Source organism: Monodon monoceros, unplaced genomic scaffold (assembly GCF_005190385.1).
Source record: "Monodon monoceros isolate NGI ecotype Baffin Bay Population unplaced genomic scaffold, NGI_Narwhal_1 Super_Scaffold_3, whole genome shotgun sequence".
Classification (NCBI taxonomy): Eukaryota; Metazoa; Chordata; class Mammalia; order Artiodactyla; family Monodontidae; genus Monodon; species Monodon monoceros.
This window is the reverse complement of record NW_021703780.1, coordinates 32,461,259-32,707,503: the sequence shown is the minus strand read 5'-3', so window position 1 is coordinate 32,707,503 and position 246,245 is coordinate 32,461,259. Positions and strand designations below refer to the sequence as shown.

Sequence of the window (246,245 nt, the reverse complement as noted above, 5' to 3'; positions counted from 1 at the left end):
CTTAGCAGAAAGCTGCTAAAGGTCAATGATCATGAGCTATTACCTTTCTTCATGTATAATTGTTTACCTAATGAAAGTAATATAAGCACATTACAGATCTTTGGAAAATTTAGGAAAGAAAAATATATATCCATAATTCTACCATCCACCATGTTATTGTTATTATTTTGCATATTTCCTTTCTGTCTTTTTCCTAGAAGTGTTTTACATAGTTTTAAGTGGTCTTGCTCTTATTTCCGTAGCATACTTACAACACTGAATCCTGCTTTCCCCTCTGGTATTAGATCATAAATATTTTTCTTGTAATACATTGTCTTCATGAGCATCATGTTTAATGGCTGCAAAACATTCTACCTCATGAGAACCCCATAAAGTGTCTTTTACCTTTTGCAAGGTCCATTAACGTTATTCCAGGGAATTCCGGGGAATGTGGAACATTATTCCACATTCAAAGTTGGCAATAGCATTTGTTTGAATTTCAAAAAGTAAAAAGTAGCTCAAGGGCCTCCCTAGTGGCGCAGTGGTTGAGAGTCCGCCTGCTGATGCAGGGGACACGGGTTCGTGCGCTGGTCCAGGAAGATCCCACATGCTGCGGAGTGGCTGGGCCCGTGAGCCATGGCCGCTGAGCCTGCGCGTCCGGAGCCTGTGCTCGGCAACAGGAGAGGCCACAACAGTGAGAGGCCCTCGTACCACAAAAAAAAAAAAAAAAAAAATTCAAGGAAGAGCAACTTCCCTGATAGCACAGTGGTTAAGAATCTGCCTGCCAATGCAGGAGACATGGGTTCAATCCCTAATCCAGGAAGATCCCACATGCCGTGGAGCAACTAAGCCTGTGAGCCACAACTACTGAGCTTGTGCTCTAGAGCCTGTGAGCTACAACTACTGAAGCCCGCGCACCTACAGCCCACAAGAGAAGCAGAGAAGCCATGGCAATGAGAAGCCTGCACACCATAATGAAGCGTAGCCCCCACTCACCACAATTAGAGAAAGCCTGTGCAAAGCAATGAAGACCCAACACGGCCAAAAATAAATAAAATAAATAAATTTTTTAAAAATTCAATGAAGAGCTGGAAAATGGATCCACCCAGTAGTAGTGAGCACCGCTGATACCCAAATAGTGGTCTCTAAACATCATTTACCACTAAAAGGAATTAGGGCTCACTTGAGAAAAGGCTGATTCCAGGTCTGGAGCAGGAAAGGTACAAGATGAGTCGGGAACAAATTGTCATATTAGGGATAAGAAAGCCAAAGGCCACAGAGAGTGTCAAAACCACTTAGGAGTCCTCCTATGGCTCAATAACAAAAAACAAACAACCTAGTTGAAAAACGGGCAGAAGACCTAAATAGACTTTTCTCCGAAGAAGACATACAGATGGTCAACAGACACATGAAAAGATGCTCAGTATCACTTATTTAGAGAAATGAAAATCAAAACTACAATGAGGTACCACCTCATGCCAGTCAGAATGGCCATCATTAAAGAGTCTGCAGGGCTTCCCTGGTGGCACAGTGGTTGAGAGTCCGCCTGCCGATGCAGGGGACATGGGTTCGTGCCCCAGTCCGGGAAGATCCCACGTGCCGCGGAGCAGCTGGGCCCGTGAGCCATGGCCGCTGAGCCTGCACGTCCAGAGCCTGTGCTCCGCAACGGGAGAGGCCACAGCAGTGAGAGGCCCGTGTACCGCAAAAAAAAAAAGAAAAAAGAAAAAGAGTCTGCAAATAACGAATGCTGGGGAGGGTGTGTAAGAAAAGGAACCCTCTTACACTGTTGGTGGGAATATAAATTGGTGCAGCCACTGTGGAAAACAGTATGGAGGGTCCTAAAAAAGCAAAAAGTAGAGTTGCCATATGATCCAGCAATCCCACTCCTGGGCATATATCCAGACAAAACTAGGATTCAAAAAGATACATGCATCCCTATGCTCATAGCAGCACTATCCACAATAGCCAGGACATGGAAATAACCTAAATGTCCATTGACAGATGAATGGATAAAGAAGCTGTGGTACATATATACAATGGAATACTACTCAGCCATAGAAAAGAATGAAATAATGCCATTTGCAGCAACATGGATGGACCTAGAGATTATCATACTAAGTGAAGGAAGTCAGAAAGAGAAAGACAAATACCATATGATAGCCCTTCTATGTGGAATCTAAAATATGACACAAATGAACTTGTCTATGAAACAGACTCACAGACATAGAGAACAGATTTGTGGTTGCCAAGGGGGAAAGGGGATGGGGGAGGGATGGACCAACCCTGGTCCACCAGAGAATTCCCTTAGTGTCTTTTTCTAACTTTTAAAAAATTTGTGAGGGAATTCCGTGGCGGTCCAGTAGTTAGGACTCTGTGCTTTCACTGCAGAGGGCCCAGGTTCAATCCCTGGTCGGGGAACTAAGATCTCACAGGCCGCACAGCACGGCCAGGAAAAAAAGACACTAAGCCTAAGAAGTTTAATAGACAACAAGTACTAGTGAACTTTCCAAAAAGAGATAATTTCTATGTTATATACATTATTCTAGTGTTGGAAAGGTATCTAACTTGTTTTGTGCATCTAGCAAAGCACTGACGCCCAAAACTCAGCAAGATTAACCTCACTTGGAACATAGATGCAAAAATTCTATTTAAATTTCAGCAAGGCAAATACAATGGTGTATCAAGGGAATCTATTATGACAAAGGGAGGTTAATTACAGAAGTCCAAGAGTCTAATTTTAACTTAGGAAGTTTATATAATTCACTACATTTACACGTTAAGGCATCTGACTATACCAACAAATGCTGAGAAGTAACTGGTAACATTTAAATCTATTATTGATTAAAAAAAACCCACAAACCTCTAAGCAACTAGCTCTAGAAGGGAAATTTCTTATCTTAATAAAACAACTTATGAAAACCTACAGTTATTATAATACTTAGGGGTAATTTTAGAGGTAATCCTATTAAATCAGGAATAAAACAAGGATGCCTGCTTTCATGCTACTATACAGCATTAAACTGGGAGATCTAGTCAGTAAAATGAAATAAGAAAAATGAATGAGAAACCTATAAGTGAGGATGTTTTCATCTACAAATTAGAGAAAATCGAATTTGAAATAGCTTATACAATAAATAAATTCTATTATCTCACATAATAAGAAATCCTGAGGTAGGAAGTCTCCAGAGCTGGTTAATTCAGTGGTTTGCCGACCTCATTAAGGACCCAGGTTCTTTCTATTTTTTAAGTCTACCATCCCCTGGAGGTCAGATTTGTAAATCTTCCAAGCTTGCCTCTCCCAAGGCAACAAGATGGCTCCCATATTACCAAGCATCCTATATAAATCTGGGATGCAGAAGGGATATCTATTCCTGTTTGTTTCTTTTCAAGAATGGGGAAATGTTTCCCTGAAGCACTGCAGGGTATTTTGTCACCTCGCATTGGACAGAACTAGGTTATATGCCCATCCCAGAACTATGTAATAGAACTCCCAGTCTGCCAGGATGGACATGTAGTCAGAGAAAGAAAGAAAATCTTGGGGGTGTAGACCACTGAGACTTTGGTGTGTTTGTAACTACAGTATAACCAAGCCCATCCTGACTTGATCAACAAAACCTAAAGTTAACCAACATCTTTATCCTCCTCTTTGAACAGTAAATCCAGTCACTCTCTTTCTTGATATGCTACCCTTACTCCCCCCTTCTCTCTGTAATTCAGCACTTTTATTAATTTCTTTTAAATACTTCCAAAATGTGTCTATGCAGGTACAAATTCTTGCATAAAAGACAGAAAATTATATATTCTACAACTTCCTTTTGTTACTTAAAATAGATCCTGAAGTTCTCTCCATATCAGTACATAAAAAGCTTCCTAATTTTTTCACAGCTATATAGTAAATCCCTGTGAAGCAGCTACTATTATTTTCTTCATTTTACAGATGAGATGTTACGACATCTGCCCATGGTCACACAGCTGTTAGAGTAGCAGAGCTGGGATTTGAACCCAAGCAGTCCAGCTCTAGAGCACTCGCTATTCATCACTATAAATCAAAAGCAAAAGGACACTATTTAATAAGAACAGGCAGATTTTTTAAGTCAAATTTCTAGAAATGAAAAAGAGTCACTCTTTCATTCATTCACCAAATATTTATTGAGCCCATAGTATGTGCCAGACACAGTTCAAGGCTCTGGGGACATTGCAGTGAACAAAACAGACAAAAAAGCCTAGTCTAATAGAGTTTACATTTTACTAATGAAGATAGATAATAAATATAATATATAGCTTATGAGGTAGGGGATAAGTGCTAGAGTAAAAATAAAGAAGGGAAAAGGGGTATGAAATGTTAAGACGGAGGGGTTGAAGTTTTAGATAAGGTACCTGGGAAAGCTTCACTGAGCAAGTGGTGTTTATTCAAGACCTGAAGAAGTAAGAGAGCAAACCATATGGATGTGTGGGGAAGAACTTTTCAGGCAGAGGAAACAGCCAGAGCAAAGGCCCTGATGGGGAACCATGCCTGGTATTTTTAAATAACAGCAAGAAACTCGGTGTGCGGGGGTGTGGAGAGAGAGAGAGAGAGCAGTGGGAGATGAGTCCAGGAGGTAACAACAGGCCGGATCATGCAAGGACTTGCAATCACAGTAAGAACTTTTTTGCTCTGAGTGACAAGGGAGTCACTGGTGGGTTCTGAGCAGAGGGAGGCAAGCATTTGACTAACATTTTAACAAGGTCGCTCTGCCATGTTGAGAATCGGCTGAAAGCAGACCAGTCAGGACGCTGTTGCAATAATCCAGACAGGAAGTATTGGTGACTTGGACCCGGGGGGGCGGGGGGCAGCAGTGAGGATTATAAGAAGTGGTCCAATTCTGGATCCATTTTTAAGGAAAATCCATAGGATTTGCAGGATTTGCAGTGTGAGACAAAGCGAGGAAATAAAGATGACTCCAAGATATTACCCTGAATGCCTGTAATAACAGTTACCAATAACTGAGATAGGGAAACCTTCGGGGTTTGGGAATGAAGAACAGGAGCTCAGTTTTTAACTTTCCGAGTGGAGCTGTCTCATAGGCAGCTGGATATGTGGGTCAGGAGTTTAGGGGAGATGTGTGAGCTGGAGATAGAAATTTGGAAGTTATCAGCATATCTATGGTATTTGAAGTCACAAGACTGATGACTTCATCTGGAAAGTGATTTAAACTGTGAAAAAGAGAAGAGTCTCAAGAACTGAGCCCTAGGACTTCATCATTTAGAAGTAGGGACGATGGGGCTTCCCTGGTGGTGCAGTGGTTGGGAGTCCGCCTGCCTTTGCAGGGGACACGGGTTCGTGCCCCGGTCCGGGAAGATCCCACATGCTGCGGAGCGGCTGGGCCCGTGAGCCATGGCCGCTGAGCCTGTGCGTCTGGAGCCTGTGCTCCACAACGGGAGAGGCCACAACAGTGAGAGGCCCGCATACCGCAAAAAAAAAAGAGAAATTGAGGATAGAATGAAGAGATTCAAGGTGCATTTAGTGGATGTCCCTGAAGAAAAGAACAGAGAATGTGAAAGGCACTATTTAAAGAGAAATTTTCTATAATTAAATTTGGAAAGGCATGAATGTTGTAGGTTCGGTTCCCCGGGAAGTAGACTGAAACAGAGATTAGTGTGCAGGAGGCTTATTATGGAGAGCTCTTGAGATCAATATTAGTGGAAGGGATGGAAGCAGGACTGGGCAGAGTGAGAAGGTGAGGTGTGATGCAGCCTCAACAAAGACTTCGGCCAACTTCATGGGAAGGATGACCAATTGTCCCTGTTTGCCCAGGATCCAGGGGTTTCCCAGGATGCAAGACTGAGGGGTTTTAGAGACATGAGTCCTTGGCAAAGGACTGGTTGATTATCCTACCAAAGGGAGCTCTGACGCTAAGAAGGACCTTTAGAATTGTCCCACATTGAGACAAGAGGGCTGGCTCTTTGTACCCCTGTATTGACGAATCATTGGATGCCGGCTGCCCTTAGGAAGGGGTGTAACCTCTTGAGCAAAACAGCACTATTCAGCTGAGGGCAATTCCTGGAGAAGGCTGACATCTGAGTGTTGTCTTCTGGAAGCACCCCCAGCTCCTAGCATCTGGGGGATTAGGTCCTTCAGTCCTGAAGAGGGATCCAGGTGGTGCAGGACAGTGTTGAACATAATGAGTCTTTCTAATTAAAGTAGTAAATTGTCTTGAACGGAATAAATAATACAAATCCACACCTAAACACATCATCACACCTGCAGAACAATATAGACAAGAGATAAATCCAGCCAAACTGGAAAGACAGACTGTCTACAAAAGAACAATAATTACTGAGAACAGACTTCTTATCAGATAACAAATGCCAGCAGAAAATGAAACAATATCTTCAATGTATTAAGGAAAGTAATTGTCAACCTGGAATTCTATATTCAGCAAAATCATGTTTTAACACTGAGCACAGAATAAAATAAAGACATTTTCAGATAAACAAAAGACTCAGAGTTCATGTCTCACTAACTCTCAGGGAAAGAATTCCTGAAGGACATTCTTCAGTAAGACGGTATTATAGTAGAAGGAGTGTGATGCATGAGGCAGTGTGAGCAAATGGGTAATCTAAACCCTAATAAACATTGCCTATTAAAAATTACTAATTTGTTGGGGATGTTTAAAAACAAGACGGAAATACATTTTAGGCCACAGTAATGTGGAATGTGGGAGACAGACAAAGGGATTAAATCTTTATAAGACCTTGTATTTTTTTAGGGGGGGATGGCAATACCAATTAGCTTTGTACTTTATTATGTCAAGAATGCATACTAAATTCAGAGTGTAAGCGGCTAGGCCGTGAGCCATGGCCGCGGGGCCTGTCTCCGCAACGGGAGAGGCAACAGCAGTGAGAGGACCGTGTACCACACACACACACACACAAAATTCAGAGTGTAACTCCTAAAAGAACAAAAATAGAATACATAACTTCCAAACCTGTAGAAATAAAAAGGGGGAGCATAAGAAAAACTATATTAATACAATAGAAAGCAATAAAAGAAAAAACAAAAAGCATAATAAAGGAAAAGCACAAAAAAGGAAAGAGAAATAAATCCAAATAGATTACTAACCCCTATAAATTTAAACGATTAAACCCAGTGTTTAAAGGACAAAAATTCTCAGACTAGGAGATAAAGAGTCCAACTGCTAAGTTCTTTTTAAAGAGACAAACCTGAGACATAATGATATAAGAAGGCTCAAAGTAAAGAGATGGACGTATAAACACCAGGCAAATACTTGTGGAAAGAAAGCTGGTGTGGCAATACCAGACAAAAATAGATATTAAGGCAAAAAGCGTTACTAGAAATTAAGTAGACCTCAGCTTCCAGCCAAGATGGAGTAACGAGAACTGGGTTTACCCTCTTTGCCTGGAACAACTGAAAAACTGGACAGAATATTTGAAACAAAGGTCTTTCAGACTTTGGACATCACACAGCACAGTGATCCCTGATAGGGGAAACACATTAGTGAGCCCTACGATTGCTCCAGTTTAGTGCTGGAGAGTTTCTAGCCATAGCCAGGCAGGGGGAACCCAGGCAGATGCAGGGTCTCTGAGTTGAAGGGATAAATCCCAGGAGTCTAAGGAAGCCAAAGCTGTTGGAGTTTGCAGGCACAGTAGTGGAGAGGAGAAATTGCACGGAGAGAAAGTCAGTCCCAGAGATCTGCACAGGATCCCCCTTGAGTCCTCAACTGAATGCTCATCAGCCCATGAGTGTGAGAAACCTACCCACAGCCAGAGAATGAATGACCCAAAAAGAGCAGAGGTAGCAATCCAGGAAGATGACACAGGGCTAGGAAGAATTGGGCTCCCATCAGACAGAGTGGAAGACTCTGTAATTCATAGGGCATTGAGTAACCAGAAGGGTACTGCCTCAGTAGTGGGGAAAAATCAGCCCTAGACTAAAGTCTACTTGGATCCCGCCTAACAAAGCTTGAAAATAAAAAAGCCTTAAAAGGATCAAACTGTTTCCAAGTAATTTAACTGTGTCTCAGAACAAAGCTCAAGAATATTTACAGGCATACAAAGCATCCAGCATTTAACAAGGTAAAATACACAATGTCTGGCAACCAATCAAAGCTTACCAGGGATGCAAAGAAGCAGGAAACTCTGACCCACAATGAGGAGAAAAATCTATCAATAGAAACACATCCAGAAACAGTGCAGATGACAGAATTAGTAGATAAGAACATTAAAAGTTATTGTAACTATATTCTATAAATTCAAGAAGGTAGAGGAAAGATTGAGCATGGTAAGATATAAAAAGACCCAAATTGAACCTCTAGAGATGGAAATGAAAGTTTTACTGGATGGTGTGAAGATTAGACACTGCAGGAGATAAAAGAGAGAATTCATCAGGAAGTTATAAAAATCCTGAACTGGTGCATCTAACAAAGGAGACTCAAAGTATATTAAGCAAAAATTAACAGATCTAATGGAGAATTTGATAACTTCACGACCATAAATTTTAACATTACTTTATTAAAAAAAATAGATAAAAAGGCAAAACTTTAAATTAAATATACCTATAAATTAAAAATATACATTCAAAGTAAATACAAACTGGCATTGCAGGTCTTATATCCTCATTCACTGAGACATTTGTCATCTACTGTGAGCTCTGCAAGGACAGGAACTGTGTACTGATCAGGACTGAATCCTCAGAGCCTGGCATGGGACCTGACACATTTTAGGGTATCAGTGAGTAAATATTATATTTATAATATTTATAGTTCTAAATGAAGTAGCTAAAATATTATAAGGCTATAGAGGACATAAGTGCACAATTAAGCTTAAATTAATGGATACGTATAAAATTGCACATCACAGCAAATACAGCATACATATTTTTTTCAAAAACACCTACAACGGGGCTTCCCTGGTGGCGCAGGGGTTAAGAATCCGCCTGCCAACGGGGCGGGGGGAGACTCGTGTTCGAGCCCTGGTCCCGGAAGATCCCTCATTCAGCGGAGCAACTAAGCCCGGGTGCCACAACTACTGAGCCTGCGCTCTAGAGCCTGCGTGCCTAGAGCCTGCGCTCCGCACCAAAGAGAAGCCGCCTCAATGAGAAGCCCGCGCATGGCAACTAAGAGTAACCCCCCCCACCCCGCTCACTGCAACTAGAGAAAGCCCGTGTGCAGCAACGAAGACCCGACGCAGCCAAAAATAAATAAAATAAAAAATAAAAAACCACCTAAAACATCTACAAAAGTCAACCATTAAGTAGCCATTAGACAATGAAAAATGTGCTATTACACTGCTGCAGGATAGTCTAACTGGAACTTATGTTTTCTATGTAGGTAATGAACTCAGATACTTTTGACAGTTTCTGCAAATATAGTTATGAACATTGTTTTGCTTTCTGGGAAACTGAGGAGGGGGCAATACTGCCCTCATACTGACAAGCTAATATCACGTCATAATTAGAACGCAGCAGGTCCCAAAGAGGTGACTTAACAAACCTCACAATCAGAGAATTTAAGGATTCAGACCAAATCTCTGTATTGATCTTCACCTTATTGATAAGAAGGAGCTAAGAATATTAACTGTAAGTTTACACTATATTAACTGTATAATAAATTGTCATTCAGCTCTCGCTTCATGTGTTGTTTCTATAAACTCCCCCATCAAAAAGCCCATTCAACTGCTGTTAGCTCTCGGGGTTGATTTAGCCTTATCTGATCACAGGCAAGAGTCTGGTGCCCAAAGCAGTCAAAACAAAATGAACATCAGTCTTACAGGAGATTGACTTTCTTTTCTTGGTAACACCTTTACTGAGATACAATTCACATACCATACAAGTCACCCATTTAAAATGTGCAATTAAATGTTTTTAGTATATTCACGGAGGTTGAAATCATCAACACATTCAATTTTAGAATATTTTCATTATACCAAAAAGTAGTTCTGTACCCATTAACGGTCACTCTCCATTACTTTCCAGCCCTAGGCAACCACTAATCTACACTCTGTCTCTACAGATTTGCCTGGACATTTCATATAAACAGAATCATACAGTATCTGGTCTTTGTGATTGGCTTCTTTCACTTAACATTTTCAAGGTTCATTCATGCTGTAGCATGTATCCATACTTCATCCCTTTTTATTCCTTTTTATCCGTACAATTCCCTGGTATAGATAATACCACATGTTATTTATCCATTCATCAGTTGATGGACATTTGAGTTATTTCCAATTTTCAGCAATTATGAATAATGTTGCTATGCACATTCCTGTACAAGTTTTTATGGGAACATATGTTTTCATTTCTCTTGGGTATATACTTAGTAGTGGAGCTGCTGGGTCTCATGCCAGCTCTATAAGTAACATTTTGAGGAACTGCCAGGCTGCTTTCTGAGGCAGCTGCACAATTTTACATTCCCATCAGCAGTGTATGAGGGCTCCAACTTCTCCACATCCCTGTCAGCACTTGTTATTATCTGTCTTTTTTTTTTTTTTTTTTTTTTTGCGGTACGCGGGCCTCTCACTGTTGTGGCCTCTCCCGTTGCGGAGCACAGGCTCTGGACGCGCAGGCCCAGTGGCCACGGCTCACGGGCCCAGCCGCTCCGCAGCATGTGGGATCCCCCCGGACCGGGGCACGAACCCGTGTCCCCTGCATCGGCAGGCGGGCTCTCAACCACTGCGCCACCAGGAAAGCCCCTATCTGTCTTTTTGATTGTAGTCATCCTAGTGGTTATAAAGCACTATGTCACTGTGGTTAGAATACTGCTTTAATGAGGCTTATTTCTGATTGGGTGTTTTGCAAGATAAATGAGTGTTTTTAATCACTTTGCTATAATATGCATTTTTATCAACTTTGTTTACCCATAAAAATAATCAGTTTTGCTATATGAATATGAGGTGTTTGGTTATCTATTACTATGTAACAAACCATCCCACAACTTAGGGGCTTAAAATGACAACCAGTTTATTATCTCTCATGATTCTGTAGGTTGGCTAGGCTCAGCTGGGTGGTTCTTCTGTTCTGTGTGATATCGGCTGGGGCTGCATTCACCTGGAAGTTCGACTACACAGAACATCCAAGATAGCTCAGATACACATCTGGTGACTTCACAGGGATGGCTGGAAGGCTGAACTCAGATGGAATACTTGAGCAGTTGGGATCTCCACGTCATCCTGGGGCATCTCTCTCTCTCTACATGGCCCCTCCAGGATGAGAGTAGTTGGATTGATACATGGCAGCACAGAGCTCCCAAAAGTGCAAAAGTGGAAGCTTTGAGACCTTTCTAAGGCTGACGCTCGGAACTGGCACAGCATCACTCCCATCACACTCCATTGGGCCAGTCTAGATTCTGAGGCATGAGTCCTGGGAGGCGTGGACCCTTAGTGACCATCTATGAAGACTAAATGCCCCAAAAAGAATAGTTTACTCAGGCGATAATAGTAATTTTTCTAATTTACTAACATTACTGATAAATGCTTTCCATTTTTTAAGGCATTTAAGTCATCTATCACTGAGGACCTTTTGAGAGGCAGGAAAGAACTTGAGCTCACAAGAAACCACCAATACTCTCAGAAAGCATCCTCCACCACCTTCCAGATTTCTTATTCACTAAAGCATAAAGGAGATACAAAAAGGGTCATTTTTACCAAAGAAGCTAGAGAAAAAAAGACCTCCAATGTCAGCTAATAAAGATTTTGCTGTATATGGAAACTGTCAGGTCATTCTTATTTTCAAAGCACACCTTTTGATGTCTTTGAATGATTGCCTTGTCCATCATTCCACAAGTTAGATTCTTTCTTGACGTGCATGCTTAGATTTTCCAACACAGGCCACCTTCCCCCATGTGCCCCACTTTGAAGAGGGAGAGAAGCAGAGGTCTTCATGCTTCAGAATTTGACTCCAGTCCTGAATAGCACACCTGAAGACATTCTGTATTTCACTACATTTGAAAGCACCTTGCCAGCATCCAATCGTAAGGTAAATTGGGGTTTTATATTTGAAAAGCACTCATTAAGTTCAACAACAGAACTGATCCCTGGTGAGGTAGGAAGCTCCCATCCCCAGAAGGGTTCGGACAGAGCTGGGTCGCCTGTCAGGGATGCTACCGTAAAGATTCGGGAAAGCTGGAAGAGCCCTAACAAATTCCAGATCTTATTCTTTTAAACCTGTTAAATGTAGACAAAGCATTGCCCACTAATGAGAGGCTCAGTTTCTGAAGTCAGACAGATCTGGGTTTATTACCTGGCTTTGCCATTTACCAGCTGTGGGAGGTTCGACGGGTTTTTTAAACTCTGTCAGCCTGTTTCCTCATCTGTAAGGTGAGTACAATAACATTACCTATATTTCAGGTGTGGAGCTACTGCTGAACCAGAAAGCATGCAGATGCTCCAGCCTTGGAAAAGCCTTGGAACCCTCTTCCATATGAGGTCATGGACTTTTCTGAGAATCTAATGAGAGCTTTGGATCCTCCACATTGCCCCCAACCAATACACATATCGTGAAAATTGCTACAAGTTCATGGGGTTCAAAAACCCCTAGTTGTCCATCCATGGTCCTCGTAGAGAGTTATATAAACCTTTGCTCTAGACTAAACACAGCAGCCACAAGCCTACAAAGAGAAGGCAGTGAGTCCTCATGAAAATCACAGCAGCTCTGATGGCAAACACACATTTTGTCTTTTGAGAGTCTCAGTCTGCCTCTGAAGTCAGGAAGTGTAATCTGAGACTGAGCGGACCCTACAGAAATTTCCCTTATTTTGTGGTTTAAGAAATATCTTCGGGGACTTCCCTGGTGATCCAGTGGTTAAGACTCTGCACTCCCAATGCAGGGGGCCCCGGGTTCGATCCCTGGTCAGGGAACTAGATCCCACATGCCACAACTAAGACCCCGCGCAGCCAAGTAAATACATACATACATACATACATACATACATACGTACATAAATAATAAAATTATTTTAAAAAGAAATGTCTTCAGAAGAATAAAGCTGAATGTGCAAACCATGACCATCTTATCTTAAAGGTTTTATACATCTTTCTATAATCTAAAATTTTCATTTTTTGAGAGGTTCTCTGAGAAAAACCTAATTTTAATTTTTTCAGAATTTTCCCTGGTTCTCCCACATAAAGACTTGAAGGCCTGAAGAGATTGAGGAGCTGACCTCAGAGGCTACGGCTGCGATTCAAAAGGATGAAGGGGAAGTTTGTTCATTTTCAGTATCTCACTCAAGCCCTGCCCTAGAGTACTACTTAGGGACTTATAAATCCTACAAGCGTTTGATGGCGTATCGGTTGGAAATGCTGAGTACCCACTGGGTAAGGAGACCTGGTCCTATAGCAGATGAAGAAAAATATCAGGTTAACCCATCTCAGGACTAGAGCTATTTTTCTCTAAGTCTTTACCCTCCCAGAGGCGGGTTGGTAGGGTCTCTTCGTGAATGAAGAGACATTATGATATCTTTTGAGTGTATTACTGTTAACCATTGATTTTTATCAAGAACAAATGGATACCATCTCTTGTGTTTGAATAAGGAGTTTTTGTGGAGTTTTTCTGTCCCTTACATTATTGTATGCACCTCCTCTTAGGCTGTTTTAAGCCACAGCTTAATTTTTAATAATTCAGTAATGAATCTGGTTTAATCTCTCTTAATCCTCTTGCCTAATTCTCTTTTCCATTAAGGGATTAAACACAGAAAAGAAGACGTGGCCAAATGATGACTCACTCCTCTTTCAGTGTTGATCCCCAAAGGCAGAAAGTCGAGAAGAAACGTCCCAGAAGTGAATGAAACACACAAGTCTAAACTGAGAAATAAATCATCCGAGTCTCAGGCTATTTACTCTAACTTCCCCTTTCTTCCGTGACACAAAAATTAGTCTTAAAAGGTTTGCAAATGCTATTCACTGCTGCACCTTCCACAAGATATTCTCTAATGAAGCTGACGTTACTAACTCACCGTCACAAACCATTTGCTTGGAGCTGTTTCTCTAATAACGGGGATGGGCCACACTGAGTCATCCACACTCTTGCCCAGTCCCCTAAGAACCCCGGAGACTCATTAACTTGACAATTGGCCAGGATTAGCAGCACAGGGACTGTGGCTGTGTCATGGAGCCTGGGGCTGGTGAACTGTGGACTTTTGGGGCCCAAGGCAGTATTAGACTGAGGAGGCTGACAGGAGAGGCTGAGTCTCAAACTGGTTGGAGAGAGCCTGGTCCGGTCAACTTACTCTACAGAACCCAGAAATGGTGCCCTGGTCACATTCTCAGGGCTCTGTGTTGCTCTCACCTACTTGCTGTTTCTGCCGAAGCTGGTGAAGTGTATCATGATGGCGTGGGGCTGGAAGGGTCCCTATTCTGGGGCCATCTGTGCTTTGCTCCTTCTGAATTAAACCTGGAAGATTCCCCCTTTTCCACTGCATTCTTACAATCTTACATGGCCTTGTGCGGGGGAGAATAAAGTAGGAGCTTCCTATATGCCGTGATTTAGGGGTGCCAGATAAAGCCACCTCCCTGAAGAGACCTGCCACATGGCTTACCATTCCTACGGGACACCCTCCTTTCAGGCAAGACATTGAAAGTGACTGCTGAAAAGCAAATGAGGTTCCACATATAAGCGATACCATATGATATTTGTCTTTCTCTGACTTACTACTGGGGGGAAAGCAGAGGGAGGGATAAATTGGGAGATTGGGATTGACATATACACACTACTATATATAAAATAGATAACTAATAAGGACCTACTGTATAGCACAGGGAACTCTACTCAGTACTCTGTAATGACCTATAAGGGAAAATAATCTAAAAAAGAGCAGATATATGCATATGTATAACTGATTCACTTTGCTGTACAGTAGAAACTAATATAACATTGTAAATCAACTATACTCCAATAAAAATCAAATAAAAAAAGCAAATGAGGTTTGGGTGGTCTAACACATAAACCTATTCTTTCCCATTAACACTTTTCAAATTAGTTTAGCAGATTTGCCCATTAGGATATTTGAACTCTGAAAATAGCATCCTGGACTGGTTACTTTTACTGCAACCTGTGGCCCAAACTTTCAAATTCAGAATCCTGTGTATTTCTGCCAATGATCATTCCAGCCGTCACACTGAGACTTTGTGGAGAAAGTATCAAAATATGATGCTATCAAACACGAAACAGTCCACACTCTGCCACCCACATTCCTCAGCTGGTTTGGAGGCTACTTTCTTCATATTGTAAGAAAGAAAAAGCCAAACCAAGGTTGGGGGAAATGTTTAAATACTGTGACCTCTCAATGATCCAACCCAGGAGAGGAAAGTGAAAAAGATTACAAAAAATGTGCAGCACCAGTTCTCCAGTGTAGAAGTTCATGTCTTTGTATATACTCCCCTGGCAGGCCTGGCTTTCTGACTTCACTTTTGCTCGGGAACCTGCTCTGTGGAGTGCAGGTGTTTTCTGGTCTGTACCCCCAGCCATGTGGTAAGGCAAACAGGACAGCTTCTTTCCCAGCAGGGGTGGAGGATGGCATTTTGGAGGGTTAAGTTCGAAACAGGAGAGTATTAGCAAACCCATTTGACTTCACAACCAAGCCACACCCTCCAATCTAACTTTGCAATGAAACCGACATTTTAATCTCCAAAAATATTTTTATAAAAAAATAAAAATAATACCTAAAAAGGATCCTAAGAATCAAATGGGAAAAGAGACATACTCCTCTGAATTGCCCCACCCCGCATCTAGGATGGCTTTTGGTTCTGTCTCCCAGTTTTCAGGAGTGCGCTGTTGGGGGCTCAGGGCTGGAGGTTCTCTAGGGTATTTGTGACTCAGCCTTTCCCAACAGGCTCACCCAAGTATGTACATGGGCTGTCCACCGTTGTCCCACACTCTCAAGAGACAGTGCCCTCCGCCCCTCCCAGAACAGTGAACATAGGAAGTCTTGACACCTACTCAACAAATGCTTCTGCATTGGGTACCAAGAAGGATACTGAGGTTACAAAAATGAAAGGAAAATCCATGAATTCTTTGGATGATCTCATAAACAAGTCATGTCAATGACTATTACACTATATGTTAAATTCTAGAATAGAGGTACATACACAGGGGTTGTGGACACACAGAGGAAGGGATGTTTAACTCTATCTTGGGAAGGGAGGGCTTTGAAGAGAATACATATAATTTTTGGCTTCAAGTAATAGAATACAGTGGCCTAAGTAGTAAAGATACTTATCATCTCATATAATAAGAAATACAGAGACAGGAAGTACAGGGTTGGCCTGAATGCCTTTAAGAGCTAGGCTCATTTCATCCCGGGCGTGGGGAGAGAAGCTTTCATTTTACTTTAAATCTTCTCCATTGTGGATTTAGTAGAAATATCCCATTCTTATATTCATCATTTCTGATCCAGCAGTTCTGAATTTCTCCGCTAAAGAAGATATATTACAGGATTTTAAAAATTGTAGTAACTCACTCAGGCCAAACATGTTTTCTCTACTTATACGACACGCGTGAAGAAATACCTTTCAGTTCTGCAACAGTGACTGTATAACCTCGATTGCCTCAAGCATTGGTGAGTGTGCCTTATAACAATCATCTTAGAGCACAATCGGCCCTCCTTATCTGTGGATTCCACATCTGCAGATTCAACCAAACAACAGATCAAAAATATTCAGGGGAAAAAATTCCAGAAAGTTCCCCAAAGCAAAATTTGAACTTGCTGCACACTATTTACATAACATTTACATTGGATTAGGTATTATAAGTAATCTAGAGATGATTTAAAGTGCACAGGAGGACTGTGTAGGTTATATGCAACTACTACACCATTGTATAAAAGAGACTTGCGCATCCATGAATTTTAGTATCCATGGGGGTCCTGGTACCATTCCCCCAGGATCCTGAAGGACAACTATACTGGAATAATTTCTTTGCCACTCTAGTGAAAATGCCAAACTAGGTCAACTTCTGTTGTCTTTGAAGAGTTTTAGGGAGAAAAAGCAAGGTTGCAATTTTTATTGCATTTATTTGGTTACACAAGAGTAATACGTGTGTGTTTTAGAAGCTGTGGCCAATGAAGGAGGTTGTATAAGCTGAAGGTGTGCAGAGGGACAAATGGGGCTCCTGGAGTTGTGCAGTGCGCAACCAATGAGATCGTATGTGGCAACCTATTTCTGAACACAGAGCACAGAAAGGAAAAAATTCCCCATGATTCTACCTCCCAGCAACAACATTATTATTTTGCTACGTTTCCTCCCAGTCTTTCTTCTAGGTATATTGTATTTTTAAATGATATTATAATGTACGCCTGCTCTATAACCTCTTTCATTTAACAGTTAATTATAAACATTTAAAATGTTTAATTAAATATTCTTGAAAACATCATTTCCAATGGCACCCTATTTTATTACTTAACACTTAATATAGTATTTTTTTACATGCCAGTCACTATGCTAAACTCATTAAAAATATTAACTCATGTAATCCTGCATAGATATTTTTGTTTGCCTCTCCAGACCCCTCTACCCTCTTCCACCTTGCTCTGTGCCCCCGGAGGCCGACCTGTACAGACTGCATCACCCGGCTTCTGTGCCCTCTCACTTCCTTGGATTTGGCCAATGACAAGTTGTCATTGGATTATCATTCCCAACTCCACTCTCTTCCTCTCTCCCTGTGTTAGGATTCGCCATGGGAGTTTGCCTTCTACTAGAGTATGTGGAATATAAATAGCTCTATTCTATTTACTTTAGTCTCAGTCATGGGACATGCTTTGGCCAATGGAATGTTTGCACACTTGTTGTGAGCAGAGGCCTGAAAGGGACTTGCCTGTTTGGTTTGGCCTCTTGGTGGCCGTTCCCAAAATAAGAGGCCCAGGAAGCTGACCTGAACCCAAACAACCCAAAGCCTGAAGCAGAGCTGCTTCAGTCAACCCGGGAGTGAGAAAAACAAATGTCTGCAGTCTGTAGCCAGTGAGATTTGGGGTTGTTTATATGCACCATTATTGCAGCAGTGACAGACTTATCACAGATGTCTCAGAAGAAGCCTGGAGGGTGAGGTTAAGGTATGAAGGGTCACTGGGCTTTTCACAAAGAGCACAGCTCCTCCTAGGAACTCTCTCTCTCTCCAGGTTCCAATACCTGCCCAATTGCTCCCTATGACTTCCTACTACTACTTGCCCAGAGTACTGCACTATCCTTGGTGGTTTCACTACACCCTGTCCACACCTCTGTAAAGAGTCCTTTTATTAAACTCTACTCAAATTATCTAATTTGAGTGTGTCATCTGTTTCCTGCATGGGCTCTGACTTCAAAATCCTCATAACCATCCAATGATGTAGGTACTATTGTTATCCTCATTTTACTAGAGGAAATTGAAACAGAGAGGTTAAGTAACTTGTGCAAAGTCACACAGCAAGTAAGTGGTGGAGCTGAGATTTGAATCCAGGCAGGCTGGATTCATGCTGACTTCACTATGCTGCTGTAGGTTCATCTAATGGGCCTGTCATAATTTATCTAGCTCTGTATTGTTTAAATGGTGCTTATATGTTTTTTATCAGGTTTTTGTTTGTTTTTTCTGTTGTAAATACTGCTATGATGAGCAATCTCTGTATAAATATTTACTCATATTCAGGGTTAAGAACGTTTCTAAAAGTTAAATTGTTGGATTAAAGAGTATGAACTTCTTTGTTCCCCAGCCCTTTTTTTATTTTTTAAAATTGTTTCCTTTTGACTATAAAAATGATCAAATTCAGTAAACAAAATTCAAGCATTACAGAAATATATATCATAGCACACAAACAATTCCATACCCTCAAAAAAAAACACTAACCCAGGATCTAAGTTCTCTTTAACAATAATTAATAGTAACTATTAATTTTTCTTATTAAAAAGTCATTAATGTGTACAGTAGAAATGCAAAAACGTAAAAAGAGAACAAATCATTTGTAATGCACAAGTCATGTTCTGTGTATATGTTTACATATGTGTGTAAACAAACACAGGATCAGGCTATGAATACAGCCTAGTAACATGCTTTTTTTCACTTAGCAATATACATCATCGTGAATATTTTTCATGTCCTTAAATATTCTTCTACAACATTAACTGCAAAGTATATTTGTATAATTGCCTCTCATTCTACTGGAGCAATATTCTGTCATTTATGCAACCAATTCCCTAGAACTAGACATTAAGTTGTTTCTTTCTCTTAACTACAATAAATAAAATTCCCACACACATAGTTATAAAGAGGTATCTGCACATATTTTTTATTATTACTTAAAAATATATATAGTTGTGGAATTGCTGGATCAAAATGAACACAGGTTAATAAGGCTCTAACTCCTATTACAACTGGCCTTACAGGAAGGCTGCTGATTTATTCTCCCATCAGCAAAGGATATTATGGTTTTAATTTTTTTTTCCAATATCATTAGGTAAGATAAAAAATGGAGGGGGAGAACTTTTTGGTTTTTATTTACTTTCATTTGCTTACTAAGGAAATAGAACTTTTAATAATTTGTACTTCCGTGGCAAATTGTGTACTTTACCATTTTTCTATTAGTATGTTTATCTTTTTCTTAATGATTTGTAAGAATTCTTTCAAATTGTCATATACACAGCAAAGGTTTTTCCCACATTGTCATTTCTATTAAACCTTTTAAAAATTTATTTTTCATGTAGTCAAATTTAATCTGTTTTCACCCTTATGACATCTGCCTTTCATGTTTTATTTAGAAAGGTTTTCTTCTCCCAAAGATCACATAAACATTCACTGGTTCTTCTTCTGATTCTTTTGCAGCATTATTTTTTTTTACATTAAAAGTTAATTTATTTGGGCACTTTGGGAGAGATAGAGCCCTAAATTTTTTTTTTTTTTTTTTTTTTTTTGCGGTACGCGGGCCTCTCACTGTTGTGGCCTTTCCCGTTGCGGAGCAGAGGCTCCGGACACACAGGCTCAGCGGCCATGGTTCATGGGCCCAGCTGCTCCGCGGCATGTGGGATCTTCCTGGACCGGGGCACGAACCCGTGTCCCCTGCATCGGCAGGCGGACTCTCAACCACTGCGCCACCAGGGAAGCCCCAGAGCCCTAAATTTTTTTTTTTTTTTGCCCTAAATTTTTTGCATTTATTTTAAAAAAATATTTATTTATTTGGTTGCATCGGGTCTTAGTTGCAGCAGGCGGGCTCCTTAGTTGCGGCTCCAGGGCTCCTTAGTTGTGGCATGCAAACTCTTAGGTGCAGCATGCATGTGGCATCTAGTTCCCTGACCAGGGATCGAACCAGGACCCCCCGCATTGGGAGCACAGAGTCCTATCCACTGCGCCACCAGGGAAGTCCCTATTTGCATTTAAATGATCGGTCTATTTGCCCAACATCATTTACAAAATAATCATTCCCCATTGACCTGAACCAGCTTTATCATATACCAAATTTCTAAGATGCTTTGGGTTCTCTTTCTGGACTTTTTATTTCATTCCATTGATCAATCAATTCTGTGCTAACACCTCACTGCTTAAAGCACTGTGGTTTAATAACTTTTGAAACCTAGAAGTACAATTACCCCCTTCACAACTGTTCCTTTTCAAAATTTTCTTGAACTCTTCGTCAGTGGGTCTTGTAAGCAGACGAACTTAAGAATAATTTTGTCACGTTCTAAGAAAAATCTTGTTGGAATTTTTGTTAAAACTGCATTCAACTTATTAACTAATTTTGGGGAAATAATCTTTATAATATTGAACTGTTCCATTTAGAAAGATGACGATATTCCACGTTCCATTTATGCAAGCCTTTTGGATCTCAAACTACAATTTGTGTTTTTCTTCACAAAAGCCTTGCATAATTATTTAAAACAATGGAAGCTCCATGGTGGGTATTTTCAAATTCCAGGGAGCCCTGAATAGGAATCAAAAGACCCAATTCATAATTTTGACTACTCACTTAATACCTGGAAAAATTTACAAAACTCTTCTCTGCCTTACTTTTCTCAGCTGGACTAATAACCCCTGCCTTTTCCTGCTTTCAGAGTTTGCCTGAAGATTATACTAACACAGCAGTAGAGAGAGCCATGTTAATACAGGGGTTATTATTTTGTGAATATATAGCTAAAAATGGGTATGCACCCAGTAGGCATTTTACCATATAAAATAATCCAACTAATCAAATAATAATTAGTGAGTACCCAGGAAGTACCCAGCTGTCTTGCCAGGATTAAGTAGGTTTTCCGGATATGGGACCTTCAGTGCTAAAACCAGGAAAGTCCCAGACAAACCAGGGTGCATTGGTCATCCCAGCTGTCAGGCATCCCCTTCAAACTCTAAAATGCTAGAATACCAGAGTTCTATACATAAGAGAAAATAGGCCCATGTTCCCAGGTTGTTTCCATTCTAATAGGGGAGACATAGTGAATGCTTATGAAAAGATGAGGGAATGTGTACGTACTGAATTGTCCCATGAGGACTGGTGGTACAATAGGCATCTCAAAAGGGGATGACTGGCTTGCCCTGGAGGCTCTAGTAGTGGTGCTTGAACTAGACTTTAGAACCAGAAGCATTTGCATGGGATGGGACTCCAGGTGGGGGATGAGCGGAAGGTATGAATCAGAGTTTTGTTGCAAGGAAGAGAAGATTTAACACTCGACCCCCAGCCTGGTACATGGCAGGTACTCAGTGAACACAAGTTCAATCAAGTTCAGGGCACTTGGAATCAGAGAATTGGGATATGCGTGTAGCATCTATTCAGGGTCGCACGCTCTGAAGTTCACAAGAGTAAACAGTTAGAAATGCAGAAAACCACCTAAGAGACTCTCTCATAAAACACTAGATGAGATACTATGAAATTTATACAACCAACATGTTTCTCTTTTTCCTTTGGCTGCCAGAGTTCTAGTGCTAAATTTAGTGCCCAGGGCCACCTCAATGATGTTCCCACTAACTCCTTTCACTTCCTTTAAGCAGGCATTGTTCTTTCATATGCTGAAATATCTTCGTTTGCATTGCTCTAAAAAAATTACTGCCTGAAAAGACATTATGAAAAAATTAGAATATAAGGAAAAATGTAAAGAGGAAAGTTAAAATTCCTGATATTCCCTGTAAAAATAGCCACTGTTAATGTTTTAGTGTTCCCGCCTACACACATACCTGCTGGCTTTTTCTTTCTGGATGTTGTACTGTATATGTTTTCTAAATTGCTTTTTTAACTTAATAATACTTCATGAAGATTTTTTCCATTTCAGTACATCACTTCTATATCAGTACTCTTAGCTGTTACATATTTTTTCATTTTATGGCGATACACTAATCTGTTTAGTCTCCTACGAGAATAGGGACATTGAGATTTTTCTAGATCTAGTTGTGTTCTGAATTATGCTGTTGTCTGATCATTTCCTTGAGTAAAGTCCTAGGACTAAAATCACGGGGCAAAGTCTATGTATATTTTATACGATATCATTTAGAGGTTAAGAGGCAGGTTCTAGGGACAGACTGCTTGGGTTCAAATCTTTTATTTTCCAGCTCTGTGGCCATGGGGTTTGTTCTCTAATCCCTCCAGCCCTTGTGTTTTTTTAATCTGAAATTAAGATAATAATTGTACCTGCTGTATCTGACTGTTGTGAGGATTTCAGTGAGATAATGTGTGTGAAGGACTGAGCACAGTGTCTGACACAGAATGAGCCCTCCATAAATATTTTCTATAATTATATTGCTAAAGTGATCTTCAGAAAGATTATATCACTTTTCACTGACACAAAGGTCAAGCCCTTTCAATTTGTAGAGATGTGGATGGACCTAGAGACTGTCATACAGAGTGAAGTAAGTCAGAAAGAGAAAAACAAATATTGTATATTAATGCATATATGTGGAATCTAGAAAAATGGTACAGATGAACCGGTTTGCAAGGCAGAACTAGAGACACAGATGTAGAGAACAAACGTATGGACACCAAGAGGAGAAAGGGGAGGTGGGAAGAATTGGGAGATTGGGATTGACATATATATACACTAATATGTATAACATAGATAACTAATGAGAACCTGTTGTATAGCACAGGGAACTCCACTTCGCTGTACAGTAGAAACTAACACAACATTGTAAAACAACTGTACCCCAATTAAAAAAAAACCAAAACAAAGGTCAAGCCCTTTCAGCTATAGGATTTAAGTCAAATAAAAGTTAAAAAGTAGCAATACAAGCTGCTCCTTTGCCTACCAGGATGACAGTGCCAATTTACCTCCACTCTAAGGAGTTTCTCCAAGGGACAAAGGCTTATCCTTCTGCAAGTGTTTTAATCCAGTCCCCCTAGTGGCCAAGAGACTGAATTTTCAAGATAACTAAACCAACCCCGTTCTTTCAAGATTAATTCACAAAACAGAAATAAAGCAACCTCATTTTTTTTAATCTTAAAGAAAATATATAACGACCCAAATAACACCCCTCAACATCATCTAAGGTCTCTGCTTTCTAAAAGTTGCTAGCTTACTTTCCTAGACAGCTGTAGTTTGTTCCCAGGGAGGATGGATTAAAAAACCTGGCTAAAGCCATTGTTCTCAATCTTGGCTGAACCTCGGTATCCTGGAAAATAGAAATTCTCTAGAGATTTTGATTTGATCCGACAGTAGTGTGGCTGAACATCAGGATTTTAAAAAGCTCTTAGTTGCCTCTGCCTGGCTAGAAATAAAGTATGAACCACAAAAGGCAAGCCACGTAAATAATTTTTAAATTTCTAGTAGCCACATTTAAAAAGGGGAAAAGAAATAGCTGAAATAAAGTTTAATAATATATCTTATTTATCCCCAATACATCCAAAACAATATCACTTCCATGTGTAATGAATATGAGACATTATTAATGAGCTATTTTACAGTTTTTTTTGATACGAAGTCTTTGGAATCTGGTGCCTATTTTATGCTCACAGCACATATCAATTCGGGCCAGTCTTGTTTTAAGTGCTCAGTGTGTGGCCAGTGGCTGCCATATTGGCAAGGCTAGGGGTTACATGCAAATTAAGTAACCTCTGTAGGGCTCAGTCTCCCTTAAAATGGGGACATGGTAATGCTGCTCCTCGGCATTATTGCAATGATAATGAAATGCCTATTATGATGCTGGCAGTTAGCGAGCTCTCAGCAACGTTTAGTTTCTTTTATTAAGGGGAAGAGATACACCAGGTCAGGTGGCAAATGGAATGACTCCTCTTTTTCCTCTAAAACAGGGTTTTTCAACATTTAACCCATGTTCCCTTTTGCTAAACATTAAAAGCTCATGCTTTCTTTGATCGTTTTTATTTCAAAACAGAATTTTAAAAGTTCAATATCATGACTAAAACTAAAAGAAATAGCACAACATATTGCTTTGTTATCACTCTCCCTCCCCCAACCTGGGAGCATGTGCCCTCTACTCCCCTTTCTATGCTGAATCCTGCTCTGAAACATCTTCCTCACTTCAAGGTTGCTGTCTAAACTTCAGATGAGCCTTGCATTCATTTAGGGTTTTTTAATTTAAAATAACTTTTTTTATCACTATAAAAATAATGCACGCTTCCTAAACAGAAATCAGAAAATATAGAAAAGCAGAAAGAACAAAATCAGAAGCATGAGGTTGGCACCATCCACAGAATAAGCACTCTAACATCTGGGGTGTAGTCTCACAGCTGGTGTTTCCGACCCAGGCTGCTCCTCGGCATCACCTGAGTTCCAAGATATACAATGCCCAGTCCCACCCACAGAGACTGCGATTTAATTGGCCTGGGTGCTACCTGGGCATCAGGATTTCTTTTAATGCTCCCCAGGTGAATTCTGATGAGCACCCAATACAAGAGCCAGTGCCCTAGAGCAACGAGTCTCAGACTTGACTCTGCACACCAACCAGGTGTTGATCTTGTCAAAAATGCATACTTAGATTGAGTAGGTCTGGAGTGAGGTCCCGGATTCCACATTTCTATGAAGCTCCCAGGTAATGCTAATGCAGCAGGTCTGCCAAACATACTTTTAATATTCCATATGCTTCATTATTCATAAATACCTATATGTACCTTTTCTCTAAAAATTCCTACCCCTATAATCTGCCCTTTTTATTCAATAATCCATCATGACCTCCTTTGCATGTTAAAAAAAAATACACGCCTGCAAGATCGTTTTGACTGGCTACGTGAGATTCCATTTTAAGGATATATTACTGTAGGTCACTTAGTGCAGTGCTTTGGGGGCTGGGGGTTGCAGCTAGTATATAATCTGGGAAGTTCAATCCCTGCCTCCATTCTGGTGACATAGATCAGGGGTGGCGCTCCCCAAGCATTTCTGATATACTGTTCCTTTCTCTCTTCCCAGACCTTGAAAACCACTGACTTAACAAGTTCCTATTTGGGGGGCATTAGATTTCCAACTGTTTTTCATAACAAACATAGCACACAAAAAATTCTGGAAAAAAAAAAAAAGAATAGATCACATCAATTTAGTAAGTGTTATTACTGTCTCCATTTTACAGATGAGTGGCTTCTAGAAATTTGAATTTGTAAAAATTTGCCCATGAGAGTCTGCTATTCACTCGGTTTGGGAATCATTGAAATTCCAATTTAACCCTTCTGTGCTCCTGGGAAGGATAACAGCGTTTCCCGAATAAAGCCAAGTTCAGAGTGCTGGGCACAGTCATGGCCCTGCCACATCCCTGTGCAGAGGAGCAAAGCCCCAGACAGAACCACAGATCTTCCACGGCCACAGATGGATGGACCAGAGGTGGGAAACCAACACAGTGAGTGTGGCCCAGGCAGCACGGAGCTATGCTATGAAAACTCCTGCTCATCAGACAGGAGGCAGTATCACGAGGTAGTAGACACCATAGAGGCCCAGAACTCTCGATAAGCAGAAGCTTGGAGAGAACAGAAGCCATGAGGCAGAGAAAAGAAGAGTGAGAGGTAGGTTGGTAGTGACAGAAGTGTGAGAAGCAGAGGCAGAAGGGGGCTGTGTCACTGTCATGCTGGGGAGTGGGCAGTCTCCTGCCCAGGTGGGGACACATCACTGTCCTTAGAGCTCTGGGTCCTGAACCCCCTTCCGGTCTCTGAGCTGTGTTCTAATTCCAATGAAGCCCAGCTGGGAAACTACTGTAGGTGCCTGTAGAGCCCTGATTAATTACCATGTGGACTCCTTGCAATAATTGTGTACCCCACCCTCCCACTGGGGGTAAGGGAATTATTTGTGGTAAACAGAGGAAGACTCCTTATTACCAGCAAAAGAGCCCAACACGCACTCCCAGTAATTTGATTCACTTATTAAATTTTGTGAATAGAAGATATAAAATCTGATTTTAATGGGAAGAAGAATGTAAACACAGGGTAACGGAAGGAGGTGGGGACTGGGGGATCCCTGGGGGAGCAAGAGGGGACATTGCAGAGAAGGTAGAGTGGGGGGAGAAGGGAACAAACTTCTTCATCTGTAGCCAGTCTAGGCTATCCCTGGGAACCTAGCTGACCAGTTAGAAAAAGGACTCAACAGGTGGCTGGAGTCAAAGGGAAGGGAAGCTGAGCTGCACAGTGTTATCCAGAAGGTGCGAGGGGACACTGTGATGACCAGAGAAAGCTCAGATGGCGCAGGGAGCAGCGACTCCCCTGAGGTGACCTTTGTTCTTTTGATGACCAATCAGAAGTAGCAACCAGATTTGCAGACCTAGAGTCCAGTCTCTAGCTGGAAACAAAAGAGTCTGGTCTACATTCAGAGGACAGAACTTAGGCATCCAAAAAGTCTCTGCCATTTTCCCTAAGACAAAAGACTCAGGAGCAAGAAGTGGAGAGTCAGGGATCAGGGTCTTCTGATGGACCACAGGACTGACTGACAGGTCCTCAGCTCCCATCTACTCCCAGATAGGCCTGGATTTTACCAGTATCTCTCCAAAACCTCCTATTTCGTGATATAAGTATCAGTCTCAGAAGGCTTACAGAATAATATTAACAGCATTAACAATAGCTTCTATATAATAAGTCCTGTAATAAGACACCAATATTCATTCCATTTTCACATCAGCCTTATGAAGTAGGTACTAGGACGTCCCCTCTTTATAGATAAGCTGATGCTCTGAGAGGCTCATTAATTTGACCAAGGTCATATAGCTAATCAGAGCAGAAATGGGATTCACACTGTGTCTGTCTGAATCCAGAGTCTATGTTCTTGGTCACTTGAACTCTACTGACTCTCTCATCAATTATGACAGTTAAAGGTAGAGACGATCTAAGTGCAAAGCCCTAATTAAAATACGAAGACATCTTCAAAACATCCCCATGTCATAGAGTTGTGGACATTAGAGAATTACAAGAGTCACCCAGACACCCTGTTCAGCCTCTAGAGGCAGCAACTTCCATTTGCAAACATAGCCAGAAGTTTCTCACTTATAACATACTGAACTCTTTCGAGAACCTTCCACCTCAGCATTTTTCCTGGTGGTAGACAAACTTTGAAAAGCCATTAGGTCTTGAATTAGACAGCCAAGTCAATCTGGTAGAATGTATCAAACACCATCTTTCAGCAGAGAAAGGGCTGGTCGAGTCCCTAAACCAACACAGAGCTTTTCTGTTTGTCAGCACGTGGCAACCCCAGACCTTGTTCCAGTGGTACAAAGACAGCCTCACATGTTTCCTCTGGGAAAGTTTCTACAAAGGTGACTGGGGAGACCACAGAATAGTGGGCCAAGTCTGAGGACAGTGGAGAAAGGAGTAGTATTATTCCTTTTCCTTTGTCCTATGTTATCAGGCCTGCTGAAGAGAAGCATGGTTCTGCTGAACTAAATTCTTGTCCAAACAATACAATCAACTTCCTCCTCCTCCTTTTCCTTTTCCTTCTCCTCCTTTTCCGGCTCCCTGAAGCTTCCAGAAAGTAAATTTTACATATTTCATTCAATATTACCTCTGTTGTGCCTGCTGATACTACAGCTTATAATATGCATCTGCTTAGAGGTAGGCATCACCCTACAAACTATAATTTGATTTGAAGGATGGTGTAGCGCCAATCTGTTCAAGTACTGGACACTATTATTTCTAAAATTTACCCATCAGATAGTTCCAATGTTGTTCAACTGTTCAAAAGCATAAGAGAGAAAGCAAGCTTTCAGACTGTTTTACAAAACCAGTATTACACTGATACCAAACCCTGAAAAACACAGCAGCCGAAAGAAAACTACAGACAGATTTCACTCATGAATCTGAAAGATTCAACAGTGATTTCTGATAAAAATATCTTAATAGAAATGTGGAATATTTCCTCAACATAATAAATGTATGCAGTCATATCAAAACCAGCGTCAGGCTTAATGGTGAAATTCTAAAAGGACACCCAGGAAACCTAGAAAAAGACAAAGATGCCCACATCGCCCCTGCTCTTTCACGTCGTACTGAAGGTATAAGGCAATGCAACTATAGAAGGGAAAGAAATAGAAGTGTAAAAACTGTTAAGGGAAAGAAAATTTTCATTATTTGCAGATGTCGAGATTGTATACTTTGAAGACCTAAGAGTAAGAAAATGCACTACAGTGTCTAACTGTAAAATAAATGTACAAACATGAACAGCTGTTCCATAAGTAAAGGACTCACACCTGAGAGAACAAGATTCTAAGGTGGCATTGGGAAAAATGATCAAACCAATTATAGCACAGAATCCCCCAAAGGCTCAGGAATTGGTGGAACTAGTTACATTCGGTGGTTGAAGGAGGGATAAAACAAAGAAAACTGATTGAAATACTGTTTAAGAGGCAGTTAGAGACCTAAATACTCTCCCAACTGTCCCACCACAGCAAAAGACTGCAGGTTTATTCTCTGTAAAGGGAAAACCTGGGGGGCAGGGGGCGGCTCTTCTGGTCTGGAGGACACTAGGCACACTTGAGGGCAGGGGTACCAGAAAACAGGGTTAGGTGTAAGTACTGGATGCTGAAACCTCTGCCCTCCTCTGTCTCTGCTCCTAGAAGATGTCAGCGTGCCTTTCACCTTTCCACGAGGAGATTGGAGAAGACTTACTTGGGGAATCTGACCAGCTCACAAGGAAAGACATGAAGATATATCAAGGACAGCACCCAACAAATCCTTCTCAGCACCATCAAAGCTTCCAATCAGCTTAAATAGGAGCAGATGACCAAAGATCACCAGGCATCTGAAGAAAACTTCTAACATGAAGCATAGAAACCAAAATGTGAAAACAGAAAAAGGAACTTGGAGGAAATGGATTACGGCCATTATGCAAGGAGAGGAAAACAAAAACAAACAAAACAAAAACTATCATTAATATCCTTCGAAAGATGAAAAGCTATTGTGATATTGCATCCATAAAATAAGAATACGCTGCTATAAAGAAAATATATTCAGAGAAAAAGAGTGAGAGAGAGCTCTTGAAATTTAAAGACATGATATCAGAGATTTGTTTTTAATCTACAGAAGGTTTGGAAGATGATATTGAGAAAATCTCCCAGAGTGTACAGCACAGAAACAAAGAGATGGGAAATAAGAGAGAAAAGACAAGAAAAATTAGAAGCCTGGTCCAGGAGGCCCAATACAAAAACAATACGAGTTCCAGAAAGAATAAACAGTGAACATAAAAGGGAGGAGACCATTATAGAAGTAATTCAAGAAAATTTCCCAGAACTGGAGAGCATGAGTTTCCAAACTGAAAGCGTTCAGAACAAAGAATTAAAATAGACCTATACTAAGGCATATCATTGCAAAATCTCAGAGCAAAGGGGACAAAGAAAAAAAATCCTCCAAATTTCTAGAGAGGAAAACAAAAGGCCTATATAAAAGATGAAGGATAAAAATGGCTCTGACTTCTATAAGAGAAAGCTAGAAAGCAACGGAACAATGTCTTCAAAATTCTGGAGTAAAGTGGTTTTCAACCTGGAGTACCATGCCTAGCAATTCAAGTATGAGAGTAAGGTAAAGACATTTTTAGTTGTGAAAAAATTTACCTCCAAAGCATCCTTCCTTACGAAGCTATTGAAGGATATGCTTTACTAAAACATGATAGTAAACCAAGAAAAAGGAAGGTCTAATGTCCAAAAATTGGAGCTCTATCACAGGACAAAGGCCAAGGGAATCCCCAGGACAAATGACAAAGGCAGACAAATATGCACCAGGCATACAGACCAACAAGTCCAGATTTTTTTTCAGGAAGCTAAAACTGATAAAATAGTCAATCTTGAGAAGAGCTTTATACACTGGCAAAGACTTTGAAGTGAATTAATGATAAAGACATTAAGAAAAACAACTAAACAAATGCAGGGGTGGTGGTGGCAATAATTAACTCCAGGGAAAACAAATATTGAATACTAAAACACATTACAAATCTTCCTTATTTGAAACAATTTGGTGCTGGTTCAGGAATACACAATTATAACAGATTAAAGAATTCAGGACAAGTCCCATATACAAATGAGAATGTTAAATGTGATATGGGTGGCATTTCAAATCAGTGGGGGAAAAAATAGTTTCTCAATAAATCATATTGGCTAGTCATTTAGGAGAAAAGAGGTAGATGTCTTTCTTACTTTATTCCCAAGTAAATCCTAGATGGATGTAAATAGATGAAATAAAGCCATAAAAGGTACTAGAAGAAAACCTAGGTAGACAGTATATAAACATTGTGAGAAACAACTTTTAAATAAAATACAAATTCCAGTACAACAAAGAAAAATATTAATAACTTTGACTACATAAAAATGTAAAGCATTCCTTCAGGTGAAAAAAATCATTAAAAAGTCAAAAGACCAACAAAAAAAATCAGGGATAATAGTTGCAATATATATAACAGCCAGAGTCATTTTCCTTAATATACAAAGAGTATTAACAAATCAATAAGGAAAAGACCAATAATCTACTTGAAAAATGGGACCAGGGAACTTACTCACAGAAGAACATATTAATGTTTCATAAATTTTTTTATAAATAAAAATATTTATTTATAAAAAAATATTTATTTTTTTGTAAATAAAAATATTTATTTATAAAAAAATATATTTTTTTGTAAATAAAAAGACTTAAAGTGCTTGGTTTTGCTCATAAATAAGAACTATAAATTAAAACAAAAATGAAATATTATTTTATCTGTAAAATTAGCAAAGATTAAGAAGTGCCACAATCCTCAATGTTGTCAAGAATATGGGGAAACAAACAAACAAACAAAAGAATATGGGGATACAGTTATTCCCACATACTTTTAGTGGGAATGTAAATCAATACATTATCATAGGAGAGGAAATTGGTTGTATTTATCAAAACTTGTGGTGTACACACCATTTGGACTGGCAGTTCTTTATACTGTAGATATATTCTTATATGTTTACGAAACCATGTAAACAAGATTTGTTGTCTTAGATCCCTTCAGGAGTGACTCCTGTTGTGTAACAGGACTCAGGATAAAGAATAGACATTTAAAGAATGCATATTTTTGCATTCAACTGAGTACACCTAGCATTCCCCCGAATCAATCTGTAATAAGCAACATTTTTAAAACTTGAGCTTGTAAAAATACATTTCTACTAAAAAAAAAAAAAAGAAGAAAAGAAAGAAAGAAAGAAAAAGAAAAGTCAAGGCCAGCAAGAGAAGGCCTGTGATCCTCATCAACCCATTTGCCCCTGGAGAGGTGTGCTAGGACCAAGCAGTCTACTGTATATGCAATGTGGGTTTGTGTTCCATAGGAGGGACCCCCTTGCCATGAGGGGCTCCCTTCTTTTAGGGCAAGCATGAGAACCACCTTATCAATGAAGCGCAAGCTTGGACATTGTGCCACCTGGATATGGTGCCAGCCAGAGTCTAGACATTAGAGTGAGGCGAGTAAGGCTCTCATCTCTGGTGCAAAATTTAAGAGGGCACCAAAAAACACAGTAATCAAGAGGAATTATATTTTAATAAAATATTTTAAAGTAAAAATTAATGTATAATCCAAAAGGACTTGGCATAGCACTACTACTGATCCTGTCTTCATTTAAAATTTTGATATTTTGCTCATCGTGGATTTTTTTTTTTGCAATTAACATTAATTTTTAAAAGTATTGCATTAGGGGCTTCCCTGGTGGCGCAGTGGTTGGGAGTCTGCCTGCTAATGCAGAGGACACGGGTTAGAGCCCTGGTCTGGGAGGATCCCACATGCCGCGGAGCGACTGGGCCCGTGAGCCACAACTACTGAGCCTGCGCGTCTGGAGCCCATGCTCTGCAACAGGAGAGGCCACAATAGTGAGAGGCCCGCGCACTGCGATGAAGAGTGGCCCCCGCTTCCACAACTAGAGAAAGCCCTCGCACAGAAACTAAGACCCAACACAGCAAAAATTAATTAATTAATAAACTCCTACCCCCAACATCTTCTTTAAAAAAAAAAAAGTATTGCATTAAATGTTATTTTCCTTGATTACTGAGATTTGAGTACCCTCTTAATTTTGCATCCAAGCATCCTAGTCTCAGCCTTTTTGCCATTGTTTACTGTGTTCTCTGGGAAAGCCAACTGCCAGCACCTAGATGAGGGAGCCCGGTTTCCGGTTCCACCGGCAAGGAGTTCAGTTGTAGCCCCGCCCACTAGGAGAAGTAGAGTGGAGGTCAGCTCCAAGTGTGACTGGCTCACTGCCTAGACTACCCAGAAGAAGTGCCTTTGGACAATCCTTGCAGCACAAAGATGTTCACTGAAGCAGTAATCAAATAGAAAAGGGTTGAAAATAAATGACCATCAATAGCAACTAATTAATTTTTAAAAAGGAATTCTATGCATCTGTGATAAAGAATAAGTAAGATATAAAAGGTGAACAAAAGCAAGGTATAGAACAATTCATATAACATGTCTCCATTTGAATTTTTAAGAATGATATATGATATTAATGATTAATAATTATCATAATTGATAACAGATAATTCAGTGCCTTCTATGTGCCAGACTCATTTAACCCCCATTAACACTCTATAAGGCTGATAATATTATTATTCCTACCTTACAGTTAAGGAAACTAAGATCCAGAGAAACTTAATGCTGGTTATCTCTGCCCAGTGAGATTGAGAATCTAAGTTTTGTTTTGCTGTGTTTTGTTTTGGCTGTGCTGCGCTGCTTGCAGGATCTTAGTTTTCAGATTGTTTGAACTTTCTTTTTACAGTTAGGGTTGCCAGATAAAATACAGGACACCCACTTAGCACTTGAATTTTAGAAAAAAAATTGATTTTCAGTGTGAGTACATCCTATGCAACATTTGGGAGATACTTACACACACACACAAAAAATCATTTTTGTTTCTCTGAAATTCAAATGTAACTGGGTGTACCATAGTTTTATTTGCTAAATCTGACAACCTACTTATAATGACCCTTCCTTTGGCAAGGGCAGCAATTCCCTTGGTCCTGCCACAGTGAAATATTAGTTCTCCAGGAGCCACATCTGATAAAGCAGGATTTCAACAGGTGGCCTAGTTCAGATATTGAAGTTACTTGATTAACTTATGACTTATTAATTAGGGATGATTCAGAAACAACTGTGCCTGAAGCTCTGTCTTCCCTTGTTTTTTTGACTGAAAAGGGATGCATTATCCACCAGGAGAAAATGCAGGGGCCCTTAAAGATACAGCTTGGCTCTATCTCTGGAGCGTAGAGGCATTCACCAGGGACAAGGCAGAGGCTTTTGTTCTTCAAGCACCTTGCCACTAAAAAGCAGGCATAGATTTTAATGGTCATGTTGGACCCTGGAGACAGACGCCCCACATTTCGGTGTTGTATCAGAATTTGTATAGGGTCTGAACCACACACTGCCTCGGAAGCCTTATAGACAGCTGTACCTGCTGCTCTTCCTCTGGGTCCATATCATCCATCAGTATAGGAGGTGTGCCTCCTTGGCTAATGGAGGCTAGAGCCTCTTTGGGATTCCTGAGGGAGAGGAAGGAATTGGCCTCAGGCTTCCGGTCCTGAGGATGCCTGACCCCTTTCTCCCTTTGAATGTCAGTTACCAGCTGCTTATTGAATCTAAAACAACAAATGGACATCAAGTATTTCTGCGTCCCAAGCTGTGCAGTGGGAATAGGTCACGTTCAAATAAATGCAAGCTCCATTGTTAAAGAAGAGGAACCCCAGGGATAGGAAAGCCCAGCCCCACCAACGTTCGTCGCTCTTCCCGGTGCTGCAAGGCCAGCCCTGGGCAAGAGCGCCCCCTGCAGACACCGGCATCATTGCCGAGGAAGCGCTGTCTTCTTAGACCTGCTGCCGGATGTACGGGTGGCTCTGCCACCTCACTTTAAAATCTACACCTAGCCTGGGGGGGGAGGGGGCTGTTTCGAGAGGAGAATGAGGGGGTCTCATCCCACTGCAAGATTAAAGGCAGTCCCATGACATGAAACTGGGCTCTAGAGACAAAAACAGGAAATTCTCTCAGGTATTCAAGTTCCTGGGCAGTGATTAATGTTTAGACCATTGGCTTGGCTGCTTGATTCAACTGACTGGCAATCCCGACAAAATTAAGCTCCTGGTTCTTCTTGTGGATGCCACCAAATCCTTGTTAAGGAATCCTGTTGGAACAAAGCCGGAGACATTCTGACAAGATGAGGGAGGCAGGCAAGTGGACACAAGAGTGATCACACAGTGATCACAGGGAAACAGATGCTGCCTTGGCAAGGGCAAGGGTCTGAAGTATTTAACAACTAATGTGCTACATTCAACAGCCCTGTGAGATTGGCCTTCCCCTACCTACATCTGAGCCTGGAGGTGACGTCCTGAGCATTGCTGAAAGGTAGATCATTTTCCCTGCTGCCCAGCCTATCAAGGCCAAAAGTATGTCCTCAGAAAAATTTATGCTTAACTAGGTAAAAACAGTCATTATGGAATCAACTCTTAGGGAGCTTACTTAGAAAGTTGTGCAGAAATATGACATTCCTGATACCTTATATCTGATGATGCTACCTGTGAAGGAGCCTGATAAATACAAATGAGGAGTTTTAAACTTAGCTTTGATAAAGCACAAGTGAAGGGTTGAGGCACAGTGGGAAAATAATTATGAATTGGGAAAAATAACAACTAAACATAGGAGTCTAAAATGAAAGTTCCCTCTCCCTTTTGGGTTTTACACAATATGGGCGACCATTCTGATGATAATTCACTCAGTAATCTGGGACAGGAACTTATGATTTCACAATTCACCAGAAATATTAAAGTAAAATTAAAACTCCTTATAACCAAATGGTAGGTAAATTATAAACTTACTATCCGGGAATCAAATCAGGAAGGTGAGAAGTAGGGAGGCCCAGGAAGCACTGAATATGATCATAATCACACATTTAGTATCCCCCAAATCATCTGAAAAGTCTTTGATTGAATTTTCCTTTTCTAGTATAGCTCCTCTGATCTTGTATCTTTTCATGATGGCTCCTGCTGGTCAAAGACCAATCCTTGGTATGTGGCATTATTCCCTCCATTGGGAAGCAGCATAACCTTACAGCATGAGGTCGCTCCTTATGCATCAGCTGTGGACAAACTGAACACATAAGAATCTCCCAGACCAGGGTGGGATGTATAATAGAGAACAGCCACTTACTCTAATTAATAATATTCAATTTCACAGTCTTTGCAGACAGAAAGTTATATGGGTGTAAGCTCAGCTATGGAAGAATTCAACTATTGTAACCATTGGCAACAATAAGTAATGGACTGAAACAAATGCCTATAGTAACTGAGGTTTACAGACCATAGATGACTGGGTGTGATTTTTAAAAATATACATACACTAGTGCCCTTTTAGCAATAAAAAGTGAACACATCCATCCCTTCTAGTCTACAATGAGTTTAACTGACTCAACTTGGGAGGCTGGGAATTCTGTTCCTGCAAGTTCTGATATTGGATGCCATATTGAACTACTCCCTTGACAGTGGGAAAAGATAGCGCCATTTACCATCCAGGCAAGAGAATAAGTGTCTCCTATGAGAAATCTGGCAAGACTAAGAGGAAAGACCTAAAGATATTGACAGCAGAGGTTTCCCAGCAAAACGTCCCAGGCAGATCATCCTACAGCAAGTTTCACAATTGACACACCCTACTCATGCTTTCAGAGCATCTCATCAGATTTTTAGTCTCCCCCTCTTAAAAATGAGCCAACAACCACAGATTACAGCCTCTACTATGAGAAATAGAGACCAAAAGTAACAGAAAAGAAGAAACCTGGATAAAACCGAAGCTATACAGGAGGGAAGAAAGCTCCAACAACAAAACAAAACCAAGCCAAAACCATACCTATAATTGATACCCTCAGAGACACACTATTGAAACCATAAAATAAGAACAAGATGTTCTTGTAGAGATGTGGATGGACCTAGAGACTGTCATACAGAGTTGAGTAAGTCAGAAAAACAAATATCGTATATTAATGCATACATGTGGAATCTACAAAAATAGTACAGACAAACTGGTTTGCAAGGCAGAAATAGAGACACAGATGTAGAGAACAAACATATGGACCCAAGGGAGGAAAGCGGGGGGGGGGGGCGCAGGGGCGGAGGGCAAGTGGTGGGATGAATTGGGAGATTGGGATTGACATATATACACTAATATGTATAAAATAGATAACTAATAAGAACCTGCTGTATAAAAAAATAAAATAAAATTCAAAAGAAAAAAAAAGAACAAGATGTTCTTTAAAGGAGTCAATGAATAAAACTGAATTCCTGGAAGTGAAAAATGGGAAGAAGAAGTGAAAAATTCACTAAAAAGACTGAAGATGGGGCTTCCCTGGTGGCGCAGTGGTTGAGAGGGTTCGTGTCCCGGTCCGGGAAGATCCCACATGCCGCGGAGCGGCTGGGCCTGTGAGCCATGGTCGCTGAGCCTGCGCATCCGGAGCCTGCACATCCGGAGCCTGTGCTCCGCAACGGGAGAGCCCACGACGGTGAGAGGCCCACGTACGGCAAAAAAAAAAAAAAGACTGAAGAGGAAATCTCCCAGAAGGAAAAGCAAAGAGGCAAAGAGATGGAAATAAGAGACAAACGATAAGAGAAATAGAAGACTAGCCCAGGAATTACAGGAGGAAAGAAAAACAGGAGAGAACACTATTTTTAAAAATGAATTCTTTAAAATTTCCCAGACAGTAAGGACTTGAGTTTTCATACTGAAAGGGCCTTCTTAGTGCTCAGCATTAATGAATGGAAATTGACCCACACTGAGTCACATCGTTGCGAAATTTCAGAACTCTAGGAATAAAAAGAAGCTCCTTTGTACTTCCAGAGATAGAAAAACTGATCATAAATAAAGAATCAGAAATCAGAATGGGGACTTCCCTAGTGGCACAATTGTTAAGAATCCGCCTGCCAATGCAGGCGACACAGGTTCGATCCTGGCCCAGGAAGATCCCACATGCCACGGAGCAACTAAGCCCGTGTGCCACAACTACTGAGCCTGAACTCTAGAGCCCGCGAGCCACAACTACTGAGCCCATGTGCCACAACTACTGAAGCCTGCTCACTGCAATGAAGAGTGCAGCCCCAGCTTGCTGCAACTAGAGAAAGCCCGTGCGCAGCAACGAAGACCCAACACAGCCAAAAAAAAAAAAAAGAAAAGAAAAGAAATCAGAATACTTTAGATTGCTCAGTAAACATATTGAAAGATAGAAGACAACTGGGAACTGGCTTCAAAATTCTGGAGGAAAATTATTTCCAACCTAGAATTCAATACTCAGACAAACTATCAGTCAAGTTGGAGAATAAAATAAAGATAATTTCGTAATTGCAAGGTCCCAAAAATGAATTTCTCATGCAACCCTTCTTTGGAAACTACTGGAATACATGGTCCAAAAGGGGGGTGGATTCAAGAATGAAGAAGATAAGAAGACATAGGATCCAGTAAACAGGAGCTTCAACACAGGAAGGATGAAGGGAACCTGGATAATGGAGGACGAGATAATGGATAATGGAGACGAGATTCCAAAGAGAATGTGAAAAGAGATTTCAGAATGTTGGCTGTGTACCAGACGGGGTGGATCCAGGCTTTGTGGAGCTTGAAGCTTATACAATTTGGGGATCCTCTTTAAGAAAATAAAATACAAAATTACAAATACAAAGTTAGGTTTGAAAATGAATATGTAGAATGAGAAAATAAATCATAACAAACTATAAATTTTAAAGAGCTGACAAATACCACAAACATCACACAAATCCAGAAAAATAGAATATTATTTTTATGAGTTACCTACTTGATTCATGTCCCTAATACTTTTTACTCTATATTTTTCAGCTGCATAATTTTTCTCCCAATAATTTATTATGAAAAATTTTAAACCTATAGAAAAACCTACAAGAGGGCTTCCCTGGTGGCGCAGTGGTTGAGAGTCCACCTGCCGATGCAGGGGACACGGGTTCGTGCCCCGGTCGGGGAAGATCCCACATGCCGCAGAGCGGCTAGGCCCGTGAGACACGGCCGCTGAGCCTGCGCGTCCGGAGCCTGTGCTCTGCAACAGGAGAGGCCACAACAGTGAGAGGCCCACGTACTGCAAAAAAAAAACCAAAAAAAAAAACCTTACAAGAACTTTACAATACCATATACCTACCACCTAAGTTCTACATTTAACATTTTACTATACTTTATCACAAATCTGTCCATCTATCCAGTTCTCTGTCCATCAATTCATCTTATTTTTTTGATGCATATCAGACCGAACAATTTGCAGATGTCAGTACATTTCCCACCAACTACCTCAGGATGCCTATCCTTAATAGGAGATCAATATTTTTTTTTACAATCCTTGCCTTTTTTCCATTTGAGGTAAAATTTACATACAATGAAATGTAAAAATCTTAAGTGTACGCTGTATACTTTTTGGTCATCTCTACATATGACAAGGATTTTGTGATATTTTTCTCTAGAGAGAATATGGAGATAATTCAGTCTTTTCTCCACTGTGGTTAATCAAAGTTTGTTTTTATTATCAATAGTAGAGATGTATGAAATAAGCAACTTTTACATATACATAGTACTGTTTGTAATAGTGCTACAGGCTCAAGCAGAATTCTGATAAATTCTATTTTTGTGTTTCCCACCAAAGAAGAAAAACTGTACAGTGCAATTATAACTGTATGTGTTGCACCCATCAGTATCTTCCTGATAGGAGAAAACTAAATGGCTGGAAGCTGAATCCATCACTTATAATCTCCTACATCTGGTGAATGGAAAAAACTGTTCTACTGACTAGCTTCTGGCTCCTTACATTCAGATCTTGTTTCTCTGCCCCTACACACCTATTTCTGCTGTCTGGCACCATAGGACATGTTCATATCTTGCTATAACCTCTGACCCTGCACTTTCACGTTACAACCCAGGGTGAGTTAGCACAGTAGAAGGTAGGAATATTCCTATAGCAATTCCTACTGGGATGACTGACAATAACTTAACTTTATACAGATGTGACTTCAAATTACATAAATAAATCCAACTCAATCCAAGTTAAATGGATTTCCAACTTACTTCCCCTTGGTTGGATTCCAAAACCGCAACGTGAGAGAAACTGTGACAGAGGGAAAGCTGGATAGGAAAGAGACAATGTATTTAACCAAAGTTAACATATCTTACTTTGCAAATTATACGGAACTCATCATGTGGATACACTGCTAAGGCAAATGAAAGACCTTGAAGCTTAAGCTTCATGGTGTCATGGGAAATCCACTGCTGGCTCTAGGCTGACAGGGCAGCCAGTCCATTTTGGAGGAGGTCAGAAAACTCCAGCAGAGATTTCTACAAGATAAAATTTATAGACAACTGGAGGTGACTCAGTATAATGAGAGACTTAGACAATTGGTGGAGAATTAGGGCTTGAACATTCTGGTGTGCTCAGAGAAAATGATGAAAATGAAAAATAAGATAATTATTAACTCCATGGAAACTAAAAAGTTGTTCAGGAAAAGAAAAGTCATCAAACTTTACTGGATGGCTCAGCTATAAATAATTTTTATCAGCATAATAATGTAAGCTCTGAAAGTTTGCCTATCTAAATTACAATATAACTGCATTAGGAGGGTGGAGGAATATGAAGGGTATAGGTACATGGTGCAGGCAGGGGATGAAAGAGAGTGAAATCCTCATCTTTCCTAACAGGAAGTGCATAAATGATGCTTAAAATGGAAAAAAAAAATCAAGAAGCAGTACAAGGGGGACTTCCCTGGCGGTCCAGTGGTTAAGACTTTGCCTTCCAACGCAGGGGGTGCGCGTTCGATACCTGGCCGGGGAGCTAAGATCCCACATGCCTCGTGGCCAAAAAACCAAAACATAAAATAGAAACAATATTGCAACAAATAAAGACTTTAAAAATGGTTCACATTAAAAAAAAATCTTTAAAACAAACAAAACAACAAAAAAGAAGCAATACAAGGAAGCTATTTTGAGATGTGGAAGCAGTTAAAATAATTCAGTGTTTGCCTCTGAGAAGGCAGAAGTTGGGGGAAAGGGACTAGGGACTGCTCTGCTTTCTTTTCCTTTATCTTTTCTTTCGTTTTTTGTTTTTTTTTAACAAACTTTGTAGAACTATATAACTGTTGAAATTTGCACATAAATAATTTTGACAAAAATTAAAAATTAAAGTACACTCTTATCCTGTAATCTAGGGATTCTAGCTCTAAGATTTTATCTAACCCACAGACATACTCACACATGTGCATAATTACATTTGTACCAGGTCGTTTATTGCCTATGGTCTATGAGAACAAAAGATTGGAAATGACTTAAACATCATCAATAAGGGATTGTTAAATAAATGAAACATCTCCATTGGAATACTAGGTAGTCTATTTAAAAATGAGGCAACTCTATGTATCCTGATATGGAGGAATCTCCTAAATGAAAAGGCGAATGCAGAAAATTTCCATACATGCTACCACTGGTATAAAAACAAAAACAAACACACTTGTAATGTACAGAAACTCTCTAGAAGGACAGACAAGGAATGGAAACAGTAGTTGTCTCCAGGAGAGGGAACTTAATGGCTAATGGAAGGGATAGGATAGTGACTTACTTTTCCTAACTATACCCTTCTGTACTTTTAAAACTGCAGACCATGTGACATTATCTATTAAAAAAGTAAAATTTAAATTAAAAAACTTTAATACAAAATGGAACAACACAGAATTAATTAAATGAACCCAAAGACAAGGCAAATGGATATTTGCTAATTAGTAACTGTATCAGTCAGGGTTCTCCCGAGAAACAGAACCAATAGGTACATATCTCCACCACCAAGCTTGATGTCAGTAACGGCCACAGGAAGAGATAGCCTCCAATTCACTTCCAACTTCTAAATCTCACCAGAGCACATATAATTGATGAAATTTAATTTGTTTCCTGGACTCTAGTTGCAAAGGAGGGTGGGCAGTATGTTTAGCTTACCACACTCTATAGTGAATGAAAGCATATCAGGAGATGACATTGTCTGGGGAAGCCAATCCACAGCATTTGCCGCAGTAACTAAACTTGTGAAGGTGGTTTCTGAGACTCTGATATAATAGTACCATACCTGGCAGCCTTCAGCCCTTGTCCTTTTTGGGCTCGGTGTCATTAGTTTTCTAATGCCTTTGCAAAGCCAGAAAGGCACCAGAACTTTTCTTTCATTTTGCCTCCCATAATGACCAAGTACAATAATTTACATGCCTTAAAGAATATATTGCACCTGTCAACGAAAAAATAATTATTCCTGACACTTGTTAAAGATGGTAAGGAAGACTTCATTCAAAAGGGGCTACTACAATGGGGTTTTGCAGTTGAGGATAGAAAACGAGCTCAACTCTGAAAACAAGGACAAACAGATATTTATAGCCAAGGAGCAGAGTGGGGTCAATGAGTGGAAAATTACTAAGAGGACATCAGGGCTAGGGAGATTCTTGCTAGACCAGCTCAACAGGATTCTTGCTGAAGGCAGGCCAGGGCGATAAGACAGCAAGGATGGGGGATGAGGAATTTGATCGAATATCAACGTGATCAGACCAAGGGTAGGAGTTTCTTGCTAAACTGACTCAGCAGGATTCTTGCTAAAACTGGAAGAAGCAGGCTAAGGACAGAGCCCAATTCGGAGCCAAAAAGTGGACTCAGAGGAACCTGACGAGAGATTGGTCAGGGAGAAAGTCTTTGTCACACTGCTCAGTACCCAATGGACAGAAATAATTGGAGAGGGGATAGAATGTGCTAGTTGGACGACTCTGCCTCAGAACATGCCATGTGACAATCCTTCCCACATCTAGAAGAAAGATGGCCTTGACAAGCTGACTTTAAGAAGCAGAAAACCACACTTGGAGGAGATCATTTATATCAGTGACAACAGATACAGAAAATATGAAATATTCTTCAAAATCTTTGCCTATATAATGTATTCATTTGTTTACTTTTTTTCATTGCCTGAGGGCTTTTTAGAGACCAGCTGCTTTATAACTTTCCTATTAAAGATTAGAGGAAAGCTACTCTTAACCCCCAAAGAGAAAAAAAAAAATTGCAATTTACTGTCATCACGGTCAATTATCTCAGTATGAAAGAGGGAGGTGGATAACCTTGTCCCCAAGAAAAGCAGAGCAGGTATCCACAGACTTAACCATAGATGGACCTACCTTGGTGTGACTCTCCTGAGATGGGAAGATCTCAGCTCAGTGTTTTGAAACAATTCAAGAACAAAAGTTCTCAAACTTTTACCCATGGCCTTTAAGAAGGGTCAATTAATTATTTTAGGATCTGTCAAGGAAAAGGGAGACTGGATTTTGACATACTATACTTGAGCTTGGTTATTTTAAATATTAAAAAAAATAATAAATTAATTTCCCTAGAAGTAGGTCCATGGGGGAGCAAAATAGCATGGAAAAATTATGAGCCTTGGAGACCCTGGAACTCAGGAGAGACCTGAGTTCAAACGCCAGCTCTGCTACTAATCAAACTATGTATCCTGAAATGATTAGATATTTCTGTGTATAAAACCACCTCAAAATTCAGTGGCTTAAAACCACAATCATTTAGTTCACAATTCTGCAGGTCAGTAATTTAGGCCAGTTCTACTGGTCTCCCGGGAGTCCCTCAGGTGCCTGCAGGTACCCACAGGTCAGCTAGGTGGCTCTGCTTCCAGGAGTTGGCTGGCTGTTAACCTGTGTACTGCCGCTTTCCTTCCTGTGCTCTTATTCTCCAGCAGGTCAGTCCAAATATGTTATCACAGAGAAAGCAGAGGTCCAAGAGAGAGGGTGGAAGTGTGCAAGACCACATCTAGGGACCTAGGCTTGGAATTGGTATACTGTCACTTTCACCACATTCTGTTCTCTAAAGCAAGTCACAAAGCCAGCCCGGGTTCAAAGGTTGGGAAAATACGCCACTTAAAGACTGGCAGAGTCACACAGCCAAGGGAGTAAGTACAGAAAGGCCATTAATTAGGGCTGTGAAACTGAATCCATACCACAGTGACTTTGGGCAAGTTATCTTATCTTCATGAGCCTCAGTTTCATCACATCTTAACTGAAAATAATAACATGTATCTGAAAGGTTGTTTTTTTAATTTTATGTTATTTTTGGCTGCATTGGGTCTTCGTTGCAGTGAGCAGGGGCTGTTCTTCATTGCAGTGCATGGGCTTCTCATTTTGGTGGTTTCTCTTGTTGCAAAACACAGGCTCTAGGAGCCTGGGTTTCAGTAGTTGCAGCACAGGGGCTCAGTAGTTGCGGTGCATGGGCCCAGTAGTTGCGGCACACGGGCTCTAGGGCATGTGGGCTTCAGTAGTTGTGGTGCACGGGCTTGGTATTTGTGGCTCGTGGGCTCTAGAGCGCAGGCTCAGTAGTTGTGGTACACGGGCTTAGTTGCTCAGCGGCATTGGGGACCTTCCTAGACCAGGGATCGAATCCACGTCCCCTGCATTGGCAGGCGGATCCTTAACCACCGCGCCACCAGGGAAGTCCCTGAAACGGTTTTAGTAAAGAATAGGAATAGGGCTTCCCTGGTGGCGCAGTGGTTGAGAATCCACCTGCCAGTGCAGGGGACACGGTTTCGAGCCCTGGTCTGGGAAAATCCCACATGCCACGGAGCAACTAAGCCCGTGCACCACAACTGCTGAGCCTGTGCTCTAGAGCCCACGAGCCACAACTACTGAGGCCTGCACACCTAGAGCCTGTGCTCTGCAACAAGAGAAGCCACCGTAATGAGAAGCCCACGCACCACAACAAAGAGTAGCCCCTGCTCACTGCAACTAGAGAAAAGCCCGTGCGCAGCAACTAAGACCCAACGCAGCCAAAAATAAATAAATAAATAAATTTATTTAAAAAAAAAAAGAATAGAAATAATATAACAGTTACTATTACTAGTGAGCATAGCATTTATCAGTTTATCCGAAAACTTTTTGCCGTAAAGCCATAGCTTTCTTATTGTTCTTGATTTATTCCAAGTCTGTTTCAGCTTCAGGGCCTTTGCACTTGCTCTTTCCTTTGTTTTCAATGCTCTTGTCCCAGATTTTCACATGACTACCTCTTTCTTTTCACTCAGGGCTCAACACAATTTTCCCTTCCTCAGATATGCCTCCCTGACCAACCTATCTAATAAAATAAATTAAAAAAAATAATTTTTTTTTAAAGTTCTATTTATTGATTGATTTTTGGCTGCATTGGGTCTTTGTTGCTGTGCGTGGGCTTTCTCTAGTTAAGGTGAGTGGGGGCTACTCCTCGTTGCAGTGTGAGGGCTTCTCACTGCAGTGGCTTCTCTTGTTGTGGAGCATGGGCTCTAGGCACCTGGGCTTCAGTAGCTGCAGCACGCGGGCCCAGCAGCTGTGGCTTGCGGGCTCTAGAGTACAGGCTCAGTAGTTGTAGCGCACAGGCTTAGTTGCTCTGCAGCATGTGGGATCGTCCCAGACCATGGATCAAACGCGTGTCCCCTGCATTGGCAGACAGATCCTTAAACACTGAGCCACCAGGGAAGTCCCCAACTTCTTGTATACAGACTTTCAAACCATATTCTTCTTCTTAGCATCATCCTCACCCACTTTCAGAGTAACATGGTGCTTCATTTTTCTAAGTTTTTCAGAGTTCTGGATATGAATTAGCTTGAGTCTGTGTTGCTCTACTGCTGTCTTAGGTTTCAGCATTCACTGGTTGCTAAGTCAGTTACTTCTCATCCATGGGCTTTCTATCTTCCAAAAGTTTGGTGCTGTCATCTCCATACCTAGTCTACCTTTCTTTTTTTTCACCTTTTACTGTCATGAGGTATTCAATGTGCCATGTCTAACTGAATGCTCGAGATTAGGGTTTAATGCCCACATGGGAACAGAAGATAAGACTCTGGACCCAAGAAACATGAATTGAAACTGAGATCCCCACATAAAGCCAGAGTTTTCAAAGGAATGGAATATCAGTGAAAGGACAGACTAGGAAAAAACTCATTGACTGGCAGAGGAAAATGACAAAGAAGCTTTTAAACTGGACTCTGAGTAGGAAAAATAACTCTCCCTTAGGAATTTATAAACAGGAACAATGCCACACAATTGAATTAATACTATTAGGGAATCACCAAGCCAAGAAACTGATGTAAAAATTGGTCCTGGGTATATGATACTCCTAGTGTGCCTGGTCCTGAGTATAGGATATTCCTAGAATACCTGGCCTTGTAGAAGCAAAGGGAAAACTTTTTTGAAGATACATGCTCTTAACACAGGCCTCTTAAGATTCCCACAGTTAACGTTAAGTGAAAAGGATCTCAAATTTGATAATCACAAAGCACAAAGGAACAATCATTTAAATGAGGATCCACACAGACACAGAAAGTAAGATTCAATTCGCAAGGTCTTTATAAATACAACAATCTACTGAACACTGCTGAATAAGCATTTTCTTAAGTATTAAAGATATAAAAGAAAGATTCAGAGCCATAAATAAATAATAAGACATTATAAAAGAACAGGAATCTTTGAAAATGAATTAAATATAATTTCTAGAAATGAGAAATGAAGTCACTGAAAATAAAAATTCAGTAGATAGTTAATATCAGATTAGACACAGTTGAAGAGAGAATTTGTATGCTAGAAGATAAAACTAGAATGCAAAACAGTTAAAAGTATGGGAAAATGAAAAAGAGATTGAAAGTCATGGAAAATATAAAAGGAAGTCAAACAGAATTCACAAAGAGGGCTTCCCTGGTGGCTCAGTGGTTAAGAATCTGCCTGCCAATGCAAGGGACACAGGTGCAAGCCCTGGCCTGGGAAGACCCCACATGCCACAGAGAAACTAAGCCCGTGCGCCACAACTACTGAGTCTGAGCTCTAGAGCCCGTGAGCCACAACTACTGAGCCCACATGCCACAACTACTGAAGCCCGTGTGCCTAGAGCCTGTGCTCCGCAACAAGAGAAGCCACTGCAATGAGAAACCCACGCACTGCAACGAAGAGTAGCCCTCGATCACCGCAAGTAGAGAAACCTGTGCACAGCAATGAAGGCCCAACAGAGCAAAAAATAAAAAATAAAATAAAATAAATAAATTTAAAAAAAAGAAAAGAATTCCACAAAGAGGAAATAGAGAGAATGCAAGGAAGGTAATATTTGAAGAAATAATGGCTTTGGAGAGTTACCTGACCATATACCTTAGTCCACAAAGTTAATGTCATCAAATACCAAAGATCTATATCATATAGACCGTGTTCTCTGCCCACAGTACAATACAATGAGAAATCAATAACAAAAGATAACAATGCCAGAAGTGGCCAATATTGCAAAGAAGGAAAACCCTAAGCTCACCTCCTCCCACAGGCACACCAAAATTACAAACTCCAGAACTATGATAAAATTAAGCAAATATTGATGAAAAAGTCTGGAAGACTAACAGAAAAGATCTTCTTCAACTAAAGATATAAAGAAGGAACCACAACAAGACAGGTAGGAGGGGTGGAGACGTGATATAGTCAACACCCATACCCCTGGGTGGGTGACCTACAAACAGGAAGATAACTACACTTGCAGAGGTTCTCCTCAAGGAGCAAGAGGTCGAAGCCCCACATCGCTCCCCAGCTCAGGGGTCCTGCGTCAGCAAGACGAGCTCCTAGAATGTTTGGCTTTGAAGGCTAGCAGCACTTACTTTTGGGAGAACCAGAGGTCTGTGGGAAATAGAGACTCCAATCCTAAAGGGTGTGTACAAAATCTCACATGCTCTGGAACCCAGGGAAAAAGCAATAATTTGAAAGAAGCCTGGGTCAGACCCACCTGCTGATCTTGGAGAGTCTCCTGGAGAGGCAGGAGGCAACCGGAGCTCACCCTGGAGACACAGACACTGGTGGTAGCCATTTTGGGGAGCTCATTCTACAAGGACACTGGTGCTGGCAAGGGCCATTTTGGAATCCTCCCTCTAGCTTATTAGAGCTGGGACCTGGCCCCTCCCACCAGCCTGCTGGCACCAGTACTGGGACACCTCAGGGTGAGAAACTAGCTGGGGGATGGGGAACACAGCCCCACCAACTAGCAGGCTGATACTAGACCCAGAACCCTCTTCCCTGCAACCAACCAGCCTGGAACCCAGCTCCACCCATTAGTGTGCCAGCACTAGCCCTGGGACCCATGGGGCTCCACAGTCAGCTGCCTCATGACCCAGCCCCACCCACCAGCAGCTGGCAGCCTCCACACAATGCAGGGCCTCGCAAACAACCAGATAGGGGGACAGCCACACCTATCAGACCACCCACAGTAATCAGCCTGCCACAACAGGAGGACCCATGCAGCCCACATAGGGGGTACTCCTAAGGCATATAGCTCTAGTGACCAAAGGGGAGTGCACTGCTGGGATACATAGGATGCCTCCTAAAAAAGGCCACCTGTCCAAGGTCAGGAAACACAAGCACTTACCAAATATACTGAAATAAAAACAGCAAATTACGCAAAAATGAGACAACAGAGGAATATGTCTCAAACAAAGTACAAGATAAAACCCCAGAAGAAGAACTAAGTAAAGTGGAAATAGGCAATCTACTCAATAAAGAATTCAATGTAATCATAAAGATGTTCAAAGAACTCAGGGGAAAACTGGATGAAGAGAATGAGAAGTTGGAAGTTTTTCACGAAGAATTAGAAAATGTAAAGAAGAACCAGAGATGAAGAATATCGTAACTGAAATGAAAAAGACACTAGAAGGAATCAACAGTAGATTAGATGATACAGAGGAACAGATTAGTGAGCTGGATGACGGAGTAGTGGAAATCACTGAAGATGAACAACAACAATAAAAAGAATAAAAAGAAATGAGGACAGTTTAAGAGACCTCTGGGACAACATCAAGCATACTAACATTTGCACTACAGTGGTCCCAGAATGAAAAGAAAGAGAGAAAGGGGCAGAGAACATATCTGAAGACATAATAGCTGAAAACTTTCCTAACCTGGGAATGGAAACAGATATCCAGGTTCAGGATTCACAGACAGTCTCAAAGGCTATTATCACCTGATGTTTCAGCAGAAACTCTGGAGGCCAAAAGGGAGTGACATGATATACTTTAAACGATTAAAGAGGAAAACCTAAAACCAATAACATTCTACCCAATAAGACTTTCATTCAGATTTGATGGAGAGATCAAAAGTTTTACAGACAAGCAAAAGCTACAAGTTCAGCACCACCAAACCGTTTTTCTGAGAAATGTTAAACGTACTTCTTAAAGTGAAAAAGAAAAGGCTACAACCAGAAATATGAAAATTAAAAAAGGAAAAATCTCATTAGTAAAGGCAAATATACAGTAAAGGTATTAAATCAACTATGTATGAAGCTAGTAGGAACGTTAAAAGACAAAAGTAGTAAAATCAGCCATATCCATACTAAATAGTTAAGGGATACACAAAACAAAAAGATGTAAAATATGATGTCAAAAACAGTAAACGTGGGTGGGGGACAGTAAAAATGCAGGGTTCTTAAAATGCTTTTGAACTTTAGAGATCAACAACTTAAAATAATCACATATATATAGATTTCTGTATATAAAACTCATGGTAACTGCCAATGAAACATAACACTAAAGATAGTCATCAAATCACAGGGGAAGAGAGCAAAAGAAGAGGAAAGGAACAACAACAAACAAGAACTACAAAACAACCCCAAAACAAGTACATACCTATAAGTAATTAAATGTAAATGGACTATGTTCCAACCAAAAGACACAAAGTGGCTGAATGGATACGAAAACAAGACCCATCTACACGCTGCTGACAAGACACTACTTCAGATCTAAAGATGCACAGATTGAAAGTGTGAAAATAGAAAAAGTTATTCCATGCAAATGGAAATCAAAAGAAAGCTGGGGTAGCAATGCTTATATCAGACAAAATAGACTTTAAAACAAAGATTGTTACAAGAGACCAAGAAGGACATTATTGGGGCTTCCCTGGTGGTGCAGTGGTTGAGAGTCTGCCTGCCGATGCAGGGGACATGGGTTCGTGCCCCGGTCCGGGAGGATCCCACATGCCGCAGAGTGGCTGGGCCCGTGACCCATGGCCACTGAGCCTGTGCATCCGGAGCCTGTGCTCCGCAATGGGAGAGGCCACAACAGTGAGAGGCCCGCGTACCGCAAAAAAAAAAAAAAAAAAAGAAGGACATTATTATACATACATAATGATCAAGGGATCAATCCAAGAAAAAGATATAACAATTATAAATACATATGCACCCAACATAGGAGCACATAAATACATAAAGCAAATATTAATAGACATAAAGGAAATTGATAATAACACAATAATACTAGGGGACTTTAACACCGCACTTACATCAATGGACAGATCATCCAGAAAGAAAATCCATAAGGAAACACTGACCTTAAATGACACATTAAACCAAACAGACTTCACTGATATATATACAGAGCACTCCATCTGAAAGCAGCAGAATACACGTTCTTTTCAAGAGCACATGGAATATTCTCCAGGATAGATCACGTGGTAGTCCACAAAACGAACCTCTGTAGATTTAAGAAAACTGAAATCATATCAAGCATCTTTTCTCACCACAACGTTATGAGGCTAGAAATCAACTGCCAGAAAAAAAATGCAAAAAACACAAACACATGGAGGCTAAAAATTATGTTACTAAACAACTAATGGATCACTGAAGAAATCAAAGAGGAAATTAAAAAATACCTAAGAGACAAATAAAAATGAAAACATAACAATCAAAAACCTATGTGACATAGCACAAGCAGTTCTAAGAAGGAAGTGTATAGCGATACAAGCTTATCTCAGGAAACAAGACAAATCTCAAATAAGCAACCTAACCTTACACCTAAAGGAACTATAGAAAGAAGAACAAACAAAACCCAAAGTTAGCAGAAGGAAGGAAATCATAAAGATCAGAGCAGAAATAAACGAAATAGAGACTAGAAAAGCCCAATAGAAAAGATCAACGAAACTAAATGCTGGTTCTTCAAAAAGGTAACCAAAATTGATAAATCTTTAGCCAGACTCATCAAAAGAAAAAGCAAGAGGGACCAAATCAATAAAATCTGAAATGAAAAAGGAGAAATTAAATGACCACCACAAAGAGATATGGGAACATATGTATAACTGATTCACTTTGTTATAAAGCAGAAACTAACACACCATTGTAAAGCAATTATACTCCAATAAGGATGTAAAATATATTAAAAAAAATGAACACCACAGAAATATAAAGTATCATGAGAGACTACCATGAAAAACTATATGCCAATAAGATGGACAACCTAGAAGAAATGGACAAATTCCTAGAAATGTACAATCTCCCAAGACTGAACCAGGAAGAAATAGAAAATATGAACAGTAATGAAATTGAATGTAATAAAAAAAAACTCCCAACAAAAAGAATTTGAAAAAGACTAGATACACATATATGTGTAAATGAATCACTCTGTTGTACACCTGAAACTAAAACAACATTGTTAATCAACTATACTCCAATATAAAATAAAAACTAAAAAAAAAATCTCCCAACAAACAAAGGTCCAGGACTAGACGGCTTTACAGGTGAATTATGCCAAACATTTAGAGAAGAGTTAGCACCTATCTTTCTCAAACTATTCCACAAAACTGCAGAGGAAGGAGGGCTTCCAAACTCATTCTATGAGGCCAGCATCACCCTGATACCAAAACCAGACAAAGATAACACAACAAAAAGAAAATTACATGGACTTCCCTGGTGGCATAGTGGTTAGGAATCCACCTGCCAATGCAGGGGACATGGGTTCAATCCTTGGTCCAGGAAGATCCCATGTATCACGGAGCAACTAAGGCCATGCGCCACAGCTACTAAGCCTGCGCTCTGAAGCCCACGCACCTAGAGCCCATGCTCCACAACAAGGGAAGTCACTGCAATGAGAAGCCCACGCACTGCAGCGAGGAGTAGCCCCTACTCGCCGCAACTAGAGCAGCAACGAAGACCCAATGCAGCCAAAAATAAATAAATTTTAAAAAATACTCAACAAAATTTTAGCAAACCAAATTCAACAATACATTAAAAGGACCATGATCAAGTGGGATTTATCCCAGGGATGCAAGGGTGGTTCAATACCTGCAAATCAGTGTGATACATCACATTAACAAATTGAAGACTAAAAACCATATGATCATGTCAATAGATGCAGAGGAACCTTTGTCAAAATTCAACATCCATTTATGATTAAAATTATCCAGAAAATGGGTATATAGGGAACATACCTCAACGTAACAAAGGCCATATATGATAAGCCCATAACTAACATCATACTCAATGGTGAAAAGCTGAAGGAATTTCCTCTAAGATCAGGAACAAGACAAGGATGTCAACTATCACCACTTCTATTCAACATAGTATTGGAAGTCCTAGCCACAGCAATCAGACAAGAAAAAGAAACAAAAGGAATCCAAACTGGAAAGGAAGAAGTAAAACTGTCACTGTTTGCAGATGACATGATACTATATGTAGAAAATCCCAAAGATGCCACAAAAAACTACCAGAACTTATCAATGAATTCAGTAAAGTTGCAGGATACAAAATTAATATACAGAAATCTGTTGCATATCTATACACTAGCAGTGAACTATCAGAAAGAGAAATTAAGAAAACAATCCCAGTTATAATCCTGTCAAAAAGAATAAAATATCTAGGAATAAATCTAACTAAGGAGGTAAAAGACCTGTCCTTGGGAAACTATAAGACACTGACGAGAGAAATTGAAGATGACACAGATGGAAAGGTACACTGTGTTCATGGATTGAAAGAATTAATTTTGTTAAAATGACCATACTACCCAAGGCAATCAACAGATTCAATACAATCCCTATCAAAATACCAATGACATTGTTCACAGAACTAGAATACATAATTCTAAAATTTGTATGTAAACACAGAAGACTCCACATAGACAAAACAATCTTGAGAAAGAAGAACAAAGCTGGAGTTATCATGCTCCCTGATTTCAAACTAAACTATCAAACCATTGTGGTACTGGCACAAAAACAGACACACAGATCAATGGAACAGAAAAGACAGCCCAGAAATGAACCCACATTATATGGGCAATTAATCTATGACAAGGAAGGCAAGAATACACAATAGGGAAAAGACAACCTCTTCAGTAAATGGTGTTGGGAAAACTGGACAGCTACATGCAAAAGAACCAAACTGGACTACCCTCTCACATCATGCACAAAAATAAACTGAGAATGGATTAAAGACTTAAATGTAAGACCTGAAACCATAAAACTTCTAGAAGAAAGCATAGGCAGTAAGTTTCTTGACATTGATCTTAGTAATATTTTTTTGGATATGTCTCCTCAGGCAAGAGAAACAAAAGCAAAAATAAACAAATCGGACTACCTCAAACTAAAAATCTTTTGCTCAGCAGAGGAAACTATCAACGAAGTGAAAAGGCCACTTACTGAATGGGAGAAGACATTTGCAAACAGTATATCTGACAAGGGGTTAAAATCTAAAATATAATATACAAAGAACTTATGCAGCTCAACATCTGAAAAACAAACAACCTGATTAAAAAATGGGCAGAGAATCTCAACAGACATTTATCCAAAGAAGACAAATAGATGGCCAACAGGCACATGAAAAGATGTTCAGCATCACTAATCATCAGGGAAATGCAAATCAAAACCACAATGAGTGGGGCTTCCCTGGTGGCGCAGTGGTTGAGAATCCGCCTGCCAGTGCGGGGACATGGGTTTGAGCCCTGGTCCGGGAAGATTCCACATGTCGTGGAGCAACTAAGCTCGTGCACCACAACTACTGAGCCTCTAGAACCCGTGAGCCACAACTAATGAAGCCTGCACGCCACAACTACTGAAGCCTGTGCACCTAGAGCCCATGCTCTGCAACAAGAGAAGCCACCACAATGAGAAGTCTGCTCACCATGACGAAGAGGAGCCCTTGCTTGCCGCAACTAGAGGAAGCCCGTGTGCAGCAAAGAAGACCCAGTGCAGCCAAAAATAAAATGAAAAACAAAAACACAATGAGATAACACCTCTCACCTGTCAGAATGGCTATTATCAAAAAGACAGTAAATAACAGGAGGTGGAGAAAAGGGAACTCTCATGCACTGTTGGTGGGAAGGTAAATTGGTGCAGTCACTATGGAAAACAGTATGGAGATTCCTTAAAAAATTAAAAACAGAACTACCATATGATCCAGAAATTCCACTCCTCTGTATTTATCTGAAGAAAATGAAAACACTAATTAGAAAATATATATGCCCTTCTATGTTCATTGCAGCATTATTTACAATAGCCAAGATATGGAAGCAACCTAAGCACCTATCAATAACGGATCAAGAAGATGTGGTACACATATACAATGGAATATTACTCAGCCACAAAAAAGAATGGAATCTTGCCATTTGTGACAACATGGGTGGTCCTAGAGGGTTTTATGCTATGAAAAATATGTCAGACAGAATAAATACTGCATGATTTCACTTATATGTGCATCTAAAAAGCAAAACAAATGAAGAAATATAACAAAACAGAAACAGTGCTATAGGTACAGAGAAAAAACAGGTGGTTGCCATAGGGGAGTGGGTGGGAGGAGGAAAGAAAAAAGTGAGGGAGATTAAGAGGTATAACCTTGCAGTTGCAAAATAAATGAGTCATGTATATGAAAAAGAAAAGAAAAGAAAAGATCACAATGCCATACACATATGAAAATTTAAAAACATACTAAAGAATGATAATGAAAACACTATATACCCAAATTTGTGTAATGTAATTAAAGCATTATATAATGGAAATGTACTGCGTTAATAAATCTGTGATTCTTGAAGTTGGTCCCCAGGCCCACAGAATGACCAGGAACTGGACAGAAACGCAATTTCCAGTCTCCAGCCAAAATCTATTGAATCAGAAATTCTGAGAGTGGGGTCCAGAAACCTGTATTTTATCAAGACCTCGAGGTAATTCTGATACATGCTCAAGTTTGAAAACCACTGCCTTAGATGTACATACTGAAAAAAAAGAGAATGGTTAATAGCAAACATCCAACTCAAGAATTTCGAAAAAAGGACATTAAAATCAATCCAAAAAGAATAAAAAATAATAAAAATTTCTTTACAATGTATTTTAATGGCTTTAATTCTATATTAGGACTCTTAAAGAGGCATTATCTTTGCTTCTGGGTTGTAACAACCCCAGTTTTCCTCCAGGTTGACTCTGACTAGGGAGTGCATCAGTGCAAGGAAGTTGGGCAAAGAAGAAAGTAACATATAGTAGAACATTTCAAGATCTCTCATTCTAGATATCTATGCAGATAGATGCATACCTTTTTTTCTGGATAGAATCATAAGAAAGTATTAAAAAGGCTTTTCTTTGGGGAGAGGGACTTGGGGTAAGAGGCATAGTTTTAATTTTTTTCCTTTAAAAATATTGAATATTTCCATTGAGCTTGAAGTTCTAATCTTATACATATATTAGTTTTTTTTTTAAATGATAACAAGGCTTATTTGGACTGTGGGATGATGGGTAATTTTTATTTCCTTAAAAAAAAAAAAACTTGGTTAATATTATACTTTTGTTAACAACAACAATAACAACAAAAACATGTCCCAAACCTGGATTGGTTCAGAATTTTTTTTGCCTAATGTAATTCACAATTTCTTTGTGGGAATAAATCAGCATACCTAATAAAATGTTAAGCAATTTTCTGATAACTCTAAAGGAATTGGAGACTTGTTCTAAGAAACCCACTCACCCACCTATCAGTCAAGAGCCTAATTACCTCTACCGAAACGTAATTTTCTTTTGTATCTAATCTAACAATGATTATTTATTTCTATAAAATGTCCCTATCAAGAGTGAACCTTTGAATTGGCTTGGTAGACTCCTTCTCCTCTGCAGCAAGATTTGTTATAAATTTTAATAAACGGTCATATCTAAATCACTTGGAAACGTTTCCTTTAACACCATTTTAACATGTTTTAAAACCTTTAAAAACCTGAGAAATGTACACCTCGGTTACCAGTCTAAAGAATGAGGGGTTGATGGATGACAGGGCCTTAGAACAATAGGGATAGAACGTAATTCGCTCATTCGACAAGTATTTGAGTTCGTACATATGCCAGGCTTTGAAAAGTACTCGAGTTCTGCCACGTGCCAGGCACTGTTCTAAGCTCTGGGGATACAAAAATGAACAAAGGGTGTTAAGGGAATAAAACTCAGTACCACACACGACCTCGCGCTTCTTGCCTCTTCCCTGGCGGGCGCCTCTCGCCGCTTAGTCTATGATTCTTGCTGGGCACAAAAGCCCCGCCCGCCCGCTTATCTGCCGTTTGCCCAAGGCTCTTAGGAGGAGCTGGACTACAACTCCCACAATGCCATCCTGGGGCCTCCTTGTAAGGGCTCCACCTTTTCCCTGGCCGTGCGGAGGACGACTACAGTTCCCAGAGTGCGCCGCTTCGCCTTTTGGGTGTTGTTGCCCCTTTCCCGGAGCGGGACGCGGTAGAAGCGGGCAAGAGTGCCAGGTCTGGGTTCTCTGTGTCCTTCCCCGGGGCAGGGACGAGGCAGTGACTTGACTCTGGGCGCAGAGCCCGCGAGGGAGCGCAGGACGCGCCGTCCCTTCTGCCCGGCTCACCTCACGCTACTCTCCGTCTTTTCCACCCGCGGCCGCCTGGGCGGCTCGGGACCGACCGCCCGGGGCAGCGGTGGCGGTCTCGGCCGCCGGGGCTGTGGCGAGGCCGCGGCCCTCGGGGCGGCGGTAGCGGCGCCAGCGCTGGGGAGGCGAAGGAGGGAAGATGGCGTCGGAGCTGGAGCCCGAGGTGCAGGGCCTAGACCGGAGTTTGCTGGAATGTTCGGCTGAGGAGACCGCGGGGGTGAGTGCCGGGACCCAGGCGGGGACGTCCGGCCGTCGCAGGCCGCGCCCCGGGGGAGGAACAGATTACTGGAAATCCCGGAGCGGCCGGGCCCTGACTTGGGGTGACGACCGCGCTGGCCCCGCCGGCCTCGCCTTGTGGGTAACGGCCTGGGGAGGTCCCAGATCTTGCCCCTCTCCTTCCTTCTTTATCCACGAGTAGCCCGCAGGGCTGCTGGGTGCACCAGCCACCCTCACGTACCCTTTCGCTCTTCCGTTATTTCTGCTTTCCCCCACACTCCCAGTAAGTCCCCAGCACAGGGCCTTTGCCCTTTATGTCAACTCTTAGAAGAGGGGAGGGAAAGACGCTTCCTGGTTTTTTGGGTACTTTGTCTTCCTGATTCATTTGCCTCCTCCTCTGAAACCTGCTACCTTATTTTGTTTCTGGGACCGCCCTAGGCACCAAAGGATGCCAGCGACACTGTTCACCCTCTTTACCTCTTCAGTGCGTTTTCGCACCGGTTTGGTCAGTCTACAACGTTGATGAATGTGCGGAAAGTAGTGTCTTGACACGTTAACTGAGTGTGAGAAAGTGGTAGTGGAGACTGGGAGATTAAAACAATAATTTGTCTAGGAGTTGGGGGAAGTTGGATGGAGAACAAACGTTATATAACTTTGAGAGAGCACCTCTCAGTAAATGGAAGCTAATAATGTGAGGTTTGGTCACAGCATAGTGGGAGCAGTTATGCCCCAAACTTAAAGCATTCAGACCTAGTCTTGTACTTAAACTGTAATACGAATATGCTGTATAAGTAGCAGAGTTGTAAAATAATTAATAAAACTCGATGGTATCTTTCCTCAAGGACAGGGAACACCCCCTAGAACAAATTGTCCATAATGATTCTGAATGGGCCAAAACAGCTGAGGCCCCACCTCTAGGGCCTCCAATTTAAAAAGCTGATAGGAAGGGAGTGACCTTTGAGCACAAGTCAACAATCTGAATGTTAGGAGCAAAATTGTAGTGGGGCGCTGTGGGGCTGTTGGTTAGTGAGGAGTTATTTTGGGTGAATTGATGAGGACACTAAAGTCATAGTGGAAATAAATGTCAGGAGTAGAGGTGAAAAGTTTAAAGAAATACATTGTTGGATGATGCATCTTTGTTTGTTTGTTTTTAAACCAACTTGTTTAGTCTAGTTCTGTTTTCATTTACTTTCCGCTTAGTATTGCAACAACCCAAGGATTTTCCCCATCTGCCTTTTCATTTATCAAGAGGTTTGAAAAAGAAAACGAAAGCAGTGTTCAAAGTAAACAGTAAAATGGTAATGACAGCTATTCCCTATCCATGTGATCTTATCAATATCTAGATTGATAGCTAATCTGTTATTTACCTCAAAAATTTTTTTTTACTCCCACCAAATTTTGTCTGTTGACCCCAGTGATACAGGCTATGTGCTCTGTTTTTCCAATTCTAAAAGTGCAAGCTGCCGTACACCTGAAACTAACACAACATTGTTAATGGACTATACTCCAATATAGAATAAAAATTAAACAAAAGTGCAAGCTATCAAGTGATTAGAGCTTCTCCAGTTTGTTGAGGTTCCTGGGGAAACTAGTTATAAAACTGGTGCTAGAGAGCAATGCTCCTAGTCCTTGTGTAGTGAAATTCTCAGATGTAGTGGGGGAAATTAAGGAAAATGCAGTCAAAACTTATAAATTTGGACTTAATTCGAGTTTGTGAAGTTCACAGTCTGAGCTACATTTTAGTTTTACTCTGTTTACTCTTCTTTTTAAAATTATTTATTTATTTATTAGGCTGCGCCAGGTCTTTAGTTGCGGCATGCTTGATCTAGTTCGCTGACCAAGGATCAAACCCAGGCCCCCTGCATTGGGAGCATGGAGTCTTAAAGCGCTGGACCACCAGGGAAGCCCCTTTGCTCTGTTTACTTTTAAATGACTTTCTGAAAAATAAGATTAAAAAAAAATTTAGTCTGAAGGCCAACAAGATTTCTTAAAGAAGAGTTCATCTAATATTAAAATACAAGATTCTTGCAGCAGTATAATTTGCCCTTACTTTGTGAGGAGTTTATTGTTTGTATTTGATTAAAACAGCATAACACTTTACTGTTTTTTCAGCTTAGGCCCCAGCCCAGCCATTTATCACAAATTAAAATTAATTGGGGGGCTTACCTGGTGGTCCAGTGATTAAGACTCAGCGCTCCCAATGCAGGTGGCCCAGTTTCAATCCCTAGTCAGGGAAGTAGATCCCACATGCTGCAACTAAGAGTTCTCATGCTGCAACTAAATATCCTGCATGCTGCAACAAAGATCCCGTCTACCGCAACTAAGACCCAATACAGCCAAAAAAATAAATATTTTTTTAAAAATTAAAATGAATTAATAAAGTTTTCTCCGGTAAAAATAAATTTTAGAGAGGGTAAACAAGCAAAGCAGTTATTAACAGCCTTTAGACCTCTGTTGCTGATAATTTGTTGGGATCACATCCATCTAAAGTTACTTAATAATGACTAGTGGCATTTTTCACACAATTTATTTACACACTTGCTTTTCTTATTTATATTATGAGGAGGAAGGACTTTTTGTGATCCCATCTATTATTACTAGAATGCCTCACAAATAAAAGTATTTAAGTACTCACTTCAATAATTTTAAGTTTAGGATATTAAAGTGGCCCTCTGTTGTAGTTTTTTCTTTTCCTTGATAGAGTTGATTCTACAAGTATGACTTCCCCAACACTTCTTGACTCTATCTACATTTCATGCTCCACAGATTTGATTATATGTTCCAGTGGATGATTATGATTTAAGAGGTACATATATTGTTTTTCCCCAAATCTGAAAGAAATACATATTCATTATAGAAGTCTTATGTAGAGTATTATACCTATATTGGTTACTTTTTGCCTTAAAATTTTCAACAGTTTTATATAAAATTCACGTATCTTACAATTCAAGTCAGTGGTTTTTAGTATATGCAGAGTTGTGCAGCCCTCACCACAATCAATTTTAGTACATTTTCATCACTGCAAAAAAGAAATCCTATATCCATTAGCTATACACTCCCCATTTTCTCCTAACCTCCCAAACTCTAGGCCCACTGCTGACCTATTTCTTTGTCTCCATAGATTTGTCTATTCTGGAAATTTCATGTAAACAGAATCATGTAATATGTTGTCTTTTGTGACTGGCTTCTTTCACTTAGCATAAGTTTTTAAGGTTCGTCCATGTTGCAGCATGTATCATCAATACTTCATTCCTTTTTACTGCCAGATGATAGTCCATTACGTGGATATACCATATTTTATTTGTCCATTCATCCGTTGATGGATGTTTGGATTATTTCTACTTTGTGGATATTATGAATTGTGCTATGGTGAACATTTCTGTACAATTTTTTATGGGGACATATGTTTTCATTTCTCTTGGGCATATACCCAGGAGTGGAATTGCTGGGTCAGGAATTGCTAGACTAAAATGGCTGCATCATTTTACCTTCCCACTAGCAGATGTGAAGTTTTCAGTGGGTTTTTTCACATCCTCGCCAGCACTAGTTAATTGTCTGTCTTTTTGATTATAGCCATTCTGTTAGGTGTAAAGTGGCATCTCCTTGTAGTTTTGATTTGTATCAGTATTTCCCTCATGACTCATGATGTTGAACATCTTTTCATAAGCTTATTGGCTATTTGTATATCTTCTTTGGAAGTGTCAATTCGGATCTTTTGCCTATTTTTTCATTTTGTCTTCTGATTTTTTGTTTTTTGCCTATTTTTAAATTAGATTCTCTTGTTTTTTATTACTGAGTTTCTGTATTATTTTGATTTGTGAATGTTTTTACTTCATTTCTAGAACTCTTAATATGATTTGTTTTAAATTTTTCTTAGTTCTAATTTTTTCTTAGTATAGTCCCGAAAGCTCCATTTTGGCCCTAGCAATTGTTGTTTTAGATTGTTGTTTTGTAGTTAACTTACATGTTGGTTATCCTTGTTCGAAAGCAAAATCAAATGTGCTTAAATAGAGTACAATTTTAATTTGGCATAGAATAATTAGATACTGTGATAAAAGGCTAACCCCTAGGGATTCTTTGATTTTTGTGTTTATTGTACTTGCTCTCTATCCCAAGGCTGAAATTAGCTTTCAAAAAAAGGCGAGCTCCTGCAAACATTGTCATAACATGTTTACTTTAGTGGAATGAGTTGACAGTTTCTCTACTTCCGTTATTGAGGACTTCTAATAAGATAGTGCTTATTACTCTGGTGTGCATGTTAGTGTGACAGCCACAAGTGTCTGAAATAAGGACAGATTAACATGCAACCAAATTAGAAATATCAATAATTCTTCATGTTGAAGAAACAGTTACAGTTAGCTTATGTTACTGAGATCTGATATGAAAAGCTATAGGTTTTCTTTCTTTTGAGAAATATGTGAACCATTATTCTTAAAGGCAGCCAGAAATTTTCTGGCAGCCAGAAATTTTCTCTTCACAACTTTTTTTTTTTAATCTATAGTGTCGCTAACCACTAATTCTATATTTCTGGTATAGATTTTTTTCATGTAAAGGTGTCTTGCTTTATATATTAAGTGTTTAAATTTAATGAAGTTAAAATCCCAAATCAGGTGGTTTTTTGTTTGATTTTGTTTGTTTTGCTTTGCAAGTGGGCTTTCTCTAGTTGGTGGTGAGCGGGGTCTACTCTTCGTTGTGGTGTGTGGGCTTCTCATTGCAGTGGCTTCTCTTGTTGCGGAGCATGGGCTCTAGACGTGTGGGCTTCAGTAGTTGTGGCACACGGGCTCAGTAGTTGTGGTTCACGGGCTCTAGAGCGCAGGCTCATTAGCTGTGGTGCACTCTTATGTGCTCTGTGGCACGTGGGATCTTCCCAGACCAGGGCTTGAACCCGTGTCCCCTGCATTGGCAGGCGGATTCTTAACCACTGTGCCACCAGGGAAGTCCTGTTAGGTGGTTTTAAATGGAGCGTATGCCTGCCTTTCTTGAAACAGCCTTTTGTGTCTTGTTAATAATTTATAATAATATATAATAAAAGATATTTAGAGTAAAATGCTTGTTTTACTAATGATATATTTTGTATAAGGCAGCTGATTTTTTTTTCTTAAACAGAAGCTGATATTAGTTTCTGAATTTTTTGTTTAAGAAATCTATGAACAGATTTGACCCATCAGTGTTGTTAGAGCCACAAGACAACATAATTTCTTTTAGAAAGCATCACCCTTTATCCTCCCTGGATTAAAATTCTGCAAAAGTGAAATTTTAAGAGAAATGGGAACATAAAATATAAAACAAAAAATTGCTGTTAAAATAAAACCTTTAAATGTGTTGTAAATTAAAATTGAAGCATAGTTTTCTAGGATTGTGGAGGTGAATTCTTGAATCTGAATGCTTAATTTTTCATCCATAAACAATAAATTGCTTAGGATAATTTGACTGCATTCATATTTTGAATTAGGGTTTGCTGACAATGGGTGAAAACCCCTTTGATGTGGCCAAAAACATGTTTTTTAGCTCAAAGAATTAGATTTTTGTTTGCTTTTTGGTTGACTCTGTCTTTTACTATTGACTACTTTTTTTTTTTCTCGTTTGTTTTATAATTACTGAACTTTGTGTGTGTGTGTGTATAATTTTGATTTGGAGCCACTTCTCCACTTCTCCTTGTAAGACCTTATACTCTTGTCTTACAGTGTTAGACATCACTTGAACAATCTTTAAACCTATGGGATTGTCTTACCAGAATTACTGTTTTAAGAGTAATTTAGTCTCTTTCCTACTTGCATAAAGCAAACACAGCAAAATTAGTAACATTTAGAAAGGATTGTTTCACTTTCGGGGTGAAAAGTTTTTCACTGTTATAAGTGTCCATCCAGCCCCTTAACTTATGAAGAGATTTTTACATTTTTAGGAAAGGTTCTCTAAAATGTGAAATTGACTAGAAAGGTAGTATATATCACCTCATGAATATGTAAAATCTCTCTATATGTTATTTTTTCAAAGGAAGGAAGTGAGCTGAAGATTGTGCAAGTAATAGTTAAAAAGAAGACCTTATACTCTTGTCTTAACAGTGTTAGACATCACATAAACGTAAACTTTTTTTTTTTAATTAATTTTTTTTGGAGTATAGCTGCTTTACAATGTTGTGTTAGTTTCTCCTGTACAGCAAAATGAATCAGCTATATATATACATATATCCCCTCTTTTTTGGATTTCCTTCCCATTTAGGTCAACACAGTGCATTAAGTAGAGTTCCCTGTGCTATACAGTATGTTCTCATTAGTTGTCTGTTTTATACATACTATCAATAGTGTATATGTGTCAATCCCAATCTTCATAAACTCTTTTTTAACAAGGATGTAATTTGAAATTTAGATTGTAATCTATAGGTAAACATTGGACTTATGAGTTAACAGTTAACTGCATTTTTGTAGAAGTGAGTTGTTTCATATTTTCTGATTTCAAATTTTCACTTGGTTTAGAGCCAAAATGAGCAGGTCTTAATTACATAATTTGTAACTAAATAAATTATGTTTATTTGGAGGACAAATAAACACAGATGGAATTGGCATGGGAAGCAGGAATAAATAAATGACAGAATATAGGGGAAAGCCTTAGGACTTAAGGAAATAGAAAGGGAAAAGAAAGGAGGTGGTTTGAAGGATGCCTATATAGGGCTTATTTGGTTTGGTTTTTAAGAACTTGCAGGCCTGGATCTGCTTTATTTCTGTGTCCATTGAAGCCACGTTCCATTAAAGCCAAACATCTTTCTGTAATGTCAATGTTAAGTGACAGTCAGTAGTGTATACATACTTATAGTCATTCAGTTAACGGATTTTACTAACTGCCCACTGGGGCTTGGTTCTGTTTTAGACATGGGGGGTAGGGGAACAGGAGATGAGGGTGAGAAAGAGGCTAAGAAGACGTCTTAGAGAAAGTGAAACATAAACTGAGATCTGAAGAATGAGTAGATAACAGTGCTGTAAAGCAGAGAGAGAGGAGCAATACTGATCAGGAGGAGGAAACTGGAAAGTATGATACAAGGCAAAGGACCTTGTAAACCAGGGGTCCTCAACCCCCGGCCTGAGGACCGGTAGTGGTCCGCAGCTTGTCAGGAGCTGGGCTGCACAGCAGGAGGTGAGCAGCAGGCGAGCCAGCGAAGCTTCATCTGCCGCTCCCCATCACTAGCATTACCGTCTGAACCACCCCCCCACCCGCCGTCTGTGGAAAAATTGTCTTCCATTAAACCAGTCCATGGTGCCAAAACGTTTGGGGACCGCTGTTGTAAACCATGTCAGTGGACTTGATTTGATCCTAAATAGAAGGGGAAGCTGAATGACATGATCAGACTGGCATTTTGCAAGAAACACTCTGGTAGTGAGGTTGGAAAAATGGACTGTAGAGGGACCAGACTAGTGGGGATTACTAGTTAGGACACAGTTGCATTAATCCTTGCAAAAGACAGGAGTGGGGAGTTTGGACTAGGGTAGTGGAAGTAGTGCCACCGGAGATGGAGAGAAATGGATGGATTCAACAGATACTTAGGAGGCCTAATAGACAAGACATGATGACTAATTGGATGTTGGGGTGAGGAAAAAAGATTTCTCAGTTTTTCTGGTTTGGATACCTGGGTAGATGCTGGTGTCTGAAATAGAGAAATGGAGAAAATAGCAGGGTGTTTTTTGTGGTGTGGGAGATCATGAGTTCAATTTTGGACATATTGAGTTGGTGTCTGAAAGGAAAAACTGTTTCTTCCTTTTCTTTTTATTCTCACATCAATACTTCCGGCCGCCAAACGTGTGTGTGTGTGGCGGGGTGGTTTCCTGCACCAGGCAATTCTCTCGTTCTCAGCAGACACCAGTTGGGTGTCCTACAACTCAGTCAGTTCTGACACTGTACACCTGCAGTCAGCATCAGATCCCACAGATTAAGGGCTCAGTCCCACAAGGCTGCCCCGCTTCACTACTGCAGATGCCAACCACAAGCAGTGGGTCCTCAGGTTACCCACAACTTATGTTGCAAATTAAGGGGTTCCCATGACCCCCTCTTTGGGTTCGATAATTTTCTAGAATGGCTCACAAAACTCAGGGAAACAGTTTATTTACTAGATTACTTGTTTATTATAAAATGATACAACTCAGGAACAGCCAGATGGAATAGAGCAAGGTATGTGGGAAGGGGTGTGGAGCTTCCATGCCCTCTCTGGGCGTGCCAGCACCTCTGTTTGTTCATCAACCAAGGAGATCTCTGAACCCTGACATTTTTGGATTTTTATGGAGGCTTTGTGCCTCCATAGGCATGATGATCAAATGATTGGTCATTAGTGCTTAACTCCACCTCCAGCACCTCTCCCTTCCCTGAAGTTGGTTGGGGTGGAGACTGTAAGTTCCACCCTACTAATAATGTGGCTAGTTCCCCTGGCAACTAGCTTCCCATCTTTAGGGGCTTTCCAAAAGTCACCTTAGTAATATCAACTCAGGTCTGAATGAAGGGGGCTTGTTATGAATAACAAAAGACATTCCTTTCACTTTTATCTCACTTATCACTTAGGAAATTGGAAGATTTTTAAGAGCTCTGTGCTAGGAATGAGAAGACCAAATATGTTTTTCTTATCATAATATCACAGTATCTATTAGATATCTAAGTATAATTATCACAGGTAGTAGGACATGAAAGTTTGGGGACAGGGGAAAGTGACTTTTTAAAATGTTTTTAACAGGGAGAGCAAAGGAGAAAGGGCTTATAGAGATGTTGGTCAGGGCATAAAGATATCGATAGAACGAACTCTCTTATGGACTGACATTCATAAGAGACTGGCGTGTCCTTTATAATCATTGAGAAATAGAATTAGTGTATTGGCTGTTCATGTTCACTGTATGCTCTTCCTGTCAGCCAACCGACAGGAGAATCCAGATCACAATCAGAATATCATTTGAGCAAAGCATTAGAAATTAGAAAGAAAGTCAGATGGGCTCAATGGCTAGTGTCTTATAAGATGATATGTTGTGGTCATTTTCCTGTATTGCCTACAGAAGGTTGCTTCAAGAGTCATTTTGAGGAGATGGGCTCGTTCCACTTTACTTCCACTTTAAGTTGAATTTTAAAATACTGGGCATTTTAGTAAAATTCTAAATTGAGTTTTATCCTTTTTTGGAAAGAAGACATGCAGTGATGAATGTCAATAAAATAATTTATAAGACTCATTATTTTTGCACCTAAAAGAAAATAGAGTATGTTTATTCAAATTAGCAGTTTATTGACCTTGTTTAAAACTATTTTTTCTTTTTTCTTTTTTAAAGAAATGGCTGCAAGCAACTGACCTCACTAGAGAAGTGAACCAGCATTTGGCTCACTATGTACCCAAAATCTACTGCAGGGGTCCCAACCCTTTTCCACAGAAAGAAGACATGTTGGCACACCAAGTTTTGTTGGGACCAATGGAGTGGTACCTTTGTGGTGAAGATCCTGAGTTGGGATTTTCAAAACTTGAACAAACAAACAAACCTTCTCATCTTTGTGGTCGTGTTTTTAAAGTGGGAGAACCTACATACTCTTGCAGGTAAGATATTGTCATTTTCTTTCTTTCCTTGTTTTTACTTGACTTTTTTATTCCTGAAACCTTACATTTTTGTTTTCAAATTATGAAATATCAGTATTATATATGTATATATGTGTGTTAGTTTCCACAACAAATATATGTGTCTTAATAAATTATTATAAACATTATATAATTATTTTCCAGGTCAAGATATAGAACATCACCAGCATTCCAGAAACCCATTGTGTACTTTATGCCTCCCCCATAATTAGCTCCTACCTTGACTCTTGTAATAATCACTTCCTTGCTTTTTTTTTTTTTTTTTTAACACGGGCCTCTCACTGTTGTGGTCTCTCCCATTGCGGAGCACAGGCTCCAGACGCGCAGGCTCAGCCGCTCCGCGGCATGTGGGATCCTCCCGGACCGGGACATGAACCCGCGTCCCCTGCATCGACAGGTGGACTCTCAACCACTGCGCCACCAGAGAAGCCCACTTCCTTGCTTTTCTTGATGGTTACAGTGATTCTTTTTGATGTTCGAATTATCCTACATTTGACCTTTGAGAACCCCGTTACACTAGCTTCTTTGCCCTTTTCACATGCCTTTATTAGTTTTTGAGTGCCTCTGCTTTCTGGCATAAGATGTCCACACCTCACTTTGTACTTACTCTGACCCATGTGTAGAATCAGCCATTTATGCAGGGAATTTCCTTTTAGTTGGGAATGTTAGTTAGAAATCATGATGTGGGTGCTATATGTACTTACTGCTACTAGGTTGAGTTTTTTTTGTTTTTGTTTTTTTTTGATTTCTTGTTGAGAATTAAGTATACAAGGGTAGAAGATGGAGAGGAAAGTGCTCTGTCTCCCTTTATGACTATCTACTCCTGTTTCTCAGAACTAATCATTGTTAACATACTTTTATATGTCCTTCCAGAAATTTTCTATGCATGTACATGCCCACATATGGGGCTATCTTAAACATACACATACGCAGACATACATAGAAAAGGGAATACGTTAGCTATACTGGGCTAAATTTTCCTTTCTCTATTTAACAAAATCTTGACATTGACATCTGTCCATATCAGCTGATATAGCTAGGTAATATTCCACTGTTTGGATATACTATTGATAGAGTCATTTTTTTTCTTAAGACTTTTTCCCATACAACTTAAATTTAATAAGCTTAATTTTGGTAAGACCTCTGGGTGTCTATGGTAATCTTTCTTTATCAGCATGGTTAGAATACTGATAGAGATCTTTTTATATATTGAAAGGCTGTTAGATCTAGTTTTTTGTCTATACAGAAACCTCTTTGAGTCCTTTATTGGTGTTTGGAGCAATAGATCTAGTTCAGCCTCATGATTTACAGATGAGAAAACTGAGATCCAATTGTTGTAGTACCATCCTTTGTAGCAAAAAGATCCAGTTCCAAAGAAGGCATTTGTATGTCATGTCTTTTAATCTTCAATCTGGAATGTTGCCTCGGTTTTTCTTTGACTTTCATGATCTTGACATTTTGAAGATTACAGGCCATTTATTTTGTAAATGTACATCAATTTGGGTTTGTCTGATACTCTTCATGATTAGAGTCAGGTTGCCTCTTTCACAGAAATATTGCAGAAATCACGTGTTCTCATTGTATCCTATCTAGTAGCATATGGTTTTGATTTGGTTCAATAACTCTTTAAATTTGATCACTTGATTAAGGGGATTTCTGCAAGGCTTCTCCACTGTAAAGTTACTCTTTTTCCCTCTTTAATCAGTAAGTATTTGGTGGGGAGATACTTTGAGACTATTAAATACCCTGTTTCTTATCAATGTTCAGTTTTTTAATTTATTTATATCAGTATATGTTCATGGAGCTCCATTATTCTTATGGTCAAAATTGTTCTAGATTTGACCAGTGGGAGACCCTTCAAGATGTCTTTGTTGTTCTTCATGTCCCCATCATTCTTTGAGCACTTCCTTTTTCTTTCTGACACAAGATATTTTGGACACATCTTGGGCTTTTCCCTACCCCAGCCCTGAAATGAACCATTTCTCTAAGGAGCCTAGTTCTTTTTTAGTAGAGATTAATGTTCAGAAATAAGATACTAAGTGTGCCTGTTGCCATTGGTATGTCACTAATCCCAGGCCCTGTCAGTGGATCTATGTATCTGTAGGTCTCTCTAGTTCCAGTCCAACACCACAGGATTCTTTCTTGTTTTCTTCCTTTGCATATTTTAACTCCCTTCTCTGCTGATGTCATATGTGTCTATGTGTGGGGTCCATCCCAGGGGAGAACAGGTTGCGTGCAGGTTTGAATGCTTTGTAGGAAGGCCTTGATTAAATTGACAGAGTTCTGAGAGCTTCCATTACTAGAAGAAGAAGTAGGAAGAACTGTGTTTTCAACAGTGATCATGGAATAGGCTTTTGGGAGTTTGGAGGAGTGGAGGTGGGATGACGGGAGGAGGAGTATATCTATTCTCTCAGTGAAAGTGGTGCACTGAAAAGCTGTTTGCCTGTACTTGAAGATTAAGTGTGCCTAAAGGATTTGTGGATGAAACCAAGTCAGGGATGATCTCAGCAGAGTTTTCCTGTATGTGCATGATGGAGTTTGGACTTGGATGTGTCAGTCTGGAGTTTCTTTGAGATATAAAATCATTTCACTAGAGCATGGAGGTATAGGTTAATCCATTCATACCTGTCCTGGGACTCTAACTGTATATTTAGAGGATGTATAGAATTAATGAAAAGGAAGGCACCTTGAGTAAGGGGATTGCCTCATGGTTTGAGGAGAGGATTTTCATTTTCATGACATCATCTAAAGGGTCACAAGGATACATTTATTAAGGATAGACAACACCAAGAACAGCATTGGCCACTGCTTTTTAAAAATTGACTTGAAAAACTAATATAATAGGCAAAACATGTATTTTGTTATGTCTCTCAAGAGGTACAAAAGTATATGCCATGAAAGGTACCCTCTCCCACTCATCCCTTAATTTCCCTGTTCCCTTATCCAGAGGTGACCACTGTTACTAGTTTCTTGGTATTCATCTAGATATCATATGAATATCTAGATCCAAACATTTATACTTTTTTCAGTAAATGCTAGCATACCACATAAACTGTTTTCATCTTGCTTATTTCATTTAAAATTTGTCCATCACATTGTTAAATAACATATATAGAGAGAGCTGACTTTGTCTTTTTAATGGCTGGTTATTATTCTCTTGTATGGATGTTCTGTTCTTTACCTACTTGTCTTCTATTAGTAGACATTTAGGTTGTTTCTGGGACTATAAATAATACTGCATTATTATACTTTGTGTCTTTGTGCACGTGTAGAAGTATATACACAGGATACATTCCTAGAAGTAGAATTTCGGGGCGGAAGGATGCATGCATTTATTTCCTTTTAACAGCCAGTAGCAAAAACTTACAAATGAAAAGGAGATATAATACGCTAGTTGGAGGAGGAAAGGCAGAGTGGAAAACAAACAACAGAAACTGCTATAGTTATGATGGAAGAGATTGGAAAATGCCTTTCAGCCAGCCTTATGAGGGGAAGAAACCAGGGAGCAGAGGATAGGCTGTGGCAGCCAGAAAGAAGAGGCAGATTGGCCAATTCCCTGAACTACTGAAGAAAGAAAGCAGTATCTGGGGTCCTGCACTTGGACAGACAAGTAGCCTGGAATGGGGGAGAGGGATATAATATATGATGGCCCCACTAGGACTCAAGTTTGAACCAGACTCTTAGAGGATATTTCTAAACTTTGTTGTGGCTTGAAGTTGGCCGACTCCAGGTTAAGGGCCCAGACTTCCACAAGACTGTCTAAAATACAGCTGCAAGTTTGGGGAACCCCAGAGCCATCCTCAGTTCTCATCAGCTGGCTACAAATTTCAGGCATCTCCATAGACTACTTGAGGTTGCATAATTCACTAGAACAACTCACAACTCAGGAAAATGCTGCACTTATGATTAAAGTTTTATCATAGCAAAAAGACACAAATCAAAACCAGCCAAAGGGCAAGATTTGCAAGTGCTAAGTTTTTGTTGTTCTCAGTGACATGTTATTATCCTCCTGGCACATTAATGCTTGACAACACACAGAGTATTGCCAACCAGGGAAGCTCACCCAAGCTTAGGTGTCCAGAGTTTTTATTGGGTTTCATTATATAGGCATGATTAATTGAATCATTGCCCACATGACTCAATATCCAGCTCCACTTCCCTTCCCAGAGGTGGGGCTAATATTATGTGCCTGAAAACCCCAGCCCTTTAATTACGTGCTTGATTTTTCTGATATGGCCAACCTTCACTCTAAGTTATCTCATTAGTATAAACTTTCAGATATGTGGGGGACGGGTGGGAGCATGACTAGCAAAGACACTGCTATCACATGGGAAAGTTCAAGGATTTACAGGTTACCTCCTAGGAACCCTAGACAAAGGTCAGCCAAATTCTTTATCACACAGTTGTTGAGAAGGTAAATGAGGTCCTTTGTGTAGGGCTTTCCACAGTACTTGGTACATAGTAAACTCTTAGTAAATGGCTATGCTGGGGTCCTGAGGATGAATGTTTTTTTTTGTTTGTTTGTTTGTTTTTTTGTGGTAGGCGGGCCTCTCACTGTTGTGGCCTCTCCCGTTGCGGAGCACAGGCTCCAGACGCGCAGGCTCAGCGGCCATGGCTCACCAGCCCAGCCGCTCCGCGGCATGTGGGATCCTCCCAGACCGGGGCACGAACCCGTGTCCCCTGCATCGGCAGGCAGACTCTCAACCACTGCGCCACCAGGGAAGCCCCAGGATGAATGTCTTATGTTAAAAGTAGGTGTTCCCATGAAACCCAGGACCCTGATAAAATGACAATGGAGTCTATTACTTGGAAAGATGAAATATGGTTGTTGGAATTCTGGGAGAGTTTGTAAACTAGACCCTTCAGGATAAAGGTGACTTATGTCTATAGGGTGGAGGTTTTCTTTAGCCAGAAAAAATGATACTCAGGAGTCTTATATGTTTAGTACTTAGAAAAGGAGTCTGTGAAGGGAATTAGGTTAATTTTCCTGTTATTTGTTCATTGTTTCTAAAATTGTGTAGGCCCCAAATTATCTCTCTGAAGCCTCTGTGATGTCAGAAAAAGCTGTGTTTTCAGGCAGTGGGCTAATGTTTATATTTGTCTGTACTTAGTTCTCTATTAGGAAAAATGTAATCAAACCTGTCACTTGTTATTTCTTTCTAAATAGAGGTGGTTGTTTTTTTGTGTTTTTTTTAACATCTTTATTGGAGTATAATTGCTTTACAATGGTGTTAGTTTCTGCTTTATAAAAAAGTGAATCAGCTATACATATACATATATCCCCATATCTCCTCCGTCTTGCCTCTCCCTCCCACCCTCCCTATCCCACCCCTCTAGGTGGTCACAAAGCACTGAGCTGATCTCCCTGTGCTATGCGGCTGCTTCCCACTTGCTATCTGTTTTACATTTGGTAGTGTATATGTCCATGCCACTCTCTCACTTCGTCCCAGCTTACCCTTGCCTCTCCCCACGTCCTCAAGTCCATTCTCTACGTCTGCATCTTTATCACCCTGTGAGGTGATTGTTATTAGGGGCAATCATCTTAGTGTTGATGTTGATCATAGCTATGTATATTTTGACATCTCATAACCATTAAGAAAAATAAAATACTAGTAAAATATGAAATCATACTTTGGTGTATGGTTTACATTTTAACTTAAACTAAGCTAGATTTAGTTCCATTGTTTTTGTTGTATAGTTAAATTAAAAACATTCTTTTTTAACATTTAAAAACTTACTGCGTGAATGTTATAGATTACCAGAATTTGGGGTTGGGAGTTATGCTGCCACCAGTTAGGAATATTCTTAGCATATGTTTCCAGATAGTACTTTATGATGCTTTATTATAAACTTTATTAAACAGTTTTGCTTGTTTAATTTTTTTTAACTCCAGTTCTGTCAATAATGATGGATAAGGTTATGCTAAAAATAACAAACAACCCTACAATCTCAGAGACTTTAAATATCCAAAATACATTTATTATTCAGACTGTGTGACCAATTCAGATCAGTGGGGGTGATGAGTGGAGGGTTCTACTCTAGGTAGTTACTTCATACCGTGTAACATCTCCATAAACTTAATGTTTTTAGGGTTCACCACAGCAAGGGAAGAGGAGGGTCTTGCACAGCAGATAAATTGCTCTGGCTCAGAAATGATGACCATGCCTACATCCCTTTAGCTAGAACTAGTTAGAAGGCCTCTGTCCAACTGCAAAACAGGGCAGGGAAGTGTAATTCTCCTATGTCTGGAAGAGATGCAAACTTGGAAGTGGATGAACATTAGAAGTGTTTTCAGTGATCTTCAGGGTTTGGGGGTTATTTTTCCTCCCTCACAGAGTTGTTAGGATAAAATGAGATAATGTGTATAAAAGCACTTGGGGAGCTATAAGGATTTTTTTTTTTTTTTTTTTTTTTTTTTTTTTTTTCTTCAGTACGCGGGCCTCTCACTGTTGTGGCCTCTCCCATTACGGAGCACAGGCTCCGGACGCCCATGGCTCACGGGCCCAGCCGCTCCACGGCATGTGGGATCTTCCCGGACCGGGACACGAACCCGTGTCCCCTGCGTCGGCAGGCGAACTCTCAACCACTGCGCCACCAGGGAAGCCCTATAAGGAATTTTTGTATGTAAGATTTTTTAAGCGGAATACTCAGTCTTAAAATACATTACTGAGCCATGAGTAATAAATATCTTAAGCAGAGGGATAGAGATGGTTTCATTCCTTTTCTGTTTGGAAATATAAAGCTCTAATATGGAAGAACCACTTATTTCTAGTAAGAAGAGTTGTTTGTTAGTTTCTTGCTTTTTAAAAAACTTGAACACTTGATCTCTTTTTAGGAGAGTTCTATTTTAAGACTGGTTTTTTTTTTTTTTTTTTTTTTGGCTGCATTGGGTCTTCATTGCTGCATGCGGGCTTTCTCTAGTTGCGGCGAGCAGGGGCTACTCTTCGTTGTGGTGCACGGGCTTCTCATTGAGGTGGCTTCTCGTTGCAGAGCACAGGCTCTAGGTGCGCGGGCTTCAGTAGTTGCAGCATGCGGTCTCAGTAGTTGTGGCTCGCGGGCTCTAGAGCGCAGGCTCAGTTGTGGCACACAGGCTTAGCTGCTCTGTGGCATGTGGGATCTTCCCGGACCAGGGCTCGAACCCATGTCCCCTGCATTGGCAGGTGGATTCTTAACCACTGCACCACCAGGGAAGTTCCTAAGACTGTTTCTTTTTAACATGAATGGTCCAGAGATTGTAATGAATGCTGTGTTAGTTTAAAAAATATTGGTTACCTCTAATTATGGATGTGACACATGAATGAAATTATACTGTATGTATTGTAAATGTGTCTTTTTTTCATGAAACAATTTGTCTTAGAGATCTTTCCCAGTCAGTATATATAAATCTACATCATTCTTTTAACTGATGTGTTTCCATAGTAAGGACAGGCCATGATTTATTTGATTGCCCTGTTTATTAATGAAATTAGAAATCAGTATATTTTAGGATTTTTTTTTTCTGTAGCAAACTGCACCACAAAGAACACTGTGTACCTATTTGTATACTTCTCTTTTTATACCCATTTCAGTATTTTCCAAGGGAGATACCTAGAAATAAAATTTCAATGCTGTATATTATCACTGGGGCCTTCAATATATTGGAATTTCCCTTGTCTACCTTGCTCTCTCCAACCTAGGAAAATAACAGGGAGTGGGAAGTTGATATCTTCTAGATAGGTTGGATTCCTGTGGTTGTCTAAAATGAATCTTGTATTCTTGGTTTGGATATTTGTGATCATTTTTATTTATTTATTTTTTATGCACCAGTTTGGTGCAAGATCGAACATAGGAGTATGTGGGGTATAATATCAACTTTACACGTATGCCTTTGTCCAGATGTTAGGAAATAATAGAGGTATGAATAGATTACTGGTAATCCTTTTGGGTAAGGAGACTTGGATTTATATCAACAAAATTTTCCTATTGATACCCTATTTGAGTTCTTTATTTTTTAGGGGAAAATTTATATATTTCAAAAGGCACAAATCTTAATTGTGCATTTTTGACAATAGTTAACCTCATGTAACTCACATCCTCCCAAGATAGAGAACATTTTCATCTAACTAGAGATTTCCTTGTTAACAGCTCCAGCCCTTAGGTAACCACTATTCTGATATTTTCACCTTAGATTAGTTTTGTCCATTCTAGAACTTCATCAAAATGAAATTATACTGTTTGGTGCCTGGCTTCTTTTACTCAGCATAATATATATCTGATTCATTCATGATCCTATGATTATTAGAGATTGTTTCCATTTTTATTGCTGAGTAGTTGTCCATTGTATGAGTGTATTGCAATTGCCCATAATCCATTGTACTACTGATGAACATTTGAGTTGTTTCAGTTTGAGGGTATCATAAATAAGGCTTCTATGACTTCTTTTTTATCAGCTCATTCTACTTTTTGGTAGATACTTTAAATATTTAGAGCTAAGGAAAATGGTTTATTTCATGAATCATATCAGCTTATGCCAACATTATATTAAATGCAACATATTAAAGTATTAGGCATTATTATTTTGTACTCGGCTATAAATCTGTGTGTTTAAAATACCAAATAAGGGAATTCCCTGGCGGTCCAGTGGTTGGGACTCCTCACTTCCACCTCAGGGGTCATAGGTTTGGTCCCTGGTTGGGGAACTAGATCCCACATGTTCCACGGCGCAGCCAAACAAAAATAAGATAAGATAAAATAAAATAAAATAACAGATAATAAATCTTGCACTATTAAAAATTTTCAGCTTTTTATGAAACATTTTAGGAATATTAAGACACCATTAAAATAGGCTTTTCTAAACTGTTATCTAAGAGAAGGCACCCTTAGCTGGCTACAACCATTTGCAAAACAAGTCTTTTTGTGGACATATGTTTAAATATTCATGGATAAATCTCCAGGAGTAGAATTGCTGTGTCAAAGGGCAGGTCTATTTGAACTTGACAAGAAACTGCCAAAACTTCTTCTAAAATTTTTTTTTGTTCCCACCAGTAATGTTCCACTTGCTCCATATTCTCACCAACATTTGATGTTATCAGTCTTTTAAATTTTAGCTGTTCTATATAGTGATATCTCAATATGGGTTTAATTTTCTCTAATGACTAATGATGTTGGTGCAATTTTGCATGTGTTCATTGCCCATTTAACTAATGAAGTTTTTGTTCAAGTCTTTTGTCTGTTTTTTATTGGCTTCTGTATATTTTTTATTACTGAGTTTTGGAGTTTTTTATCTGTTCTGTTTCTTTGTGTTTGTGGTGTTTTTTTTCAGCTGTGCTGTGCAGCTTATGGGATTTAGTTCCCGAACCAGGGATTGAACCCGGGGCTTCGGCAGTGAGAGAGCAGAGCCCTCACCACTGGACTGCTGGGAATTCTCTGGAGTTCTTTATGTGTTCTGGATACGAGTCCTTTGTCAGACATGTTTTGTGAATATTTTCTCCCAGTCTGTGACTTGCCTATATGGTGTCTTTTTTTTGGCTGCACTGTGTCTTCGTTGCTGTTCGCAGGCTTTCTCTAGTTGCGGCAAGTGGGGGTACTCTTTGTTGTGGCGTGGTGGCTTCTCTTGTTGCAGAGCACGGGCTCTAGGTGCGCGGGCTTCAGTAGTTGTGGCACGCGGGCTCAGTAGTTGTGGTGCACGGGCTTAGTTGTTCCATGATAATGTGGGATCTTCCCGAACCAGGGATCGAACCCATGTTCCCTGCATTGGCAGGCGGATTCTTAACTACTGGGCCACCAGGGAAGTCCCTGTACGGTGTCTTCTGATGGCAGGGGTTTTAAATTTTGATGGAGTTTAACTTACCAACTTAAATTTTATGATGATTGTTTCCTGGGTTAAAGAAATGTCTGCCTTCTCCCAGGTGGGAAGGACATTCTCTCAGTTTTCTTCTATAAACTTTGAAATTTTAGATTTTATTTGTGGGTCTGTGATCTGTCTCAAAACTAAATTTTTTTTGTATGGCTTGAGGTGTAGGGGTTGAGTTTCATTTACTTACTACATGTGGGGATCCAGTTGTTCTAGCACTGTTTATTCTTTTGCCCATTGAATTGCTTTGGTACCTTATCAAAAACCATTTGCCCATATGAGTGTGGGTGTATTTCAGAACACTAATCAATTCCATTCATTGATATGGCTATTCGTATGCCAATAACCACATTAACTTGATTACTGTAACTTTGTAGTAAACTTTGAGTTGATTCCATTTTTGTTCCTTTAAAGTTTCATTTGTCTGTTTCAGATCCTTTGCATTTTATAAATTTTAGAATTAGCTTGTCAATGTTTATTTTTAAGAAAGACTGCTGAGATTATGATCAGGATTGCATTGAATCTATAGATCAATTTGGGAAGAATTGACGTTTTAACAATATTGAGTTTTCCAATCCATTAACATCTTGTGTCTCTCCATTTATTGAGATCTTCTTTAATCTCTTTTAACCGTGTCTTTTGTTTTTATGTGGAATTTATACATACCTCTAAGTATTTTATGATGGTATTCTTTTTTCTTAGTTTTAGTTTCTTAGTTGTTTTTTTTTTTTTTTTGGTGGTACGCGGGCCTCTCACTGCTGTGGCCTCTCCCGTTGCGGAGCACAGGCTCCAGACGCGCAGGCCCAGCCGCTCCGCGGCATGTGGGATCTTCCCGGACCGGGGCACGAACCCGTGTCCCCTGCATCAGCAGGCGGACCCTCAACCACTGCGCCACCAGGGAAGCCCCTAGTTTCTTAGTTTTAATTTCAGTTTTCTTCTGTGAATATAAAGAAATACAGTTGGGTTCTAATATTGATCCTGTGTCCTGTGACGTTGCTAAATGTGCTTAGTAGTTCTAGTAGTTTTTGTTATCTTCTGGGTTTTGTTCCTTAGGATTTTTGCATAATTGTGTCCTCTCTGAATGGACAGTTTTATTTGTTCCTTTACAGTCTTTCTGTCTTTTATTTTTTTGTGCCTTATTGCACTGGTGAAAGTAGGACATCCTTGCCTTGGATGGGAGGTATTCAGTCTTTTACTGTTACATATGATGTTAGGTATAGTTTTCTGATATACACCCTTTATCTCACTGAGGACTTTCCCTTCTATTCCTAGTTTGCTGAGTTTGCTGAGTGGTGTTTTTTGTTTGGTTGTTTTTTGTTTTTTTATAAATGACTGAATGCTGTCAGGTGCTTTTATTACATCTATTGAGATTGTCATAATTTTCCGTTTTTATTCCATTAATGATTGCATTGACTGATATTTTTCCAAATGGTTTTCATTACTGAGATAAACTCTACTTGATTATCATGTATTGTAACTTTTATATATTGCTGGATTCAGTTTGCTAGTGTTATATTAAGGTGTTTTTGTGTCTGTACATTTCATGGATTACAGACACAAAAAAACCTTAATATAACACTGTCACTTATAACATAAACCTGTCAGAACAGCAAGTGCAGAGATGGGGCAAGCTCTCAGGTTGCTTGATTCAGTGGCTCAATCATATCATTCAGGGCTCAGCTTCCTTTTCCCTGTCCTCTGCCATTCTTTTTTTTAAAAAAATATTTTAGGGGCTTCCCTGGTGGCGCAGTGGTTGAGAGTCCGCCTGCCGATGCAGGGGACACTGGTTCATGCCTTGGTCTGGGAGGATCCCACATGCCGCGGAGCGGCTGGGCCCGTGAGCCATGGCTGCTGAGCCTGCGTGTCCAGAGCTTGTGTTCCTCAACGGGAGAGGCCACAGCAGTGAGAGGCCCACGTACCACAAAAAAATATATATATATTTTAATTTCATTGGAGTATAGTTGATTTACAATGATGTGTTAGTTTCAGGTGTACAGCAAAGTGATTCAGTTATACATACACATATATTTTTTAGATTCTTTTTTCATATAGGTTATCACAGAATATTGAGTAGAGTTCCCTGTGCTATATAATAGGTCCTTGGTGGTTATCTGTCTTTTATATAGTAGTGTGTCTATGTTCATTCCAAGCTCCTGATTTATCACCACCACCCCCACACACGTTTCCCCTTTGGTAACCGTAAGTTTGTTTTGGATATCTGTAAGTCTGTTTCTGTATTGTAAATAAGTTCATTTATATGTTTTTTAAAAATTAAAAAAGAAAATAATAATATAAACCTGCACTTTCTTGTAATGTCTTCATCTGGTTTTGGTAGAGCAGAGTTATGCTGGCCTTATAAAATGAATTGAGAAGTATTCCTTTTTCCTATATTTTTGAAGAATTTGTATAAAATTGGTATGAGTTCTTCCTTCAGCATTTGAAGAATTTTCCAGTAAAACAAACCACTAAGGCCTGGTATTTTCTTCAGAGGAAGTTTTTGATAAATTAAATTTCTTTAATGCTTACTAGAGTTATTTAGAGCTTCATTTCATCTTGTGCAATTTTGGTACACTGTACTTTTCAAGAAATATGTTTCATTGTATAATGTCAAATTTATTGACATAGAGCTGTGCATATTTCCTTATGCTGCTGATATCTGTGGTATCTGTAGTGAGGTCCCCTCTTCCATTCTGATATTAGTAATTTGTGTTTTCTGTCTTTGAAAAGATTAATAAAACTGATTAAAGAATCAGTTTTTGGCTTTGTTAGTTTTCTTTTTTATCTGTTTTGTTTTTTTGATTTCTACTTTTATTCTTCTTTCTACTTAACTTTTGATTTAATGTGCTCATATTTTATTCTTTAATCCATGGGTTATTTAGAAGCGCATTGTTTAATTTTCATGTATTTGAGACTTTCCTAGATATATTGTAACTGGTTTCTAACACAATTAAAGTTTTGTAAGGTTGCAGTCTTTAAATTTATTGAGACTTGTTTTATGACTTAGCAACATGGTCAGTCTTGTACATTCCATATGCACTTGAAAAGAAGGTGTATTTTGCAGTTGCTGGATGAGTAATCTATAAATGTCAATTAGGACAAGGTGGTTGATTGTGCCATTCAGGTCTTCTATACTTACTGATTTTTATGACTAGTTCTTTCAATTACTGAGAAAGGGGTATGAAAATCTCCAAATGTGATTGTGGATTTGTTTACTTCTTTTAGTTCTATCAGTTTATGTTTCATGTATCTAAAAGCTCTTTTATTAACCACATACATAGATATTTATAATTGCTATATACTGATATATTTTATCATTATGAAATGTCAGTGACCTTTATTAATTCTTGTACTTAGTCCTTGTCTTAAGGTCTATTTTATCAGATGTTGATATAGCCACTCCTTTCATAACATATCAGTGTTATATATACTTTTTACCTTTTTCAGTGGTTGCCCTAGAATTTGTGATATATTACAACTAACCCAAGTCCACTTTGGCTGCCTGAGAAAGTTTTCCTTTCACCTTCACTTTTGAAGAATAATTTTGTAGGTACAGAATTCTAGGTTGGTAGGCATTTTTTCTTTCAACACTTGAAATATTTCACTCTGCTTTCCTGTTGCTTGCATGGTTTCTGAGGAAAAGTCAGATGTAATTCTTATCTTTGCTCTTCTGTAGGTAAGTTGTTTTTCTCTTCCGGCTTCTTTCAGGATTTTTTCTTTATCTTTGATTTTCTGTAGTTTGAAAATGATATGCCTAGGTACAAGGTTTTTTGGTGTTTATCCCACTTGATGTTCTTTGAACTTCCTGGATTTATGGTTTGGTGCCTGCTATTCATTTAGGGAAATTCTCAATAAATATTGTTTTCAATATTCTGTTCCTTTCTCTCGTTCCTCTCTTTTTTGTATTCCTATTACACATGTTAAACCTTTTGTAGGTGTCCCATAGTTCATGGATATTCTGTTGTGTTTTCCTTCCAGTCTTTTTTCTCTTTGCTTTTCAGCCTTAGAGCTTTCTTTTTTTCCCCCAAGACGTATATTTAAAGGTTTGGTTTTTTTTAACTTTTTATTTTATACTGGAGTATAGCAGATTAACAATGTTGTGATTGTTTCAGGTGCACAGCAAAGGGAATCAGCCATACATATACATGTATCCATTCTCCCCCAAACTCCCCTCCCATACATGAGCCTTAGAGCTTTCTGTTGAGACATCCCTAAGCTCAGAGGTTCTTTCCTCGGCTATATCCAATCTACCAATAAGTCCATCAAAGTCTGTCTTCATTTCTGTTTCAGTGTTTTTGATCTCTGGCATTTCTTTTTGGTTCTTTCTTAGGATTTCAATCTCTGTTTATATTGCCCATCTGTTCTTGCAGGCTGTCTACTGTATCCATTAGGGCCGTTAGCATATTAATCATAATTGTTTTTAATTCCAGGTCTGGTAATTCCAATATCTGAGTCTGATTTTGATGCTTGCTCTGTCTCTTCAAACTGTATTTTTTGGTCTTTTAGTGTGTCTTATAAATTTTTCTTGATCGCTAGACATGTGATATACTGGGTAAAAGGGATCTTGTAAATAGTCCTTTAATAATGTGGTGGTACAAACATAGAGAACAGACTTGTGGTTGCCAAGGGAGGAGGGGGGTGTGAGGGGGGGAAGTGTTGGGAGTTTGGGCTTAGCAGATGCAATCCTATTGTATATAGGATGGATAAACAACAGGGTACTACATTATAGCACAGGGAACTATATTCAATATCCTGTGATAAACCATAATGGAAAAGAATATGAAAAAGAATATATATATATGTATAACTGAGTCACTTTGCTGTACAGCAGAAATTAACACAACACTGTAAATCAGCTATACTTCAATAAAATTTAAAAAAAACAAAAAGCATCTGCTAGAAAATGTGTAACAGGAAAAAAAATAACGTGGTGGTAATGGGTCAGGGAGTAGAAGCATTCCATAGTTGTGTGATTAAGTCTCAGTCTTTTAGTGTGCCTGTACCTCTGAGCTGTGAACTTCACATGTGTTTCTCAATGCCCCTGCATTCCCCCTTTAGTTGGGACAGGATGGCTAGAGTGGGCTGGAATTGGGTATTTCCCTTTTTTCAGGTCAGTTTGACTGATAATACCCCAGCAGGTTAGGCTCTGATTAAATAGTTTCTTCTGCAGGCAGACTTTGTTAAGAATAGAATGCTCTGGAATATTACAAAGTGGTTCATTTTACCCATCTTCTGCTGGAAGCACGAGAGAATTTTTCTCTGATATTCACTGTGAGAACCTAGTAGAACTCCAGGAAATTAAAGTCACTAAAGTATGAGACCCCCATGACCAGGTCGCTGGAAATTTTTTTTTTTTTTTATGGCTGTGTTGAGTCTTCATTGCGTTGCACAGGCTTCTCATTGCGGTGGCTTCTCGTTGCGGAGCGCGGGCTCTAGGCATGCGGGCTTCAGTAGTTGTGGCACGCGGACTTCAGTAGTTGTGGCTCACAGGCTTCAGTAGTTGTGGCTCACGGGCTCTAGAGCTCAGGCTCAGTAGTTGTGGTGCACAGGCTTAGTTGCTCCACGACATGTGGGATCTTCCCAGACCAGGATCGAACCCGTATCCCCTGCATTGGCAGGCGGATTCTTAACCACTGAGCCACCAGGGAAGTCCTCCTGGAATTTTTAATTTTTCAGACTTGATCACACTGAGCCTTCAACAGTTGGTTAATTACAGTTCATGTTTCCCTACCTCAGCACTGGTTCCTGTGGAGGTTTGTGCTAGTGGCTTTCTGCTCTCATAAGTTGTTATTCTCTGTGTTCTCTCCTGTTCTCTCCTGTTGGTCTCTCCAATTTTGGGGTTAGCAGTTTGCCCTATGACTTCACTTGTCTTACTTGTCTAAGAAGAGTTGTTGATATTTCAGTTTGTTCAGCTTTTTACTGTTGTTAGGACAGAGTGGCGACCTCCAAACTTCTTACATGCTGGGCTGGAAACTGCAAGTCTGTGCTCATTTTTTTAAAGCATATTTTCCTGAATATAGAATTTTGGGTTGATACTTTCTTTTCCTTTTCAGTGTTTTAAAGATCCTGACCTCTATGGTTTCTGATGATAAGTCAGCTTTTATTAGCATATCTATATTCCCTTATGTGAAATGTGTTGGCTTTCTGTAGCTGCCTTCAAGTTTTTTACTTTATCTTTGAATTTTAACAGTTTGATTATGATACGCCTAGCTATATGTTCTTTGTATTTATCTTCTTGGGGCTCCTTGAGTTTCTTGGATCTGTAAGTTGATGTCTTTAACCAAATTTGGGAAATTTAGGTTACTATATCTTCAAATATATTTTCTGCCTTGTTTTTGCCACTCTTGGGACTCCAGTTACAGTATAATTGAGGGACTGTAATTAGTACAGCAGTGCATATGTATAACCTATCAATATAAATTTATTAATATAAATATATATGTAATATGAGTATATTTACATATAGATAGATGGTGCGTGCTCTAAACATTCTAATAAAAGGGATCCATGATCAAGAGAGTTTGGAGATGGGTGCTTTCACCAACCCCCAACTTACCTTTAATATAATGCCATTTAACGACTGGTACAGTAACTATGCACATTTGTCTTTTCTGTTAAATGATGGGCTCCTAGAGGACAAGCCACTGGCTTTACTTTTCTTAATAATTATATAAAAATATAAAGACAATGGTTCTCAGATTTTTAAAAATCCCAAAATATTATCTGTGAGAGGCAAAGTAAAATAGAAAGTCGCTAAAAATAGGAATAGAAACAGTGGAGAAAAATATACCAGGCCAAAAGTATGATACAAAAGAAAGCTAAAGGGCTTCCCTGGTGGCGCAGTGATTGAGAGTCCGCCTGCCGATGCAGGGGACGTGGGTTCGTGCCCCGGTCCGGGAAGATCCCACGTGCCGCGGAGCGGCTGGGCCCGTGAGCCATGGCCGCTGGGCCTGCGCGTCTGGAGCCTGTGCTCCACAACGGGAGAGGCCACAGCAGTGAGAGGGCTGCATACCGCAAAAAAAAAAAAAAGAAAGAAAGCTAAAGTAGCAGTTTTCATATTTGACAAATTTAATATTTATGGTAGAAAACGTAAGGGACACAGAAAGACAGCCCAATTAAAAAATGGGCAAAGGATTTGAATAGACATTTCTCTAAATGCTCCGGTTGGTTATAGTTGCACAACCTTGTAAATATATTAAGAACCACTAAGTTGTATACTTTAAGAAGGCGAATTTTATAATATGTGAATTATATCTCAATTTTAAAAAAGTGATCTGGGGCTTCCCTGGTGGCGCAGTGGTTGAGAGTCCGCCTACCGATGCAGGGGACACGGGTTCGTGCCCCAGTCCGGGAAGATCCCACATGCTGCGGAGCGGCTGGGCCCGTGAGCCATGGCCGCTGAGCCTGCGTGTCCGGAGCCTGTGCTCCGCAACGGGAGAGGCCACAACAGTGAGAGGCCCACGTACCGCAAAAATAAATAAATAAATAAAATAAAATAAAATTAAAAAGTGATCTGTATATTTTGTCTTAAAGACCAAACCTCACTTAATTCTCAAGGCTTAGAGCCATGCAGATTGTTCTCCCACTATATTTATTGCAAAAAGAATTAGAAACAAATAACAAAAGAGTAGGTTAAACAAAGTTTGAGAACTAACATTGCTAACATTAAGTAAAAGAAAATCACTGAAATTACTGAGGAAATTTAGAAACAGAACTGAATATAAGATTACATGTTGAAATTTGGGGGGCATAGCTAAAGTAGTATTTAGAAGGAAATGTATAACTTTAAAATGTTTGCCCAAAAAAATAAAGGTTAAAAATAAACTATACAAACATACATTTCCTGGCTGTGTCTGCTGAAAGGGCCTAGAAACAATGAAACTACCATAGCAGTGAGCATGCCTGGTACCCAAATACTGGTTTCTAAATACCGTTGACCAATAAAAAGAATCAGAGTTCTATGGAGGAATGATTGATTCCAGGGCTGGGACAAGGAAGATAAAAAATTAGCCTGGAACATGTTATGTTGCCAGAGGTAAGAAAGTCCTCAAAAAGGAACAGGGCCTGTTGAAAGGGCATGGGGACCAAACTGAAAGAGTTCCCAATGGCCATAGCTAAAACAATTTGGGTAATGAAATAAGTAATGATAGTATTAAATTATAACCCATAGAATAAAATAAATATCCATGAGTCCGTACTCTTTGAGTAAATAAGTGGGAGAGAAGGGATGTTTTCAGTAGTTTTCCTGTATTGAAGAGTTACAGTTAATAAATAAAACAGAAAATCATCATTAGGCAAGTAACACAGTAATAATTGTAGTCTAGATCCATTGGTAGATGCTAAAGCTAGTGGATGAAATTTTGAGGAGAAATAGGAGGATGTTTGCATAGTCGCAAAGTATCTCCCCAAATATATTTAATTACAAAAGGAACAATAACAACTTTACAGTGAAGAAATCCGGCAGACACCATCTTAATGAAGTGAGCAAAGGTAACATCACCAGTAATAAAGCATATCAGATCAACACGTGCCCCATGTTATGATGCACTGAGAAAGACACAGCATCATTCCTCTGGTGTTTTCGCCAAAAATGCATAACTCAGTCTAATCATGAAAACATCACAAACGCAAATTGTGGAACATCTGCAAAATAACTAACCAGTACTCTTCAAAAGGGTTATGGTCTCAAAGCCAAGAAAAGACTGGGGAACTGTCAATCTTTTGGAGATTAAGGAGAAATTACATTTAATGTAATGTGGGAGCCTGTGTTGGATCCAGAAAAGAAAAAAAGGACCTTAGTGGGAAAACCAATGATATTTGAATAAGGTCTGTAGTTAATAATATTGTACCAATGTTTTTGGTACAATTTCCTTGTCCAATTTCCTTGTACTATGGTTAACATTAAGGAAAGCTTGGTAAGGGTGTAAAGGAACTCTACTATTTTTGCAATTTTTCTATAAATAAAATTATTTCAAAGATAAAAAAGAAAAATAAGGTAAACATCGAGTTCAGGAAGTTTGTAGAAATAGAACAGTTGAGCACACTCAAAGGTAAAAGAAGAAAGGAAATAAAAAGATCAGAAAATGAAGCAAAAGTAAAAAGTTGAGATACTTACTCTCTGGAATTATTAAGGTAGTTTTCTGAGAAGACTGAGTAAGAAAAGAGAAGATACACATATATAAAATTCAGAATGAAGATTGAGACGTACACTCACTGCATTCCTTTTAGTGATGTCATTTCTTGCCGAACCTGGGCCCTCTCCGTTGTTGTGATTAAAAAGCAAATACCTGTGGAATAAGAAATGAGGGTGGTGGTATCCAGTCTGATTCTGAGATTTGAGAAATTGTGCAGTGCCTAACAGGTACTAAGTTCTTTGAGTCTAACTGTTTGATAAATAGAATGATTAGGTGTTTCATTTGGTCTAGTGATACCCTGAAAGAAACTGTTGAGACACTAAAGATGCCATGAACTAAGAAAGTTTGACAGCCTCCGAAATATGAGAATTATGAATAAGTAAATGCTAAAAAGAACTTGAAAATGTAGATGAAATGGATAAATTTGTACGAAAATGATAGGCAACTTGAATATAGTATGAAGACATTGGAATGGTAATCAAAGATCTTCCCTCCCAAAAATCGCATACCTGGATGACTGTGTATGGGTGAGTTCTATCAAATTTTGAAGGAACAGTTAATTCCTTTCTTAAACAAGTTACTGCAGAAAAGAGGGAAAGAGTGAATACTGCCTAACTCTTTATGCAGCTACTTAATAAGCTTGATTTGAAACCCTGATAAATTCAAAAGGAGATATTATAAAGCCATTTCCCTTATTAATGTAGATGAAAGGGATCCTAAATAAAATATTAGCTATCTGAATCCAAGAATATACTAAAAGAGTGATGCATCATGATCAAATGGAATTTAGTTTAACAATCCAAAGGTAGTTCATCTTTAAAACAATTATTGATGTAATTCACCATTTTAATAGTTGAGAAAAGAAAAATGTTTTTCTGATTTGATTCAGAAAAGCATTTTATGTATTTCAATTATTGTTTGTGATTTAATTCTTAGCAAACAAAGAATATATAAGGGAACTTTATTGAGTATTTGTATATTAGATTTTTTAAAGTTTTTTATTATAGACAGTTTCAAACATAATAAAGGTAGGGTGAGTGGTACAATAGACGTGACAGGGAATCATTGCTCAGCTTCAGCAATTATCAATATATGGCAACTCTTTTTAATCTATATACACACACATACACTCTCATACACTTTTTTCCTGCCCTGCTAGATTATTTTGAAGCATATTCCAGACAACATGCTCTTTTTAATCAATACTGAGTATGTACCTTTTTTCTCTATAACCATTAATATCCTAAAATAATTAACACTAATTCCTTAATATTATCTGCTGTCTAGCAGAGTTGAAATTGTCCTGATTGACTCATAACTGTGAATTTAGAGTTCACACATTGCATTTGGCTGTTATTCTTCATTTTTTCTTTTAAACTATAACAGCTCTTTTACCTCTTTCCTTCCTTCTTTTTTCCATTATGTTACTAAGAAACCAGGTCATTTGTTCTATGGAATTTTCCACATTCTAGATTTGGCTGATTGTGGCCCCATGGTGTTGCTTAAATGTTTCTTTTTTCCCTGTCTTTCCTCGAAACAGGTAGTTAGGCTTGATTAACTTCTATTATTGGGGGGGGAGTGGATAATAATTTCATAATTATTGATGCATAACTTTTTTTTTAACGAACTTTATTCTTTTTTTTTGCGGTACGCGGGCCTCTCACTGTTGTGGCCTCTCCCGTTGCGGAGCACAGGCTCCAGATGCGCAGGCTCAGCGGCCATGGCTCACGGGCCTAGCTGCTTCACGGCATGTGGGATCTTCCCGGACCGGGGCACGAACCCGTGTCCCCTGCATCAGCAGGCAGACTCTCAACCACTGCGCCACCAGGGAAGCCCAACTTTATTATTTTTATTTATTTATTTTTGGCTGCATTGGGTCTTCGTTGCTGCGCGGGCTTTTTCTAGTTGCAGGGAACAGGGGCCACTCTTCGTTGTGGTGCGCGGGCTTCTCATTACGGTGGCTTCTGTTGTTGTGGAGCACAGGCTCTAGGCACGTGGGCTTCAGTAGTTGTGGCATGTGGGCTCAGTAGTTGTGGCTCAAGGTCTCTAGAGCACAGGCTCAGTAGTTGTGGTGCACGGGCTTAGTTGCTCCACGGCATGTGGGATCTTCCCGGACCAGGGCTCGAACCTGTGTCCCCTGCATTGGCAGGTAGATTCTTAACCACGACGCCACCAAGGAAGCCTGATGCATAACTTCTTAATTCTTAATATCAGGAAGTATATGATGCTTGGCTGCTTTTGTTAAAATTGATCAGTGGGTTTAGGCACCTGGCACAAGTAACCATCGTGAAGGTCTCCAGCAGCCTCTTATTTATTGATGTTTTTTGCCGCGCCCTGTGGCATGTGGGATCTTAGTTCCCCAACCAGGGATTTAACCTGTGCCCCCTGTGTTGGAAGCACGGAGTCTTAACCACTGCCAGGGAAGTCCCTCCATCAGCCTTTTTACCTAATGGTTTAGCAGTCACTGATGCTTGCTGCCTGGATCGTTATTCATTAGGGGGTAGCAAAATGTTGCTACTCTAATTTATCATCTCTTCTTTGTTTATAAGCTAGTCTTTTATGAAAGAAACAGTCCTCATCGATCCTTCGATAACCCTGAGGCAGTTTATATAGGAAAGACAAGATAAATGCTTGATTCTTTCTAGAAGAGCACTTTCTTAGTAAACCTACAGTGAACATAATACTTAGATGTGTTTACTTTAATATCTAAAGTAAGAAAAGGGTGCCTACTACTACTGCTCTTGTTTAACATATTACTAGAAGTTCTTGTCAACAGTATAAGGGAATCAGAATAACTATTGTAAGGAAAAAGATAAAATTGTCATTATGTACAGACTATACACATTTACTTCAGGGGAATAAAACAGAATCAGCAAACTATTAAAACTGCCTTGAGTTCATCAAGGGTCTTAAAAATCAATACTATTTCTTTTCATCATCCTTAACCAGCTAGAAAATGAAATTTTTAAAAAATGTGTATCATTAAAACAACAAAACCTAGAAAGTACCTAGATATTAGTCTAATCAAGAATACACAGGCCTCATTAAGAAAAATTTTAAACTTCAATAAAAGATATAGGAAATAATCATGGACATGATAATTTACTCTTATAAGGATATTATTACTCCTGAAGTTTATCAATAAATTCCAAATAATCTCTGTCAAAATTTTAGCTGGGTATTTTCGAGGAACTCTGTAAACTTACTGTGTAGAAGAATAAATAATAATTCATGAATAGTTAAATCAACCTTTAAAAAAGGAGAATAACGGGGAATTTACCCTATCAGATATTAAGATATATCAATACTACAAAAAGCCATAGTAATACCGTGTGGAATAGTATAAGAACAAACAAATAGATCACTCTTAGAGAGCTTAGATAATAGACCCAAGGATATATGGGAACTTAATATGTTATATAGGTGACAGCACAATCAATAGGTAAAAGTTAGGTTGTTTAGTAAATGGTTTTAGAAAAAGCAGCTCATTATATATGGAGAAGTAAAACAGTATCTCTATCCTATGTCATATGCAAAGGTAGATTCCAGATGGATTAAACACCTAAATGGGGAAGATAAAACCAAAAGGTTTAATAGAAGAAAATTATTTTCTTTAAAAACATATATATTTTTGTGACCTAGGGTTGGGGAAGGAACTTCTAAAACCTCAAAGCACAAACGAATTTTTGTGTAAATTTAATTGCATCAAAATAGGGAGCTCTATTTAACAAAGGACCCCATGGGCAAAACTAATATACATGTGACAAATGGGAGGCAATATTTGCAATGTTTAAATTGCCAAGTGATTAATGTCCTCTATACTAGACTCTATAGGAAACTCCTGCAAATAAACAAGATAAAGGAAGCAATCCCAGCAGAAAAATGGGCAAAGGATATAAACAGGCAGTTTATAGAAAAGGAAATCCTCAAAGCAGTAAGCATATGAAGAGTTGCTCAAATGTATTAGCAGTCAGAGAAATACAAACTAAAACAGTAAGATAGGGGCTTCCCTGGTGGCTCAGTGGTTAAGAATCCTCCTGCCAGTGCAGGGGACACGGGTTCGAGCCCTGGCCCAGGAAGATCCCACATGCTGCGGAGCAACTAAGCCCATGTGCCACAACTGCTGAGCCTGTGCTCTAGAGCCCGCAAGCCACAACTACTGAGCCTGTGTGCCACAACTACTGAAGCCCGCGCACCTAGAGCCTGTGCTCTGCAACAAGAGAAGCCACTGCAATGAGAAGCACATGCACTGCAATGAAGAGTAGCCCCCACTCGCTGCAACTAGGGAAAGCCCACGTGCAGCAATGAGGACCCAATGCAGCCAAAAAAAAAAAAAAACAAGACAGTAAGATATTTCATATATGTTAAGCTGGCACATATTAGCAAACGAGATAAAAACCAAATGCTAATGAAGATGCAGGTTATAAAAACTCTTACCAAAAAAAAACTCTTACACACTGCTGGGGCACATGTAGCCACTCTGGACAGTAGCATGGCACTCAGAATTAAAACTCTATATGTATATGACCCAGCAATTCTGCTCTTGCGTTTATATGCCGAAGAAAGTCTCAGTCAGATCCATAAGAAAACATTTACAGGGATATTCATTGCAGCATTATTTGTGGTAGAAAGGCATTAGAGGTAATCCAGGTGTCCGGTGCAGGGATAGTAGAGAGAAAAAATGTTTTGGATACATGCCATGGCATATTATATACCAATCAGAAACAGCAAATCAAATGTGCACATACAAAATGAATGAATTATGTTACAGAATTGAAAAAGAACAGAATGAGATATAACACAGTAAGATTTACACACATCAAAAATACATGCACTCGGGGCTTCCCTGGTGGCACAGTGGTTGAGAGTCTGCCTGCCGATGCAGGGGACACGGGTTCATGCCCGGGTCCGGGAAGATCCCACATGCTGTGGAGCGGCTGGGCCCGTGAGCCATGGCCGCTGAGCCTGCGCGTCCAGAGCCTGTGCTCTGCAGTGGGAGAGGCCACAGCAGTAGGAGGCCCGCGTACCACAAAAAAAAAAAAAAAAAATACATGCATTCAGTAAACAATAAGGATTTACTGTATAGCACAGGAAACTATATTCAGCATCTTGTAATAACCTATAATGGAAAAGAATCTGAAATATATGTATGTACACACACACATATATATATCCAAATCACTCTGCTGTACACGTGAAACTAATAAAATATTGTAAATCAACTACAATTTTAAAAATAAATTTTTTTTTAAATACATGCATTCAAAACATTTTGCAAGAACACATACAAATTAAAGGGCACACAATAGGCATAGTAGGATGGTTGCTTATGAGGATACAGAAACAAGGATAAGGGGAAATTTAAAGATTTTCATGACACCTCATCTCATTTCATAGAATCATAGAAATTATTTAAGATATGATCTGTAAATGTATCTAAATGGCAGTATGATAAAAGCAAATGAAATGATCGAAGGCACCACTGTCAACCCATTCACTTTGTGGAACTCCTACTCCCCCATCAGGATGTCTTATGGACCATAGGTTTGTGTGACCATCAGATATACAGACCGAGTGTGGAGACCCATGTCAGCTTGTATATTGAACACTTAATACGTTATTGCCATTTAAATTAGTTAAAATATCTTAAGAATTTATAATATTTAAAATCTATTCCATATACATCTGTGTGTTTTAATATAAAATAGGATTTCCCCAAATCTTTAGGGAAAATTGCCATTCTAGTAATATGTGCCTTCTAAGACCCCCTAGTGCACATCCAGTATGAGAAGCAGGTTCTTAAGCTGACTGCATTTGGGAAAAATAATTTCTTTTCTTCTAACACTTAAGGCATTTCACTATTCTGGCTCTTCCAAGATGGATTCCAATTTGAAATATTATGTGGTAAAATATACAGTTATTTTATGACACTCTGATTTTTTTTTTTTCTTTAACTTTACAGAGACTGTGCAGTTGATCCAACTTGTGTTTTATGCATGGAGTGCTTTTTGGGAAGTATTCACAGAGACCATCGATATAGGGTTAGTAATATCCAGATAATAACCACACCTAGTATTGAATTTTATACTCAATACCTTTTCTTTTCAAAATTCCAAGATTTAACACTGAAACAGGGGAAAGTGGTTTAAGAAATGTGTTACTCAAATACCATTAAACATGCGATGGCAGTGTAGAGATGAATTATGAATCCAGATTTCATGGAACACATGGTTTAAGATTAAAAGACTATAGATAACAGCTCTTTCAGTATTGGTTTTCAACTAGTTTGTTTTGTTATTTTTTTTAATGTTTACTATCTTTATAATTCTAGGTTTATAAAGCAAGTTATCAAAAATTAGAGGATAAAGGTGAGAGTTAAAATGCAAGAGGGAGGTTCTGAAGGGAGATGAGTGAGCAATGAAGTAAAAGTGACAGGATTATACCATTAAGAAATGGTTCTATCTGTTGGTCAGCTTCTACAGAATTGTCATTTCTTAATATTAAAGAGGCATCTACTACAATGTAGAAAAGGGCCAACTTCAGAACATAAGACTAATCAATTTTTTTTTTTAACTGCTGTAATGCAATCAGTACTTTTCCAAAAATCAAGTATGTTTGCTTTTAAGTCAGGGATACAAAATACATAGGCAGATTATTGCTAAGCCTGTCCTGGTTCCTCTACTGGAAGCTGAAGACAGAGCTATGAACATTCAAAAATTTAGGGAACTGTTAGTAGCTGGAACTTTTCACCCTAATCTCAAATAAAACTAGAGAAGAAATACTACAATCTTACTAATTCAAGACTTTTGATTCAGGACTTTTCCTCCTGTTTGTTTTTATTTCCTCTACCCGAGTATTGTTAACAGTGAACTAAAACAGCTGCAAAATTGAATTCATATTTTTATATGTTCTTTTTTTTTTTTTTTTTGCGGTACACGGGCCTTTCACTGTTGTGGCCTCTCCCACTGCGGAGCGCAGGCTCAGTGGCCATGGCTCATGGGCCCAGCCGCTCCATGACATGTGGGATCTTCCTGGACCGGGGCACGAACCCGTGTCCCCTGCATTGGCAGGCGGACTCTCAACCACTGTGCCACCAGTGAAGCCCTATATGTTCTTTTTATTTTCATAAATCAGTAAGAGAATCCTAGTTTGCTTTAAACTGTTCTACCTATCTTTGGTTACCAGAACACGCATAAAAGCTATAGGGTGATGTTATTTTCCATATGGCTGCCTGCCCACGTTTCTTGGCATATATCTTTGCAGCCCCTAAGAATAACTGTCATTTGTGAGTTTACATTAATTACCTTGTGATATGTAACACACAAATACTTTGGGCAAAATATGAAAGGCTCTTTCTAAAATTTCCTTCTCATACCCATCCATAAACTCTCACAGTATTTTTTAAAAAAGCAAAATTTCCAGTCTACTAATTATTAAATAATAGGTTTTATCTTGCTAGATTCCTTGAATCATTGCTACATCTTAAGGAAGCATGAATAATTTTGAAGCCCACAGGTGGTAAAAGGTTTTATGACTAGGCACTCAGTGTTTCCTTTTCAAAGAACGCTATTTAGAGAGTGTTAGAAAAGAAAAATAAACTATTTCTGTAGTTTTTTTGGTCACTTTCTCTAATGCAGATGCACTCTTATTAGACTTTCGTAGAAGATAGCAGCTATAGGAATCTTTGTCACTCTTGAATCTGTTACGTTATAACCTGGTAGCATCCAATTTAGCCAAAACCTATTAAGAAAGCCCTTGTTATTTTCCTAATTAGGAAGTCATGCAAGTGGACATATTTTACCTCTTTAAAATAGCTGTAGCTTGCTAGACACTACAGAATAGCTTATTTTATTTTGAAATCACTTAAATTAGCCTATAGGCTTATTTAAAATCAGCTTTAAAACATTGAGAGGTTTGGTATTTTATTTAATTTTATCCCTCCAAAGAAATTAACACTTCAGCAACGTTATTTCCTTAGCACTTGATATTCCTATTTATAATCCAATAGCCCTCAGTAAATACTTATTGACAAGATACTTTACAATTTTTTTTCAAGATGACAACATCAGGAGGTGGAGGTTTCTGTGACTGTGGTGATACTGAAGCTTGGAAAGAGGGTCCTTACTGTCAGAAACATGACCTTAACACCTCTGAAATTGAGGAAGAAGAGGTAAAAACATTTTCACAAAATTGTTCCTAAGGAAATACTGTCTTAACCATGTGTTTGAAATATTTTCAGACATAAGAATTAGGTTATAATATAGCAATGGATAAATAAAATATCAATAGTCCTCTCACTATTAACAGTGACCAAGTATATACTTCGAAAGTTTTTTGCATTTTATGGATGGCATACCAGTACTAGTAGAACACACTTGAAATTCTAGAAATTTAATTTAATTTGGACTTTTGCATTTGTTTGTTTTATTTTAAGCATATATGAGTTTTTTTAAGTCCTCATTTATTATTAAAGGGATTATTTTTCCTATATATGTAGATCAGTTAACTTAGTTGGTTTTTGTTTGTGTTGTGACTAAGACTTTGTAGATCAGATACCTTTCTTTTCTGTAGTCCTACATGGCAGCCAATCCTACTCATCATCTCCTGGTAAATCAGTGTCATTGGATATGTGATGAGACCAAACACTGGGATGATAGCTCAGTACAAGTTTTACTCATTCCAGCTGTAAATATGTGCTTTCTAAAATTGTTGTTGATCCTTTATTATTTTTCTCTAAATGATATTTGTAATGATATAATGGGCTCTCACTAAACAAATACTTGAAACTCTGCTGTTTGTGACAATTTGATGTTTAAGATCCTTATTTCAGATTTTAATTTTAAATGGCAGAGAGGTGGGTACATTAAAAGAACTTATGCATTGTTAGTAAGTAGGTCTGATACCGATTTGGGGCAAGTGGACCTTAATAGTCCTTCCTAGTGCACATGTCTTCCCGGTCTCAGATATTTTAACAGAACGACCAGAGAACTTACGGTGTAGGACAGTATCTTTTAGACTGTGTTTCACTGTGTTTTAGACAGATGAAAATTTGTGCAGAATGATTCAGTGCTATAGAAAACATATATTTGTTTGTGTTTCATTTGCTTTGTGCATGTGCTCTAGGATTTGCTACAGAGAGATGCCAAGTGATTAGGGTTTCAGATTTCTCCACTGCAATTGGAGCAGCTCTGTTTTTATCTCTTACATACTGGGTTGGCATTCTGTATATAAAAATATAAGCAAGGCAAACAAAGACATATTTGGAAAAAATGGTTTTGCTTTTGAAAAAAAATTGAAAGCTAGTGTAAAACTTTAGGACTCTGGGAGAAAATATTTGCAAGTCATATCTGATAAATGTCTGGTATCCAGAATATATATCTTACAACTCAACAACAAAAAACACAATTAAAAGTGGCCAGAGGACCTGAATAGACATTTCTCCAAAGAAGATATAATACAAGTGACCAACAAACACATGAAAACATGCTCAAGAGTATTAGTCATTAGGGAAATGTAAATCAAAACCACAGTGAGATACCACTTCACACCCACTAGGATGGCTGTAATCAAAAAAGTGGCAAATAGGTGTTGGCAAGGCTATAGAGAAACTGGAACTCTGTACAGTGCTAGTGGGAATGCAAAATGATTTAGCACTGTGGAAAACAGTTTGGCTATTCCTCAAATGTTAAACATTGCCATGTAAGCCTGTAATTTCACTTCTGGGTATATACCCAAAAGAATTAAAAACAAGTATTCAAATAAGTACATGCACACACATTAGTAGCAGCATTATTCATAATAGCCAAAAGGTGGAAACAGTCAAAATGTCTATCAGTATGTGAATGGATAAACATACAGTGTAATATTACTTAACTGTAAAAAGGAATGAAGTACTGATACGTGTTGCAACGTGGATGAACTTTCAAAACATCAGGATAAGTGAAAGAAGCCAGACACAAAGGGTCACATACTGTATTATTCCATTTATGTGAAATATCCAGAATAAATAAATCTGTAGAGAACACAGACTGGTGGTTGCCAGGGAATAGGGAAGGGAAAAATAGAGAAAAACTGCTTAATGGGTAAGGGGTTTTACTTTGTTGAAGTGATAGAAATGTCTTAGAACTAGATAGAGGTGATTGTGGCTCAGCATTATGAATGTACTAGATACCACCAGATTGTTCGCTTTAAATTTTCTAAGAAAAATTATGAATCTGCCTGCAGTTACTCTCTCGGCTTTATCCTCATATATTAGCGGGGTAGCTATCAAATAATGAAGACTTTGGTTAGTTTCCTGAATTTTTAAAAGATGCCAGCAAAATAACCTGCCTGGCTGAAATTGTATGGTCCTGCCTGGAGAATATATATTCCAGCAACTTGACAGAAAATCGAACCTCCAGACTTTGTCATTTAATTCCTATTTAAGAATTCAGTTAAGAGAAATGAAGTCTTCGAGAAGACTATAAGATATTAAAAAGATAACAGATAACATTATATTTAGCATACCTGGTCCCCACTCACTAAATCCATACATTATCTAGGGTTTTTCTATTTTATGCTTGAAATGGAAGAAAGCTATATAATATTTGAAATGAACCTTTTTAGCCTATCATAGAACTGTTTTTATTGAATGTAATTTTTTTGTTATACATTCAGCCTACATCTTAAGAAAAAGTTGTAAAAACTTTTATTATGTAGTTCTGTTGGGGTAGTGTTAAGTTCCACAGGTCTTCTCAACTTTTGGCATTTGGGGTGGGACATTCTTCATTGTACAGGCCAGGGATCAGCAAACCCTGGCCCCACAGGCCGGATCTTGTTTGCAACCTGTTACTGGCACCACCATAATCCAAGAATGGTTTTTATATTTTTAAATAGTTGAAGAAAAATCAATAAGGGTAGTATTTTGTGGCATGTGAAGATTATGTGAAATTCAAATTTCATTATCCATAAATAAAATTTTATGGCAACATAGCCACGCTTAATTGTTCATGTATTGTCTATAGCTGCTTTTCCACTACAACAGCAAAACTGAGTAGCTATGACAGAGACCCTGTAGCCTACAAAAACTGAAATACTTAGTGACTTTTTATAGAAAACCTTTACTGACCCCAGGTATACACTGTCAGAAGCACTGTGTTTATTGTACCTAATTCCCACTCATTAAATGGTAATAGCATCTTCCATCACCATGACAATAAATGCCCAACTAGTTTTCCAAATGGGCCCTTGAGCATGGGGGGTGAGTACAGAGGCTGGTGGGATGGTACCTTTCCTAGTGTCTCCTTTGTTGATCTTTATAAAAACCGTAAGAAATTTGTCTTAGGTCTCTGCATTAGGAAATGTTACGTTTCTCTTCGTGTGAGTCTCATAACTGACTGTGTTTCCTTTTGTTGGGGCATCTTGAAAACAGCTTGCCTGTAGTAGCTGTATGGAAATTTATATGATTGGCATTTATAAATAGATGTTACCTTGACTTCAGTTTATTTTCCTTCCTTTATTTTCATTTTACCTGCTTTGTATATCTATTTTTTAATACTGTTTTATTACACTGGATGTATTCTAGTTGCTGAAGGGGAATTCCCTGGAGGTCCAGTGGTTAGGACTCCATGTTTTCACTGCCAGTAGCGCTGGTTCAATCCCTGGTCGGGCAACTACGATCCCGCAAGCTGCACTTGGCCAAAAAAAGTTGCTGTAAATCCTTTTTGGAATGAAATTTAATTCAATAACATATATTAACTGAATGAACAACCTCAGTGAAAAATTTTTTATCTGAAATTTTCACTTATCAATGCTGCTTTCATCCCATTTGAATACAGATCAGTGGTAACTAGTAGCTGAATATCATACTAAATACGATTCTTGGTTTATATCATTTAATTCTCAGAACAACCCTGTAAGATAAATACTACTGTTACCCATATTTTATAGCTGCGGAAGCTTGAGTCTTAGATTAAGAAACTTGCCTACAGTGTCCCACACAGTAAGTGCTAGAGCTGGGCTTTAAACCTAGGTAGTATAGACAACTCTGACAGTACAGTATACTGGTTTTTGAAAACATTTTTTGGCAGTGGAATTTTTTTTAAATAAAATTTTAATTAAGAAATCCCAATAATAAACAGATAAAAGCAGTATTACTAATGAGTTTATTTTTTGTAATTTGGAATGTATATTATTTCTTGTTAGAAAGTCGATTTATAACTTTGGTTTCTAGTTTATTTCTAGTTTTAGTTGGGCAGTGTGGAGAAAACCCTCATTCATACCTTATTTGCGTATGACAACAGTTAAACTCTATTATAATATGTACTTACTTTTTTTTCCTTTTTTTTTAAGATTGATTGATTTTTTTGGCTGCATTGGGTCTAGTTGCTGCACACGGGACCTTTCGTTGCAGCGCGCAGGCTCTTCATTGTAGTGTGTGGGCTTCTCTCTAGTTGTGGTGGCAGGTTTTCTCTTCTCTAGTTGTGGCATGCAGGCTCCAGGGCACGTGGGCTCTGTAATCATGGCGCGCAGGTTCCAGAGCGCATGGGCTCCGTGTTTTGCGGCACGCGGGCTCAGTATTGTGGCGCATGGGCTTAGTTGCCCTGCAGCATGTAGATCTTAGTTCCCTGACCAGGTATCGAACCCGCATCCCCTGCATCATAAGGCGGATTCTTTACCACTGGACCACCAGGGAAGTCCCAACCACAGGTAACCTTTTTAACGGCATGCTATTCTTCTAGTTTGGAAGAAGAATAAATCAAAGTTGACTCACAAAGGCTTGCATTCTCTAACATAAATGTCATGAAAAACAATTATTAGTCTTAGATAATACAACATAGGATAAGATGGTTATTTATTTTCTCATTCCAACTGACTTATGCTGTGATACGAGCACTTGGAACAGAAGTCTATTCAAATAACGTTTAATTTACCGTTGTACATGAGTAGGCTTGCACAGCCTAGCATCTCTTCACTTCAGAAATAATGTTTTTTAATCAGTAACCCATTTTCAAGAAGTTAACATGTGCATACAAAGATGGCAGAAGAGTCTATATCCATAGGCCGTTTAAAAATTTGGGTAATCATGGGTTCCCTGGTGGCGCAGTGGTTGAGGGTCTGCCTACTGATGCAGGGGACACAGGTTCGTGCCCCGGTCCGGGAAGATCCCACATGCCGCGGAGCTGCTGGGCCCGTGAGCCAAGGCCGCTGAGCCTGCACGTCTGGAGCCTGTGCTCCACAACGGGAGAGGCCACAACAGTGAGAGGCCCGCGTACCGCAAAAAAATAATTAAAATATGGATAATCATATGTTTTTAAACTGTTGTGTATTTCAAATAGGAAACATCTCTACCAGGCCCTGGGATTTTTAGAACAGAGTTTGGACACTGCTGACTTGGATTCTCAAGAATTGGCGGTTGTTTCTGTCCCAACACCATTTAATTCTTATATATCCTGTTTATCATAATTCTTCAATCCTCTAAATGTCTTGTATTATGGGACGTAATTGTAAGAAATGGAATGACTGTATAGTGAGATAGTATCACGAAGAAAACTGAGTTTTGGTTCTACTTTCTATTTTAGTACAGTGTGAGGTTTGTATTATGATTAATAGCCACTCTAATCGCCAAAAGGTACCAGTTCCAGTACCTTCTTTGTAGCAGGTGGTTTTGCCATGTTAACTTCTAAAGTCTCCATAAGAAATAGTAGCAAACCTTGGTAGCAGTATAAAAAAAAATTTTTTGATGGGACATATAAAGCAGTTAATTGAGAAGAGTTGTAGGTAAAAAGTGCTATAAGACTTTGGAAAATCTTTTTCTTACTTCTTCTTACATTCTTTAAGCCCTAGACCCATCTCCTTTAGGAATCTTTGTCTTTTTTCCTTCATCCTTGACATTATTCTCCTTCTCCATTTGTTTTATATCAGTTCCACTAAGCTGATCCTTGGTGAAGATGCACAGAAATGTTCTGTATCGTTATGTATATTTTCAAGAATGTGCTGGTTCCCATTCAATGATGTTGGAATATATTGATTTTCTTATTGAGAGATGAATATAACACTATTTAGCCATTAAGCTAAATAACATGTTTAGATTTGATAAAGCATTAAGATTAGATTGTGTAAAACATTTTGCCAACCTTGACTGAAAGATAACCTTAGAGTATGTTTATAGTAATACTTTTTTACATTAACCTTGAAATTTAGTGACTTACTCACTGTTAAGTCTAATATACGAAGTTCTCTGTTAAATACATACACAACTTGACTCGCTGAGAGAAAGTGAGTGATTCTTAACAACATCGAGGAGCAGTTTTCTGACCTTGTTGACTTCTCCCCTTTAGAATCCTCAAAATCAGGTTCTCCTTTATACCTATAAAACTAAATATTACTTGTCCATCCTTAGATAACATTCCTTTGTTTATTCTGGAAATTGGGGATTAGAGGGATGTGAAGCTGTAACCATGGTTTGATGTTAGGTTTAAAGATCCTAGAATGCCATTCTAAAATTTTTAGATTTATTTATTAGGCATTGGAGTGCCGTGGAATATTGTGGTTCATATGATTCAGTAATGTGGATTATTATGAAGAGAATGTTTTAGGAAGTTTGATTTGCTGAGATGTAACGTATAGGATCAAATTGAAGAGAAGCTGAAGCTGGAAGATGTCAGCTTTTTACAGTAGTGTTTTGAGGAGGGAGGCAGAATGGGAAAAAGGAGAATTAATGTACATTTAACATGGTTGCATTTTTTTTTTTTTCTGTTCTTTCAGGATCCTCTTGTGCATTTATCAGAAGATGTGATTGCGAGAACTTATAACATTTTTGCTATTATGTTTCGGTATGCAGTAGAGATATTAACCTGGGAAAAGGAAAGTGAATTGCCACCAGATTTAGAGATGGTGTAAGTACAGCCCATTTATTCCTTGTATTTGTATTTGCTCACACTCAATTTTAACCATTTTGATTCTGATTCCTCAAATTAACTTTAATACAGCTAGGATAGAACATAATCGTTTTTAATAATTAGTTTTCAGCATAATAATAACCTTGGTTTTATAGTTTTTAAATATGTGTGAGCCATTTAATTGGTAGAGGTTTTTCCCTGTTGTTGATTTCACCAATTTATAGCCATATTTTAGCCACATCAAGGCTCTACCACGGTTTCAAGCACAGACATTTTTCTCTTCTTTGTGTGATAAAGCTGTTAAGTTAACTCTACAATTCTTTTTGTTTGTGTATGAGATTTGATTAGGGAATGAGCACTTTGATCTAAGTGAGTTTTCTGGTTTGACTAAATACACAAATTCAGTTTTAACCACTTTTGATTCTAAATTTGTATAAAATTTATTCTACACTTTGTGCTTCTTTTAGAGTACATCTAACATTTTTACCATTTGTTCTTAGATTATTGAGGAGATTGCAAATATGTGACCAGAGAGCTGGATTCTGCTATAGCTGTATTTAAGGTTAAGGGCTTACTTTTCTGCATGAATGTGCTTGCCTCAAGCAGCCTTCTCTTCTACTTTTAATTCTAGCCAAGCTTGTTGGAATTGTATTCACAGTTAAGGTTGAATACAAGTGAGAGTCTAAAGGACGTTGGTGGTGTTTCTTTTTTGCTTTCTCAACAGTGTTCCAAATAATTAGGTTGTGGGTTGTTTTTTAGTAAAATGAGGAGTTAGTATTCCTTTTTTGGAAATGTTGAAAATGGCTTAGTTACCTCATGACTTTATCTTCATGTATTTTGAGTTGGGGACCAACTAAGATCTAAATCTGAGATCCAAATTTAGACCGTAGAGAATAGAAGAGTTGTGTTTTTATTTTTCTGTTCCATTGTAAGTTTGGGACCACCAGCATAGAAGGGAAAAGAATCTAACTTGCGTCTCTTGTAATGTTTTCCCATCTTAGTAAATGGCATTTCATCTATCCAAAAACCTGAGTCACGCATATCCACTTAGATTTCGGGTCCAGCTGGTTCTCCCTCTGTCAAGTTGTTTACTTCTGTTCATCTCCATTACTACTATCCTAGTCCAAATTGCATTAATTTCATCCTTGGACAACATGACGTCCCTAACTAGACTGCCATATCCACTCGTGTCTCTCATGGTCCATTCTCCACATATAGCCAAAGTGAACTTTAAGACAAATCGGACCATAGCTCCTATTTCACTCTTTCAAATCTTCGATTGCCCTTAGGATGGCAAAATCGAAATCCATTACAAGGTCTTTAAGATTTCTGCCTATCTCCAGACTAATCTCCTCCTTCCTCCCTGTGCTCCAGCTCCCAGTATTTACTTTTGCCACCTCAGGGCCTTTGCTTTCACTTTCTTTTGGCCCATGGTTTCTCAACCTTCGCACTGTTGGCTTTGGGGGCCAGATATTATGGGCTCTAACTGGTGGACTGTAGAATTTTTAGCAGCATCCTTGGCCTTTACCCACTGGATGCCAGTGGCACTCCCACCCCAGTCATGACAACCAAAATTTTCCAGACATTGTCCAGTGGTCATCTATGGAGGGTAGAGGAGAATTGCCCCCAGTTGAGCACCACTGATAGCCAATTCTGACTTCAGCTCTCAAATTACTTCTTTGGCAGCTCTCTGAACTCCCATACTGGTTTTATCCCACTCTAGCATCCTATTCTTTATGTATAGTATCTATCTTTCCCACCATCTGGTAGTGTCATAGAGTTTGGGGGCTACAGATGGCTTCATTACAGGTATGTGCCTAGTACCTAGCACGTTCCCTAGAACAAACTGTGCTCTTAATAAATCATCCTGGAGCAAGGTGATAATGCAAATAGATAATAAATAGTTAATGTTTTATCCCACAGAGAGAAGAGTGACACCTACTATTGCATGCTGTTTAATGATGAGGTTCATACCTATGAACAAGTTATTTATACTCTTCAGAAAGCTGTTAACTGTACACAAAAAGAAGCCATTGGCTTTGCAACTACAGTAGATCGAGATGTAAGTAATTTCATTATATTGATGTCACATAATAAACTTTTAATACAGATAAGTTATCCTAGAAAATTGAGTTAGAGGTATATATATCTAGGCTATTTTTCTTTAATTTCATATGAATATTGACCCAAATATATATTGGGTATAACTGTAAGCTATTGTCAGAAAGTTTAGGAGGAAACATAGATACAGTTGCTCTCATCCTACACAGTGGTTAGAAATATTCAGTTATGAAAATAGAAATTATAGCAGCCTAGAAGAATAAATGTTGTGTTGTTCAAGGATAACAACTTGAACTTATTAATGGCTTGAAAAATGTTAGGATAGTTTTGAAGGAAAATATTTTAATTTACTTTTTAATTAATGAATAGAATAAACATTGTAGATATTAAAAATTGACCAGGGCTTCCCTGGTGGTGCAGTGGTTGAGAGTCCGCCTGCCGATGCAGGGGACACAGGTCCGTGCCCCGGTCCGGGAAGATCCCACATGCCGCGGAGCAGCTAGGCCCGTGAGACATGGCCGCTGAGCCTACGTGTCCGGAGCCTGTGCTCTGCAACCAGAGAGGCCACAACAGTGAGAGGCCCGCGTACCGCAAAAAAAAAAAAAAAAAAAAATTGACCAGAGTTGTTATGTGCTCAGATGACACTGTGTTTATTTGTTTACTGTTTCAAAAGTTATTAATACTGAATATAAATATTTTTACAAGTTAATTTCAAATATCTTTATTTACAGGGACGTAGGTCTGTTCGATATGGAGACTTCCAGTATTGTGAACAAGCAAAATTAGTAATTGTGGTAAGTAATTTAAAAATAGTCTACACTCTTATTTTTTATTAGTATAAAACTAGTCCCACATTTTGGTGTGTATGAACACATTTTTCTGTCTTCCTGAATGTAAAGCCACATCAATCAAAAATCATGTTTAGGGGCTTCCCTGGTGGCGCAGTGATTGAGAGCCCACCTGCCGATGTAGGGGACACGGGTCTGTGCCCCGGTCCGGGAAGATCCCACATGCCGCGAAGCGGCTAGGCCCGTGAGCCATGGCTGCTGAGCCTGTGCGTCCGGAGCCTGTGCTCCGCAACGGGAGAGGCCACAGCAGTGAGAGGCCCGCGTACCGCAAAAAAAAAAAAAAATCATGTTTAAATATATGTTACCTGAGCATTGCTTATTGCTTTATCTAGTTTTTTTTTAAGCTACGTAAGATTGATACAGAAAATGAATGTTTAGATGAGATATATATGTATATATTTCTGTCTTCTTATTTTTTTATCAGAGATGTCTTAGAAAGTTTTTTGCTTTCTGTTTTGTTTTTGATAGGGTTTCAGATTACTTTTTAGGAATTAAACTGGCCTTTAGCACCAAGATTAGAATTCAAGGGAAGTTGTTTCTTGGTACCTAATAGCAAGGTATGCTGCATATCCTGATAGCATTTAGTGTATAATTTATCTGAAAGAAAACTATTCCCCACATTTAGATTTATTTTTAAAAGTTGTAATTTATTGTTTTTAACTATTCCATGTAACTGCATTTTATGTAAATGTCCTTTTAAAATATAATTTTATATATTGTGAAATATTTTAAATATACAGATGAAAATAGACATAACAGTAAATGCCTGTGTGCTACATTATACCTTATTTTCTTCATATGTATTTTAAATAAATAAAATAGTATAGAGGCCCTTGTATTATCCCCTCTAAATCCCATTCCCCTTCCTCCTTCCCTAGAGATAACTACTTTCATTAATTTATCTTTCGTTTTCATACATGCCTTTATATTTCATCTGTTAAATATCTGTCCATATTATATGTATTGATTTGGAAGTCTTTAAACATTATATAGCAAGATTCATACTGAATATATTATATTGCAATTTGCCTTTTCATTTCAGTGTTGTTTATAGATTGATCTGTGTTGATACATGTATCTGTAAGTATTCCATTGATGACTGTACCATAATTTTTCCATTCTCTAGTTGATGGACAATTAGGATATCTCCAATTTTTTCCTATAACTATCAGTCCTGCTGTGGTCATATTTTTGTCCTCTTGTTGCGTAGAAGCAAAAGTTTCTCTAGGGTATATACCAAGAAATGGAATTTCTGAGTTGTTAGCTTTTGAGCATTTTCAGCTATGCTAGATTTTGCCAAGTTAATCTCCAAAATGGTGGTACCAATATACATTCCAGCCAGCATCGAAGTAGAGTTCCCATATCTCTACCGCTTTGTCAAAACTATATATTGTCAGATTTTTAAAATTTTGCCAACCTGATGTGTATGAATGGCATCTCATCAGTTAAATTTGCACTGCCTTGATTACTGAGTATCTTATTTCATATTTATTGTATTGGTCATTTAAGTTTTCTGTGAATTTCTTGTTCATACCCTTTACCCATTTTTTTGTTGTTAGGTTACTTGTCTTTTTCTTACTCATTTGTAGGGGCTCTTTACATAATCTGAATCCTGATCTTTTGTTGCAGTATCTTTTCCTAATATGTGACTTATTTTAAGCTTATTTGTGATGCTTCTCCTTGAGCAAAAGCTTTAATTTTAATGTAGCAAAATATATTTTTCTCTTCATGAGTTTGTGTCTTATTTAAGAAATTCTTTATTGATAACTGGACATACCCAATTTAATAATACATCAGAAACTATACTGTGGTTGTATAAAAAGAACATGTGCATTCTTAGGAAATGTATACTGAAGTTTTTAGGGATAAAGGGACATTATGCATAAAACTTAACCTTCAGTGGTTTGTTTGGTTTTTTTTAATGCTTGTGTGTGTGTGGAGAAAGAAAGATAATGTGCAAATGATAAAGCAGTTGGAATAGAATGTTTACAGTAGATGAATCCAGGTAAAGGAGGTGTTTTTTTTCCCTTTACATTTGTTGCTTCACAGTGTTATTACGGTTTTTCCCTTAAAAATCAGTACTTGTAATCTCTGGTAGTGTCTGCATAGATATACTATATGCATAATATAGAATAGAAAGTCCAGAAATAGATACTAGTATGAGGAAAATCTAGGAAACAAGTACATTCTAAGGGAGGAGGAGAGCTTCTTAACCAAGACTAGAACCCCAGGAGTTAGAAAAGAACTTATTTTTGGCTACATAAAAAATTTGCATAGCAAAATATTATAAAAAATGTCAGTAGATTTAGAAAAATTATTTCTAACACAAAGGATAGACATTTAATGTTTATGATAAACAGAGCACTCATAGATTATCAGGTAAGGAGCAAACAACAAAATAGAAAAATGGACATAGGGTATGAAAAGACAATCACAACAGAGAAGATCTAGGTGGTAAATATATGTAAACTACCTAGTTTAGTAAAGTGATGGAGATTTCATACCCAACAAGATGGAGAAATTAGAGTGATAAAGTACCTTGCTGGCAGAGATGCAGAGAACAGAAGTACTTGTGTAAAAATAAATTGCTACCACATAATTGGAAAACAATCTAGTAGCATCTGTAATCTCTCTTAGGAATTTATCCTGTAAAAATATAAACACCAGTTAGTGTGTGTACAGAGATGTTCAGTACTACGTTTTTTTTATAGTCATAGAAGACTGTAAACAAAGAGACTATGAATGCCCTTCTCTAAAGAATGTCTAAATAAATCCACACCACAGAATATTATTGAGTCATTAACAACAACAAAAAAAACTGTTAACACAAAGATGCGACAGAATATGTGTAGTATCCCATTTTCTGTAAATCAAATAAAAACCTTTATAAATGTGTACATATATAGTACATATAGATGGATAAAATATGCAAAGTTGTACTGTGTTAATGTGGGTTATGGAGATGGGATGAACTGGTGGGTAGAAAGATGATCCAAGCAAAAAAGGAAAAGGGGGGAAAACATATTAAATTAAAAGCTTTGATAGACTTAAATAGACATTTATCCAAAGATGATATGCAGATTGCCAAAGCACAGGAAAATATGCTCAGTATTACTAATCACTAGGGGAATGCAAGTAAAAACCACAATAAGATACCACCTCATATCCATTTGGATGGCTATTAAAAACAAACGACAACAAAACAATAACAGAAAATCACAGGTATCGGCAAGGATATGGAAAAATTGGAACCCTCGTTCACTATTGGTAGGAATGTAAAATGGTGCGACCACTACGGAAAACAGTATGGTGGTTCCTCTAAAAATTAAAAATAGAATTGCCATATGATCCAGCAGTCTTGCTTCTGGATATATATACAAAAGAATTGAAAGCAGGGTCTCATGTTCTTAACAACATTATTCACAGTAGACAAAAGGTAGAAGCAACTTTAGTGTCTATCAATGGATGAATGGATAAACAAAGTCTATATACATACAATAGAATATTATTCAGCCTTAAAAAGGAAGAAAATTCTGATACATGCTACAGTGTGGATGAACCTTGAGGACATTATGCTAAGTGAAATAAGCTAGTCACAAAAAGATATTATAAATAATGTATGATTCTGCTTGTATGAGGTACCTGGAGTGTTTGATGGGTACAGAGTTTTGGTTTTGCAAGACAGAGAGTTCTGGAGACTGGTTATACAACAATGTGTGCTTTACAGAACTGCACACTTAAAAATGGTTAAGTTGGAAAGTTTTGTGTGTATTTACTACAATTTTTTTAAAGTATTGATAACATCACATTTGTGCAATGAAGTAAATTATTTAAATTAGTGTGTAATTACATTAAAAATTAGTTTAAAGACATAAAGCCAATTTAAGCATTTAAATAATTTATAATTGGTGGGGCAGATTTTCAAATATAAGACCAAAAATTCAGGTTACTTAAAGCTGTAACTTCTTACTTTTTTGTAAGAATCCTAGGATTCCTTCTAGAAAATTAGAATCTGAGTAAAGCAAGCCACATGGTATTTTTCTTACATACATGAAAAACTTCCCTATAATGATGAGAGTGTAGCTATATTAAATAAAAATATTAACTTCTTTCTCTAAAATAGCCTTTTTAAGTTTGTTTTTTCATCCTGCCATTTCTTTTTAAGAGAAATACCAGTAGACAGACAAAGCCACTCAAAGTTCAAGTTATGCATTCGTCTATTGTCGCACATCAGAATTTTGGTTTGAAACTTTTGTCTTGGCTGGGAAGTATTATTGGATATTCAGGTAGGTTCATACTTGTGCTAATTGACTTAAAAATGAGCTCATATGCCTTTGCAAAACTGTTTTGGAAAAAATAGCAAGTGGAATCATTTTTTTGCTATTAGTTTCATGTTTTAAAATACCATCTCATAATATCTTTATACATAGAAAAAAATCCGTTTCCCAATTTTGATCCATGGGATCTTTTTATATGCATACAGAGGAGTCTGTGTTCAAATAAATGCAGGAAACAGTGGGTTAAACAATTGTAAATGACTATAATACACTAATGAAACCTAAATCTTAGCAACTTGATAAAAGAACCTATTTCTTAATGGCGTATCCTGTGGAATTCTCTTCCACAAAGCAAGCTGCATAATGCTGCTGTATATAAAACCTAAATGATTAACTGTTTAAAGGCTGTCTTTGTTTTGACTTCTACGACTTGTGGTTACTAATAATTTGCAACCCTGAAAATTTGCAAATTTGAAGTTACTGTGTATTTGAGTTTTTCTTTTTCCACAGTCTACAAATTAGATAATCTTTTAAAAGTAGTGATAAACAGAATTAAGAACCTTCACGCCCAATGCCAAAAATACAAGTTTGTTGTGTAACACTGAAGAGTAAACTAGGAATAGATTTAAGCTGTCATACTGTTCTTCAGGCAAGAGAGGTGGTTTGAATAAATGACATTCCAATGTTTGCTATAAAGAAAATTTCTAAAACGTTTGTATTAAAAGGCTACTAGAAAGAGTATTGCCACACTGAATTGACAGGTGAAAATATGGGGGTGTGGAAATTTAGGAGAATGTGTTTGTTTAATCTAAATGTCTTTCCAATTATTTCACTCATCCTCTTTTTTTTTTTTTGGCTTTGGTGTTTTCCATTGGATATCTGTATGCCAAGTACTGTGCTACAGCATTAATGAATAGTATCATGGAATCAGTTTTCTGCTGAAAATTTTCTTTGAGAAAATTTATTTACCATCAACAATTTAAAGACCTTATCATCTATTATTTAATTCATATATAAAGTTTTCTCTTTAGCCTTGTAAATAATTTATAGTTGGTGACTCTTAAATTTTAAAGTTACTCTATTTTGGGGGGTTTTTTTCGGATTATTTTGCATGCTTGTAGAAGACTTAAAAACAGTGATTTTAAATATAAAATATGAAACTAGAAGGTATTGAAGTTCTGGTTTTGTTAATGCTTATATATAGTTTTTAAGTTTAGCATTTAGAATATAAAGGAATTTGCCTTCCAAAACCCCTCATATAGTAGGTATACATAAGTACATAGTGTATTTTTGTTTAATGAAGAACATTTTGCATAACATTAATAAAATGGACTGGTATATATTAAAGCACAGAGGTAATGTATTCTTTCTTTTAAATGGTAGTACAATTTTATATTATACCTGTCTTCAGTTATCATGGGATATGTAACAATTTTACTGTAACCTGGTTTAATTAGCATAGATGCTTTAAAGAACCATGTTTATTTCAGTGGCTTTTGGGTTCTTTGTTGTTTATTTAAATTCTTTACAGCATAAGAGGTCATTGCCGTTCCGATACACATGTATTTTGGTATTCTGGAATAAGAGTTGGTGTATAATGCAAGATTTGGAATTTTTCTCCATTTTGTGAACATGTTAATAAAATAGTTAATATGTTTACTTTTTCTGAATAAATTTGACCTTTAGTTAAAAAAAAAAAGTAAGACTCTATAGTAGATCCATTTGAAAATTTCTACTAATATGTCATTTTATTTTAATATTTGAAGTTACTGTATCTTGACTACTTTTCTTCTTGTTTTAAGATGGTCTTCGCCGAATTTTATGTCAAGTTGGTTTACAAGAAGGGCCAAATGGTGAAAACTCTTCTCTAGTGGATAGGTTGATGCTTAGTGATTCCAAATTGTGGAAAGGTACGTATCTTAACTACTTTTAAGGTATAGGGGAACTTACACAAGTAATTGGGATGTTAGTTTCTTTTTCATTTGGGGAGGTATTTAATAAATATATTTATGGTTTTTAGAATTAACACATGCAGTCTTATTCTTTGGGGAAAAAACAGATTTGGGGATCCATGATCCAAATTAAATCACCTTTATGTTTTGTTTGAAAAATATATTTAGAAAAACTGATTAAGGAACACATGTAGAGTGTTGCTCTTGACACTTAAAATACAGTTGATCATATGAAAACTTTGGAAGTGTAATTTTTGGCTTGTTTGATATATCCTTATCTTACGTCTGCTCTTTTTGTGAAAGGTGCTAGGAGTGTGTATCATCAGTTGTTCATGAGCAGTCTACTTATGGATTTGAAATACAAGAAACTGTTTGCTGTTCGATTTGCAAAGGTAAGTAGTTTCTCACTTTTAAAGATTAACAAAATAGGTTATATACAGAGTAACTGTAGTCCATGATTATAACCAGTGTTTGTAAAATTAACAGCTGATAGTAATATGTCAATGCGTTGATTTTAAATTCTAAGAAACTTCATAAATGATCATTTTATCTTTCATCAATAGAATAAAATTCTAGCAGTGAGGGTTTTCTTGTTTATCATCTGCCATGATAATGTGACTATCCATCTCTGCAGTGTGTATGATGTGAAATGATAAATGAAGACTTTAAACCTATGTCATTGAATTATGTTATTCCTGTTAAATTTTGTGTAAGAAAAGATAATTTTAGTTGAAATGACCGGTATATTTGGATGTGATTTAAGAAGCATAACTCTAGGTTGTTGATATTATTGAATTATGTTCTTCTCCCTTTCAGCAGCATGCGATTAAGCTAACTGCTTGGTTTTTTATTCACCTGAATTAGGGGTTATTAACAAAGGAAACATACAAGAATCATTTGGGCAGCTCTTTCAAAATGCATGTGTTTGCGTTCCATTCTCAAACCTACTGAAGCAGATTCACCAAGAATGGGGCCCAAGCATGTATACTTTGAAAGAGCCATCAGGTGACTCTGATAGGCATCCAGAAGTAATGAAAGTGTGGTTTCATCAGAGACAGTGTAAAGCTACTGTGATTTGGCTCCACCCATGTACAGTGACGTCCCAGGATTTTAGTAGCTGTTACTCCTATTTGAGTTCACAAATTGCCATTGTGCTAAAGAAGATTGTATAGTGAATTGATATTTACACAGAGTTTAGTTGGTACATTCCACTTATCATTCTCATAGAATATCTTATTGACTCCTCCAGCACTGATATTTCATTATAATCCTTAAACATTGGTCATTGTGGATTAGAGGTGAATCTCCCCCTTGTTGTTTAGAATTACCAGCAGTTGCAGAGAGATTTTATGGAGGATGATCACGAGCGAGCAGTGTCCGTGACTGCTCTGTCTGTCCAGTTCTTCACCGCACCTACTCTGGTGAGTAGTGCTTGCCTTTTCTTTGTAACTGATAGTTGGCACTCCTTGCCTTTTTTTGCCTTCTTAATAGAACTATGAGCGTTTGCAGAGTGATTATGTGACAGATGACCACGACAGAGAGTTTTCAATCGCAGACCTCTCGGTTCAGATTTTCACAGTCCCTTCACTTGTAAGTACTAAAAGACTAAGAAGAATTTTCTTGTTTTCCATTAGAAGAAGTAAAGCCTTAAAATAATAGAGAACTGAGATCTGTATATTCCTGAATAGAAAAATATTTTATTAATGGGTGATCAGACTTCAGATGCCTTCAGTCATACTAGAACATGTATCTTTGAATGTGTAATCTGGAGGAGGAAAGTCATTTGAACTTAATCTGTACTTTCTCATAGTACTTCCCCGAGGTTTTGAACTGATGAGTTAAAATTAAACTCATTAGTTTAACAAATCTATCCATTAGAAACAGCATATTGTGGGAATTCCCTGGCCATCCAATGGTTAGGACTCAGTGCTTTCACTGCCTGCAAGTTCAGTCCCTGGTCGGGGAACTAAAATCCTCCAAGCTGCATGGCACGGCCAAAAAAAGAAGAAACAGCATATTGTGTATAATCTCACATTCTAAGAAGCCTCCTTTTCCCTGCTAAGGGAAGGGGTAACTAAGGCAGTTGAATCATGATGATTGGGTGATCTTGTACTAAGTTTCACTAGTTGTTCCAGGAGGCATCACTATGTTTTAGTTCTATTGAATAATTTATTAATATTTAATTCATTAAAAAAAATTACTGAGCACCTATTATTTATTGGGCACAATTCTAGGTTTTGGGAATGAACGGTGAACAGATATGGGCCTTGCCGTCATGGAACTTAACAGTAGGGAGGGAAAGACTCACATAAATGGTAATTAAAATTATAATAAAAACTGAAGAATTCTGTTGTTTTGATAGAGTAGGAGAGATCTGACCTTTTCCCACAGTTCAGAAGAGGATTCTGTAGAGAAGGTAACTTTATGTTGGAGTGTGAAGAGAAATCATGCATAGGAATCAACACTTGAGAAAATCCTGAAGTAGGGAAGGGAAGACAAGGGAAGAAGTACGGTCGAAGATCCTTGAACACGGAGTTAAATGAGACCAGAAACATAGGCAAGGGCCTAATTGTATGGAGTTAAGAGTATTCTACAGTTATTTTATTAACAAGGTATTATGTTCCAGCTTCTTTTTTTTAATGACTGTTTTTTCCCCAGATTATTTTTATGTTCAGGGGTATATTCTAGGACAGTTGAAGCTGTCTGGAGTCTATTTAGCCACTAATGAGATATCTGGGGCCAAATTAAGGGTTTTGGTTTTTCTCTTAAGAACATTGGAAGGCACTGAAGAGTTTTAGGTGACACTTACATCATCACATTTGTGATTTTTAAAAGATGATGCTTCTTGTAATTTGGAGAACAAATTTGCAGGAGCAGTAGTGGATGTGGGAAACCTGTGGGGATTGTGGCAGCCGGTATAGAAGTTGTGAGAGATATGTAAGTAGTGAAATCTACTGACGGGCCACACGTTGGGTTTGAGGAATATTAGGTTTGGTGAGTGATCGGTTGTTGGGTTTGAGGGGAAAATATAAAGGTGATTTCTGGGTTTCTGACTTTTGTAACCAAGTGGAGAATGAGAACTTATAAAAAGGGAAAGTGTTGCTTTCATTTGAGTCAGGGATGAGTTTGAGAAGCCTTTGAAACAATCCCATGTGTATTCAAATCTGTTTCTCTCCTCCATTGATCCTTTTGTCCATTTCCATGCCAGTACCGAGTTTTAATAAATTAGCTTACTATTCCATTTTGATATTTTATAGAGCTAAATCTTCTTTCATTATTCTTTTCAAAAAAATTCTTAATTATTTTAGGCTTTTTTTTAGAGAAGAACTAAAATCAGTTTGTCAATTTCAGAAACCACATTAGGGTTTTTGACTGAAAAGATGTTGTATTTATAGATAGTATGGGAAGAACTGATAACTTTGCAATATTGAGTATCCCCATCTAGGAACATAACTTGTCCTAAAAGTGTTTATGTTTTATATTTTTGACACTATTGTAAATTATTCACATTTTTAATCTCACTATGGCTAATATGTAAGAAAACTACTGATTTTTGGGCTTCCCTGTTGGCATGGTGGTTGAGAGTCCGCCTGCCGATGCAGGGGACACGGGTTTGTGCCCCGGTCCAGGAAGATCCCACATGCCGCGGAGCAGCTGGGCCCGTGAGCCATGGCCGTTGAGCCTGCGCGTCCGGAGCCTGTGCTCCGCAACGGGAGAGGCCACAACAGTGAGAGGCCCGCGTACCGCAAAAAAAAGAGAAAACTACTGATTTTTATATATCCATCTTTTATCAGGCTGGTTTTCTTATTAACATTTTCTCTAATATTTTGTGTTGATTCCTTGGAATTTCTAGTAATCTACAAATAATAATTTTTGTTTTTTTCTGATATTTCAACCTTTTATGTTTCTTGTCTGACTCCTTTAGTTAGAAGCACTAGAAAAATAACATATGTATTCATTTATTCAGAGCATATTTATTTAGCACCTTTATTAACTAGGCACTGTTTGGGGCTCTGGAGATAAATATAGCAGTAAACAAAAAAGACAAAAGACCCTGTTCCCATGGGATTTATAGTGCAACTGGGGAGAGACAGATGTATATAATATTTACATATTTATAATAAATCAAATGTTGAGAAGTGCTGTAAAGTAGGAAAGCGGGTTAAGGGGTTAGAGAGTGACAATGGAAGGGTCATATTTTATACAAGGTTATCAAAAAAGGCCTCTCAGAGAAGTAGTGTTTGGACAGAGACGTGAGGGACTAAGTGATGTGACTAACCGGTGAAAGAGCTTCCTAGGCAGAGGGAACAGCAAGTGCAAAGTTCTGAGATGAATGTGCACTTGGCATTTTGGAAGAAAGAACCCAGAACAGGCCTGTGTTGCTAGAGTGAGTGAGGAGGAGAATGATCCATGAGGTCATTGAGTCTGGGGATAAGGGGAACATGGGAGTGGATTAGTGCCAGACCTTGAAGGCCATTGTAATACAAGTACTTATATTTTTTGTCTAAAGAAAGTAGAAAAAGGGAAATAGTAAAGAACAGAAATTAATAAAACCATGTAAATGTAGAAAAAAGATTTTTCTTTGAAAAAAAAGGGATGGGGGTAGATCTCTAGAAAGTCTAATAAGAAAAACAGAAAAAATTTTATTTAAAAAGGACTACAAAAAACTACAAATCTTACAGATTTTAAATAGAAAATAGGCAATATTAGGATCAAATTAATCAATATAATTGGAAATTTGGATGAAATGAACAAATCCCTACCAAAAAAACACAGGTCGTTAGAAGAGAAACAAGAAATAGAAAATTTTAATTAATATAAAAATCTTCTCACAAAGAAGTCCCCAGGCCCAAAGGCTATACTGGAGAATTCTTCCAAATATTTAAGAAAAAAATAATACCTGTCTTATATAACTTTTTCTAGAAAATAGAGAAAGAGAATATACTTGCCAATTAAGTCCTCTGTAACCTTGACACCAGAACCCAACAATTACAAGAAAAGAAAATTACCATTTAATTTCTCTCACAAACAAGGTTGCACAGATTGAATCAAGCAATATAGAAAAAGGATAATACACCACAACCAAGTTTGGTTTTATTTCCCTAACGCGAGTAGTATACCATTTGAAAAAAAAATCAACTGGCGTAATTCAACTTATTAACAGACAAAAGGGAGAGAAAAGATCATATTAGATGCTTTTCCTGAATTCATGATTTAAAATGAACGAAAAATACCTCATAGCAAATGAAATAGGAATGAAAGACTTTATTTAATCTGATAAAATACCTAAGACAAAGCAAAAAGTAAAAACCCAAAGCAAACATTATGCTTGACTGCGAAATAGTAAAAGGTTTTCCCCGAGACCAGAGTTTTTTCTTAGGTCAGTGAAATCACATATAGTCATTTAATTGTCTCAAAATTGACTAATATAGCAAACAAGAAGGAAAATCCTTTTACTTGTCAATACCTCTCCTCCTTCGAACTTGAACTTAGTCTTCACTGTCTAGGAAAATTAACAGAAATTAATCCTATTGACTTTTGAGCTTTTTGGGGCCTAAGTCCTGGCAATGGGATGATGATTTCAGAGTTTTTCAAAGGTATGTTTAACTATATCGATTTTCTCCTTATCTGATGACTTTACAACTTAACCTCTACATTAGAATACAGTTTTACTATATTCTTAGACATCTAACTTCTGCATTCTTTTGTCTTCTTTGAGGGGTTTGGTGATAGCAGTCAAAATTCATAATGTATATACATCTTAACCCAGTAATTCCACTTCTAGGAAATTATCCTATAAATATCCTTGCAACTGTACATAGTAGATATTTGTTGCAGTATCTTTTGTGATAAATAGCGTAAGACTGGGAAAAACCCAAATATCTCACCAGTAAGGGCCTGGCTAATAAAGTATGATAGAAAAGAGTACTGGGGATAATTAAAAAGAATGAGGGAATTTATGTGAACTGGTATGGGACAATCTCCAAAATATATCAAGTGAAAAAACCAAGTGCAGAACCGTATTTATAATATGCTATCCTTTGGGCGGGGGGGAGATCATTATACATACCCATACTTATATCTACTTAATAACAGTTATCCATGTACTATAAATATATATATGTGTGTATATATGCATACACGTATATATTATATACACACCATCTCTGGAAGTATATGCAAGAAAACTGCTAACAGAGATTGCCTTTGCAAGGGGGACTTTGGGAGCTAGGAGACTTAACTTTTTACCTGTTTTTTGCATCATTTAAGTGTATTTGCTTATTCAAAAATATATTAATATGTATATCTATATATAGAAAGAAAAACAAAAAAGTAAATCTCAACTAAGATTAAGAGGAAATATGGTTTCGTACTGAGTTCTACAGAATCTGTGATATAAACCTGTGGATCCTAGAATAATTATACCATACCATTATAGGTGTCTAAATGTCTCAGTTAAGGAAAATTTGCAGCCTGGTTCAGATCCCCCACCCTGAATTGTCTTTGAATAATGAGCCTTGGATCTGTCTCCTTACATTCTGGCATCTTTCTCCGTGATATAATTGTTGCTTCATACACGTGGCAATTGGAGTAAGTAATTGTTATTTAGAAATACACAAAAATGCATTTATGATATTACATAGCTGTGTTGAAAAAGGTCTAAACTGAAAGAGCTAACCAACATTGGTGACTTTTTTTTTAGCTTTATGGTAAATAGTTTTTTATTACCATGTACTCTGATACACTTTGTCCTAGGCTCGGATGCTCATCACAGAAGAAAACCTAATGACCATTATCATTAAGACTTTTATGGATCATTTGAGACATCGAGATGCGCAGGGCAGGTTTCAGTTTGAACGATATACTGCTTTACAAGCCTTCAAGTTTAGGAGAGTTCAGAGCCTTATTTTAGATCTTAAGTAAGTTTTCGCTTAATTATTGAACCAGTTGCAACTTATAAAAGGTCATTGTTTGTCCATATATTCATTGCTGTTTTTGTGTTGTTCAGGTATGTGTTAATTAGCAAACCAACTGAATGGTCAGATGATCTGAGGCAGAAGTTCCTAGAAGGATTTGATGCCTTTTTGGAATTACTCAAATGTATGCAGGTATGTATAAGCTGACACATTTCAAAAGTGAAGCATTTACTTTCTCCCTTTTTCAGTTCACTGAACTAAATACCTTTCTGTCTGTGCATTTTTTTCATACTGGGCACATTTTTTTTTTGTGGTACACGATAAAAAAGGTACCTGTGTGCCTCTCACTGCCGTGGCCTCTCCCATTGCGGAGCACAGGCTCTGGACACGCAGGCTCAGCGGTCATGGCCCACAGGCCCAGCTGCTCCACGGCATGTGGGATCCTCCCGGACTGGGGCACGAACCTGCGCCCCCTGCATCGGCAGGCGGACTCCCAACCACTGCGCCACCAGGGAAGCCCGATACTGGGCACATTTTTAAAAGAATAATTTGGATCAAGAAGCTCCTCTTAAAAAAAAAAAAAAAAAAAAAAAGAAGCTCCTCTTAATTGGAAACTCTTAGAAAGGTATAGAATGCATGAGATCCCAGCAGAGGTTCTGACATCTGCTGTACTTTTGTATTTGGTTATTTTTTTGGTCACCGTTAATGTTCTTTCCTTGGGGGTTGCAGATGGTTTTGTTTTGAATATGCTTACATGGAAGTATTGTCAAATTAGTTATTTAGGAAACTATGTCTTCTTAATGTTTCCATATTTTTCTTTCATTGATACCATATTTATATGATATAGTATAGAACTCCCCCCCCATTTAATTTTCTTTTTGGAAACACTTCTGTATACAAAATAGAATCTAGAAGCAGAAACTGGTATAGTTAACCAGTTTTTTGTTGTTTGGGTTTTGTTTGTTTGTTTGTTTGGGACCATGCCTCGAGGCTTGTGGGATTTTAGTTCCCCAACCAGGAATTAAATCTGGCAGTGAGAGCACAGAGTTCTAACCACTGGACTGCCAGGGAATTCTCCTAACTGTAAAAAGATAGATGACATTTCAGAAAATCTGAGGACTATCATTATGATTCCTTTAGTAGCTGTCTGGCTTTCTTAAGAAAGGAATAAGCAAAGTTAACCTATCATTTTTAGGATATATTCTAGTTCCCATGTTGGTGGTGGTTTCTGGGTGTTTTATTATAGTACTTCTATTTTTTTCCTTGTACCTATAGAAAGAGTATCTACCTTGGTCATTTTGAATACTCGAAGTGTCCTGTATTTTCTATTATTTTTAATCAGTTCCAGTGCACCAGGGTAGTTAGGCTAGTTTCTAAAAAAGTTATATTCTTTTATATTAAAAGCTGTTTATGTTTTTCTTGTTTTGCTTTCTTTCGGTCTCTATGAAAACTTTATTGATTGATTGATTGATTGATTGCTGCATTGGGTCTTCGTTGCTGCGCCCGGGCTTTCTCTAGTTGTGGCGAGCGGGGCTACTCTTCGTTGCAGTGCGCGGGCTTCTCATTGTGGTGGCTTCTCTTGTTGCAGAGCACGGACTCTAGTCACGCAGGCTTCAGTAGTTGTGGCTCGCGGGCTCTGGAGCTCAGGCTCTGGAAGACAGGCTCAGTAGTTGTGGCGCACAGGCTTTGTTGCTCCACGGCACGTGGGATCTTCCCAGGTCAGGGCTCGAACCCGTGTCCCCTGCCTTGGCAGGTGGATTCTTAACCACTGCACCACCAGGGAAGCCCTATGAAAACTTTTAGTTACAGATTACAAATAAATATAAAAATTTTATTTTAGTATATTATAAAACATATTTATAAATTCAGTAGCGTTTTAAAAGTCTGCCAGGTTTCTTCTGACAGTTTTTTCTATGGATGATAGAGTTAAAAAGGGATTTGAAGGATTGTTGCAGTGAAGTATATACATTTTATTGTCTAAAACATATAGAAGATTGCCTCTAAAATAAGTTGTTCTATATTTTATTGGGATTTTTTATTTATAAAATTTTAGAGAATGTTATATAAACGTGTTATATAAGAAGTTGGACTTCTCATACTACTTGAAACTTCCTGTTAGAACTTTTACTTTATATGTTTTTGTAATCAGTATTTCTTCTGCATTATTTCTTAAGTTTTGATGTAAAAGAACGGATGTAATTTTAGTTTATTTAAAAATCTTTTCATTCCTTTTAAGGGAATGGATCCAGTTACACGTCAAGTAGGACAGCATATTGAAATGGAACCAGAGTGGGAAGCAGCCTTCACACTGCAAATGAAATTAACACATGTCATTTCAATGATGCAGGACTGGTGTGCTTTAGATGTGAGTCTCTTCTGGGGTCAGGGGTAGGAGATAAATGGAGGAGAGACAGAGATAAACAATTTCCTAAGTAAAATCTGAGGCAGTTTGGAGAGGATAGTGGTGATATGTTCATAAAACAGCATATTTTCTGCTTTTACTTGTATATTCAGTAAAAGTTCAAATTCTGAAACCTTAGAAAACTCTTGGAAGATAGATAAAGGAGGATATAATCCACACTCTTCTTTTATGTTACTATCTTTTATATATATATATAATCCCATCAAGATTTTGAGCATATAAAAAGAAGTTTATAAATTTAACCAAAAATGAAATTTTACTATTGGTACATTTGTCCTATGTCTTAAAATTATTTTGGCCTTCCTTTGGCTATAAAATCTAGATGAGAGCTTGTGTAAGTTGGGAGGTCAGAGAAGGCTTCTGTGAGATCTGAACTATGTGTCAGAGTTAACTGATCAAAGAGTAAAGAATATTCCTGACTGAGGGACAGCTGCATCATGCTCTCTGATGAGAACGAGTACGGATCCAGGAGCTGTGAGAAGGCTCTGGTCGGAACAGAGGTTGAAAATAGAGAAGTAAACAGGTGCCTGGCTTTGCAGGACCTTGGAAGCCATGGAAAGAAGTTTGAATTTTATTCTAATTAAAGTGGGATGCCATTCGAGACTCCCAAGCAGAAAAGTGACATGATCCAATTTACGTGTTTTTAAAAGTTACTCTGTGTGGAGAATAGATGGAGGAGGGTAAGAGTAGAAGCAGGGAGTTCAGTGGAGACATGCTGGCTTTCCTTTGAGTTACTGGAAATAATCAGTGGTCAGGTTTGAGAGAAATTTAGATGAAATTGCCAGCTTGGTAATAGACTGGACAACCGGGAATGAGGAAAACAGAGAGCCCAGAAATAAACCCACACATTATGGTCAATTAATCCACGACAAAGGAGACAAGAATATGCAATGGAAAAAAGATGGTCTCTTCAGTAAGTGGTGCTGGGAATACTGGACAGCTACATGTAAAAGAATGAAATTAGAACATTTCCTCACACCGTATACAAAAATGAACTCAAATTAGATTAAAGACCTAAATGTAAGACTGAAGCCATAAAGTTTCTAGAAGAAAATATAGGCAGAACACTCTTTGACATAAATCATAGCAACATTTTTTTTTTTTGGATCTGTCCCCTAAGGCAAAGGAAGCAAAAGCAAAAAAGAAACAAATGGGACCTAATTAAACTTAAAATCTTTTGTACGACAAAGGAAAGAGACAGCCTACTGAGTGGGAGAAAATATTTGCAAATGATATGCCCAATAAGGGGTTATTATCCAAAATATATAAATAGCTTAATATCAAAAAAACAAACAGCCCAATTAAAAAATGGGCAGAAGACCTGAATGGACATTTTTCCAAAGGAGACATACAGATGGGCAATAGGCACATGAAAAGATGCTCAACACCACTAATCATTGGAGAAATGCAAGTCAAAACCACAGTGAGTTATCACTTCACACCTGTCACAATGGCGGTCATCAAAAACACCACAAATAATAAATGTTGGCGAGGATGTAGAGAAAAGGAACCCTTGTACACTGTTAGTATGGATGTAAACTGGTGCACTGTGGAAAACAGTATGGAGTTTCTTCAAAAAACTAAAAATAGGACCACCATATAATCCAGTAATTCCACTTCTGGGTATTTCTCTGAAGAAAACGGAAACACTAATTCAAAAAGATACATGTACCCCAGTGTTCATAGCAGCATTATTTTCTTTCTGACTCACTTCACTGTGTATGATAGTCTCTAGGTCCATCCATGTCTCTACAAGTGACCCAATTGCCTTTTTATGGCTGAGTAATATTCCATTGTATATATGTACCACATCTTCTTTATCCATTCCTCTGTGTGAAGTAAGTTAGAAAGAGAAAAACAAATTTCGTATATTAAAGCATTGTTTACAATTGCCAAGATATGGAAGCAGCCTAAGTGTCCATCAGTAGATGAGTGGATGAAGATGTGGGAGGGTGTGAGTGTGTAGGTGTGTGTGATGGAATATTACTCAGCCATAAAAAGGAATGAAATTTTGCCATTCACAACAACATGGTGGACCCTGGAGGGTATTATGCTTAGTGAAATAAGTCAGAGAAAGACAAATCCTGTATGTTATCACTCATATGTGGACTCTTAAAAAAAAAAAAAACAACTAGTGAATATAACAAAACAGAAACAGAATCATAGATATAGAGAACAAACTAGTGGTTACCAGCGGGGAGAAGGAAGGTGGGGAGAGGCAAGATAGGGGGGATTAAGAGGTACAAACCACTGTGTATAAAATAAATAAGCTATAAGGATTATGCTATAGCACAAGGAATATAGCTGATATTTTAAAATAGCTGTAAATGGAATATAATGTATAAAAATTTTGAATCACTATCTGTACACCTCTAACTAATGTAATATTGTAAATCAGCTATCCCTCAATTAAAAAAAAAAATAGGGAATGAGGGAAAGGAGGACTTTGGAACGACTTCTAGATTTCTACAGCTCTATAAAGATGTCATTTACTGAGACAGGGCCCTGGAAGAGGGAGCAAGTTGGGAAGAAAAGACTAAGTTTAATTTTGCCCATATTGGTATTTGAAGTACTTTATACATCGTTGAATTGGAGGTGCTTGGTTAATGTTGTAGAAACCTTTGAGTAACTTACAGAAAACCATCTTTTTTAGGAAAAGGTATTAATTGAAGCTTACAAGAAATGCCTTGCTGTATTGACTCAGTGTCATGGTGGTTTTACTGATGGTGAACAGCCAGTCACATTAAGCATTTGTGGACATTCAGTGGAAACTATCAGATACTGTGTTTCCAAAGAAAAAGTTAGCATTCACCTCCCAGTTTCTCGCTTACTTGCAGGTAAAGCATTTCTCCCTAAAAGAGAACCCTGAAATTGTCTTTTAAATTGTTGTTTGTGGTTAATATTTATTGAATACCTACAGTGCATTTTTCTGAGAGTTTCACATGCATTAACTTATTTAATCATCACAGCCTATGAGGTGGGTATTGTTGTTAGGTTTATCACAAATGGGAAGACTGAGACATGGAGGTGGCTCGCTTAGCATCACACCGCAACAAGTCAGAGTAGGGATTTTGAGGTAGTTTGGCACCAGAAACCATGTTTGTAATGACCATACCATAATGCCTCTTCAGACTTCTTAACTACATATACCACATGTTTTATTGTTTATCTCAGCCCAGCTTCAAAGTCTGTGTTGTTAGGGTTCAAATTGGTCTATCACTTAAGTGATTGCTAATAAATTGAAACCACCCTATACTTCCTCTCTCTCTAAGCTGCTTCTTATTCGTTGATAACCTTTTAATCAGCAGGTTGGAGTGAGTCCCAAATTGGGGTAATAAGATTGTAAAAAGCATTCTCTGTTTAGACTACAACATAAACAGCACAATTAATTCTTAGTTAACAGTTAACTAAGGTTGAGCTATAAAAGAGCCCTTTGCAGTTAGGGACTAAAGAGGCTTTGATCCTAAACTGGAAGTTCTGGGGAACTGAATTCTGAGGTCAGGATCGGTGCAGACCATGAATTCCATGGCCAGTTTCTCTGTTCAGTTGCCAGGAGGATCTCTCACTACTATACTTTAAATGGAACAAACTCCATGATCCAGTGGAATACGACTTAAAATTGGAATACAGATTGCTTTGATAGTTATGTAGCTGCTTTTGCTATGTTTGTATGTCTAACATTTACTTCTGTAAAATGTCGTCAGTGTATGTTGGTACCTGTAATTAAGACTCCAGTTCAAGTGTGCCTTTAATTCTGAGGTTCATGAGGATAACAATTGAAAAGCTTCATTTATGGGTGCAATTCATTTTATATCTTAATGTGTAACATGATAGGTTCCCAAAGAGAAACAGAAAAGAAGTTAGCTATAAAGTTGAGTGAATATTTATGTTTTTTTTAATCTGAATTATTTTCACTTATAGAAATACTTTTTTATTTGTTCTCCACGCAGGTTTGCATGTATTGGTAAGCAAAAGTGAAGTGGCATATAAATTTCCAGAGCTCCTACCTCTAGTAAGTAGTGCTGACATTTAAAAGTAGGTATCTATTACAAACCTCCAGTTAGATAATAAGTCATGGGAATATAATATCCAGCATAAGGAATACGGTCAATAATATCATAACAACTTTGTATGGAGACGGATGGTTACTAGACTTATCACAGTGATCATTTCATAATGTATGCAAATATCAAATCATTATGTAGTACACCTGAAACTAACATAATACTATACATCAACTATATTTCAGCAATCAACAAACAAATAAATAAAAGTAAATATTTACTATGTTCTACATACTTGAAATCACTTTGAAACAAACTACTAGGGTTCTCCAGAGAAACAGAGCCAATAAAGAGTGAGTGAATGAGTGAGTGTGTGTGTGTGTTTGTGTGTGTGTAGAAGGAGAGAGAGATTGATTTATTGTAGGGAATTGACTCACACAGTCATGGGGCTTGGCAAGTTTGAAATAAGCCCGGCAACCTGGCAGGCTAAGAGTTTAAGAGTTGATGTCACAGTCTGAAGTCCAAAGGCAATCTGGAAGCAGAATTTCTTCATCCTTGGGGAAGCCTCAGTCTTTTCTCTTAAGGCCTTCAACTAATTGGATGAGGCCCACCCATATCATGGAGAGTCATCTGCTTTACTCAGAGTCTACTGATATAAATACTAATCACATCTACAAAATGCTTTCACAGCAACATCTACATTGGTGTTAATCAAAAATTGGGTACCATGGCCCAGCCAAGTTGACACATAAAATTAACTATCACACGAACATACCTTAAAGTAATTTTGACTTGTGTTTTATATAAAGCTTCCATCCCTATAAACCAATCTTCTTTATAGAGTTGAGATTTTTGTGGTTTTTTTGTATACACAGAGTGAACTTAGCCCACCCATGTTGATAGAACACCCTCTTAGATGCCTTGTTTTATGTGCCCAAGTACATGCAGGAATGTGGAGAAGAAATGGTTTCTCTCTTGTAAATCAAGTAAGTGTTTTTTAATTCTACGAAGAGTTTTCAGTCCATTCTTTACCTTCTATGAAGGTTATAATTTTCAGTGTACTTAGTCACTGAAAGTCCTCTATATTAAAACTGTTTGTGGCCCCTGGAAACGAACCTTAAAAGAATTTTTTTTAAAAAACTGTTTGACAAAAGAAATGTAACGTTAAACCAAAAGGTTTTTTTAGAGCTTTTATTCATATTTTGTTAAGAAACAATATCAAAAGTAGAAATGAGCTTTATTTTCACTTGCAGTCATTTTTAGAACAAAGTTGGATATCTTTAAAACATAAAAAATCTGGATTTCAATTACTTAAATTAAACTGGGTTAAAAGATAAAAGTTCTGTTAGTATAGCTCAGAAATTGAGGTTTTAATTTTTAAACCTCACCAAGGCTTGGTATAGGACTTTTCAGTTTTTGATAGGTATAATAAATCTCACTGAAAGAACTTTATTAGGAGACCCAGAAAGTTGGCTGCAAAATGTGAACCATAGAGTGACTACTATAATCTGGAGATTTCTAATTAAATAATCTCTACTAAGATAGCATTAACTGCTGGGGAAACCACATTACGTGTGCACATTTGCGTGTTCATGCTCACATGCACAAGAGTCATGTGCTCTTTTTTTTTTAAAATAAATTTATTTATTTTTGGCTGCGTTGGGTCTTCGTTGCTGCACGTGACCTTTCTCTATTCATGGCGAGCAGAGACTGCTTTTTGTTGCTGTGCGTGGGCTTCTCACTGCAGTGGCTTCTCTTGTTGCGGAGCACAGGCTCTAGGTGCTTGGGCTTCAGTAGTTGCGGCACGTGGGCTCAGTAGTTGTGGCGCACGGGCTTAGTTGCTCTGCGCCATGTGGGATCTTCCCGGACCAGGGCTCGAGCCCATGTCCCCTGCATTGGCAGGCGGATTCTTAACCACTGTGCCACCAGGGAAGCCCCCATGTGCTCTTTTGGTGAGTGGGGAGAGGAGGGAACTGCACAAATAAAAACCTGTTTACGCAATATAATTACTTTTTTTTTTTTTTAGATTTATTACTACCACAATGTGAAATGCAGACGTGAAATGTTTGACAAGGATATAGTAATGCTTCAGGTAAAAAGCATTAAATTTATAGGTTGTGGGGAGTTTTTCTTCTTGTTATTTCCACAGGACCCAATCATTTATGATCACTCTCAAATCTATAACTGCAGCCTAGCTCTTATCTACTAAGCTCCAAACTCATATGGCTAACAGCTGATGGAACATTTACATCTAGTTTCCTGGACACATCTCACAGTTAAGACATTCAAAATAACTCCTCTTGTGTCCTCCATACCTTCTTCCTATCTTTGAGGTTTCCCTACCTTAGTGAATTATTCAACAATCTGTAGTTATTAGAGTCAGAAACCTGAAAGCCATCCTTTCTTCACTGTCGTCTGATTGAAGATCCAAATCCCTCAAACTGATTTTCAAGGCCTTCAGTACTTAGCTATGTTTAAAATTCCATGAATTTGTCGTACTCTCCCTTAAGTCTTAAAATCTGCACATTTATTTCTTTTGCTCCCTAGATTGCCCACCCCACCCGCTTCCTTTTCTGTTTACCATGTATAATATTTTCCTGCGTGTCTTTGTGTTTAGAGTCACTTTCTCCAGGAAGCCTTCCCTGACACACTAAAATGTGGCTTTGTGTCCCTTTTGGGAGGGCCCATAGCATGATGCTTATCCCCACCATAGCATTCATAAGTCTGGATTGTAGTTGCCTATTTACTTTTCGTCCCCTACACTAAACTGTGGCAACTCTATCTTGTTCCTTTTTATGTCCATTTTACATAGCACAGTGCTTGTCACAAAGTAGTGTTTCCATATTATTGCTGAATGGATTTAGAAATTATAGAAAAAGTTACAAAATGTAAATTTCAAAAAAATTATTGGTTCAAGATAAATTAAAATTCAAGTTGATTGAGAAGCTATACAAGATAATATTTAAAAGCTGTCATTTATTACTAAAAATTAGTTTGAGTTCTTGATAAGAGTTTAATATGATACATATTTTTTTAAATGCTAGAAGTTTTATTACCATACCACATTTCTGTCCGTACACCTGGCAGTGGTAAGATAGCCCTGACACAAATCTTTGAACTGAATTTATAGGGATTATGACATGTGGGTTTAGCGAGTGTTTTGTTTTGATTTGTTTTACCAGCGTAGATCCCTGTCCACACTTGTAGCTACCACAAGTAGAGATTGGGGCTAAATGGGTTTTCATCTTTTATTGGAATTGATGAACGAGTTAGCTGCTTCCTCTTGTGCAAGCCAAAATATCTCTCACTAGTTGTTTAGTAGCCCTTTTGACCTTCCTCTTTTCCTTTATCTCAAACATTTTAAAAAAAGACAGGTGTCTCCATGATGGATCCAAATCATTTCCTGATGATAATGCTTAGCCGCTTTGAACTTCATCAGATTTTCAGTACTCCAGACTATGGAAAAAAAATTAGTTCTGAGACTACTCATAAGGTAAGAGCATGCTTTATGAGACCACAACACACTGTTAGAGAAGCATCTTTCATTCTTTTTGGTTACTTTGATCATCTGAGGTAATACAGTATTCTTATTATCTATGAACTTTCTCCCGCTATCCCCAATTGTTACAGGATTTAGTTCAGCAGAACAACACTCTAATAGAAGAAATGCTATACCTCATTATAATGCTTGTTGGTAAGTTTGAATCTTTTGGAACATTTATGTATTATATTGACTTTTGTGGTATCAAATAGTTTAGAATCTGAGCTGTTTCCTCTATTTGAGCAGTTACTCAGTTTTAGGGGAAGGAGATGAGGGTGTCTGTTTTTATCTCCCCTCTGGTTACTGTAATGATGAGAGAAACAGCACTGTGGTCCTTTGGAAGGAGAGAGGACAACTGTTAAAGCAGGATAAACTAGAAGACTGTGTTGGGAATAAAATGGGGGACAGGAGAATTTAGCAAACAAGAATAGGATATTTAGGAGCCATTTACAGTTACTTTATATCTTAGCTATGTTTTTCTCCATGGTTTTGTGGTACAAAAGTGTCCTCTTGACTTCAGATATGAAAATTCCAAGTTAATAGAGACCTATGGCTAATAGACACAGATTTTTTTTTCTTATTACCTAAATTTTCAGTCCTGTTGCCTCCATCTTTCCTATTCTTTTATCCTTTACTTTCTCCCACCTCCCGTACTATTTCAGTCTCTCTACAGTCCATAGAGCAGAGAATCCTGGCTACTGTCAGGAGGTAATACCAATGAAGAAGGTCTCAGAAGGTGATATCTTATTTGCCACTAGATAAAAGGACAAAGGAAGGCTCTCCCTCCTACCTAGGCTGCTAGTACAGCTACTGCTGTACCAATTCTTGACTACTTCAAATCCTTTCCCACCTTCTGATCCCATTCTTTCAAAACAGCAACCAGAGTTCTCTCTCCGTTGCTGAAGACTGCACTCACCTGTTGTGTCAGAGACTCACAAAGATGGTTAAGTGCTGCTCTCACCCTACCTTGTTGCCAGACCAGTCATTGCTTTCCCATTGCACAGAAAGAAAAATACATTGTGTTGCATGAATTATAAATATATATCACTTATAAGTATTATGATTGTTAAATGTGTGTATATGTACTTATTCACTGTTGACAGGAGAGAGATTTAGTCCTGGAGTTGGACAGGTAAATGCTACAGATGAGATTAAACGAGAGATTATCCATCAGTTGAGCATCAAACCTATGGCTCATAGTGAATTGGTAAAGTCTTTACCTGAAGATGTAAGTACCTGCATTTTAAGAAAAGAAAATTATGGAAATCCTTCCCTACCTACCAGTCTAGTATGTATAGATTTACTTCTCTGTACCTTTTCCATAATTGTAAAAACTACAGTTCTAGAATATGTATAACTCTAGTCACTCTCATTAGAAATAATTAGAAAAAGAGAATACTAGGGACTGGGAGTGGAAAGCAGCCTAGGAATAGAATCATTTACGATGAAGCCTTGAAAGAGATAAGGATGCTGAATAAAAGAAAACCTGTTCCAGGACTTCCCTGGTTTCACAGTGGTTAAGAATCCACCTGCCAATGCAGGGAACATGGGTTTGAGCCCTGGTCCAGGAAGATCCCACATGCCGTGGAGCAACTAAGCCCCTGCACCACAACTACTGAGCCTGTGCTCTAGAGCCCGTGAGCCACACTTACTGAGCCCACGCACCGCAACTACTGAAGCCTGCACGCCTAGAGCCTGTGCTCCGCAACAAGAGAAGCCACAGCAATGAGAAGCTTGCGCACCACAACGAAGAGTAACCCCCACTCGCCGCAACTGGAGAAAGCCCACGCACAGCAACGAAGACCCAACGCAGCCAAAAATAAAATTAATTAATTTTTTTTAAAAAAGAGAAAAAAACCTGTTCCTCAGAATGGAATTTATATATCCATTAAAGAGGGGTTTTTATAGGGTGTTTAAGTACAAAGTTGCCATGGGTAGAGATAACGCTTTATAACCTAGAAATATCTACTCAGCTGTGTTGACTAAAGTTTGCTAGAGTTTTTTCCTTCTAAAGCATCCAAAGACTATGCTAAGCCATTTCTCTCATTTTGGTGAATGTAAGCTAATATTCATATGGGCATTCATAGATTCAGTTGTAACTATTTTTCCTGCCAGGACCTTAAGTTCCTCTGCCACCTACTTTTCAGCCCTGGGGCTTTTCAGAAACCCAGATTACAGTTGTGAAAGGACTTTATTTTCATCGAGGCTTTTCAAAATGTTTTCCCGAATTTGAAACATAGATCAAAACTCTTAACCTTAATGTTCATTCTTCTGGGATTTAAACCTTTATTTGTTGCATTGTAATACTTCTCTTAAACTTCGTATTATTTCAAACTTGAAAAACTTGAAACATCTATAGAAATAGAAAACATAGTATAGTGAACCATCTCCAGCTTCAACATATGACCAATCTTATTTTATTTATACCCCAGCCACTGATCTCTACACCCTCACTGGGTTATTTTGTAGAGAATACCAGGTTTACCATTTCATCTATAAATAGAATTGTATATATCTAAAACAGTGGTTCTCAACCAGGGATGGTTCCCCCTCCCCCGGCGGGGGGGTGGCATTTGGCAATGTCACTACTCAGGGCAGGGTTTGTGATGCTACTGGCATCTATTCAGCAGAGGCCAGTATACTACTAAACATCCTACAATGCACAGGACAGATTCCCACAACAAAGAACTATCTTGTCCAAATGTCAGTAGTGCCAAGGTTGATCCAAAAGCTATGAGCTTTTAGAGAAACCTATGCATATGCCAATTATCACACCTAAAAAAAAATAATGATTTTTTAATATCACTGAATATCTAGTCAGAATAAAAATTACATGTACTTTTTTTAATAGGTCTTTGTTAATGGACTACTTTTGCCATTTCTAGTTGTGTATGCATGTACTTTTTAATGCAGGAAATGAGGAAACAATTACAGTTTCATTTAGACCATTGGAATAAGGAAGAAATAAAATTTAAAACAGTATTTTAAAAGTGTAACTGCCTTGTGCAAAGTGATGGCATCTATATTTACCAAACATTTTTGGCCAGAGAATATTTCACGGAATTCCTATGAACAGCTTGTCGTGAATGGGATATGATTTGGGAAATGATGTTTTAACAAAAATAGATAAGAAATTAGTGTAGCTATTTCACAAAATACTGCAAATACACAAATTTTAAATATAAAATTTAAATGTTATGTGTACTTTGTGTTTTTATTTTATTCCTTTTGAAAGCTGTCACCTTGATTCCATATGGTAGTATCTTGTTTTTAATTATGGCAATCTGAATGAATGTTAGCTTGCCAACTGAATTTCCCCAACTGCCTATTAATCATTATGTTTACTATGGAATCCTCATTTGTAAAAATCGGGAGAATAGTATATCTGCTTTATACGATTGCTGCATGAAGCTTAATGAGATAAAAGCACAATGCTCAGGAGTGCTAGCAGATATTATTATTAACATGAAACACACTTAATTTGTTTCCTGTACCTTTAGGAGAACAAGGAAACTGGCATGGAGAGTGTAATTGAAGCAGTTGCCCATTTCAAGTGAGTTTATTTTCTGCTTTTTCTGCTTTTTTTATTTTCTGCTTTTTACTGAAAAAAAGGGCTAAATTTTATACATTAATTTTTCTTAGAGTGTTTCCCTTGATGGAACTAGGAATAAAATTGTTTTCAGAGAGTGACAACCACTTTCAAACATATAATTCTGAACTAGATTTCTCACTGACATTTCACTTTTATGATCTAGCCCTGCACTTAGCAACTTGAAGTAGCTTTATGAGAGTTTTCAGTTTTCAGGTGTTCCCTAGCTGATAGTTTCAGATAATTGAAACTAACCTGAGCAGGTGATCTGAGTAAATGCATTGTGCTTTCTTTGTTTCCATTTGAATGTGCCACCTAAGTTGTGGGATAGCCTCTGAATAATGCTTTCTTCGGTGTCCATTGTGTTGCCCAATCAGTAAACTATCAATAGTCTATCCCCTTAAGGTTGTTGAGGCAGTTTCTTAATCCTGCTTTTTCTGTGTTCCTCATTCCAATGGCATTGTCTTTATTTTTGCTGATTTTAAAAACAGTACATATTTTTAGGGAAAATATAGAAAAAATTAGAGAAAAGATTCTCTAAACCCTAAAATTGCATCTGCTTTTTTTCACTTGGTAGAACTTATCACAGACATCTTTACATGTCAAAGTATACAAGTTAACATCAATTTTAATAGTGTCCAGTTGTTTGGAGATGTCATAATGTGTGTAACCTGTCCCCTGTTGTTAGACTTTAAATTGTTGTCACTGCAGTGACCGTCACATTCACTTGTGCAGTTAGAATAAATTCAAGGTGGACATGCTAGATAAAAACGCACATAAAGCTTTGGATGTAGATGATTAAATGAACCCACAGAAAGTAGTTCCAGCTTACATTCACCAACAGTATATGAGATTGAAGAATTTTTTTTTTCCCCCAAAGGAAACCTGGATTAACAGGACGAGGCATGTATGAACTGAAACCAGAATGTGCCAAAGAGTTCAATTTGTATTTCTATCACTTTTCGAGGGCAGAGCAGTCCAAGGTAATTGAGAAAATTAAAAGGGTACTGAGAAAGGGTTGCTTGGAGTTTTTTTGTTTTTTCCTAAACAACTTTTACTACTTTTCACAGATTGAAAAAGGACACATTTTTATTGTAGGAAATTTGGAAAATATGAAAAGGTATAAAGAAGAAAGTACAGATTACCTATACCACCACGTAGCATTTGGGGTTTTCCCTTATTTTGTGCGTACATAAAAAAGATCTATATAATTATATGCATACCCACACATATCTAATTGTATGTATTTTATTGGCTTTTGAAGACATCATCAACGTGTATTCTAATCAGTTAACCTATTTTACACTCATTTCAGAATTGCTAGTACTTAACATGCTTTTCCATGGTGACTTAAGGAATTTTCCTGATCATTCTTAGTGGGTTAAATTTTGCCTTTTAGCAGTCTACTCTTAAAAATAAGTTTTCAATAAATGGCAGTAAATGAAACTTAAACATGAAGCTTTTGTTTATTAGTTTTCTGGGGGTTTGTTTTTGTTTTTGCTTTTTTGAAGTATAGTTGATTTACAATGTTGTGTTAGTTTCTGGTGTACAGCACAGTGAATCAGTCATATGTATATATTCTTTTTCAGATTCTTTTCCCTTATAGGTTATTATAGGATATTGAGTATAGTTCCCTGTGCTATACAGTAGGTCCTGGTTGGTTATTTTATATATAGCAGTGTGTATTAGTGTTTGATGCATGAAATAAAGCTCAAATCTGAATAAGTTTTTGGTTTTGGTTGGTGCATGTTTCCCCTGCATTTTTTTCTTTTTTTTTTTTTTTTTGCGGTACGCAGGCCTCTCACTGTTTTGGCCTCTCCCGTTGCGGAGCACAGGCTCCGGACACGCAGGCTCAGCGGCCATGGCTCACGGGCCCAGCCGCTTTGCGGCATGTGGGATATTCCCAGACCAGGGCACGAACCTGTGTGCCCTGCATCGGCAGGCGGACTCTCAACCACTGCACCACCAGGGAAGCCCTTCCCCTGCATTTTAAATCAAGAAAGAATCCACTTGGGGGGATTCTCTTAGCGGCAGGGGGAAATTAACCTTGATACTAATTTCGGGGGAGTTGCAAAACTAAGGATAGAAATCTTCTAAAATCAGAAGTTAGTATGGCAAAGATTAACATATATCAGTAGTTTTGGATATTAAATTGTTTCATGTTACTAATTCCCTGTCCAAATTACATTCACTTTTATTAGGCAGAGGAAGCCCAACGGAAATTGAAAAGGCAAAATAAGGAAGATACAGGTATTTTTAATCTTTCCCGAAATCTCGTTTCAGTCTCTTTTACGTGTTAAACATTGTTTTCTATTGACTATGATGATGATTCTTAATGAAGTGGTAGATTTAAATACAAGCTTTCTGAGTGAGCTTTTTTTTTTTTTTTTTTTAGCTGATTTGGGTCTTAGTTGCGTCACATGGGATCTTCCTTGCAGCACACGGGATCTTTCATTGTAGCACGTGGGCTCTTCGTTGTGGCACACGGGCTTCTCTCTAGTTGTGGCGCACAGGCTCCAGAGCGTGTGGGCTCAGTAGTTGTGGCACGCAGGCCCTCTAGTTGTGGTGCCTGGGCTCTAGAGCATGTGGGCTCAGTAGTTGTGGCGCACAGGCTTAGTTGCCCTGCAACATGTGGGATCTTAGTTCCCCACCCAGGGATCGAACCCACGTCCTCTGCATTGGAAGGCGGATTCTTGACCACTGGACGCCAGGGAAGCCCCATGAGTGAACTTTCAAGGGCTAATAAATATGCTAATGTAGACATAGTCTGTACTGAGTCACCTTTGGGTTAATGGTTTTATCTCGGATCGTAAGACATTTCTAGGGAAAAGAAAGGCCTTCTTTTGTACTACTGCTACTTACACAGCTGTTTTTATGCATTTGACTGACCTGAGAAGGTAAAATATAGCTTTAAGATGTGTGTAAATGAATATTCTTTGAAGACTATCAAAAGTATGTAACAAAGGGATAGTTTTTTGCTGTTTTTTTTGTTTGTTCATTTGTTTTTTAAAGGATGTTCTACAAAAGAATCCAATTATAACTTTATTTTCAGCACTTCCACCTCCAGCTTTGCCCCCATTCTGCCCTCTGTTTGCAAGTCTGGTTAACATTTTGCAGTCAGATGTCATGTTGTTAATCATGAGAACAGTATTGCAATGGACTGTAGAACATAACGGACATGTCTGGTCTGAGTCCATGCTGCAAAGGGTAAGTTTGAAGACATTTATCATTTATATTTTAGTGGTCTTGCAGTAAAAACCAAAATACAAAATACTCCTGTCAATATCTGTACACAGGAAACTTAGGATAAAATGTAGTGTTAATTCGAAATATAGTATTTTGTTACTGTTTGTGTCTGACCATAAAAATGAGAGCCTGGCAGATTTTTTTACACCACATGGTTGTGGTTACCTTGGTCTTGTTGGCAGATCTGCTGTCATTGACTGGTCCTGATATGTCTTTGTTTATACAGTACTCTGATATTTGTATTATGTGTTATCTTCGCATTTGTTTTTACTTAATTCTCTTTAAAAACCTCTGAGTTCATTAATACTTACGTTTTGCAGTTGAAGAAATTGAAAGTCAGAGACTTACGTTCCGATAACTAATTAGTGACAAGTCTAGAACCTTGTTTGTATTTTACTTTATAGATTTAATGTAAGTCATTCATAAATTATTATCTCATTAAATTCACGTAATACCCCTATGAGTATCAGTAGATAGTTTTTCCACTGTATAGATGAGGAAGGCAAGTTTCAGTGAGATAGACTTGTCCATGTTACCCAACTAGTAAGTAACATAATAATAATACTCAGTTATTAGGCTACTCTGTGCCTTATTCTATGCTAGGCACTTTTATGTACCATATTTGTAACCCTCAAAACTCTAGAGGAAAGCTTTTTTTTTATTTTGATTTTGAAGATGATGAAGTTAGGCTTATTGGGACTTGAAAGCAGTGAAGCCAGAATTCGATGAAGGTGAGCCTTCCTCCAGAGCCTTCCTTCAAATTACTGTTCCTTCCATTGTCTCAGCAGGCTCAAGTATCTCATTGGCTAAGATATTTGTATATGTATACCCTCCTCCAGTTTACAAACATACACTTAAAATGTAAAAGCATGGAGTTGCAGTATACTGGAGACCATCAGTATTAAATGAGCAAAAGATGTATGGGAAATGATGGAGAAAAGAGGAATGAACATCATTTATCTTATATATACATTTGCTTTATGTCATTCAGGCTAACTTAGTTCTTCCAAGTCTAACAACCACAGTAGCCCTATGTGTAGGGAACGATACAGAGACACCACATGCCTTATCTCCTTCAAAAATTGGGGAGCAGGATAAAGAACAATAAAAGTGCAAATAGATTAGTGTAGTTATATTCTTAGAAGTCTAGTAAGGAACTTTTCATGAGGTATGCTGAACATCTTTATAAATGATATGGCATTAGAGATAAAAGTGTGTCTCTTAGATGATTAAAATTTTTAGTCCTTAGAGAAATTGAACTAGGAGTATTACAGATTAGATCATTGCATGATAGATGATTTCAGGTCTAATTATTTGGCCACTGATTCTTAGAATCAGTGATTTTTAAGACTGTAGTGTAGGGATGGAATAAAACTGAAAATTATATGGATTGCTGGTCACAGCTGTTAGTAATTTTAACTTAGCCTAAGAATTTGCAATTGAATTTTATTCCTAGCTGAAATAGAAATTTTTGTTTCCTTGCTGAGAATTCTTTATTAGGAAATGAACTTTAGAGTTTGGATTTCATGAAAATTGGTACTTCGAATTATTTTTTACTGCACTTAGTGTTTAATAGTTTATCTTTTTTCAATAGTGAATTTTTTTTCTTATAAAAATATGTACTTGATTTTTGTTTCACTAAAAGTTACAAAACATACTGTATTTTAGGTGTTACATTTAATTGGAATGGCACTACAAGAAGAAAAACAGCATTTAGAGAACGTCATGGAGGAGCATGTAGTAACGTTTACCTTCACTCAGAAGATATCGAGTATGTATACAGTTTTTACTAAACTAACTCAACATGTCCATGATTTTTAAATGTAGTATAATCTCTTTTATTTGATCATATAAGTTTTAAGTAGGTTATATTGAATCCAAATTTCTGAGACTGTCTGTATTCACCTGTGTATTATATCAGATCCTGATACATATTTATAAAAATACTTAGGGCCTACCCATACTTTAAAAACATAAATTTTAATTCATAAACAGGAAAAAGTAATGAGGATTCCTTAGTTTGAAATCAGTATAGCACATAAATTTAAACTCTAGTATATACTTTTAAAAACACAGAGTTTGCTATTAGGATTTCACTTTTAAATTGTTGCTATTATCTTATAAAAAGTAATGAAAATAAGAAAATTAGCTATAGAGGATTACATTTTATATAAAGTAATGTGACTTTTTTTGAGAAGACCAAAGAAATATTTTTTCTTGCTTTTTAATATTAAAATTTCAAACATACAGACAAGTTGGAAGAGTTGTACAGTAAACATCTATATACCTGCCACCTAGATTCAGTAGTTAGTGTTTTGCTCTATTTGCTTTATGTTTGAACACTTTTTTGAACCATTTGGTTTTTTGTTTATTTATCTTTTGGCTGTGCTGCACAGCATGCAGGATCTTAGTTCCTCAACCAGGGATCGAACCCGGGCCCCCTGCAGTGGAAGCACAGAGTCCTAATCACTGGACTGCCAGGGAATTCCCTGAATCATTTGTTTCAGATGTAATAATACTTCATCTCTAAATAAAAACGTTTCCTTTATTAATTTTCAGAATAAGCAGTTCTAATAGGTACCTGAAGCAGTGGCAACTGTGAATCTTTTTGGTTAGCTTACGTTTTTTTGTGGTTCTTTTGTTTTTTAATATTACTCATGGGGTTTTTTTCAGTGTTTTATAGTCAGTTATAATCAATACTCCTTTTGATGCTCAAACTGTGCCACTTCTGGGTAGTGGGAGTCTGTTCAATTGGCTCTGTGTCCTTTTGACCCAACCCCATTAGTATTTGAGCACCACCTTGCTTTCTGGCACAGAAGGTGTCTGAGGCTCATCTTGTACTTTACCTGCTCCAGACCTGCAATCAGTGATTTGCTGAGATGCTTAAATGAATTTGTGGTGGTATAATAGGAGTTTCTGAATTCCTTGATTGCAAGGGAGTATTTCTGTAACTTTGTTTAGTATTGTGCTCTCTGCCATTTCTTCCTAAAAGATAATGACTGTGAGAATACTAGGTTCCACTGGGGGATGAGGAGGAATAGTCCTGGTTGCTGCTAAATCTCTATTTTTCCCATTTTGCCCACATCCAGGTAAGTGGGAGGAAGAAGGGGAGCTGTCTTTCCCCACTGAAGACTATGTTCTTGGGTGCCAGCCTTTCCCAGCTCTTTTCTCTGCCAGTGTTTCTTTCTATCGATTAACATTAACATTGTATCTGTTGTACATTCTTTATCTGCAGTTTTTTTACTTTGGGATAACCACACAGAAAACTCCCTAATTTCATTTGATCTCAGGTTCTCTTTTGCTTCTTTCTTTTTCTTTCAACAATCATCATTTTCTCTAGACAGTCCTCCTATTTCTCTTTAAACATTTTATATAATTAAAACAAACTATTGGAACTTCTGTGGTGGCACAGTGGTTAAGAATCCGCCTGCCAGTGCAGGGGACACGGGTTCAAGCCCTGGGCCAGGAAGATCCCACGTGCCATGGAGCAGCTAAGCCCGCGAGCCACAACTACTGAACCCACGTGCCACAACTACTGAAGCCTGAACGTCTAGAGCCTGTGCTCCGCAACAAGAGAAGCCACCGCAATGAGAAGCCAGCACAGTGCAACGAAAAGTAGCCCCCGCTCGCCGCAACTAGAGAAAGCCTGCACACAGCAGCAAAGACCCAGTGCAACCATAAATAAATAAATAAATACATGCGTAGATACATACAAACAAAAGACAAACCATTTAGAGACAGATCCCTAATCCACAGCTACCGAATTTCAGATCTGGAAGAATATTAAAGATCACATAGTTCAGGGAATTCCCTGGCGGTCCAGTTGTTAGGACTCGGAGCTTTCACTGCTGAGGAACTAAGTTCAGTCCCTGGTCGGGGAACTAAGATCCCACAAGCCATGTGGCACAGCCAAAAAAATAACAATTAAATTAAATTACATTTTTTTAAAAATATCACATAGTTTGGTCTCTTACCCTCTTAGGAAAGAGTAATATTTTGCCAGAAATGTTTCTTAAATCAATAAAATTAATAATTGGATATTTCCAACTATAAAACTAAATTAGCTAATATTGTATTAAATGTACTCCTGAGAGTAATAGACTTTTGTGTCTTTTTCTCAAAATAAAAAGTAATCCATAGAGGAAGAAATTTGTTTTGAATCTAGGTTTTCATTAAAGAAAAGGTCAAAACAAATAGATACATGTTATATACACATGGACTCCTATAATCCTGATTCATTTTCTTAGACTTGTAAAATCTCAGGTAGACCTTTCAGCTGGGTTTTTATTTAATTTTGCTAGAGGCTATATTAAAATAATCATTTGGTGTAAGATGTCGGTTTTGAATGATTAAAGCATTCTAGTTGTTAACAACTTGTTTGTAAAATACAAATATGTCACATTTCGAGAGGTATTGAAAATTTCTAAGTTGAGCTGTAATCAAATGATGGGCAAATGTTATAAGCAACTTCATTTATCTTCTTGTGCATAGTAATAAGCACTATGAAGTCTTAGCTGTTGTTCGTGTGCCCTTTTTTTCTTCTGCCTCAGAACCTGGTGAAGCACCAAACAACTCTCCTAGCATACTAGCTATGCTGGAAACGCTACAAAATGCTCCCTACCTAGAAGTCCACAAAGATATGATTAGGTGGATATTAAAGGTAAAATTTCCTGCATCACTCTGCTTTTTGTGAGAAATACTAAATGTTTAAATTTTTATAATGTTTCATAGCTTCAGAATAACGATATTTTTTTCATAGACTTTTAATGCTATTAAGAAGATAAGGGAGAGTTCATCCACCAGTCCTGTGGCAGAGACAGAAGGAACCATAATGGAAGAGGTATAAGATGTAAAGTGTGGTAATGCTGAAAAATTGTGGCAAGCTCACTATAAACAATTAAATTTATCTGCATTAAGTTGGTAGTTGATGTTATTCACAAACATGTAAATCCCAAGAAGTGTGCCACCATTTGTTTGTAGCTGTCTTTTTGGACTGCCTTTTTTTTTTTTTCTTTTAACATGTTAGGTTGATTAAGAAATCTTTGCTCTTCGTTTATAAAAGTGAGATTATAGAATAGTTTTTAATTAGTATTTACAATAAAGATGTTTCTGCTTTGGGGGAAAAAAATATGCATTTAGCCTCTAATGGTCTAATTAAATGAAGCGTAATTTCAGAGTTCGAGAGACAAAGACAAAGCTGAGAGGAAGAGAAAAGCCGAGATTGCCAGACTGCGCAGAGAAAAGATCATGGCCCAGATGTCTGAGATGCAACGGCACTTTATTGATGAGAACAAAGAACTCTTTCAGCAGACATTAGAACTGGATGCCTCTATCTCTGCTGTTCTTGATAATAGGTAAAAAATAATCACAATTTTTGAAACTCTTGACCATGGTTCTCAACTGAGAAAGATGTTTGGTTTTTTTTCTTTATAAGTACACTTAATCGTAGAATAACTTAGAAGAGTTGATAAATTTTGTGGCCTCGTAGTTAGAGGACTTAATCTTAGAAATCTGAGTTTATTAGCATATGATTATGAGCATGTCTCTTGACTATAGATAAGAGAATTCATATGTATGCTTAAAATGTAAGTTATACAGAAGACCCTTGAGATTCATAAAAGAATGAATACACTGGGCTCAGTTAACTTCGTGTCTGGCTTATGTGTTGCATATTGGATTGCTATGAGGATTGAAGGAGATGGTTTTGATACATATGAAAGACTTGGGTCTCTCAAATCAAGTCATCAAAACTGTGTGTTTTAGGGACTTCCCTGGTGGTCCAGTGGCTAAGACTCTGCGCTCCCAATGCAGGGGGCTTGGGTTCGATCCCTGGTCAGGGAACTATATCCCACATGCCGCAACCAAGACTTTACATGCCGCAACTAAAGATCCGCACGCCTCAACAAAGATCAAAGATCCCACGTGCTGCAACTAAGACCCGGCACAGCCAAATAAATAAATATTTTTTTTAAAAAAACAAAAAACTGCGTGTTTTAAATACGTTTCTACTTACCTAGAATCTACTGTTTTATGATTCTATAGAAACTTCTTAGGCTCATTAATTATACTCCTAACCTTTTTATTCCAGCCCTATGGTTTCAGATATGACTCGTACAGCATTGGGCCCAGCACAGACTCCGGTCCCTGAACAAAGACAATTTGTTACCTGTATATTGTGTCAAGAAGAGCAAGAGGTCAAGGTGGAAAGCAGGGCAATGGTCCTGGCAGCATTTGTTCAGAGATCAACTGTATTATCTAAAAACAGAAGTAAATTCATTCAGGATCCAGGTAAGTCATAGCTATATCCTCATCCTCCCTATTAATAATGACTGCCACATAGTATGGTAGGTGATATACAGAGATTTTATTAACCTAATAATAACTGTAGGTTTGGTGGTATCTTGAGCAGGTAACTTAGATAGGAATTCCTCACTTGACAGATGTGGAAACACTCCAGAAGGTTAAGTATTATGCCTGAATTACGCAGCTGATAAATAGCAGGGATTCAAAAGAAAGCTGTTCTTTGCTTCATTAACTACTTTGGTACTTAACAGTCTTTCCCATTCTTCACATTTGTAAAGTCCAATAATTAGTTGACACTTAAATAACAATAACTATTTTATCTCCATAATTATTTTATCTCATAGATAGACCCAGGGTGGAATCCCTTGAGAACAGTGGTGTGAGTCACCCCTGTGAGAAGCTGTCCTTGAGCCAGATTCTCATTTAGATTATTGAGATAGAGATTACCATGCAGTGCAGGATGTTATTCAAGAGAGTCTTGGGATCAACATGGAATGGAGGGGAAGGAAGCAGGTTTGGGCAAAGGGAGAAGTTGAGCTATGATGCAGTCCCCAAAAGACCTTAACCAACCCCATGGGATCTCTGGAGCTGAATGGCCCTTCAGAGGTGTCCCAAGTTGGGGCAAGGGGGCTAGGTCTTTATACCCTGACACTGATCAGTGACTGGTTGTGGCCTACCTCTGGAAAGAGGTGTGACTGGTTGTGGCCTACCTCTGGAAAGAGGTGTGACTGGTTGTGGCCTGCCTCTGGAAAGATCAAAGTAGTGTGACCCTGAGCAAAGCCCCTTAAAGAGGGATAACAGTTGAGTGCTCTCTTCTAACAGCTGAGGGAGTAAGTCATTCATTCCTGCAGGGGCTTCTGGGCTGCACCTTATTGTGTCCACCGCAGATACTTTTATGTTTCTACTCTTACATTTGTTTATGTGTGCATATGCCTCAATGATACCAGTAAACTTCTTGAGAGTAGGAACTGTGTTTTAATTTCCAAAGCACTTATTTAGCCAGTGCTTTTCACATTGTATGATTGGAAGGAGGTTTGAGAGACCACTGGTAAGTTTGCCTTTTCTCTATAATGAAAGTCTTCACAGTGTGGCTCTCAAGCACCCTAGTTAAGATACATTGGTCAGCTTCACCTTAAGAAATGATCATTTGTACTAGGCGATTTACAAATTTTATTCCAGGCTGAAGATAAAGTCACCAATTGTATTTAGTACTTGGCTATAAGTGGACTTTTTTAATGCTTTCACAATTTATGTCATAAAAGATTTTCTTTATGCTGTGAAATTTGTACTGTTCTATTATATAAAGCAAATTAAAACTTGAGTAATTTAATGTTAGGGAATTTCTAAGATTATACTAATTTATGTAGAGAATTCAAGAATTCCCAAAGAAGCCAGCTACCCACTTTATGTTTGTCTTCATTTTTCATCTCCTTTAAATATAAATAATTAGTACCAGAGCAGAAGACTGTCTGAATTGCCTGTTTTTCCCTACTCTGGTCTGGGCTGCTGTCCCAGATATTTTGCTGCAGCTTTGACTCTGGTATAGTAATTATGGCTAGTCTCTGCATGATTGTCTTTAGGCAGATTCTCCTCTACTGCCAGGACATCTTTTTTTGTTAGAGATCATTGTGACCCAGCTGCCCTGAAGGTATTAAAGACCTCTCCCTGAAGAATATCCCTTTTACCTCAGGCTCAGAGCATTTTCGGGGAATAGGAGTCTCTCAGTGCCCTGAAAATGTGAAATGTTCAAAAGATTAGATGTACTTAAATACAGGATCCCAGTTGCAGTTAACAATTCAGGGATGTTTCATTAACTTGCTCAGGGTAATGAAAATTACAGAGTCCTGTATTCTGAATAACCCGGGGTCTTACATAAATTATTGGTATCTCAAATCAAGGGAATAAACTAGCATATCATTTGAAGTTTACAGACCCTTAGTAAGGATTTCACAGTTTAAAGTTGTACATTTGTTATAGGAATATTAAATGCTTGGTTTTTCGCTTTGTTTTTTGTTTGTTTTATAATGCAGAAAAATATGATCCATTATTCATGCACCCTGATCTGTCTTGTGGAACACACACTGGTAGCTGTGGGCACATTATGCATGCCCATTGTTGGCAAAGGTAATTTATATTCTTAATATTAGTCAAGAGAAGCTTATCCAAAGGCTCAAAATTAAATTTTTTAATAAAGGAAATTCCATTCTAGAAAAAGGGAGAAAGAACTAAAGATGTTTGAAGAAGAAAACTCCGTATTACTGCCTAATAAATAACAAAATTAATTTGCTTTGTCATTACATTTAAAGGAGTGACTTAGAAACTTCATAGTATATCAAATGTATTTTTTAATGTGGGGATCTAACAGACTAGATGAAGTAAAGGATTTTTACAGTGGTATAAGCCCTAGAAATATGTCTTTCTTTGGGTCCAGGGTGAACAACTCTTGATTCTGAAGATGCTAGTGCTTGTCTGGTTAGTTCCTAAGATTGTCGTGGCTCCCTGAGCTAAGATGGGATAACTTCAAACTTATTCTACTTTGGTGCTTTCTATGCTTCCGCAAAACCAACAAATCAGTGCTGTTATTCTAGTGCTCTGCTCATTGAGTTGTTATGAACTGCCCCTAGTAAGTAGTCACCAGCACTGGGGGAGTAACCGCAGAGCACTGGGACCAAGAAATATGCTACATTGTGAATGATTGTTTGCAAGGCAGTCTTTTTTTGATTCTCCTGTTTTAGAACTCTTAACCCGTTTTGGTAATTACATCAACTCAAAATTAGAGTATCACTGTTAAAAATAATTCAGGTCATTTCAAGATTTTAATTTTTAGATTTTTTTTGTGGAAACAAATTATTTAAAATGTTGAAGCTTGTGGCTCTCATTTTTAAAAATTACCATTGTTTTTGATACCTCATGTTTTCTAATTGTAAAGGTATTTTGATTCCGTTCAAGCTAAAGAACAGCGAAGGCAACAGAGATTACGCTTACATACAAGCTATGATGTAGAAAATGGAGAATTCCTTTGTCCCCTTTGTGAATGCTTGAGTAATACTGTTATTCCTCTGCTGCTTCCTCCAAGAAATATTTTTAATAGGTAAGTTTTGGCTCATAAAACCTTTATATCAAAGAACTAGTTTCCTTTGAAGGTAATGAAATAATAAACAACAGCTGGGTGAGGAGATCACTCTAGGTAAATGCATAATGTTTTCCAGGTACTTTCCAAACTTTTTATTTAGTTATTTCTTCTAGCTGACCTATGAAATACGATTTTGGTTTTTAGAAAGGAACAGGCTAAAATTTAACAGTTTCTTGGTCACCTGTAAGCACTATAAAGGATATAAAGTTCTCATGTGTTCATGAAAACTGTCTCCTTTATTTCTAAGACCCCGCTTTAAATATCTCCCTCATACGTTTTAAGAGATGCTCAGTAAATTGATAGGGGGAGAAGGGGCAGCTCAAACTGACATTTTTGAACATACTAACAATTAAATATAATTTTTTGCAATTTACTGGCCAATTCAAAAATTGGGCCAAAAGGTAAAAATCTGTTAGTGTATTTAAAATGCAAAGTTTTTGTCATTTCATAATTTTTAGTGCACTTTTAGTTAATAGGAGTATTAGACATACTCATTTCAGATATGAATTTGATAGTGTCTCCTCTTCAAACCTGACCTTTGTTACTCAGTTTATGGTGTCTGTCTTACATTCACAAATACTAATTTGAGTTTTGTGAATATGAATCATCTGTTTATTTCTGTGCTACTATTTGGGTTTAAATAAAGCAGGGTGAGTTTTTTTCTCTTCGATTTTAGGAGTTAAAACCATGGTGTCTTAGTCTATGCTACTACACAGTGTTCTTAAAATACCATTAGATGTGCATGTAAGCTCATGCATTTTAATCAGAAAAGCATATCACGGTGCTGACTTATACCTGCATTTGAACTGGTAAAGAAATTAGTCATTGTTAGATTAAGAATTCTCTGCGTGTAAGGAGAAAACAATCACTTTGTGGTTCAGGTTTTGCTTTTTTTCCCAGGAGAGTCAGTTATGGCACATTTGTTAAAAGAACACAGGCTGTGGAGTCTGATATAGCTGGGTTTGAATGCCACATCTGTCCCATATATGGCCTTAGTCAAGTAACATAGCTCTAAACCTCAGTTTCCTCATCTGTAAAATGGGGACAATAATATAACCTATTTCATTAAAGATTCTGAGGATTAAATATAATACTGTAAAATGCTCACAACATAACTAAGGGCTTGCAATATAATAAGCACTCAATAAATAGTGTCCGTGGTGTGGTGATTATGATATTTAAGAAATACTAATAAATTCCAGGACCAAAAAAGTGAAATATTTGACAGATAATTCAATATGGTGCTAATAATTATCAGCATCATATTGACGAATAATGTATTATTTCCATTGGTAAATACCTATTCTGACTTTTTAAAAAGCAACAAATTTTCCCCTAGGTTTTTTTATTTTTTTTTGTTTTAATATTTGAAGTATGTCTAAAATATACCTGTGATCATTTAAGGAGTCTTTTTTGTATCTTAAACTAAGCAGCAATAGAATACTAAACACTCTCTATAATCTTTTCTAGCAGGTTACATTTTTCAGACCAACCAAATCTGACTCAGTGGATTAGAACAATATCTCAGCAAATAAAAGCATTACAGGTTCTTAGGAAAGAAGAAAATACTCCTAGTAAGTTCTGATAACCTGCTTTCATTTTTCCCTAACGTCTGAAACGATTGGGAAATACAGTTTCAGAATAAATTGTTTTAAAATATTTTAAAAGTGAAACCTCTCACTTTAAAATTTGACTTTCTCTAATTTTCTTTGTCTTAATGAACTAAATTTGAATCTGCTACATTACTCCTTATTCCTTGAAAACACACAAGCTCATGTGAAGTTTATGATAAATACTTCTTACTTACTCACCCATTTTATTGAAGAGCTTCTGGGGGTGGGGGAGATGTAACTGAGTATGGAAGAGCTGGCTTTATTCTCTGTGGGCTGACTCACTATATTGTTGGCATTACCAAAGGCTTCCCAAGTTTGATAGACATGCACTGCACTTCCGACCTTGAGGGAAGACAGTCTGAGCAGAATTTATACCATTGGTTTATAAGGAAACAAAACGGCATACTCTTCCTTTTCTTACCTTCCCTAGCTACATTCCAGTGGCTTTACTTTGAGGAGAAGCACAGGTGACTGAAGAAGGTACCTAGGTCATCCAGAGCAATAGTGTTTCTCATGCTTTGAATGTATATTATACTGGTTTTCATTAATGGGAATTTTTCCCATTTTTTAAAATTTCTTTGACCTAAATTTAGAATGAAATTTATGACTGAAATTTATAGAAATATTGTGGACTAAAGAATAATAGTATAAAATGCTTGTTTCTGTAGATACTGCCTTATCAAAGAATTTAGAAAATGTGGATGAATTGCAGCTCCCTGAAGGATTTAGGCCTGATTTTCATCCTAAGTGAGTATATTATTCCTTTTAAATTTGGCCCACTTGAAATGAAAAATTAAGTCAGCAGTTAGTAAGAATATCGTTTGACAAGTTAGGGAGCAAAATGTTACAGGACACTGATCTTGAATTCTGAGACTTAAGAATATTTACTGCAGGTGTATTGATAAAAACCTATTAACTACATGGCATGTTTAATTCTCACAAACCTCTCCTAGTCTATGTTCCTGACTCCCTCCTACACCCCTTGATCTGGCTCTCCTTGACAACACCTCATCAGTACATCTAAACCTAAGGTGCTCAGCTCCCCCACCAAAGCCCATGCTTCCTTCTGACTTCTGTTTTCTATTTATGGCCCCATCAACCTCTTAGTAACTCAGGACCAAAACCAGAGTGCTTGCAGCCTAATTTTACCCATAGCCAGTAAGTTACAAGGTATAACCCAGATTCTAGAGCTAGACTGCTTTTGTTCAGTTCCAGCACCACTGCTTATAAGCTCTGCAACTTTGTGCAAATTGCTTGACCTCTCTGTACCTCACTCAGTTTCCTCATTTGTAAAGGGAAGATAATAATATCGACCTCATAAGTGTTATAAAGATAAAGTGACAATACATTTAACGTTACCTGGAAGCTGTGCCTGGCAAATACTAAATTACTCAGTAAAAATACTACTGGAGGGCTTAACCAGAAAGAACATCAGTCCTGTGCCTCTCACATTCCTCCTCCCTATCCCCAGTCCTGTCATTTTGTTTATTCTGCTACGTACTTCCATATTTCTAATTAAAATGCTTAATCAGCTGTGTCTTGATTTATCATTTTTTTAAACAGTGTCTTTCTGTTGACTAGTAATTTAGGATTCAACTTTGACCTCTACCCTATTCACTGTTCCTCGCCAGTCTACCTATAGAGTTATTTCACAATTTTTGGTTAAATCATTTGTCAGTTTTTATATTATAATTGTTTCTACTGATAAGTTGTGTGGTAAATTTTCCTTTCTTATACATTTTGTTTTCCTGTGGTTAATAATTACCTTATTTTTTTCATATACTTGGTTTTCTTTGTATATAATACTTTTTTTCCCCCTAAACATTTCAGTAGACCTGTCAGATGCCTAGCAGTAGCTATCAGTGCTCAGATTCATCAGATGATCTTCCTTCCTGGAGCCCTCTTCCCACAGCCTTGGCCCTCCCATGCCAATCAGGACAGGGCACAGCTGTCACCCTAAGACTTCCCCTAGCCCTGCTCCTCTTGTTTGCTGGATCTTGTATCCTTCTCTCTCTCTTTTTTTTTTTGGCCGCACCTGTGGCATGTAGGATTTTAGTTCCCTGACCAGTGATTGAACCCACACCCCCTGCTTTGGGAGTGCGGAATCTTAACCACTGGGGAAGTCCTCTCCTTCCTTTCTTAATTTACTCCCTCATGTTGCATCTCTCAGCAGATTCCTAAGAAAAGGTGCCTGGGTGTTAAATTTTCCATGTCTGAAAATACATTTATTATATCCATATGCTTGATAGATGGTTTGGGTATAGAATTATAGGTTAGAAGTAACTTTACATCTAGATTTTGAAGGCAGTGTTTACTAACTTCTAGCACCCACTGAGAAATTAACACCATTCTGATTCCTGTTCCGTTGTAACTTTATTACTTCTGGAAACTATTGTGATTGTCTCATTAATTCCCAATGTTCTGAAATTTCTCTGTGATATTCCTTGGTATGTGAGTCTTCATTCATTTCGCCACGTTTTCAACAGGCTCTTTGAAGATTCATATCCTTCAGTTTGGGGAATGTTTTATTTTGTTCCTTAGATAATTTTCTCTTGGTTTTTCCATTCTTTGAGGTAGTCCTACTGTTAGTTCATTCTTGGCCCTCTTGGACTGATCTCCTTATTTATTTATGTAGGTGTGTATGTAGGCATGTATGTATGGCTGCATTGGGTCTTCACTGCTGCACACGGGCTTTCTCTAGTTGCGGCAAGCAGGGGCTATTCTTCGTTGCAGTGTGTGGGCCTCTCATTGTGGTGGTTTCTCTTGTTCCGGAGCACAGGCTTTAGGCCCATGGGCTTCAGTAGTTGTGGCACGCAGGCTTAGTAGTTGTGGCTCGTGGGCTCTAGAGCGCAGGCTCAGTATTTGTGGCACACGGGCTTAGTTGCTCCATGGCATGTGGGATCTTCCCGGACCAGGGATCGAACCCATGTCCCCTGCGTTGGTAGGCAGATTCTTAACCACTGCGCCACCAGGGAAGTACCCTAATTTTTTTATAAATTGGTTGTTTTCTACCCTGTCTCCGTTTTCCCTGAGTTCCTTTTTTCTGCTTGTTTGTTTTGGTGTTTATGTCTTTGATGTTTGATTCTTTTCTTAAATGTTTATTGGTCCTTGGGTGACTTCAGGAACAAGGCACTAAAAAGCTCACTGGATACCTGGTGGGCAGGTTGGAGCTTGCTGACCTATGAGCCTCACAACGAGGTGATCAGGCCCCAGCCAGTCTTTCACTTGGGACCCCCAAATGTCAATGTGTAAAAACGGCTTTTCCTGAGAATTCTTCACTGGAGAAACTAAAATCTATGGCAGTAGGTACACATTGCTGATGTTCTTGAGATGGGGAAGAGGTCCAGGATCCAATAGTTCAGTGTGTAGACCTTCACCCTAATATCTTGTTTTCAGGCCTTTGCGTCACTGCTGCCAACCCAAGTAGAGCATAACCCCTCTCAGGCAGGGACCGTTTGCATGTCTTTCATTCCCCCTTTTCATACAACTATCTTTAGGTAGTTTCAGTGGTTCAATTCCAACATAGAAAATAGCTGCTAAGAAACTGAGCCCTTTGATTGATGTGAGCACATTGTTTTGAGCTAATCCTGTACATGTTCACTTCAGGAATCCTTATTCTGAAAGCATAAAAGAAATGCTAACAACATTTGGAACTGCTACTTATAAGGTGGGACTAAAGGTTCATCCCAATGAAGAGGATCCCCGTGTCCCCATAATGTGCTGGGGTAGTTGTGCGTACACCATCCAAAGCATAGGTAAGAGATTCAGAGTTGTGTCTTTAAATCTCAAGCATACATTGACATGAGTTGTGTTTAGAATCCTGTATTTAAACAGAGATGTTTAATGTGGGCAACAATATCAAATAATATAAAGACTTTGAAGCAGAAAATGTAGTGTGCTGACAGAATATTAGATTGACAGTTTATAAATTAACCACAGCAACAGAGAACTCATTTTAATGGTGGTTATAGCTTCTTGTCAGTTAAGGGAATATTTCCTCATTTTTTTTTTTTTTTTTTTTTTTTTTTTTTTTTGCGGTACACGGGCCTCTCACTCTTGTGGCCTCTCCCGTCGCGGAGCGCAGGCTCCGGACGCGCAGGCTCAGCGGCCATGGCTCACAGGCCCAGCCGCTCCGCAGCATGTGGGATCTTCCCGGACCGGGGCACGAACCCGCGTCCCCTGCATCGGCAGGCGGACTCTCAACCACTGCGCCACCAGGGAAGCCCTATTTCCTCATTTTTACTTCTTATCCAAAGTTAATTCTTGTGAAATGACTTAAAGATTTCAAAACCTGACAATATTGTGCTTTCGGGAGAAAGAATTTTTTTTTACTTTTTTTTTAAACTTGTAATAAAATGTATAAAACATAAAATTTACCATCTTTACCATTTTTAATCCTCAGAAAGAATTTTAAATGATGAAGATAAACCGTTGTTCAGTTCTTTGCCTTGCAGACTGGTAAGTTATCAGTTTACTCAATTCGTGGAATGGTGGAGTAGAAAATAGGTTGTTCTGCTTTTTTTAATCCAAAAAACCTGAAGTGGTTATTTAAGCATAGGTTCACTCCTTTTGAGGTAAAACCCATTTTCTGTAACAACACTGAAGACGTAATGTTTCTTATTTAATTTTTCATTATTTTTCTTTTAAATAGACTTCATCTCTTTTGGTTAAACATGTGAAAAAATGGGGGATGGGGAACTAAAAACAAAGTGCTTGTTCTTGAATGTTTAGTGCCGTAGTTGGAAATAGAGATCAGAACATACCCTCTACCACATTTGACTACCCATTATAAGCAACATGTAAATAAGTACAAATTCATTTCAAAACAGTACATTTAATGCCTAGAAAAGTGAAGGAATATACAATTAAAGCTTGCTAATTTTTACAATGTAGCTAGTGTCAGCTGCTTCTACTACTTACCATTCAAACTTATAAAAGTGCATGTAATTTTATTCACGTAGAATCACCTGGGGAGCTTTTAAAAGTGCCTAGGCCCTACTATGGGTCAGTTAAATCAGAGTCTCTGGAGATAGGCCCCAGGCATTAATATTTTTTAAAAAGCTTCCCCCACCCCCGAGGCCAGGATTGAGAACCACTGATGTAAGAGCCCTAACTCTTTGGAGTTTTAAAAAAATACAGATACCTGGTCACTTTGACTTATTAAATTGGAATATCTAGGAGTAGACCTGGTATTAAAACTGCCCTGAATTGTATCTTTGTGGTAAATCAGCAGAATAGCAGTACCCTGTATTCTTAACTGTGATATATGATGGATGGACTGTGACATTCTTTTGCTGCAGTAAATAAGAGTTGATAAGTATGCTGATATTGAAAAGGCAACCACAAATGTATAGGATAGAGTTTACTTTGGTTTTTAAGGCAGTTCTTACACATTTTCTTGATTCTGTGTACTTCACTCTATCTCTTTGGCACATTGTCGGCTCTTCATCTGTTTTTCTGCTAATATGATTTTGTGTAATCTGTTTATATTGATTGTTAAAGCAACCTTGCATTCCTGAAATAATCCCAACTTGGTCATGTAGAGTATCCTTTTTATATATGATTATATTTGATTTACTAATATTTTATCTACGTTTTTTTTCTACGTTCATAAGAGAAATTTAATTTTTTAAAGTATATAGCCATTAGGGACGAACTCATTCTATTTTTTTGACTTCTGCTTTTCAAATTTACGTACCTCTCCACTGACCTTTCCCTCCTATATCAGAGGATAAGGGACCTCCGGGTAAAGTAGCTTATCTTTCCATCTGTTGTTTGGAATCCATCCCCTCTCCATCAGTTATCCCTTCTTCTACCTCTTTCACTCCTGGCACTTGCCCTGTTCACAAGTGTGCTCCATTATTCCTCTTACTCTTGCCCTCAATATTATCTTCTATCACCCTAGCTTTTTCATTCCTTTTTATGACCAAGCAAGCGATTTTAAAGCATATTTCACTTATTTCACCATGCAATGAAAAATGTTTAAATACAGATAAATAGCACCTACAGTTTTTAATTTCACTTCACATCCTAAGAGAAATTTTATACACAGCGAAACGTCTTTAAACAATAATGTATACTCTGGCTCCAATTTCTTGCTAACTCTTCACTTTTCAACTCCCTGCAGTTTGGCTTCACCACCACCACCCCTCGCCAACACTTTCTCACTTTTCGGAAACACCTCTTGCCAAGTTCACCAAATGATCTCATTATCATTGTGAGTGGGCATTTTTCAGCCCTTATTGGACATTCTATTTACTTAATTCTGATAACTACATCTTTGTGAAACTCATTTTCTCTCTTGATTTCTGTGACATTCCTGGTTTTCTCCCTGCCTTTCTGGCGGCTCCTTCTCAGTCTGCTTTCCCTCCTTTGTGCTGTAAATGTTATTTTAAACCCCCAGAGTTTGGCCCATGACTCAATCATCTGATACTCTTCCCTGGTCAGCCCCATCTATGTCTCTGATTCCAGTTATATCCAAATGATTCCCACCTGTTTATCTCTAAACCAGATCTATTATCTCAGTGCCATTTTTTCACCTGGATCTCCTAAAGATACCTCAAACTGAACAATCCAAATTAATTTTTCTTCCTATATTTAGAGTCTTAGTTAATGTCACCACTGTCCATCCAGGTGACCAAGACTGCCAGAAACTTGCAAGTCCTTTTGGATGCATCTTTTGGTCTGGATGTTCATATCCAATTGATCAGCAGAGTTTGTTGAATTTCTCTCCTGCATATTTGTCCTAGTTCTTCCATTCCTACTTCTACTGATTTGGTTCAGCCCCTATATCTTTTCTTGCCTAGATTATTGTAACTGTCTCTACCCTGAATCTCACTCTCTCCTAATATATTATCAGAGAGGTTCTCTAAAGAGTAACCCTGATCATATCTCTTAAATGTTACTTCTCCATTGTCACTCACCTCCTGCCAATCCCCACATCCATGGGCCAGGACTGCAGAATCATTACTGGTCCCCAAATGCTAGTCCCAGACTTTTGCCTCTGCCCAAGTGCCCTAAGCAAATGACTCTTCTTTAAGAAGTTCTTCAAGCTTTGCCCTCCCTGGGAAATTTCTGAGCCATGAAGTGGGGTATACCTCCTCTGTGATACTGCCTCCTTTAGCTGTCCCCTCCCCCCTTTTCTTTTCCTTCCCACCCTCAAGGCTGTGAGCTCCTTGAGAGCAGGGGGTGGGAGGGGTGAGTTTTCATTTTGAGATCTTCAAAACCAAGACTAATGTATGGTAGGTCCTCAATGTCTATTGAACCAAACATTACAAAAAATTTAGCAAATAGAGAATTAAGCAGGAAGAAAAAACTTACATCAATCACCCATCTGTCTTTTTTATTAGCATGTTTATACTTTATTATAATAGATACTGACATGTAGTTTTGTTTCTACTCTATTCTTCACTTTACATTAAGAGTTTTCTCATTGTTCCTACATAGTCTCCATAACAGTTTTTGATGTTTACAGACACCCTGATTTGTATAACCATCTTCTTGCACGTAGTTTCCCCAGTATTTGAAGTGTTTCCCACATTTTAGAATATTTATAGACTAAATATAAAGAAATACTGCATCACATTCCTGGTAGTCTCTTTTGTTTGCTATCTGTCTTGACACATGTGTCCTTCTTAACTTTTCCACAGAGAACTAACAGCATGGTAACAGGAGATAGCCTTGTTTAATTCATCATACAATTAGATGTTCTCCATTCCATGCATTCCATGTTAGAGACATGCCATTAAAGATGTCATAGATTCAGTTCCATACCATCTAGAGATTTCATTGTGCCTCCAGCTTTACTTCAACTAGCTGTGCTTTGAAGTAACATTCCTGAAAGAGGAGAACTACTTCATATGCTGGCTTCTTTGTTAATTTTGTCGTCTCTTTATTTCAGGATGACTGTCTTAGGTCACTAACAAGATTTGCTGCAGCACATTGGACAGTGGCATCACTTTCAGTGGTACAAGGACACTTTTGTAAACTTTTTGCATGTGAGTATTAATACATGTACCATATATGTTATGATAATTTCTCATCTTCTGTAATTTTGTTTTTAGTGGTGAAACTTCCCTCCATTTTGAAAGAAATATTTTGGTAATACTGTTTGTCTTATATACAAGTTCTAGCTCGTGAATTCATATATAGCTTGCAAAAAATAAATTTAAAGTAGATTATATGCATTTTAAAAATAATTTAATACTTACGTTGACATATAATATGTGCTCATGTATTTTTCTTTAAACATTAGCATTGGTGCCTGGTGACAACCACGGAGACCTTCCATGCATATTAGATATCGACATGTTTCATTTATTGGTGGGTATCTTGTAATTTGTGTTTGAAATTTTTATCATATTATATAGCTTTATCTTAGACTTGATGAGTAATGCAGAGGCAGACAAGAGGAATTATCACCTATTATTCTTACTACTTCTGAGTATAATTCTTTCCTGGAGATCCTCAAAAATAAAATGTTAAGGAATCCAGTTGAGAGACTTGACCTGGGTGTCTAATCCGGTCTCTTATTTTTGCCTTGTGGCTGAGGTCAGTAATGTAACCTCTCTATGCTTTTCACTATAGAGAAGTAAAAAACACTAGTAATGTAAGGGCTGCTGCCAACCCATACGGTGCTTTGGGGCAGATACAGCCCTCTGGTAACACTACTTAGCAACAGTCTATTTGTGTGATTTAGGGAAAGTCATGTCTTCTGAACAGGTGCAGGTGGTGCCAGGTCAGCACTGGCCAGGCAGTGGGTGGCTGAAGTTCAGCCCCACCTCAACCAGGTCCCCTTACTCAGGACACTGAGTGTACTGCCACGCACAGCAGCCCCAAGTGCTGCCCCCTTAATCTCTTTGGGCATCATATTCTGTGCCCGTAAGTTGGTTAATACCTACCTGATATAATTGTGTCAAAACTCAATGGGATAATCAATGTAAAGAGCTTAGAGCAATGTGTCCCTAGTAAATGTCAGCCATTGTTATTGTTCCCATTACCCCTCTGAAAACCACCACCACTGACACCACCATACAGGCAGCAGGAGGTTAACAGAGGAGCTAGCATTTATTGTGTACCTGACTGCTTTCACATTCATCTTCATTTAGTCCTTACATCCTTATTACTGAGGTATTAACAACACGTATATTATCGCCAGCTTACCAACAGGGAAACTGAGACTCAAAGGAATTGTCTAAAAGGTTCATAAGAGGATCTCGGATTCTTACCTAGATCTTTGTGGGTCCAAACCTCATGCTTTTTCCATTGCTCACTACCTAGAAAGATTTCAAGTTTTATTTTTGTTGTTATTAACAATAAACTAGATATAGGGGAATCAGTGGATAAATGAAATAATAATGCCCATCAAATGAAATAATAACGCTCTAAATAATTTTCTTTAGTCAATCCTAGTGGAATTTCTAACATGTGTACCCTTTAAGAACAAAGATTTCTTAAGGGGAGGGACTGAGCTCACAAAGAGATCACATTAAGAAAATGGAAACGTGTTCAGCTGTGAAAGGAAAGGTGCTCTGTCTGACCTTCTGTATTTGGTATCCAGGTGGGCTTGGTGCTCGCCTTCCCGGCATTGCAGTGTCAAGATTTTTCAGGGATCAGCCTTGGCACTGGGGACCTTCACATTTTCCATCTGGTTACTATGGCACACATCATACAGATCTTACTTACCTCATGTACAGGTAACTCCTTTTTGTCAGATTCTTGAAGGAAGTACTGGAGTTTTTTCAGTTGAAAAAAAAAGTATTAAAGGAAAAGGTGCTTGGATGAGAGTAATATATAAGCTATAATTAAGCTACTTGTAGTAGTAATTAGTAAAATAAACAGTAAAATCCTGTTTATCCTCATGTGAAAATTTTTGAAACAATTTCCCTTCTGTTAAAAACCTTAGTGATGTGAATGTTTTTACTTGTTTTTTTACTTCATAAGTTTAGTAATATTTAAGTACCACAGGCTGTATATTTAGCAGATTTTACTCACCGCTTGCTGCCTGGCACCCTGAGGCACTTTGGCTTCCTCTCCCTAAGAGGCTCCTTGTTAGGATGGAGATCAATACTGTGTTCCGACCTGAGGGATTAAAGCTCTGTGTGTTTTGTGAGAGTATTTTCATATTACATGTGAGTGTATGAATATATTTGAGTGCTTAAATGGTGTGGTCATCAATCCACTTAGTAGGCAAATACAGAGTACTAATATTGCCTTATCTTTCAGAAGAGAATGGCATGGATCAAGAAAATGCTTCTGGGGAAGAAGAATTAGCAGTTCTTGCTTTGTATAAAACACTTCACCAGTATACAGGAAGGTGAGGTCGTAATCTTTACACGATAGGCAGTTCCCCAAATACTAGGAGGTGGTAGTATGAAAAACGAATTCATTTGTTAAATAAGGGAAGTTGCTGTCTGTTGACATGTTTAAAATAAGAGATGGGGGAGTGACCTGCAGGACTTCTCAACTTTTAATATACTAACATGATTGGAAATCTCTGAGAGAGGAGTAATATACAGCACTTCCCACACATTTTTAAGGTATATCCAGGGCCGGCAGGAGTGACATTCTTAGAACCTCATGTTATTGGAGTCATTGTGATTTGGTTACGACAGTTTCACTTGGCTTTCTTTTTGTTTTTTTGTTTAATTTTTGGCTGTGCTGAGTCTTCGTTGCTGCGTGCAGACTTTCTTTAGTTGCGACGAGCAGGGGCTGGTCTTCCTTGTGGTGCACGGGCTTCTCATTGCAGTGGCTTCTTTAGTTGTGGTGCACTGGTTCTAGTCACACGGGCTTCAGTAGTTGCAGCACATAGGCTTCAGTAGTTGCGGCACGTGGGCTCAGTAGTTGCAGTGCACGGGCTCTAGGGCATGTGAGCTTCAAAAGTTGTGGCGTGCCAGCTCAGTAGTTGTGGCTCACAGGCTCTAGAGCGCTGGCTCAGTAGCTGTGGCACATGGGCTTAGTTGCTCTGCGGCATGTGGGATCTTCCCAGACCAGGGCTTGAACCCGTGTCCCCTGCATTGGCAGGCAGATTCTTAACCACTGTGCCACCAGATAAGTCCCTTCACTTGGCTTTCTAACAGTATATGTCAAGAACCATACTGTTTGTTCTTTGACTAAGTTATCCCATTTCTGAGAATCCACACTAGCAAAATAATCCAACATATAGAAAAACCTACAGACATAAAGATGTACACTGATATTATTTATATTAGCAAAGAATTTGAAGCGATCTAAGAATTTGCTTACAGGGAAGTAATTTAGTGTAGGTTATGATTTATGTTATCCAGAATCTTAAAATTCCAATAAAATTATGGTTTATGATCTGAAAATCATGTTAATTTTAAATTTTATATGTTACAAGTACAACTGTGTAAGACACATTAGTACGAAAATAGTTTTCCAAAGTAATACTTGCTGATATAAGATTATAGAATAGTGGATAGTTTTTTTTATTTTCCAAATTTTCTCTTTATATAGCTGTATAACTTTTACAAATTTTAATAACAGCATTAGAGGGTATATCACCAATTATACCTGACGTCCTGTAATAGTTAGGGCTACCCGTACCTTTTAAGCCAATGTGCTATCAATTCCAAATAGTAGTTGTCTGTTTTCACACTGTGCTATAACTAGAATGACCGTTTTTTAATTACATTTCCCAGTTATCGTTTTTCTCTTTCACAGTGCCTTGAAAGAAATGCACTCTGGTTGGCATCTGTTGAGGAATGTCAGAGCTGGAATCATGCCTTTCCTGAGGTGTTCTGCTTTGTTTTTCCATTACTTAAATGGAGTTCCTTCCCCACCTGAAATTCAAGGTAATTTCTAATTTCTTTCAAAATGTAGGAAATGTATGTAGTCTTTCACTCTAGCAAGTTAAGAATTAAAGTGCATTGCAAAAATGAAAACTTACTAACAGTTTAGGTCACAGCTAATTGACTATGGTGATGTACTGATTATATAATTAAATGCATATTTATGTAAATATCTGATTTTATTTGGATGTCAGTAAATGTACTGATTTTGTACATGTACAAAAATGTACTTGTTTTGCTTTAAGATGTTAAAATTGTTCAATTGTATATTATTCATAGACTGGGTTCTTCAGACTTTAAAAAGTGAAAAGTGACAAATTCAGGTGTGGTTTTTTGTTGCTTTTTTTTTTTTAACTTTTGATTTTATATTGGAATATAGCCGATTAACAATGTTGTGATAGTTTCAGGTGCACAACAAAGCAACTCAGCCATACATATACATGTATCCAAACTCCCCTCCCATCTAGGCTGCCACATAACATAGAGCAGGGTTCCCTGTGCTATACAGTAGGTCCTTGTTGGTTATCCATTTTAATTATGGCAGTGTGTACATGTCGGTCCCAGACTCCCTGACTATCCCTTCCCTCCACCCTTCCCCCCGGTAACGGTAAGTTTGTTCTCTAAGTCTATGAGCCTGTTTCTGTTTTGTAAATAAGTTCCTTTGTATCATTTCTTTTTAGATTCCACATATAAGAGATATCATATGATATTTCTCTTTCTCTGACTGACTTCACTCAGTATGGCAATCTCTAGGTCCATCCATATTGCTACAAATGTCATTATTTCATTCTTTTTAATGGCTGAGCGATATTCCATTGTATATATGTACCACATTCGCTTTATCCATTCCTCTGTCGATGGACATTTAGGTTGCTTCCATGTCTTGGCTATTGTAAACAGTGCTGCAGTGAACATTGGGGTGCGTGTATCCTTTCGGACCATGTTTTTCTCTGGATATATGCCCAGGAGTGGGATTGCAGGGTCAAATGGTATGGTAGCTCTATTTTTAGTTTTTTAAGGAGCCTCCATACTGTTCTCCGTAGTGGCTGTACCAATTTACATTCCCACCGACAGTGTAGGAGGGTTCCCTTTTCTCCACACTCTCTCCAGCATTTATTGTTTGTGGATTTTTTGATGATAGCCATTTTGACTGGTGTGAGGTGATACCTCATTGTACTTTTGATTTGCATTTCTCTAATAATTAGCTATGTTGAACATCTTCTCATCTGTCTTCTTTGGAGAAATGTCTATATAGGTCTTCTGCCCATTTTTTGATTGGGTTGTTCGTTTTGATGATATTAAGCCTCATGAGGTGTTTGTAAATTTTGGAGACTAATACCTTGTCGGTCACATCATTTGCAAATATTTTCTCCCAATCTGTGGGTTGTCTTTTCGTTTTGTTTATGGTTTCCTTTGCTGTGCAAAAGCTTTTGAGTTTAATTAGGTCCCATTTGTTTATTTTTGTTTTTATTTCCATTATTATGGAAGACAGATTGAAAAGGATATTGCTGCAATTTATGTCAGAGAGTGTTCAGCCTATGTTTTCCTCTCAGGGTTTTATAGTATCTGTTCTCACATTTAGGTCTTTAATTCATTTTGAGCTTGTTTTTGTGTATGGTGTTAAAGAACCGTCTAATTTCATTTTTTTACATGTAGCTGACCAGTTTTTCCAGCACCATTTGTTGAAGAGACTAGACTGTCTTTCCACCGTTGTGTAGTCTTGCCTCCTTTGTCGTAGATTAATTGACCATAGGTGTGTGGGTTTATTTCTGGGCTTTCTATCCTGTTACATTGATCTATATATCTATTTTTGTGCCAGTACCATACTGTTTTGATGACTATAGGTAGTATAGTCTGAAGTCAGGGAGACTGATTCCTCCAGCTCCATTTTTCTTTCTCAAGATTGCTTTGGCTATTCGGGGACTTTTGTGTCTCCATACAAATTTTAAGATTTTTTGTTCTAATTCTGTGAAAAATGCCATTGGTAATTTTATAGGAATTCCATTGAATCCGTAGATTGCCTTGGGTAGTATAGTCATTTTGACAATATTGATTCTTCCAATCCACTAACATGGTATATCTTTCCATCTGTTTGTGTCTTCTCTGATTTCTTTCATCAGTGTCTTATAGTTTTTGAATACAGATCTTTTGTCTCCTTAGGTAGGTTTATTCCTAGGTATTTCATTCTTTTTGATGCAGTGGTAAATGGGATTGTTTCTTGAATTTTCTTTCTGATCTTTCATAGTTTATAGAAATGCAACAGATTTCTGTGTATTAATTTTGTAATCTGCAACTTTACCAGATTCATTGATGAACTCTAGTAGTTTTCTGGTAGCATCTTTAGGATTTTCTATGTGTATAGCATCATGTCATCTGCAGACAGTTACAGTTTTACTTCTTCTTTTCCAATTTGGATTCCTTTTATTTCTTTTTCTTCTCTAATTGCCATAGGTAGGAATTCCAAAATTATGTTGAATAAAAGTGGTGAGAGTGGACATCCTTGTCTTGTTCCTAATCTTAGAGGAAATGCTTTCAGCTTTTCACCATTGAGTATGATGTTAGCTATAGGTTTGTTGTATATGGCCTTTATCATGTTGAGGTATGTTTCCTCTGTGCCCACTTTCTGGAGAGCTTTTATCATAAATGGGTGCTGAATGTTGTCAAAAGCTTTTTCTGCATCTTTTGAGATGATCATATGGTTTTTATTCTTCAATTTGTTGATGTAGTATATCACACTGATTGATTTGCAGATACTGAAAAATCCTTGTATCCCTGGGATAAATCCCACTTGATTATGGTGTATGATCCTTTTAATGTATTGTTGGATTCGGATTGCTAGTATTTTGTTGAGACTTTTTGTGTCTATGTTCATCAGTGATATTGGCCTCTTTCTTTTTTTTTTTTTTAATATTTATTTGGTTGTGCCAGGTCTTAGTTGCAGCAGGTGGGCTCCTTAGTTGCAGCTCATCAGCTCCTTAGTTGCAGCACACGGGCTTTTTAGTTGTGGCATGCAAACTCTCAGTTGCAACATGCACGTGGGATCTAGTTCCCTGACCAGGGATCAAACCCGGGCCCTCTGCGTTGGGAGCACGGAGTCTTAACCACTGCGCCACCAGGGAAGTTCCAGCGTGTAATTTTCTTTTTTTTTTGTGGTATCTTTGTCTGGTTTTGGTATCAGGGTGATGGTGGCCTCATAGAATGAGTTTGGGAGTTTTCCTTCCTCTGCAATTTTTTGGAACAGTTTCAGAAGGATAGGTGTTAGCTCTTCTCTAAATGTTTGATAAAATTCACCTGTGAAGCCATCTGGTCCTGGACTTTTGTTTGTCGGAAGATTTTTAATCACAGCTTCAATTTCAGTGCTTATGATTGGTCTGTTCATATTTTCTACTTCTTCCTGGTTCAGTCTTGGGAGACTGTACCTTTCTAAGAGTTTGTCCATTTCTTCCAGGTTGTCCATTTTATTGGCATATAGCCACGTGTAGTGTCTTATGATCCTCTGTATTTCTGTGGTGTCTGTTATAACTTCTACTTTTTCATTTCAAATTTTATTGATTTGAGTCCTCTCCCTTTTTTTCTTGATGAGTCTGGCTAAAGGTTTATCAGTTTTGTTTATCTTTTCAGAGAACCAGCTTTTAGTTTCATTGATCTTTGCTCTTACTTCCTCTGTCTCTATTTCATTTATTTCTGCTCTGATCTTTATGACTTCTTTCCTTCTACTAACTTTGGGTTTTGTTTGTTCTTCTTTCTCTAGTTGCTTTAGGTGTAAGGTTGGGTTGTTTATGTGAGATTTTTCTTGTTTCCTGAGATAAGATTGTATTGCTATCAACTTCCCTCTTAAAACTGCTTTTGCTGCATCCCATAGATTTTGGATTGTTGTGCTTTCATTTGTCTCTAGGTATTTTTTGATTTCCCCGTTTATTTCTTCAGTGATCCATTGGTTATTCAGTAGCATATTGTTTAGCCTCCATGTGTGTGTTTTTTGTAGTTTTTTTCTTATAGTTTATTTTTAATCTCATAACATTGTTATCGGAAGATGCTTGATATGATTTCAGTTTTCTTAAATTTGCCGAGGCTCGCCTTGTGGCCTAGCATGTGGTCAATCCTGGAGAATGTTCTGTGTGCACTTGAGAAGAAAGTGTATTCTGCTGCTTTTGGATGAAATGCTCTATAAATATCAGTTAAGTCCATCTGGTCTAATGTGTCATTTAAGGCCTGTGCTGCTTTATTGATTTTCTGTCTGGATGTTCTGTCCATTGATGACAATGATGTGTTAAAGTCTCCCAGTATTATTGTGTTACTGTCGATCTCTACCTTTATGGCTGTTAGTATTTGCCTTATATATTGAGGTGCTCCTATGTTGGGTGCATATATATTTACAGTTGTTATATCTTCTTTGATTGATCCCTTGATCATTGTGTAGTGTCCTTCTTTGTCTCTTATAACAGTCTTTATTTTAAAGTTTATTTTATCTGATATGAGTATTGCTACTCCAGCTTTCTTGTGATTTCTGTTTGCGTGGAATACCTTCTTCCATCTCACTTTCAGTCTGTATAGGTCCCTAGGTCTGAGGTGGGTCTCCTGTAGACAGCATGTATATGGGCCTTGATTTTGTATCCACTCAGCCAGTCTGTGTCTTTTGATTGGTGCATTTAATACATTTACATGTAAGGTAATTATCAATATGTGTATTCCTGTTGCCATTTTCTTAATTGTTTTGGGTTTGTTTTTGTAGGTCTTTTTTCTTCCCTTCTTCTTTTGCTCTCTTCTCTTGTGTTTTGATGACCATTTTTAGTGTTGTGTTTGGGTTGCTTTTTCTTTTTTGTATGTGTATCTTTCGTAGGTTTTGGTTTTGCTGTTCCCATGCAGTCTTTTTGTTGTTGTTGTTGTTGTTGTTGTTGTTGTTTTACTTATTTATTTTCAGCTGCATTGGGTCTTCGTTGCTGCGTGTAGTCTTTCTCTAGTTGCAGCAAGTGGGGGCTACTCTTCATTGCAGTGTGCAGGCTTCTCATTGTGGTGGCTTCTCTTGTTGCAGAGCATGGGCTCTAGGCGTGCAGGCTTTGGTAGTTGTGGCACATGGGCTCAGTAGTTGTGGCTCGTGGGCTGTAGAACACAGGCTCAGTAGTTGTGGCATACAGGCTTAGTTGCTCCACAGCATGTGGGATCTTCCTGGATCAGGGTTCGAACCCATGTCCTCTGCATTGGCAAGCAGATTCTTAACCACTGCACCACCAGGGAAGCCCTCCCATGCAGTTTTGATACAGCAGTCTATGTATGTACAAGGTTTTTTATTTTTTAAGTTGCTAGTCCCTTTCCCACTTAGAGGAGGAGTTCCTTTAGCATTTGTTGCAAAGCTGGACTGGTAGTGCTGAATTCTCTTAGCTTTTGCTTGTCTGTAAAGCTTTTGATTTCTTTGTCAAATCTGAATGAGATCCTTGCTGGGTAAAGTATTCATGGTTGTAGTTTCTTCCCTTACATCACTTTAAATATATTGTGCCACTCCCTCTGGCTTGCAGAGTTTCTGTTGAGAAATCAGCTGATAACCTTATGGGAGTTCCCTTGTATGTTATTTGTCATATTTCCCTTGATTTTTTTCTTTGTCTTTAAGTTTTGTCGATTTGATTACTGTGTGTCTCGGTGTGCTCCTCCTTGGGTTTATCCTGCCTGGGACTCTGTGCGCTTCCTGGACTTCGTTGACTGTTTTCTTTCCTATGTTAGGGAAGTTTTCAGCTATTATCTCTTCAAATATTTTCTTGGATCCTTTCTCTTCTCCTTCTGGGAACCCTATAATGCAAATGTTGGTGCATTTAATGTTGTCCCAGAGGTCTCTTAGGCTGTCTTCATTTCTTTTCATTATTTTTTCTTTATTCTGTTCTGCGGTAGTGATTTCCACCGTTCTGTCTTCCAGGTCACTTATCCAGTCTTCTGCCTCAGTTATTCTGCTATTGATTCCTTCTAGTGTACTTTTCATTTTAATTATTGTATTGTTCATCTCTGTTTGTTTGTTCTTTAGTTCTTCTAGGTCTTTGTTAAACATTTCTTACATCTTCTCAATCTTTGCCTCCATTCTTTTTCCGAGATCTTGGGTCACTTCACTATCATTATTCTGAATTCTTTTTCTGGAAGGTTGCCTGTCTCCACTTCATTTAGTTGTTCTTCTGGGGTTTTTATCTTGTTCCTTCATCTGCGACTTAATCCTCTGCCTTTTCATTTTGTCTAACTTTGTGATTGTGGTTTTCATTCTGCAGGCTATAGGATTGTAGTTCTTCTTGCTTCTGCTGTCTGCCCCCCTCAAGTATTTTTTAATCTGAAACATGAGGCCTTGAAGTTCAAAATAGCCATAATTACACATAAATCTGATTTTAATGTAGGAATTAAAGGTAGACTTAAAGTTTACTGTACCTCATAGTGCCTGGCACAAGTCATGGGGTGCCTGCATGTTATGCTGCTCTCTAAAAGTTTGTTGAATAGCATCTCCATTCAGCTAGTTGTCCAGGCACCATTGAGAGAATAATTTACCCTTCCTAATCATTTTCAGTGATGATTAAGTTAGTGTTTAAATCCATCTCTCGGTGATAAAATCATCTTATGTCTCTGTACTGCCTTATACTTTTCCAGAGCTACCCATGTTATTTTTGTCAATTAATGTTCACAGCCCCATGAAGTATATCACACAGGTACCCCATTTTGCAGATGGTAAAACTGAAACATCAAGAAATTGTGACCAGTTTGGTAAAGGAGTAGCCTGACTCCACTTTCAGTTATGTCATTTTCTGTGGGTCCCTTCCATGTGCCATCTTATTTACTTCCTACAGGTTATGTACCTAGCAAAATTGAACTATTTCATCTCATGCCTTTTTTGTTTTAAGCTCTGCTGTTGCTTACTCTCCTATAGGATCTACTCTTAGTTGTTATATGCAAAACTGTTTTCTTCTCTATTTGCAGCTTCCGGAACAAGCCATTTTGAACATTTATGTAACTATCTTTCCCTGCCAAACAACTTCATTTGCCTTTTTCAAGAAAATAAGGAGATAATGAAGTTACTGATTGAAAGGTAACGATTATACACTTTTCTTCTTTATATTGGAATATATATATATGGAAACAAACTTCAGTTGATCACATATTTTACAAAATTCTCAGATAGCCTGGCAGAATTCAATCCATGCGATTCAAAGTATAATTATTAGGCCTTCTTAGTTAAGGATTTACCTTTATGGTAAGATTTTTGCCAGGCCTACTGAATAGCATAAGCATATTTGCCTGGAAGGAGAGTAGTGGTGGAAATGTTTATTTCCTCATATTAACTTACTTGTTAAATACTATGTAGATTTTTGAAACTGAAAGAAACCTTAAGGGTTATCTAGTCTAATATCCTCACTTTATTTTTTTATTTTATTTTATTGATTGATTGATTGCTGCTTTGGGTCTTCATTGCTGCGTGCGGGCTGTCTCTAGATGCAGTGAGCGGTGGCTACTCTTCATTGCAGTGCACGGGCTTCTCATTGTGATGGCTCCTCTCGTTGCAGAGCACAGGCTCTAGGCATGCGGGCTTCAGTAGTTGTGTCTTCAGTAGTTGTGGCTCATGGGCTCTAGAGTGCAGGCTCAGTAGTTGTGGTACACGGGCTTAGTTGCTCCATGGCATGTGGGATCTTCCCGGACCAGGGCTCGAACCTGTGTCACCTGCATTGTCAGGCGGATTCTTAACCACTGCACCACCAGGGACACCCTATCCTCAGTTTATATTTGAGAAAACTGAAGTCTAGAGAAATTGACCCGTTAATCATGTCAAGTTAGTGACTAAGTTAAGAATAAAATTTGGCTGATTTACCCACAGAATGGGAGAAAATGTTTGCAAATCATATATCTGATAAGGGAGTAATAGCCAGAATATATATATCTAGATTTCCTACATCTCAGCAACAGAAAAGCAAGCAACCCATTATAAAATGAGCAAAGGACTTCTCCAAAGAAGATATACAAATGGTCAATAAGCAAAGCACATGAAAAAATACTAAACATCACTAGTCATCAGGGAAATGCAAATAAAAATCACAGTGAGATACCACTTCATACCCATTAGAACTGCTGTAATGAAAAAGGCAGACATTAATAACACATGTTGGTGAGGATGTCAAGAAACTGGAATCCATGTACACTGTCAGTAGGAATAGAAAATGGTACAGCTGCTCTGGAAAACAGTATGGTGATTCTTCAAAAAGTTAAACAGAATTACTCTATGATCCAGTAGTTTCACTTCTAGGTGTATATTGCAAAAGAATTGAAAGGAGGAACTCATAGAATTTTGTACACGCATGTTCATAGCAGCGTTATTCACAATAGCCAAGAGGTGGAAACAACCCAAATGTCCATAAACCAATGAATGGATAAACAAAATGTGTTATATACATTCAGTGGAGTATAATTCAGCCTTAAAAAGGTAGGAAATTCTGACACATGCTACAATGTGGATGAAACTTGAAGGCAGCCTAAGTGAAATAAGCCAGTCACAAAAGAACAAACATTACGTTTCTATTTATATGAGGTACCTAGAATAGTGAAATTCATAGAGACAGAAAATAGAATGGTGGTTGCCAGGGGCTGGGGGTAGGGGGAGGAATGGGTTAGTGTTTAACAAGCACAGAATTTCATTTGAGAAAGCTGAAAAAGTTCTGGAGACAGAGGTGGTGATGATTGCCCAACAGCGTCAATATACTTAATGCCACAGAACTGTACACTTAAAAATGGTTAAAATAGTAAATTTTATGTTCTGTGTATTTTACCACAATTAAAAAATTTTTATTTTATATGAGTGTTCTAGCTCTAGATTATAAGAGCTTCTCATTGATTCAGACTGTTTTGGTTTGGGTTTTGGTTTGGTTTTTTTGGCCACACTGCGTGGCTTGCGGGATCTTAGTTCCCTGACCAGGGATTGAACCTGTGCCCTTGGCAATGAGAGCACAGAGTCCTAACCATTGGACCACCAGGGAATTCCCCAGACTGGTTTTTCAGAGTGTCCAATTAGTGGGGGTAATAGCAAATTTTAATATGTTAAGCATTGTTGCTTTCAGAAAATCAAAGGTCATATTCTTCTGATTTTAAAATATGGTAGGCAAAGTATGTGGTATTCCTCTAAGCTTCTTATGAAGAGATAAATATAATAAGCCAAGAAAACTGTTTCTCTCTTACTGGATTTAGAGAAGAAAATTTTTCAGTTCTAGCCCTTCAAAAGTAAAAAATTTTTTTTTCTCCATTTACATTAAAGTTGGTGTCATAACATTGAAGTTAAGAGATACCTGGAAGGTGAAAGAGACGCTATAAGGTAAGCTGAAGATTGTCAAAGACTTGGTTGGAGGCAAGAAGTAGGAAGGAAGCAGGATATAAGTGTACAGGACAGCCCATTGTCCTGATAATTCATCCTGAGTTCTTCAAGTAAAAATGTGAGCCCTAAGGCCCTACGTTATTTAAGCGTGCATTTTAAAGTTCTTACTGTGGCTTTTTGCTGCTGTGGGTAGTGCCCAGTCACTCAGATTCAGGCTTCCTTTATTTATTTTGACTAAGTTAAGAGTTTCCCTGTCATTGTTACAATATGTCCTCATATTAACTGGGTTTTTTATGTGGTTTTTGTTTTGTTTTGTTTTAGCTATCCAAGAGAATCTAACAAATTAATAGACCTTCCAGAGGATTACAGCAGCCTCATTAATCAAGCATCTAATTTCTCGTAAGTTTTTATATTAGCTTATTGAGCACTTCCTACCACTGGAAACACTCACTTCTCTACACAGAACTTGAAGGATTTTGTCATTGTTTTCTTTTGTTTGGGTAGGGAGATCATAACATCAGTAGTACCACCAAACTTGTACTACCAAACTTGTAAAAAGCGTGATTCCATGTTTCAGAATAAGGTATGAGAAAGGGGGTGATGAGGGACAAGTTTGATTCATTAGATGTTATCTAAACAATCTGCACTTTAAATAACACATTAACTACAAATGGTTATATTCCTAAGCAGTTATTATTATTTTGCATATATTATTATTTTAAGCTTTAGAATAGCATTGTACATTATCCTATAGCTTTTTTCACTCAGCATTGTTTGTAAGATTTATTTATACATTTGACATATAATTTTTAATTCATCAGTTTTCACTATTGTGTAGTACTTCATTATATGACAGTAGAAGTAATTTTTTTTAATTTTTTAATTTACATATTTTTTTCCTCCTACTGATAATTTTATTTCTCTTTTCTCCGCCTGTTGATTGTTTCAGTACATGGTATGTGAGATGTTACCTATTCTAGAAATAAATTTGCCTGGTCCATAGTCTGTATGCATCTTCAGGTCTACCTGATATTGCAGAATTTTTTTCCAGGGCAGTTTTACCACCCTCAGCTCTTTAGCCAGCCTTTTAGAGCCTTGACTTGTGCTTTTTTATTTCATGGAGGTGCCCCAAATCCGGTGGTGACAAGAGCAGAGCCCCAACTCTGTGCCTTGTATGTGGAACTCTGCTGTGCTCCCAGAGCTACTGCTGTCAGACGGAGTTGGAAGGGGAGGACGTGGGAGCTTGCACCGCCCACACCTACTCCTGTGGTTCTGGGGTGGGCATCTTCCTGAGGTAAGGCCCTGGAAGGAGCTTTCTAGCTTTGGATCTGCCACAGTAGACATCTGTTGAGGGGTGGAACAAGAAACTACTACATTGCAGAGATTTGAGGCCACTCTTTTATTCATTTGAGGAAAATGGGGAGCCTTGTCTCCACACATCTCATATTTGGCTCATGCTAACTCTGTGCTGTTCTTTCATTATCATTTCCATCCCCATGACAATTCTGTTCTTTCTTTGTGCCTCATTGTAATGTGAAACTTCTAGCTGTGTTTGGTTTTCTACCCAGGCACAGTCAGAATTACTCCTTTTGTTGTATCCTCATGGTTGTATTCATACATATCACAGGCTGATGTAGGTAGTTGTGTACATTCGACAACGTGCAGCAAATACTTATCAGTGACTGTGTAATGGATATTGAGAATGCAGTAGTCAACAAAGCATACGAAAATCTCTGCCTTCATGGAGCTCAGTTTCTAGTGAGGGAGATAGAAAATAAAATAAGAATTTAGAAAGCAATCCATGCAGAAGAGAAAAAATAAACTAGGGAGGGGAATATGAAATGGCAGCTGGAGAGTTGAATTTTAGATAGGGAACCAGGGAAGGTTCCCTGGGAAGGTGACTTGAATAAAGACCTAAAGAAGTGGGGAGAACATTCTAGGCAGGGAGCAGCAAGTGCAGAATTGCTGGGGAGTGTGCCTGTCGTGTTCAAGAAAGAGCAAGGACAAAATTCATCTAACTGTCCTGTAAAAATGCATAGGTTTTAAAAAAAAAATTATCCCTCAATAAAATTTATTTTTAAAAAAAAAGGAATTCCCTGGCAGTCCAGTGGTTAGGACTCCGTGCTTTCACTGCTGAGGGTGCAGGTTCAATCCCTGGTCAGGGAACTAAGATCCCACAAGCCGCATGGCATGGCCAAAAAATAAAGAAAGAAAAATAAAAAAAGAAAAGAAACAACAAGGAGGCTGCTGCTACTGCAGTAGTGAGCACAAGGGGGAGAGTCATGGGCCTGGTGTGTCCTAGCGAGGTCTCTGAGTGAGATGGAAGCTATCACAGGGTCTGAAGGCGAGAAGTGACATGAGTTTGAGCTCCTCTGGGGCATAGATTATATCCACATCTTAGTCACCTTAGTACCCCCCAGTGCCTGACAATTTCTTGTATATGATAGGTTCTCAATAGATATTGAGATGAGCTGAATTGTTAACACCAGAAAAAGTTAAGCAAACCTCTCAAAGGGATCAGGAGACACATTTTTTTAAAAACCCTTAGGAGAAATGTAAAAGTAGCATTTTACCTTGTGTGGCACATTTCAGAATTCTTTTAGTCGTGTAGAGTGTTGCTTTGTGTTCCAGGTCAACCTAGTTTGTAATATTTGTGTACCTTTTTTTTTTTTTTAATTTTTGGCTGCATTGGGTCTTCATTGCTGCACAGTCTTTCTCTAGTTGCGGCATGTGAGCTTCCTCTATTTGCAGCGAGTGGAGGCTACTCTTCATTGCAGTGCACGGGCTTCTCATTGCAGTGGCTTCTCTTGTTGTGGAGCACGGGCTCAGTAGTTGTGGCTCGCGGGCTCTAGAGCGCAGGCTCAGTAGTAGTTGTGGTGCACGGCCTTAGTTGCTCCACAGCACGTGGGACCTTCCTAGACCAGGGATCGAACCGTGTCCCCTGCATTGGCAGGCAGATTCTTAACCGCTGTGCCACCAGGAAAGCCCTGTGTACAATTTTTTAAATGAATGATTTCCTCATAATAGTGGTTGATACATAAATAACTACCTTATGTTTAGAAGTAGTTAACTTTCTCACACTTAATTTTTTAAATGCCACTATTATATGAGCTGTCGAATCCTAATCCTAAATGTCCCTCTCCCTCCTTACGTTGGTTACAATACAATCCTTTTAGTTATTTTTAAACTTAGGCAGGGGTGTTGATACTTTTTCAAGTGTCTCTGCTATAAACGCCATTTATTCTCTTCCAACAGTGGTTTTGTTTGTTTATATTTATTTATTGATATATAGTTGATTTATAATATTGCACTAATTTCAGGTGTACATCATAATGATCCAGTGTTTTTTTGTTTTGTTTTTTGCAGGTTATATTCCATTATAGGTTATTACAAGTTATTAGGTATAATTCCCTGTGCTATACAGTAAATCCTTGTTGCTTATCTGTTTTATGTATGATAGTTTGTGTCTGTTAACCCCATATTCCCAATGGTTTTGTTTACTTTTATAAGACTTCAGTCCATTTGGAACTGAATCCAAACCTTGGTTACTAACATATAAATGGTCTCTCTACAGAGTACGGGAATGTCAAGTGCTATTTTTAGCTGGCAAAACCAAAGGCTGTTTTTATTCTCCTCCTTACCTTGATGACTATGGGGAGACTGACCAGGGACTCAGGTAAGGCCCATCCTGGGGAACTAGGTTGACTGGCTCTGGGCCACCAGAGCCTTCAGCATGGGGTGAACACAATGAACCTTGTGGTCCTGAAGCCTGCCTGCTAACTGCCTGGAGGGTTAGCACAAGTGGCTGTTGTCTGTGGACACTTCCAAGGAGGCTACCCTGGCTGTCTGGTTTGACATTCCCATTCCCAGCCCTCAGAGTGTCATGAAGGCCATCAAGATACATAAGGGGAAAAAATGGGACAGAGTGCAACTTTTTTCCATTTCTTACTCCAGAGAGCTGTTTGAATTGTCCTGTGGCATCCACAGCATCAGAGCACTGCAGGGATAGCTCTTTGTAAATTGTGCGGCTTTGTATGGGAGACCCGGTCCTCTTCGAGTGATATAAAAGAGCAAATCTTGATTGATAAGAGATGTGCTTATCTTACTACATAAGAATCTGAGAGAACAAAGATTTAGAACATATAGAGCAATACAACAGTATTTGAGGCTTAATCATTTCTACTTTGGTAGCTTCTGTTACATCACAAGCAAAATGCTAACAGCAGTTCCTTCAAGCACTGTTAAAGAACTTTCAGACCATTTCTTTTTGCCCAAATGGGATAAAAGTCTTAAACCTAGATGTAACTTCCCAGCCTTGGGGAGGAGAAGTTGAAGGCCTGGAAACCAAGGCAAGATAAGTAGATGGGTTCCTCAGGCACTTGACTGCAAGGATACGGGCTTGTGCTACCTGTTGATGGTTCTTAACCGTTGCTCTGAGAAATGTGGGCTCTTAGGAGGAAGAGCTCTGGACGGAGAGCGAGAGGACTGGCACTCTGAGTCAGGAGCCAAGGCCCCGGGCGTGAGCTCACCAGTGCCTGTGCTTTGGTTAAATTAGACCCCAAAGTTATTCACATTTGACTGCTTTGCTTAGACTTTGTAGCTGAAAAACAGTACTTAGAAGAACATTTTCACCCCTGCAATTTTTCCATCCTCTTCCCTGTCCCTCCCTGTTTTACGTTTTACCAACAAAATGGATAATAAATGCATAGTTTTAGCCTCTCAGCGTAAACCCTCCTGCTCAACCGCACCCCCAATTCCTCACCCCAGTCTGAGTAGGTGTAGCTTGTGTTCATTTTCCTCTTCTTTTCAGCACTTACTCCCCTTCAGCTGCTCCTAGCAAACCGTCAGAGCTAGCACATTAATAGCCACAGGCGCCTGCCAAAGAGAAATTCTGCAGAGGATCTAAAACCAATAACTTGTAACTTTTCCTAAATCAGGAAAGATTGGAGTGTAATAGATGAATAAACCGAATGCATCCTGAGTGACATGTGTCTTCTTTCTAGACGGGGAAATCCTTTACATTTGTGCAGAGAGCGATTTAAGAAGATTCAGAAGCTCTGGCACCAGCACAGTATCACAGAGGAAATTGGACATGCACAGGAAGCAAATCAGACACTGGTTGGCATTGACTGGCAACATTTATAATTACTTCACTACCAAATACATAAATTTGGATTTTTGTAACCCAGTTCGCTTTTCAAGAAAGAGAATAGGAAATAGGTTCTACTGAATTTGGAAATAAATTCTTTATTTAAGCTTTTCTTCCCAGTTTTATTTTTATAGTTTCTGGCTCCAGAGACTGATGAAAATCATCTTCTGTCAGCAGATTTTCTTGCATCGTTTGCTGTGTACTTCAAACGTAACTTCTTGAATTTTAGAATCCAGGAAGGAGCTTCTCTTCCTGGGCTGGACTCAACCCCTTTGTGGGCATCTGACTGCATTTGACTGTTCCCAGTAGTCTGAGCCGTGTCACATTACTGAACACAGGGAACTCCAGGCCTGAAGCTGATGCAATAGCAGCAGGAAACAAAGTCTCTGGTCTTTTGGGGTCACACTTCCTGATCCCTCTCAGTGACTCTCAACGTTGGGCCTGGGTCAGTGTCCCCACAGCTGATGGGACCCTACCTCTAAGCAAAACAGTGGATTTCAAAAGTGGCATTCCCTTGTCTCTACCGGCTGTGAGGGGGTTGGGGGACTCTCATGCTGGAGGAACCTGTGGGAAGAAGGAGAGAAGGTGGTGTCTTTGTGTGCTGGGTGATTTTCAGGGCTATACAAGGTGGGATTCCCCCGCCCCCCCCCCTTTTTTTTTGCAAGACTTTTGGCTTTGAGGAATAAACTCATGTTAAAGGGCTTATTGAAAACTTAAGAGTATCTTAATTTTTCAGATGATATAGTCTCTTATTTCTAAGACTAAGTTGAAAGAGTGTATACATCTAGAATCAAACACTAGCAAAAAAATGAGAATTCAGTGTTGTAAAATTCCCTCACCCCCACCCCTTCCAGCATTTCCTGGAATAGATGAATTGCTGTTTACCTGCTGGCTCACTTAGTACATTTCTGGGACACCTGTGCGCCCAGGCTTTTCATTATTTTTAAACATTATTGTTCTTACTAAGAGGTGCCTTCCTAGAATGATAGCCGCTTAGTAAAATAGTTTATAACCATGACATGCCATGTACCACTCTTGTGTGATAACACATGTGCTGAGAGCTTGGGTACATGGAGAGTGATGGCAGATTTGGTGGAAGAATAAATACAGAGCCTCTCTGAGGTGAGGCTAAGGGATAAATGAATAATTAGAGGCTCTTGGATTTTTTTTAGCCAATGAAAATAACCCTTTCACTCAGTTTTCTTTGAACTCTGCATCTAAAAGTTCCATCCTGCTCAGCTTTGCACACTCCACGGTACACCCAGGAGGAAGGTTGGAGATCCAGACTTTCAGCTAAAGTAAGTGGAGATGTAGAAGCCACACTCAGTGCTTCTCCAGGGTGGTGTGTGAAGAACCCCTTCCTCTGAAAGGATGACCTTGACCCTTCTTGCCTGGGACTGAGTCACCCATCTGAGAGGAGGCCCTTCTCACCCAGGAGGAAGAAAATCTGCTTTAGAACACAGTGCTCACCCCCCTTTTCTGGCCTTCCTTCCATTCATAAGATCTGGTGGTATGGGCTGTGGATCGCATCGTGATTTTATTTTATTTTGGCCTTTGTCACATCCTCATTCCTTTAGCTTTTAAGTTTAGCTTCTTTTGGCTTTTCTCCAGTTGTTAACCAAGCTTAAATTTAGAATGATAAGACCAGGTTTCTCCCTCTGTAGTTGAATTTATAAACATGTTCACCAAATCGTAACAACACTTCAGCTTTCAGAGCTGATTTCATGTAAGCCTGTTGTTAGCAGAGGGTGTCCCTGGGTTCCATTCTCTGAGAATGTCAGGGAGTCTGAGAGAAGATGAATTTACATGAGATAGCAGCAACACATGTGCCCCTTTATCTTCTGGTGTGTGTATCATTAATCTAATTGTCTTCCCTAACTAACGAATCATCTTAGTTTTATGATTTGTTCCGCATGTATTATGTTTATTGTAGAAATGTTTATATAACATGCTTTCCATATCAGGGAAAATCATATCTGTTTAAAAAATTGGCTATAACTTTATTATCTGTGGACAACTTGTAAAATTTGGAATGTAGCATATGTAAAAAGTTTAAAGATATCCAAATAAATGCTTTAGGTGTTGACATTACTTTGCATCTGCCTACATTTTCTTCCTGTTTTGTTTCACACAGTTAAATGCAGTGGAGGTGTTCCACATGTCACCTTGCTATAGATAAAGTGGGACACCTGTATTAGCTTGAAATTTAAGATGCTTATATTATTAGTGTCAGTTATGGCTGTTGGCCAAACGATCTTGACCTTCTGAAGAAAGCTTGATCATCATTTCAGCTGATTAAGTTTCGTATTCACTGACTGTGACAGCTTGTGACCTTTCTGAACCACTGTGGACCTCAAATCACTGGGAAAACAGGGCACTCGAAGTCTCTCCCAGCTCCAAGTCATTTCCTCCAAGAAGGGTTAAACTCTTGCTTATCCTTACGTAGTGATCTCCAGGCCCCTGTTCTAACACACTCCCCAGACACTTCCTGCTTAGGAAAGACACATGTACGAAGGAAGCTACATCCTATATTTGCAAGGGAGTCATTGCCTATGAAAGTTCTGCTGTGCTCTTGAAAATCCTCTTAAAAGGAAAGCATCAAACTAAAAACACTAGGTTTCTCTGTCTCCTGGTCATTAATGCTGCTCCTAGCTAGCTTACTACCTCCCCTGGTCCTAATGTCATCAGCTCCAGGACACATTAATTCCCTCTGACATGCTCCTTCCTTGCTTTCTCCCTGCTTTTGTTTTTTGAGTCAGGTTTATTGATGTTTATTTTCCAAATAGTAAAATTCACCCTTTCTAGTGGATGGTTTTATGCATTTTGACAAATGCATACAGTTGTTTTAACAAGCCACACTCAAGAATAGAATAATTCCATCACCCAGGAAGTTCTTTCATGCCCTTTTGTGGGCACCTTCTCCCCGCATCCTGACCCTTGACAACCACTAATTTTTTTCTGTCCCTTTGTCTTGCCTCTTCCAGAATGTTATATAAATGTGTCATATATGTAGAGTTTTGAGTCCGGCTTCTCTCTAAGAAGACATGCATTTGAGAGCCGTCCCCGTTCCTTTTGGTTGCTGAATCGGTTGCTGAATCGTGTTCATTGTGCAGATGTATACCCACTCACCAGGTAAAAGACATTTGGGCAGTTTTGGGTGGTTATGAATAGAACCATGACAAACAATCCTGTTACAGGTTTTTGTATGGACCTGAGTTTTCATTCCCGTCAGGCAAATAGCTAGGAGTTGACTCATATCTTAATCCACTCTACACCATCCTCACACTTTGACTTTGCTGCTTACTTATACGCATCCTCTGATTTGAAGGACAAGATATAATGCCATCAGGAGTTAAGGGCTGATATTTCCTCCCTTCCAGCCAGTCTCATGTCCTCTGAACACCAAGAGGGCATCCGCTCTCCCCCTGAACCTCCGTGTTATTCCCCCACATTCCTAGCCCTTAACACACGGTGCTGCTGGCTTGCCACACTGACAACAGGAGCCTTTTTTTTTTTTATGTAGTAGCAGGTCAGAGACCATAATTGTCATAGTGCCCCCCGGCCCCTGGCTAAGCTGCAAACCTGCTGACCTAGCATTATAGGTGCCCGGACGAGGGGAGGCGGGGGAGTGTGCGGAGCAAGCCCCTAATCTTATTAACCTGAATTGAGGTTACTAAGGGTTTATTGGCTGGTGGCTCAGTCCTGGGCTTGAAAATGTTGCAGGAGGCTGTGGGCTCTGGGGCTGAGGCTGCAGTCACTCGGGCACTTATCTTCCTAAATGTTGGGAACAAGTAGCTATTACTACTTCACTACGGAGTAATTGTTTCAGAAATAAAAGTTCTAAGGCATCGTCTTTACCTCTCACCCTTCCCCAGGGCTAGGCTGACAGGACTTGAAAGCTGGCGGAGTCCCTTGGGAGAAATGAACCTACATTGGCCCAAAGAAAGACTGAGGTTAGACATAAGGAAAAACCTGGTCCCAGTCTTGCTAGGCACTGGTAGATGACCAAATGAGTTGGGCAGCTTCCTCTAGCAGCTACCTGGCTACCTGAGAAGACCGTGAGAATGCAGCCCACCCTAAGTCTGTGTGATGAGAAAAGAGCAATTGTGAGTTGCTGCCTGAGCATTTACAGTGTGACAGCCCTGCTCAGGTCATTTAGATAAGGACCTGAGCTTAGGTTTCCCGTCCCTGGAATTCCTGCTTTGCTTTTCCCGAAGCACGTTTCAAAATAACCACTTAGAGTGGAGCCCGTCCCAACCACTTCTTAAGTGATAGGTGCTTGCTACCCTGCTCTCTGCCTCCTGCTCTCGAGAGCTGGAATGGAGGACCCCCCTTCCACCGGCTCATTGCACACACACCCCTCGCTTCTGTTCTGGGACCTGCGAGTAATAGACCTTGTGAATTTACTCCCTTTGTATGAGTGCCTTGAAACTGCCTTCGATCAAAACAACCCTGGGGTTTTCACTTCCCCAAAGTGGGAGCTGGGATGCTGAGGGAGCTACCTGCCAACCCTGTGTGGGTGGCTTAGTGCCCCCTCATTCAGCGGGTCATAATCTGCATGTTCTTAATTCAGTACGCCAGCTCCAGGCCCCCTGCACAGTCTGCTCTGAACCAACTGGTGGTGTTTATTGTGGGATCATTTTCCCCTTGATCCTCCCGACAGCTCTCAGATTCTGACCAGAGCAGGGGGGATAGAAAATGGAATTTTTGCTTAAATCACTAAATTAAGATTCCACATACTAAAATATTGAACTCAGCTCGGGTCCAGATTCTAGCAAATGTTGAGATTATTTGGATAACCTAATAGTCCCTGTTCTTGCAGATAAGAGATAGCAAGAGGGAGAGAGGCGACACCCACGCTGTTGAAACAGCTGCCGTGATCATTAGCAGTGCTACCTTTCAGTGTCAGGTTTGGTTTGGTTTTGTTAACAAATGTTAGCAAGAATCAGGGATCCTGTGCTACATACATGTAGCACATACATTTAAGACAGGCACTTAACGAAAGTGATTTTCGTACAATATAATTTTTAATGTCTATTGTACAGCTGTCAACAGCATCGTTATACGTGTGGACCTAGAGCAGCATTTTCTTGATGGTTCTCAGTGCTCCTGGGAGGGGAGAGCTCCGGGACCCTCATCAGAGGGGCTGACTCCCTCAGTGTTGTCCATGTGGGTCATTCCTGGGTCTCCACACTCAGAAGTCGAATTGAATTAAACCTGGGACCAAAATCTGACAGAATGTCCAAACATCTTTGATCTGGTCTTAAGCCTGAGAGAATTAGAGCCCCAGAACATACCCCAGGCAGCACCAGAAGTCTTAGTTTTTCCACACTGAAAACTCCTAGGACAGCAGTGAAATCATTCCCTCCTTCCCCTGAAAGCTTCCTTTCTCTCTTTTTCCAGAAAGAAGTAAAAACTTCTTTTGCAGTTGCTAGCATGAGAAGATGAGCTGTCTCAAAGAATCTTCTTTAATGCGGAGGCATTCGGGAAATATCATTTTGCAGGATGGGTATCTGGGGCAAGAAGCAGGACGAAGCTCGCAGAGGACTCTGTCCTCCACTGCAGACAGTGTTGTCCGTGGGGCCTGTCACGGCACCTGTGTGGGCGTCCCAGGAGGTGAGGCCTGGTCTCCAAAGGGTGGACTCTTGTCTGATTGTTGCTCCTCTTCCACAGAAGGGCAGCCGTCTAACCCAGTGCTTCCATAGATGAGCCAAAGGAGGTTACCCGGCAGTTTAGCCAGAACGTGCCTACAACCCAACTCCCTCAGCCCGTGGCTCACTCCTGGCCAAGTGACTGAGGGCTTGTGAAGGTGACACAAAAGCTGTATTTTTGCTGAGGGACATAATCCCCTCTCTCTAAGTTCTCTTGCCTCATGATTGAGAATTCCTCTTTTGAGCCCTCAGTCCTCTGGAGAGACCATTACTCTTAGAAAAGTGTAACTGTCCCTCACCTTCTGTAATTAAATAAAATGGCTGATGTGTCCATCTTTGCATTTGAAAAACATGACAGCGTGGCCAGTACATTTTTCAGACTTTTAAGCTTATGCATCAAGTGACACTTCGGATATAGAATGAAGCAACTCGGAGCTCAACGTAACAGCCAACTTATAAAAAGGGAGCAGCCCTCAGGTGTAGCCAGTAGCCTCAGGGTGGAACTGAATTCCTGTGCCATGAGGAGTCATCCACTGAGAGGCCCCCCTGAGTCCACCATGAGGGTGCGTCCTAGGGCAGTGAGCCTAAGTGGGACTCATTCACTCACACTTTGGACAGTCATTCAATGGAAGTTTTTAGGGACCCTGAATTTTAAATCCCACCATCCAGAAGAGTCTCTGTGAGACGGCCACCCTCCTTGCGAGATTCAGATTGGATCAGGGGGGGTATCCGCGTTTCCTGGAGTCCACTACTTCTCAGTGCTCAGAGGGGAGGGGGTCCCGCGACCGTCAGCCAGCCTCTGGGGCCTGGCCTGCATCCACACCCTCGGCTTCCACCTGGTTACCCTTGCCCAGCTTCTTCACACTCTCCAGAAAGGCCTTCCAGGTCTCCGGAATGCTCTTCTCCAGAAGCCAGCCCTCACTCTCGCACTCGGGGTCTTCGGGGTTGGCCACGCCTTCCAGCGCCGTGTGCAAGTAGCGCAGCCCGATGGTGATGGTCACCTGGTGTGGGGAGAGGAGACTTAGAGGAGATCTGGGGGAAGTAGCTGGGGCAGGGGTTACCAGGAAACCATGGCAGCCACCGGCCTGCTCATCCTGGGAGCCCTTCAAACAAGGTTCTGTTGGGGCTGGGTTGGCGAGGCCCTGGGTGCTCGCGATCTGCCTGTGCTCCAGCCTCATCTCAGGCCCCATTCTCCTCCCTTTCCAGCCACCCTGGGCTTCTTCGGATCCTGCCCACACCCAGCCTTTCTCCTCTCCAGTTTTACCATTTGCTGTCTTCTCTACTTAGAACATGATGGGTGCCCCTGCACCTGAATTCTCCCCTCCTTGCCCTCAGGTCTCCCCCTTCCTGGGGGCATTAATCCTGGGCTCCTTCTCTCTGTGTCCACCCCCACCCCCACCCCGTTCCTGGCACGTTGCTAGGCACATAGCGGGTGCTCAGCAACTATTTGCTGGACAGAATTAGAAAGTCATCTCCTTTTCTGCAAACAATAGTGATATACGGTTTCCCTCTACTTGTGTTATTGTGATACTAGAGCATGAGTGGGTGATTTGTTTGGATTTGCTCACTGGAAGTCACTGCAGCAGACTCTGGTGCCAGAATGCCTGGGTTCAAACCTCAGCCCTGGCACTTAGCCAGCCATGTGACCAGGAAACCTCAGTTTACTCATCTGGTTTGCAGATTTTCAGATGAAGTACTGCCTGCTCCATGGGCATGCTGTGATGCTTCAGTGTGTGTAGAGCATGGTACCTGGTGCACAGCAAGGATGAATAGGAATATCAGCTGTAGTTGGTTATTAGTGAGCATGGTAAGTACTGTTTCCACTTTTCTAACCCTGTATTGTGTTAGCCACTTGTTTCTACACAAATTCCTGGTTTGCTGTCTTACACTCTTCCTTTGATGGTATAGCAAACTCTGTGAGAGGCCTGGGCCCACTAATGGAGAACATCCACCCCCTGAGGGCAGGGGTGGCCTTGATGCATCTTGTTCACCTGCTGTCCCAGCCCCTACAACAGCACCCAGTGGTGGCAGGGCCTCAGTAAACATGTGTTGAATGAATGCTCTGGGAGCATTTTATAATTACAGCAGTAGATGATAATAGTAACGAATAGTTTTAGGTTATTGTTGACTGAAAGTTTAATAAGATATTTTTACAGTGGAAAGACTCACCTCCAGGAAGTCCTCCTGGTGTGCGTGTACCCACTCTGATTCCTTCCTGCTTTCCTCAAGAAGGCCCCCTGTTGCACTATGAATTTTGTGCTAGGTAATGGTACTCCCTTTGGTTCATGAGTCTGATGTGGACTCATGGATTGTGAGACCCAGGAGGGCAAGGCTGAGGGCAGAATCTTATCAGCCCCCCTTGTGCCCATCACAGAGCTCTGCCCACTAAAAGCCTCAGGGGAAAAGTGAAAGGGGATTAAAACTCCCTGTTCCCAGTGAACAGTTCCTCTCCTTAAGCGGTCACTAGGTTCCTGGAAAGGTGGGTAAACTGAGAGGCAGCCAATGGAACTCCATTTTCCCACTGACTTCATTTATCCTTTCAGTCTTCTTTTCATGTGTTTTCAAGGGATGCAAACTTCTAACTTTCTAGCAGTAAGCTTCTCTCCTTATTCTACCCACATATTCCCAAGACTCTGCCTCAAGGAGCTGGTGACTAATAAATCATCATGAATATGCTTGTGTTTGCCTTAATGTGAAAAGAAGGCCTTCCTCCCCATCTCACCCCCTCAACAGGCAGTACAGTTCTTCTGATGTGATGTGGTAAGTTAGAAGTGGTGCGTCTCAGCTGAGAGCCCAGCTATGTGTGAATTTCCATAGCACTAAAGATTGACTTATTTAAGGGAACCTTTCAGTGAATCTTCTCTGATGGGCAAAGTTTCCCCACCTAATGTTTCTGGTTTTGTACATTTAGGTTTTGGAGTTTGGGTTTCTGCTGTCAGCTCAAAGCATGAACCCATGAGTCACTCTCTGTGCCACCTTGGTTTACCCCTCGCTGACAGTGGGCTCTCGTTCAGCACCCAGGACAGCGCCCAGCACGCGTAGGTTTTTGAGAACTATTTCTTCAGTAAATGAATGAATGAGGGCTTGCTATATCCCAAGACCTGCAGCTACAGAGAGGAATTAAACCTAATAGATGAGATAAGATGAACCTACAAATAATTAGAATACCAGGTAAATTGCTACCAGAATCTCAAGAGAAGCACAAATCATTGACTGAACACTTTGATGTGCCTGTATCTCCTGTTGCCTCCCAATAGTTCCAAAGCTAAATGCTGGCAGCCCCCTATAACAGAGATGTTAAATAACTTTCCGAGTCCTTAGACTCAAAAAGTGGAGACACAGGATAAACCTCTGAAACATGCAAAGTGAAAGAAGCCAGACCTAAAAGGTCACATATTATATGATTCCTTTTATATGAAATGTCCAGAATAGATAAATCCACAAGGACAGAACACAGATTGGTGGTTACCAGGGGCTTAGGGGGAGGGGAGGAGGGGGACTGACTACTTAATGGGTATGAGGTTTTTTTGAGGGGGCGATGGAAGTATTTTGGAACAAGGTAGAGGTGGTAGTCACACAACATTGTGATTGTACCAAATGCCACCAAATTGTTCACTTTAAAATGGTTAATTTTATGTGCTGTGAATTTCAACTCAACGAATTCTTTTTTTTAAGTGATGGGACAGAAACAAAAAATAGAGGTGCTGGTATTCAAGCCTGGGCCTGCCTGCACAGCGGGCAGAGGGCTGGTTCCCAGGAGGGAGACCCAGGCCCAGCTCCACCCCATCAAATCCCAATGGGGCAGGTGGCTCCCTCTTGCCCTGCCCCCCACCAGCCCAGGGCCTACCTCAAAAAGCCAGACGAGGAGCGTCACAGCGCCCACGGAATTCATGAGGTTGCTGTAGTAGCTCAGCAGGGCGGCCCTGCAGCCGCGCACCCACAGGTTGAGCTCCTCCGTCTGGTGGTCATAGCTGTAGTGTGCAGAGTTGTTGGTGAGCTGGTACTGGATACAGGGCCGTGGCGAGCTGGGGTTGCAGCAGCTGAAGGGGACTCCATCCACCAGGTACCGCCCATCCACGTTGCTCTTGATGCGACTGGAGGAGAAACAGACGGCTTAAGACCAGATGCTTGAACTTCTCACCAGGGGCCAGCTCCTCCCATCCCCCACCTCTGAAAATCTGGAATATTCATTCATTCATTTGCTGTCTTGAGAAATATTTACTGTACACCGACTATGCGCCAGCCACTGTTCTAGGTGCTGAAGATGGAGCAGTGACCCTAGAGAGCCAATGCCCCAGCCTTCCTGGAGCTTATGTTTAGAGGGTTAAGATAGATGATAAACCAAGAGGCAAGTAAATAAGGAACATACGTATTCTAGCCCTTGTGGAGCAATGGAGATTCAACAAAACCTAACAATGACATTTCAAGAATTCTGTGGACCTGCTGATCCTGAAACTGCCTGGCGTTTACGTCCTGGAAGCCTCTGAGCAATCTTTGGTAAAACTAAGATCCAGAATGCTGTTCACCGTACTGATTTGCCAGAGGATGGCCTGTTAGAGGTTCAGGATTTCTTCAAGGTCCTGGATAACTAGCGGTATAGATAGTAAAGAAGTCACAAGTTGGGGCATTTAGACAAGAGTGAGTCACACACATGAGAAACGTGTTCATTCTTTTATTGCCCATTGTTTTAACCTGACTGAATACAAGATCGACAAGAGCACTGTACTCCTGGCAATTATTAGGTGTGTTGGAACATGGATGTTGCACTGTAGACAACATTTAACACCAGTCTGTGGAGTGCTGCATTGTAAACTGCAAAATAAAGATTTATTTTTTTAAAAAATCAACCACTCCGTGCTGCCAGGCCCTGGCATGCAGTGATTTCTTGGGTCTGTGCCAAGCTGGTAGGAAGAGTAGCAGGACAGGTGGTGACTGAGACAAGACTGCCTAGCATTCATGACCATCAACTTCAGCACCCAGCCCCCTCCCCAACCTCATCTCCTCCTTACAGATCACTGGGGACCAAGGTCCCCTCTGGCCAGATCACTTCTGCTTAACAGATGTTTCCAGAAGGCCTGCTCTGTCCCTGGGCCTTTGCAGGAGCAGAGAATGGGTCTTTGCCCATGGCTTGCTCTCCATACACACTGACCTCTGCCCCCAGCCGGGTGGGAGCTCCGTACTCACCTGAAGGATGCAACTTGCACAACTTTTGCATCTCTCTACTTATACATATATTTGGTTAGAGCACACCATACATTCATGCAGGTTCAAAATTCAAAAGGGGCAGCCATCGTTATAATGAAAATTCACTCCCTCCCCATCAGGCAGGCTTGGTATGTTCCATCTGACCTGTTCGTGGTTACCCAGGCAACTTTACGTATCAAAATTAATGGAGGGAATTCCCTGGCGGTCCAGTTGTTAGGACTCCGCACTTTCACTGCCAAGGACACAGGTTCAATCCCTGGTCAGGAAACTAAGAGCCCACAAGGCACATGGCGCAGCCAAAAATTAAAAAAAGAAAAAAAAAGATTCATGGAGCTGCACACTTAAGATTTGCACCCTTGACTGTGTACATGTTATCTTGAATAAAAAAGGTTTTTTTTAAGTTGCACATGAACAATGCATTACATAATAGCAGCAGACTTTTACAGCACAAGGATAGGGAGTATGTAATTGTTCATAATAGAAATTGTTTCCAACAATGTTCATTGAAATGGTAATTAATTATACTCTTAAAAAAAAACATGTTCGTGTTCAACTTCTAAATAAAATACCCTCAATACAAAAAAGTCTCCCACTCATTCTTGTCCCTTGGCCCCCAAGTTCCCTCACTGTGGCCAGCTCTGTCTGTCCTTTCACAGAAGCTTCAAGCATGGATAAGCAAGCTCAGATTTTGCAGAGTTCTTATTCTTCCTGTATGTTTGTTTGTTTATCCAAATGGTAGCATTATATACACACTGTCTTGAATCATTTTTTTTCCCTTAGCAATACCTTTTTTTTTTTTTTGCGGTACGGGGGCCTCTCACTGCTGTGGCCTCTCCCGTTGTGGAGCACAGGCTCCGGACGTGCAGGCTCAGCGGCCATGGCTCACGGGCCTAGCTGCTCCACGGCATGTGGGATCTTCCCGGACCGGGGCACGAACCCGCGTCCCCTGCATCAGCAGGCGGACTCTCAACCACTGCGCCACCAGGGAAGCCCCCGCGAGATCTTTTTATATCTGTCAAATGGAGAGTGTTCTCCAGGTTTTAATGAGGTGCATGGTGTCCCCCTTGTGCAGATGGCCCATAGGGTACTATCCATTTCCTATTGATGGACATTTGGGATTTTCCCAGTGTCTTCTTTTTTTTTTTTTCTTTTCTCTTTTTTAACTTATTTATTTATTTATTTAATTTTTGGCTGCATTGGGTCTTTGTTGCTGCGTGTGGGCTTTCTCTAGTTGTGGCGAGTGGGGGCTACTCTTCGTTGCGGTGCGTGGGCTTCTCATTGTGGTGGCTTCTCTTGCTGCGGAGCACGGGCTCTAGGCGCGCGGGCTTCAGTAGTTGCGACGTGTGGGCTCAGTAGATGTGGCGCACGGGCTTAGTTGCTCCGTGGCATGTGGGATCTTCCCGGGCCAGGGCTCAAACCCGTGTCCCCTGCATTGGCAGGGGGATTCTTAACCACTGTGCCACCAGGGAAGTCCCCCCAGTGACTTGTTAATACAAACATGGACATGGGTCATTTTGCATATTGGGAATATATCTAGAGGATCAATTCCTAGAAAAGGCATCTCTGAATCAAAGGGTCCACCTGTGATTGCACCCGAGCTCTGCCATATTTCTCCTCTCGGGGGTTGTACAGTCACACCCACACCAGCCACACCCACATAAGTCCTGTTTTTGATCTTTGCCAACCTGACAGATGAAAAATAATACCTCAGAGTTGTTCTGATTTCTGTTTTTCTCATTATAAATGAAGTTAAGTATCTTTTGATGTGTTTAAGATCCATTTGTGGTTTCTTTTCAGTGAACTGTCTGCTGATCGGTATGATTAAGACCTGAGGAAGGCTCTGAAAAATGTGGCCTCCTTGGTTCCAGAACAGTCCTCGCCTGGGTTATGGCGACCGTATTTCCACACACCCTGTAGTCCCTGCCCTCTGTTTCATGGACAGAGCCCACTGCCCAGAGAACAGCTGGCCCTGGATGCACAGGTGATCCAGGACCAGGACCACGATAAGAGCAGGACAGCCTGAGTTTACTCCTGGTTCATCCCTCTGGAAAAATTCCTTAACCTCGCCAGGCCTCAGCTTACTAATCTGTAAAATGGAGTTGACATAAGAGTTGTATGAAGGGATCCACGTAAAGAGGCTAAGAAGAGTGCTTGGTACGTACTAAGTGTGTAAGACATGTGGACTCCTGGGCTAGGGCTGGGAAGGATAACAGCAAGAGACTTCATGTGAGCTCTGTGTGTCGTCGGGGAGCAGCTGTGACAGTGGAACAGACCACATGACACCGCTGAGGAATAGTCTCTTGTGCGTGGGTGGTGTGGCCTCTGCCAGCTGTGGAGAAGAGTGCCTTCTGTGACCAAGACTGCAAGGGCAGGGACTTCCCTCGTGGTGCGGTGGTTAAGAATCTGCATGCCAATGCAGGGGACATGGGTTCGAGCCCTGGTCCAGGAAGATCCCACATGCCACGGAGCAACTAAGTCCATGCGCCACAACTACTGAGCCTGCGCTCTAGAGCTCATGAGCCACAACTACTGAGCCCGCGTGCCACAACTACTGAAGCCTGTGCGCCTAGAGCCCGTGCTTCTCAGCAAAAGAAGCCACCGCAATGAGAAGCCCGCTCGCCACAACTAGAGAAAACTCACGCACAGCAACGAAGACTCAATGCAGCCAAAAATGAATAAATAAATAAAATATTTTTTAAAACTTAAAAAAAAAAAGACTGCAAGGGCAGAGCTCAATGCCAGCCTGAGGCAGGGGCTGTGAGACATTTGTCCAATGACGGGAGTGGCTGCTGCTGAAGCTCAACTGCACCGAGCGCCATGGTAGCAGCTCTCCCTGCACAGCCCCGCTCGGCACCTGGTTCCGCTGGCTGGGGTGGTCCTGGGTGGTCCCAGTGGGAGGACTGGAGCAGAGGCCCTTCAGCTTGGGGCTCCCACCCCCTTCTGAGGGACGAGCCAGCCCTGCCCAGGACTGAGCAGACATAGTCTCCTACCCCTAGGACCAACCCCAGCAGGCCTGGTCCCCAAATGCAAACACTGTTCGTCCCTCTTCCTGACCTGCAGGCTGTCCCTGGAGCCCGCTTCCACCTGCACAATGTCCCACCTGGGCCATTCCCAGTGTCCCCATGGAACGGAGTGGGTAGAGCACAGAGAGCTGGCCTTTGAGTCTCAAATATGCATTTGTGAGCTGTGGACTTGTGTGAGGTGCGATAATCACACCCCCTCTCAGGGGCTGTGGGAGGTTTAAATGAGGCAGTAGGAGGATGCACTTGACACAGGCCCTATGAGAATGCGGGCTCTTCCCCACTCATGGCCATCTGGGGGGGACCCTACAACCCACCAGGCTGTTCTACAGAGGAGGAAGTGGAGCCCAGAGCAGGGCAGGGCCTCACACAAAGTTACACAGTAAGTGGAAGTCCAGCCCACAGCAGTTGCCCACCCCTCCCCTCAGAGTTTCCTCAGAGCCTCTCAGGTCCTTCCTGCCTGTTGGCTTTTCTAGCTAAACTTCCTGGGAAAGTGTGAGTTCTCTCCCCTGTTCCCTGTCCCAGGAGCCCTTCCTTGTCCAGCATCATCTCTCCTATGCACTCTCCAGGTGTCCCTAAGGTGGGGTGAAGCCTACAGATCTGCCTCATACTCCCTGAGGCAGGGCTGTGTCTTCCCTCAGACTGGGGACCCTGAGGGTATGCCTGGCTTGGTGGACATTGGGGTTCCCCCAGACCCCCAGCCTAGGACCTCTTGGGGTCCCACATCTCTGAAACTAGCCCTCCCTCTCCATCAGAAGCATTGTCTTGTTGACTTAGCCCTTGCCCTGGTTCCAACCACAGATTAAGGCTCCACTCACCCTCTTAAGACAAAGGCAGAGGAGAGCTGCTTAGGTGGTGAGCTGACTATTTCTATCAGAGTATTTCCCAGGCTACAAATCTCTGCTCAGGGCTCACCAAGGCTTGTCAGGGTCTTAATTAAGATAAGGCTTTCTTTTAGCCCACTCTCCCACAGCCAAGCTACATATGACTTGGGAAAATCATCATGTTGGAGTTTTCCTGGAAAAAGCAACATAATTTAGTAGGTGAATCAATAAGGAAAGCCATATGGAAATGAGCAGAGGAGGGAGCCAGAAGTGTAACTGATAATGTGTCAATCCCCAACCCGAATGCCAGCTGAGTGACACCTGTGGAATCTTGGCAACTCACTTGACTTCTTTCTGTGAGCCTCAGTTTTCTCACCTGAGAAATGACAATATAAGTCTCTGACTGGTGTGGTGGTGATTAATTGAGATAATACACATAGAGCACCTGGTATACAACAAGTGCAGTATTAGTATTTCTTTGAAATACTAATAGTATTTCTTTTCTTTCTTTTTTGAGTAGTCACTGGATATAAAGAACTGCAGGTGGTGATGGAGGACACAAGAAGGAGGGGACCCAGCCCTGCCCTAAAGAAGCCCCAGCCTGAAGGGAGACACAGCACTGCTTTCAGGGAGAACCAATCCGACGGGAGATCTAGACGGCAACAGAGAGTCCTGTCTTATCGGGAGAAATAGACCTGACCTGAGGGAGCCCCAGTCTGAGGAGAGACACAGCCCCGCCCTCGGGGAGCCCCGGTCTGAGGGGAGACGCGGCCCCATCCTCGGGGAGCCCTGGTCTGAGGGGAGACGCAGCCCCGCCCTCGGGGAGGCGCAGCCTGAGGGGAGAGAGAGCCTCGTCCTCAGGGAGCCCCAGTCTGAAGGGAGACACAGCCCTGCCCTCAGGAATCTCCTAGGCCAAGGTCCAGAATTCTCTAGGTATCCATTAATTGTTTAGGAAGAGGGAACAGGTGTCATAGCCTGTGGGTTCCGTGGGAAGGACAGTAAAGTGAGAGCTTAGTGCCAGCTTCTTTCTCAGACTGAGGGCCCCAGGCCAGGCTTTCCTGGCTGACAGTTCCTTCAGGCTGACAGTGCAAAGACCCCCGAGCTGCTTCATGCTCTGCCTTTCACCCCAAGACACTGAAGCTCAGCTCATCCTGAAAACAGGAGGAAACTTTAAAGGAATTGTTATAAACTGGCTGAAGACCTCAGGTGCCTCCTGGTGTGATGCAGTAAGGTACCCATAGCAGCACCCTAGGGGGTGCTTTTGCCAAAACTGAACCTGAATCCAGCCACACCTCAGCCCTGACTACTGGTTTACAGGGAAATACAGATGAACACGTTAGAAGACAGCAATTGGCTACAATGGCCCAACCCCAGAATGTGGGAAATTCTGCAGGACAAATGGCCGACTTCCTCCAAGATGCACATGGCATGAAAAGGTAACTATTTAGAGTAAGAGACTTAGGAGACCAAACAACCAAATGCAAAGTCTGGTTTAGATCCTGATTTGAATAAACCACTTGTAAAAGACATCTTGAGACAATCAGAGAATATTGAACACAGGCTGGGTATTAGACGATAGTAATGTCAGTAGGCATTATTAATATTGTGCTTCTGTTAAAAACAAAAAGGCAATAAAGCAAACCCTCTTTATCTGTTAGAAATTCCTCCTAAAGTGTTTACAGGTAAGAGGAAACAATGCCCTGGATTTGCTTCTTAATACTCAGAAGGGGGAAAATGTTATGGGGGAGCGAGGGTACATGGGGATTTGTTATAATCTCTCTACTTTTGTGAATGCATGAAATCTTCCATAATAAAAGTTGAAAATGAAAAAAAAAAAAAGCAGCTCTGTTGGTTAAGAATCACAAATCTATATCCCGATATCGTGCTCTGAAGACTGAGTCACTGAGGGAGGCAGCATTCCTGGACTCCTCCCTCTGAGGGCCTCCCCCAATTATAACAGAGTGTCCCCGCCCACCCCCACCCCAGGACCACCAGGCTGGGGAGGGAGTGAGAAGGGAAACACAGATGCAGGAGGATGGAGCACAGCATGGCTCCATGTGCCACAGCCCACGAAAAGCCTGGGCGGGGGGGAGGGGGCAGTTCTGACTTCTGTGGGGCCTCATGATGATCTGAGACCCTGGCACAGAAGGACCAGAATCCCATCACGATCCACAGGTGTTTGTAGAGCTTGTATCTTATCTACCCACACCTTCCACTGTCCCTCTGGAGGAGGAAGAAGAGAGCAAGACAGAGAGAGGAAGAGGGAAGACCTGAGGCCCCTCCCCACTCCAACACCCCCCAGCTGTCGGAGAACAAGCACTCATCTAACACCGAATCTGTATGAGGCAGAGTGGAAAGAGCAGAATCAAAACCTGGCGCTCCCTACAGTGGGATACCATCCCAAAGGAAGAAGGAATGAGTGCTGATGCATGCTGCAACATGGATGAAATTGGAAAACGGTATGCTAAACCAAAGAAGCCAGACCCCAAAGGACAAATATTATATGATTCCATTCAAATGAAATGTCCAGAACAGGGAAGCCTACAGAGACAGAAAGTAGAGTAGTGATTACTTGGGCCTGGGGGCAGGGGAGGCCGGAGTGAACACTGAAGGGTGCAGGGTTTCTCTGTGAGGTGGTGAACACATTCTAAAATCAACCTCAGTATTGGTTGCACAGCTCTGGGAATGTACTAAAAACCGTTGAATTGCACACTTGAAATGGGTGAGTTGCATGGGGTGTGGAATATATCTCCATAAAGCTGGTTGGTTGGTTTTTCCAAAAATTTGCCCCACACCCCCAACCCCAGCTTGCCACTTCCTGCTATGAGATTTTAGGAACATCCCTTAAGCTCTCTGAGGTTCAGATTTCTCATCCACAAAATAGAGATTAACAGTAAAAACAACAAAAATACAAACCCCCCAGGAGAGGTTTTGTGCACACCAAATAAGGGCCTTTTTCCTCCCCAAAGACCCAGCAACTTAGCCACAGGGCAGGCTGGGGTTGGGGTGGGGTGCGGTCAAAGGCTTGTAAATTCTTGTAAAAAATCTTGAATTGTTCCCACCTGATCTCCATGTTTAGATCAGGAGCCTTCAGGAACCAGCTGTTGACCGTAAATATTCCCCTGAGAAATCTCCAAAAACCAGCCATCCCTCCATGCTTGTCCAAGCTCACAAGTGTCAGGCTCAGTTAGGGATGGTCAGTTCCTCTTAATGTTGTGACCATATTTGTGTGTGTGTGTGTGTGTGTGTAGCAGAGAAAATTTTTTCCAAATCAATGGAGTTAAGATTGTTTCACACCCATAAGTTGGTATGGGGCATTGAGGTAATTTTGATCAAGTTTAATGTTTGCCTGAAAATTTGGATATGCCGACCATTGGGAGTGGAGCAGCCTGGAGCATTTCTCCACCCTGGGACAGAAGGGGATTTGGGGATCACAGAGAGATCTTGTAAGTCTCATCAAGGACTGACTCTGTGCAGAAGACGATCAAGGAAAATGACAGAGGAGAAGATGAGAAGCCCCTTCCCGTCCATCACAAAGGCTAGTTCTACCCTCAGCTTCTGCTTCCCCCACTCTCCCCATCCCCAGGAATCCCGCTTGTCCCTCTGGCTTCACACCCTCCTAGGGCAACTCATATAAATCATGCCACTTTGTGCAGTCCCTGCGGATCTGTCCCCTAGGAAGGGCAGAGTGGTTTACAAGCCTCCTTGACAAGGGATTTGTAGCAGTAATCCCCACCCACAGAGAAAACAATCCCAAGCAGTGACCTTCAGTCTGACTTCGCTTCCATCTGAGGAGCAGCTAAGCTAGCCATCTGGGGTTCACCGGTGTTGTCTGGGCTTCAACCATGTCCTGATGCCAGTGTGCCCAGCGCCCAAGGTGCATGTCCCCTTGGACTCACCAGCCTCACTCAGAGGATAAACCAGCTGGATGAACAATTGAAGCCCTAGCCTCAGGCAGGGAATGGGTAGAGTTGGACAGAAGGAAGAGGTGAGGGAGAGCCACTGGCTCTGGACAGGCTGACCTTTCCCTGGAAAACGACTCAAGACCCGCAATGGTGGGTCTCTGGGAAGGGGTATGCTGGGATCAGCGCAAAGGGTGAGATTCTCTTTCTCACCAGCACCTCCCTCCATCCGCCGCTCAGGATTTTATTTTTACACATGCCAAGAACACTTTAGAAACACTTTATCGAGTTGCACTATCATGATTTAAGTAGTAAACACCAGCAGGCATTTATTGAGCACCTGTTGTATGCCAGGCTCTAGACAGAGCTAGGAGGTGACCTCCAAAGTTGTGTATTCTGGTGCCTTCCTTTAAAAGATGGGCAAGCAAAGGCCCAGGGCATCAAATGACTTATCCAAGATCACCATCTAATTAACAGCAGAGACAAAACTACAGCCTAGACCCCCTGACTGCCCCATCCTCTGCTCTTTCCACCGTATCCAAGGACAAACACCTTGAGAATGGTTGCTCAGGGTTGAAAGGTTAGAAAACAAGGGAACCAACCCAGAAATTTATGCTTTTAGGACCGAATGCACTCACTTTGAGTGAATGAGACAAGCAGCCAGATGAAGTCTCGGTATATGTGATCCATGAATTCCCTCCTCCCGAATGAAGCAGACACACGGTCCTGGCTGGGTCTCCCCCTGGTGACCCCCATTCAAACAGTTTCTATAACTTGACACTTTCCTCCCATCTTAGCCAAACATTAGGTTGAACCATATGAAGTTGCTATTTTTATCGCTCAAAAATGATAGAATATTGACAATTCCATATGGTCCAACCCAATACACCCTCCCACGCAGTAATAAGTTGTGCACACAGAGCACCCAATGGGGAGGAAAAGGCACTGGACAGGGGGAGTCACAGGCTCGTGTCTCCGTGTCCCCATATCACTCTGACCCCAGGACTGGAGGCTACTCACTCTTTGACTTCTTTGGAGGAAAAGTCCAGATAGCGGTTGCTGATCCACTGAATCTCAAACCAGTCCCGAAAGCCGTTGTTGCCACAGCACTTGAACTCAATTTGCAGCGTGTCGATGGTCTTCTTCATGAAACACCTGCCTGGGGTGTCTGTGTCCCGGTAGAACTTCATGCCATTCTTGAGCCCGTGGGCCAGCGTGCTCTCCAGGGAGCCCCGCAGGAGGAAGCAGCAGAGGGCCACCAGGAAGAGGACAGTGTTGAAGAGGACACACACGGCCAGGTATGGCTTCAGCCAGGGCTTCCACTTGGCGTACTTGGCAGGGTCCAAGGCGTCATAGCAGATTTTACCCGCCAGAGAATTGAAGACACAGGACAGCACCCCCATCCCTATCAAGGAATTGGGCACAAAATGGCTCTCGGAATTGTCCATCAAGTCGCTCCGCTTCCTGAGTTCAATCTTTAGGAAGAGCCCTAAGCCAAAGATGATGATACCAGCCAACACGGAGAGCCAGTTCATGAGCCAGAGCCCTTGGGCCAACTTGACCCGCTTCTTCTGGTCAAATTTGACTTTCAGCAAAGCCATACTTGCAGAGTGCAGTCCAGGCAGCCTCTCACTCCTGACCTCAGTAAGCCCGGAGCCTGAAGACTCAGGGCCTTGGGAAGGGTGCAGATGGCCCAAGCTGCAGAGAGCTGCTCTGGGGGCTGGCCATGCTGCGTCCTCTAGCCTGGGACCCCTGTTAACTCACTAGTGGGAGCAGGGGCCTCAGAGTCACAGCTCATGAAGGGGCCAGTCCTCCGCGTGTCGTTTCTGCAGCTCCCTTGCCAGCAGAGGAGGGACAGACTGAAGGCTGCAGATTAAAAGTGGGATCCACAAGACATCTTGCTAATCTCTTTAGCCAGGTTCATCCCATTAGATAAAGCCGTGCCAGTTTCAGAACATGGTCAAGAGGAGCCTCCATGGACACCCTGGAGCAGAGAGCTCTGGGTTCAGCTTGAAGAATCAGGAGTAAAAAAGACAAGACTGGGCTTCCCTGGTGGCGCAGTGGTTGGGAGTCTGCCTGCCGGTGCGGGGGATGCAGGTTTGTGCCCCGGTCCGGGAGGATCCCACATGCCGCGGAGCGGCTGGGCCCGTGAGCCATGGCCGCTGGTCCGGAGCCTGTGCTCCGCAGCGGGGGAGGCCGCAGGGGTGAGAGACCCGCGTACCGCGAAAACAAAACAAAAAGACAAGACTGGCCAGAGAAATGGGCTTTATCTGGAGGTCTGGCTCAGATCACATCATGTGTCTCCCCAGAGCATGTTTCTGGGCCAAACTCCTTCAAAATTTGAAACTTTCTAATGGGACAAAAGACATCATTATCCAAGTTGAAAAACAAATGACAGATTGGAAGAAAATATTTGCAACATGTAAAAAAAAGAATGAATAAGCAAAAAAAGAAAAAAAAATTAACTGCCACAGTTCCACATCAAAAAAAAAAAAAATCATCAACTGGAAAAGCAGGCAAAGGAAAGGAACAGGTGATTTATAACAAGCGAACCTGGAAAGTCCAAGGATCTGGAAAACTTGTCAATCTGAGTAGGACAAAGGGCAATGCAATTAAAACAATAATAAAAGACCAAACTTGCACATCTGTCAAAATTCTGTCACCAATATAAACAAAGGTAGTAGAAATGAGATATACATTCTTGATGAGTCTGTAAATTTATTATTATTTTTAATTTATTTCTTGGAGTAGTTTCAGGTTTACAAAAGAAATTGAACAGAAAGTACAGAGCGTTCCTAAATACTGCTTTCCCCCAACCAATTTCCCTATAATTAACATCTTGCCCTTGTGTGATACATTTATTACAATTGATGAATCAATTTTGATACATTATTAGCTAAAGCTCATAGTTTACATTAGGGTTAACTCTTTGTGTTGCATGGTTCTATGGGTTTTGCCAAATGCATAATGTCACGTTTCCACCATTATATCATATAGTATCATACAGAATATTCTCACTGCTCTGGTAACCCCTGTGTTCCACCTGTTCATTCCTCCTCCCCTCCCTGCCCAATCCCAGGCAGCCACTGTCTCTATAGTTTTGTCTTTTCCGTGTCATATTGTTGGAATCGTATAGCATATAACCTTTTCAGGCTGGTTTTTTTCCCTTTGCAATATGCACTTAATGTTTCTCCATGTCTTTTTGTGGCTTGATAGCTCATTTCTATTTATCGCTGAATAACATTCCATTAATGTGAATGTACCATTGTGTGTTTATCAATTCACCTATTAAAGGTCATCCTGATTGCTTCCAATTTGGGGCAATTATAAATGAAGCTGCTACCAAAACTCTACTATGGAGGTTTTTGTGTGAACATACGTTTTCAACTCATTTGGGTAAATACCTAGGAGTGCAATTGCTGGATCATATGGTGAGATTATGTTTAGCTTTGTAAAAACCTGCCAAACTACCTTCCAAAGTGGCTGTATTATTTTGCATTCTCACCAGCAATGAATGAGAGTTCCTGTTGCTCTACGCCCTAGCCAGCATTTGGTATTGTTAGTGCTCTGGATTTTAGCCATTTTAATAAGTGTGTAGTGGCATCTCACTTGTTTTAATTTGCATTTCCCTAATGGCATACGTTGCAGAGCATCTTTTCATATGCTCATGTGCCATCTGTATATCTTCTTTGGTGAGATGTCTGTCCAGCACTTTTGCCCACTTTTTAATTGGATTATTTTCTTTCAATTATAAGTTTTTACAGACTTTTGGGAGAGTAATTTATCTATCTCTATTAAAATTTAAAATGCACATTGCCAGTGATCCAGCAATTCCACTTCTCAGAACAGCCTGTGTATAACCAGAAGCCGTTTTAAGAAGAAACCGATCCTGTCCTCAAATTCATGTCCACCAAATACCAAGGAAGTCTTCATGATTAGAATAAGAGGCCCATGAGCTCAAGGCAGTAAGAGGGCCAAATCTCCAACCTGGAATCTCCTTTCTTCCCTATGTGTTTGTTGGGTTCCACTAGATTCACCGCCTACACACTCCTCTTTAAGATCTCCAAGTCACTAAGTAAAATCGAAGGAGTATTTCTCCACATGTAGAGGAGGTGTGAGAACAAAGCAACGGGACCTGATTTTTTTGTCCTCCAGCGTAGTCACCTCGGAAAACAAAACACGTATTCCATTGCTGGACCCAAGTCTAAACTCCAATTTGAAAGTGATTTCCAAGGCCAGGTTCTGAGCCATTTGGGGAAATCTGTCTTGTTATTTTATTGTCAGACCACATTTTGAGTCAAAAACAGTATTACCCAGAATGATCACTCTTCTAACAGCCAAGATTCAGCTTCTAAGTAGCTTTGGACCTTCAAAGGATTTCAACTCTTCATCATCAGAGACATTGAATAGAATTTGCTGCAGTTTCTGAAGTTCCCCCTCCCCCCAAGAGAGGACGTTCAGACAACCAGAAGTACGACCAGATTTGTACCTCATATACACAAAATCTGAGGACAACTGTCCCAAGAGAAAAGGGACATGAATGAGTGTGAAGCTGTCTCAGAGAATCTCTTAGGAGCACACATGCATGTGAGACAATCAGAGGGAAGGAGAAGAAAGATTTGCTGTAGAAAACAGAAACAAAAGTTAAAAATAGTTCTACAGGGATAAACCAATTAGTCAAGGACCTCTTTCTCCTCAAATGACCCAGAGGCAGGGTTGAGTCTATGGCAAGTCTGTGGATGCCCCCTGGTGGCCAAAAATATAATGACTTCAGTGGATGGGAAAGGGAGATTTCACCTCTCAGGCTAGCACCTCTGAGGATGTTAAATTATGTAGAAAGGCAAAAGAGAAAGACCAGACACATCAGAAATGTCCCTGGCCAAACTTTTCAAGTAGGAAGCAAGGCAGGATACGCTGAGGAACGAGCCAAGAAAAACAGGCTGCAGAGGAAGGAATAATGCATCCCTGCTGGAGGATGGGGAAAGCTGGCTACCTCCCCTGCTGGACCAATGGATGTAAGTGTTGACGCTATAAATCTATTACAAAGATAATAGAATAGGTTAATTGAATTAGGGGTGATTAGTTTTTCTTCCTTAGAATTTCCTTTCATGTTATTATAATAATGGAATGAAAATAATGAAATAGTACATTTAAAACAAAAAAATAAAGGAACCCAAGAGATCATCTCTCTGGACTTCCCACCCAAGGAAGAATGAGGCACAGGTTGGCTCTTTGAAGAATTAACTGACTCTTGCTTTCTTAACCTCTCTCCCTTGTCATCCTGACTTCTCTTTACTCTTTTTCCTTCTTCTTTCCTTCCTTCCTTCCTTCCTCCCTCCCTCCCTCCTTCCCTCCCTCCCTCTTTCTTTCCTTCTTGCAAAGCAACAAAAACCTTTTCTCATGAATTTTTGCCCTCCCTCTTTCAGGTATAGTCCTGGTTACTCCTCAGAATGAAGATCAAACAGAGCCATTAGAACCAGTTTAAAATGGAAAATTCCATAATGAACAAAAACTCCAGTTTGATAAGAACAAACAAGTCAAGATCATAAGGACTGTTTATGAAAGAATATTTCAGAAAGAGTTAAAGAGCAAGAAAATGTCCCTCTGCAACAGCCAGCTAACCCAAAAGCTTGACCTGGAGCTGGCTTGCAGGTATAATGTCCCCGAGCTTTACAGCCAAAATGTAAACATCCCCAAGATAGCAGAGGAGTTCAGTGTTCCTCCCACAGGTGCCAATCTGAGTGGAAGAGTGAGATTACACCACTTGATATCACTTGACACATACTTAATTGTTTGCTGAATTTAGACTAAAGCAGGAAGAAGATAGAAGTGAAAATAGTAACTAAACAGGTTCGTTTTTATGTGTCTCAAAGGAGAGTATAAGCATTTGGAAAATAGTCATCTTAAGGAACCAATTATATACAATCTTTGACTAATTAAAATTAATATGAGTAAAAAAAGTATAATGCTCAAGTGAACATTCCCTCTCCCCCATATTCCCTCCCCCAGCATAAAAAATAGAATATCACCAGCACCAGGGAGCAACCTGGGTGCCCCTCCTTCCGTACTCCCAGAGGTAACCTAAATTTGGTAATTATTCTTCTCTTGATTTTCTTTAGTACCTATGCGTGTGTGCTTCAACAATATATTTTTTAGTTTTGCATGATTTTGAACTTGCCATAAATAAAATCATATGGTAAGTATTCTTTTTGCTTTTGTATTTTTCACCCAAACATTACTTTTAAATCTTTTGTACATACAGGAAAGCCCACATATAATAAATGTACAATCAGCATTAAAATTTATTTTGAATTTCACTGATATTAATACACACAGCTATAGTTCATTAATTTTTAATCTTTAAATATAATTTTTATGTAAGTTTCAAGTGTACAGCATTATAAATCAACATCTGTATATACTACAAAGAGGTCGCTACAAAGTGCTCTATCTAAACTACAAGTCTAGTTACCATCCGTCACCATACAGTTGACCCCCTTTTCCCATTTCACCTACACCCAGCCCAGTTCTTTTCCGTTAACCACTAATCTGATCTCTATATCTGTGTTTGTTGGTTTGCTCTTTTTTTTATATATACTCCACATATGAGTCAAATAACACAGTATTTGTCTTTCTCTGATTTATTTCACTTGGCATAATACTGTCAAGCTTCATCCTTATTGTCACAAATGGCAGGATTTCTTTCTTTTTTATGGCTGAGTAGTGTTCCATTGTGTATATATACCACATCTTCTTTATCCATTCCTCCACTGATGGACACTTAGGTTGTTTCCATATCTTGGCTATTATAAATAAAGCTGCAATGAACATTGGGGTGCAATATATCTTTTCAAATTAGTGTTTTTGTGTTCTTGGATAAATACCCAGAAGTGGAATAGCTGGGTCATATGGTGGTTCTATTCTTAATTTTTTTTGAGGAATATCCATACTGTTTTCCATAGTGGCTGCACCAATTTATAGTCCCACCAACAGTGTATGAGTGTTCCCTTTTCTCCACATCTTCTCCAACATTTGTTATTTCTTATCTTTTCAATAACAGCCATTCTAACAGGTATGGGGTGCTATCTCACTGTGGTTTTGATTTGCACTTCCCTAATAATTAGTAATGTTGAACATCTTTTCATGTGCCTGTTGGCCGTCTGTATGTCTTCTTTGGAAAAATGTCTGTTCAGATCCTCTGCCCACTTTTAACTGGCATGTTTGGGGTTTTTGTTGTTGAGATGTATGAGTTCTTTATATATTTTAGATATTAACCCTTTATCAGATATATGGTTTGCAAATATTTTCTCCCATTCAGTAGGTTGCCTTTTTGTTTTGATGATGGGTTCCTTTGCTGTGCAGGAGCTTTTTAGTTTGATGTAGTCCTATGTGTTTACTTTTGCTTTGGTTTCCCTTGCCTTTGGAGTCAGATCCACAAAAACTTCACTAAGACAGATGTTGGTGAGGTTACTGCCTATTTTTTCTTCTGAGAATTTTATGGTTTCAGGTCTTACATTCAGGTCTTTAATCCATTTTGAGTTAATTTTTGTGTATGGTGGAAGATAGGGGTCCAGTTTCATTCTTTTGCATGTGGCTGTACATTTTTCCCAACACCATTTATTGAAGAGACCATTCTTTCTCCATTGTGTTATTTGCTCCTTTGTCATAAATTAATTGTCCATATAAATGTGAGTTTCTTTCTGGTCTCTCAATTCTGTTCCATTGATTTGTGTGTTTGTTTTAGTGCTAGTACCATACTGTTTTTATTACTGTAGCTTTGTAGTATAGTTTAAAATCAGGTAGTGTGATAACTCCAGCTTCGTACTTCTTTCTCAATATTGTTTGGCTACTCAGGATCTTTTGTGGTTCCATACAAATTTTAGAATTATTTGTTCTATTTCTATGAAATATGCCATTGGAATTTTGATAGGATGCATTGAACCTTAAATATAATTTTTGATATAAAGAATATATGTAACATAGGTTATAAATCATAATAATAAATTAAATATTCACTCATCACACAACTCGAATATCACACGTAACTTGTATCAATATATATGATTCTTCTCATCACATTCTCCTCTGTTCTAGACTCATTGAGTCCCTTCCAAATTCATATGTGGAAGCCCAATGTGACTGTATTTAGAGATAGGACCTATAAGGAGGTAATTAAAGTCAAATGAAGTCATAAGGATGGGGCTGTAATCCGATAGGACTGGTGTCCTTATAAGAAGAGGAGGAGAGGGAATTCCCTGGCAGTCCAGTGGTTAGGACTCTACGCTTTCACTTCTGTGGGCCCGGGTGCTAAGATCCCACAAGCCTCTCAGCCAAAAACAAGGGTGGGGCGGGGGAGAGACCAGGGCTCTCTCTCGGCTCACAGGCACTGAGGAAAGGATATAGCAAGAGGACATGTGAGGGCATAGCAAGAAAACAGGAAGAGAGTTCTCGCCAGAAAACCAAATCAGCCACTACCTTGATTTTGGACTTGCTGCCTCTAGAACTGTGAGAAAATAAATATCTGTTGTTTAAGCCACAGTCTGTGGCATTTTGTTATGGCGCCTGAGCTGACTAATACACCTTCCCTCCCACTCAAGATGTAGCCATTATTCTAAATACCTTAGCTTTTCCTTTTCATATAAAAAGCATGTAGTGTTTCCCTACATATATATATATATTTTTTGCTTGTTTTTGAGATTTACAAAATTGTATCATAGATAGTCTCCAGTATCTTTTTTTTATCCAACATTATGTGTTAAGATTCATGCATGTTGCTGCATGCAGCTTCAGTTTATCATATGTTGATCATAACACATATGATCTATTCTCCTGAAGGTGGATACAGAGATGATTTCTAATGTTTTGTTTTGTTTTGTTTTTTGTTTTTTGTGTGTGTGTGTGTGTGGTACGCGGGCCTCTCACTGTTGTGGCCTCTCCCGTTGCGGAGCACAGGCCCCGGATGCGCAGGCCCAGCAGCCACGGCTCATGGGCCCAGCCGCTCCGCGGCACGTGGGATCCTCCCAGACCGGGGCATGAACCCATGTCCCCTGCATCGGCAGGCGGACTCTCAACCACTGCGCCACCAGGGAAGCCCTAATGTTTATTTTTTAATGATATCTAGTGTTGCTTTTATGAACAGAGCTGCTCTCAACATTCTGTACCTGTCTCACACTGAGCAGAAGTTTCTCTGGGGTGTAGCCAAAAGAGGGGAACTGCTGAGAAGTAGGGTATATGAACCTTCACCTTTATGGAGTGATGCCAAATATTATCTAAAGTGATCAAGCCAACTTCTACTCCCACTTGCAGTGAATATTTATCATCCACAATTTCTCCAACTATTACTATTGAGTCAAGACTTCTTAATTTTTGTTTTCCCTGTTTCGACTGTGGTCTTAATTTGCATTTCCCTGGTTACTAATGAGTTTGTGTACATTGTCATAAATTTATTTGCCGTTTGTGTTCCCTCTGCAAAACGTATGTTCTTGTCTTTTGCCCGTTTTTCATATCAGTAGGTAACATTTTTCTGATTGACTTCCTTATATTTTCCATATAATATTTCTTTGGTGTTTATATGTGTTGCAATGATTTTCTCCCAATTTGTGACTTGACTTTTCACTTTCTTTATGGCATCTTTTGAGGATCAGAAGTGCTTACTGATATAGCAGAATTTTTCAATCTTTTCCTAGTGCTTGTTTAAGAAATTATTCCTTACCCCATACGTAGGAACAAAGGTACTATCCTCCATTGCCTCCTAAAATTTTATACTTTTTCTCTCTTTAAGATTTGAGTGTATCCAGAGTAGATTTGTGTGTATGGTGTGATGAAGGAATATGATTTAATTTTCTTCCATATGCATAACCAGTTGTCCCAGCACACAATTCATTGAATAATCTCTCCTTTTCCCAATAGTCTTAACTGCCCAGTCGTGAACTAGTTTTCCATACGTGCATGGATCTATTTTTCAGTTCCCTATTCTGTCCCATTAGTCACTTTGTATATTCCTGTGCCATCATCATTTTGCTCTAATTAAATAAGTCTTGCGAGTTCCCTGGTGGCCTAGTGGTTAGGATGCTGGGCTTTCGCTGTCATAGGCCTGGGTTCGATCCATAGTCAGGGAACTAAGATCTCGCAAGCCTCACGGAGTGGCCAAAAAAAAAAAAGGTCTTCATATTTGATTAGGCAACACACTCACACATACACACACACCTTTTCCTTTTTCATCAAGAATATCTTGGATGTTTATTGCTGATATATAAAAATGTGATGCTCTTATTAGCACTAATAATTGCTCTATAGATTATTTTGGAATTTTTATGCTTATGATCGTATAATACACACGAAGTAAGTTTTGTTACATTCTTTTAAGTCCTTATAACTTTCAAATTTTCTCTCTCTTTTTAAAATATTGATTTCTAACTTAGTTGCATTGTAGTAAAATGATGTAACAATACCAAACCTGGAAAAAATTTTTGAGGTTTGCTTTATGGCCTTGTTTGTAGCCAATTGTCATGTGGTCAATATTCCATGTGTGTTTGAAAAGAATGTGTGTCTTATATAATAGTTGGATGCAATGCTCTTGTTAAAAACTGTCAATGTTGTTTAAATCTTTCATGTTATATTTGAATTTTGTCTACTTATCTGTTAATTACTGAGAGAAGGTTAAAATCCTCCCAGTTGACATGAATTTGTTGTTTGCTCTTTGCTATTTTGCCAAATTTTGTTTTATACATTTTGAAGCTCTGTAATGGGGCATACAAGCTTAGACCTATTATATCTTCCTGTGAAGTGAGCCTTTTTCATCTTATAGGGACCTTTTCTTATCCCTAGTAAAGTTATTCTTTACAGTCTGTGTTTTCTGATATTAATAGATCTGTACCAGCTTTCTTTAAAAGTATTTGCCTGATAATTTTTAGTCTTTCACTTTCAACACTTCTCAATCCATATGATTAAATCTATCTCTTGAAAACAGTATATAGTTGATTTTTAAAATTCAGACTGACAATCTGTGTTTTAAGTGGAAGCCTTATTCTATTTGCATTTCCTGTGATTACTGATGTATTTGGATTTATTTCTACCAAACTTATTTAGTGTTTTTTCATTGTCCAACTTTTTCTATCCTTCTCTTTTTTCTTCTTCCCTTTATTTTGACTTCTTTAGGATTGGTTAAGGTGTTCTTCCTCCTTTAACTTTTCCCTTTTTACCAGTTACAAGTTATACACTTTATTACTATGTTTTAAATAATTATCCTGGAAATGTTTTCATGTATATTTAATAAAGTCTAAACTTAAGTATATTTTCCTTCCTTTAGGATAATACAAGGGTCTTAGAACATTTTTTTAAACATTAGTGACGCATTGGCAGAATTTTTTTTTAATACAGTAGTTGTTTTTATTTATTTACTTATTTTTATTTTTGGCTGCGTTGGGTCTTGGTTGCGGCAGGTGGGAACTTTCGTTGGGGTGCGGTCGGGGTCTTCGTTGTGGCGCACAGGCTTAATTGCCCCACGTTCCCGGACCAGGGATCCAACCTGCCTCCCCCGCATTGAAAGTCGGATTCTTTTTTTTTTTTCTTTTTTTCCGGTATGCGGGCCTCTCACTGTTGTGGCCTCTCCCGTTGCGGAGCACAGGCTCCGGACGCGCAGGCTCAGCGGCCATGGCTCACGGGCCAACCTCTCCGCGGCATGTGGGATCTTCCCAGACCGGGGCACGAACCTGTGTCCCCTGCATCGGCAGGCGGACTCTCAACCACTGCGCCACCGGGGAAGCCCGGAAGTCGGATTCTTAACCACTGGACCACCAGGGAAGTCCTTTGTTATACTTCTTAATCCCCTCCCTACCTTCCCTTTCCCCACTGGTAACCACTAGTTTGTTCTCTGTATCTATGAGTCACAAGCAGCACTTTTTATTAAGCCCCCTGGGGACATATCCCAGTCAGTAGGAGCTACTGTACTGAACAAGTTAATTTGTTCCTTATCGTCAGTTACAAGTCAAGCCACTTCAGGTCTCACCCATATTTCCAGCGCTGGAAACACATTTCCTACCATAAAAATGCCAAAATTGAAGATGAAAAAAAATAAAAGTAAAATATGAATATACAGCAAACATAAACTAAGTATGTATAAGGTCAAAAAGCTGTTGTTGATGTTCTTTTTTTTTTTTGCTGTACGCGAGCCTCTCACTGTTGTGGCCTCTCCCGTTGCGGAGCAACAGGCTCCGGACGCGCAGGCTCAGCGGCCATGGCTCACGGGCACAGCCGCTCCGCGGCATGTGGGATCTTCCCGGACCGGGGCACGAACCCGTGTCCCGTGCATCGGCAGGCGGACTCTCAACCACTGCGCCACCAGGGAAGCCCTTGATATTCTTTTTGAGGAAAATTTGTGCACAAGTTGGGTTTGCTAATGTTTCTTAAACTACAGCTTCAATGAAATGTTCTTGGTGAATGTCCATAAGCCTTTTCATTACTCAGGGACCTTAAAAATCTTTCAACGTTCCAGGCATCTTTCTTTGAAATTTCCATAACCAATGAGATGTGTGTGAATGCCCCTCCCCCTCTCCTCCCTCCTCCATTTCCTTCTCTTCAAAGATTACAGCTAACTTTTGTGTAAGTCTCGGTACGTTTGTATTGGCAGTGGAAGCTTCCCTTTTTCCTTTCCTGTAGAGGTCATTCTTTGGTCTGAGAAGTTATTCCTTTTTCTTTTTTAATTTTATTTTTTATTTTTGGCTGTGTTGGGTCTTCATTGCTGTGCGTGGGCTTTCTCTAGTTGTGGGGCTACTCTTCGTTGCAGTGCGCGGGCTTCTCATTGCCGTGGCCTCTCTTGTTGTGGAGTACAGGCTCTGGGTGCTCGGGCTTCAGTAGTTGTGACTTGCAGGCTCTCGAGCTCAGGCTCAGTAGTTGTGGCGCACGGGCTTAGTTGCTCTGCAGCATGTGGGATCTTCCCAGACCAGGGATCGAACCCGTGTCCCCTGCATTGGCAGGCAGATTCTTAACCACTATGCCACCAGGGAAGTCCCAAGAAGTTTTTCCTTTGATGTCTTATCTTTTCTTAAACTTCTTAAAAGACAATGACTGCTGAAATTATTGCTTGACTCAGAGGCATACCGGATTCTCTGTATCTAATCATGCTGCCAGGCCTTCTAAAGTTCTGCCATCACGTGAATGTCTTCGGAATTGGCCTACACTTCTCACTTTCTTCAAATTTTTTTCTTTCCCTCAAAAATTGTCTCTACTGGAGAATGCAACAACTTGGCCTCAGAGACTGGCTCATGCACTTTTCTTTCTTGCTCTTATTGTCTCAAAATATCATGCTTCGTTCTCAAAGAGACTGAGGGAAATCCCAGAAGACTTCCCAGATTGGCTTTTGCAAAATTTTGGCAAGTGCACATGGACCCAAGCTGTGTGGGAACTGCTTGAGAAAAGACCAGAAAGTATGGCAGAAGGTGTTTGTAGGAAATATCTTCCATTTGTTCCTCCAAATCTATTCTTTACTTTTCTCCACCCTGGAGCTGTCCTGGGAGCTGGCCCATATGGACTGCATCAACAGACTTCCTTGCCCTAAAATTGGGAAACAGACATCCTTGCCCTAAAATTCTAATTGGGTTCAGCCAACGGAAGGCACAATTGAAGAGAGTTTTGAAATTCCTGTTGCTCTTCGGCCCACAGGTCACAACGGATTGGCTACATCCCTCTACTGTAGGTCACGGCTCCTGCCACGTAGCGTGCTCTCTTTCTGGTTTCAGGTAACAGTTTTGTCCCTTCAGCCCTAGGAGTGATAAGAGGTATTGCACTATCTGTTATTGCTTTTCCTAAACTCTACCCACAGCTTTGTAAATAGCTCCTGTGTTAGGCTTTTCTTAAATTATCCATTTTAAGTGTGCCATCTGTTTCCTGCCGGGTCCCTCACTGATACAGTGTGTTTGATTAATCGGACTTATTTCAGACTACTTGGAGCATGAAGTGTGTGTGCTAAAACAGTAAAACATCATGTAGGAACAGTAGGCTGAAAGCAGGTGGTGGAGGGACTTGTCTTCCAAGCCAGGGAGTCCAGCAGGCTATGGGAATCTCAGAAGGTTTTAGACCAGGAGTGACATGCTTTAAGAAAACTAATTTGGTAGCTGCATGCAGAATGCTTTAGAAATTGGAGCTGAGGAGACAAGTTAGGAGACAATTACTATTACAGAAAGTTAACATTTTGTAACTCTCAGATTGGCAAAGATCCAAAAATTTGATAGCACAGTATGTCAATAAGGATGTGAAGAAATAGCACTCAGTCATTGCTAGTGAGTGTGTAAATTGATAAACCTCCTCAGAAGGCAATTTGATAATGTCTATCAACATAATAAATGTTCATAACCTATCGATCCTGCAATTCCACTTCTAGGTACCTAGCCTACCCCTAAGAACCCACTGCACATATGCTAAATAATTTATGTGTCAGGATATTCATTGTAGCATTTTTCTACTGGCTAAAGATTGGAAACAACCTAAATGTTCATCAGTTAGAGACTGGTTAAATAAGTATGGCACATTCCATATAACAGAACACTAGGCAGCAGTTAAAGAGAATGAGATGACTGCATACTTATATGGGAAGATCTCCAATATAATGTTAAGGACAAAGGCAAAGTGCCCAAGCATATACATAGTGTGCTTCTACTGGGGTGGGAGGATAGAAGGGTATATTGCACATAAGTTTGTAAATGCGTAGACCAGAAGAATACAAAGGAAACAGGTAAAGGGTGGTTGCTCTCCAGAGAAAACTGAATCACTGGGATCAAAGGAAGGAGGGAGATTTTATTTTAATCTTTTTGTACCTGTACATGAATTATCTGTTTTGAAAATCCATTGCGCTATCATCTCAGAATCAAATGTCTACCTTGTTATCAGTTCTAAAAATTAGTTTATGTATAGCTTTCTTGGTGAAATAAACACAACTAAAAGGTATTCAACTAAAAAATATTTTTCAAAATATAATAAATTACTTAAATGCCTGCACAGAATGCTGAGCTTGGTTACCAGGTGAGTAAATGGCCTTGAATTTTTTGCTTGGTCTTGTCAGTTCTTAAAGTTCCGAGTGTAACAGTATCTGAAAATTTGGAAAGCAGGCCTTTGAATAGTAACTACTTCCTTCTGTGAGCGCTGCTGATCTGAGTTCAGCCAGGGAATTCAAACCCTGGATTGGCGGTTAAAATAGAAGCCTTACTTAAGGTCCCTTCTAACCAGGAGAGGTTATATTGATAATAATAGGGCACTACCCTATCGGAGCTCTCAGGGTTTCTCTCTCATGATTGTTGTTTCATTCATCTGATTTTCAACTAGGCCGTAACCTCCATCAAGGAAGAGCACACGCTTACCTTGTTTACCATTGTGCTCTTAGCACCCAACATGGAAAAGTTGCATAGTGGATGCTCAAATATTTATTTAGTTGAATTGAACATGGCTTTTGTGTCATATTGTCCCTGCCCTTCTTGAAACTTAAAGCTAGTAAATAACTGACCGTCTAATTGTAATGGCCAACTCATTTATAAGAGAAGAAAATTGTCAAATAGTGCAATTAAGTTTTTGAGTTGGTGGTGAAACTTTTGAATTAAATGTAATTTAGCTGTCCAATTTCTGTGGTACTACAGTAATTGCCATGATGTTTATAAAATGTATTACCATGTAACATTACCCATAGAAAGTTGAATCTTTACATCTTGCTGTTTTTATTTCTGCCTGATTAACACAATTAAAACTAAATTTTTTTTGTTAAATACTGACTCTTGCATTGCAATCAGAAGTTCAGCATTAAAACTTATAATTGACCATTTCTTCTATTCTTATGCAGTTGAGACTAGAGTAACAATTTTTTTCAATTTTGCATTATATTGTACATAATGGGTTTTTTATTTTTTTGGCTGCATTGGGTCTTCATTGCTGTGCACAGGTTTTCTCTAGTTGCGGTGAGCGGGGGCTACTCTTTGTTGTGGTGCGCAGGCTTCTCATTGCGGTGGCTTCTCTTGTTGCAGAGCATGGGCTCTAGGCGTGTGGGCTTCAGTAGTTGTGGCATGCGGGCTCAGTAGTTGTGGCTTGCGGGCTCTAGAGTGCAGACCCAGTAGTTGTGGCACACGGGCTTAGTTGCTCCGTGGCAATGTGGAATCTTCCCAGACCAGGGCTCGAACCTGTGTCCCCTGCATTGGCAGGCAGATTCTTAACCACTGCGCCACCAGGGAAGCCCTGGAATGACACTTTTATAATACTCATATAATACTGTACTAAGTTGTATTTAACATACCTGATCATAAATGAAGTTTAATAAACTGATTGCTTGACTAATATGCAATTTTACTGCTTTTCCAGAGTTGATCTTAATGAAAATATATGGTCATTACACTTATTGGTGAATATGCCCTCACTGCAATGACCATTGTCATTAGATTTGCTTGATAAAAACTTACTAAAGTGACTTTAAGTCAATGCTTTTAATTCAGGGGTGTGACTTTAATATAGATTTGTTTTGTCTTGTTGTTGTCTTTGTAAAAAACAAAAAAAATCCATCCCAGTTTAAGCGTCGGGAAACATATAGGGTCTATCTTCCTGAAACGGCAGAGAGACTTGAGAGGACAGGATGAATAGGCAAGACCTTCCAGGGAAGGAGCTGACATGATATGGGCATCACTCATCACTTGGGGCATCACTTATTTTAGTTACAAGTTGGCCAGCTCCAGGACCAGACGCAGACTGCAGAAAGTTTTGCTTGTCTTATCCAACGTTTTTTAAATGCCTGAATTTGTCTGCCACGTTATCTGGTCCCCCACTCCCTAGCGACTTACTCTCAGCAGCCTTACTCATGGACTTCACCTGCCTGGCCCTGGTAAGCATTGGGTGCCTGGAGAAGAGTGACATCCTTAAAATAAACATGGAACTTGGGAGGGAAAGAAGTGAAAATGGAGATTTTAAGAATACATGGAGGGACTTCCCTGGTGGCACAGTGGTTAAGAATCCGCCTGCCAATGCAGGGGACACGGGTTTGAGCCCTGGTCCGAGAAGATCCCACATGCCGCAGAGCAACTAAACCCGTGTGCCACAACTACTGAGCCCACGCACCTAGAGCCCATGCTCCACAAGAGAAGCCACCGCAGCGAGAAGTCCGCACACCGTGACGAAGAGTAGCCCCTGCTCACGGCAACTAGAGAAAGCCCGCGCACGGCAACAAAGACCCAACGCAGCCAAAAATAAACAAATAAATTAAAAAAAAAAAAGGATATATGGAATTTGAGGGAATTCCCTGGCAGTCCAGTGGTTAGTAGGTCGTGCTTTCACTGCTGTTTGCCCAGGTTCCATCCCTGCTTAGGAAACTAAGATCCTGCAAGCCGCGAGGCGAGGCCAAAAAAAAAAAAAAAAAGAATATATGGAATTTGAAAGGCAGGTGAGCCCAATAAAGGTGGAGGCTAGGGACAGACACAAGACTATGCATATAGGTTGAGAGTTGAGGCTCTGAGAGAATGAATACAAAGAAGCTAATGGCAAAACTTTGGGCATCACTCATATTTAAGGGCTACAAATCATCAGAATCCCAATGAAGGGAAGGAAGCTGACATAAGAGAAACAGGTTAGAGAAAGGTTATGGCCAAGGAAAGAGAGAACTTCAAGGATGAGTAAACTGTACCTAAAACAAAGAAACAAAAAAGGGTAAACTGTACCAAGAGTAAAAAAGCTGAGGAGGGGGAGGGGAGGGAGCCGGTAGATTTGGCGGTTAGGCCACTAATACCATCAAAGAGCAGTTTCAGCAGAGAAAAGTTAAAATTACAAAGACTGAAAGAGTGAAAAATGTAGGTGTATGTGGACACAGCTATTCTTTTAAGATGTCTGACACACAGGGAAGGAGCTGGAACATCATTCAGTGACATGTAGGGTGGAGGACCTCAGGATCTGGTGTCTTAAAAGAAAAAAGGCCAGTGGAAAGGGAGGCCATAGGAGGTTGGAGGGGATGGGCACGAGCGGAAGAGGAATCTCTGGGCAAGAAGAGATATGCCTCTAGTAAGGAAGAAGACCAGCAAAGACGGAAATGTTTTCAACTATTGAGGGACGTCAGTCAGGGGGAGCTAGTTGGATGGCCTACAACTGGTCGGGTGGTCAGCAGAGTTACAGGTGTAAAACTGTGAGCTTTAGTAGAAAAAGGTTGGGAATTCCCTGGCGGTCCAGTGGTTAGGACTCTGTGCTTCCAATTCAGGGGTCCCAGGTTCGATCCCTGGTCGGGAACTAAGATCCTGCAAGCCAGGTGGGGCAACCAAAAAAAAACCAAGCTTGGTTTATTCTTAAGTGCACTTGTGTTAAACTATCAGTCTCCAGGGGCACAGCTTTAGGATACCGGTCAGTTTCTAATGTAAAGATATGGTTGAAAATTTCATTATATGTTGTTTCTTTTTACCATAAGGATTAACTCTCCCAAGTAAACGATTTTCCCTCTTGTTTGTGGATGCTGTGAACTGTGAAATTGATTAGGATCCCTTTTCAAGTTAGCTAATAGTTGAGGGGAAAAAAATCAGGATTCACCTCCAGCTAAGGAATAGGGCTTGGCAGCTTACATTTTTTTTATTGGCTTCATTTCTGCCTCCAATCCGTCATTCTACCCTTGTTCCTCCTTGTCATTTGTTTTCATTATCTTGTTACATTTCACATATCCTAGAAGCCACTTTAAATCCTTTTTCAGAACAAAAGAGAACATATAATATTAAATACATAAATACTTGAGATATTTAAGCACCTTAATACTTGTGGTAATTATTAAATAAAAAGCACATCCATAGTTACAAGGCCACTAGGCCCAAAAAAGCTTTTTGCAAATCTTACAACTTTCCATTTAAGAATAATGAGTGGTAGTATATAGAGCAGAAAGCCAAATTTGTAACAGTAGCGAATTACAGCAAAATGGGTGGAAAAATCAAGACTCAGCCAGATGTTTGCCTCAATTCTTTTTGTATGAGGATAGATACGTAGTGCCATTATGCCTGAGAATTTAAGAAAAGCAATTTTCCCTCTTTACTTTTGGAAGCTTTCTTTCCAACTCAGTTAACACTATTCAAAAATCAATATCTAGTAGAGGTTAAGAACGTGGGCTCTGGAGCCAGACTACATGATTTCAAATTCCAGTCCACCACTTGGGCTGTGTGCCCTTTGGGCAACTTATCTGTTTCCTCACTTGAAAATTGGAGTTAACAGAAACTACCCTCATAATATTTTGAGGACTTATAATAAGTTTACATGAGTAAGGTGCTTACAATGGTGTCGATAACATTTTAAGTGCACAAAAAATTGGCAGCTATAACTATTTTGGCTTTACAGGTGATTAAGACTCAGGAGGCTCTTGGGGTCCGTGCCAAAAGTTTGGATCCAAATAAGTCGATGACTAGCTGGATGCCAAAAACCCAAGCTAACATGTAACTGAAGACCAGAGAGGAATATTTCCATTGCCCCACTGAAAAATACGTATGGAAGTCAAACCGCAATTCAAAAAAGCTCTTGGTTAATGGCAGTTTGAACACGTTTTGATACCTTACTTCAACATTAACTGGCTCCTACTAGCCCTACTGAATTCGCTTATTAAACAAATATTTATTGAAGGCTTACTTTATTCTGCAATAAGTTTTAAACACCACAAATCATTAAAAACCACACTCTCTTCCCCTTATGGCTTCAAATTATCACCGTCAAACAAAAGCTCCGAAACATCACCAAAATAGCAAAAATTCTTTAAAGTGCTAGACCTGCCACAAATTTAATGGAAATCGAAAGTAGGAGCCTATCACAATTTAAAGCCTTAAAATAATGAAAACAGACAGCGTGACAAGAAGTAAATTTTGGGGTCCCATTAGCTGGAGTCAGTCCCACAAGGGAGTGTATTTGGTAGGAGTGAAGAAAAGAGTGACAATTGCTTAGTCTCACTGGATCCTTCGCTCTTCTTCAGGAAGAATACTCCAGTTTGGGGAGGCTACATCACGGGCCAGCCAGTTGAAATCGTCAACGTCGCTCCAGTTATTTTTGCTCCTGTCTAAACCAGAGCCCTCGAAGTCCTTGTCGATCCCCGGGTAGCTCCAGGTGTACGGGGCGAACTGTATCCCGGTGCAGTCCTCCACGATGGCCCTGCTGGTCACCTGCAGGAAGATGCGGGTGTCTTTCGTGGTGTGTACGCGGAGCTGCTGGCAGGCCACGGCCAGCACGCAGTCACTGCAGTTCTCCAGGAACACGGAGGTGGACACCGGGCCGCAGAGCAGCGTGCAGCCTCGAGCCTTGGTCAGCCGCAGGGTGTTGGGATTGCCATACAATTTGATCGTGCAGTTAATCAGTTGGGTCAAAAGGACGTCCCGCTGGTGCAGCTCCTCGGCTCTTTTCTCCAAGACTTGGGACTGCAGATTGGAGAAGCCGCAGATCCAGCTGGAGTCGAAGCCTTCCTCCTCCTTCAAGGGCGGCGGGGAGGCCAGGATGCCTTTCGCTGCCGGGGCGCCGGGAGCCGAATCTACTTTGGTGGCTGAAGCAGCATCCTTCCTGCGGGTCTTGAAAGCGAAACGTTTCTTAGGCTGCAGCTCCTGGCGACGTTTGGCCAGGGCCTCCTGCAGCCGCGCCAACACCTCTTGCCCCTGCCGCAAGTCGTAGGCGGCCAGGAAAAAAACCGAGTCGTTGAGTAGTTTCTGCAGCCCCTGCAGCCGAGCGGCCGCCTCCTCCAGCTGCTCGACGGACTCCCCGCCTTCCAGAAGCTCTTCCACGGCCAATCGCTCCCGAGAGAAGGCGGCGGCGAAAAAGTCGCTCTTCTCCTCCTCCACCTCCTGGTCCTGCCGCTTTTGCTTCCGCCTTTCCACCTCCAGTTGCCGCTCATGTTCTCGACTCTGAAGCCGCTCAGGCACCAGGCTCCGGCCCCTCTGGGATCCCAAGTCCCTACTCGCCACAGCACTAGCAGAGCCACTAGCAGCCTCCATCTTGCCTTCAAGCTTCCTTTCTCCTGCCTTCCTTCCTCCCGGCGCGCCCTCCGCGAGGCCTCCCACTAACGCGCCCTGTGATTGGCCGGACATGCTGACGTCAGACCCCGGCCTTATTTTCTTCACCCATTGGTTCCTCTGCGTTGGAGGGGGCGGGGATATTGGGCGGGGCCGACTGACAGAGTGGGTGGGGAGACAAAGGTCCTTGTGGATGGGTAGGGTGGAAGGCAGGCGGGGGAAGCTTTTTTTCCTCTTAAAGGGGCAGGACTTATATCCGGGATTGTGGGGTGAGTTGCAGCAGCGGCAGCTGCACATGTGGGTTTGTTTATAAGAACAAGGTTAGAAACTCGCAGGCCTCCCCCTCCCCCCAGCTCCTTCCTACTACCCCCTTACAGGCTGCAGATCCGCTACTGGTGGGGGGAATGTGTGCCTGTGGTGGGTGGGTGGGACAGGTAGTGGTGAGAAAGATGGAGGGGGGGGGAATATTACACCGCCCGGCCCGCGCCGGAGGAAGCGGCAGCTGGAACAGCTACGGAACCTTTTGCATGCCTCTGTTTTTCTCCTTCTCCCTTCCACCACCCCTTCCTCCCACCCATTCCTGCCGCCCCTAAACCCTCATCCTACCACCCCACCCCACCCCCGCCGCTGCAGTTCCGCGTGGCCTGGGGCTCCAGGATTCCCGCAGTCACTTACGGGGCCGGGAGAAGGCGAGGGGCATCGGAATGGGAGAGACTGGGTTCCTCACTGCAACCAGGTTCAGGGGGCCCTGGGGAAGTCTAAAAACGGCTTATTTTTTTTGCCAATTACTGCAGTCGGAGGAGTGGGGGCGGGGGAGGTGAGATTCCACACCTCCTTCCTCTTCCTCCCACGCCCTCCCCCCCCCCCGACCTTGGCCGTCACTCCCTCCGCAGCTGGGCGCTGCTGGTCTCGCCGGGGTGAGACCCCAGACCCGGACTCGGCTGCTGTCTGAGGGGCAGTCGGGTTGTTAGGAAAGTGATGGGGGAAATGTTACATTATTTCTAGAAGTGGTGGGAGGGATTTGTCACCGGAAGTGAATGAACCTAGCCTAAAGTCAGGACCAGCCAGAGGTGTGAGTGGGCACCCCGGACGGCGCAGTCGCTGGCAAAACCCAGGACAGCTGGCCAGGCCAGAACCGGGGCGCGGCCGGCAGCAGGCGCGGGGCGACCTCGCATGCTCGGTGCAACCCGGCAGAGCGCCGGGGCCTCTTACCCGGCCCACCCTTCCAATCTTCGGTTTCACCTTTATCTCCACCCCCTGTTCCCAGACTCCGTCGGGGTATTTAACTGCCCGAGAAACACATATGAAATTTCAATGATATACCTGCATTTTGATGCAGAGAAGGATGGGAGGAAACAAGAGAATTAAGACTCATTTCCAGTTTTTCACGCCCCACACTCTTCCTTTCCTTCCCGTTGAAAGCCAAAACCACAACTAAACATAAATTCCTGTCTTTCTCCGCTGAAAGTCAGCACAAGTCACACTGGCAAATTCCACGGGGGGGTGGGGTGAGGGTTATTGTGTGTTTGTGTGGGTAGACGTGCACCTGACGGAAACGGGGTTACTAAAAAAAAATCCTGTGCTTGCGCTTGTAGTATATATTCGAAGTTTTTGTTCTCTTTGTTTCATGGGCGAGATAGATGGAGGCTTTTGGTTTTTTGTGAGGTATGGTTCCAAGGCTGGTGAATGAAATATAACTGGTTATCTTGTCTTTGGGTAGTCCGGGGGAATGCAGTAGATGCTTTATTTTATAAAGGGTTGATTTACCCAAGGAAGGTTTAGAGAAGATTTATTTTTGCTAGGGAAAAAAATCTGACCTGCCTCCCTTAAAGTTTTCAGCAGTTCAATCTGTCCTACTCAAATTAAGAAAGTCTGTAGCCAAACAAAGTTTATTGGACTTGAGAGTTGCAGCTGGAGTTAGGCAACATGTTTGAATTAGCTATAGTGAACCTATGGGTAGGGGGTAGTGTTGTCTGTATCAGAAGTGGAATGGAAGATCGTTAAACCCTCTCAAGAACTTCATTTCTGCCCAACAAGAGGTTTTGGCATAGAGTCCAGTAGACTTTGGAAGTTTCCGAATATTTTAAGTTGGCTAGTTCAAACGTTTATGGGAAGGGAGCAGTAAAGGACAAGAATGGACAGGCTACCCTGCAGACCCAGTGTGTGGGAGGCACCTTCAAAGACTGATGTGAGACCCCATTGGGAATGGACAGGGCTCAGGAGTATGGTCATCATGAAGCATTGGTCTGACAGTTCTTGACAGACCCCAGCACAACTGCAGGCCAAGGTAGGTGGTCAAGACATGGGTTTAAAGTTGCATTTCAAAAGCAGTAGGAAGGCATTGCCAGACTGTATTTGCCTGTTCTGATGGAAGGAAAGAGGGTGATGCATTACAGTGGAAATGTGGCAAAAGGCAAGCAGCCGGTGAGTGCTGAATCCCACTTTCAAAGATACTTTACAGAGCTTGTGAATCAAAGCACTGCTCTATTGTAGACATCTTGGAAAGTGAAAGAATTCTAAGGTGTTCCAGACTTTAAAAATTATTTAACAAAAATTTAGATACTTTAATGGTTCAGTTTGTTCGTTAGATTTCTTTTTTAACTTTTTGAAAATTTAAAAGTGGAGAGCAGAGTGTTATGTGTACCAACTTCAACAATTCCCCACTGGCAGGCTTGTTCCTTCTACAACCCTAGACCTTCCCCACCCCACCTCACTGATTATTTTACAGCAAATCCCAAACCTTATATTATTTCATATTTTACAAACCATAAATATTTCAATATGTATCTCAAAAAGATCAAGGCTATCTTTTAAAAACATAGCTGCAATACCATTACCACACTCCAAAAAAGTGCTGATTATTTCCTCATTATCATCAGAGTTTCAGGCTATATTCACATTTCTCTGATTATCCTATAATTTCCTTTTTTATTTATTTATTTTGTGGTACGCGAGCCTCTCACTGTTTTGGCCTCTCCCGTTGCGGAGCACAGGCTCCGGACGCGCAGGCTCAGCGTCCATGGCTCATGGGCCTAGCCGCTCCGCGGCATGTGGGATCTTCCCGGACCGGGGCACGAACCCTCGTCCCCTGCATCGGCAGGCGGACTCTCAACTACTGCGCCACCAGGGAAGCCCTATAATTTCCTTTTTTAAAAGTTACTATATTTGATTAAGGAGCCAAACAAGTTCTATACAACGTGCCTAGTTAATGTGTCTCTTTAATCACTTTTAAATCCTTCCCCCATCTCCCAAGTGTTTTGCTGGAAAAAAATAACAACGGTCATTTGTTTAATAGAGTTTCCCACAGTCTGGATTTTGCTGGTTGCATCTCCATACTATGTTTCTAATTTTAAATACTTGTCATGTTTATTTGGTCTTTTAAAGTCCTTAAGTGAATATTTGTATAGTGATATGCCACGGGAAATCAATAACCAAGTAGTGAAAGCATGTAACACAATAAAATAGTCTTTGGGTGTGGTTAGACAGCAAAGAATGAGGCCTTTTGTGTTCTCTGGAGTTTACAGGAACCCTGTGCAGGTGGGACATGCCAGCCACACCTGGGCAAATGAAAAGATCCAGGTCCTGTTTTTTAGTAGCTCGATGCCAGAAGGAGGTGTCCCCTATTCATCTTTCGGCAAATATTGAACATGTAGTGGTTTAAAAGGATTCATGAAGAGTTCTGCGTGTCAAGTATGAACTATTAAGCAAATTTTCCTACCTGAGTTGCTGACTTTTCTGACACAAAGACAGTGAAACGTGTCAGCCGTGAAGGCATGTGCTGTTCTGCAAAAGGCCCCAGATTGGTCTGGGAAGCAGGACAGGAGCTGCTCCTTATTTCCACCTCTGCCCCTGGCTTTTTCCTCCCCCTCAACACCCTTCACTTTCTGGGACGTTTTTCATCATTTTACACGTAATGCCTGGCACAGGGGCTGGTGCCGATTATTTATCTAACATCAGTTTATTAAGCACTGTGCCCGGCGCTGAGCCCAGGAGGCTCTTGGGCTGCCAAGGGGCATCAAGATAGGCAGAGTCCCCTTCCTCCTTGAGGAGGCCTAATCTGGGCAGATAATTACAAAAACATGTAAAATTGTAACAGCAACAATTGACAACTGTTAGGAAGGACACAGGAACAGTGAGTGCCCCTAGTGGGAGGTTTGACCTTGTTGGGAGGTCAGTGAAGCCTTCCAGATGGAGGGGGAGGGGTTGAGCCCAGGCTGGAAGAAAGAGCAGGAATGAACAAGGAGTCATGAACACTGGAAAGTGTCTTCTAGATGTGTGGGCTCAGGGGTCACTGGTGACTTTGCGGAGAGCCGTGTCCCAGGAGTGCTGTGGGCAGGAGGCACACCGAAGGGGTGAGGCGAAGGGGTGGGAACAGGGTATGGAGTTGATGCTGAACCCAGATAACTCTTTGGAGAAGTTTGACTGTGAGGGGGGAAGAGGGAATAAATGGGGGGTATGAGGAGGCCAGTGAGGTGTTTTTGTTTTTTACAGAGAAAGAAGACATAAGGTCCATAATATAAGGGTCCTGGAGGGGATGGGGCCCAAAACACAGGTGTGAGGATTAGCCGTAGATGGAGGGAAGGACAGCTTTCTCCATGGCAGTGTTGTTTTAACTTTTTATTGTGAAAGTTTTCAAACAAACTTTTTGACCTCGACTCATAGTAACAGATGCATCATAATTGAAACAGAAGCTTTAAGAAACAGTAAATACTCTTAGGACGTACAATAGATGCTGCTTTCTATTCTTTTTATTGTATTTTTAAATGTTGGTCAAGACCCCCTGAGCTCAACGGCAGTTTTCAAATGGTGTATCAGCAGCTGTAGGTAAATTTGCATGTTTGGTAGCTGGCAGGTGAGTCTGATGGTGTCTGTGTGCTCTGTAAAGTAGACAGTGGGTGGGGGCGAAAGGGGTGGGGGTGTCTGCAAAGGTGGGGGGAAGGTTTGGAAACCCTGTGGGAAGAGGGAGAGCGTGTTGTTGCCCAGAGAAATGGGGCTCGTGGTGTGTATGTTCAGCAAATACTTGGAGAGTGAAGAACCTTCCAGGAGGCAGTCTAGACTGACTCAGGGGAAGGAGCTGGGTTTGGGTCAGGCCAGAGGAGAGAAGCTGGTGTGGAGAGCCTGGCCCTCAGAAGGCAGGAATCCCCATAGAGCAGCTTCTGTCGAAGAGTCTGGAGGCTTGACTTCTGTTGCCCCTCATGCATTCCCTACAAAATCTTCAGAAATTTACATCACTCTTCCAAGACCTGCACTGCCTGTCAGCAGATGACCTTACCTACTCTTCTCTGAGAAAAAAAGGCCATAGATGTGAACCTCACCTTGCCTCCATCTCACTAATGACTTCTCCGTGAAGATCCACCCCTTTGCCTCTTGTCCTTCTTCGAAGCCAAGCCCTCCACCTGAACTGTGTCCCTCCCATTTCCTAGGACCTCGAGCCACTTCCATCCTCTCATTCTTCATGATCTTTAATGCCTCTTCTTTGGCATCACCTCTGAGCAAGCAAGTTCCCTCAGCTTAAAACAATTTTCCTTTTGTCCTTTCATCTACCCAAACGAATGCTCTTTTCTCCTTCTCTTGTCAATAGACTTTTTTTTTTTAATATTGACATATGTCGTGAATTTTTAAATTTATTTATTTATGGCTGTGTTGGGTCTTCGTTTCTGTGCGAGGGCTTTCTCTAGTTGTGGCAAGCGGGGGCCACTCTTCATCGCGGTGCGCGGGCCTCTCACTATCGCAGCCTCTCTTGTTGCGGAGCACAGGCTGCAGACGCGCAGGCTCAGTAATTGTGGCTCACGGGCCCAGTTGCTCCGCGGCATGTGGGATCGTCCCATACCAGGGCTCGAACCCGTGTCCCCTGCATTGGCAGGCAGATTCTCAACCACCGCGCCACCAGGGAAGCCCCTTGTCAATAGACTTTTTTTTTTTCTGCGGTATGTGGGCCTCTCACTGCTGTGGCCTCTCCCGTTGCGGAGCACAGGCTCCGGACGCGCAGGCCCAGCGGCCATGGCTCACGGGCCCAGCCGCTCCGTGGTATGTGGAATCCTCCCGGACTGGGGCACAAACCTGCGTCCCCTGCATCGGCAGGCGGACCCTCAACCACTGCGCCACCAGGGAAGCCCTAGACTTTTAATTTTATTTATTTTTTGAAAAAAATTTGGGGGGAGGTAATTAGGTTTATTTTTTATAGCTTTGTTGAGCTATAAGTGACATATACCACTGTGTGAGTTTAGGGTACCCATTGTGATGATTTGACATATGTATATATTGTGAAATGATCACCATATAGTTAACACATGCATAATTTCATATAGTTACCTTTGTGTGCGTGTGTGTGTGTGTGTGTGTGTGTGTGGTTAGAACTTTTAAGATTTTCTCTCTCAGCCACTTTCAGATATACATTACAGTATTGTTTCCAATAGTCACCATGATGTATGTTATATCCCCAGAACTTACTCATCTTATAACTGGAAGTTTGTACCCTTTGACTGCCTTCACTCATTTGCATCCAACTCCTCACCTCCCACCCCACCCTTGGCAGCCACCAGTCTACTCTCTGTTTCTATGGGTTCAGCAGCACGGCTGGCGGGATCTTAGTTCCCTGATCAGGGATCGAACCATGCCCCCTGCAGTGGAAGCGTGGAGTCCTGACCACTGGACCACCAGGGAAGCCCCCAGATTCAATAGACTTTTAAAAATAGTCATCTAGGGCTTCCCTGGTGGCGCAGTGGTTGAGAGTCCGCCTGCCAATGCAGGGGACGTGGGTTCGTGCCCTGGTCCGGGAAGATCCCACATGCCACGGAGTGGCTAGGCCCGTGAGCCAGGGCCCTGAGCCTGCGTGTCCGGAGCCTGTGCTCCGCAACGGGAGAGGCCACAACAGTGAGGGGCCCGTGTACCGCAAAAACAAAACAAAACAAAAAAAACAAAAATAGTCATCTACATTTGCTATGTTCAGATTCTCAATTTCATTCCTTCCTTAGCCCCTTATCATCTGACTGCTGCCTCTGCTACTTTATTTGAAACTCCCCGTTCCCTCCTAACGTTCAAGTCCATTGTTCTTTGTAGCTCTAAGCCCTGGATGACCCCTTTTTCTCAAAGTATGGCTCCCTGGTTCTGTCAGTTCTCTGTCCATCCCTGATCACTGTTCCTTGTCTTCTTCATAAGTTTCTCTCCATCCACCCCTTAAGTATCCACAGGGCCAGATTTCTATCCTGGTACCCCTTTTCTCGTTCCTCGAACCTCCTCTGTTGAGCTCACCTTCCCCTTCCAGGGCACCACGTCCTGTCCTTATGCTGACTGATTCTCGAATCCCTGTCTCCTCCTTCCACTTCTCTCCTGAGCCCAAACTTGAACTTCCAACACCTTTTTTGATATTTCCGTGTCTCCATATTTTTACTGTACAAAATATCTCATATTTTAAGATGGCTTAAAATGAAGTCCTTGGGGATTCCCTGGTGGCGCAGTGGTTGAGAGTCCGCCTGCCGATGCAGGGGACACGGGTTCGTGCCCCGGTCCGGGAAGCGGCCCAGCGAAGCGGCTGGGCCCGTGAGCCATGGCCACTGAGCCTGCGCGTCCGGAGCCTGTGCTCCGCAACGGGAGAGGCCACAACAGTGAGAGGCCCATGTACCAAAAAAAAAAAAAAATGAAGTCCTTATTGTCCCAATGATGTCCTTTTTCTTCTACATAAGTTTCAGTTTATTACTCTGTAGCAAACCAACCCCAAACTTACTGGATTGAAACAGCAATAATTATTTCTCACAATTCTGTGGGCTGAGCTGGGGCTGGAGTCTCCAAGACAGCCTCTCTCACATGTCTGGGGCCTTGGTGCTGCTGTCGGCCTATGTACCTCATCTCCTCCACACAGCCTCTCTCCCATTTGGTCTCCTAGCATTCAGTAATTGGGCTCCAGCTTTGCATGGTGGCTGGCTCCCAAAGGGGCAAAAGTAGGTGCTACCAGGCCTCTTAAGGCCTGGGCTAGAATTGGTACAATGTCATTTCATTTGGTCAAAGCAAATCATAAAGCTGCCCAGATTCATGATGGGGAGAAAGAGACTCCACCTCCTGATGGGTGGAGCACAGGCATTCAGAGGGATGGAGGGAATTGTTGGCAGACAATAACTCTTTGCAGATAATCTAGCATGCTATATATAAATAGTTTTGCTAACTCTTATATGGCATTTACTATGTGCCAGGCAATTGCTGAGCATTTATACATATTACCCCATTGAGCCTTCACAACATCCCTGTGGTGTAGGTACTACTTGTTATACCCACTGAACGGATGAAGAACTGAGGAGGTGAAGGTGACTTCCTCAGGACTGAAAGCTAGTAAGCAGTGGAGCCAAAATTTTAATTGAGGCAGTTGAGTTCCTGAGTCCAGGCTTTTAACACCACATATCTGGTCTTGATACCACATCTGATCACACTCCTGACACCACATCCGTACTCTTACAAGCAGGAAATCAGAGTCATCCACAGAGCCTCATTCCTCCTCACTGGGCCACCCAGTCTGCAAATACCATTAATTCTCTCTCTCTCTCAGCTGGCTCCCTCTCTTCAGGCCTCAGCCCCCTCCTCATCTCCTCCTTGGGCTGTTGCTCTAGACCCCCATCTGGTCCCTGACCCCCATGCTTCCCTGAACTCCCCCAATCCTCCATGCCTCACCCACTTATTGCCCTAAAATTCAAGCTGATCGTGTCACTTTACCTAAAACTTCTGCTGGCTCCCTGTTGTCTAATACTGTTCAGAGTCTTTGCTGTGGATGCCAGGCCGTGTCCCCAGTGTGCCTCTCCAGCCTCATCTACTACCATTGCCGTTACCCCAGCCACACCATACTGTGCTGTTACACCCATACTCATGCTCCTTCACTTCCATTTATTCATGCCGTTCTTATTAAATCAGAACTGACTCTATGCTAGGCGCTTTGCTAGGGGATGGAGGTGCTATACTGATGAACACACAGACAGGGCTCCCTTGGAGCTTACAGGCTACACGAGGGATGCAGACGATTACAAGGTGATGTGATATATACTATAATGGGAGAAATCTTGGGTGCTGAGCTCACACAGAGTCACCTAACCCAGAACAGGGGAATCAAGGGAGGGAGTGCCTTGTAGGAAATCGAAGCTGGATCTTAAAGAATGCGTGAAGTCTAACCAGGTGAAGGGAGAAAGTAGAGTCATTCTAGCACTGTTCTAGGTGCTGGAAATACTGCAGTGAACAAAACAGACAGAAAGTCCCGGGCCTCAAGCCTGGAGAGCTCCAGTGCCCCTGGCAGCAGAGACGGGGCATGTGCAGCAAACCTGTCAGATGTGTTGGACTAGGGCAAGTTTCTCAGCCCTGGCTGCATGTTAATATCACACAGAGAGCTTTACAACACCCTGATGTCCAGGGCCTTCCCCTGAGTAATTCAGTCACGATGTCTGGGAGCGGGATATGAAGTTGGTATTTCTTAAAGCTCCCCAGGTGGTTCTGCTGGGCAACCAGGGTCATAAGTCACCGGGTTAGAGGAACTGAAGATCACAGATGAGGTTAGGGAGGTGAGCAGAGGCCAGATGATCAAGGGTCTTGTAAATCCTGTTAGGAAGTTTTGTCTTAAACTTGAAGGCTCTGGGATCTAGTGAAGTTTAAGCAGGATAATGACAGGATCAGGTGATTCCTACCACCCACCTTTTTTTTTTTCCCCCTTTAACAAAGGCTCAGTCTGGATGCTCTGTGCTGAATGGATTCACATGGAGCAAAAGTAAACTGATATCCCATTGGAGGCTGTTGCAGGAGCCAAGCAGAAATGGTGGTACTGGGCTATGGTGAGGGGAGTGAGGATGGAGGAGGAAGAGGAAATGTCTGAGAGAGACTTAGAAGGAGACTAGACAGGACTCAGGGATTCACTGTAGTAAGGGCTACAGGAGGGCAAAGAGTTGTGAAAGGTTCCAGCTTGGAGAGATGGGTCTGTAGTGGGCTTGGTGCCAGGACGAGCGGGTTTGGAGAGAGAGCTGGTGGGTCCACGTGGGACCTGCTGCTTGCTCCCTTGTTCTGCTGCCTGCAATCTTGTGCTTTTTCTTCTCTGCATGACAGGGCACTTGCCTCCTATAAGACCTCTTTTACACATCTCTTCTTCCAGGAAGTCTATCTGGATTCTCCCCTGCATTGGCTGTGGGTGAGTGTTTGTCTGTATCCTGACTGTATTTACAGATATCTATTCTGTAGCTTGGGCTCCTCCAAGGAGGGATGTGTTTTATTCTATGCGTAGCACAACACCTGATACACATTAATAAATGCTTGTTAAATAGATGAATAATGGATGGAGAGTTGGGCCAGAAGCAAGACTTCTCCTAGGAGTGTGAATAGAAGTGGGTCAGGGGGCTTGCTGTTCTCGTTCCTAGGGTAAAGGACAGAAGGAGTCCAGGGACAGAGAAGAGGATATTTGCTGAGCTGATCAGGAAAGAGGCCTAGTTAAAGAGGTGTCAAGCCTCTGACTCCAAGACAGAGTGATATGTAGTCAGCTCTCTGAATTGTCTTCTTTAAATTGAGGTAGGGCTTCCCTGGTGGCGCAGTGGCTGAGAGTCCGCCTGCCGATGCAGGGGACATGCGTTCGTGCTCAGGTCTGGGAAGATCCCACATGCTGCGGAGCAGCTGGGCCCGTGAGCCATGGCCGCTGAGCCTGCGCGTCTGGAGCCTGTGCTCCGCAACGGGAGAGGCCACAACAGTGAGAGGCCCGCGTACCGCAAAAAAACAAACAAAAAAATAAATTGAGGTACAGTTATGTATAATACTATATAAATTTCAGGTGTACAACATAGCGATTCACAATTTTTAAAGATTATACTCCATTTATAGTTATTATAAAAGGGTGGCTATATTCCTTGTGCTGTATAATATATCCTTGTAGCTTATTTATTTTATACATAGTATCAATAGTTTGTACCTCTTACTCCCCTACCCCTATCTTGCCCCTCCCCCCCTTCCCTCTCCTCACTGGTAACCACTAGTTTGTTCTCTATACCTGTGAGTCTGTTTTGTTTTGTTATATTCACTAGTTTTATTTTATTTTAATTAATTTATTTTATATTCATTTTTGGCTGTGTTGTGTCTTCGTTTCTGTGCGAGGGCTTTCACCCGTTGTGGCGAGCGGGGGCCACTCTTCATCGTGGTGCACGGGCCTCTCACTGTCGTGGCCTCTCCCGTTGCGGAGCACAGGCTCCAGACGCGCAGGCTCAGTGGTTGTGGCTCACGGGCCTAGCCGCTCCGCAGCATGTGGGATCTTCCCGGACCGGGACACGAACCCGTGTCCCCTGCATTGGCAGATTCTTAACCACTACGCCACCAGGGAAGCCCCTAAATAACAACTAGTTTCTTTTTTTTTTTTTTTTTTTTTTTTGCGGTACGTAGGCCTCTCACTGTTGTGGCCTCTCCCGTTGCGGAGCACAGGCTCCTGACGCGCAGGCTCAGCGGCCATGGCTCACGGGCGCAGCCGCTTCGCGGCATGTGGGATCTTCCCGGACCGGGGCATGAACCCGTGTCCCCTACATCGGCAGGCGGACTCTCAACCACTGCGCCACCAGGGAAGCCCACTAGTTTTATTTTTTAGATTCCACATTTAAGTGATATCATAATTTGTCTTTCTCTGTCTATTTCACTAAGCATAATACCCTCCAAGTCCATTCATGTTGTTGCGAAAGGCAAAATTTTATTCTTTTTTATGGCTGAGTAGTATTCTATTGTGCATGTGCGCGCACACACACACACACACACGTGTGTGTGTATCACATCTTCTTTATCCATTCATCTGTTGATGGACACTTAGGTTGCTTCCACATCTTGGTTATTATAAATAATGCTTCTATGAACATCATTTGGGTGCATGTATCTTTTCAAATTAATATTTTCTTTTTTTCAGATATATCCCCAGGAGTGGAATTGCTGGGTCATATAGTAGTTGCATTTTTAGTTTTCTGAGGCACCTCCATACTGTTTTCCATGGTGACTGCACCAATTTACATTCCACCAAAAGTGTGAATTGTCTTTTTTTTGCGGTACGCGGGCCTCTCACTGCTGTGGCCTCTCCCGTTGCGGAGCACAGGCTCCGGACGCACAGGCTCAGCGGCCATGGCTCACGGGCCTAGCCGCTCCGCGACGTGTGGGATCTTCCCAGACCGGGGTACGAACCCATGTCCCCTGCATCGGCAGGCGGACTCTCAACCACTGCGCCACCAGGGAAGCCCTGAATTGTCCTTTGAACATAGTTTCAAATTTCTCTCATGTCAAAAGGCACATAAATCTCTTAACGCTTTTCTGTATCTGTTCTTTCTCTGATGTCTCTTCCTTCCAGTGAGGTGTGATGGTGGCAATAAGTAGACAGATCTGAGTTTAAATTCTGATTACTAGCTGTGTGACATTGGGCATGATATTTAACCTCTCTGAGCTCAGTCACATCCAACTAAAAAGTGGAGATAAAGAAAAAAATATGTTTCTCATGGGATAGTTGTGATGTTAAAGTAACGTGTGGGAAAGTACCAAGTTTTGGGCCAGACCTGTAGTAGATCCTCAACAAGTATTCCTTTCTGCCTTCCAATCACCAGGACCTTTGTCCCTTTGCACTTCCCAGAGCTCAGGGTCAAGGATGGAGCCAGAATTTGCTGTATATATTATGACTTTCTCAGAAAGTACCCTGTAATGATTCTCCTAGGAACAGGTCTCTGGCCTTTCTGCAATTCTGGGGGATATTTGGCCAGAATTTACATGTAAGTAGTACTGCAAAAGAAAACCAAAGAATCCTACAAAGTCAGAGCTGGGCAAGCCCTGAGGGATTCTTAAATTCCAGGACAAAAACTGGCTTATATGGTAAAAGGGAAAAATAAGGCTATGTAATGATTTTTTTTTTTTTTTTTACTGACATGTCATTCAGTTTAAAGAATTGTGTTGTGAGATCATATTATTTCTTTTTCTTTTTTTCTCCCCCCCCTTTTTTTTCAGTTTCTTTTATGAAATCCTTTTTATCTGTGATATCTTCAGTTTTGAGAACCATTGATCTAATCTTACCTCCCTTTACAGGTAAGGGAGTGTAAAACACTCGCATGCTATGTAACATCAATGGACTGTGAAGTATTTTCACACACTCTAAGGTGTTACTTGACTGTAGTCTCCATGACGGCTGTGGTGTGTCTATTTTTTATACCCCATAATCCCTGCACACAGGCAGATCATGCCTGGCATGGAAGGCTCACAGTAATTATCTTTTGGAGGAATAAGTGAAATACTCAACCCAGGCACTCTAGAGTCCTAGTTTGTGATGATATTTATTCTTATTGATGGAGCCAGTAAACTCCTTGTGGGATCCTCTGTCCTCCGTTGCCCAGCAGGGTAGGTGTTCAGTGAATGAGCCCCCAGGTCACACAGAGTTCAGGCATGTCCAGGAAAAGATAATCCAAGAACCTGAAAGATAGCAGGAGCCACGTGGCCCTTCTCTCACAGTATCTCATTTAATCTTCATGGTAACCTTGCCAGGAGAGTAATAATTTGAAGCAACACAATTTTAAGATTCTTTAAAACATACAGCCAAATTTTAATTCCCAAACAGATGTGCATTTTTAATACACATGGTTGGGGGTATACCTTTTCAACCTCAGTTTTTTTCTTCAGTGTAAGGGGAATAGTGACCCACAAAGTTTTGAGATAGGTTTCTGTAGAAATGGCTTATTTATTGAAATCAAGTGCTTTTAAAATGTCCTGGCAGTTGCAAGTTAGAGAAGAAGCAAAAAAAGTATTCCTCTTCAACTTTTCTGCCTAGAAGTTGAAAGCTTCTCTTCTTTAGATAGGACTTCATTATTTTCTACAAAACACCACTTATCTGTGAAATACTATATGTTTTCAAACCACAGGTTCCAACCCAATAAGGACATGAAATCCATTTAGTGGGTGGAAGTCTACATTTTTTTAAAAAGTAACAAAAGAAATAGAATAGAAAATGTCAGAGTGCATTGTACTGCATAAGCAGTGTACATATACATTTTACATATACATATACATGACTTGCAGGATAAAAATGTATTTCTTTTTATAGGTTATGGTCAAAAAAGTTTGGAAAAAATGGTGTGGTGATTGATGCCTTGCACATTATGGTGTTCAAACATGCTCATTGACATGGATAACGCGACGTCTTTGTGTCATTCTGATGTGATAAGGATAAGGAAATGTGGATGCACAGTGGGAACCCATTTGTGCTGCAGATACTTTCTCCTGCTTCATTTGTCAGGATAATGAACCTTTGCTTGCAAAAAGTGAAAGATGCCAATTTGTTATTTATTTATTTATTTGTAAAAGATGCCAGTTTGGTTGTGGGAACAATGGCACGTAAAGTTCAGGGATGTGGCTGTGTGACGGGAGCTACAGCATAAGGCACGTGTGGCTCTGACAAGTGTGAGTGCCACTCTCTGAGAGGGATCCAGTGGTCCGTGACCTGTCGTAAGTTGAAATTTGCTGGGGCACAAATCTGAGCACATCCTAGAAGGCCTGTGGCTGGGGAGAGACAGTGATTTAGCTCATGAGTGAGCCACGGCCCCTGCCCTCCATCTGCATTTCAACAGAGCATGAGAGTTTTTCTATTCTTTGTCTTAAGAGCACAATTCTCTTAAAGTAATAAAAAGTTTGTTTCTGTGTGAATGACCACGAAGTGAAAGGTGAAGTTTGAGTGAAACTTGGGATCTGAAGATAAGCTGAGAAAGATAGCCTCTTTACAGAAGTGTGATTCCCCAGAGAGCCAAAGCTGCTGCGGGTATTCCGGTGTTCTACAAGTTGGTGATTCCTGGTGCTTTGTGTAGGTAGTTCTAGAGGCTGTCAGGGGTCTATGCAATATGCTTTGCTGTGTTTTTAGAACCTGTGGGGTAAGCATTGATTTGAGGCAATATTCATTTAATATATAGCCTCTGGAAGATAGAAATTTAGAATGTAGAAATCTTCACTTTTGTTTAAAAAGAGGAGAAAACATGTGTATGGGTTTTGAGGGGGTTGTTTTTTTGCTTATTAATTCCGATACTTCTTGATCCATTGCTTTAGGAATGACTGTGTGACTTTCTCTGCTATTTTCTTTAGGATTCTGGGTTGTCTGTCTCATGTCTTCCCAGAGCTAGTCCTTCCCACAACTCTGGGAGGGAGAGGAAGAATTGGGGACAGGAGAAGGATTATCAGTGGACAAATCAGGACCAGATTCTGCTTCTTCCTTCACATGTCGATGCTGACTCTTTTGAAAGAGGGGCAATGAAGTCACTTGTGGGTTGACCCACGTGCCCTTCTTCTAGAACATGTAAATTATATAACTGTGGAGGTCACCCCCATTCCCATTCTCCAGTAGTTGTTGACCTAAAGCTTCCATTCTGTAATGTGCCTGTGAGTCATAATTGCAACTGTAGAAAGAGGGGGAAAGAAAAGAAAAGGGGAGCAGCATGTTAGTTTATCAGGATATGAGAAATAGCGCCTCGCTTTTTATTCAAAAAAAAAAAGTGAGGCTGAGATTCATTCATTCATTGCTGCACCGTGGGTGTCACAAGGAGTCTGACTCTGCTCTCTCACCTCTGCACATGCAGAGGCTAGGTGGGCACCTCACCTGAACATCATCAGGCCCAGGGGAAACTTGTTCTTGCCACCTAACTGACTGTCATCGATTCAGTGGCCATTTGTTGAGTGCCTGCTACCTCCATCACCTGGATACAGAAAACACTCAATGAATGTTTAAGTGTTGATGCAAGATGCTTTATTTGGCCCTGGGATGAGAGAAAGATAAACATGAAAAGAGCTTAGTCCTCGTCTCCTTGAGGCTCACCATACAGGGATAGACAAGAAGACAACTAATTATAAGTCAGGTCGACTGCAGTGTGTGTTATAAAGGAGAGAGGAAATTCTGTGGAAGTACAAAGGGAAGAGGGAGGAGGGGCACAGAGAGGAGTGAGGGAAAGTGAGCAGGCAGGGGAGGTACCCAGAGGAAAGGGATGCTAGCTATGGGAAGAACAGGAGCAGAGCAGCGTGGGTACCAGTTGCATTTGAGGAACTTGGAATAATGCCACGTGACAAGAAGGAGTCAGGAGGAGTGTCAAGGGGTGTGGTGGAAGATAGGGCTGTTGCCTGCAGTCATTCCCAAGGCACCGGGGACCATCAGAGGTTTTGAGCAGAGAGCAAGGCATCGGATTCTTTGTGTTTTAGGAAGAGAAGTTGAAGAGGATGGACTGGAACAGGGCTAGTGCCATGGGAGGCTACTGTAGTGGGTCATTGGATAAATGACAGGGCTTGACCGAGGGCAGTGGAAATGAAATGGAGGTTACTCCAGAATGATTTGTACTTGAAAACCAATCTGTGAATTTATAATGGGCATGAACCTACCCAACCACTCGAATGATTAATTCAGCTGGCCAGAACACAGCTTTCTAAATTGAAGTACATTGATAATCACAGGATTATTTGGTGAAAATGGAGTTAAGGCAAAAGGAGTTGGATGGTCTGAAAGGACCTTTTACTCCATCTATAGCCATTTTTGCATAGCGGTAATAACACAGCTTAGTCTCTGGCCAGTTGTTGCCCTTCTCTGGAGAGATCCTTGGCCTGCCACAGCAGGAGGAGCCACTCCCCTTGCCAGCACTGGGGAGAAGCTGGCCCGAGGCGTATTCGAGGATCTTTTGGTTTCAAGAAAGGGCACTCAGTCATCAATGAGCAAGTAAAATGGGAAATAATTATAAGGAAGGGGAATCTTCCAACCCTAATACCAGAAAGGCAGCCAGACCTCCAGGGACTTAGAATATCTCAGACAGTTTCCCCTCCCCACTTCCCTCTCTCCATGTCCACTGAGAATCTGCTTTCTTCTTCTTCCAGACACATTGGCCTTTCTGTTCCCATCCACTTGCATGGGCCCCATTATAACTTCTCCAAAATGGTGGCCTTGACCCCTAGTCTTTCCAGACTTACAGTCTGCTTCTCACAGCTGACCCAGTTTCTGTGTCTCAAGTACTAATACTAGAAGAGAGGATCCCATTTGTCCAAGTTGGGTCAGAGGCCTTTTCCTAATCTAGTCAGGCTGAAAATGTGACATGATAGATTCTTAGAGGAAAAAAAAAAAATGGTAGTCAACCCTGGATAAGTCTAGTATACTGGTATTATTGTTCAGCTTTTCTAGACTTCATGAGTAATTCCCTGTATTTGTTATCTTTTGCTGTATAACAAAGTACTCCAAAACCTAGCAGCTTAAATAATAAGCATTTATTATATTATATACCCAGTTCTGTGAGTCCAGAACCCAGGAACAGCTTATCTGGGTGTTTCTGCCTCAGAGTCTCTCGTGAGGTTGTAGTCAAGCTGTCCCTTGGGGCTGTAATCATTTGAAGGGTGGGCTGGGGGATGATTCGCTTCCGTGACAGGGAGGAAGCCTCCTTTCCTCGTTGGCTCTTGGCTATTGGGGACCTCAGTTCCTCGCCATATGGGTGTCTCCATAGGCTGGGTATCCTTAGGACATGGCAGCTGGCTTCCCCCAGAGCGAGTGTTCCAGAAAGAGCACCTAAAATGGAAGTTGCAGCCTTTTATAACCTACCCTCAGAAGTGACAGTCACTTCTGCCCTATTCTGTTGGTCACACAGACCAACCCCGGTATGCTGTGGGAGGGGGATACACAAAGGTGGAGATGCCAGGAGATGAGGTTCTTTGGGAATCTTCTTGAACATTAGTTACCATACTCAATCAACATTTATTTAGTGCCTTCTTGTGTGCCAGGTGCTAGGAATTGAGAGCTATGTGACACAGAGTTTCTGTCCTTGAGGAGCTCACTGTCTGGTGGGGGATACCTTTTATTTATTTATTTATTTATTTATTTTTTGGCGGTACGCGGGCCTCTCACTGTTGTGGCCTCTCCCGTTGCAGAGCACAGGCTCTGGACGCGCAGGCTCAGCGGCCATGGTTCACGGGCCCAGCCGCTCCGCGGCATGTGGGATCTTCCTGGACTGGGGCACGAACCCGTGTCTCCTGCATCGGCAGGCGGACTCTCAACCACTGCGCCACCAGGGAAGCCCAGGGGATACCTTTTAAAAACACCACCATGTGTCTCCTGAGCTATCACACTTATCCTCATGAAATTCACATCTGTTCATAGCAGTCTCTTATTTAATCATCCTCAAATGGATCCCTTTCTTGCCCAGATGTTTTGTTTTTTTAAGTTTAAATCACCACCACAGTAAGAAATAACATTTTATGTCACAAACCAGTATATACATAGACACATTTATATTGGGAACAAATTTCACAAAAGAGTTTATACCCTCAGTGCCTGCAATATATTCAAATATTTTCTATTCTAGGCAATTTCATTTTTGTGAAAGCTGGTCACAATCTCATGGATTTCACAACCTATTGCATTGTGACCTGCAGAGTGGAAAGTGGCAGCCTAAAGGGTCATACAGACTCTCTGCCATGAGCAGCAAAGCCCCTCACCATCTACCTGTCTGCAGCTCCCCCCCTCATTCATATTTAATAATGACTCCCCCACATAAATTTCCTCTACCTGGAGCTCTCTCCTCTCCTTCCCCACATGGTTTGGAGAACTCTTATTCATCCTTTAAAACCCAGCTTTAAAGTGACCCTTCTTCCCCTCTCTCCTTGGAAAGACTTGCCTGCTCCATCCTCTGGCCCCCAGAACATTTCACTGACACATGGCCCCTCCTCCACTTCCAGCCTGTCCTAGGGCCAGCTCCTCCAAGCCCACAATATATTTTCACTGAATCTCAGTACGTTTAGGAGGACATTGAGCAAATTAGCATCACACAAATGACGATGCTGCAAATGAGCGGTGTGCAGAGTTGGGGGGTGTTGCAGGCAGGTTTCCTGTCGATGGAGCCACGTGCTGCAGAAAAAGAATCCCTCCCCCTGCGAGTCCGCTGTCTCCCCCGCGCATCCATCACAGGTACAGTTCGCACCAGAACTTGCCGCTTAGGTTCATTGCTGTGGTTCATTTTAGCTGGTCTGGTTTCTTTTTGTTTTTTTGGGTTTTTTTCCCTACTTTTTGCATGTGCTTGGGTCGATGGGGACAGCCTAGTGAGACATGGAGCTTTAGGCAGCACAGGTAGAAAGGCCTCTATATCTGCACCCGCCCTGAGGGAGGGGGGTTTCCTTTCTGAAGTGGTACGGAAGGAGGGTTTTGAGGTTTTTGAATATTTGCTTCTAAGTGTCTTAAGTAAGAGATTTGTTTGCCCACATTTGTACTATCTTAGCAAGCTAGCAACCCGACAGAATATTTTCTGGTTGGTTTTGCCTATATGTGGTTTTTATTTTTGAGGGGAAGAAAAATTTACACCTTGGTTAAATTGTACTGAAGTACAAATGGCTGTTTTTTAAAAATTGCTGTTAACTTAAAGGGTTGAAGCTAATATGATTTCCAGGCTCATGGGAATCACTGATAGACTATGCTGTGAACCATAACCAGAAATGGAAAAAAAAAAATTAGACATGAGCAAAAGCAATTAAATTATTCCTTCTTCAATATTCTCATTTCCGCATTTGTCAACGGCTGGGTAACTGCCCAAGGATATGCTGACTTCCTTGTGGTGTGTGCGTGTTGGGGGGAGGGAAGTGGAGGGGGAGACAGACTGTAAACAGATCATTACCGTAGAGTGTGATAAACAGTATAATAGAGTACATATCACATGCATAGGGAAGGGGGTCATTTGTTCACTTTCAGCAGTATTTTTCAAATGAATGTTGCCTCCCTTAGTGGATCATGAAATCCATGATGTATAAGGCGGCCAACAGCATTTTTTAAAATGGGATGATAGGATGAAATAGATCAAGTTACATCCTCCATAGTAAGTTTAGATATTGTTTTCTGAAACCTTCATTTCAGTTATATATCTATTGCATTGGAATGTGAAATCTATTTCTTGAAGTTGAATCTCAGACGATGTTTTGAAGCCACTGATATAGGGGTGGAGGAAGTCTTCCCAGAGGAGGTAGCATTTGAACTGGACCTTGCAGAATGGTGGGCTTGCCCCAGAAGAAGAAGGACATTCCAGGCAGAGGGAAAAGGATACGCCCAAATGGAGAAGAGTTTGTTCTTGTTCAGAGATAGGTATTTCTCTGTGATTGGACTGCAGGGTACCAGGAGAGGAGCGGCTAGAGATGCTCCTGGGAAGACAGGTGGAGCTAATGAACCACTTGTAAGTACAAATATCAGGGCCTCAGCTCTCCCCAGAAACTCCATTTTTCTGGTGATGGGTTTGGCCTTGAGAATCTGTATTTCTAATAAACTTCCCCAGGCAGTGAGGTGCTAATGGAGGTGTGACATAAACAACTCTGGGTTTTCAAAAGGTGATTTTGGGTAGTAATTTAGATAGAAGATTACTTGGAGGGACGTAAAATCGGGAGGCGAAGCAAGAGGTAAGGGCCTGAATTTAGGTGAGGCAGTTAGTGGCGAAAAGGGGCTGGATTTGAGGGAGATTTTGGAGGTGGGTTGCATGGGTTAAGGTAGATGAGAGAATAAGAAGAAATCATACATGATCCTAAAATATGTTGAGAGTACATGTCATTTGCTCTGATTGCCCATCTCTGAACAACCTCCTTGCTGTCTTAGACCTGACTCAAGTTAATCTAATTCACAAGGGACTGACCAGTATACCCAAACTGCTGGTTGATTAGTATGACTTACAGTGAGGGAGGTGTCTAAACCTTTTTGGGTACAAAAGTACTTGTACCTTTGTTCAGTATCAGAGTACCTGGAAAATGGCCCTAGTAATTAGAAGATTTAGGAAAGAGAGAATTGTATGGTTTGAGGGGTATTTCATGGGAGCTCTACAGTTGCCTTATTAACTTTACTATGCTCACGTAATGTGATCGAAATACTTGTGGAGGTGATACAGTGTCTCTACTCCTTCACTGTTTTTCTTCAGTGTCGAGGATATATCTTGGTGCCTGCTTTGTACCTACTTATTTATTTGTATTCGACTTGTTTTTACAAGTCATCTTTTAGGGGTGGTTCTTTCTTCAGATGCCTTACTTTCACTTTCAGAAAGGACACTGACATTTATTTATTGAGCAAGCCCCTTTGCATGGGTATCCTATCTTGAAGGCTGACCTTCTCACCAAATTCTGAGCTTATGAGACCTCTCTTCCACTGCCTCTACAACCCACCATCCTCCTGGGCGTGGTGGAGTGGAAGGGACGCTCTGTTGAGGAGATGTTGGGAGTTCTGGCATCACAGGGGCCTGGGAGCTGGTGAGTGGCACCTCCAAGGCATGTGTGTGGCATCCTCCTAACCTGATGACTATCCTCCCCCTCACATACTCTGTGGGGAAACAGGCTGGATGTGTAAGACAGCAAGGCCAGTGGGAGTGCCGATGCCTCTATTTTTTTAAACAGTTCTGCTATATTCCTTATCCTTGTACTAGAAGCTTGTAGGAGTTCAGATTTTTTTTTTTAAAGTCTGTCAAGGAAAATAACCAGCTTGAAATGTGTCAGGACTAGAATAGCCTTAGTCTCTACAAAGATGATTTAAAGTGTTTATACTCATGTATCAAATAAAATAATAATGTAGGCAAGTTATTGAAAACATTTGTAATTACTCCAGTAATTTGCTTGTTTACCATTGCTTTGAAAACAGTTCCACGTTACTTCTTTTATTTTTTTAATTTAATTTATTTTTGGCTGTGTTGGGTCTTCGTTGCTGTGCGTGGGCTTTCTCTGTTTGCGGCAAGTGGGGGCTATTCTTCGTTGCGGTGCAGGTGCACGGGCTTCTCATCGCGGTGGCTTCTCTTGTTGCAGAGCACGGGCTCTAGGCATGTGGGCTTCAGTAGTTGTGGCACACGGACTCAGTAGTTGTGGCTTGTGGGCTCTAGAGTGCAGGCTCAGTATGTGTGGCACACGGGCTTAGTTGCTCCACGGCATGTGGGATCTTCCCAGACCAGGGCTCGAACCTGTGTCCCCTGCACTGGCAGGCAGATTCTTAACCACTGAGCCACCAGGGAAGTCCCCACTTACTTCTAATAATAGTATTAACAACCACAACAGTAATGGCAACTAATATTGAATGTTTACTCTATACCAGGCACTAAAACAAGGGTTTTGCATCCTAATATCATTGAACTCTCCCTGCTACTGACCCGAGATATACATATTGTCACCTTCACTATACATATGAGTAAACTGAGGTGAGAGAAGTTAAAAAAAAAAATAGGCCAAGTTTACATGGCTAAAAAGTGGCAATGATAAAGGTCTACTTGATGAGAGAGGAAGAGAGAGAGAGGGAGAGGAAGAACTTCTAAGCCGTTAGGCGATACTGCCTGTGATCAACTGGGCAATGGTTTTATGTGGTTCAGGGAGACTTACTGTATTACCCTCTTAATATATAGGTATCTAGGTAGAAATACACTGATTTCTTGTATTCTTTTTTTTTAATAAATTTTTTTTTTTTTTTTTTTGGCTGCGTTAGGTCCTCGTTGCTGCACAAAGGGTTTCTCTAGTTGCGGCGAGCAGGGGCTACTCTTTGTTGCAGTGCACAGGCTTCTCATTGCAGTGGCTTCTCTTGTTGTAGAGCACGGGCTCTAGGCACACGGACTTCAGTAGTTGTGGTATACGGGCTCAGTAGTTGTGGCTCGCAGGCTCTAGAGCGCAGGCTCAGTAGTTGTGGCACACGGGCTTAGTTGCTCTGCAGCATATGGGATCTTCCAGGACCAGGGCTCGAACCCGTGTCCCCTGCATTGGCAGGCGGATTCTTTTTTTTTTTTTAATAAATTTATTTATTTGTTTTATTTTTGGCTGTGTTGGGTCTTCGTTGCTGCACGCGGACTTTCTCTAGTTGCAGCGAGCGGGGGCTGCTCTTCGTTGTGGTGCACAGGCTTCTCATTGTCGTGGCTTCTCTTGTTGCAGAGCACAGGCTCTAGGCGCACGGGCTTCAGTAGTTGTGGCGTGTGGGCTAAGTAGTTGTGTCTTAGCTGCTCCGAGGCATGTGGGATCTTCCCGGGCCAGGGATCGAACCTGTGTCCCCTGAATTGGCAGGCGGATTCTTAACCACTAAGCCATCAAGGAAGTCCCTGATTTCTTACGTTTTTATACATCTTGTGGATTGGGCCTGTTTTTCTTTTATCCCACAAGTACTGATTGAGAGCTAACTGTATACAAAGTACTCTGCTAGGCCCTTAGAAAATAAAAAGCCTTTGCGGAGCTCCCTATCCTGGACAGAACATGAGAGAGATATATTAGGTGGAATCATGTGAGATTGCCATTAGAAATTTACATGGGAAGACTTCACATGGTTCAACTCGACACATAACTAAAATGAGGCGATAGAAGATGAGCTGAATATACTGACCTCTCGTTATGTTTCAGGCACCATGCTAAACATTTTATGTGCGCTAGTTCCCGAATCCTTAAAATAACTCTCAGATGTGAGTACTATAATTATCCCGGTTTTATAGATGAGGAAGTTGAAGCTCTGTGGGGTGAAGTGACTTGCCCAGAGCCACACACCTGGTGTGTGACAAAGGTGGAATTTGAACTGTGGTCAGTCTCAGTACACAGCCAGTGCCCTTAAGTCTCAGAATATAAGTACCTCAAGAGGTACAAATAAAAGTAACTACCTTATTTATGCACATTGAGAACTTTAAATTTTTTATGTCACAAACACTGTATAGAGCACTTACTAACTTATCAGGTATATTTCAGATTTCTGTGATCTGGTCACATCTGGACACATCTGGTCATGCATATCACCACTTAATCTCCAGCATTTGCATTCTCCCCCTCTGAGAACAGCCAACCAACCAAGGGGAACATTTGGAGGAAGAACACAGAAAAAGAGGAACATTTCCACTTTTACTTGTTATGTGGACATTGGACCTTTTTATTTAGAGGCCCAAACACATGCTAGAATGTATCAATTATGATTACAACTTTTCTTTTTCTCCTGCGTCCAGTTGCCCTTCTTTCTAGGTCACATACACAGACGAGTATCATAGGAGTGAACATTTAATTGTACATAATTAAATTGTAGGCAATACAATTAAAGTCTTTTGCATATAGTCAAGCCATTTTAAGAACTTTCCTCTTTAGAAGTTTCCTGATCTTACATTCAGATACCAAAATCCTGTCTATATAAACCATAACTTAAAATTTTATGTACAAAGGGATATCCCGTTTTTAAAATGTTACATTTTTTTATTTGCATGCAAAAAAATTTAAGAAGTTGTTTTTTATTATTAAATGATATCGATTTTCATGTTACCTGGTGAATCTGAGATTCTCCCCACTGCTGTCCCAATATTTTTTGACCCCCCCTGAAATATTTTAAATTACCTTTGACAACTGGCATTCTCAAAGTAGGTCTTCCCCAATTAGAGGGTGGTCCCCTCTGCCTATACCACACCACTGAACTTGGTTTATATCGAAACATCAAGGACTGCTTGTTCCTAGGATCCTTTTTGGGCCTTGAAGAGAGGGTGAGTTGAGGAGTCAACCATGCCTGGGTTCCCCCAGCCCTTATTAGACTGATGACCTCAGGCAAATTACAGAAACCACTGGGAGACTCATCTGCAAAAATCTGGGTAATTAAACATGATTCTATCGGTTTGTGTTAAGGTTCATGCAATAATGTATAAGATAAGAATAAAGTATATAGAATAATGCCTGGCAGCACTCAGTAGGCCCTCAGTAAGTGTTAGTGCTCTTATATTTGGGCATTCATGAAAAAGCCTGCCATGCCCTATCCTCTTCCTGAATTCACCTCTTTGTTAGGTGATCTCTTAAAGTCAGATTTGTGTTTCTTAGGGGTCTTGGCCTACTTGGGAGAACAGCTTTCTGAAATCCATTAATATTTCATTGGAGCTGTGGAGCAACAGCTGTAAAACTTGCTTGGTGGGCCCTAATTGCAATGAATAATCTATGGACTCTTTTGAAATGTAATTCTTCAAAATGTGTATTATAATTAAACTCCAGCCAATCCAAAGGCACTTTAAAACAGGTTTTAAAATTTCCCAAGCCAATTAGAAAACTGGTTGGTCCAACTGTCAAGTGTAGAGAAATATGCAAATTTATGCAAAGACTACTGTTCCAGGAAGACCTTGGCTGAATGTGAACACAACAGACATCTGAGAAAACACCTCCATGATACTATGTGATACTAAATCACTGACTGTATTTATTGAGGCAGGTCTAAATACAAAGCACACATTGTGAGTGACAGAGTGGCAGTTACTAGAACAAGATATGTTTTGTCTTTTAAAAAGATCTTCTATCTTAAATATGACAACATTGTATGCCAACCTTGACATACTTACCTTGTGCAATAAAATAGCATAGTTACAGTATCCTTCTAAAAGCAAACAAGGTGTTCTACCATTATGTTTTTTAATGCTAAGGGGATATTATTATATTAGAAACTAACGAATTCCACTTAAGTAATTTAAATCTAGGGATAATTGTATTTAGAACTCAACAAATAGCTGGGGGATATGGGTTTGAGATTCCCTGTTTATCAGCAGGACCCCATTGCTATATGCATTACAAACTAATTTAAAATACTTTTAGAGGGCTTCCCTGGTGGCGCAGTGATTGAGGGTCCGCCTGAAGCAGGGAACACGGGTTCATGCCCCGGTCCGGGAAGATCCCACATGCCGCGGAGCGGCTGGGCCCGTGAGCCATGGCCGCCGAGCCTGCGTGTCCGGAGCCTATGCTCCGCAACGGGAGAGGCCACAACAGTGAGAGGCCCGCGTACCGCAAAAAATAATAATAATAAATAAAAATAATTTTAGAGTTTTTCTGGGGCTTACATATGTATTTTTTAAAATCTGAATCACATTTTTGTTCAATTTATCTTTTACCATGATGTTTATTTAAAATAAAAGGCAACAAAACCCCCACTATATTTTTGTGGGCATTTACAGGAAAAGTAAATGTAATTAACCTAAACCACAAAGGCACCCACTCCCAATCCACAGTCATAATTAACATTTATTTAAATGCTCTGGATGCTGGATGGTTTATGGAAACGTCTCGGTTTGAGATTTGATATTAAAAATGGGTGGTAATTATACTTGGACTACAGAATGTTAAAAGGTTGGGTAGCTCTCTCTTTCTCTTTTTTAACCTATTCTATTTCACTGGATGTTTGGGAAGCTCTCTTTTTAAGACTGGGGATCACGTCATGAAAATTCTACAAATGTGGCGGTACAATTATCTGCAGTAAAGAGAAAGCAGTGGGAACTGGATGTTTTGAGAGTGACTTACTTAGCTCCTCACCTTCATCTTGGCTGCTAAAGTTTTTTTGTTGTTTTTGTTTTAATGTTAATATACAGGTTTACAGATAAGTTTTCACTGCATTTTGGAATGGAAAGAGGGTGTTGCAAAGGAAAGCTTAGAATCAAAAGTTGGAATGAATCAGTTATTTGCCAAATAACTAAATTAAAAGTTATGTTTTCGTTTTTGTGTTTTTTTTTTAAAGCAGATGCAAAAAGTATGTACTGGGACATGTTCCAGTTAGAGTTCTAAACAAATATTGTTTTTTGTTTTTAAACCCCCCCCATCGGCGTCCCCCCCCTCAGCTAAAACTGGTGTGTGTGTGTGTGTGTGTGTATGTGTGTGTGTGTGCGCGCGTAGGGCGCCTGCGGAGAATAGCACGCATCTTGTAGATATAAAAAAAAAAAAAAAAAAGCCAAGAACCCTGTTTCTTGAATAAACCACTGCATTTCTTGAAGTTAAAAAGAATCCCAAAGGAAACAGGAATTAGCAGCTTTGGAGCTTGATTTTTCTAAAAAAAAAAAAAAAAAATTTAATTGAAAAAATCCTAATCTTCACATTTTTTGCTAGGCGAGAACCGAAGTTTGGAGGTAGACGAGCAGGCGAGCGGTTTGCCCGGGCGCAGAGCATGAAGGCCGGGCGGGCGCGGGGAGCGGGCGCCCGCCGCCCGGCGCGGGGGTGAGCAAGAGAGAGAGCGGAGCGCGTGTGGCCGGCGCCGCTCGGCCGGGAGCTCCCGCGCCCGCGCCCCGCGCCCCGCGCCCGCCGCCGCCGCCGCCGCCCCTGGTGCGATGGCGCAGAAACCCCGTTGACAAGGCACTGCTTTTTCATGACGGTGAGTTTCCCTTTGAGTGTATTATAATTTTGTGATAAAAATTTCAAGGAGAAAAAAAAAAACACACACAACCTCCTTCCTCTGCCTCTTTCCTTCGGGGAGGGGAAAAGCGAGGGGGGGAGCTGGAGATATATCTCCAGACAGAAAAGAAAGAGGAGCAAATTAAACACCGAGTTGCCAAAACCAGGATATTAGGTTTCAGCCCAGAGAGCTATTGGCTAAGGCTGTGTTTTTTTTTTGGGGGGGGGGGGGTTTGTGGGTGGGTGATGGTGGTGGTGGGTGGATGTTTAATGGACACGGAGAAAAGGGGAATCGAGTGTTTATGCCTTTCCCAGCGATGCCCGGGCCCCGGGAAGACCAAGTTCAGTGTCTCGGGCGGGGGCGCGGGCGGGCAGGGGGCGGCGGGGCCGGGCTGGGGGCGCCTAGGCGGGGTGGGGGCCCCGGCGCCTTTTTTTTTTTTTTTTTTCTTTTCCGCGGATGCAAATTTCTGGAGCGGGGAGAGGGAGAGCCTGGGAAGGGGGATGGCGTGGCTGTTGGTGGTGGGGAGGAGAGGGGAGGGAAGCCGTTTAATGACTCATTGATTGAGCCGGTTTAAAATTAGTTGTGTGCGCGAGTGCGAGTGTGTTTTCCGCCCCCCACCCCCCCACCCCCCGGAGCCGCCGGGAGCCGGGAAGGAGGGAGCGGGGCTCGGCGAGGGGAGGACGGCGCGGCGGGGCCGTGAGCAGGGGCAGGGAGGGCCAGGAGTGACGGCGAGCGAGGAAGAAAAATAAGCTTTTCCAATCTCCTCCCCTCGGTTTTCCCCCCCTCGTTTCTTCTCTCTCTCGGAAGCTCTTGGGTGTGAATCGCATTTTCTTTCTTCTCGGCAAAATGGACCCCGCGTCTCGAGAGGGGGAGGGGAGCGGGTGGGAGGGAGGCGGCGGCGGCTGCACGGGGTTTATTTTTCATCCTGGCTTCCTCCTTCCCGCTGCTTGTGCGGGCGGCCGCGGCTGGGAGAGCTCGGGGCTGGTCAGCCTCCCCGGTCCGGTCCGGCCCGGTTCTCGGAGCGCGCCTGCCGGCAGGACTGGCCCTTCCCCGTCGCTTCGCTGCCTGGGTCCAAAGCACCGCAGACGACCCGCGGCCTGGCCCGGACGAGCCCTTGTGCCGCGCGGAGGACCCTCGGCCCAGCCAGGCGCCTCCTGCGGGGCCTGCGCGGCCGGTCCGAAGACACGAGAGGCTCGGTGGCACTCTTTTGGCCGACAGTGCGCGGGCCCGACGCGGCTCGCGCCCCGGATCGTCCCGGACGCAGGATCTTGCGGGGGTTGTGCGGGTCGGGGTGGGGGGGTGGCAGCTGGAAGGCGCTAAGATGGCGCTGGGCCTGGCCCGTCGCCAGGGCTGGTGGCGCAGTTGCTCCGCGGGCGCCATCTTACCTGGCGGCGCGGGCGGCGCCCTTCGGGGACGCTTTGCCGACCCCAGCGCTGGGCGGTCCGGGGCATGGGGGCTACGCTCTGGGGGCCGAAATCTGTACTTGGGCCCGGGGCCGAGTAGCCTGGTCCTTCCCAGTGCCCCCAGACCCGAAAGGCGAGGCAGCCGGCTCGGAGCGGGAAGGGGCTGGGGCCGGCGGCATCTTGTTCCTTTTACCACTTGCGTTGAGGAAGGAAGTGGGCTGAGGGTCGGGCCTTGCAGCCGAGGGGTTCCCTCCCTGAACCCGCAGCCCCCTCCGCCCCCGCCCCAGTCAAAATTGGAGGTGAGGGCTTCCCGTCGTCTTCCTACGGCTTGAACCTGGACGGCTTTGCTTTCCCCGGCCCGGCTTCGGGCAGGGCATGGAGGCTTTTCGTTCATCCTCTTCCACTTCATTTTGAGAGTAAAGTCGAACCAGATTACAAAATTGCAGAAAAAAGAGTCGAGGACAGTGTCTGCCTGCCTTCTAGTAGCGTGGTTCTGTATAGGTACCCTATGTTAGTTTTTTTAGTTGGTTGTCTTATCACAACCCTGGAGAGACTTTCCTCTAGTCAAATTGTGGGAAGCTGATGGGTTCCAGTGACTTGAAACTTCTTTTTGGCTTTCATATCCCCTATTCCAAATGGTAGTAAATTACGATAGTTTCTTAGAACTCTGATCTGAAAAATTAAACTCGCCTTGAAACACCCCGGAGACTTTTTTCCTTTTCCTTTCTAAAAACAAACAAAAAAGCACTGTGTTTTGGTTCATCTCTTTCTGATCATACAAGACTTATCAGTTCCCCCACTCATTAAAGTGTTTCCTTAGAAGCATTCATATAAGTATTTATCTGTCCTGTAGTAGCTGTTTATCAAGGTGTGTGTGGGTTTTAACTTTGTTTTCAATTGTTACTGAAAAGATTATTGGGAGGAGGAAAAACGTCGGTAAAGCTCTGATCTCTCTAGGAGTCCACCGAGATGGAAAGTAAATAGTTAATTTCTGGTGGATAAAAGTAACATAGTGGCACCATTAGGTGTGTGCTTGTGTTTACAAATACTATAGTGGATGTTTTAGGCCCTATAAGACCTACCATGTGTTGAACACTGTTGTATGCCAGGAATTGTATATATTTACCAGGGGAGGAACTAAAAATGTTTGCCAAGATATTCGGATTGTTCAAGGTCTCGAAGTTTTAAGTGGTAGAATTGACAGTGGATCCCAAAAGCCATGTTCCTGGCTCTGTATCTGTGGTTTCCAAATCTGAGCATCAGAATCAACTGGGGAGATGTTTTAAAATACAGATTTGTAAACATCCATTTGTCAGGGACAGTTGAGGTTTTTTCAAAAGGTCTAATGTGTTAGGCAGTCTCAGTTTTAAGATTCCTGCTTTCAACTTCTCAATGCCGCTAACTCCCTCCAGTTTTGAAATTCTGGCTCATCCAGGATCCCCTGAATATGTAGGATTCTGTGTTATTCCAAAGCTCTCCAGGTGATTCCATTGTGACACAGATACACATTCAAAACATCGCTGTACTACACTCTGGACTGTGCTGCTGGCTCTCTTGAATTGGAACATGAGACGAGGTCTATATCATTTTGAGTTTCAGCACAGTTTTTTTCTGTTTTTTTGTTTTTGCGGTACGCGGGCCTCTCGCTGTTGTGGCCTCTCCCGTTGCGGAGCACAGGCTCCGGACGCGCAGGCTCAGCGGCCATGGCTCACGGGCCCAGCCGCTCCGCGGCATGTGGGATCTTCCCGGACCGGGGCACGAACCCGTGTCTCCTGCATCGGCAGGCAGACTCTCAACCACTTCGCCACCAGGGAAGCCCTCAGCACAGTTTTATTGCTCACATTATTTTTATTTTTCTCCTCTGCCATTTATCAAATCGTTGAAATGATTTTCTTACAGAAAGAAAACTTAAGTATTGCAAGCCTTTAAAATCTTAGTATATATTTTAAAGTATATAATTTCATTCTAGTACAAGTTACATAACATACTGGCTTCTAGGTCTAGCCGGGCCATCTAGTTTAGTCAAGACAGCTATGCAACAAAAATATTGATAGAATTGAATCTAGGGTTGATACAGAATTTAGGAATAGGGTAGGAAATATCCTGAAATAAAAACCTAGAGATAAATCCTTGAAAGGAAGGGTTCTTTCTGATTTTGAATTGGGAAGGTATTTTTTGGGGGTTTTGGGAAGTAGGATGGGAAAGTTATTCTAAACTTGAGACTTGATAAGAACAGAGTATGTATTAAAGAAACAGAAGGTCAGGAAGAAACATCCAGAGCAGGTAATGAATAGCCAACGATACCAAAATGAGAACCGAGTCAGTGAGGAAATCATTAACTTCTCTGGAGCAAGGATTACGTATTTTAGTTATTTTGTGCTTTTCTTTCCTTATTCTAAAATTCTAAGATTTTCTTTCTTTATTCTAAAGTGTTTAGTGATTGCTAGGGGGAATGGTTGAAAACTTTGATTTTTGATGCAGATGTCAAAATTATATTATCTTTGTGTATATCCACGTTCCTCTGTCCTTCTACATTTTGAAAAGTTTTATAAGGGGCAACTGTTGGATACCTGTGTGCAGTCTGTGTGCAGTCTGTGTCCAGTCTAGACTAGTGAGTGGGTGGAGTCCTAGTATTTGTGTCATGTGGTTTTTCTCCCCTTGTTTTTCATGGTAAATGCCAGAGTAATTATTTTCTTTGACTAAAATCCAATAAAGCTTGAAAGGAGGGGAAATCTAAAATAAACCTGCTCAGAGGGAAAGAGTATCTTCTTTATTTTAAAGTAGCCTTTAGTGAAATTCAAGACAGACAAGATCTCTGCCCTCATGGACTTTATAGTATAGTGGGAAAAACAGGAAATAAGTAAACACAAACAAGATAATTACAGGTTAAGAAAATTTATAAGAAGTTAATAAGCTGTTGGGTCTAAAAGAGTGTGTTGTAGGGAATGACTGTTTTGGCTAGTAAGAGTCAAGGAGTGTCCCTTTTGAAAAGGTGACATTTGAGCTGAGACTTGACACATGAGCTTGTGCTAGCCATGTGAAAAGCTGGGGAGACATTCTTGGCCTGGGAACAAGTGCAAAGACCTTTAGGCACAGAGGGTGCGGGTGTTAGAAAAGAGAAAAGCAGGAGGAGAATGCAGTGACCTAGAGAGAGAGAGTGCAGGGCCTCTTATATTAGGGCTTGTGGGAGTTTTGAGATTTTAATGAAAATGAGAAGCTATTGTAGGACTTTAATTAGGACAATGATATGTTTTTGTTTTTAAATATCACTGGCTGCTCTGTGGAGCAAGAGAGGAAGCAGAGAGGGCAGTTAGGGGACTATTGCAATGGTCAGCTCAAGGCTGATAGTATCTTAGACAAGTACAGTAGCAGTGGAGATGGAGCAGAGTAGATGGTGGGTTTCAGATATGTTTTGGAGGTTGAATCAGGAGTATTTTCTTCATGGGTTGGCTGTGGAGAGAGAGAAGGAGGAATCAAGGATGCCTTCAGATTCCTGGCCTAAGCTTTGGTGGCTGGTGGTGCCAATTGCTTGTAGAGAACACCAGGAGAGGGAGAGGTGTGAGGGGTGGGTTCTGTGTGGAACCTTTTAGGTTTTTGAAAAACTTGTGAGACATCCAAGTGGAAAGTCGAGTAGGCAGTGAATATTCAAGTTGAGCTGAGTGGAGTGGACATAAATTTGGGAGTCACTATCACAGAGATAGTATGTCATGGAACTGGTTGAGATCATTTGTGGTCACGGAAGACTTAAGATCAAGCCCTAAAAGTTCCAGTGTGTAAAGGTTGGGTAAAGTAGACCGAGAAGTTTAAGCATTAAAGCAGGAGAGCGAATTATCCCTTTCAAGAAAAGAAGGACTGGTCTGCTCTGCCAAATACTGTTGAGAAGTTAAACAGTGAGGATCGAGGAATTCCACTTGGATTTGGCTCTCTTGACAAGTAGTTTCAGTGGCACAGAGGATGGAAGCCAGGCTGGAATGCACTGAGAGAAAGGGAGTGAAGTGAATGTAAACTGCTTGTTGGGGAAGTTTTCCCGTAAAGCGAGGACAAACTGCGCAGCAGTGGTTGGAGAGGTGTGATCAAGGAAGCGCATTTTAAGAAATGATGGGAAATAGCAGAGCATTTTCAAGTAGGCTAGCGAGAATATCTAATAGGGAGAGACTAATGCAGAAGAGAAATAAGACTACCAAAGGAGCAAAATTCTTTCTTTCTTTCTTTATTTGTTGGCCTCGCTGCGCGGCTTGTGGGATCTTAGTTCCCCAACCAGGGGTTGAACCCAGGCCCCAGCAGTGAAAACGCCGAGTCCTAACCACTGGACCACCAGGGAATTCCTGCCAAAGGAGCAAAATTCTTCAGAAGGAGAAAAGGAATTCAAAACACAAGAAGAGGGTTTGCCTTTGGTGGGAGCAAGATGACTTGCAGTCATCTTGCAGTGTAGCAGGAGAGAAGGCAAAAAATTGGCACAAGTGCAAGGAGGTTTAGGAATTGGAGATAGAATATAGGGCTTTCTGTTCTGGTGGCTTCTGTTTTCTCAGTGAAGTCTGAGGCAGGGCCAGCAACCTAAAGTAAAGGAGGAAAGGGTGTGGATGGTTTGAGATAAGGAGGACACCTCACCTTGGACAGCAGGAAGTGAACTCACTGAGACACCAGATAGGGTGGCTGGGCATTATTGAGTGGCTGGAGGTGGGGGGTAGGTCTGAATTTAAGGTGAAACCAATCGACCCAGTTAGTTGTGTGGTTTTCTGCCACCAACGTTCAGCTATAACAAGGGAAGCAAAAGCAACCAGGTGATCAGTTCAACCAAGATTGGAGTTTGGCCCCCCAGTTGTGATAGGAAGAGAGGAGCTAGGGAATTGAGGGTGGTTGCAAGGGTGTGATTAGTGATGAACCTTGAGATGTTATTTGGGTAGGAAAGCAAGAGAGGATAATGAGGGTGGGGGGTGAAGAATTTAACCATGAAAATCAGTTTTGGTTAATAAAAAGTGACTTAATGGGTAGAAAATTTCAGCCGGGGATGATGAAAAAGTTCTGGAGCTGGATAGTGACAACAGTTGTACAACAATGTGAATGTACTTAAAGCTAATGAACTGTACACTTAAATGGTGAATCTTATGTATGTTTTACCACAATTTAAAAAAATGCATTCGGGAGTTGCCTGGCAGAGCAGTGGTTAGGACTCTGTGCTCTCGCTGAGGAGGGCCCGGGTTCAATCCCTGGTCGGGGAACTAACATCCCACAAGCCACATGGCACGGCCAGAAAAAAGAAAGAAAGAAAAAGAATTAACGTTTAAAGGTTTGTGGCAGGTACAGATGTTACTTGCACACTGCCTTGGACTATTTGCAAAGTACTGTGTTTTCTATGGAAGAAAGGTTTAGAAAGCATATCTCAAATTATTGAGGCTAAAGAGACAGTATCCCCTCTTATCATGGTCCCAAACTTGAGTAGGCATAACAGTCACCTGTAGACACAGAGGTTCTGGCGTAGGACCATGAAATCTTATGTTTCCCTGTTCACGCACTTATTCTAAGCCTTTAGCATAGCATTTAAAACAAGCTGGGCACTTAGTAAACATTTTCTGGCTAAATACTTAGACAACCCAGGTTAGAGTAGAATGGTGGGAACCAAAGAAAAAAACATTTTTGAGATAGGTAGAAATCAGCAAGGCCTTATAGTACATTGTGATCTCTGTGGGTAAGAGAAAAATCAGATTAAAGGGAGAGAAACAGGGAAAGTCATTTTTTTTAAAATTCAGATAATACCAAGTGGAACTTTGTAGCACTCTCCCTAACCTCCCTTTCTCTATTCTTTCCTCAGACTGCTGTCATTCTTTTCATAAGGTTCCTCTGTTCCCCAAATGGCCTACAGAATAAGTAACAGTAAAGTAAAATTAGAGAAGAGGAGAGCAGCAGGGTAGATGATAGGATTCAAAATAGAGGTCTGGGGCTTCCCTGGTGGCGCAGTGGTTGAGAGTCCGCCTGCCGATGCAGGGAACTCGGGTTCGTGCCCCGGTCCGGGAGGATCCCACGTGCCGCGGAGCGGCTGGGCCAGTGGGCCATGGCCGCTGAGCCTGCGCGTCCAGAGCCTGTGCTCCGCGGCGGGAGAGGCCACAGCGGTGAGAGGCCCGCGTACTGCAAAAAACCAAAACAAAACAAAATAGAGGTCTGTGGTCTTTCCTGGGAAGATAGCAAGGTCATTTGTCAGGGGCAGAGGCAAAAGGTTTTGAGTTTGAGGGGAGTAAATTTGTGGAATGTGTCAGATGTGGGGAAGGTGGATGAAAGGAAGGGTACTTAGCTGCAGTGAGGCAACATGAATTAAGCAACGTACCAGTTACATCTGCATGGCATGGTTCTCTCGTGATCAATAATGTTCTAGGGTAGAAGTGGAAAATACAGTGGGTGAGGGGGCTGGCAGAAAGCAGGGGGGTGAGGGGGGGTGGATGTTAAATGAATGTGAAGTGGGAGAGCTGACAGAGAAGGCAGGAGGTGTGGACTTGAAAGCCCTAAAAGGGAAACCTTGTAAGTGGTACCTCGCTGAATGGAGATGGGCCCACGAGGCGGCTCTGCTGGGGTGGCTTGCCCACGTGTAGTGCAGTTCACAAGTGCTCAGGGCTGGCAACATACCCAGTTTGGGAACGTGGAAGAAAGAGGCCTTGGGGAGAGGCAGCTTGATCTTTTTTCCCCCTTACCTCATATGTGCTTCCGCTCAGGAAAAGATCCTGAGACCTCACTGTACCAGATCTGAAACCCAGGTTCCCCTTCCCTGTGATCCTAATCAACTTTATATAGTTGTTATTTAATTATAAATTTCTTTTTAATAAAGTTGGAAAATTGAACATTTTCTGTTTTTGTGGGTTCTTTGGCTTATCTTGCAAACACATTGAACATTCATATTACCTGAAATAAAAATCCTAAATGTGAGGGAATGAGATATGAACGGTATTGCCTTTCTAGGAAAGGCTTATTTCAGTTCATCTGAAATCCAGGGTGCTTCCTTGTAGCATCAGAAATTAAACATGTGTCACAGGTGTCCCAACCTGTGACTGTAACATTTTCACAAGAAAGAAAATGGGGGAAAGGAGAAAGAATATTGTTAAACCTTAACATTATTTCGGGCCCTGACGGGTGTTTAGTATTATTAAATTCTGACAACACCCTGTAGGTAGGTTTGTCTCCATTTTATAGATAATGAAACGGAGGTTTAGAAATGATAAATAACTTGCCCAAGGTTACATTACTAAGCGGTAGAGCTGGGATTTGAATATATACTGCATGTCCATGCACGATACATTTTGCCCTTAGTATTAAGCCCATGTATAAGATTTTATCTACAAATGACTGCCTACTAGTTAAACATTTTGAGGTTTTAAAATTAAAATTGGGTGACCTTTGTTTCAATAGGAGGAATAGAGAAAAGTAGTGTTTTATTGATAAATAAAAGTGGTGATCAAAAAACCCAGAATCTTAACCCAGAATCTTATGTCGATAGTCAAATTTTAGGTCAGAGCAGTTATTCTGCTTCTTCTGCAGATAATTCAGTTTTTTATTTGCATAGTATGGTGAGTCAGACATGCATAGTATTGCTCCCAAGCTCTATACTTGGGAGCAATCAGGGATTATGAATCATATCTTTCACTTAGCAAAAATCCTAATTGGAAAAAAGAACAGAACCTTAATTAAACATGATATGGTACAGCTCAAGTTGTTCCCTTGCTTGGAATGTTGTCAGTGTAAGCAAAGTACAGATTTGGATTTAAAACGTACAAAGTGTGATTTGCTTTAAGGAAACATTCTTTTAAAGAGGCCATACTGTAGGTTGAATATAAGGCCAGTAAAATAACGTGTCAGAAGGATTTTTTCCTTTTCTTTTTGACCCTGTGAGAAAGCTGAGCCCTGATGGACAACAGTAATAAAAGATGATGAAACATTCTTACTGTGGATTTTTTAGTTCACTGGGGCTGACCTACAGCTCTTGATCGTTAAGTTGGTCCCTGAACAGTCTGAGGTAGTGCATGAGTTCATGCAAGGCTGCCAGAGCTAACCTGAATTTTCCTTCTTTCCCAGTGAGAACCAGCCCTCTCACTACTTACTAGTGGTAAGCCTAATTTGGGGAGATGAAGAATTCCAGAATCTTGTGGTAAATGTCATATGGGAGAGACTTTCAAAATTTGTTATGTAGACTAAATATTTTGAACATAACTAAGGAATGTTAAGACTGCTGTTGTATGTATTAAAATCACCCATCTTTAACAGTTGCTTGCAGTGATTTCAGATTTTTATTGTAATTTTTTAAAAAAGATAATTAGTTTATTTATCCGATTTCTTGTTTTTTATTGTAGAGTTGGTATTCAGCTCTCCTTCGAATAATATTTTACAGTGTTAGGGCCACCACCATCAGTTGA

General features: G+C 40.4%; 5 protein-coding genes across 14 annotated transcripts in view; 2 read left to right on the top strand and 3 right to left on the bottom strand.

Moving 5' to 3' along the window:
* Positions 1-55,626: 55,626 nt before the first annotated feature.
* Positions 55,627-171,881, top strand: UBR2 (ubiquitin protein ligase E3 component n-recognin 2). Of its 8 annotated transcripts, none has more exons than XM_029244313.1 (47): positions 55,627-56,176; positions 65,466-65,725; positions 90,690-90,768; positions 92,784-92,897; positions 99,473-99,603; positions 101,530-101,668; positions 102,399-102,461; positions 106,681-106,801; positions 108,595-108,702; positions 109,048-109,136; positions 110,236-110,334; positions 115,501-115,664; positions 115,754-115,853; positions 117,898-118,026; positions 120,737-120,920; positions 122,034-122,095; positions 122,963-123,073; positions 124,114-124,179; positions 125,458-125,580; positions 125,718-125,781; positions 126,732-126,856; positions 129,129-129,181; positions 130,098-130,200; positions 131,419-131,467; positions 132,270-132,424; positions 134,132-134,234; positions 137,014-137,123; positions 137,223-137,303; positions 137,639-137,817; positions 138,552-138,751; positions 140,797-140,890; positions 141,696-141,857; positions 143,373-143,473; positions 144,181-144,259; positions 147,119-147,267; positions 147,915-147,970; positions 151,413-151,509; positions 151,767-151,834; positions 153,072-153,207; positions 153,737-153,827; positions 155,195-155,325; positions 162,265-162,373; positions 164,585-164,641; positions 164,963-165,040; positions 165,765-165,935; positions 168,216-168,317; positions 169,645-171,881. In XM_029244313.1, exons 1-47 carry the CDS (start codon positions 56,099-56,101, stop codon positions 169,784-169,786), a joined length of 5,265 nt encoding a protein of 1,754 aa, XP_029100146.1. In that variant the 5' UTR covers positions 55,627-56,098; the 3' UTR covers positions 169,787-171,881. The 8 variants fall into 8 exon arrangements, 6 of the variants coding, with proteins under 6 accessions (XP_029100146.1, XP_029100149.1, XP_029100144.1 ...); XM_029244316.1 differs by having other exon boundaries at positions 126,732-126,916; positions 143,370-143,473; XM_029244311.1 differs by having other exon boundaries at positions 143,370-143,473; positions 169,645-169,896.
* A 4,083-nt stretch (positions 171,882-175,964) lies between these two features.
* On the bottom strand, positions 175,965-190,008 carry PRPH2 (peripherin 2). The gene is made up of 3 exons (XM_029244187.1): positions 189,413-190,008; positions 179,289-179,535; positions 175,965-176,442 (listed from the first exon to the last, which is right to left on the bottom strand). The coding sequence occupies exons 1-3, from the start codon at positions 189,991-189,993 to the stop codon at positions 176,230-176,232; spliced, it is 1,041 nt and encodes a 346-aa protein (XP_029100020.1). The 5' UTR covers positions 189,994-190,008; the 3' UTR covers positions 175,965-176,229.
* An 18,092-nt stretch (positions 190,009-208,100) lies between these two features.
* On the bottom strand, positions 208,101-210,704 carry TBCC (tubulin folding cofactor C). Of its 3 annotated transcripts, none has more exons than XM_029243825.1 (2): positions 210,682-210,704; positions 208,101-209,647 (listed from the first exon to the last, which is right to left on the bottom strand). In XM_029243825.1, the coding sequence occupies exon 2, from the start codon at positions 209,431-209,433 to the stop codon at positions 208,309-208,311; it is 1,125 nt and encodes a 374-aa protein (XP_029099658.1). In that variant the 5' UTR covers positions 209,434-209,647; positions 210,682-210,704; the 3' UTR covers positions 208,101-208,308. The 3 variants fall into 3 exon arrangements, with proteins under 3 accessions (XP_029099658.1, XP_029099659.1, XP_029099660.1); XM_029243826.1 differs by lacking the exon at positions 210,682-210,704 and adding an exon at positions 210,034-210,055; XM_029243827.1 differs by lacking the exon at positions 210,682-210,704 and adding an exon at positions 210,034-210,101 and having other exon boundaries at positions 208,132-209,415.
* A 15,529-nt stretch (positions 210,705-226,233) lies between these two features.
* On the bottom strand, positions 226,234-244,233 carry LOC114907822. The gene is made up of 2 exons (XM_029243828.1): positions 237,835-244,233; positions 226,234-226,885 (listed from the first exon to the last, which is right to left on the bottom strand). The coding sequence occupies exons 1-2, from the start codon at positions 238,259-238,261 to the stop codon at positions 226,599-226,601; spliced, it is 714 nt and encodes a 237-aa protein (XP_029099661.1). The 5' UTR covers positions 238,262-244,233; the 3' UTR covers positions 226,234-226,598.
* The window catches only part of BICRAL (BRD4 interacting chromatin remodeling complex associated protein like), an 82,845-nt gene continuing 72,965 nt past the window's right edge, over positions 236,366-246,245 (top strand). The window contains exon 1 of the mRNA XM_029243823.1: positions 236,366-236,428. The gene's annotated coding sequence lies outside the window, so the exon portion shown is untranslated. The remainder of the gene's footprint in view (positions 236,429-246,245) is intronic.

Bases quoted from the DNA above. Each gene is read 5' to 3' on its own strand.
- LOC114907822 (XM_029243828.1), bottom strand. From the start codon at position 238,261: ATGAAGTGGAAGAGGATGAACGAAAAGCCTCCATGCCCTGCCCGAAGC. The intron at 226,886-237,834 runs GTAAGATGGCGC...CTTCCATTTTAG, and splicing joins GGCGCCGCCCGCGCCGCCAG to GTGCTCTTTCTGGAACACTC.
- PRPH2 (XM_029244187.1), bottom strand. From the start codon at position 189,993: ATGGCTTTGCTGAAAGTCAAATTTGACCAGAAGAAGCGGGTCAAGTTG. The intron at 179,536-189,412 runs GTGAGTAGCCTC...TTTCTCCTCCAG, and splicing joins TCCTCCAAAGAAGTCAAAGA to TCGCATCAAGAGCAACGTGG. The intron at 176,443-179,288 runs GTAGGCCCTGGG...TCCCCACACCAG, and splicing joins TCCTCGTCTGGCTTTTTGAG to GTGACCATCACCATCGGGCT.
- TBCC (XM_029243825.1), bottom strand. From the start codon at position 209,433: ATGTCCGGCCAATCACAGGGCGCGTTAGTGGGAGGCCTCGCGGAGGGC.
- UBR2 (XM_029244316.1), top strand. From the start codon at position 56,099: ATGGCGTCGGAGCTGGAGCCCGAGGTGCAGGGCCTAGACCGGAGTTTG. The intron at 137,304-137,638 runs GTATAAGATGTA...GCGTAATTTCAG, and splicing joins AAGGAACCATAATGGAAGAG to AGTTCGAGAGACAAAGACAA. The intron at 147,268-147,914 runs GTAAGAGATTCA...TTTAATCCTCAG, and splicing joins GTACACCATCCAAAGCATAG to AAAGAATTTTAAATGATGAA.